The 254,402-nt window shown below is 47.5% G+C and overlaps 5 protein-coding genes and 2 non-coding genes across 16 annotated transcripts; 4 read left to right on the forward strand and 3 right to left on the reverse strand.

The window, feature by feature from the left end:
* Nucleotides 1-4,775: 4,775 nt before the first annotated feature.
* Nucleotides 4,776-51,618, reverse strand: TMEM229B (transmembrane protein 229B). 3 transcript variants are annotated; one of them, XM_029062068.2, is made up of 4 exons: nucleotides 51,494-51,618; nucleotides 14,244-14,448; nucleotides 13,058-13,122; nucleotides 4,776-6,822 (listed from the first exon to the last, which is right to left on the reverse strand). In XM_029062068.2, the coding sequence occupies exons 2-4, from the start codon at nucleotides 14,368-14,370 to the stop codon at nucleotides 6,292-6,294; spliced, it is 723 nt and encodes a 240-aa protein (XP_028917901.1). In that variant the 5' UTR covers nucleotides 14,371-14,448; nucleotides 51,494-51,618; the 3' UTR covers nucleotides 4,776-6,291. The 3 variants fall into 3 exon arrangements, with proteins under 3 accessions (XP_028917901.1, XP_039767403.1, XP_039767406.1); XM_039911469.1 differs by lacking the exon at nucleotides 51,494-51,618 and adding an exon at nucleotides 31,767-31,842; XM_039911472.1 differs by lacking the exon at nucleotides 51,494-51,618 and adding an exon at nucleotides 18,454-18,517.
* Nucleotides 51,619-52,261: 643 nt separating this feature from the next.
* On the forward strand, nucleotides 52,262-142,384 carry MTHFD1 (methylenetetrahydrofolate dehydrogenase, cyclohydrolase and formyltetrahydrofolate synthetase 1). Of its 4 annotated transcripts, none has more exons than XM_029062766.2 (28): nucleotides 52,262-52,437; nucleotides 86,006-86,090; nucleotides 90,637-90,696; nucleotides 92,990-93,043; nucleotides 96,322-96,458; nucleotides 98,813-98,913; nucleotides 104,473-104,609; nucleotides 106,317-106,428; nucleotides 109,703-109,830; nucleotides 112,214-112,311; nucleotides 113,357-113,530; nucleotides 116,152-116,288; nucleotides 118,556-118,602; nucleotides 119,249-119,356; nucleotides 120,019-120,093; nucleotides 121,009-121,111; nucleotides 124,702-124,778; nucleotides 125,480-125,620; nucleotides 127,400-127,468; nucleotides 127,715-127,826; nucleotides 127,972-128,111; nucleotides 129,674-129,715; nucleotides 131,026-131,126; nucleotides 134,114-134,291; nucleotides 139,047-139,154; nucleotides 140,048-140,200; nucleotides 141,946-142,039; nucleotides 142,213-142,384. In XM_029062766.2, exons 1-27 carry the CDS (start codon nucleotides 52,262-52,264, stop codon nucleotides 142,033-142,035), a joined length of 2,943 nt encoding a protein of 980 aa, XP_028918599.1. In that variant the 3' UTR covers nucleotides 142,036-142,039; nucleotides 142,213-142,384. The 4 variants fall into 4 exon arrangements, with proteins under 4 accessions (XP_028918599.1, XP_028918610.1, XP_028918626.1 ...); XM_029062777.2 differs by having other exon boundaries at nucleotides 142,228-142,384; XM_029062793.2 differs by lacking the exons at nucleotides 52,262-52,437; nucleotides 142,213-142,384 and adding an exon at nucleotides 63,759-63,776 and having other exon boundaries at nucleotides 141,946-142,035.
* Nucleotides 58,030-58,167, forward strand: LOC114815950. The gene has a single exon (XR_003763748.1). It is a non-coding gene; the product is annotated as a small nucleolar RNA SNORA7 (small nucleolar RNA).
* A 10,969-nt stretch (nucleotides 142,385-153,353) lies between the features above and the next one.
* On the forward strand, nucleotides 153,354-155,148 carry AKAP5 (A-kinase anchoring protein 5). Its single transcript, XM_007660575.3, has one exon. The coding sequence runs from the start codon at nucleotides 153,830-153,832 to the stop codon at nucleotides 155,129-155,131; it is 1,302 nt and encodes a 433-aa protein (XP_007658765.1). The 5' UTR covers nucleotides 153,354-153,829; the 3' UTR covers nucleotides 155,132-155,148.
* Nucleotides 155,149-178,018: 22,870 nt separating this feature from the next.
* ZBTB25 (zinc finger and BTB domain containing 25) lies at nucleotides 178,019-201,188 on the reverse strand. 3 transcript variants are annotated; one of them, XM_029070474.1, is made up of 3 exons: nucleotides 201,157-201,188; nucleotides 183,951-184,130; nucleotides 178,019-179,830 (listed from the first exon to the last, which is right to left on the reverse strand). In XM_029070474.1, exons 2-3 carry the CDS (start codon nucleotides 184,121-184,123, stop codon nucleotides 178,690-178,692), a joined length of 1,314 nt encoding a protein of 437 aa, XP_028926307.1. In that variant the 5' UTR covers nucleotides 184,124-184,130; nucleotides 201,157-201,188; the 3' UTR covers nucleotides 178,019-178,689. The 3 variants fall into 3 exon arrangements, with proteins under 3 accessions (XP_028926307.1, XP_028926341.1, XP_028926298.1); XM_029070508.2 differs by lacking the exons at nucleotides 183,951-184,130; nucleotides 201,157-201,188 and adding an exon at nucleotides 184,642-184,938; XM_029070465.2 differs by lacking the exon at nucleotides 201,157-201,188 and having other exon boundaries at nucleotides 183,951-184,599.
* LOC114815519 lies at nucleotides 194,397-194,526 on the reverse strand. The gene has a single exon (XR_003763308.1). It is a non-coding gene; the product is annotated as a small nucleolar RNA SNORA24 (small nucleolar RNA).
* Nucleotides 201,189-201,361: 173 nt separating the features above from the next.
* Nucleotides 201,362-245,097, forward strand: ZBTB1 (zinc finger and BTB domain containing 1). Of its 3 annotated transcripts, XM_029071966.2 has the most exons (3): nucleotides 201,363-201,515; nucleotides 232,826-234,751; nucleotides 243,302-245,097. In XM_029071966.2, the coding sequence occupies exons 2-3, from the start codon at nucleotides 232,848-232,850 to the stop codon at nucleotides 243,336-243,338; spliced, it is 1,941 nt and encodes a 646-aa protein (XP_028927799.1). In that variant the 5' UTR covers nucleotides 201,363-201,515; nucleotides 232,826-232,847; the 3' UTR covers nucleotides 243,339-245,097. The 3 variants fall into 3 exon arrangements, with proteins under 3 accessions (XP_028927654.1, XP_028927799.1, XP_028927731.1); XM_029071821.2 differs by lacking the exon at nucleotides 243,302-245,097 and having other exon boundaries at nucleotides 201,362-201,515; nucleotides 232,826-236,387; XM_029071898.2 differs by lacking the exons at nucleotides 201,363-201,515; nucleotides 243,302-245,097 and adding an exon at nucleotides 201,621-201,731 and having other exon boundaries at nucleotides 232,826-236,387.
* Nucleotides 245,098-254,402: the final 9,305 nt, after the last annotated feature.

A 254,402-nucleotide genomic window follows, 5' to 3' on the forward strand; every position in this document is an offset into this window, starting at 1 on the left:
CGCAGCCCGATCTGGGCACCGTCTCCCCCCGGGGGCAGGACGGAACCACAGGTGGAAACGTGGGTGAAGACAGAAAGCCCGGGACAACGGCTTCTGGATCCGGACTGGGCTCAGAGACCGAAGCAGGGCGTTTAGAGAAGCAGCACGGCATAGTGGATGGAGCCCGGGCCTGGGAGTCAGAAGGTCATGGGTTCTAATCCCTGCTCTGCCACATGTCTGCTGTGTGACCTTGGGTGAGTCACTTCACTTCTCTGGGCCTCAGTCACCTCATCTGTTAAATGGGGATAGAGACCGTGAGCCCCACATGGGACAGGGATCGTGTCCGACCCGATTTGCTTCTATCCACCCAAGCTCTTAGTAGAGTGCCTGATACATAATAAGCGTTTAACAAATACCATTATTATTATTTTGAGGGAATTTTGGGCACGTGGGACCCTGAGTTGAAGCCTTGCCTAACTCTAAAGGCTCTAGAGTTCTAGGCCAATGGGAGAACAAGGACGAATGGCTGCCCCAGACACATCTGGGGGAAGAGGGCTGCTCGTATTTCTTCTGAAGGGCATCATTTGCATTGGGTCTGAACAGGCAGCGCAGGGAGAACGCTGGCCCGTCGACCAGCTCCAAAACACGTTCCCCCAAAAGCAGTGGCTTCCCTCCCACTCTAGGTACCCCGTCAGTGACCACCGGGGGTGGACGCTTTGTGGACCACTGATCTGACGAGGCCCCTTCTAGACTAGAAGCTCTCTGTGGGCAGGGATCCTGCCTGCCACCTCTCATATGCCCAACTGTACAGTGGGTTCTAATCCAGGCTCCCCCACTTGTCTGCTGGGTGACCTTGGGCAAGCCACTTCACTTCTCTGGGCCTCAATTACCTCACCTGTAAAATGGGGATTGAACTGCGAGCCCTCTGTGGGACAGGGATTGTCCAACCTGATAAACTTATATCCACCCCAGCGCTTAGTACGGTGTCTGGCACATAGTAAGCCCTTAACAGATACCACAATTATTATTATTACTACTATTATTAACAGCAACAGAGAAGCAGCATGGCCTAGCAGATAGAGCCCGGACCTGGGAGTCAGCAGGCCCTGGGTTCTAACCCCAGCTCTGCCACCTGTCCGTTGTGTGACCTTGGACACTTCACTTCTCTGTCCCTCAGTTCCCCCATCCGGAAAACGGGGATGACGATTGTGAGCTCCATGTGGGACAGGGACTGTGTCCAACCTGATTATTTTGTAGCTACCCCAGTGATTAATACAGTGTCTGGTACATAGGGAGCGCTTAACAAGTACCACGATTACTCTCCCCAAGCACTTAGGTACAGTGCTCTTCACAAAGTAAACGTTCAATAAATACCATTGATGAGGAGGAGGAAGAGGAGGAGCTTGAGTTATCGCTCCTGGCTGTGTGAAGAAGTTTGGTCTTAGGGTGAGCAGAGCCCGCCCAAACAGAAGCCACGCCACATGCCGTTCCCTGCATATCCTTATTCATTCATTCGATCATTTACTTAGCGCCTACTGGGTGCCGAGCACTGTACTAAGCCCTTGGAAAATACAATTCAGCAAGAAATAGAGACAACCCCTACCCCAAAACGGGCTCACAGTCTAGAAATGCTCCACAGCTTCCCCTACCTGCAGTTGATTTCAGTGTCTGTCACGCTGGCGAAATTGTAAACTCCCCGAGGGCCGGGATGGAGTCTATTTATTCATTTTATTCCCGAAGCACTCGGCACAGTGCTCCGCCTGAGGTAAGCCCACGGATCGACCGAGCGATCGATTGGGGAATACTGCAACTGAGACGTCCTGAAGAAGACATAGGAGGGGGCAGGGGTGGACCCCTGGAAGAGCAGCACCCTAGTGTGAGAAGGGTCTTCCACGTGGGGGGAAGAGCGAGGGGAGTACTCTCGAAGAGGGTCCCCCGATCTAACCCGGAACAAGGAGCCGGACAGAGGTATTCTTGAGAATACCTCAAGCAGGGTGGCTCAGTGGAAAGAGCCCGGACTTGGGAGTCAGAGGTCATGGGTTCGAATCCCAGCTCTGCCACTTGCCAACTGTGTGACTGTTGGCAAGTCACTTAACTTCTCTATGCCTCGGTTACCTCATCTGTAAAATGGGGATTAAGACTGTGAGCCTCACGTAGGACAACCTGATTACCCTGTATCTACCCCAGAGCTTAGAACAGTGCTTTGCACATAGTGAGTGTTTAACAAATACCAACATTATTATTCTTCCTAGGGCAATATTCTACCGCTCTCACCTGGGCCAGATCCCCCCAGGGTTTAAGGACACCACGGGCCGCAGCCAGGTAGCTGAGGTGTCATCCGCCTCAAGGAGCTGGAGGACGTGAAGCGGAAGTAGAGGAGCCCGGGAGAGAGAGCCAGGCTTTGGGCCGCTCGACTGCTGTCCGGCAGTGAGACGGTCGGCGGAGAGGGGCTCCGTCTCCCCCAAGGCAAGGCAGGCTAAGCGGCTCTAGCCCAGCCCTGGACTACAGGGGGAAAAGTGGCATCACTGGGCATTTATTGCTGAGAAATACCGTGGAATAGTGGGAAGGCATGACTTTGGAAAGGGAGGCCATGGACGGGCCTCTAGAGGCCCCTAAGCCTCCTGGAGAAGTAGGTGCTTGGATGGACGAACTGCAGCCCCGCCTGGAGCGGAGATTGGCATCCAAGGCGCGACAGTGCCGGCTGCCCTCTGGGGACGGAGGGCGAGTGTGGTGATGGAGATCAGAAACTCCCTCCCTCTCCATAAATGCCAGACCTGGAAAGAACCCAGGCTTGGGAATCAGAGGTCATGGGTTCTAATCCAGGCTCCGCCACTTGTCTGCTGTGCGACTTTGGGTAACACACTTCACTTCTCTGTGCCTCAGTTCCCTCATCCGTAAAATGGGGATTAAGACTGTGAGCCCCATGTGGGACAACCTGATTACTGTACCTACCCTAGTGCTTAGAACAGTGCTTGGCACATAGAAAGCTTTTAACAATTACCATCATTATTATTATTACCTTCAAAGCACTATTAAGAGCACATCTTCTCCAAGAGGTCTTTCCCAATTAAGCCCTCTTTCCCCCGGCTCGCCTTCCCTTCTGCGTCGTCCGAGCGTTTCGAACTGTGACCTTTGGACGTTTGACATCTGCCCCATCCCTAACCCCACAACATAAGTATACATATCTTTATATACTATAAATCACTCGTTTATTCATATCAATGTCTGTCTCCTCCTCTAGGCTGCATAAACTCCTTATGGGCAGGGAACGTGACTGCTAATTCTGTTGTATTGTACTCTCTCAAGTGCTTAGTGCACCGTTCTGCACATGGTAAGAACTCAGTATCACGGATTGATCGATCCATCAGGGTGCAGCTTGTCAATCCGGAACCCTCACGGGCCAACCAGACCCCAACGACATTTCTCCCCAAAGGCTCTATGAGTCCCGATTCCTTGCCTACCTCTACCTGGTCAACTGAGGCTCCGTCTGAGCTCTTAGGAACCGGGTACAGCTCAGGAATGAGTCAGGGAGAGGAGGGAAGGGTCTAGGACATAGGCCAGTGCTAGCCGGGTCTGTCATTCCATCGGATTTATTGAGCGCTTACTGTGTGCAGACCGCTGAACTAAGCGTTTGGGAGGGTACAATAAACAACAAACAGCCACATTCCCTGCCCACAGCGCGCTTACAGTCTAGGTGGGGAAGCAGAATGGCATAGTGGAGAGAGCACTGGCCTGGGATTCAGGAGGTCATGGGTTCTCATCCCGGCTCCTCCACTTATCTGCTGGGTGACCTCGGGCAATCACTTCACTTCTCTGTGCCTCAGTTACCTCATCTGTAAAATGGGGATTGAGACTGTGAGCCCCATGTGGGACAGGGACTGTGTCCAACCTGATGTGCTTGTATCCACCCCAACACTTAGTAGAGTTACTGGCACATAGTAAGCGCTTAACATATTCCACAATTATTATTATCAGAGGGTGTGAGTCCACAGGGAGGTCAGATGAGGGGACGCCACGAGGGTCTCGGTGTTATTGTAGCAGTGTGGAGAAGCCAGCCGGGGCCCCGCTCCAGTGGCTGGCGGGAAGGATGTGACACCCCCGTGGCCGGTGCGGCCAGACAGCCCCCTCCCACTCGACCTAAGCCGGTCTCAATTGGAAAGGACTGATTTCCCCCTCCCGACGCCCTGGCTTTCGGGAGACATCAGCAGGTCAGGGGTTGGAGGTTGTGTCTACCACCTGCACCGTCATCTCCCAAGGGCTTAGTACGGTGGTCCACATACGGAAAGCGCTCAATAAATACCAAGGATTGATCGATGGAGGGTTTGGACCTCCTTAAGGGCATGGACTGTGTCTACCAGCTCTGCTGTATCGCACTCTCCTATGTGCTCGGTACAGTGCTCGGCATACAGTAAATGCTCAAAATAAACCATAGTTCGATTGATTGAGGGATGTAAGCTTCGTGAAAGCAAGGATCGTGTCCACCAACTCCATTGTATGGCACTCTCCCAAGCGTTGGGTACAGTGCTTGGTACACAGTAAACAGCTCAATAAATACTACTGATCGAGGGCGGGAGCTGAGGGGGCCGGAGGGGCAGCGCTGAAACTACTCAGGGCTCCAGATGGAAAGAATCAGCCCCTCCAGCCTCTTTGCTAGTGTGACCCCCAAGGGACCATCCTCAGCCAACTAAATCTTCACTCCAACTTCAGCACCATGCTGGATTTCCCCGCTCACGCCTCGCTCCGGGGCTTGAGTTTTCTGGGGCTGAAAAGGAAGATGCGTTTCTCTCCGCAGAAGGTGATGTCATCATCTTTTAATGAGCTATAAAAAGGGTTGGGGTGGGGGGGACACGCTAGCCTCTACCTGGGTACCACAGGGCGCCGATTCATCCTCATGCTGGTGGGGCGCTTGGGGACGGGGAGGGGAGGAGGCCGACGCATCCATTGCCAGCACGGATGGCTCAGAGTGGCGGAGTGGCGGGACGGGAAGCACTGAGGGGGATGAAGACTCACCCTAATGGGAGAAGGAGGGGTTTAATACTGTGGAGCGAGCTCATAGGCTTAGCCCAGAAGGGTGACACCCCTGAAAAGGCAACATGGGAGCTGGGAGCCGGGCGGGGGTCGTAGCGAAGTCCTGGGCTGAGTATCGCAGCCCTCCTGGGAGGGACCACCCTGAAAGAATCAGGCTGGAAAGGGTCTGTAGGCAACTGTAGGTATCTTTGGGTCCTTCTCTCCTTCCTTCTCCTAGAGGTCGATGGGAAGGATCCCAGCAGGAAGCTCCAACCCTCCGACCGGCTCCCCTTTCCTCTAAATCCTACCCCTCTGCTCTGATTGACTGCCGTTCCCCCCCTCAGTCCCTCCCCCCCACCCCACCGAGGGCTCTCGGCCGGTTCACTTCCAAGCCACGCCACGCCCAGTTCGCTCGCTCTCTCCAGAGGCCCGGTCGCTTCCTCGGCCCGACCCCTAAAGGGGTTTTCCCGGAGGATTCAAGGGCCCTCCAAGGTTCTGGGAAACGGGCCCCTCCAGTCTTCTTTTCCTGGCCCTCACCCTGGGCTCAAGCATCCCCAGTTGGGTTTAGCCCCGCCACCACCGAATCAGGCTCCCGGCGGGCTGTGGGCGAGGGCTGGCTGTCACGGGGAGGGTGGTGATGGTGGGAGCCAGGTCCGGTAGCCACCGCCAAAGACACTGCGGAGGTCCGCTAGGAGGTCGCAGGCCCCTAAGGTTCTCTCCTTCGATTCTCACTGGGGGCCACGGGCTCTGGATGGCTCCAGGCTGTCGCAGGGCCGGGTGCCAGCCTGAGGAGCGGAAAGGGGGAGAACGGGCCAAGCATCTCCTCGGTCAGCCGCTAGGCTGGTGCCTGGGGAGGGGCAGCAGGAGAGGGAGGAGGAGAAGAAAGAAGTGGAGGAGGAGGAGGAGGAGGTCAGGGAAACTCAAACAGTGGAAAAGGCCCTTAGAAAACCAAAGGGAAGGTCATCCCCCGTGGGGAAGGGCTGGGGGAGGATCCAGCACCAGAGTGCCCTAGCCAACACCAGGGAATCAGCTGAGGGACCAGGGGACAGGCGGGGGCAAATCCCCCTGCCGGGCACCGCGCCGCTGCTGGACTCTCAGCCCCGGCGCACCCCCTTCTCGGCCCCTGGGAGGTATTGGTTGCAAGCAAGCACCTGAATATTGCCCAACGAAACCGGCCAACCCCTGCCTCGGCCCAGGGCCGTGGGGAGGGGCGGGAAGGGGCGGGGAGGGGGTGGGAGGAGGGATGGACGGGAGGGGGGCCCCCCGCCGTCCCCGGCAGCCTCCACGGCCCCGGACGGGGTCCGCTCAGTCTGTCTTGACGTGGCCGTTGGCCAGGGCCAGCGGGGCCCCGGGGCCGCCCGGCTCGGCGCGCTGGTCGAAGCGGAGGCGCAGCGTGTTGCGGATGATGAAGCGCTCCATGATGAGGGCCCCACAGAACCAGGGCACCGCGTACTCCAGGGTGATGAGGCCCATGAAGTCGAAGTCGAACTGAGAGTAGTCCCACGGGCAGGCGTTGAACTGGCGGAGGACGTAGCCCGTGGTGAACTCCCACAGGTAGGTCCAGAGCGTGTAGATGAGACAGCGCACCAGGAGGGGACAGCGGCTCCTCAGGCGCAGGTACATCTTCTCCACGATGAGGATGGACGTGCCGTAGATGAACAGGGCCCAGACGCTGGTGACGCCCGGGAACTTCCAGTTACAGTTCACCACGAACTCCCAGGCCGCCGTGAACATCACTTCGCAGAAATAGCCGTGGATGGCGTAGAGGTACCAGCGGGACAGAGCCGTCAGGGGTTCCGCCGAGGCCATGCCGCCCCCGGGGCCCCGTCCGGGACCCTGTTGGTGTGAAGGAGGCGGAATGGAGAGGGTCACGTGAGTTGCCCGGGCTTCCCGCCACCTCCCCTCCTTCCCGCTTTCGGCTTAGAGAAGCGGCACGGCGTGATGGGTAGAGCACGGGCCAGAGAGTCAGGAGGTCGTGGGTTCTAATCCCGACCTCCGCCACTTGTCCTCTGGGCGACCCGGGGCAAGTCACTTCACTTCTCCGGGCCTCAGTTACTCATCTGTAAAATGGGGATGGAGACCGTGAGCCCCATGTGGGACAGGGATTGTGTCCAACCCGATTACCTTATGTCTACCCCAGTGCCGAGTGCTTGGCACAAAGTACTTAGCAAATAGCATCATTATTATAATCATTATTCTGGCCAACTCTCAATAGTTGGGGGTTGGAGTCACCCAGTGGCGCCTTATCCCGGTCCTCCGTTCCCCAGCTCTTTTTCCTCTGACTCTGCTTTTGCTGCTCCGCAGCGGGAGGAAGAGAACAAAACCAAAAAAGAGAGGCACCATTTCCATCAGCCCATTTTCCGAGTCACAGGGGCAGGTGGCAGGGAACAGCCTGGAAGGACTTGGAAGCCTCTGGCTAAGAAGAGGTTTGGGATTATCTGGAGACTGAGTCATCCACCCGTGCACTCCCTAGAACCGGCTGGGCCTAGTCAGTCCGCCGCCCCGTCCCTCTGCCCCCGCCCCAACGTCTCCCCCACAGTCCCCCGGGCACCAACGGCATTCTGAGCACCGCCGATCCAGTGTTTGCGTCTCAGTGGCGTTTGGCCGCTTCCCGTTCCCCCGGCTGGGGTCGATGGGCCCAGTGTGACTTTTTCCTCTCACTCGGCTCAAATTCCCAGGGAAAAGAACCCAGCGGGTGAGTGGAAAACAATGGGTTTGGCAAACTCACAGACGGCCGGAGAGGGACCCAGACCCACTCTGCCGACAACGAGGCAGGGGGTCCCTGCTGGAGGGAAGCCTAGACAGGCAGGTGGGTGTGGGGCTCCAATGGGCCTCCACAAGGTGATTGCGCCTCAGTTCCATCACCTTTGTGACCCTCGGGCAAAGCCGTAGGGGGTACTGGCCGAGAGGGACTGGAACTCGTACTTCAGACGAGCAGGCCCAGATGGGGCCGCCCAATGATCGCCAGAGAATCCTGCAGCAACAGGAAACCAATGCAGGTCCCTAAGGGACAACAAGGCGGAGAACCTGGAGAACCTTCCAAAATGATCCAGGTGGCCGGGCTCAGCAATCCTGGGAAACAGCACGGCCAGCACAGCTGCAGATGTCAAAGGTACCACCCAGGCCAAGACAACAGCAAAGAACCTCTGCCTCCACAGCTCCCCTCCACGAGGAGGTCTGTGGCAATCACCCGGCCCAGAATCCCAGTGGAAGCACAGTCTCTTGCCACGTTCCCTCAGCCCGGGAAAGAATGGCCCAGTGGATAGAGCACAGGCCCTCAAATCAGAAGAACCTGGGTTTCAGTCCCGGCTCTGCCACTTCTCTGCTGTATGACCTTGAGCAAGTCACTTAACTTCTCTGGGGTTCAGTTATCTTATCTGTAAAATGGGGATTAAGACTGTGAGCCCCATGTGGGTCTTGGACTGTGTCCAACCTGATTACCTTGTGTCTATCCCGGGGCCTGGTACATAGTAAGTGCTTAACAAACATCATCAAAACAAACAAAAGAATGAAAAGTGGCTGAATGGGGAGGCTTGGTTTTCCGGCTTTCCGGAACATTTCTGGAAGCTCTGACGGCGCTGTTCGCGTGGGGCAGAGTTTCCCCTAGAGAATTATGGTATTTGTTAAGCGCTTACTATGTGCCAGGCACTTAACTAAGTGTTGGGGTGGATACAAACAAATCAGGTTGGACACAGTCCCTGTCCCACATGGGGTCACAGTCTCAATCCCCATTTTACAGATGAGGTAACTGAGGCACAAAGAAGTTAAGTGACTTACCCAAGGTCATAGAGCAGACAAGTGGCAGATCCAGGTTGAGAACTCAGACCTTTTGACTCCCAGGCCCGGGCTCTATCCACCACGCCATGCTGCTTCTCGCCACACCACGCTGCTTCTCAAATAATAATAATGATTCTCCGGCCATATTCCTGGCGGGGCTTGGGAAGAAAGGGCTGATGTGGGAGAACAAGAGTCTCTGTCTTCCCACTGTGGAGGTGGAAACCAGGGAGGAGAACTGAATACTCTGGAAAGGGAATGTGTCTGTTATTGTACTGTGTTCTCCCAAGCGCTTAGTACAGTGCTTAACATACAGTAAGCGCTCAATAAATACAAATGAATGAATGAATGGAGTATTCCTGCCAGCTTCCTCTGGAAATAGGAAAGAAGGAAACAATAGGTGGAGGCCACGAGGCAGCCTTGAAGGATTTAGCTGAGGCTGACCGCAGGCAGTTTTCCAACCCAGAAGCAGACAGACGCTTTCTCCCCGGAGTAGGTCGTGGGGGGAGTCGGGGATCCAGAGCCTAAGGGAGTAACAGACAAGGATCCAAAGAGATGGGGGAGGGACGAGGTCTGCATCCGGTTTGGGGAGAGGAGGTACAGTCAGAATCCAGAAGGGCAGCCAAAGAGTGACGGAAGGAGCCTGGGAGTGAGGAACCTTGAATGGGGAAGCCAACATTCCCCCTCATGACCTTGAACTACTCCCCCGACCTCTGGGCGGCTTAGCTTTCCCACCGACAGAACGGGACTGTTGGCTTGGCTGGCTTTTTAACGAGGATAATGAGCTGGTGTTTGGGATTAGCCAGAGCGGCGGGAGTTTTAAGGAGCTCTTGGGGAAGCACCTGGATACCCTGGCAGATAATCAAGAAGGACCAGAGCTTTCTCTGTCCCAGTTGTCCTCCATTTCTACGTCCCAGCCAGGCAGGATTGAAAGAAGTCCTCTAGCCTGGCAGCAGCAGGAATCTAAGTGAAGAGACTCCTCAAGTGAGAGAAAAACAAGACTCACTCCTTCCTGCTTCACCCGCCCCTCAGCCACAGAGCACTCATGTCCATATCTAGATGGTAAGTTCCTTATAATGACAATAATAATAATCATAATTACGGTATTTGCTAAGCTCTTACTCTGTGCCAAGCACCATTCTAAGTGCTGGGGTAGAAACAACGTAATCAGGTTGGATACATTCCCTCTCCCATACGGGACTCACGGTCTTAATCCCCACTTTATAGATGTGGTACCTGAGGCGCAGAGAAGTTAAGTGACTTGCCCAAGGTCTCACAGCAGATGAGTGGCAGAGATTAGAACCCACGTCCTCTGACTCACAAGCCCACGCTCTTGCCACTGGGCCGCATTGCTTCTATGTGCGCAGGGAATGTGTCTTTAAACTCTGTTGTATTATACTCTCCCAAGCACTTAGTAGAGTGCTCTGCACACAGTAAGTGCTCAAAAAATACCACTGATGGGTTGATTGCTTCACTAAGAGGCAAAGACACCCCTCCACCCGGAACCCTTCCGCACCTCCCCGGCTGCCTTACTCTCGGTGTTCACTACCAGACCACGTCTCCTGCCCCTCCTCCCAAATCCCCTGAAAAGTTCAGTTACTCCTTGGTGCTTGACATCTGTTTACTGCCCAGCTAATCACCCGGCAGGGGTACCCCCCGCTTAAGCAGTCCGGGCATGAGAACCCTGGACCCAAGGCTCTGGGAGAGTCTTTGAGATGAAAAACCACGAGCTAACTCAGCTTTTCTCCTGAAAAATAAGACGTGGAATTCGTTAAGCGCTTACTCTGTACCAAGTGCTTTGCTAAGCACGGGTGTAAATACAATATAAGGACACTGTCCTTGTCCCATATGGGGCTTACGGTCTCAGAGAGAGAGGGAAAACAGGCAATTAAACTCCATTTTATAGAGGAGGAAATGGAGGCCCAGGGAGTTAAACAACTTGCTCAAGATCACCCAGCAGGAAAGTGGCAGTCGGGATTGGACCCGACTATCTAGACTGTAAGCTCACTGTGGGAAGGGAATGTGCCTGTTTATTGTGTATTGTACTCTCCCAAACAATACAGTGCTCCTCACAGAGTAAGTGCTCAATAAATACTATTGAATGAATAAAGCAGAACCCAGGTCTCCTGATTTCCGGTCCTGTGCTCTAACCACTAGACCACACTGCTACGCTGTCCTCTTTGGCGTGGCCTTAATCTGGGTTCCTGGCTTCCGTCTCCATCTTCATGGAGCCTGAACTGACCCCGGACGAAGGCGGCAGCCTGAATACCCGACCCCAGCCCCTCAGGTCTCGGGTCTCCAAAGGTAGTCTCAGGTGGGGGAGGGAGGGATGGGTCTGCCAATTTTAACACTGACAAGGTTTGGGAAATGTCTGGGGGTCTTAAATCCCATCCAGGTGCCCGGAGGGGAGTCTAGCAGATTGGCAGCCGGGGCACGTTACGTCTTGGAATGCTCTGTCCCCAAAATCACGGGAGCAGGAGGAAAGGGGCTTTGGGGATGGGTTTTGTGAAGAGAAATGATGTCTTCCAGGGGGAAGAGAAGAGAGGTGGAAGGAGAGCAAGGAAGGGGATGGGGGGGGCTGGGCTGCCGGGCCCTGGTGCACAAGTCGGGCAGCGGGAGGGCTTGAGGAGGGTTAAGTGGGGCGGCAGAGAGGGGCCCGCCCCAGAGGGCACTGGAACCCCGAGCCAAGCACCTGACTGAGGTCAGCGCTGAGGATCAAAGAGGATTTGCGGCGGGCCGTTCCCGGGAGAGGAAGAGCTGAGGCCCACGGGGTGGGTGGAGCTCCAGACTTGGCTGGATTTTCAGAAACCAGCTCCCTAAGCTTCCCTAAGCCTCGGCGGACAGCCTGGTGAACCAGCGTTGAACTCCCAGCCGGCGGGCGGGGGACCCACGCCGCCAGGTTTGGGAACCGGCTCCACCTCACAGGGGTTCTCGCTCTCTCGCTCTCATCTCTCCGGCCCCGCCCCACGACCCTCAACCTCACGCCACCGTCCTGCCCCGGCCCCGTCGGCCCCGGGACCCAGCCACCGGCCGGGGTTTCGCCGGGGGCACGCTTCCAGGAGCTGGCTTTGCCCTCGAGGTCTACATCCAGGAGATGCCAACCGCAGCCCGGCGGGACTATGTGGGGCTGTAGGGAATGTGGACGCTGGGGAGGTAGTAGCGGGGAGGGAAACAGGGAGGAGATCGTGTGAAGGGGATCCGACATTTGCTTTTGGCCACACTCGCAGTGGACTCAAGAAGCCTAGAAGGACAGAGAGCAGAAGCAGGCTGATTGGAAAATAATAATAATAATGTTGGTGATGTTGGTATTTGACACAGGGGAATCAGGTTGTCCCACGTGGGGTTCACAGTCTCAATCCCCATTTTACAGATGAGGTAACTGAGGCACAGAGAAGTGAAGTGACTTGCCCACAGTCACACAGCTGACAAGTGGCAGAGCTGGGATTCGAACTCATGACCCCTGACTCCAAAGCCCGTGCTCTTTCCACAGAGCCACGCTGCTTCTCATTATTCATTATAATAATAATGATGATGATGGTACTTGTTAAGTGTTTACTATGTGCCAAGCACTGTTCTAAGCACTGGGATAGATACAAGGTAATCAGGTTGTCCCACGAGGGGCTCACAGTCTTCATCCCCCTTTTACAGATGAGGAAACTAAGGCGTTCAATGACTTGCCTAAGGTTACACAACAGGCAAGTGGCAGAGCCGGGATTAGAAACCACCCAGATCTGACTCCCGGGATCGTGCTCTTTCGACCGGGTCACGGGGCTTCTCCAGTATGGTCGGGCATGAATGGACATGGCCATTCACCTTCTCCTCACTCATCCTAAGATTACATTTGTTCTGCTAATGGATCTTCCCTCCCCCAAACTCTCCCGCTTTTGCTTCCCCTGCTTCTCAGGTTCCATGTGAGATTCCCCCAGGGCAGAAGCTGTGCTCCTGCAAGCCTCTGGGCACACCTGGGGAGAGGGAGAGAACCCCAACTCCTTCCCTGCCTTCCCCCAAGCCCGGAGGTCGGCCCCTCTCCTCCTCTGCCTTCCTGGGACGGGCTGGGAGCTGGTCGGACACGCGAGGAGCACCGTCTCTGCTCGAGAACCGAGCTGTGGCCACCGTCTCTGGACCTGGCCAGCGGGAACCACTCCAGCCACCCTGAAGTTGCCCCCCTACCACCACCACCAGCCCAAGGTCCCTCGGTCCTCGAGCCAGTGTCGGAGCTAGGGCCGGGAGGACATCAGATCTGGAACGTGCTTTCCTCCTTCCGTGCGAACGTCATTTTCCCAGGGCGGGGAGATACCTGGGCAGGAGATGGCTCTCTTCTTACACCAGTCGGCCCCTGGGTTGATGTAAAGTCCACAGCACCTGGGGGACAAAACCCCAGTTCCTGAAAACAGGCCCCAGAAGAAGCAACGAGACCACTTTTAATCCTTCCTCTCTCGTCCCGTGGGGATTCTCTTTCCGAGTTTGTTCCTGGCCCTCCCGGCAGCCAAGACACTCGTCCAAGGTGAGCCGTTTTACAGTTGAGGAGACTGAGGCCAGAGAATTTAAGTGGCTTGCCCAATGTCACCCAGTAGATGAGTGGCAGAGCCCTAGGCCCCAGCAGGCTCTCAGCTTTCCGGGGTGGGCAGGGCTCAGGGCCTTGAAAAAGCTACCTTTCTGGATGGGAAGAAGTTCCACCCGAAAACCAGAGCCAGAGCTAGATTGCAAGCTCCCTGACGGCACGGGTCAAACCTCCTAACTCTATCCTACACTTCGAAGCGTTTAGTACAGTGCTCTACCCAGAGTAAGTAAATACACTGCCTCTTCCTACCCCGACAGAATTACTCCTGGAAAGGGGAGGGGCGGCGGTTGAAACGGTGAGCCGAATCAGGAGATCATTTCTTCAAATACTGCTAGACTTTTGTATCTTGGAGCTCCAGGGTTCTTTCTCTCAACCAATCAACATTTACTGAGTGCTTGCAGTGTGCAGAGCACTGTACTAAGCGATCCCTCCCAGATCCCTCCCAGAAAAGGCTCTCAGGCTGCAGGAGGTGTCTTCCAGGGACCACCCACCAGCATACACTGTCTGGGACAGTCACGAAAGGCCCCTAGTGAGGTGGACTGGCATGACTCTCCCCACTTCTCGGAGGGAGAAGCTAAAGCACCGAGGTCTAAAGAAGTCCCAGGCTGGCACAGCTGCTAATCCAGTATAGCGGAACCAGAACCAGCTGCCTCACGCCAAGAAAGAGATCCAGTTTCATGCCGGCCCTGGAGGCTGAGCCCAGGAGGAATCTGATTTGGCCCAACATTTCTGCGGCCCCTGAACCAGCCCCAGAATGGCTGTCTCCTGGCCCTTCCCTGGGTCTGATCCAGCACGAGGCTGGACTCTGGGGCAACGGCTAATGGCCGCTAGACCTGGGCCGGGATGTTGGGCGGGGGGCAGAGGTCAGAGCTTCCGCCGCACGAGCCCGTGCTTGGGCGGGGCAGCGAGACCGCAGACTCACTCGTCACACCCTTGGATGCTCTGCCGAGGTCAGACATCAGGCTCGAGGTCCAGAAGAGGCCCAGACCAGCCCCCTTCCCGGCGCAGTGCTGGGGCCCGGTGCCATCCTCACGCTCGCGGGTAAGCATCAGCCTGAGCGCCTACGAGATCCTCGGTGCTGCGGGCACAGGCGTGGGAGTGAGTGTGCGTGCGTTTTCCATGGGTTCCTGCGGGCAGAAGCAGACACTCTGATTAGTGTTTGGATCGTCCCTGCCTGTGTATCAGAGAGCTTGAAGGGTTGAACCAGAGGGCTTCGGCGACCCCTCCCTGTTCGTGCCCACCCCATGCCCCCAACTCTAATATCACAGAGCTCCCAAGCCAAATCCACTTCCCCTCCCCAAGAGAAGCAGCGTGGCTCAGTGGAAAGAGCACGGGCTTTGGAGTCAGAGGTCATAGGTTCGAATCCTGGCTCGGCCACTTGTCAGCTGTGTGACTTTGGGCAAGTCACTTAACTTCTCGGTGCCTCAGTTACCTCATCTGTAAAATGGGGATTAAGACTGTGAGCCCCACGTGGGACAACCTGATTCCCCTGTGTCTACCCCAGCGTTTAGAACAGTGCTCAGCACATAGTAAGCGCTTAACAAATACCAACATTATTATTATTATTATTAATGATGATTAAATTTGGGTTCTGTCTTAAGCACTCATTATAGGCCACGCATTGTACTAAGGGCTGGGGTAAATACAAGATAAGGAGGTCAGATACAGTCCTTGTCCCTCACGGGGCTCACAATCTAAGGGGAAGGGAGACTAGGTACTGAATCCCCATTTTACAGATGAGGAAACTGAGGCCCAGAAAAGGAAAATGACTTGACCAATGTCACGTAGCGGGCAAGAGGTGGAGTCAAGATTAGAACCCAGATCCTGCTGCTTCCTACTGCTCTTCTCCAAGAAAGCCCCCCTCACACCAGCCCACTTTCTCCCACCTTAGCCTCCCGAGCCCCCGATGAGACTGGGGTCGGGAGGAGAGGGACTGGGGGAAATCCCGAATGCACTGACTTGGGACACCTGGGTTCCAAGCCCCCACCACAGACCCCTAGGTATTCAGCTTCACCCAGCCCCTGGGGGAGACCCTCTCTTCCCAGCCGTGATGAGGCTAATGCCATGCCTCGATCCAACTCCCCAGATATCCGGCCTTCTGGTAGCTCGTTACCGACCCGACCTGGTTGCCCCATAACTGGTCTCCCCGACTCCTTGCAGCGCAAGCCTTCCCTCTGGGAAGCTGACATCACAGCACTCTCCGGGGACCTAATTCCTGCCTCCTTCCTTCCCCCGCCAGCAGGCTGTCCCTAGAGACATCCTGCTCCCAGGCCTGAAAGCTTCCCCTGACCACAGACCCCCAATTCCCCCCAAAAGTGACCCGAGTTGGGCCCCACCACAGGGTGGCTCCCTCTCAGAAGCCCACACCCTGCACGAGCAGTCAGCAGTTCAAACCAGAACCCAAGTGACCCATTTCCCTTCAGCTCCTGCAAGGCCCGGAGAGTGGGAGGACGGGCCGCTGTGATGCCGCTTCTCTACTGTGTGGCGGCTGATGAGAGCCGGGAGAGAGGGAACGTAGATAATAATGATAATGATGATTTCGGAATCTGATACGCCTTACTATGTGCCGGGCACTGCACTAAGCAATGGGTAGATAAAAGACAATCGGGTTAGACACAGTCCCTGTCCCACATAGGATTCCCAATCTCAATCTCCATTTTACAGAAGAGGTAATTGAGGCCCAGAGAAGGGAAGTGACTTGCCCAAGTGGCGGAGCCAGGATTAGAACCCAGGTCCTCCTGACTCTCAGATCCATACTCTAACCACTAGGCCACGTCGACTCCCGTTGCCTTCAGCATGGGGGGACAAGGAGCTATAATAATAATAATGTTGGTATTAAGCGCTTACTATGTGCCGAGCACTGTTCTAAGCGCTGGGGTAGATACAGGGTAATCAGGTTGCCCATCTGAGGCTCCCAGTTTTAATCCCCATTTTACAGATGAGGTAACTGAGGCACCGAGACGTTAAGTGACTTGCCCAAAATCACACAGCTGACAGGTGGTGGAGCCAGGATTAGAACCCATGACCTCTGACTCCTAAGCCCGTGCTCTTTCCACTGAGCCACGCTGCTTCTCATAACCCACTGCCCAAGGTCTGATACCTCTGCCCCGAACAGACAGAGAGAGCTGTTTGGCAGGGATCCGGGGTGACTGGGGATCTCAATCAGTTAATCAATGGTACTTACTGAGCGCTTACTGTGTGCAGAGCTCCCTACTAAACTCTGAGTTGGTAGACACGATCCAGGCCTTTGAGGAACTAGATTCTAATCTACTGTGTGGCCTTGGGCAAGTCACTTAACTTCTCTGTGCCTCAGTTACTTCAACTCAACTGGAGATTAAGACCGTGAGCTCCATGTGGGACTTGGACAGTGTCCAACCTGCTTAGCTTGTCTCTATCCCAGTGCTTAGTTCCATGCCTGGTATATAATAAGTGCTTAAAAAATATCATTAAAAAACAATTTAAAAAAATGTACGATCTGGTAGAGAGACAGACATTAAAATAAATTACAGATGGGGAAGAAGCACAGAATAAGGAGAGGTCTATAATTGTCGTGGGGGTGGGGTGGAGTCAAAATTATTTGCGGAGACAGATCCAAGTACATAGGTGATTCGGACGGGAAGGAGAATAAGGTGTGGAAATTGAGAAGCGCATCTGGGTGGATCCAGACAGGAGGGAGTGTGTGAGGAAGGGGCGACGGCGAGGGAGACGAGTTCAAGGCACAGTGATGTACAGCGGTAGGAGAGGAGTGAGGTCAGGTAAGAGGGGGGAGAGCTGAGTACCTAAAAGCAGATGGTCGGGACTCTATATGCTGCAGAAATGGATGGGCAATCACTGGAAATTTTTAAGGAGTGGAGACACATACTCAAAAACACTTTTTAAAAAGAAATCTGGGTTTCAGAGGCAGAGGCAGCGTGGCCTAGTGGAAAGAGCACAGGCCTTAGAGTCAGCGGTCCGGGATTCTAATTCCAGATCCTCTACTTCCCTGCTTTGTGATCCTGGATGTATCACTTAACTCCCCTGGGCCTCAGTTTCCTCATTGGTAAAATGAGGCTTAAATACCTGTTCTGATTTAGACTGTGACCCCCATCTGGGACAGTAACTGTGTCCTGATTATGCTGAATCTACCCCAGTGGTTAGTATAGTGCCTGGCACATAGAAAGCGCTTAACAAGTACCATTAAAAAAAATACTGAACAAAATACGGACCGGAGAGGGGAGAGACTGGAGGCTGGGAGGTCAGCGAGGGGGCCGAGAGAAGCAGACATCTGGGCAGGAGAGGGCCCGCCCAAGACTACGGGCTACCGTTTGAGACTTTGGACTGCTCTGAATCCCCCTGGGGCCACCAGCCAGGCCTCTGATCCCCCTGGCTCCCAGGTGAGAGGTGAAGAAAAGGGACGGGAAGCCGGAAAACAGGTGCGTGTGCGGGCCCTGGCCGTCCGGAGGATCCTGCACCTGAGGCCCTGGCTGTGGGAGGGACCTCACCCTGCGGGATCTGACCGTGTATAGGGTCCCGCACCCGTGGGCTCTGACCGTGTGGGGAATCCCACACCCGTGGGGTGTGGCTACGTGGGGGAATCCCACAACTGTGGGTTCTGGGAGCATGGGGGATTCCACATCCTTGGGCTCTGGGATTATGGGGGTTTCCGCATCCGCGGCTCCTGGGAGCATAGGGGAATCCCACACCCGTGGGCTCTGGGAACATGGAGAATCCCACACCCGCGGGTTCTAGTCACGAGTGGAGACAGACTTACAAACCGCTCCAGGAAGCCCCATCGCGTTGCGGGTGGCGGTGGAGGATTCGTCCGTCCCACTGTCCGTCCGTCCCCGAAATGGCAGGGGGAGAGAGGAGGAGGAAGGAAAGGTCCGGCAGCAGGATGCAGCTGGGGCTGCGGGAGGCCCAGGAGGAGGAGGAGGAGGAGGAGAAGGAGAAGGAGGAGGAGGAGGAGCAGTAGAAGGAGGGGAAGAGCAAGAGCAGGAGCAAGTGGAGGAGGAGGATGAACTGGAGTGGGAGGAGCAGGAGCTCTCCCGGTCCAACCCCAACCCCCGCCACGGGCCGGCCAGGTGACCGTGTGTCTGGGGGTCAGGCAGGGGTCAGAGCCAGTTCTTCCCCACCGGACCCGGGCCAGCTCCTACCTCTCTGGTCGGGGGGAGGCTTGTTTCCTGGGGGCGGTCGTTGCGGTCCCCAAATCCACGGCAGCGGTGGGGGGACCCCGACCCCGGACCTCCACGCCCACCCGACCCCGGCCCAGTCTGACCCGGCCCGCCGGAGCAACCGCTGAAGTGAAAGAGAAAGCGGACCCTCCGGGAGCGGCTAACAAGCCAGGGGAGGAGGGCGAGCGGGAGGAGGCAGAGGATGAACAGGAGGAGGAGAAGGAGGGGGGAGGAGGAGGACCAGGCCCAACTCATCAGTCCTGGACAGCTGCCCGGTCCCCCAAGTGGCCGCAGCTCACGGGGGCAGCAACTCCCACGAGGCCACACCCCACGGGTGCAGGATCCCCCAAACAGCCATTTCCCAGGGGTGCAAGATTCCCTCAGGCAGCCAGAACTCAGGGGTGCAGGAACCCCCACCTAGCCAGAGCCCAGGGGTGTAAGATTCCCCCAGGCAACCAGAAGCCATGGGTGCAGGATCCCCCATGCGGCCAGAGGCCAAGGATGCAAGACGCCCCATACAGCCAGGACTCAATCAATCAAACAACCGCATTTATTGCGCACTCGCGATATGCAGAGCACTGTATTAAGCAGTTGAGAGAGTACGCTATAGCAGTATCCCGGCTCTATCTGCTGTGTGACCTTGGACAACTCAATTCACTTCTCCGTGGCTCAGTGGAAAGAGCACGGGCTTTGGAGTCAGGGCTCATGAGTTCGAATCCCAGCTCTGCCACTTGTCGGCTGTGTGACTGTGGGCAAGTCACTTAACTTCTCTGTGCCTCAGTTCCCTCATCTGTAAAATGGGGATTAAGACTGTGAGCCCCACGTGGGACAACCTGATTCCCCTATGTCTACCCCAGCGCTTAGAACAGTGCTCGGCACATAGTAAGCGCTTAACAAATACCAACATTATTATTATTATTATTACTTCTCTGGGCCTCAGTTCCCTCATCTGTAAAATGGGGACTGAGTCCGTGAGCCCCACAAGGGACAGGGATGGTGTCCAACCTAATTTGCTTGTATCCACCCCAGCGCTCGGTACAGTGCCTGGCACATGGTAAGCACTTAAGTATCATGGCATTCATTCATTCATTCGATCTTATTTATTGAGCGCTTACTGTGTGCAGAGCACTTTACTAAACGCTTGGAAAATACAACTCAGCAATAGTTCTATTTCTGCCCACACTGGGGTTACAGTCTAGAAGGGGGAAATAACACCAATAATAATAATTATTATTATAACAGATACACTCCCCACCCACAACGAGCCCCACGAGGTCCGACGGACTGGACTAGAGAATCCCCTGAAGCTGGGTCAGGGGGGAGAGAGGATGGGACAGAGACAGGGATGGAAACATTTGCTCTCCCTGCCTCATCTGCAGTCTGGGCCGCGAGTGCAGAGTTAAGACTGCCTGCTCAGACTCCAGCTGCCAGTGGGACTTGGTCTTTGAGGGTTTTTCTGAAAAAGCAGCGATGTGGGGGCAGAGGACAAGCACCTCATACTTGCTCAGTCAGTGAATTGTACTTAATGAGCTCTTACTGTGTGTATAGCACTCTACTCAGCACTTGGGAGAGTACAATAATATGAGACAATGAGCTTACGGCCTAGAGGAGGAGACAAAGATTATTATAAACAAATAAATAAATTACAGGTATGCACATAAGTGCTGTGGGGATGAATAAAGGGAGCAAGTCAGGGTGACGTGGAAGAGGAGGAAAGGAGGGCTTAGTCAGGGAAGGCTTCCTGGAGGAAATGTGCCTTCGATTAGGCTTTGCCTGTTGGATATGAGGGAGGGCATTCCAGGCCAGAGGCAGGACGGGGGCGAGAGGTCGGCGGCGAGATAGATGAGATCGAGGTAGAGTGAGAAGGTTAGCATCAGAGGAGCGAAGTGCGTGGGCTGGGTTGAAGTAGGAAAGTAGCGAGGTGAGGTAGGAGGGGGCAAGGGGATTGACTGCTTTAAAGCCGATGATGAGGAGTTTCCGTTTGATGCGGAGGTGGCTGGGCAACCACTGGAGGTTCCAAAAGAGAGGGGAAACCTAGGCTGAACATTTTTGTAGAAAAACGATCCAGCCAGCAGGGTGAAGTATAGACTGGAGTGGGGGGAGATAGGAGGCCGGGAGGTCAGCATGGAGGCTGTTAGAGTAATCAACTCTCCCACTGCCCCCAATGAGTCTGTCACTCTTGGGCAGGCGTGCCCATTATACTGCAAAGTTATTCACGGATTCCCCGTGTTTGCGTGTCCTGTCCGACCTCTTCCTTTAAATGGGATCTTTATTGGTCCTCCTTGAGTCCTCTCCAGATTGTTCACATCTGGAGGGCAGGGAAGGCTCCCTCCCCAAAGCGCTGTAACTACCTGGGCCTGGTGGACCGCTCCACCTGCCGGTCACTAGCCACGTGTGGCCGAGACCGTGGATGCGCAGGGGCCTCTCGGCCGGGAGGCCACCCTTCTCTCCATTTTTCCCCGCCACAGGCTCCGGGCTGGCTTGGAGGGGCCCACGGGACGAAGCCACGGCTAGGCAAACTGGGACACAACCCTCAGCCCAGAGGCTGAGTCTGGCTCCTCGGGACACCTGGCTTTCCGGGACGTAGGCCAGGCGAGACCGGCGAAGGGCCGCCGGGCTCAGGTCCGAGTCCACGAATCGAAGGGACCGGGCCGTAACTACCGTGAGCATCTGGGTTCCTTAGGCACATCCGGGAATCGTGCAGTAAGCATCATTACCCTGAGGAGCTTTAATCAACAGATGCTGGCAGGAAACTCTCCCTCCCTCGCCCTTCTCTGCCCTTCTGATATCTGATATAAGCCAGTCTGGGAAATTAATTCTCTCTGCTCATCCGATTTATCCCTAAAAACAAAATCACCCCAGCCCCCGCCTTAATCCCAGTACCAATCAGAGTCTTCTGATTCCAGAGGGAGCGGGATTCCCCTCAGCTCTCCCATTATAGAGGAGGCCTGGAGGCCTGGTTGGAGATTCATTCATTCATTTAAGCACCTACTGTACTAGTTGCTTGTGAGAGTACAATGCAATACAGTAAACAGACAGTCCCTGCTTACAGGTCATGGGTTCTAATCCAAGCGCTTAATACAGTGCTCTGCACACGAGAAGCAGCGTGGCTCAGTGGAAAGAGCACGGGCTTTGGAGTCAGGGCTCATGAGTTCGAATCCCAGCTCTGCCACTAGTCGGCTGTGTGACTGTGGGCAAGTCACTTAATAATAATAATAATGTTGGTATTTGTTAAGCGCTTACTATGTGCCGAGCACTGTTCTAAGCGCTGGGGTAGACACAGGGGAATCAGGTTGTCCCACGTGGGGCTCACAGTCTTAATCCCCATTTTACAGATGAGGGAACTGAGGCACAGAGAAGTTAAGTGACTTGCCCAAAGTCACACAGCAGACAAGTGGCTGAGCCGGGATTCGAACCCATGAACTCTGACTCCAAAGCCCGTGCTCTTTCCACTGAGCCACGCTGCTTCTCTAACTTCTCTGGGCCTCAGTTCCCTCATCTGTAAAATGGGGATTAAGACTGTGAGCCCCACGTGGGACAACCTGATTCCCCTGTGTCTACCCCAGTGCTTAGAACAGTGCTCGGCACATAGTAAGCGCTTAACAAATACCAACATTATTAGTAAGCGCTCAATAAATACGACTGAATGAAATCCTGGCTCCGCCACTTGTCTGCTATGTGACCTTGGGCAAGTCACTTCATGAGCCTGAGCCTCAGTTCCCTCCTCTGTAAAAGGGGGATTAAGATTGTGAGCCTTATGTGGGACAGGAACTGTGTCCAACCCAAATATCTTGTGTATACCCCAGAGCCCGGCACATAGTAAGCGCTTAACAAATACCACAATTATTATTATTATTATTATTATTACTACAGTCTATGGAGGGGTGGGGGGGGAGGCAGACATTATTACAAGTAAATAACAGATATGCACGTAAGTGCTGAGGGGCTGGGAGGGGGAAAGAACAAAGGGAGCTGGTGGGAGATGAGGAAAGGAGGGCTTAGTCAGGGCAGGCCTCTTGGAGATGTGCCTTCAATAAGGCTTTGAAGGGGAGGAAGGTGACTGTCGGATTTGAGGAGAGGGCGTTCCAGGCCAGAGGCAGAACGTGGGTCAGGGGTCAGCGGTGAGCTGGACAAGATTGAAGCATAGCGAGAAGGTGAGCGTTCGAGGTGCTAAATATGCTGTCTGGCTTGCAGTAGGCGAATAGCGAGATGAATTAGGAGGGGGCAAGGTGACTGAGTGCTTTAAAACCAATGGTGAGGAGTTTTTGTTGGATTTGGAGGTGGATGGATAACCACTGGAGTTTTTTAAGGAGTGGAGAGACGTGCCCTGGACATTTTTGAAGAAAAATGATCCGGGAATCAGAGTGAAGTCTGGACTGGAGTGGCGAGAGACAGGAGGCAGGGAGGTCAGCCAGGAGGCCGATGCAGAAATCAAGGAGGAAGAGGATGAGTGATTATATTAACGTGGTAGCTGTTTGGATGCAGAAGAAAGGGCGGATTTTAGCGATGATGTGAAGGTGGGACCGACAGGATTTGGTGATGGATTGAATATGTAGGTTGAATGAGAGAGAGGAGACCAGGATAACAACAAGGTTACAGGTTTGTTCAATCATTCATTCATTCAATTGGGTACTTATTGAGCGCCTACTGTGTGCAAAGCACTAAGGTCTTGGAAAAGTACAGTATAACTGACGCATTCCCTGCCCGCAGTGAGCTCACAGTCTAAATGGGGAGACGTTAATATCCATAAATAAATTACAGATATATATTTATGTATAAATACGCATATGTGCTATGGGGATGGGAGGGAGGATGAATGAAGGGAGCAAGTCAGGGCGACGCAGAAGGGAGTGGGAGAAGAAGACAGAAGGGCTTAGTCAGGGAAGGCTTCCTGGAGGAGTTGTGCCTTCAATAAGGCTTTGAAATGGGGGAGAGCAATTATCTACCTGATATGAGGAGGGAGGGCATTCCAAGCCAGAGATAGGATGTGGGTGAGAGGTCGGTGGTGAGACAGAGGCACAGTGAGAACGTTAGCATTAGAGGAACCAAGTGCGCTGGCTGGGCTGTACTAGGAGAGCAGCGAGTTGAGATAGGAAGGGGCAAGGCCATTAAGTGCTTTGAAGCCAATGGTGAGGAATTTTTCCTTGATGCTGAGGTGGATGGGCAACCGTTGGAGTTTCTTGAGAAGGGGGGAAACGTGGTCTGAACGTTTTTGAAGAAAAATGATCGGGGCAGCCGGATGGAGAAAGCAGGGAGGTCAGCAAGGAGGCGGATACAACAATCAAGGCGGGATAGGATATAAGTGCTGGCATTAACGGAGGGGACGGGGCAGATTTTGGCGATGTTGGGAAAGTAGAACTGACAGAATCTAGTGATGGCTTGAATATGTGGGTGGAACGACAGAGAGCAATCAAGGGTAATGTGAGACAGGAAGGATAGTGGTGCCCATCTACAGTGATGGAAAAGTCAGAGGGGGGACAGGGTTTGGGTGGGAAGATAAGGAATTCTGTTTTGGACATGTTAAGCTTGAGGTGACGGGGAAGACATCCAAGTAGAGATGTCTTGAAGGCAGGAGGAAATGCAAGACTGCAGAGAGAGCGAGAGATCAGGGTTGGAGATGTGGATTTAGGTGTCATCTGCATAGAGGTGGTAGTTGAAGCCATGTGAGTGAATGAGTTCTCCAAGGGAGTGTAGATGGAGAAGAGAAGGGGACCCAGAACAGAACCTTGAGAGACCCCCACAGTTAAGGGGTGGGAGGCAGAGGAGAAGCCCATGAAGGAGACTGAGAATGAGCAGCCAGAGAGAAGAGGAGAATCAGGAGAGGACAGTGTCAGTTAAGCCAAGAATTGGATAACGTTTCCAGAAGGGGAAGGTCCACAGTGCCAAAGGCAGCTGAGAGGTCGAGGAGGATTAGGATGGAGTAGAGGTCGTTGGATTTGGCAAGAAGATCATCGGTGACCTTTGAGAGGACAGTTTCTGTGGAGTGAAGGGGGCGGAAGCGAGATTGGAGGCGGTTAAGGAGAACTGGAGGAGAGGAATTTGAGACAGTGGGTGTATACACTTGCTCAAGGAATCTGAAGAGGAATGGCAGGAGGGAGATGGGGCGATAACTGGAGGAAGATTTGGAGTCAGGAAGGATTTTTAGGATAGGGGAGACATGGGCATGTTCGAAAGCAGTGGGGAAGAAGCCATTGCAAACAGTTGAAGAAAGCTGTTAGGGAATGAAGAAGGGCAGGGGCAAGAGTCTTGATAAGGTATGAAGGAATGGGGTCAGATATGCAGGTGGAGCGGTGGATTTTGAGAGGATGCAGGAGATCTTCCTAGAGAAACTGTGGAAGGATTGGGAGTGTTGAAGGGGGGGCCGGATTGGGGGGAGGGACTGAGGAGGGGTTGGGGGAGATTTTAGAAAGCTCACACCTGATAGTGTCAATAACACCGATAGCATGATGTAGTGGATAGAATATGGGCCTGGGAGTCGGAAGGTCATGGGTTCTAATCCCGAATCCGCCACTTGTCCGCTGTGTGACTTTAGGCAATTCACTCCTCTTCTCTGTGCCTCAGTTACCTCATCTGTAAAATGGGGACTGAGTCCGTGAGCCCTACGTGGGACAGGGACCGTGTCCAACCCCATTTGCTTCTATCTACTCCAGCGCTTAGTACCGTGCCTGGCAAATAGTAAGCGTTTCACAAACACCATAATTATTATTATTCATTCAATCGTATTTATTGAGCGCTTATGGAGACGAAGAGGACTCACTGGTCAGCCCGAAGGCTGACACGGACGGATTCTGGAATTCAAAGTCCTGTGCCTTCCTGCCTCGGCTCTGCCCCGGCCGGCAGGGGCCACGTGATTGGGTCTTTCTCTCCTTAGAGCACCTGCTGGGATCACAGTCCGGGAGAGTTGCCGAGGCGCACTGTAGCAAGAGGGCCTAGAGATTGGCAATGCGTGCCTGCTGCATGAGAGAATAATTGCAGCCAGTCAGTCGATCGTATTTATTGAGCCCTTACTGTGGGAAGAGCACTGTTCTAAGATCTTGGGAGAATATAACACCTAACAGACGCATTCTCTACCCACAGCGAGCTTAAAGTCTAGAGAGGGGGAAACAGACATCAGTAGAAATAAATTACAGAGACGTACATAAGCGCCGTGGGGCTGGGAGGGGACAATGAATAAAGGGAGCAAGTTGGGGAGATGCAGGAGGTGAGAGAAGAGGACTGGAGGATTTAGTCAGGGAAGGAGGAGGAGATTTGCCCTCATTAAGGCTTTGAAGGGGTGAGAGAAATTGTCTGTCGGGAATGAGGGAAGGCCTCTTGGGGAAGATGTGTCCTCAGTAAGGCTTTGAAGGGGAGAGAGGGATTGTCTGTCGAGTTTGAGGAGGGAGGGCGTTTGAGGCCAGAGGCAGGTCGTGGACAAGAGGTCGGCGGAGAGATAGATGAGATGGAGGTACAGTGGGAAGATTGGCTTTAGAGGAGCCAAGTGTGGAGCGACAGCGAGAAAGAAAGGAGCGGAGGAGCCAGGAATGGTAGGAATTGAAGCAGGAGTCAGGCTCTCCGCACTGCCTCCTTGCTGATGCTGGCTCCTCTTTCCTTGTAGGTCCTCTGGCATCTGGCCCTGCCAGTTTTAGCAGAAACCCGCTCCGTTGTGCGTTCTCGGAATTCGTTTCACAGGGCCGGCTCGGCCAGCCCCTTCGCCTCCTCCGGCTCCGGCCCGCCTCTGTCGCTCATCCACAAGCTTCCCCGCCTTGACGCCTCCCTCTTCCTCATCTCCTTCTCCTGCGCCCCATCCCGCCCTCCCACTGACCCTTCCCTGTGCACCTGGGCCTGAAGCCCCGTCCCCCAGACGATCTTCCTCCCCATCCCCCCGGGCCTCAGGAGGGGACACAGAGCTGTTCTTTTGCTGAAAGGCTGGGCAGCTGCCACACTCCCTAATTAGGTCCCTGGCTGTGGTCCCGGGGAGCGAGACATGTGCTCTACGGTAAGAGCGGTTCCCTCTGTCCGTCAATAATCTCCTGTGCGGAGAGTCCATTAGACAGCAGCTGAGCCATCCCGAACATCCCTCTGCGCGTGAGACGCAGACTTCACCGACCGCTTGTTCTGAACCCTGGCGCCGACTTACACCTGCTTGGGCCCCGGAGAGGAAGAGGTGGTGGCTTCCTAGTAATTGTGGTATTTGTTGAGCGCGGGCTTTCTGCCAAGCACCGTACTGAGCGCCCGAGTAGATACAACTTCATCGGAGAAGCAGCATGGCCTAGTGGAAAAGGCAGGGGCCTGGGAGTCAGAGGACCTGGGCTCTAATCCAGCTCCATCACTTGTCTGCTGTGTGACTGTGGGCAAGTCACTTCATTTCTCTGTGCCTCAGTTTCCTCCTCTGTGAAATGGGGATTAAATCCTACTCCTTCCTAACTAGGCCGTGAACCCCACGCAGAACAGGGACTGTGTCTGAAACGATAACTCGTATCTAACCCAGAGCTTAGAACAGTGCTTGGCTCACAGTAAGCACTTAACAGATAACCTAATTAATTAGGTTTCTATCCCTAAACAGATCCTTGAGCCCCTTCCCAAGAGGCCTTCCCCAATTGAGCCCTTTTTCCTGATTCTTTCTCCCTTACATGTCGTCTATGTCCCTGGATCTGCACCCTATGTCCAACCTTATTTGCTTGTATTCAACCCAGTGCTTAGCAGAGTGCCTGGCACACGGTAAGCGCTTAGAAAGACAGTCTTCTACACTGTAAGCTCGTTGTGGGCAGGGAACGTGTCTGTGTACTGTCACAGTGTACTCTCCCAAGAGCTTAGAACAGTGCTCTGCACACAGTAAACGCTCAATAGATACAACTGAATGAATGAATACCCTTTAAGCACTTGCTATTCACCCCACTCTCAGTGTTGGTGTCCATATCCCTAATTCATTGATTTATTTATATTAATGTCTGCCTCTCCCTCTAAACTGTAAGCTCCCTGTGGGCAGGGCAAGTACCTACCACCTCTGTTGTACTCTTCCAAGTGCTTGGCACCCAGTAGGTGCTTAATAAATGCCTTTCACTGATTGATTCCCAACGCCCCCACCCTGCCACGGGGCCCCGCTAAATTTCCACATGAAACACCAGTGCCTCCTGCTGCTCGTGCCCCCAACCCCAAGGAGCTGAACAACTATCTTCTCCAGATTGAAGAGATCAGAGGTGCCTAGACCTCTTCCTACCCCATTCCCTTAGATCTGCTCGGCAGCCCTGCCCTAGACCTCTCCCAGAAGGCTCCTGTCCCTGCCTGGGTAGCAGATGGGACCCCTCCAGCTGGTAACCAATCAATGGTATTTATTAAGCGCTTACTAGACGCAGAGCACTGTACTAACCGCTTGGGAGACTACAACAGAATTAGCAGACGTGTTCCCTGCCCATAATGAGCTTACGGTCTAGAGGGGGAGACCGACATTTATATAAGTAATTTATAATATATAAAGATAGGTACATAAGTGCTGTGGGGTGGGGGCGAATATCCAATGCCCAAAGGTCACAGATAGAAGGGCGTAGGCGACGCAGAAGGGAGAGCGAGCTGGGGAAAAGAGAGCTTAATCGGGGAAGGCCTCTTGGAGGAGATGTGACCTCCATAATACTTTGTAGGTGAAGAGAGTGGTGATCTAGCATATATGGAGGGGTAGAGTTCTAGGCTAGGGGGAGGACGTGGGAAAGGGGTTAGCGGCGAGCTAGCTGAGATCGGGGCACAGTGAGTAAACTGGAGCTAGAGGAGAGGAGTATACAGACTGGGCTGTAGTAGGAGAGTAGTGAGGTGAGGTAGGATGGGGCAAGGGGATTCACTGCTTTAAAGCTGATGGTAAGGAGTCTCTGATGAGGAGGTGGAAGGGTAGCCACTGAAGGTTCTTGAGGAGTGGAGAGACGTGGCCTGAACGTTTCTGTTGATAAATGATGTGTGCAGCAGAGTGAAGTATGGACTGGAGAGACAGGAGGTCGGGAGGTCAGCGAAGAGGCGGGTGCCGTAGTCGAGGCAGGGCGGGATAAGTGCTCGGATCAGCACGGTAGCAGTTCGGATGCAGAGGAAAGGGCGGACTGTAGCAACATCGTGAAGGTAGAACCCAAAGCATCTGGTGACAGATTGAATATGTGGGTGGAATGAGAAAGATGAGTCAAGGAGAACGTCAAGGTTATGGGCTTGTGAGATAGGAGAGATAGTGGTGTTGTCTAGAGTGATGGAAAAAATGGGGGAGGACAGGGTTTGGGTAGGTAGGTAAGGAGTTTAGTTTTGGACATGTTTAATTTGAGGTGTTGGCGGGCCAACCAAGTAGATATGTCTTGAAGGCAGGAGGAAATGTGAGATTGCAGGGAAGGAGAGAGATCAGGGTTGAAGTGGTAGATTTGGGAACCGTCTACCTAGAGATGGTAATTGAAGCCATGGGAGCGAATGGGTTCTCCAAGGGAGGGGGTGTAAAGGCAGACGAGAAGGGGACCTAGAACTGACCCTTAAGGGAACCTACTGTCAGAGGGTGGGAGGCAGAGGAGGGGCCAGCAAAAGAGGCGGAGAAGGAGAGGTCAGAGACATAGGAGGAGAACCGAGAGGAGAGTGTCAGCGAATCCAAGGTTGGATAGAGTTTCAAGTCGAAGAGGGCGGTCTACAGTGTCAAAGGCAACCGAGAGGTCTAGGAGGAGTAGGATGGAGTAGCGGCAGTCGGATTTGGCGAGAACATCACTGGCTACCTTAGAGAGGGCTGTTTCTGTGGAGTGAAAGGGGTGGAAGCTAGATTGGAGGGGATCTAGGAGAGAATTAGAGGATATGAAGTGGAGACAGCAGGTGGAAACAACTCAAGAAGTTCAGAGAGAAACGGTAGGAGGGAGATGGGATGATTAGCGAAGGGAGCCATACGGTCAACGAGGGGTTTTGTTTAGGATAGGGGATACATAAGCATGTGTGAAAGCAGTTGGGAAGAAGCTATTGGAGAGTGAACATTTGAAGGTCGCGGTCGAGAAGGGAGGGGGCGAGTGTTTTAAAAAGGGATGAGGTGGAGGGACAGTTTGAGAGAGGAGGCCAGAGATTTAATCTTGAATTTCATCCGCAGGGAATGCAGGGAATACAGGAAGAGTCGAAGAGGGTGGAGGAGGAAGGGGTGGATTGGAGAGGATTAGAGGAGATTTTAGGGAGCTCATACCTAAAGGGGGCGGGGGGACAGGAGGTTGGAGAAGGAAGTTAAATGTCTTAAGAAGGAGTATTGTTGCCGAGCAGTGGAGAGGGCTGAATCGCAACAGATAAGAATGAATCTGAGGTGGACAAGGTCAGAGAGATGTCTGGAATTCCTCCAAACAGAGCTCCTCAGCTCGGGCACAGGAGCGGAGGAAGCGGACCGTGGGGGTGGATCCAGGGTTGCGGGTTAGTTGTACGAGACCAGCGGAGGAACAGGCAGCGAGGGAGTTCGGTTCAATGGAGAAGATGATGTAGAGTGTGCCGATTTGTGCGTCGGGAGAAAGTAGTTTGGTTATGGAGGCCAAATGGGGTAGGATGGCAGTAGGGGGTCAAAAGATTGGAGGTCTGCCCCCCAGGAGTGAGCTGAGCCCTTCTAAGGCTCCCGATCAGCTCCCAAACCGAGGCACGGGCCTCCGATCTTGGGAATTTGCCCATTCGTGCCCCAAGCTTCCCTGAGGCCTGGCATCGGTCACCGGTCACACACGTGCCCTACGGCATCCAGGTCACCAGGCAGAAGCTGACCCTCCTGGGCGGGGATCACTCTAGGTCTTAAGGAACAGGATGTGTCTCAACATCGTCTACACGTCGGGTCACTGGCCGGGATAAATGCTTTAGCCCTGAAGGCGGATTCCAGCTTTGAAGAAATGGGTGATCTTCTCTTGCCCTGAGCCTCGGTACTAAACACCCCGAGGCAACCACTGCCCGTGGCCTGTGTCCAAAAAGTTGATTGTGCCAGGGATGGGGAAGCCTGGTGACCCATCCCAGTGGCCCTCCCGGAAAGATGCCGCTTTCCTCTCTGAGCCCGACCACGCTGGGTCTTCCAGGAGGGGAGAGACCTTGGTTGCCCAAAGTTGGCATCAATCCTCCCCACTCCCCAGTGGGGACCGATCCCAGCCTACCAAATTGTTGGCCTCTGGGGTGGGCAGGGGATGCTCTGAGATGCCTCGTTATAAGGATCCAGACCAAACCACCTGAGAACCTGGAAGCAGTGTGATCTTAGGCAAGTCACTTAACTTCTCTGTGCCTCAGTTTCCTCATCTATAAAATGGGGATTAGGACTGTGAGCCCTATGCGGGAAATGGACTGTGACCAACCCGATAACTCTGTATCTAACCCCAGCGATTAATGCAGTGCCTGGCACATAGTAAGAGCTTAACAAATACCATAAAAAAGCAAAACTTCCTAATAATTATAATAATTATGGTGTTGGTTAAGGGTTTACTATGTGCCAGGTACTGTGAAGTGACTTGCCCATGGTCACATAACAGTCACTTGGAAGAGTCAGGATTAGACCCCAGGACCTTCTGACTCCTAGCGCTCTATCCACTACACCGTATTTCCCTGTCCCTTCACGGACGAGCGGAATGCAGAAAACCAAACCAAAGCTGGACGGCCCTGAATCGAAAATCGAGATTTCCCTTCAGGCATCATCGGCCGTCCCGGACTGGGAACACACTCTGGTCTTCTGATTGTCGGAGACCGCCCCCATCCTCCTCCCCAACCCCTACTCCCGGGGTGCTTCCTTCTGCGACCTCCATTCACGGCGTGAGACTTAAGAAACAATAGCCAGCAAAAGGGCTAAGACACTTCCTCCGGCTGGCCGCGGCCAGCCTCTGCTGACCACCCCCACATCTCCCCCCTCTCACACACACATAAAAAACCCCCCACAGACACTCTCCAAAACAAAGAGAGCAGCTGAGAGTCAGAGACGAGGAAACAAGGAGACAAAAGCCAAGGACGCAACAGCCAAGGAGGTCAGCCATTCCCGCTGGCGATTCCACGGTCCTTTGAGGGCAAAATCCCAGGCCAGCAGGGGCCCGGGGCCTGGCTCTAATCCTTGGAATCCCCCCCCTCCCCTCTTCTCTCTGCCCTGCCCCGTCTCTCTGGCAACACGGCCCTGCCCTCAGCCTGAATCCAGTCGCCCCAGAAAAGCAGCATCCCCATCTTCTCCCTGAAGAAGGAAACAGAACCGTGGGACCAAGGATTGGGATAATCAGTCACTCAATGGTATTTACTGAGTGCCTTCTGTGTTCAGGGCGCTGGATCGAGAGCTTAGGAGAGCGCAATATAGCAGAGGTGGGTGACACGTTCCCTGCCCGCAATATGCTTACCGTCTACAGCTAAACGTTTATCTCCTGATCCACTTGGAAGCTATTCCTTGATGCGATGTTTGTACACTGAGGAGCGGCGTGCCTAGCGAAAAAAGCACGGGCCTGAGAGCTTGAGGATCCGGGTTCGAATCCCAGATCTGCCAACTGCCTGCTGTTAGGCAAATCACCTAACTTCTCTGTGACTCAGTTTCTTCACCTGTAAAATGGGGATTCAATACCCGTTCTCCCTCCTACTTGGGACAGGGATTATGCCCAACCTGACTAACCTGTATTTACTCCAAAGATTAGAACAGCGCTTGGTACATAGTAAGCAGGAGGTCGGAGCGTTCGTCGATGGTCTTTCTGGCACCCGGCTCCATGCACAGCTGCTGGGACGAGTAATAATAATGAAGACGGCGTCTGTTGAGCACTTACTGTGTTTCACGCTGGGGTAGATACAAGCTGAGCAGGTTGTATACAGTCCCTGTCCCTCATGGAGGCTCCATCTTGATTCCTATTTTACAGACAAGGTAACTGAGGTACCCAGAAGTGAAGTGATGTACCCAAGGTCGCACCACAGACGTGTGTCGGAGCCAGGATTAGAACACAGGTTCAAGGCCCGTGCTCTATCCAGGCATCCTTGAGAAATTGTTCTTCCGGTCCTCGTCACACTTACCGCTGCCATATCGACCCCACCTCTGGCCAGTTTGCACAGGATAGGGAATGTCCTTTCTCTAGGCCAGCAACTGTTTTCAGGGTCCCAAAGCGTCTTGGAAATTCCATGATTCTATTAGTTTCTATTCTCCTTGTTTTCCCACCAGTCTTTTATCACTCACTGCCCCCGGTCAACTGGAAAACCCAGTTTAGACTGAATACGCAGGAAAATTCCGAGGGACCGCTTTGCTCAACCCCATCAACATTTGGGGTGAACAAGGCCTCCTCAAATTGGGGACCATTTCTAGACTGTAAGCTCATCACGGGCAGGGAACGGGACTGCTAATTCTGTTGTATCGTACCCTCCCTCTGGTGTGCCGAACACTGTGCTAAGCACACTACAGTTGAAAGCCACGATCTCTGCCCTGGAGGAGCCTGCAGTCAAGCAAAGAGCATTTCTCTACGCCCGCCTTCAGTAGCAGACCGTGCTGTCAAGCAATCACTCAGTGGTACTTATTAAGAATGTACTGTGTGTGCAGAGCGCTGCGCTAAGCACTTGGGAGAGTACAATAATAGAGTTGGTCGACGCGATTCCAGCCGCGAGCCTCCTGTCCTCTCAAACCAGCTCATGGACCGCTGTTGAGAGACACATCCCCCTTAATAATAATGATGACGATGGTATTTGTTAAGCGCTTATTACGTGCCAACCACTGTTCTAAGCGCTGATCGCTGTGGTCTGTGGCCCTGGAAAACTCTAGACTGTAAGGCTTGATGTGGGTAAGGAAAAGTCTATCATTGCTGCTGCACTGTACTCTCCCAAACGCTCTGCCCATGGAAAGCGCTCAATAAATACGATTGATGGGTTGGAATACGTCCACTGAGCGACAGGGGGATCCTGAAGCGACGGCAACATTATTTCGGTATTCGCTTCGACACCCCCCTCCAACAGAAAATCTTCCAACATACAGACGGCGCACTTGGCCCCAACCCTCGAGAAGGAGTGTGGCCTAGGGGGGAGAGCAGGGGCCTGGGAGTCAGAGGACCCGGATCCTAATCCCGGCTCCGCCACCTGTCTGCTGTGTGACCTTGGGCAAAGCCACACTTAATTTCTCTGCCCCTCGGTTCTCTCGTCTGCAGAATGGGGATTCAATACCTCTTCTCCCTCCTACTCAGACTGGGAGCCCCGTGCGGGGTCTAATTATACTCTATCTACCCCGGCAGTCAGTACCGCGCTTGACACGTAGTCAACTCTTAATTAATACCACGGTTATTATTGAGGAAGTCGCTGCAGCAGAGCCATGAAAAAACTGGCAAAGCACTCGAGGCTCGATGACATATACCCACTGAGGTCTACAAGCGTGGAGGGAACACCCAGCTTAACCGCTTATGCAAACTCTTCCTCAACGGAAGGAATTCTGAGGAAGTGCCGCAGGACCTCAGAGATGATGATGATGGTATCTGTTAAGCGCTCATTATGTGCCAAGGGCTGTTCTAAGCGCTGGGGTGGATAGAAGGTAATCGGGTTGTCCCACGTGGGGCTCACGGTCTTAATCCCCATTTTACGGAGGAGGTAACTGAGGCGCAGAGAGGTTAAGTGGCCTGCCCAAGGTCACGCAGCAGACAAGTGGTGGCGCCGGGATTAGAACCCAGGTCCTCCGACTCCCAAGCCCGGGATCTTTCCACTAAGCCATGCTGCCTCCCTACCATCGCCATCTTCAAAAAGAGAGGTTAAAGGTTGGATCGCGGCTATTATCGAATCGCTCTCCTTCTCCAGCGAGGCCCCAGTCTGGGATACTCTTGGATCGGCTCCCGGAGAACTGAAGCAGTGTGGCCCAGTGGAAAGAGCATGGGGCTGGGAGTCGGAGGACCTGGGTTCGGCCATTTGTCTGCTTACGTTTGGGAAGATCGGTACTAAGCACTGTACTAAGCAGTGGGGAAGATACAAGCTTATCGGGCTGGACCCAGTCCCGGTCTCAGATGGGGCTCGTAGTCTTCCCCCCCACATTTTGCCGATGAGGGAACTGAGGCACAGACAAGTTAAGTGACTTGCCCAAGGTCACACAGCAGACATGTCGGGGCGAGGATCAGAACCCAGATCTTTCTGACTCCAAGGTCTACGTTCCGTCCATCCATTGGGCCGTGCTGCTTCTCACCACTTGGAGCCGGTAAGAGACTGAAGGCAGCAGCGATCTCCTCCTCCGCTGGCAGAGAGGTGAAGCTGCCATCTTGTCTCCCCTTTCGGTTCTTTCCTGGTTCCGAGAGGTGGGGTCTGCCCCGAAACTAAGGGGTTAAAGCCCATAGCTCCGACGCCTCGGTTCGTGCCAATCCTATCGGGGCAATAGGCTTCCTCGCGTCTCTCCCATTTACGGCTCCATCGGCGTGACTTAACGAGTCGTACTCTACATCAAAAGGCAAGACAGAAGCCAAACACTGACGTCGGACTCCCGGTATTGAAGCTAAAAGCACCTCAACCCAGCGGCCCTGGGTGGGACCCATGAAGAGCCCAGGAGAGAGGAGGACACCCAAACGGCTGTGTGCGGTGAGCTGGAATTGAGAAACGGACAGCAAATAATAATAATAATAATAATAATGATCATGGTACTTGTTCAGCGCTTACTATGTGCCAAGCATGATTCTAAGCACTGGGGGAGATACAGGTTAGTCAGATTGGACACAGTCCCTGTTCCATGTAGGGCTCCCACTCTTAAACAGCGTGGCTCAGTGGAAAGAGCCCGGGCTTTGGAGTCAGAGGTCATGGGTTCGAAACCCGGCTCTGCCACTTGGCAGCTGTGGGACTGTGGGCAAGTCACTTCACTTCTCTGTGCCTCAGTTAACTCATCTGTAAAATGGGGATGAAGACTGTGAGCCTCACGTGGGACAACCTGATTACCCTGTGTCTACCCCAGCGCTTAGAACAGTGCTCTGCACACAGTAAGCGCTTAACAAATACCAACATTATTATTAATCCCCATTTTACAGATGAGGTAACTGAGGCCCGGAGAGGTGAAGCGACTCACCCGAGGTCACACAGCAGACACGTGGTGGGGCCGGGATTAGAACCCATGATCTATGGCAAGGAGGACGGAGGAGACGTTCGAAGGATAAAACCAAGCTTGAGACGACGGTAGGTCTCAGCGGAAAAGTGGGCGTCCATTATCGCCGACAGATGGGCGTGGCAAACCGCGATCGAGACGGGACCGGTTGCGAGGCAAGGAGGGGAAAGCAAAGACAGAGCCGAGAGCCGCAAGTAAAACGACGGCACAAGACGGGACGGTCTTTGCAATAATGATAATATTCATTCAACCGCATTTATTGAGGGCTTACTGTGTGCGGAGCACTGTACTAAGCGCTCGGGAGAGGACGATATAACAACAAACACATTCCCTGCCCCAAATAATAAAAATAACCATGGTATTTGCTATGGGATTAGTACAGGAAGGTAGCTATCGGACGGTTGCTTCAACCATCCCCCTGCCAGATAAAGTCCTGGGCCAAACGGACTCCTGGTCTCACCCGGTGATGGCCTGTTTACGATCTTACGCTCTTAAGCGTGGAGCTTTAACCTGACTTTTCTCGGCTCCGGCCCCCGGCTACTACTCACGCTAAAGCTGCAGCGCATGGGGATCTGAGGAGGGACCGCAACGGTCTGGACGGCTCCGCGGCAAGGGAGACCCCAGGCCGAGGTAGCCGAGTCACCCGGAAGCCCCAATCTCCTCTTCCTCCCGGCACCCGGCTCGATGGCGTGTTTGCAACATGGCTGGGGACGGCACTTAGGCAAGAGTAATTAAAGGGTATGTTATTGCAGAACAGCCTCTCGTTAGTAGGGTAATTAGTCTGAAGAAAATAATTAACATTCCTTTTGACAAAGAAAACAGAGGCATTAGATTCATTAGGACAGCGCCAAGCAAGAGGAGGAAAAGACCAGAAAGGGAGGATCCAGGGCTAGTCAATCAATCGAACGTATTTATGGGGGGCTTAGCACTGTACTAAACGCTTGGAAGAGTACAATATAACGGAATTGGTAGACACATTTCCTGCCCATAACCAGGTGAGGGTCTAGAAGGATAATCTTAATAATAATAATAATAATTAGGATACTTGTTAAGCACTTACTATTGGCCAAGCACTGTTCTAAGCGCTGGGGTAGATCCAAGTTAATCAGGTTGGACACAACTCCTGTCCCATGTGGCGCTCACGCTCTTAATCCCCATTTTACAGATGAGGTAACTGAGGCCCAGAGAAGTGAAGTGACTTGCTCAGGGTCACACAGCAGACAGGTGGCAGAGCCGGGATTAGGACCCAAGTCCTTCTGACTCCTAGGCCCGTGCTCTATCCATTAAGCCACCCCGCTTCTCACTAAGCCACGCTGCTTCTCAGAAGGTCCCCTCAGGGAGCCAAACTGGCCGGGGAGGTCAGAGGTTCGAATCCAAGGCGGGTCTAGTTCAGGCAGAGAGAGGATAGAGCCTCTAGGGAGTGCGGATGACGGTTGGGGTGTAGGAGCGTCCCTCTCCGGCAGGCCCAGTCCTTGTCTTACGCCGTCGTGTCGTTTCCGACCCGTGGCGACACCACGGACACATCTCTCCCAGAACGCCCCGCTCTCCATCTGCGATCGTCCCGGCAGTGGATCCAGAGAGCTTGCTCCGTGAAAATACGGAAGACACGATCCCTGCCTTCAAGAAGCTTACCATCTAAAAGCGGCAGCAGAGGGGAAGCGCGTGTGCACATCAGTAATCTAAAGACAGGAAAGGTTGGAATTAGGGGTCCCAAAAGAAATGGAAATTCTAGCAGTCTTCTCGGGAGCGATCTGAAACTTCTTCCTCTATCTCTCAATAGTATTTACTGAGCGCTTACTGTGTGCAGAGCACCGTACTCAGCGCTTCCAATCCCCACCCTGGAGGGCGAAAGGCAACAGGAGGCTTGCGGGTCAGCCCGTGGCCGGTAGTAGCCGGGGCATCATCGGGGCATCACAAACTACTCCTGCCCCCTGAACCCGAGGGCGCCTCCCTGATCACACATGAAACCAGCCAAGAGCAAGCAGGTCAACTGATCTACCAGGGAAAATGCCAGGAAAATCATCAGTGTCTACGGCAGCTCGTGGAATTTCCCTCACCAGACCAATGGAGAGTCAGGCTTCCCTGGGGAACTGGCAGAAGGGTGAAGGGCTACGGGGTGAGGGCCGACATTAGTCCAGTGTTCTTCACACAGTAAGCGCTCTATAAATACGACTGTTTCATCGATGAATGGGTAGATGCCTGGGGGCCAAGGTGGGTTTAGTGGGGAAGCCAAGGGGATCTCTGCTGGGTTGGGTCTGTAAGCTAGACTGTAACCTCGCTGCGGGCCGGGAATGTTTATTGTTGTATTGTACTCTCCCAAGCGCTTAGTATAGTGCTCCGCACACGGTCAGCGCTCAATAAATACGACTGAACGAACTGAGTGAATGAAGGGGTCTGGGCGCCATTTTCAGCGTGGCGCAGTGGAAAGAGTACGAGCTTGGGAGTCAGAGGTCGTGGGTTCTAATCCCCGCTCCGCCACTCGTCAGCTGTGTGACTTTGGGCAAGTCATTTAACTTCTCTGGGCCTCAGTTCCCTCATCTGTAAAATGGGGATGAAGACTGTGAGCCCCATGAGGGACAACCTGATCACCTTGTATCCCCCCAGCGCTTAGAACAGTGCTTGGCACATAATAAGCGCTTAACAAATACCAACATCATCATGATTTTCATTTATGGTTGGGCAGGACACTGAGGGAAAAACCGGCAGACAACGCTACCCAGAGAGGAGTGGCAGCTTCTAACAGGGATCGAGACGGGGGCTGCGGCGTGTTTAAAAAGGCAAGATTTAGGCTCCGAAAAGTTCGAAAACTTGAAAAATAGAAATAACGCTCCCAGTAGAGGGGAGAGGGGGGCATTGAAAAGCAATCACCTTCCAAAGGACCGGAGCGGGAGGGAGGAGAGCAGGGGGCCCGTGAGTTCTAATCCCGGCTCAACTGGCTTGACACGTGATGGGGACATCTCATTTCTCTGGACTTCAGTTTCCTCATCAGGAGTGAGATTAAAGGGTGGCAGCAAAGTCTAGGGAGGAAACAACTAATTGTACCGCTCGATAGCCATCACGTCATAAACCGAGGAGGGGCGCAGGGAAAAATTCTGGTGCCATGGACTGTCTAGATTCCAGGCAGAGTTCCCGGAGACCCGTCTCACGGGCCGACGAGCCGTCGGCTGCTAGGAAACGTCCATCTGCCACAAAATGCAAGTCGCGGGTCAAATGGGGAACTCCCTTATCAGTGATGTAACAAAGCTCCTGTTACATATCTCTCTGTGCAATTTATTTATGCTTCTGGCGTTCGGGCTACTGTGTTCTCTTCAGGTTTCTAGGCTTCTCTTTTAGGCGTGTCGGTGCCTTCCGCCTCCTATAATAAGCTTCAGGGGTAAAGACTGAGTATTTTTCTTCCTTTGTAACGCCCCCATAGTTCTGTACCAAGTTTGGTTTCTTTTATTGGTATCTGTTAAGCGCTTACGTTGTGACGGGCGCTGACTAAGCGCTGATCTCTGAAACCTTGCACTGACAGCTAAAACTATCAATTCAATCAATGGCATTTGTTGAACAAGTACTGTGTGCCCAGCAGGGTGATGTTAGGAATCAATAAATCATATTTATTGAGTGTTTACTGCGGGCAGAGAGCACGGTACAACTGGTAGACACCATTCCTGCCTTCGAGGAATTCACAGTCTAGTCCACAGGACAGTTTTACATTTTCAGTTGCTCCGTCCTTCCCTAACCACTGTCAGGTAGGAGCCACCTGGCTAAAAACTCCTAGAATGAAAAGTCTGAGAAACCCTGGGCCAAACGGGGCATTCAAAAAGAATAAAAGAGATGTGGAATGCGACCAGAATCTGAACGAGAACTCTGCCTGAGTGTTCTGAAGAACTCTAAAACTCGGATTCCACAGATCTGCTCACAAATAATATTCAAGGGGAGGTAGAATTGAAAACGATGCAAGAGGTTTTAAATCACAAACTGAGACCAGGAAAGCTCCAACATTTCCCTGGCCTACCTCCCCCTTGCTTTTATTAGGAAAATGGACTTACCCTCTTGGACCCAGCTCTGCAGAGTTAGAAGAAAACTCTCCTCCCTTGACCAGCAACGAAAGAAAGAGGGAGGGAAAGAAAGCGCCCTCGCTCTCTCTCTCTCTGCCCAGGACCACCCCTTACTGTGGGACATAGAGCACGGGCCTGAGAGTCAGGAGGTCGTGAGTTCTAATTGGGGCTCTCCCTCTTGTCTGCTGTGTGACCCTGGGTAAGTCATTTCACTTCCTCTGGGCCTCGGTTACGTCATCTGTAAAATGGGGATTGAGACTGGGAGTTCCCTGTGGAACAGGGACTGTGTCCAACCCGATTTGCTTAAATCACCCCAGTGCTTAGTACAGTGCCTGGCACATAGTAAGTGCTTAACAAATACCAGGTTTATTATTATTATCATTATAAATCAGCCCTGGGAAATGTAGCTTCTCCATTCCTTCTCTACAATTCCCTTGCCAATCTCCACAAGATCTCTTGGATGATACGAACACTTCCAATTTCTCCTTTCTTTTTTTTCTGTGGTATTTATTAAGGGCTTACTATGTGCCAGGCTCTGTACTTTTTTTTCTATGGTACTTATTAAGGGCTTACTATGTGCCAGGCTCTGTACTAAGCACCGGATAGATACAAGGTACTCAGGTTGGACACAGTCCCTGTTCCTCATGGAGCTTACCGCGTTAATCCCTGTTTTACAGATGGGGTAACTGAGGTACAGAGACATGAAGTGACGTCCCCAAGAACCCGCAGCAGACGAGTGGCGGAGCTGGGATTAGAACCCAGGTCCTTCTGATTCCCAGGCCCGAGCTCTGCGCACTAAGCCGCGCTGCTTCCGTTCTGCTTCCGTACAGATGCCTGATCATCCTTCGGGCCGGTAGCCACCTTGTGACTTCCGTGGCCACAGGCCCAAAGTCACACCGGTACAGGCCCATCAGCATGGCCACAGTGAAGAACTGCCCTCGGCCACACGGTCCCCTGAGCCGGCCCAGCGGGATACCCATTCTGGTCACCAAGTGAAAAATTGATAAGCAAAGCACATTCCTCTGTCTCTCGATCGAATCTTGGGGACCCCTCCTCCCTCCTTGGGGTCCGAGAACATGCAGTTTCTTGGGGGACCCCACCCCCACCCCGCCTCCACAGTCTCGCCCGATCAATCATATTCGTTGAGCGCTTACTAGGTGCAGATCACTGAACTAAGCGCCTGGGAGAATGCAACACAAAAGAATGAGCAGACATGTTCCCTTCCCATAACGAGATTACAGTCTAGAGGGGGAGAAAGACATTAATATGAATAAAGAAGTCATTTAAAATGTATAACAGTATAAATGTATGTGACATAACATAATTATAATGATTACTTAGAATCGAAAGATAAGTTTACGATGATTTAAAGGTCAGTTTCAGGCTCGGCCTGATACAGGCAGGATTCCAGCCTTCTGCAGGGCTCTGTTTTCCTGGTTTTTTTTTGTTTTGTTCTTTTAAGATGCCATAATGATAATAATAGTAATAATTTTGGTACTTGTTAAATGCTTACTGTGTGCCGAACACTGTGTTAAGCAATAATAATTGTGGTATCTGTTATGAGCTTCTTATGTGCCGGGCACTGTTCTAAGCGCTGGGGTGGATGAGATAATCGGGTTGGACACAGTCCCTGTCCCTCGTGGGGCTCGCGGCCTTAATCCCCATTTCACAGATGAGGTAACTGAGGCCCACAGAAGCGAAGTGACTTGCCCAAGGTCACTCAGCAGATAAGTGACGGAGCCGGGACCAGAACCCAGGTCCTTCTGACTCCCGGGCCTGTGCTCTATCCATAGGGCCACGCCGGTTCTTTGCGGGCGGACTTGAGGAAGGTCCTCCGGAGATCCACCGGCTAGTAGGCGAGAGGGCCAGGGAGAGGTCTCACGCTACACACCGTGGATGAGCCCCAGGATTCAAGGACGGAGCGACCTCTGGACGGGGCGGGAGGGGAAGGGAGGTCGTTTCCTGCCTCTAGGAGGGAGGGCTGCCCACCTCTGTGGAACTGTTCTCTTTCCAATTTGGCTGCTCTCCCTTTCTCGACAACCCTCGGTTCCAGCTTCGAACGGTCCGAGTTCAACTCCGAGACAGGTCAAGATCGAGTCTCCCCCACCAACCTTCGGCCTCCTTCGCAGAAAAGCCGCCACCTCTGCTCCAAGCAGCCCGGCGTAATGGACGGGGCCCAGACCCGGGAGTCAGAAGGTCACGGGTTCTAACCTCGGTTCCACCACTTGCCCGCGATTTGACCTCGGGCAAGTCACTTCACGTCTCTGCGCTTCACATCTCTGGAAAATGTGGGTTGAGACCACGAGCCCCATATGGGACAGGGACCGTGTCCGACCCGATTTACTTCTATCCATCCCAGCGCTTAGTACAGTCCCTGGCACATAGTAAGCACTTAAATACCACAGTTATTATTATACCTCCGGAAATTCCCTTCCCGAATCGGCAGAGATTTTGACCCGACTTTTCCCCAGTACTACAAGCTACTTTTACCAGTAAGAACGACGGTGGTACAGTGTGGCACAGTGAATGGAGCACGGGCCTGGGAGTCGGAAGGTAACGGGTTCTAATCCCGGCTCTGCCACTTGGCAACTGTGTGACCTTGGGCAAGTCACCTCGCTTCTCTGTGCCTCAGTTACCTCACCTGCCAAATGGGGATTAAGACTGAATCTCATGCGGGTCAGGGACTGCATCCAACCCAATTCGCTTGTATCCACCCCAGGGCTCAGTACAGTGCCCGGCACAGAGTGAGCGCTTAACAAATACCGTGATTGTTATTATTTTTACGGGCCAAGCACTCCACTAAGAATCACATGAGGCAGCGTGGCTCAGTGGAAAGAGCACGGGCTTTGGAGTCAGAATCCCGGCTCTGCCACTTGTCAGCTGTGTGACTGTGGGCAAGTCACTTCACTTCTCTGTGCCTCAGTTACCTCATCTGTAAAAGGGGGATGAAGACTGTGAGCCCCTTGGGACAACCTGATTCCCGTGTCTACCCCAGCGCTTAGAACAGTGCTCTGCACATAGTAAGCGCTTAACAAATACCAACATTATCATTATTACGGGGCTCACATTCTAAGTAGGAGGAAGAACAGGTATTGAATCGGATTTTATAGATGAGGAAACTGAAGTATGGAGAAATGACCTGACCGAGGTCCCAGAGCAGGTGAGTAGTGGAGTCAGAATTAGAACTCAGGTCCTCTGACTCTCAGGCCCACACTCTTTCAAGGCCTCTTGCTTTTCTGTCTTCATCCTGAGCAGAGAGAGCGAGAGAAGAGGAGGAAAGTGGGGAGGGAAGGAGGAGATTGGGGTTACTTTTTTTTAATGGTATTTGTTAAGTGCTTACTATGTGCCAGGCACTGTACTAAATGCTGGAGTAGATACAAGCTAAGCAGGTAGGACACAGTCCGTGTCCCACATGGGGCTCTCAATCCTAATCTCCATTTTACGGATGAGGTGACTGAGGGACGGAGGAGCGAAGCGACTTGCCCACGGTCACACAGCCGACAAGTGGCGGAGCCGGGACTAGAACCGGGTCCTTCTGACTCCCAGGGCCCGTGCTCTATCCAATAGCCACGTTACTTCTAAAGAACCTGTTGGGCAACACGAACAGAGACTCCCTCTCCATAAATACTTTCCTAGAAGACAGGATGGTCTACTGCGGTGTTTCCCAAATGGGCATGCAAGGACACAACCCCAGCTTCAGTAAATCACGTGACAGCCTTGGGGCCAGACCTCGCTGCCAGGGAGAAGGAAGGGCCGGGATCAGAGGGGAGCCGGAGGGTTGGCAGAAGGGTTTAGAAGAAACATTCCAAAGGAAAAAAGAAAGGGGGGGGGGGGCCTCGAACCGTCGGTTATCGGCGGTCCGCCCGGGAGGAAAAGTGAGGGGAAAAGATCCCAAAATTAAAGAGGAGCCGTGACTAGGACAGAATCTTCCAGCCTCAGTCTGGGCCTAGACCAACCCAAGGTAACTAAAATGACTGGGGTGGAGGAGGGTAGCTTCCGCTCAAGACAACGCTTTTGGAAAACAGCGGTCTGGAAAGATGAAGCGCCGGAGAGAATACCAGCAACTCCTACTTAACCTCGTCTCCTCTCCCCACTCCCACCCAGCCTACACGTTCCGCTCCTCTAATGTCAAACTACTCACTGAACCTCAGTGTCATCTGTCTCGCTGCCCACGTCCTCCCTCTTGTCTGGTACTCCCGATCCCTTCCGACAGTAATAAGGGTATTTGTGAAGCGCTTACTGTGCGCCAAGCCCTGTTCGTTCTAAGCGCCGGGGTAGAGAGAAGATAAGCGGGTTGTCCCAGGTGGGGCTCACGGTCTGAATCCCCGTTTTAATAATAATAATGTTGGTATTTGTTAAGCGCTTACTATGTGCAGAGCACTGTTCTAAGCGCTGGGGTAGACACAGGGGAATCAGGTTGTCCCACGTGAGGCTCACGGTCTTCATCCCCATTTTACAGAGGAGGTAACTGAGGCACAGAGAAGTGAAGTGACTTGCCCACAGTCACACAGCTGACGAGTGGCAGAGCCGGGATTCGAACCCATGACCTCTGACTCCAAAGCCCGGGCTCTTTCCACGAAGCCACGCTGCTTCTCACTTATAATCTCCCATTTCCCCCATCTCTGACTTACCCTAAGGTCAGCCTCCCCATCCGGGCTGTAAGTTCCTTGAGGGCAGGAATCACGTCTCTATCTGTTGCCGACTTGTTCATCCCAAGCGCTTAGTACAGTGCTCTGCACATAGTAAGCGCTCAATAAATACTATTGAATGAATGAATGAACGTCTACCATCCACGTCTAGTACCCTCCCAAGCGCTCAGCACAGTGCTCTTCACGGTCAACGCTCAATCATCCCATCGTGGACGACGAGGGCTGGGTAATTCCCACCTCCATACCCTCCCCTCCGCGTCAGGGCCATCGATTGGAGCTCGAAGGCAGAGGACTGAAGCGAACTAAAGAAAGCCCTTCACCCAGCAGGTGGTAATAATAACGATAATAATGATGGCATTTGTTAAGCGCTGACTACGTGCCAAGCACCGTTCTACGCGCCGGTAGGCAGAGGAAATTCACTTCTACGGGAAGTGACGGAGAAGGGGCTGTGGAAAGCCATGGATGAGAAGTCCACGACGGGTTTCTAGAGAGGGGAAAAAAATCCATCCTTAGCCGTGAGCATGTTGGAAGGCGGGAAACCATCCCATGGTTCTTCTAAGCATCCTCTGCCACAGGTTGTACATTCCAAGCGCTTAGTACAGTGCTCTGCACATAGTAAGCGCTCAATAAATATTATTGAATGAATGGAAACCAAATAGTAGGCCGGCTGGACTACTGCTACACTGGGTTGACCGTTTACTATGGTTTTACACTCATTTACTGGGGAAATCTCAGGGTTCTCCCCAACTTCGATCTCCCTTCACCCTCCAGCACAGTCCTCCCGAGAGCAGGTTCAGTCCGGTGTATCCCAGTTTTGACGTCTCTCTATAGCTCCAAAAGGTGAAGTGAGACACCTAAGGACCCGTTCTGCGAAGGGTACGGAACTGTCATCTCCGGTCTCCTTCCCCAAAGCTGAGTCCCAAATGGATCCCGAGATTCTAAGCTCCCGTGGAATATCATCGCTTGCGGGCTCAGATGCACGTTTCTCCGGATGTGCTAAACTGGGGGGCGGTGAGGGTTGAACGAGCAGAGCGCGGGCCTGGGAGTCAGAAGGACCCGGGTTCTAGGCCCGGCTCCGCCACTTGTGCGCTGTGTGACCTTGGGCAGGTCACTTCACGTCTCTGGGCCTCAGTTACCTCATCTGTAAAATGGGGATTAAGACTGTGAGCCCCATGTGGGACAGGATCTGTGTCCAACCTGATTACCTGGCATCTACCTCAGCGTTTGGAAAAATGCCCGGCATACGGCGCTTAGCAAATACCATAATAAAAAGAAATGAACAAGCGCATAAAAAAATACTACGGGCTTATAGGTCGCATCAGGGGGATCCTATTATCGCCAAAGGCAGACACAGGCTGGAGAGAGTCTTTTGGTGTGTAGCTCGTCGTGGGCAGGGAACGTATCTACCGACTCTGTTCTACTGTACTCTCTCAAGCGCTCAGTACGGTACCCGCCCACGGAACGGGCTCAATAAGTACCGCGGATTGATTAACGTCATATAGTGGGCGATGCACATTCACGTTTGTTCTGGCAAGGGTGCGGGGGGGAGAATGTCTCTATCACCTGATCCTGCGCCTCCTGGCTTTGAGGTGGGTTTTTGAAAAGCAGGAGAGATGAAGCTGGGGAGCAAGAGAAAAGCAGCTTGGGTGGAACCGTGGACGGCGTCAAACCGACCCCCTGAAATCCTTCCAAGAAGAAGCTTCGGCCATCAACGGGGGGGACTCCCGGCACCCCCGCAGGGCCCAGCCGAGCAGTAAGCATTCACGTTGCATTTCCGCAAGGATAAAGCTCTTGGGAAATCCATTTAACTTTGGAGAGTTAATCACCCCCTGGAAAGCATGGAAGAGAATCCTTTCTTTGTGGCCCGCGATCCCTTTCTTGGCTAGGGAGCTTAAAATCCACGGGGCCACGTGTTGAAAAAATCCAAGACCTTCTTCGAATCCCAGAACAAGTGAGAATCTGTCCCTGGCGGAACCCGAGGCGATAGACTTTTTACCTTCTGACCAAAGGAGAGACGGTCGATCAATTGATCGTTTTTCTTGAAGGCTTACTGTGTTCCGACCCCTGTGTTGAGCGCTTGGGAGAATACAATATCACAATACGAGAGAGGCGGCAGGCGCGTCCCCCGCCCACAGCGAGTTTACGGTCTAGAAGGGGAGACAGACGTTAATATAAATGAATTACGGCCATGTAGGTAAGTGCCGAGGGAGGGGTGACTCAAGGGAGCAAATCAAGGTGACGGAGAAGGGAGTGGGAGGAGAGGAGATGAGGGCTCGGTCGGGGCAGCGTTGGAGGAGGTGGGTCTTCAATAAGGCTTTGAGGGTGGGGAGAGTCATCGTCTGTTGGATGTGAAAAGGGAGGGCGTTCCAGGCCAGAAGCAGAATGTGGGGAGACGGACGAGGTGGAGGGAAAGTGTACTACGGTGGGTTGTAATAGGAGAGCGGAGAGGTGAGGTGGGAAAGGGGCAAGGTGACTGAATGCTTTGAAGCCAATGGTAAGGAGTCTCTGCTTGATGCTGAGGTGGATGGGAAACGACTGGAGGTTCTGGAGGAGCGGGGAAACGTTGCCTCCAACGTTTCTGTAGAAAAATGACCCGGGAAGCAGAGGGAAGTACGGACCAGAATGGGGAGAGCCGGGAGGCAGGGAGGTCCTCCAGGAGGCTGATCCGGAAATCAAGGCGGGAGAAGTGCTTGGCTTAACGTGGCAGCGGTTTGGACGGGAGAGGACAGGGCGGATTTTAACGACGTTGTGAAGGACAGGATTCAGCGAGATTGAATACGTGGGTTGAGTGAGGAAGGACGGTGAGACGGGAAGCCTAGCGGTGCCGTCTACAGTGATGAGAAAAATCAGCGGCGAGGACGGGGTCTGGGTTTGAGACGAGAAAGGACGAACCCGCTCAGAAGTCAATCCGGCACAGCACAGCTCTTCTCTTGCTGCTGGAATGGCCACGTGCTTTGTTGAGAGAGGGGAAGTCGGAGAGGCGCCGTCATTTTGTTCACTCTTAGTTCACACGTAGAGGCCGAGGCTCTTTCTGAACGCCGGCTTTCGGTGCAACTGGGCGGCGGAAAGGGAGAGTCTGGTTTCTTTAGCATCGTGTCAGATAAGTAGCCGACGGTGCGAAAGAAACAACCACAACAAAGACGCTCGAGAGGAAGCTGTAGTTGAAGCACAAGTTCAATCCCTTCAAGCCATCCTCTTCGTTGTCTTCTTGTCTCGCCTCCCTCCGGGTCGACGTCTTGCTCCCGCCCTCCCTCCCGCCCGGAAGCCCTTTCCCCGCCTCATCTGGCAAACCGCTCCTCTCCGTCTCCAAAGCCCTTCTAAAATCACATCAATCAATCGGTGGCATTTACTGAGCACTTCCTATGTGCAGAGCACTGTACTAAGCACTTGGGAGAGTACAAAGCCCATTGTTCTCGTCTGTCCGTCTCCCCCGATTAGACTGTAAGCCCGTCAAACGGCAGGGCCTATTTCTATCTGTTGCCGACTTGTTCGTCCCAAGCGCTTAGTACAGTGCTCTGCACATAGTAAGCGCTCAATAAATACTATTGAATGAATGAATGAATGAAATAGCGCACGTTCCCTGCCCGTAACCAGCTTACAGTCAAGAGGGGACCCAGACAACTCCCCTGGGAGGCCTTCCCTGATTAATCTATCGTGTTCCTGCCCTGTATTCCCCATTACTGCCATTTCACCACTCCTACATCAAATCTGAGGGTATCTGTTAAGGGCTTACTATGTGCCAAGCCCCGTTCTACGTACCGGGGTAGATACAAGGTAATCAGGTGGTCCCACGTGGGGCTCACAGTCTTCGTCCCCATTTGACAGATGAGGGAACCGAGGCACAGAAAAGTCAAGTGACTCGCCCAGGGGCAGGCAACAGACAAGTGGCGGAGCCGGCTTTAGAACCAGGTCCTTCTCGCGGAATTGTGCTTTCTCCGCGAGGACACCCGGCCTCTCTTTATATTTATTAAGCGCTTATCGTGTGCGGGGCACGGTATTAAACACCGGGAAAGAATACAGAGATGGGAATTGGACAGAGTCCCTGTCTCTTAGGGTGCTCCCACTCTAAGTAGTTACTGACCTCCCCGCCAACATTAATACTTACGTACACCTCTTTATTCTCTGTGGAGCGGTGATATCAGTTGAGCAAAGGGCTAATTTTCTGGGTGAGTACCGTGCATCAGAGTTGGCAGACTCGATCCACCGCTCACTTCCGTCGCTTCCCCTCACCCGTCATTAAATTAGTGTCCGTCTCCCCCGGTGGACCGTAAGCTTCTCGAAGGCAGGGACCGTAGCTCTTAACTCTACGGCACCCTCCCAAGAAAACGCACCGTACGGTCTAGAGCGCTGCCAACCGATCGGAGAGGACGCCCTTTTGGTGGCAGTCAGTGGGTCTGCTGCCCTCTCGGCGGGGACTCGGAGAAAAACGGGAGAGGAAAGACAGAGCAGAAAACACCGCAAGTGGGAAATGCATCAGCTCAGCCGGCAGCAGGCAAGTTTTCCCAGGAATTGTCCATCGTAGACGGGTGCCTCCAGACGTAACTTCGGGCACAGATGGGATTCCCATCCATTATCTCGTCCTCAAGTGCAAAGGTGGAGCTCTAATAGCATAATCATGATAATCGGGGTATTTGTCAGCCGCCTATGTTAACTTCACGCTGTATGAAACGCTGGGGTCGAAACGGGATACTCGGTTCAGACGCAACCCCCGCCCCACGGGAGGTTCGCAGTCCAAGGGGTGAGGAGGGCAAGTACCGAATCCCCGTTTTACATCTGAGGAAACTGGGGCGCGGAGAAGTGAAGCGACCTGCCCAAGGTCACCCGGCAGGCAAGTGGCAGAGCCGGGATCGGAAGGAAGCCAGGTCCTCTGAGTCCCAGGCCCGGACTCCTTCTGCTGGGTCGAGCTTCTTCTCTAAGGGAAACGGCACGATCGCTAGGCTGGTCTGCACCCTGGAACCTCCGATACCCAAAGAACCGGAGGGATTCCGTGCATCCCACCCCTCCCTCCTGCGCGGGAACACAGAGTTATCGTTTCTCTGCCGGCTTCAGCCTTGAAGCAGGCCAATCGACGCGCCTTCACAGCCGCACGAGCAAACCGATGGATTTTTCGACTTGCCCGGCCTCCCGCTGCCGGGCAGGCCGCTCGGGGAAGAAGTCGGGTACGGGGGAGAGGCAGAGCAGCACGAGGGTTCAGGAAATCAAGGCTGAGGAGAGGGGGAGGGGAAGAGGGAGGAAGGAAGGGAGGGAGATAGAGGGAGAAAACCGTTTCCATTGCTCAGCCCAGCCAGTTATTTCTCTCTGCTCAGCCTGCTTCCTCTTTCCATCAGATGAGAACTGAGCACGCCCTCCTCTCTACCACTCCAGAGCTGTGTCCCTGACCCCAAGAATCAACACTTCACAGGGGACGCACATTCAGAGAGTGAGGGTCAGTCGGTCGATCACATTCACGAGCACTGTCCTAAGCGTCTGGGAGAGTACGACACAAGCAAGGCCACGGCGGGGACCGGACCTTTAACTACGAGAGCTGCTATGTGGAAGCAACGGTGGAATGGGAGACCGCTTTTTTCAACCATCAGGGAACTGTTCCCATCCCAGCGCCCAAAACGTTCCTCTGTGCCGGCCGGGTGCTTAGCGAAGACCGCAGTTATTATTATTTCTGTTCCAATCACGCAGGGGGATCCCCGAGCGCTCCATACGGAGTCGGGTGTTACCTTCGAGCTCACTTGAGGGCTTGCCAACCCCACGGCCGCCCGGCCCTTAAAGGAGCCCGACAGGAATGGAAACCATTCGACCTCACCCTAGCTGAGACACGGGGGCCGGAGGCGGGGGTGGACAAATCAGAAAATCCGCCCCCCACCGCCGCGCTGAGGGGACGGGGCGCGGGGGAGTGGAGGTCCTCCTCTCTCAAGGACATCCAGAGCAGACGGGAGCTGCTGATAAGCCCTCGGCCAGATCCCCTTCGACGCTAGGATGCTCTCTGCACCACCAAAAACCAGGGCGCTCCAGGAAGAGCGAAGAGGGCAACCGGGTCTCTCATCTCCGGGGCGGGACGGAGTCCCCCCCTCCAACGGGGGCCTGGCCGGACTGCACCCTGGAAGCCAAGGAAAACCGGATCCTGGACTGCACCCTGGAAGCCAAGGAAAACCAGCTCCCGAACTGCCGTGAAGCAAGGAGGCGGAGCAAGAAGGGCCGCTCTCACGGGCTGCGGAGAGGGGACGAGAATTGCACTTTCAAAGCCGACGCTGAAAATTCCCTCACGGTTTAGCCCTCTCCGGGAAAATGACCGATCTCTCTCCCCTCAAAGTCGCAAAACCACCGGAATCGTAATGATCAACAACGGTCGTCCACCCCGACGGCGGCTACCCCGGTGTCGCGCGTCCACTGGGAACGGGTCGGCAGCCCGGATTCGGGGCGCGGGGACCGGCTCGACGCCTCTCCCCGGCGCCACCGGCCCCTGCTCTGGAAAGCCAAGGCATCTCGGCGTAGGCCCCGGGAAGATCCCCAAGGCCCGACCGGGGTCACCTCCGGCCCGACGTCCCCCTCCGCTCCGGTGGGCGAGGCCCGGCTCGGGCGGGCGGATCCTCGGCCCCCCGCGCCTCCGGCCCTCCGCCGCCCGACCCGTGCGGCCGGCGGGAGCGGGCCGCGGAGAGGTCGACGGATCCGGGCCGTCCCCGGGTCTCCGCCGCGGGCCGAGCTCTGCCACCCGACTGGAGGTTCGGACCTTGGGGAGGCGGAGGGGGGGACCCCCCTCGCCTGCGGGCCCGGAAGGTGGGGCGAGGCCGCCGTCCCGCTCGTGGCGTCGCGTGCTCCGTCCCAGGCCGGCGGAGCCTCTCCGGGAGGGGCGGAAGGTGCGAAGTCCACAGGCTGGAAGCAGGGTGGGCCCCCGAGGTGGGGCGGAGGCTGGTCCCTCAGGCGGCGCGGAGGCCTCTGGGAAGGCGGTGGGGATGCCCACTGCCCCGGGGGATTCTGGGCCGCCCCTGGGAGGGCGCTGGGGATGCCCACTGCCCCGGGGGATTCTGGGCCGCCCCTGAGAGGGCGGTGGGGATGCCCACTGCCCCGGGGGATTCTGGGCCGCCCCTGAGAGGGCGCTGGGGATGCCCACTGCCCCGGGGGATTCTGGGCCGCCCCTGGGAGGGCGCTGGGGATGCCCACTGCCCCGGGGGATTCTGGGCCGCCCCTGAGAGGGCGCTGGGGATGCCCACTGCCCCGGGGGATTCTGGGCCGCCGCTCGGCTTGACATCACCGGCCGCAGCTCCCCGGGGCAGAGGGGGCAGGGCTTTGGTGACCTCTGGGCTCCGGGGAGGTCACAGACGCGCACGCACACACACACACACACACGGCTCCCTCACCTGCCGGGCCCCGCCGCTGCTGCCGCCTCCCTCCGCGGATCCAGGGCGTCCCGAAGGGATGGGAGCGGGAGAGGGAGCCGGGGCCGCGCCGACGCCGCTCATCCTCCCGCCGCCGGCCGCTCGGCCCGGCAGCCCGGCCCCGCCCCCGCCGGCCCAGGGGGCGGGGCTACGTCGGGGGGCGGGGCCTCATGGAGGAGGGGCTACGTCGGGGGGTTGGGGCGGCACGGAGGAGGGGCTACGTCAAGGGGCGGGGCTGCGCGGAGGAGGGGCTACGTCGAGGGGCGGGGCTACGTGGAGGAGGGGCTACGTCAAGGGGCGGGGCCACGTGGAGGAGGGGCTACGTCAAGGGGCGGGGCTACGTGGAGGAGGGGCTACGTCAAGGGGCGGGGCCTCGTGGAGGAGGGGCTACGTAAGGGGCGGGGCTACGCAGAGGAGGGGCTATGTCAGAGGGCGGGGCTACACGGAGGAGGGGCTACGTTAAGGGGCGGGGCCTCATGGAGGAGGGGCTACGTCAAGGGGCGGGGCTACACGGAGGAGGGGCTACGTCAAGGGGCGGGGCCTCGTGGAGGCGGGGCTACGTCAAGGGGCGGGGCCACACGGAGGAGGGGCCACGTCAGGGGGCGGGGCTTCCCCCGATGATAGACAGGCTCAGGGGGGCGGGACCATACCTGGGGGCGTGGCCGGGCGAGGGGGCGGGGCTTCCCCGATGATAGACAGTCGCGGGGGGCGTGGCCACGCAATGGGGCCGGTCTCGTCCCGCTGGTGCTAATGATCGCCGTATTTCCTAAACGCTTCCTGCGTGCTGGGCACTGCGCTAAGCGCTGGGCTGCATCCGAAGAAATGGGGCCGGCCCCAGTCCCTGGCCCTCCTGGGGCTCGCCGTCACCATCCCCCTTTTCCCGAGGAGGTCGCCGAGGCACACGGAAGTGCGGGGGCTCTCCCGAGGTAAGGTCGGTATGTGTTAAGCGCTTACTATGTGCAGAGCACTGTTCGAAGCGCTGGGGGAGATACCGGGTCATCAGGGGCTCCCACGTGGGGCTCGCAGTCTTCATCCCCGTTTTACAGATGAGGTGACTGAGGTCCAGGGAGGTGAAGTGACTTGCCCACAGTCACACAGCTGACAAGTGGCAGAGGGGGGATTCGAACCCATGACCTCGGACTCCCAAGCCCGGGCTTTTGCCACTGAGCCTCGCCACGTAGCCGAGGCGGGATTAGAACCCACGGCCTCTGCCTCCCAAGCCCGGGCTCCAGGCCACGCTGCTTTCCCATCTCCCATCCTCTCGTCTCCTGTCTCCCCCCTGCTTCAGTCTAGACTTCATCACTCTGCTGCCCGGATTATCTTTCTAATAATAATAATAATGTTGGTATTTGTTAAGCGCTTACTATGTGCAGAGCACTGTTCTAAGCGCTGGGGTAAACACAGGGGAATCAGGTTGTCCCACGTGGGGCTCACAGTCTTCATCCCCATTTTACAGATGAGGGAACTGAGGCACAGAGAAGTTAAGTGACTTGCCCACAGTCACACAGCTGACAAGTGGCAGAGCTGGGATTTGAACTCATGAGCCCTGACTCCAAAGCCCGTGCTCTTTCCACTGCGCCACGCTGCTCCTCTGTCCCATCTATCCCATCGTCGACCCCTGGCCCACGTCCTACCGCTGACCTGGACCGCCCTCCCTCCTCAAATCCTCCAAACAATCACACTTTCCCTCTTCCAAGCCCTCCTGAGCGCTCACCTCCTCCAGGAGGCCTTCCCAGACTGAGCCCCCCTTTCCCTCTGCTCCTCCTCCTCCCCACACCGCTTGTATCCATTTGTATATGTTATTTATTACTCTAGCGTATTAATGATGTGTCTCTATCTATGATTCTATCTATTTTGATGGTATTGATGCCTATTTGTTTTGCTGTCTATTATTAACAATAATAATCATTAAGTGCTGAGTATTCATTCAATAATATTTATTGAGCGCTTACTATGTGCAGAGCACTGTACTAAGCCCTGGGAATGGGCAATTCGGCAACAGATAGAGACCGTCCCTGCCCGGTGATGGGCTCACAGTCTAAACGGGGGAGACAGACAGCAAAATATAGTGTCCTGTACATAATAATAATGTTGGTATTTGTTAAACGCTTACTATGTGCAGAGCACTGTTCTAAGTGCTGGGGTAGATACAGGGTAATCAGGTTGTCCCACGTGAGGCTCACAGTCTTAATCCCCATTTTACAGATGAGGGAACTGAGGCCCAGAGAAGTGAAGTGACTTGCCCACAGTCACACAGCTGATAAGTGGCAGAGTGGGGATTCGAACCCATGACCTCTGACTCCCAAGCTCGGGCTCTTTCCACTGAGCCACGCTGCTTAGTAAGCACTCAATACATACAATTGATTGATTGGACCGTGAGCCCACGTGGGCCAGGGACTGTGGCCAACCTGATTAGGGTTAACTTTGAGGTTAGTGTTTGGTTGGTGGTTCGAGTCGGAGGTGAGCGTTATTGTAAGGGTGTTTCACTTTTCGGATCAGGGCTAGGGTTAGGGTTGAAGTTGGAGTTACGGTCACCTTTAGGGTTAGGGTTTGGGTGTGGGTTAGGTTTAGGGTGTCGATTAATTTTTAGTGTTAGGGTTAGGGATTGGTTTATGGCGAGGATTGCATTTAGGATTAGGATTAGTGTTAGGATTAGGAATAGGAATAGGATCGAGCGTCTGATTTAGGGTTGGGGACAGGTTTTCGTTAGGGGCGTGGTTCGGAATCGTTTTGGGGATAAGCGTAGGGTTTGAGCTTTGGTTTCAGGTTAGGATTAGGAATAAAGTTGAGGAGGAGGGTTAAGGTGAATGTTACCTTGAGGTTTAAATTTGGGATTAGAGATGGATGTAAACTCTAGATGTAAACTCGTTGCGGGCAGGGAACGAGTCTGTTTATTGTTGTATTGTACTCTCCCAAATGCTTAGTACAGTGCTCTGCACGTAATAAACGCTCAATAAATACAATTGAGTGAATGAATGAATGTGAGGGATGGGATGACCATTAGGGATAAAGTGAGTGTTAGGATTAAGGTTTGGGATGTGGATAGGGAAGACTCAGGCACCGGGTTGATTAAGGTTTGGGTTGCTGTTGGCCTAGGGTGGGATTTCGGCTTCGGGTTAGGGTCGTTACACGTTAAGAAGTAGCATGGCCTAATGGCCAGAGCACCGGCTTGGGATTCAGAGGATGTGGGTTCTAATCCCGGCTCTGCCACTTGTCTGCCAGGTGATCTTGGACAAGTCACTTAACTTCTCTGGGCTTCAGTTATCTCATCTGTAAAACGGGGATGAAACTGTGAGCCCCACGAAGGACAACCTGATTACCTTGTATCTACCCCAGTGCTTAGAACTGTGCATGGCACATAGCGCTTAACCAATATCTTCATTATTATTATTATTATTATTATTATTATTATTACAAAGGCTAGGCTAGGGTTAGGGTCAGAGATGAGTTTACCCTTTATTTATACTCCCAGCCCCACAGCTCTTATATACATATCTGTGATTTATTAATTTGTATTAACGTCTGACCCCCTCTAGACTGCAAGTTTGTCGTGGGCAGAGATTGTGTCTATTTACTGTTATATTGTACTCTCCCAAGCGCTTAGTAAAATGTTCTGCACACAGTAAGTGCTCGATAAATACGATTGAATGAATGAATGGTTAGGGTTAGGCATAGGGTTTGGTTTAGAATTAGGGTTAATTTTGGGGTTAGGGATAGGCATAGGGTTTGGGGTTTGGTTTAGGATTAGGGTTAATTTGGGGGTTAGGGATTTGTTTGGGGTTAGAGATAGATAATAATAATGTTGGTATTTGTTAAGCACTTACTATGTGCAGAGCACTGATCTAAGTGCTGGGGTAGATACAGGGTCATCAGGTTGTCCCACGGGAGGCTCACAGTTAATCCCCATTTTCCAGATGAGGGAACTGAGGCACAGAGAAGTTAAGTGACTTGCCCACAGTCACACAGCTGTCAAGTGGCAGAGCCGGGAGTCGAACCCATGACCTCTGACTCCCAAGCCCAGATGTGAGTGTTAGGGTTAAAGTGAGTGTTAGGATTAGGGTTAGGGATATAGATAGGGTAGAGTTAGGTTTAGAGTCCATCGGGGTCCGGATTTCTGTAGGGATAGGGTGGGGTTTAGGCTTTAGGTGATGGGTAGGGTTAGGTTTAGGGTGAGGCATATGGTTTGGAGTTTGGTTAGGGTTAAGGAGGGATAATAATAATGATGGTATTTGTTAAGCGCTTACTATGTGCCAAGCACTGTTCTAACCGCCAGGGTAGATGCAAGGTCATCAGGTTGTCCCACCTGGGGCTCACAGTCTCAATCCCCAGATGAGGGAACTGAGGGACAGAGAAGTGAAGTGACTTGCCCAAAGTCACAGAGCTGGCGAGGGGCAAATCCAGGGTTGGAACCCATGACCTCTGACTCTCAAGCCCGGTCCTTTCCACTAAGCCATGCTGCTTCCCTATGAGAGTCATGGTTAGGGTTAAGGTTAGCTTTGGGATTAGTATCACATCTTGGGGAAGTGGATAAAGCCCAGGCCTGAGCGTCAGAAGATCGTGGGTTCTAATCCCGGCTCTGCCACCTGACTGCTGTGTGACCCGGGGCGAGTCACTTCACTTCTCTGCGCCCCAGTTACCTCATCTGTAAACTGGGGATTGAGACTGTGAGCCCCATGTGGGACAAGGACTGTATCCACAATTATTTTTATTAATTGGGGTTAAAGATAGATTTGAGAGTTATGGTTACAGTGAGTGTTACCTTTAGGGTCAGAGATCGGTACGAGTGTTTATAGGGTTACCATTTGTATTCAGGTGACCGGATAGAGTAGAGTTAGGTTAGAGTTGGTTGGGGTCAGGATCGCTTTGGGTTAGGGGTCGTCTGCCTCCCACCCCTTAACTGTGGGAATTCCTCAGGGCTCAGTTCTGGATCCCCTTCTATTCTACACCCACTCCCTTGGAAAACTCATTTGCTCCCATGACTTCAACTGCCACCTCTCCATGGACGATTCCCAAATCCATGACTCTGGCCCTGTTCTCTCTCCTTCACTGCAGTGTCATATTTCCTCCTGCCTTCACGGCATCTCTATTTGGATGTCCCACGGACACCTCGAACCTCACAGATCCAAAACGGGACCCCCTCATACTCCCACCCAAACCCTGTCCTCTCCGTGATATTCCATTCCTATAAACAGCACCACCATCTTCCATGTCTCGTGAGCCTGTGTACTTGGCGTTTCCCTCAACACATATCTCCCCTTTGACCCACGTATTCGGTCCGTCACCACATCCCGTCAGTTCGAGCTTCACAACATCACCAAAATCTGCCCTTTCCTCACCACCCAGATTGTCACCACGTTAATCCAAGCACTTCTCCTTACCCGCCTCGATCACGGTATCGGCCTCCTCGCTAACTTGACTTCATGTCTCCACTCCAGTCTGTGTTTCACTCTGCTGCCCGGATCATTTTTCCACAAAACCGTTAAGTCCATGTTTCCCTCTTTCTCAAGAACTTCCAGGGGTTGCCCACCCACCTCTGCATCAAACAAAAACGCCTTACCCTAGGCGTTAAAGTACTCGATCACCTTGCCCTCTCCTACCTTACCTCCCAGATCACCTACTACGACCCAGTCCAAACTCTTCACTTCTCAAACGCCAGCTTCCTCACTCTACCCTGATCTCATCTATCTTGCCGCTAACCCTCTAGACTGTAAGCTTAATATGGGCGGGAAATGTGTCTACCAACTCTGTGATATCGTATTCTCCCTAATGCTTAGTGCAGTGCTCTGCACACGGTATGAGTTCAATCAGTAAGACTGCTTAAATGACCCCTCGCTGACATCCTGCCTCTGGCCTGGAACGCCCTCCCTCTTCATACCTGACAGACTATCACTTTCTCCTTTAAAACTTTATCAAAAGCACATCCTCAACTAAACCCCCATCTCCTCTTCTCCCACTCCCTTCTGCACTGTCCTTGAACTTGGATTTGCATCCTTTATTCATCCCTCTCTCAGCCCCACAGCACTTACGTACAGATCCGTACTTTATTTATATGTCTGTCTCCCTCTCTAGACCGTAAACTCGTGGGCGGGAAGTGTGCCTGCCTACTCCGCTATATTTGTGCTCTCCCAAGGGTTTAGTACAATGCTGTGCAGTTGCAGTAAGTAGCATTGATTGATTCAGTAGGGTTAGGATTAGGTTTAGGGTATAGATAAAGGCAGGGTTTAACATTGAGGATTAGATTTAGGTTTATGGTGAGTGTTGTGATTAGGATTAGGATTTGATTTAGGTTTGGGATAGGATTAAAGTAAGGTTGCAGTTCAGAATAGGGTTAGGCATAAGGTTTGGGGTTTTTCCGAGGGTTAGGGATAGGTGTGAGGATTAGGGTTGAGGTTAGGGTTTGGGATTAGAGTTAAATTTGGCATTAGTGATAGATGTGAGGGTTATTCTTAGGGCAACTGTTACTTTTAGGGTTAGGTTTAAAGTTAGTGTTATCATTAAGGTAGAGGTGAGGGTTAGGACCCCTCTCAGGATCGCACCTGGAGAGTTTCCAGTCCTCTACCCGCCTCGGCTACGGGAGGGAGAGTCAAGCAGAGGCCTGTCCATTCCATTCCTAGCTTGACCAGTGGCTAGCGAGCGGAAGTCCATCAGCTACAAGTCAAAACTCACCCGTGCCGGGCAGCAGCGGCACGGGAGAGAGTCGAGGGCGGAGACTCGAGCGTGGAAGGCAGCACTGGTAAATCACTTCTGGATTTTTACCAAGAAAACTCTTTGGATCCTCTACCAGAACGACTGCAGATGGAGAGCGGGGCGTTCCAGGAGTGATGTGTCCAGGGTGTCGCTATGAGTCGGAAATGGTACAAGATGAGGATCGGGATTGGAATTAGGATTCTGAGAGGGTAGAGGTCAGGCTAGGGTCAGTTTGGGTTAGGGTTACCGATAGGGTTAGGTTCAGTGTCAGGGTTGTGGTTGGGTTTAGATTTCATTGACTAATTGCACTGTTCACCTTCTAGGTTAATAACACTATTATTAATAATAATTATGGTATCTGTTAAGTGCTTACTATGTGCCAGGCACTGTACTAAGCACTGGGGCGGATACAAGCAAATCAGGTTGGACACAGTCCATGCCCCCCGTGGGTTTCACAGTCTCAATCGCCATTTTACAGATGAGGTAACTGAGGCACAGAGAAAAAAAGTTAGGTGAATTGCCCAAGGTCACACAACAGACAAGTGGCGGAGCCGGGATTAGAACCCATGACCTTCTGACTCCCAGGGCCGTGCTCTACCCAGTACGCCATGCTGCTTTGGTACATTGAGAACACACTGAGCTAGAGGAAAATGTGATGAGCGGTTTCGTCCACTGTCTCTAAACCTCAGCATTTCCTTTCGAGGCTGTTTTCTCAACAACTTTGATTAGCCTTCCTATTATGTATGCTTTCATTGTTTGGGGGAGAAGTGCTTGAGATCCATCACCAGAGACCACTTTTTGGCAAGTGGCTCCAATTGAAATTTATTTCCTGAATCGGAAGCGAAATCGCAAAAGCACTGTGGATCGAGGTTCCAATTTTAAGGAGCCTATACTATGGAAACACAATGCCGGGAGATATGTTCCTGGTCAGTTGATTGCACCGTGGACCTCCTAGAGGGATCAGTTGTTCCCGGAGCCATTATCCTTCTAGCTTGCAAAGGAGGTAGATACGAAGAGCTGTTTGCCGTCTATGTTTTCTCCCTTCATTTGGAGGACTGTTCAAAGCCGTAACAGTTATTCTGATTCCAACCCAAAGCTTTTCACGTTTTATTCTAGGTTGAAACATTGCCAGGACATCAAGCTAGAAGAAAATGTGCCAAGCAGATTTGCCCGTTATCTCGAACCGTGGACATTTCATTCTAAGAGGGTTATCTCATAAACACTGTTTTCGCCTTACCAATTCTGTATACTTTAGTTACGGGGAGAAGTGCTTGAGCTCGACCACCAGAGACGGCTTTCTGGCAAGTGCTGCCGACTGGCCCTCATCGTGTTATTCTGCTGTGAAATTGCACGGGCTCTACGGATGACGGTTCCAATTTTAAGTACCACATAATACAGAAACGCTGACATGAGATATGTAAACGGATCAGCTAATTGTGCTGTCCACCTCCAAGGAGGATCGGTTATCTCCAAGGCCACTGGCCTTCTAGTCTGCTGAGGAGGCAAGTTGTGAGGAAGATCTGAAGTCATGTCTACGTCTTTTCCCTTCAGTAGAGAACCGTTCAAAGTCGTAATAGTGATTTTGAAATCGGGCCGAAGCTTTTTACATTTTATTCAGGGTTCATACGTTGTCGGCACACACCGAGCTAGAAGGAAATGCGATGAGAAGCCTTGCCCATCACCGATAACCCTGCACATTTAATTCCGCGAAGTCTTGTGTAGCCTTTCGTTTTCTGTATACTTCCCCTCCTCTCTGGCCAAGTTTTCTCCAAGCATAGATGTGGTGACCTGACCGTGGATTTTGGCAAAGAACACAGATTCCTGACCCAAAATACGGTGATGCACCTCATGAATGCCCAGGTTTGCCCAGACTGATCTCAGTGGCGAGGAAGCCCACCTTCATGGCAGAAGCGGAGAGGGGCAAAGGATATGGAGGGGGTAAAAGAGGGATTGGGGCAATTACAGAATGAACAAGAAAATGTATTTAGAGTCCCAAAGTCTCCATCTTCATCCAGGTGATGCTAATGTCCATTTTCTCTCCTCCAGGTGTCCCCCAGTGACATGTCACTAGCACAGTCCAGTCAATCAATTGATGGCATTGAGCACTTACTATGTGCAGAGCACTGCACTAATTGCTTGAAAGAGTACAACCCAACACAGCTGGTGGACACGGTCCCTGCTCACAACGTGCTTAGGTCTTGGGTTCTAATCCTGGCTCCAGCGCCCGTCTGCTGTGTGACCTCGGGCAAGTCACTTCACTTCTCTGTGCCTCAGTTCCCTCATCTGTGAAATGGGGATTGAGACTGAGTCCCACGTGGGACAGGGATCGTGTCCAACCCGATTAGCTTGTGTCCACCCCAGATCTTAGTACAGTAAGCGCTAAACAATTACTGTAATTATTATTATTATTGAGGGGGAAACAGACATTAATATAAATTAATAATTTATAATATACAATTTATAGCTAAGTACATAAATACTGTGGACACATGGACACATCCTGGCCTGGAACGCCCCGCCTCCATCTGCAATCTTTCCAGTAGTGGATCCAGAGAGCTTTCTTGGTCAAAATCTGGAAGTGGTTTACCATTGCCTCCTTCCATGCGGTGAACTTAAGCCTCCGCCCTCGACTCTCCCGTGCCGCTGCTGCCCGGCACAAGTGAGTTTTGACTTGTAGCAGATTGCTACACGTGCAGGACCTCACTCATTCATTCATTCAGTCAGTCGTTCAATCTGGGGGTCCTGATCTGGCTAAGGAAGAAACGGCTCCTTCCTGTCTCCAGACCTTGACGTACCAAGGTCCCTAATAAGGCAAACTTGTGGACAGAATGAAAAAGGTGGGAGGGGATACGTGATGCGCTGGCCTTGGGTAAATGGCAGCTTGGCCAGACAAAATGGAGTCCAGGCCTAAAGGTCGCACTCCAACCCCTTGGTATCCTACCACTCCTAAGGACTGTAGTGAGCAGAGTTACTTTTGCTCACTTAAAAAGCATGGCAATGAGGCAATCAAGTGGACCTGGAGGCAAAACAGGTCAGAGGGGACAGTCGGAAGAGAAGAGACAAATGCAAAGCCCGGATCAGTATGCATCCACACTATCACCAATTCTGGAATTCCTCTATAATAATGATGATGATGATGGTATTTGTTAAGCGCTTACTACACACCAAGCACTGTTCTCAGCGCTGGGGTAGATACAAGGTCATCAGGTTGACCCAAGTGGGGCTCACAGTCTTCATCCCCATTTTACAGATGAGGTAACAGAGACCCAGAGAAGTGAAGTGCCCAGAGTCACACAGTGGACAAGTGGTGGAGCCGGGATTAGAAACCACGACCTCTGACTCCCGAGCCCGGGCTCTTTCCACTGAGCCCCGCCCCTATCCGACCACAACCTCCTCATCCTGCCTTCTCAGTCTCTCTGTGGGCTCCTCCTCTGCCTCCCACCCCCTAACTTTGGGGGTCCCTCAAGGTTCAGTTCTGGGTCCCCTTCTATTCTCCATCTACACCCACTCCCTTGGAGAACTCATCTGCTTCCATGGCTTCAACTACCATCTCATCTACCTCCCTGTCCTTCTCTGCAGCCTTGCATCTTCTACTGCCTTCAGGGCATCTCTACCCGAACGTCCTGCTGACACTTCAAACTTTAGCTATCCAAAACAGAACTCCTCATCTGCCCTCTCAAACCCTGCGCTCCCCAAAGACTCTCCCACCACCGTAAACAACACCGCTCTCCTTCCCGTCTTACAAACCCCTAACCTCGGCATCGTCCGATTTCTTTCATTCAACCCGCAAGCTCGGTCTGCCACCAAGTCCTGTCATTTCTAGCTCCGCGACGTTGCTAAAATCTGCCCTTTCCTCTCCATCCAGACTGCTGTCGTTAATCCGACCACTTATCCTGTCCCGCCTTGACTTCTGCCTCAGCCTCCTTGATGACCTCCCTGCTTCCTGCCTCTCCCGTCTTTCCTCTGCGGCCCAGTTCCTTTTTCTAAAAAAACTTTCAGTTTTCTGCCACAGCAGGCATGTGGCAGATCTGGGATTAGAACCCGGGTCCTCACCATCAGGAAGGTTGTCACTGGACAGAGACCCTCTGCTCAGGTCACACAGCAGATAAACGGAAGAGCCAGGGTCAGAACCTTCTTTCTTGCTCTAACCACTAGGCCATGCTGCTGCTTACTCAAACCATCACATTTATACTGGTCCCATATAAAGAGGATAGTCTACCCAATTTACTTACATTTCTCCTTTACCAATTTAGTAAATCTACACAGATTTACTATCTTCGATTCCTGATATCCAGAAGCAGCATGGCCTAGTTGATAGAGCACAGGCCCGGGAGTCAGGAGGACCTGGGTTCTAATCCTGCCTCCACCGGTTGTCTGCTGTGTGACCTTGGGCAAATAACTTCACTTCTCTGGGCCTCAGCTAACTCATTTGTCAAATGAGGATTAAGACTGATCTCCTTGTGGGAAAGGGACTGTGCCCAACCTGATTAGCTGGTATCCACCCCAGCGTTTAGTACAGTACATGGCACATTGTAAGGCACAATTATTATAATTACTAAATGCAGATCAATTAAATCCCCTTTTTAAGCTACTGCACATTCTCCTTTCTTGGTTAAATATTTTGTATTATCACACCTACCCCTTAGATAACAATCTTTCCAAAGAGTGAAGTCCATACCTCACCAAAAAAAAAAAAGTTAAACATTTGCTTGAGGAAGGCATCTTCCCTCAAACAACTGAACTCTAAAAAAAACCCAACGCCCATTTTTTTACTCTTTTAAAAATGATAGCTCCAACACCCAGAGGTTTTCCCTTATTCCCAAGCAGGTCAGGAAAAAACAAATGGTTGATTAGATTCACCGCCTTCCCGCCTCAACTGCAGTTTCCCTGTAATAATAATAATAATAATAATTTTGGAATTTGTTAAGCATTTAGTATGTGCACAGCACTGTTCTAAGCGCTGGGGGAGACACAGGGTAATCAGGTTATCCCGTGTGAAGCTCACAGTCTTCATCCCCATTTTACAGATGGGGTAACGGAGGCTCAGAGAAGTGAAGTGACTTGCCCACAGTCACACAGCTGACAAGTGGCAGATCCGGGATTCGAACCCATGACCTCTGACTTCCAAGCTCGGGCTCTTTCCACTGAGCCACACTGCTTTTAATTGATTTGAAGAACGGCTAAGAGAAGGTAAACAGATTATAAACAACAAGCCGAAAAAGGCTCAACCTGTGAAGCTATCCATTTATAAACTTTTCCAAATAAAAGACACGTTTTCACAAACACAGGCCAATCCCTTTCAACGTAACCCATTCTACACACACACTCACACAGAAACACGTGCACCCAATCCCAACTGTCATACAATCTTCTGAAAACCTTAAAGCCATTCCCAGACCAGTCGTATTTATGGAGCGCTTACTGGGTGCAGAGCACTGTACTAAGCACTTGGGAGAGTATGTCATAACAACAGACACATTCCCTGCCCACATTGCACTTATAGATGTTTACTGGTCACTTTCAGGATCATCTCATTTAGCTGAGGCCGAAGGAACCTCTAATCTCTTCTTCCAGAGATGTGAGTATCAAGTTAAGAGTACAAACACTAACTTTTCATGGGATGCTGGTTGGGTGTCTGCAATTTAAACTTGGTTAATGTCGATTAAATACATGCTTTGATCCCTTAAGTACCACCATCTCCATACAGAACCCTTTACACCCCACCTTCAAAACCTTATTAAAAGCACATCTCCTCCAAGAGGTCTTCCCCAACTAAACCCTCATTTCCTCTAATCCCATTCCTTTCCACGTCGTCTATTCACTTGGATTTGCACCCTTTATTCACCCCACCCTCAACCCCACAGCACTTATGTGCCTCTCCACTATTTATTTCTTTAATTAATATTAATGTCCGCATTCTCCTCTAGAGTGTAAGCTCACTGTGGGCAGGGAATGTGTCTATCGGCTCTGTTGTACTCTCCCAAGCGCTTAGTACCGTGCCCGGCACATAGTAAGCATTCAATAAATATCACTGATTGGTCCATTGAGATAAGATGATTGATTGATACAATATAATGAAGTTGGTAGACATGTTTTTATCAGTCATATCTCACAATCTTACTCTTCATCAGTCTGTGATCAACTGGCGCTCTGCTCACCGAAGATGCTCAATGAATACTCACGTTTCTTATCGGCCTATTTCTCTTCTGCTCCGAGGAGAAACGCTCCCATCACTGAGCCCCTTCGGGCAGACCCCGACCTTCCTGGTGGCCCTCCGAAAAAAATTTCGGCCAATTCCCTCTCCGAGGTGGACGGAGAGCAAGTCCAAGTCTGAGGTCTCTGTTGCCAGGTGGAGGGGAGGAATGGGTTATCTTGGTGGAGGGTCTCAATATTCTTGCCCATTCCTGGAAAGGAAAGGAAGGAGAAGCAGGATAGCCTAGTGGATAGAGCACAGGCCTGGGAGTCGGAAGGACCTGCGTTCTCATCCCGGCTCTGCCACTTTCCTGCTGTGTGGCCTTGGGTAAGTCACTTCACTTTTCTGTGCCTCAGTTTCCTCATCTGTAAAACAGGGTTTAGGACCGTAAGCCCTATAGTCATAATAATACTGATGGTATCTGTGAAGCACTTACTGTGTGCCAAGCACTGTTCTAAGCGCTGGGGGAGATAAAAGGTCATCAGGGTGTCCCACATGGGGCTCACAGTCTCAAACCCCATTTTGCAGATGAGGTGACTGAGGCACAGAGAAGTGAAGTGACTTGGCCAAAGTCACACAGCAGACAAGTGGTGGAGCTGGGATTAGAACCCATGTCCTCTGACTCCTAAACCCATGCTCTTTTCACTAAACCACTCTGTCTATGTGGGATAAAGGATTCTGTCCACCCTCATTAGCTAGAATCTACCCCAGGGCTTAGTCCAGTCCCTGGTACATAATAAGCACTTAAATACATAAAAGAAAATTTAGGACCTTGTGCATCCTGTTGGGCATCCAGACTCTTCTACAGAGACTCCAGAGTCTATTTTAGGTGGAAGATGGTCTGAAGAAACCCTGGTTCATCCCAACCAGAGCACGGATTTAGGAGTCAAAGGACCTGGGTTCTAATCGCGACCCTGCCACTTGTCTGCTGTGTGACCTTGGGCAAGCATATTCAGTTCTCTGTGCCTCAGTTACTGTCTCTGTAAAATGGGGATTAAGAACGTGAGCCCCATGTGGGGCAACCTGATGACTCTACTCCAGGGCTTAGAACAGTGCTTGGCACGGAGTAAATGCTTAAACAATACCATTATTATTGTTAATAGTAGCAATAAATACAATAATTACAATAAATGCAATAAATACAATAATTACTATTATGCTATTTACTATTTACAGAGCAATGTGGCTCAGTGGAAAGAGCCGGGGCTTGAGAGTCAGGGGTCGTGGGTTCTAATCCCAGCTCCGCCAACTGTCAGCTGTGTGACTTTGGGCAAGTCACTTCACTTCTCTGTGCTCAGTTACCTCATCTGTAAAATGGGGATGAAGACTGGGAGCCCCATGTGTGACAACCTGATGACCTTGTGTAATAATAATAATAATGATGATGATGGCATTTGTTAAGCGCTTACTATGTGCAAAGCGTTGGGAGGATACAAAGTGCCTAAGTGAGATAAAGGATGGTGTCCACCCGCATTAGCTTGAATCTACCCCAGAGCTTAGTTCAGTCCCTGGTATGTAGTAAGCCCTTAACATATACATAGAAGAAAATCTGGGACCTTGTGCATCCTGATGGGCATACCCTTCCAGTGCTGAGAACAGTGCTTGGAGAAGCAGCGTGGCTCAGTGGTAAAAGCCTGGGCTTGGGAGTCAGAGGTCATGGGTTCGAATCCTGGCTCTGCCACTGGTCAGCTGTGTGACTGTGGGCAAGTCACTTCACTTCTCTGGGCCTCAGTTCCCTCATCTGTAAAATGGGGATTCAGATTGTGAGCCTCACGTGGGACAACCCGATGACCCTGTATCTACCCCAGCGCTTAGAACGGTGCTCTGTACATAGTAAGCGCTTAACAAATACCAACATTATTATTATTGTAGTAAGCGCTTAACAGACACCATTATTATCATTACTATTATTAAGCCCATAAAAAAAGAAAACTTTAGGACCTTGTGCTCGGTGATGGGCATCCAAACCCTTCTACAGAGGCTCCAGAGTCGAGAAGCAGCGTGGCCCAGTGGAAAGAGCCCGGGCTGGGGAGTCAGAGGTCATGGGTTCGAATCCCCGTTCTGCCACTTGTCAGCTGGGTGACCGGGGGCGAGTCACTTCACTTCTCCGTGCCTCAGTTCCCTCATCTGGAAAATGGGGAGACTGTGAGCCTCACGTGGGACAACCTGATGACCCTGTATCCACCCCAGCGCTTAGAGCAGGGCTCTGCACATAGTAAGCGCTTAACAAATGCCAACATTATTATATATCTTTATATACATATATCACCCTATTTATTTTGTTTAATGAGATGTACATCACCCTGATTCTATTTAGTTGCCATTGTTTTAATGAGATGTTCTTCCCCTTGACCCTATTTATTGCCATTGTTCTTGTCTGCCCGTCTCCCCCGATTAGACTGTGAGCCCGTCAAAGGGCAGGGACTGTCTCTATCTGTTGCCGACTTGTTCATTCCAAGCGCTTAGTACAGTGCTCTGCACATAGTAAGCGCTCAATCAATACTATTGAATGAATGAATATTATTGTTAGCAGGAAGATGGTTAAGGGAAAGCTGGGTGGGTCCCGTCCCACCCCCAGGGAGATGCAAAAGACCGTGGTTTGTTGTGGGCGGGGAATGGCGAGTCCACGAGGGTAAGGTCTCCCCGGGGGCTGAGCCCAGCGCTCCGCGCACAGTGGGAGCGGGGAGAACCAGGACCGGCCGCCCGACCCCATTGGGGGATTGGGGGTGGACGAGGCCTTGGGCGCTTTGCCCTCTATCGCGCATGCGCCCCGTCCGGCGCCGGGGGGGGGGGGAGAGGAGCCTCGGCGCGCATGCGCCCTGGAGAAGGCCCCCGGCTTTGTCGGCCCACGTGGGGTGGGTCCGGCGGGGCGGGCGGCAGCGGGCAGGACGGGCAGCGATGGCGCCGGCCGAAGTCCTTAGCGGGAAGGCGGTCTCCGCGTAAGCAGACATCCTCCCCCTTCGGGGAACTCGGCTCCGAAAACGGAGCAAGGCCCCGGTCTGACCCCTTCACCTCCTTCCCTCTCTTTCTCCCTCCTTCCTTCCCTCTCTGCCTCCTTCTCTCCCCCTTGTCTCCTCCCTCTTTCCTTCTCTACCTTTCTCTCCTTCCTCCCTCCTGTCTCCCTCCTTTCCTCTCTACCTTTCTCTCCTTCCCTCCTCTTTCCCTCCTGTTCTCTCTCTTTCCCCGTGTCTTCCTCCTTCCTTACCTCTCTACTTTTCTCTCCCTCCTTCTCTCCCCATGTCTCCTCCCTCTCTCCCTTTCTCTCCTTCCCTCCTCTCTCCCCCCTTTTCTCTCTCTTTCCCCATGTCTCCCTCCCTCCTTCTCTCTCGACCTTTCTTTCCCCCTTGTCTCCTCTCTCTCCTTCCTTCCCTCTCCCTTTCTCTCCTTCCCTTCTCTCTCCCTCCTTTTCCCTCTTTTTCCCCATGTCTCTCTCCCTCCTCTTCTCTCTACCTTTCTCTCCCCCTTGTCTCCTCTCTCTCCCTCCTTCCTTCTCTCTCCATGTCTCTCTCTCCTCCCTCTCTCCCTTCCTCCCTTCTTTTCTATCTCTCTTTCCCCATGTCTCCCTCCTATCCTCTCTCTCCCTCTTCTCTTCCTCCCTTCTCTCTCTCTATGTCTCCCTCCCTCCTTCCCGCTCTCCCTTTCTCTCCCTCTTTCTCTCCCCATGTCTCCTCCCTCTCTCCCTCCTTCCCTCCATCCCTTTTTCATTCTTTCGCTTCTCTCATTCTCCCTCCCCTCTCTCTCTCCCTCCTTCCCTCCCTCTACATTTCTCTCCCTCCTCCTCTCCCTTCCTCCTTTTCTCTCTCTTTCCCCATGTCTCCTCCCTCTCTTCCTCCTTCCCTCTCTCTTTCTCAATCTCTCTCCCCATGTCTCTCTTTCTTTCCCTCCTTCTCTCTCTGTCCCCCCATGTCTCCTCCCTTTCTCCCCCGTCGCTCTCCTGCTCGGCCTGCGTTTCCAACCGTGCCCCTGGGCACTGGGCGGACCCAGGAACCCAGCCAGGGCCTCGCCCCCACTGCATGCGGAGAGCTCGGGCCAACAGGACCACAGGCTGCTGGACATCTTTTTTTTTAAAAAAAAAAAGTATGATTTGCTAAGCTTTACTCTATGCCAGCACTGTGCTAAGCACTGGGGTAGACACAAGCTAATCAGGTTGGACACAGCCCCCATCCCACGTGGGGCTCACACTCTTAATCTCCATTTTACAGGTGAAGGAAATGAGGCCCAGAGAAGGGAAGTGATTTACCCATTGTCACACGGCAGACACGTGGCGAAGTCGGGATTAGAACCCAGGTCCTTCTGACTCAGAGCCCCGTGCTCTGTCCATTAGGCCATGCTGCTCCTCCAGCCGGGAAACCAGAGACCCAGGAAGTTTTGTACAAACAGTGGGACTATGAGGTTTAAAACACATGGGTAAATGGGTGGCCGAATAACCTGTGTAGATTGATAAATCCACAATATCAATCAATATATGGGCATAACCATTAGTGCAAATGGGCATTTTGGGCTTGGGGTAGGAGGTTTTTGCCCGGAGCAGAGTTAATGTTGTTTTTTTTTTATGATATTTGTTAAGCAATTACTATGTGCCAGGCAGAGGTCTGAGACAGGAGAGCCAAGAGCGAGATCCAGTTTAGGAGGTGGTGAGCTCATGTATGTTTCTGGTCAGAGCTGCTAACTCTTCTGGGCCAGGAATTTTAGCAGTGACCCTGGACTAGTGACCCTCTCCCTTTGGAGCTAGGCAGAAATCACCTTGGACCCAAACCCGCCACCCTTTCCTACCTTCTCTGCACCTCTCCCCAGTTTTGTATTCTAGCAGCGGCATGGCGTAGTGGATAGAGCAAGGGCCTAGGAGTGAGAAGGTCATGGGTTCTAATCCCGACTCCACCACATGTCTGCTGAGTGACTCTGGACAAGTCACCTAACTTCCCTGTACCTCAGTTACCTCATCTGTAAAATGGGGATCGAGTCTGTGAACCCCATGTGGGAGAGGAACTGTCCAACCTGATTTGCTTGTATCCATCAAAGAGCTTAGAACAGTGCCTGGCACATAGTAGGTGCTTTACCAGATACCGTAATTATTATTTTATCTCATTTGTTCTTTCTACAGCTTTAAGTCTGTTGGCTACTCCAGCTGCTTCTGGGGACCGTAGAACCAGGGGGTCTGGGCTTGGGCCAGGAGGGGTGAGGCCAGGGAAGAAGCCAAGACTGTGAGTAGGGGTGGAGCAGTTTGAGGGATCTGAGCTGTGAAATCAGGCGACAGCTGGAGAAGACCCTGGAAGCTGACAGGTTCTCCTGCTCGGCCTGCGTTTCCAACCGTGCCCCTGGGCACTGGGCGGACCCAGGAACCCAGCCAGGGCCTCGCCCCCACTGCATGCGGAGAGCTCGGGCCAACAGGACCACAGGCTGCTGGACATCTTTTTTTTTTAAAAAAAAAAGTATGATTTGCTAAGCTTTACTCTATGCCAGCACTGTGCTAAGCACTGGGGTAGACACAAGCTAATCAGGTTGGACACAGCCCCCATCCCACGTGGGGCTCACACTCTTAATCTCCATTTTACAGGTGAAGGAAATGAGGCCCAGAGAAGGGAAGTGATTTACCCATTGTCACACGGCAGACACGTGGCGAAGTCGGGATTAGAACCCAGGTCCTTCTGACTCAGAGCCCCGTGCTCTGTCCATTAGGAGGTTTCTCCTTGCAGTGGAGGAAATTAGGGAGCAGTGGGGGGGTTTTGGGGGGAGAGGTGAAAAATGTACCATGTAACCTAAAAGATGATCTAGATAGCGTGGAATAAACTGAAGTGGGGAGAGGTAGCGAGACCAGCGAGGCGGTTGATATAGCCGATTATTTGTGAAATGAGAGGTCGAACCAGGGTGGAGAGGAAAGGGTGCAGCCGTTAAATGTAGCGAAAGATCTGGCGGGATTTGGGGATAGACAGAATGTGAGAATTGAAAGCTAGTTGAGAAGTCTGAGATGGCATGTAAGTTGCCGGCTGCTGAGACAGGGTGATGATGATGGTATTTGTTAAGCGCTTACTATATGCAAAGCACTGTTCTAAGCGCTGGGGAGGATACAAGGTGATCAGGTTATCCCACGTGGGGCTCACAGTGTTAATCCCCATTTTCCAGATGAGGTAACTGAGGCACAGAGAAGTTAAACTGACTTGCCCAGAGTCACACAGCTGACAAGTGGCGGAGTCGGGATAAGAACCCATGACCTCTGACTCCCAAGCCTGGGCTCTTTCCACTGAGCCATGCTTCGGAGTGTGGCGGTGGTATTGGCCAGGATGGGAAAGTTAGGTGGAGTGTGTTTCGAAGGGATGAAGAGTTTCAGTTTTTGTCACTCATTACTTTGAGGGGTTGGTGGGACATCTGTGTAGAGATAACCAGCCTGCTGCCCTCCTGCTGCTTGATAATAATAAATAATAAAGTTGGTATTTGTTAAGCGCTTACTAATTGCAGAGCACTGTTCTAAGCGCTGGGGGAGATACAGGGTCATCAGGTTGTCCCACGTGAGGCTCACAGGTCCCCATTTTACAGATGAGGTCACTGAGGCACAGAGAAGTGAAGTGACTTGCCCACAGTCACACAGCTGACAAGTGGCAGAGCAGGGATTCGAACCCATGGCCTCTGACTTCCAAGCCCGGGCTCTTTCCACTGAGCCACGCTACTTCTCTGTCAAGCCATTTTGATGGGTTTGTTAGGAGAAAGAACACAGGCCTGGGGGTCAAGAGACCTTGAGCTTAAATCCTACCTCTGCCACTTACTTGCTGGGTGACGTTGGGCAAGTCATTTAACTTCTCTGTTTGTTTCCTTATTTGTAAAGTGGGGGCTCTTCCTTGGACTGTGAGCCCCATATGGGACGGGGACTGTGTCTGATCTATTGTCTTGTATCTCTTCCAGGGATTAGTACAGTGCTTAGCACATAGTAAGTGCTGAACATATATCACCTTTATTAATTAACCTCTATGCCTGTCCAGGAAATAGTGGGGGGCTTCTAGGGAAGTGTCCATCTCCCGGCTTACGTGGAGTTGCATTTGCTTCAGTGTGTGCAGACTCTACGTATTTTACTCAGTTCTTTTTCACTATATACAACCAGCGTTTCTGTTATTTAATCTTTTCTACTTTATAATACTTTGTACTCAGAAATGAGAGTCTCACTGAAAAATGGCTTTCGAAGTGGATCCGGGCAATCAGTTGGATATATTGAGTGCTTACCGTGTGCAGAGCACTGTACTAAGCGCTTGGGAGAGTACAATATAACAGACCCATTCCCTGCTCACAGTGAGCTTACAGTCTAGAGGAGGAGACACGTTAATAAAAGTAAATTACAAACGTGAACGTAAGAGCTGTGGAGCTGGGAAAGGGGATGGAAGGGAACAAGTTGGGGCGAAGCAGAAGGGAGTGGAAGAAAAGGAAAAGGGGGCTTAGTCAGGGAAGGCCCTTTGGAGGAGATGGGCCTTCAGGAAGGCTTATGAAGGGCGGGGAGAGTAATTGTCTGTCAGATAAGGAGAGGGAGGGCGTTCCAGGCCATGGGGGAGAGGTTGGCAGCGAGATAGAGGAGATCCAGCGATTTTGAGAAAGTTAGCATTGGAGGAGCGAAGCGTGTGGGCTGGGTTGTAATAGGAGAGTAGTGAGGTGAGTTAGGAGGGAGCAAGGTGGTTGAACGCTTTAAAGCCAATGGCGAGGAGTTTCTGTTCGAGGTGGCGGTGGATGGACAACCGTTGGAGTTTCTTGAGGAGTGACAAAAACATGTTCTGCAAGTATTTGTGGAAAAGTGATCCGGACAGCAGAGTGAAGTATGGACTGAAATAGGAAAAGACAGGAGGCTGAGAGGTCAGTGAGGAGGCTGATAGAGTAATTAAGGGGGTATAGGATAAGCGCCTGGATTCATGTGGTAGCACTTTGGATTTTAGCGGGTTTGTGGAGTTTGAACCAACAGGATTAAGTGATAGTTTGGATCTGTGGGTTGAATGCGAGAGACGAGTCACGAATAACGCCAAGGTTATGGGCTTATTGAACAGAAAGGTTGATGGTGCTGTGTACAGTGGTAGGAAAGACGGTTTGGGTGGGAAAATAAAGAGTGCTGTTTCTGATGCCTTAAATTTGAGGTGATGGGAGGACATCCAAGTAGAGATGTCTTGAAGCCTGGGGGAAATGCGAGACTGCAGAGGGAGAGAGATAAGGGCTGGAGGTGTAGATTGGAGAGTCATAGAGGTGGTAGCTGAAACCATGTGTGAATGAGTTCTCCACAGGAGTGAGTGTAAATGGAGAATAGAAGGGGACCCAGAACAGAACCTTGAGAGCCTCCCACAGTTTAGGGGTGGGAGGCAGAAGAGGAGCCCGGGAAACACACTGAGAATGAGCAGCCAGAGAGATGAGGAGAACCAGGAGAGGACAGTGCAGTGAAGCCAAGGTTGGGTAAGGTTTTTGCAGGAGAAGGGGGAGGTCGACAGTGTTGAAGGCAGCCGAGAGGTCGAGGAGGATTAGGGTCTAGTAGAGGCCGTTGGATTTGGCAAGAAGAAGATCATTGGTGACCTTTGACGAGGTGGTTTCTCTGGAGCGAAGAGGATGTAAACCAGATTGGAGATGGTTAAGGAGAGACTAGGAAGAGAGGAGTCGGTGCAGACAATTCACTCAAGGAATTTGGAGAGGAATGGTAGGAGGGAGATGGGGTGATAACTGGAGGGAGCCGTGGGGTCAAGAGAGGGCTTTTTGAGGATGGAGAGACATGGGCATGTCTCATTGGAGAGTGAACAGTTGAAAACAGCATTTGGGGAGGGAAGAAGGGAGGGAGCAAGTGTTTTGTTATAATGCGAAGGGAAGGGGTCAGTTGTGCAGGGGTTGGGTTTTAAGAGAAGGCAGGAGATCTCCTCTTGAGATACTGTGGGAAAAATGGGAGAGTTGAAGGAGGGGCAACAAAATGAGAAGCAGTGTGGCCTAGTGGAAAAAGCAAGGGCTTGGGAGTTGGAGTACCTGGGTTCTAATCCTCGCTCTGTCACTCGAATGCTGTGTGACCATGGACAACTCACTCAATTTCTCCATGCCTCGGGTACTTCATTGGCAAAATGGGGACTCTGTCCTCTTCTCCCTCCTACTTAGACCGTGAGCTCCATGTGGGACCTGATTATCTTGTATCTACCCTAGTGCTTGGCACATAGTAGGTACTAAACAAATACCACAGTTATTAAGGTAGTAAGGTGAGTAAAATATCTGTGTTCTTTCTCTGATCTGACTCAGAAAGGGAGTTTTCTGGGGAAATAGTGTTTCCCCCTGCTCCTGATTTCCTGGCTGGTGTGGTGAGGAGTGTCGGCTTTTATCGTTTTAAATTTTATCTCTCCTGCTTCATTTTCATTTTGCTTTCAAATCAAACCCCTTCTGCTGGTGATGGTCAGGGAGCTGAGGGAGCTGAGAGAGCTCACATTACAGGGGCCAGAGTACTTTGCCCACAGTAAATGCTTAATAAATAATATTGATACGACTAGGAGAACTGAGTGTGTGAATAGCTGTGACTTAGTATAGATCTATGGGTCTGGTATGTTAGTGGGCTTTAACCCTTTACGCCTCTATTGTGAACTCAGTTCAGAGCATTTGTTTCTCCTATAGTTTGGTATTTGACTCGCTTCCCCCAACAGATAATAAGCTTCTCTAAATTCAAGGATTCTCCTCTTCCTATAACTTCTCCACAATTAATACACATTGTCCACTTTGACCGCGAAAGGGTCCTTCACAGCATGCACTTTGCCACCTACTTGTTAGTTGAACCCCTTGCCAGAAGCAGCCTGGCCTAGTGGATAGAGCACAGGCCTGGAAGTCAGAAGGACCTGGGTTCTAATCCCAGCTCTCCCACCTATCTGCTGTGTGACTGTGGAAAAGTGACTTCTCTTTACCTCAGTTACCTCATCTGTAAAATGAGGAATAAGACTGTGAGCCCCATGTAGGGCAGGGACTCTGTCCAAGCTGATAAGCATGTATCTATCCCAGAGCTTAGTAGAGTTCCTGGCACGTAGTAAGTGCTTAACAAATACCATTAAAAAAAGCAAAAAAAGGTACTGCTCAAACCGCTCTTAGTATAATCAGTTCCTTTAGGTAGGTTCTCACTGGGGAAAAGATTGTCACCATTCTTGACAGGAGATGTCACCATCACACAGTAGATGTTTTTCACTACTTGGGGCTTTCACAAAAGATTAAAAAATGGCATTAGCCTCCCCTCCCCTACTCCAGTGGACCTTAATTTTCTGTCCTCTTCTCTGCAGCCTCTTTTCTCCTGGGCTGAAGGGTTGCAGGGAATTTAAGGTGTGTGTCAATGACATGGAAAAATAGCAAACATTGATTAGTGTTTCTACTTCCAGGATGTTTGTCAAATAATGGCTAAACAAAAATGACGGTAATGACAGATTAATGATTAAATGTAGATTTACTGGAGTCAGTTTTAATGGGAAGATCATGGAATTGATCCAACTAGTTGGCATAGAAGAGATCACGTTTGACATTATGTGGTAACCTTGTGCCTGTGAGGGAAAAAACCCGATATTTTTGACCACTTCTCAAAGACTTATCAAGGTTTAGTATTCTCCAGACTGTTGGATTAACTGTATTAGGTGTAGAAGACTGCGGCTAGCCAAAGATGCAAGTATCGTAGTTTGTAGGAGTCATGATGTTAACCATATTGAAGAAATCTGATCTTGAGTATTGAGGAGCCCGAGATTCTTCCTTGAATATTCCACAGCTCTTCTTGTTTTTTCTTGTTCTTGTAGTTGGTGCAGTTTCCTCCATTTGAGCTGTTACACGTGTAAACCTATGGCCCAGTTGGCATCATGAAGGGGCCAGGCACAACGGCTTTATTGTGAAATCTTCAGTATGCTTTCCTCGCGGGCCTAGTACACAGACCACAGGCCTGGGAGTCAGAAGGATCTGGGTTCTGATGCCGCTCCGCCACTTGGTCAAGTCACTTGTGCACCTCAGTTCCCTCATCTGTCAAACGGGGATTACGACTGTGAGCCCCATGTGGGACGGGGACTAGGTCCAACCCGATTTGCTTGTATCCACCCCAGCCCTTAGAACAGTGCCTGGGACAGAGTGCGTAATGAATACCACAATTACTATTATATACAGCAAATCATTTGTACTCCTTTGAGTTATCACTCACCTGAACACTTACGTAGAAGCAATTTGATGTAGGGGAAAGCTCCGGAGTGGGAGGCAGGAGAGCTGGGTTTTAATCTCAGCTCCACCTCTCTCCTACTGTGTGATTTTTGGAAAGTTGCTTAACTTCCTTGTGCCTCTGTTTCATCATCTGTAAAATGGGGAGTAAATATCTTATTTCCCTTACTCTTAAACTGTGAACTCCATGGGGAACAGGGACCAAATTGGAGCCAATTGTTCACCCCCTTTTCCTGGAAACATTATCGAACCTCGGCTCCCTGGATCTCCTCCTGTCTCTTTGGCTGTTCACTCTCAGCCTCTTTTGTGGGCTGCTCTGCATCCTCCTACCCCCTAACTGGGAGCCCCTCAAGACTCATTTCTGGGCCCCTTCTAATTCTCCATCTATACCCACTCCCTTAAGAGGACTCATTCGCTCCCATAGCTTCAACTACCATCTCTTTGCGGATGATTCCCAAATCTACGTCTCCAGCCTGCATCTCTCTCCTTCTCTGCAGTTTCGTATTTCCCTCTGCCTTCAGGACGTTTCTTCAATACCTCAAACTTAACATGTCCAAAAACAGAACTCGTTACCTTTCCACCCTAACCCCATCTCTCCCCTACTCCTAGACTTTCCAATTACTGTAAACAGCAACCACCATCCTCCCTGTCTCACAAGCCCATAGCCTTAGCATTATCCTTGACTCATCTCTTGTTGAGAAACAGCGTGGCTTAGTGGAAAGAGGCTGGGCTTGGGACTCAGAAGTCGTGGGTTCTAATCCCACCTCCACCACCTGTCAGCCGGGTGGCTTTGGGTGAGTCACTTAACTCTCTGTGCCGCAGGTGCCTCCTCTGTAAAATGGGGATGAAGACTGTGAGCCCCAAGAGGGACAACCTGATAACCTTGTGGCTATTCCACTGCTTAGAACAGTGCTTGACACATAGTAAACGCTTAACAATTACCATTATTATTATGTCTCATTGAAGCCACGTATTCAGTGTCACCAAATCCTGTCAGTTCCACCTTCGCAACATTGCTAAAATCTATCCTTTCTTGTCTATCCAAATTGCTACCATGTAGATCCAGGCATTTACCCTATCCCTCCAATTAGCCTCTTTGCTGACCTCCCTGCTTCCCGTGTCTATCCACTCCAGGCCGTAATTCACTCCGTCACCGTTTCTACAAAACGGTCCAGACCAGTGACACCCCATCCACCTCCGCGTCGAACAGAAAGTCCTTACCATTGGTTTTAGAGCCCTCAAACACCTTGTCTCCTTATATCTTCCTTCGCTGATTTTTTATTTTCTTTATGGTATTGTAAAGCGCTCACTATGTGCCAGGCACATGGTAATAAGTGCTGGGGTAGATAGAAGCTAATCAGGTTGGATATAGTCCGTATCCCACATGGGGCTCACAGTCCTAATCCCCCTTTTCCAGATGAGGTAACTGAGGCCCAGAGAGTTGTGCCATGCCCCAGGTCCCTGGTAGACAAGTGGCGGAGCCAGGATTAGAACCCAGGTCCTTCTGACTCTCAGGCCCGGGTTCTATCCACTAGACCATGCTGCTTCAACCCAGCACGCTCACTTCGCTTCTCTAACGCCAACCTGCTAACTGTACCTCACAGTCTGCATCTCGCCACCGACCTCTCGCCCACATCCTGCCTCTGACCTGGAATTCCTCCCTCTTCGTATCCGACAGTTACCCTCCCCACCTTCAGAGCCTTAGTCAAATCACATCTCTGTACGTACCCGTAACGTATGTCTGTCTCCCCTTCTAGACTGCAAGTTTCTCGTGGGCAGGGAAGTCATCTACCAACTCTAATTGTACTCTTCCAAGTGCTCAGTACTGTGTCCTTTACAGAGTGATCAATAAAGACAATTGATCGATTGGCGTGGTCACAGTCGTTTTAACTTTCTGGTTTTGCTTTATTGTGTTATTCTTTCCTTGTGTGTGTTTGTTGCTGTTTCCCCTTCCCACCAAGCTCCCTTTTAGGCTAAGCACCCTATGATCCAGAGCCGGTTTCTGAAATTTTGTTTCATTTCCAAGTTCTTAGAACATTTTGTTTTCCTGTAACACCACGGTTACATTCTTGTCGAGTCTCAGGTTTATTTGAAATATGTAGATTTGGAGCACTTGGAGGTAACTGTCAGAGAGCTGTTAGCAAGCAAACCTTGAAGTTTTATAACTAAGTTATTTGCGGTTATCAATTTCTGAGTGCTCGGACATTGTTTCTCTTTGGCAATAAGCGGTCTTTATTAGAAAGTTGAGAACCAGCATGGCTTAGTGGAAAGAAGGTGGGCCTCGGAGTCAAGGGGCCTGGGTTCTGGTCCCGCCCACTTGTCTGTTGCATTACCTGAAGCAAGTCACATAAGTTTTTTGTGCCTCAGTTTCCTGATCTGTAAAGTGGAGATTAAGACTGAGAGCCCAGAACATGGACCGTGTCCGACCTGCTTATCCAGCGCTTAGTACAGTGCCTTTTAAATAGTAAGGACTTAACAAATGCCATTAAATCCCCCCCAACACACCACCAAAAACAAAAACCAAAAACCCAAGAAGTTCATATTTTGTATGGTAGTTACAGAATCTCGGAGCAAACGGTTCAGGTCTATTCTGAGCATGGGCTTTCTGGGAGTCAGAAGGTTGTGGGTTCTAATCCCGGCTCTGCCACTTGTCTGCTGTATGACCTTAGGCAAGTCACTTCACTTGGTGAAGTGTGCAGTGTGGCTCAGTGGAAAGAGCCTGGGCTTGGGAGTCAGAGGTCATGGGTTCTAATCCCGGCTCCGCCGCTTGTCAGCTGTGTGACTGTGGCAAGTCACTTAACTTCTTTGTGTCTCAGTTACCTGAAAAATGGGGATGAGGACTGTGAGCCCCACGTGGGACAACCTGATCACCTTGTATCCCCTCCAGTGCTAAGAACAGTGCTTGGCACATAGTAAGCGCTTAACAAATGCCATCATTATTATTATTAATCTTCTGTGCCTCAGTTCCCTCATCTGTAAAATGGGGATTGAGACTGTGAAATCCCACGTGGGACAGGGATTGTGCCCAACCCAATTTGCTTGTATCCACCGCAGCGCTTAGTACAGTGCCTGGCACACAATAAGCGCTTAACAAATACCACAATTATTATTATTGTCTGCTTCACCCTCTGAACGTAAACTCATTGTGGGCAGAGAATGTGTCTGTTTATTATTATATTGTACTCTCCCAAGCACTAGTAGAGTGCTTTGCACACAGAAAGCGCTCAGTAAACATGACTGAACGAGTGAATAATCCATCACCCAGTTTGGGCCCTGTGAGCTTAATCCATCACCCAATTTGGGCCCTGTGAGCTTCCCGTCTTGTTGGTTTTAAATGCCCTAGCTCTGCCACCTAGTCTACAATGGGCAGGTTTTTACCTTCACCCTTTAGTTTAACCCCAGTCTCAAGAAAACCCTATCCTCACCCCCGCCCCAACCCAAATTTCATGATTTAAAAAACTGAAAAAGTTCTAGTTGATAACATATGGGGATGAGTTGTTTCTAAATGATGTCTTTTTAAAATGAAATAGTTGTTAGGTTGTTGAAGCTCCCAAAAGTAGTTCCTTTAACAAGTATGCTGCGTTTTTGGTAATTACACGTTTATTAAATGTAGAAGATGGTTCTCTTTAATGCAAATGTTTGGGACATTTTTTGGTTGATTCTGTGCTTTTTAGGGAGTTGGGACCCAAGCGATTTGCACTCCCTTAAACCACTAGGTGTCCTCCCAGTCAGTGACTTTTTGAATTTGTACCACAAATTCAGAGTTCAATCCTGTGTTCTGCTAAAGTCAAGTCCTCTCTTCCTACTAGTCACTAAACAGCATTGTTCTTGGAGAATGAACTCTCTGCACGTCAGCTGGAGCTTGGTAATTTCCATTACCGATTTGTACATTCCAAGCGCTTAGTACAGTGCTCTGCTCATAGTAAGTGGTCAATAAATACTACTGAATGAATGAATGAGACCCTTAGGTCTTCCCGATCATAGCGCAGGTAAACTGGCAGGTTGTTTTAATAATAATAATGATGATGGTGATAATGGTATTTCTTAAGCACTTACTATGGGCCAGGCACTGTTCTGAGCACCAGGGTAGTTACAAGAGAAACAGCGTGGCTCAGCGGAAAGAGCCCGGGCCTGGGAGTCAGAAGTCATGGGTACTAATCCCAGCTCCACCACTTGTCAGCTATGTGACTTTGGGAGAGTCACTTCACTTCTCTGGACCTCAGTTCCCTCATCTGGAAAACAGGGACTAAGACTATGAGCCCCACCTGGGACAACCTGATTACCTTGTATCTCCCCCCCAGTGCTTAGAACAGTGCTTGGCACGTAGTGAGCGCTTAATAAATACCACCATTAATTAATAATTAATAGAAGATAATCAAGTTGGACACAGTCCCTTTCCCACATAGGGGTCATAGTCAACCCCCATTTTACAGATGAGGGAACTGAGGCACAGAGAAGTTAAGTGACTTGCCCAAGGTCACACAGCAAACAAGTGGCAGATCGGGGATTAGAACCCATGACCTTCTGACTCCCAGGCCCACGCTCTATCCGGTTAGGCTATGCTGCTTCTATGTGGTTGCCTGGTTTGCCGATTCTATAATCCCGTGCATATCCTTTGGCTGTCTCTCTGGATCCAAATGCTGATTTCTCCTATTGCCAAGCTTCAGATGCCAAGTATTTTGTCAGGTTTAAGACTTGTTGGCAGGGTGGTGCAAAAGTGAGCTGTATTTTCATAAAGCCAGTTTAACTCCATTTTCCACTTGAATGTGCACACCGTTAATTTAGTTAGTTCCCTTAGTTATTTGAAGGGGTTCTCAAAGAGTTAACTACGATCTTTCCTCCCCACCGGAGCCATAAAATGCTAAGCCCTATGAATAGGAGCCAATATAGACAGCAAACAAAACCTCTAAGAGGTGGAATTTGGAACCAACAAGAAAACTGATTTTGTTTTTAAAATGATCTGGTTTCCCACCCACTTGGGTAAATAATAAGTTTATTACCAGTCAATCATTAACCTTCATTTTTGATCTGTGACATCAATTAGTTTATCAGTGGAAAAATGGAGTAATGATTGAAGGTGGGATAAAAAGAGCTGAGAGGATTGAGATAGGATTTAGACAATTATTGTATGCTCCTATGCCCATTTTTTGAAAATAGTTTTTTTCCATTGAGTCTAACTGCCTTTTTTTCTGGCTGTTTCATTATTTGGATCCAAAATAATGGTTTCTTCTAATGCCAAGGCTCAAATGTCATATTTTCAAACTAACCTACTCCCAGTGCTTCATTCTTGTCTCTATTTATTATTATTAATGGTACTTGTTAAGTGCTTAGCCCCTTCCAAGCACTGTTCTAAGTGCTGGGGAAGATACAAGTTAATGACATTGAACACAGTCCCTGTCCCATGTGGCTCTCACAGTCTGAATAAGAGGGAGCAGTAACTGAAGCACAGAGAAGTTAGGGTGACTTGCCCAGGGTCACGCAGCGGACGTGGCAGAGCCGGGATTAGAACCCAAATCCTCCGATTCCCAGGCCCGTGTTCTTTCCTCTAGGCAATGCTGCTCTCCCACCATCGATCAATCAGTGATATTTATTAAGCGCTTACTTTGTGCCCAGCTCCGTACTAAGTATAACAGAGTTGGTGGGGATGTTCCCTGCCATCTCTTGCATAAACCCACTCCTCTCTCTGGAACTTTATCCCCCTTCATGTTTACCCCTCTTTACAGCTTTCCCTTTCTTCAAAACCCTCCTGAGATCCCAGAGGATCTTTTCCAAGTAATCTCTAACTCTTCCCACTTCACATTCCCCAACCCGGCTCCACTTAAGCAACCACAACCCCCATATCACTTCTCTGCATTTATTGCGGGTATACTCCCTTTCTCCCTATCTCTGAAATTAAATATCTGTGAACCTCCTATTTTGCATTCTCTTAAGGGCTTAGTACAGTGGGCCCCAGGGGTGACCGGTTTTCATTTTGATCAAAACTGGGCTAAGGGCTCTAGAAGAGGTGAGGGCTGGGTGGGAACAGACTTTACAATTCTTCTTCTTCTTCTTCTTCTTATTATTAATAAAGAGCTAATAGACTGGAAAGCTACCATTTTGGTCTTTTCAGTTCTACGTGGAAACTCTCAAGTCTTGCCAGAGACTTGTGGTGAGTGAGAATCAAAATCCAGCTCAAACATCTTTGGAGTAGACACCTCTACTAGATCCTCAATAAATTCTGTGGACGGGCGTCCCGTCAAATTTTAGATTCAGCATTCGGTCCCCTCCTTTGGTTCTGCTCCCCAGTTCTCACCCGAGCTGGGGTCCTGGAGGCACCACTCTCAGATAAGCAGCGCAGGAAATGCAGATAAAATTCTCCATCCTTAAAAATTCTCCATCCTTAATGTATTCATGAACACCCATCTCAGCCCAGGCTTTATTAGAAACCCGCCAGGAAATGTAGCTTCCCCACTTGGCAAAGTCATTATTCAGATGCTTTCCTTGCTGGAGGTGAATTGCTAAGTTTTCTCCTCCAAAGCCTTGAAGCAAAGGTCTTACTGTCAGTGATGTCTGAGTTATCACTGCTGATGGAGTATTTTTGCTGCATCTCTAGGGGAAGTAGTGTGGTGCAGTGGATACAGCACAGGCCTGGGATTCAGAAGGTCATGAGTTCTAATCCCGGCTCTGCCACCTGCCTGCTGTGTGGCCTTGGGCAAGTCACTTGACTTCTCTGGGCCTCAGGTACTTTGCCTATAAATGGAGATTAAGACTGTGAGTCCCATGTGGGACAGTGACTGTGTCTAACCCAATTTGCTCATATCCACTCCAGTGCTTAGTACAGTGCCTGGCACATAGTAAGCACTTAACAAATACTATTATTATGATTATCTTTCTGGGTATGTAGCATTGCAGATATTCACCCCTTATTCTCTGACATTTCCCCTGACTCATAATGTATTTCAGAGTCTGCCTCTCCCCTCAAGAGTGTAAGCTCCTTGTGGGCAAGGATCATTGAATTATACACTTCAAGCACATCATAGATGCTCCGCGAGCCGTAAAACAGTAAATGATCAATAAATACCATAGGTTGATTGATAGTTCTAGCTTTTATTTTCTACTTTCAGGGTCACATTCAAAGAAAGGCATTTTATCTGTGCATTCAACTGCCTTGGATTTTTTCCTTCTCACCATTGAATACCGAGTAGGACTAGTGTGCAGGCAGGAAGATGTGTATGTTTTATAATTTCCCTAGGGACGTTATTTCTGATGGCTCATCATAGTCTTAAATCTAAAGAGTTCCTTATTTCTAAGAAGCTTGATAATACTTATTGTAGTAGGGTGTCATGTAGGCTTGAAGTGACATCCCTAAGCACAGTTAGCCTCAAGACTGCTAGAAGAAGGTGGGAAATTCCGGAGGCCCACACAACTAAATCTTGCCCTGGCTGGGCCCACGAGCTCACGGCCCCACAAGTGGGGCATAGAACGCCAGCGTCTCGAAACCCTGCTCAGGTCACCCTGAGACCTTTATACTCAAATCCCTCCTCAAGGCTAGCCTCACAAGTAAAATATTTCTAATGTTTTCTGAAACCATTCGCGTGCCACTCCGAATGGACATCTGTACCGGTTTTGATGTTAAAAATAAATTGTTTGGGTATGAAACTGACAGTGGGAAGATTTTTTCTCATCTGATAATTCTTTAATTGGTATAATCGAAAGGAAAGAAATTGATACAATATGTGCACTTTGAAGCCATTATGGATCTTCTAGGTGGAGTTGCTTCTTTCTCTCTCTGCACCACAAATTTCCCTTGGTAATATAATAATAGAAATTTGTGGTATCTAAGTGCATATTATGTGCCAAGCACAGTCCTAGGTGTTGGTAGATACAGGATCATCAGGTCTTATGGGGCTCAGGGTCTAAGTAGGAGGAAGAACAGGTATTGAATCCCAACTGAGACAGAGAGAAGTGAAATGCTTGCCTGAGGTAGGATTAGAACTCAGGTCTCTCCATGCTCTTTCCACTAGGCCATGCTGCTTCTTACACAGTAGGTACCAGGCCTGGGAGAGCCAGGCTACCATGGAAGAGATCTGACTCACCAATTCTTTTCATTCTGGGGGTTGGCTAATCAGGGATTTTTTAATTTAAGTTATCTAAGTGCCAGGCACTGTACTAAATGTTGGGGGTAGATACAAGCTAATCAGTTTGGACATAGTCCCCGTCCCACAGGGGGCCCAACGTCTTAATCCCTGTTTTACAGATGAGGTAACTGAGGCACAGAGAGTGAAGTGACTTACCCGAGGTTGCACAGCAGACAAATGGAGCAGGGATTAGAATCCAGGTCCTTCTGTCTCCCAGGCCAGTGCTCTATCGACTAGGCCACACTGCTTCTCTAATCTGATCCTGCTGCCGATGCACTTTGCGGGAGAGCAGTGTCTTGTAGTAACTGCTAAAAATACCCGGGGCAGGCTTGGAGTTTGGGCAGGGCTGCACAGGCAGATTTGCCTTAGTAACCTCCTTCTGCCCACCTCCCCTTCTAAATTCTCCCCTCCCGGAGGGTGCGTGACCCTTCAACAAGAAGTGACTCTTGGTAGAAATTATTTATATATAACATCTGTCTCCCCCTCTAGACTGTAACCTCTTTGTGAATAGGGAATGTGTCATTTACTATGGTACTCTCCCAAACACTTAATATAGTGTTCCGCACACAGTATGGGCTCAGTAAATATGATTGACTGATTGGCTGCTTCCTGTGGACAGAGCCTTGTTTCTAAACGTTTGGTAGAGTAAGTACAATGGAGTTGGTAGATTCTGAAGTACCTGAAGAATCTGGTAGTCTAATTGGGGAGGAAGACATTAAAATAAATTACAGAGAGGAGAAACGTAGTAGAAAGGTACCTGCCTAAGTGCCGTGTCACTGAAGCCAAGGTTAGATAATGATGTTTCCAGGAGAATGGGGTGGTTCACAGCAATAAAGGCAACTGAGAGGTTGAGGAGGATTAGGGTGGAATAGAGGAATAGGGGTCTTTGGAATATGGATAAAAAGAGGTCATTGGTGACCTTGGAGAGGGCAGTTTCCATGGAGTGGAGGGAGGCAGATGCCAGATCGAAAGAGGTCAAGGAGAGAAATAGAAGAGGGAAAGTTGAGGCGGCAGCTATAAACAACTCGCTCGAGGGTTTTGGAAAGGATGGGAGGTGGAGTGATAACCTGAGTTATAGAGGATGCCATACGGTCAAGGGAGAGTATGTTGAGATAGGGGATACGTGGGCATGTTCGAAAGCAGTGGGAAAGAATCCATTGGAGAACGAACAGTTGAAGATGGCAGGGAGGAAAGAAGAGGGGGGCAGTTTTAAAAAGGGGCAAAGGGATGGGGTTGGGGATGCAGGCGGAGAGGATAGATTTTAAGAAGAGGCAGGAGATCTCTTGGGATACTTCCGGGAAGGATGGGAGAGTCAGTGGGGCAGGAGGAGGGTGTGACTAGGGAGGTGTAGGGGAGATTTTAGGGAGATCATGCCTGATGGTTTCAATTTTACTGACAAAATATGTGGCCAGAGTCATTAAGGGGCAAGAGCTAGGAAGTTGGCGGAAGGAGTTGAAAGTCTGAAACAGCTGGCATGGGCAGCGGGTGTGCCAATCAGAAAGGGTGAAGAAGACGAAGTAGTTAAGAGAAGTAGTATTGTTGCCAGACGGAGGAGAGGGTGGAGTCGTAGTGGGTGAGGATGAGTTTGAGACAGATGAGGTGGGTCTTTTGTCTGGAGGACTGGTAAGACTATCTCACCCCTGAAAAAGTACTGCTGCTCTGTGTGCCCTAAGCAGAGGTGGTGCCCTAAAGAAGGGAGGTGTTGAAAGTTTAATTTGATGTATCATAAAGAGGGTAAATTCAGTCATGTTGCACGTGCTGTTTGTTTTCCTTCGAAGCATTCTCAATGGAGAACTAAGTAAACTGCCCTCTGGGAGCATACTGTTCATTACTTTCCCTCGTGGCTTGTGCAGAGTCAGCCCAAGCAGGCCTAAACCTGACTTGCACTTACAATACTTACAAAACAATAGTTACTCTCTCAGTTCCACCTGCTTGCAGCTTGCTTGCCGGTTGCCGGTTCCCTTTGCCCTCTGCTCATGTCCTGTTGGCAGCCTTTCGTTAGCTGAAATTCCTACTGGGCTAAAGGGTCTTTTGGTAGTGGAATGATGGGGGATTGCTATTCAGAAAAGCAAGATCAATGGTTGGGCCCAAAACTAGCTCATTTCTACCCCAGTGCTTATTAATGCAATGCCTTGCACATAGTAAGCGCTTAACGAACACCATTAAAAAGCAAATCGAGTCATCCCCAGGCAGCGTTTCATCGGTTCCATTATTGCCTACTTCCCAAGAGAGACTGTGGGGTGGGTGTAACATTACAGTTTGGGAACAAATGTATTTCATCTGTCTAAGAGCTGTCACTTCTGTCAGTTTGGGACTACTGTTAACTTTCTCTTTTTTCCTCAGGCAAGTAAGGGAGAAACTGAAGAGACAAGTTGCTCAGATGAGAGAGCAAGTGCCGAGTTTCAGACCAGGCCTGGCGATATTACAGGTATTTTGCTACTCTGCTGGAGTGAGCCGTTGTCATTTGAATTGTTCTACAGACATTAAATATCATCTCCCACACACACACACACCAGTATGTGTTCTCCTGGAGCATGACAGTATTGTAAACACTTCTGAATTGCTATTATATGCTGCAACTCCACAGAAAAGCTCTTCAAGTGCTTCACACATAGTAAGCGCTTAACAAACACCATCATAGTTATAATTATTATTCAAATAAGGGAAAATCAGGTTCCCCAGGTAAGACCGAATGGGCTCACCAACTCACTAAGGTCTGACTTACCATCTTACTGTCCTCAAACTTGTCTTTTCTCCTTTGACCCCTTGCTCACGTCCTCCCTCCGGCCTGAAAACTCCATTCCCCCTCAGTCGCTCAATCAATCAGTGGCATTTATTAAGTCAATCAGTTAATTGTATTTATTGAGCGCTTACTGTGTGCAGAGTACTGTACTGAGCGCTTGGGAGAGTACAATACAGCAGAGTCGTCAGATGTGTTCCCTGCCCACAAGGAGCTTACAGGTTAGAGGGGGAGACAGACATTAAAATTAATTATGGGTATGTACGTAAGCACTGTGGGGCTGAGGGTCGGGCGAATACAGGGTACAAAGCTAAGTGGGAGAGCGGTGCAGAAGGGAGAGGGCGTAGAGGAAATGAGGGCTTAGTTGAGAAGAGGTGATTTTAATCAGACATTGAAGATGGGAGAGTGATGGTTTGTCGGATATGAAGGAGGAGGGAGTTCTAGGCCAGCTCAGGACGTGGGCAAAGGGAGGGCAGTGAGATAGATGAAATCGAGGTATGGTGAATAGATTGGCGGTAGAGGAATGAAGTTTGCAGACTGCAAAGTACTAGGAACTCAGTGAGGTAAGATAAGAGGGGCAAGGTGATCGAGTGCTTTAAAAGCCAATGGTAAGGCGTTTTCTATTTGATGCCGAGATGGATGGACAGCCACTGGAGGTTTCTGAGGAGAGGGAAACATGGACTGAACTCTTTTTTAGACAAATGATCCGGGCAGGAGAGTGAAGTATGAACTGGAGCAGGGAGAGAAAAGAGGCAAGGAGGTCAGCAAAGAGGCCGATGCAGTAGTCAAGGTGGGGTAGGATAAATGCTTAGATTAACGTGGAAGAAGTTTGGATGGAGAGGATAGGGTGGATTTTAGCAGTGTTGCGAAGGTGGAATAGACAGGATTTGGTGACAGACTCATTCTCTGGGTTGAATGAGAGAGCAGAGTTAAGGATAATGTAAAATGTGGGGCTTGTGAGATGGAGGGTGGTGATGCTGGTGGGAAAGTCAGGAGGAGGGCAGGATTTGGATGGGAAGATCAGGAGTCCTGTTTTCGATAGGTTAAGTGGGAAGTGTCGGTGGGACATCCAAGGAGAGATGTTCTGAAGGCAGGAGGAAATACGAGACCGCAGAGAAGGAGAGAGATCAGGGCTGGAGATGTAGATCTGGGTATCATCCGCATAGAGATGGTAGTTGAAGCCATGGGAGCGAATGAGTTCTCTTAAGGGAGTTGACATAGATAGTGAACAGAAGGGGACCCAGAACTGAGCCTTGAGGGTGTCCCACAATTAGTGGGTGGGAGACAGAGAAGGAGCCCGTGAAAGAGTCCGAGAATGAGCGGCCAGAGAGAGAGAGAGAGAGAGGAGAACCAGGAGCGGACTGTGCAGAGAACTGCACTAACTGCTTGGCAAAGTACAGTACATTAGAATTGGTAGGTGCGATCCCTGCCCGCAAAGAGGTTTCGATCTGCAGGGGGAAACCGGCATTAAAATAGGTTACAGATAGGGGAAACAGTAGAGTACGTGGATATACTCATAAGCGCTGGAGTTGGGGTGAGTATCAAAATGCTCAAGTGATACACAGTCAAGTGCGTAGTCAACATAGAGGGGAGGGCAGATGGGGAGTGAACGTTTGGTCAGGGAAGGCCTGTAGACGATGTGATTTTAGGAGGGTTTTGAAGCTGAGGAGAGGGCTGGACTGTCAGATACGAAAAAGGAGGGAGTTATGGGCCAGAGGGAGGATGTGGGGAAGGGGTCAGTGTTGAGATAGGCGAGATCAAGGTACAGTGAGTAGGATGGTGTTTGAGGAGTGCAGCGTTTGGGCAGGGCTGCAGTAGCAGATCAGTGAGGTTAGGTTGGAGTGCGAGCCACTTAGTGCCTTAAAGCCAAAGGTAAGGAGCTTCTGTGTGAAGCGGAGATGGGAGGACATGCACTGTAAGTTTAGGAGTGGAGAGATGAGCTGAATGCTTTTTCAGAAAAGTGATCCAGGCGGCAGGGTGAAGTGTAGATGGGAGAGGGGAGAGAAAGGCAGCTAGGTCAGCAAGGAGGCCGACGGAATAGTCAGGGTGAGCTAGGATAAATGCTTGGATCAGTGTGGTAGTGAGCTGCACGGAGAGGAAGGAGCGGATCCGAGAGATGTCTTGATGGTAGAACCGACTGAATTTCATGACAGGTTGAATGTGTGCATTGAGTAAGAGATGAGAGTACTGCCAAGATAATGCCTGACAGACCACCACTCTCCCCATCTCCCAAGCCCTCTTAAAATCATATATGAGAAGCAGGGTGGCCTAGTGGAAAGGGCACGGACCTGCGAGTCCGAGGACGTGGGTTCTAATTCGGCTCTGCCACGTATCTGCTGTGTGACCTTGGACAAGTCACTCGACTTTTCCGTACCTCAGTTTTATCATCCGTAAAATGGGGATTAAGACAATCAGCCCCATATGGGACACGGACTGTGTCCGACCATTTCCCAGGAAGCCTTACCTGACTAACCTCTCACCTCCCCACCCGATTCTCCCAGCCTTCTGTGTCGCCCATACACTTGATTTTGTACCTTCACCTTTCCACCACCTCCACAGCGCATATATCCACATCTTTATACTCTATCTTTCCCCCTTATCAGTGATTTATTTTAGGGGCCTACCTTCCCCCTACCTCCCCCCATCCCAGATTATATACTCCCTCGGGGCAGCAGTCATGTCTACCAGCTTTATTGAACTCTCCCAAGTGCTTAGAACAGTGCTGTGCACACGGTAAGCACTCAATAAATACCACTGATTGATTAGAGCTAGGAAGGCCAGGGAGGTGGATATGGGATGTATTTTCCTGTAGCCTATGGATGTTGTTATGGTGAGTGGAAGGAATATTGTATATGCTTTCCTTGTCAATCAATCAGTTGTATTGCATGCTTACTGTGTGCAGAGCACTGTTCTAAACACTTGAGAGAGTTCAGTGGAGCTGGTAGGCATGATTGCTGCCCTCAAGGAGATTAGAACCAAGTGTCCCAAAATTGTTACTCCTTCTCTTTGAATAATTAGAGACAGACAGTCCCTTTGCATTCAAGAGAAGAACAACTAACACAAGCTTCTCTTCCTGAACAGTACTCCCCGGAGAGTGGGGTGAGTGTGAGGGTGTGTATCAATATCCATAAATAATTTTATCAAGCTGTGAATGCAGTGGACTGTACTAAACCCATGATAGAGTTCAAGAGACGACGCCCACCTTTGTATCGTGCACATAACGATAAATTACCCAGGAATGTCAACTTCTCGGGATAATCTTTGAAACGACTGACAAAGAATTTTCCCTAGGAAAGCTTGGGGCAGTGTTGCTTATCATTTGGAAGTCCTCTCTTCAAGGCTGTAATGTGTACATCCTTTACCATCAGTATCCACCTCTGTGCGCACACATTGCTTTTTAGAGTCTTTGGTAATAAGAAGCAGAAAGAACCGTTATTTGTCCTGTGACCTTGGAAATTAGAAGATGGTAAATTAGAAGTGCTTCTCTTCCTGGTTTGAATAGCTGTATTGAGTGACTTTGACACATGTATTCAGGAAGAAGTATTGTGTGTCAGAAATGTGAGTTTTTATTTCTTTGCAGCCTTGAACCAATCTGTCCGGTACGCCTTTAAGTAAATGCCCTGAATTTTAAGAGCAGTTATGCCGTCTTCCCAAGTGGGCTGAGAACGTGTCTACACAATGAAGAATTCGGCCCCATTTTCAGATTCTTTTAAAACAACTTCACTTTGCCCTTTCTTCATGATCTGATTTCATTTGAAAAGGCGAGAGAGAAGCTACTTCAGTCTCATTAACAAATGCCATCAAAGGGATAGCTTCTAGCAACCAGGTAGCTATTTTCAGATCTCGGGAAGCCCAGGGAGCAGCCAGTGCCTGGTTGCTTCCTGCAAAACTCAGCAAATGTTAGGGAGGAAAGGTTGATGTTTTTCCAAGGGAGAGGTAGTTCACTCCTTTCCTGTAACTCAGCATATTTCTTGATGGTGATGCCATCTAATTTAGAAAACCTGGGAAAAAAAGATCCAAATGGGAAGGCTGTATTTGGTATTTCTGTAATTTGTCCTTCTTTGTGTGTCACGCTTTCTTAGATCAGTAAGATTCTTAACTTTTTCTTCATTCCCTAAACACAATTTGTGTTGCTTCATTTAATGGTTGCTTCTTCATCTAAGTTGGACTGGGAAGACTGTCTGGATATTCTAGATGTACATGGTCTGATGAATATTCTTTTGCCTATTTTTAGGTTGGAAACCGAGAGGATTCAAATCTCTATATAAATATGAAGCTGAAAGCAGCTGAAGAGGTAAAGATAGGATATTACAAACATCAGCTCTTGCATTTACCCTTCCTGTTCCTCCCCAACCCCCCTTTTTTGAAACCTCTTCTTTATACCATTATGGGAAACACAACCTGGCCATTTTGCAAAGGTACAGTAACTTCTGCAGTTGATATTTTTTGTTGACATTTGCAGACCAGTGTGCCTTTTCTGTAATCATTATCATAAATAATGGTATGATTGTTTTAATAAGATTATTATAAATAATCATTATAGTATTAAATGCTTACTGTGTGTCAAACACTGTTCTAAATTCTGGGGTAGATACAGTCATCGTCAAAGGTATTTACTGAGCTCTTACTGTGTGTGGAGCACAGTTATGGAAACATGTTTGAAAGCAATGGGGACGAAACCATTGGAAAATGAATGGTTGAAGATGGCAGTTAGGGAGGAGGCGAGTGGGCAAATGTTTTCATTTGGTATGAAAGGATGGGATCAGTAGCCCAGGTAATGGAGATACATTTAGAGAGGAGGTGAGAGATCTCTTGAGATACAGTTGGGATTATAGCGAGAGTTGAAAAGGGCGAGGTGGGAGTTGGAGAGGAGCAGGGAAGAGTTTAGGGAGATCACAAATCATCACTTCAGTTTTGTTAGTGAAGTATGTTGCCAGGCCATTGGGGGAAGGAGATAGTGGGGGTGAGGGACAGGAGGTTTGAAGAGGAGTTAAATGTCTGGAACAGGTGACGAAGACAATGGGTATGATAGTGAATTAGGAAGGAGAAGTGTTGTTGGGCAGAGAAGAAGGATGAATTGACAAATTGAAGCAGGTGAGAATGAATTAAGGTGGACATGGTCAGACAGATGTCTGGATTTCTGCCAATGGCCTTCCACAGCTCGAACACCAGAAGTGGTCCGGGGTTGTGGGTTAGTGGTACAGTATCGACAGAGGGACGGGAGAGCAGGTGAGTTGAGTTCAGTGGAGGGGGCGTGTGGAGGGAAGTTTGTGCATCAAGAAAAAGTAGTTTGGGTATGGAGACCAAATGGGACATGATGGCTTTAGAATATTGCAGAGGATCAAAAGTTTGGAGGTCACTGAGGGAGAATAGGACAGAGTTGTTGGGGATGGGTGTATGGGAAAGAGAACAGATGAGGAGGTTGTGGTATGGTAGGGGAATTTCCAAATCGGTGAGAGTAGAGATTGTACAGTGACTATAGATTATAAAATCAAATGTGTCCCCAGGCTGGTGAGTGTGTGAGATGAAGTGAAGCAAGAGGTCATTGCAATAGAAGAGCGAGAGGAGGTGGGCGTGGAGAAGGGTGGTTGGGGACATCCATATAGATATTGAAGTCCCCAAAATCAATACAGAGATGAAGAATGAGAAAAGGAATGCTAGACAAGGTACAAGATCATCAGATCCCACATGGGGCTCACAGTAGGAGGGAGAACAGGTATTGAATCCCCATTTTGTAGATGAGGGAGCTGAGGCACAGAGAAGCGAAGTGACTTGCCCAAGGTTACACAGGAGACAAGTGGTGGAGCCAGGATTAGAACCCAGGTTTCCTCACTCCCAAGTGCATACTATTTCCACTAGGCCAAGTTGCTTCTAAGCAATTTGCTTTCCCTTCCTAAAACAAAAAAGAAGAATTGAATAAGTGAAATGAAAATTCCTCAGGTGATGATAATTGAAGAACGAGTTGGGATTTAAAAAGTTTTAATAAACTGTTCAGAGGTCCTTTTAACAGAGGGAATTAATGATAAATAGCGTTTTTTGTCTTGTTCAAATATTTATTTACAAGTAGTGGCTAGAGCATGGGCCTGGGAGTCAGAAGGACCTGGGTTCTAATCCCACTCCACTTGCCTGCTGTGTGACCTTGGACAAGTCACTTCACTTCTGTATGCCTCATTTCCCTCATATGAAAAATGGGATTAAGATTGTGGGCTTCATGTGGGAAAGTGACTTGCTTTTCTCCACCTTAGGGCTTAGTACAATGTCTGGCACAAAATAAGTGCTTAAGAAATATCGCAATTATCATTATTATTATTATTATTATTATCCCAGCTCGGCCACTTGTCTGCTGTGTGACTTTGGGCAAGTCACTTAACTTCTCTGTGCCTCAGTTACCTCATCTGTAAAATGGGGATTAAGACTGTGAGCCCCAAGTGGGACAACCTGATTCCCCTGTGTCTACCCCAGCGCTTAGAACAGTGCTCGGCACATAGTAAGCGCTTAACAAATACCAACATTATTATTATTATTATTCTCTGGATTCCATTAGTTAAGAACTCAGGTTTTAATTGTTTTACTTTTCCTTTTTCCAGATTGGAATCAAAGCCACACATATCAAGTTGCCAAACACTGTAACAGAAACCGAGGTGAGTCCTTGAATTTATGCATTTTTATCCCTCAAAGTCTTGCATAGATTCCTATATTTAGAAGAGTGGGAAATATATTACATATATGCATTTACTTCGTCATCTCTCCAGTGTCCTTTTGATACTCGCTAAATCTGTATTTTTCTTCCTAATTCAAAATAAACTTCTGTCAGTCTCTCTGCCCTGTTCATTTGTAAGTCCTCGAGGATGTGGATCATGTCTTCTAATCAATCAGTCAGCACTGATGGGTTGGTGGCTAGAGAGAAGATCGAGGTAGAGTAGGTGGGCTTTAGAGGAGTGAAGTGTAAGAGCTGGGTTGTAGTAGTCATATTGTAACGTACTCTCCCAAGAGCTTAGTAGAGTGCTCTGCACAATAAGAGCTCGTAAATATGATGGATTAATTGAAATCAGGGAAGTATGGCAGATGGTAAAGTATGGTATGCTTTAAAGTCTTTTACTTCCAATCAGGCACGAGAATAAAACTTGACTCATACCAGAATGGGGGGCAGAAGCGGGGCAAATTGAAATGCCTGGCTGTTCCAATGTCGAGCAGGGTGGCGGGGCGGGGGTGAACGATGCAAGGCATTCCATCAATCAATCAGTTGTATTTATTGAGCTCTTACTGTGTGCAGACCCCAGTACTGAGTATTTGGGAGAATACTATACAACAGTAGTATTGGAATGGAAGAGTGAGAAGAGGTGGGCATGGAGAAGGGTGTGTTCACTGCCCACAACGAGCTTATAGTCTAGAAGGGGAGACCGACACTAAGATAAAGAAATTATGGCCTGTACAAAAGTACTGTGGGGCTGAGGCAGGGGTGAATATAGACTGCGAATCCCAGTGCAAGGGTGACACAGAGGGAGTGGGAGAAGAGGAAATGAGGAGTTAGTTGGGGAAGGCCACTTGGAGAGGATGTGGTTTTAAGAAGATTTTGTGGTGAGGAGAGTGATTGTCTATTGGATGTGAAGAAGGAAGGCGTTCCAGGCCAGAGGCAGCGTGTGGGCAAAAGGTCAGCGTCCAGAGAGATGAAATTGAGGTATAGTGAGTAGATCAGCATCAATCAATCATTTATTGAGTGCTAACTGGGTGCAGAACACTGAACTAAAGAGCTTGGGGAGAAGAGAGGAGCAAAGTGTGTGGGCTGGGTTGTAGTAGGAAATCAAGGAGGCAAGGTGATTGAGTGCTTTAAAGCCTATGGGAAGGATTTTCTGTTTGCAGAGGCGGGTGGGCAACCACTGGAGGTTCTTGAGGAGCGGGGAAGCCTGGACTGAACATTTTTGTAGAGAAGTGATCCGGGTAGCAGAGTGAAGTATGGACAGGAGTGGGGAGAGACAGGGCGGGAAGGTCAACAGAGAGACTGATGCAGCAGTCAAGGCGGGATAGGATAAATCCTTGGACTGACTTGGTAGCAGTGTGGATGGCTCGCCTGTGAATCGACGCCTTATCGTGGCAGGAGAGCTGATGTATGCTGATGAAGCTTAGAGTCAGGCCATATAGGGCTACCCAGAATGGAGAGGTCTAAGTCGAAGTGTCAGACAAAATCAGTTCACCTGTGTTGGCCAACAGCGGTATTGGAAAGAGTCAAAAGCAGTTGATCAAGCGATCAAAACATTGAGATCAAAGACAACGGCAGAGACTCAAATTTTTACCGAGCGGAAGAAGTCAGTGGTAACCACTTCCGTGTGATCTGTATGTTTTTGCAGCAGTCGACTGTTCACCTGTTTTACACGTCCAGCTTTTCATCCTAGACCTGGCCTTCCACCTTTACATCCCATGTGCAGTCCTGGCTTTTCTCACGAAATTGTTCTTTTCAAGCTTAGTCCTCTGCCGTACATCCTTAAGTAAACCTAGCATTCCACCTTGCCATTTGTAGCCCATTTGGGATTGCGCAGGACCCAGTTTTGAACCCAAAGCCCCATTTCCAAAAAGGTCATGTTTCCTTTGGTAACAAGCCCACTGCGACCCAAATGCATCAATAGATGGGGAAGTAGAAGGTGAAGTCAAGATGAGTAATCTGTCCTTTCTGAGAGTCTGTCAGATGGGGCAACATGGCATGAGGTTTCAGAACCCGTTGAAGGTCTCTAGGATTGTAAGGCCACCCAACCTTCTTTATGACAGCAAGCCTTGGACTCTCCAGAAAAGTCACACCCCATTCCTTGAACAATTCCATCAGCCTCACAAGCCGTACTTTGCATCAGATGACAGGACAGCGGCACAGGTAACAGAGTCCTGGCACGTAAACCCTTCATAAAGGCTCTCTCCTTCAAGAAGCCTTCCCTTACTAACCTTCATTTCCTCTTCTCCCACTCCCTTCTGCACCACTCTTGCACTTGTACCTTTTATTAACCCCTCTTTCAGCCTCACAGCGCTTATGTACCTATCCAATAATGTCTTTATATTAATGCGTTTCTTCCACCTCTAGACCATAAGCTCATTGTGGGCAGGGAACATGTCTACCAACTCCTTTAAATATTACTCTCCCAAGTAGTTAGTACGGTGGTCTGCACACAGTAAGTGCTCAGTAAATTGATTGATTTAATTGATATAGTCATTTGTCTAGCTTTGGAGCTATGCTCCCTCTAAATTCCACTTTGTTGCTCTCAAATCGTAGCATCCAGCTGAAAATTGGGCGACAATGGTGAAACAGATGCCATCGAGACACAGTGTAGTGAAGACCGTTCAATAAATGCCATTGATCGATTGACTCTTTTGGAGCACAAGTTTTTAAGAGGATCTTGAGGCAAATGGAAACAAAAACAGCAGAGAGAAAGAACATTAGTGAAAGAGAGTGATTCCTTTTCGAGTCCCTAAATATTACCCTCCCCCCTCCACTCAGGGTCGCACCTAGAGAGTTTCCAGTCCTCTACCAGTCTCGACTGTGGGAGGGAGAGTCAAGCAGAGGCCTGTCCATTCCATTCCTAGGTTGGGCAGTGGCTAGCGAGTTGAAGGCAATCCGCTACGAGTCAAAACTCACCCGTGTCGGGAAGCATGGGAGAGAGTCGAGGGCGGGGAATCGAGTTTACTGCATGGAAGGCGGCAATGGTAGACCACTTCCGGATTTTTACCAAGAAGACTCTGTAGATCCAGTACCAGATCGATTGCAGATAGAGAGTGTGTTGTTCTGGGAGAAATGTGTCCGTAGAGTCGCTATGGGTCGGAAACAACTCGACGGCATAAGACAAGACAAAACATTGCCCAAGCGGTACATCTAACCCAGTTTTTTGCCTCTAGAAATTCTCTTCTAGTCCTTTAATAGTTGGTTTTGACCCTCTTGTAGGTATTGAGGTGTGTCACATCTCTCAACGAAGATTCTTCCATTCATGGATTCATAGTGCAGTTACCTTTGGATTCTGAGAAGATGATCAATATTGAGGCAGTGACCAATGCCGTTGCACCAGAAAAGGACGTAGACGGGTATAAGCGGAGTTTCACCTATTTGATCTGTCGCGTGTGTAAACTCGAAATCCCAGGCGCCTCAGCTTTATTGTGAAACCTACACTAAACTTTGCTTCTAAGAATGCACACGGCCACATATACAGCTGATCTGTTTGTGCACTTCCATATTGCCGTTCACCTGAACACTTCTTATTTAGAAATAATGTGGTAGAGTGGAAAGAGCACAGGAGTGAGAGTCAGGAGAACTGAATTTTAATCTCGGCTCCATCTGTTGCGTGACTTGGGTAAGTCACTTAACTCTCCCGTGCCTCCATTTCGTCACCTGTAAAACGGGGAGTAAATATCTGTTTTCCCTCCCTCCTAAACTGGGAACTCTGTGTGGAACAGGGACTAGCTCCGATCCAACTATTTCATAATTACCTCAGTGTTTAGCACAGCTCTTGATAATTCCAGAAGCTCCAAACAATTATCATTGTCGTCATTTTATCCCTTAGTTGAATATGGAGCATCAGTACTCCCTGGCCGGGGAGAAAGTCTGTAAGCCCATCAAAGGGCAGGGACTGTCTCTATCTGTTACCGATTTGTACATTCCAAGCGCTTAGTACAGTGCTCTGCACATAGTAAGTGCTCCATAAATACTATTGAATGAATGAATGAAAAGATAATGTTCTTATTTAGGAGTGAATCTGAATCCCGCCTGAAGGAGCAGGAAAAGCAGCCACTAGAGGCCACTAATTCTGTTTCTTTTCCCGTGATATGGGAATCTGGTCTAGTTCTTCCTCAGTCCCCTTTGAGTTAACTCAATTCACCTGATTAGTCCATTAGGATTGACCAAACTGGGGTCCACCTACGGGAATTCCTGGTGACTCCTTAGAGACCCCTACAAGTGAAAATAGAAGCTTGAATGCCTTTGGCTGAATGTGTATCGCAGCCCCACTCCGACTGTGCCTTGTTCCCCAAACCCTCCCAATCTCAGGATTTATACCTTTCATCTGACAGTGCGTGATTTACCAGTAATGGTTGATGCGTGTCTTATGTGCCAGGTGCCTTCCGCCTCTCCGCTGGGTTCATTCTTTTGATTGATCTGTCTTCTCAAGTGGTAATATTTAGCATATACCATGCAATTCAGTCTGACTTGACCCTAAGCCTGAACACTTAGGAGTCTGTATGCCTTGCCAGATGGATTTGTTTTTTTGGTTTCTGCCACTCTGATCGTTTCCAGCATGTGCTTCCTCAGCGTTGACTTCCCCTCCAGACTGTAGTGGGTAGGGAATGTGTCAGTTTATTTTTGTATTGTACTCTCCCAAGCGCTTAGTACAGTGCTCTGCACACAGTAACGTTCAGTAAATACGATTGACGGACTGACAGACATTGCTTCCATTCCGTTGGAAATGCGTCCCTTGTTATTTTTGACTCTTTGTCAGCCAGGGAAAGAAGCAATCCCGAACAGGCCACTGGGTTACAGTGTGAAAACGATTTTACCCCGGTGATCTTTTCACCCTGGACCCCAGCCAGGGAGGGACTGCGGGGCCGGGCCCCGCCCCAGCCGCCATTCAGTCATCCGCAGCTACGTACCTTCCTCTCCCGAGCCCTGGACGGTGCCCCCAGGGTCCTAGGACGTGTGGCTTCAAGCTCGTCTTATGGAGCGTCCGGTGACCTTTTTATTAATTTTTTTTATGGTATTTGTTAAGCGCTTACTATGTCCCAAGCACTGTTCTGAGCACTGGGGAAGATGCAAAGTAATCAGGTTGTCCCATGTGAGGCTCACAGTCTTCATCCCCTTTTTACAGATGAGGGCACTGAGGCACAGAGAAGTTAAGTGACCTGCCCAAAGCCACACAGATAAGTGGCGGAGCCGGGATTAAAACCTACATCCTCCGACTCCCAAGCCCATGCTCTTTCCACTAAGCCACGCTGTTTCCTTGACTGTGGCAGGTTTCAGTCCCTGGCCTGGCCTGGTGGCCCGTGGGGCCAAGCTGGTGATTTCCTGGCTGGGGAATGCACTGACCCCATGCTTGCACTCTCACCCACTTTGCAGATCTTCTGTTGTCACCACCTTAGTTTATAATATTTTTTTTGCCCTGTATTACTCTGTCTACCCTTCATCCATACTCTTCTGTCAAATATCTATCTCTGTAGATTGCATCGGTTTCATTCATACTGCAAAACATATTTTTGCCCGGGTATCTAAAACTTCCAAAGGTCTAATCAATCAGTGGTATTTATTGAGCGCTTACTGGGTGCAGAGCACTGTATTAAGCGCTCGGGAGAGTGTAATACAACAGAGTCGATCTGCATGATCCTTGCTCACAGCGAGCTCATAGACTGGAGAGGGGCTTATAGTCTAAAACTCTTGTTTCTGTAACTTTTAGATTAACCAGCATTAACGCTGGGAAGCTTGCTCGAGGTGACCTGGGAGATTGCTTTATCCCCTGTACGCCTAAGGGGTGTTTGGAACTCATCAGAGAGACTGGTAAGGAATAAAATTTTGTTATCTGCTTTTGAAGACTCCTGTGTTAAACCCTTCATTCATAGCATCAGCATATATTTACAAGGATTCTCATAAAAACCTGAATTATTTATCCCCCCCCGCCAAAAGTCCAAAACCTGCCTGTAGGGATGGGATGAGATCGTTATCAGAATCTGACGGACCTAGTTCTCAGTCATTAGCCGGGCTTGGTGAGTCGTTGGGGAGAACAGGGATGTCCATTAAGAATGAAAAGTCAGGTACAGGTCGGAATTTAGATAGGCCAAAAAGGATTTTGGAGAAGATATTTCAGAAAATGCCAAAGCTAATAAGAATCTTTCAGAAGTTATTCAGAAATGTGTGGCAGAATGTGAATGGAGTCTTTCGCTTTGGCGTCGGGGTTTCTGCCGACTAAGGAATTTGAAGTGAACGAGCGCATTTTCAGAGTCGGTGAACCTAAGGTGGTGTTCATCTGCCATTCAGCCTCAAGATGACGGATACTTTGCTTCCACAAGAGGAAGCGGAGAAAGCAGGTGTAGACAATTAAAGGAGTCTGGATTGGTAGGAGGGAGATGGAGTGATAACCGGAGGAAGCCATGGGAGGGTGTTTTTTTGGTGTTTTAAAAATCTGGATCTATCATTGAATTTATGATCACTAAGCACTTCAACATTTGTCTGGAAAGACAACAGCTTTTCTTATAAGGGGAGAGCACGCCCCACTGTTAGCTGGATTTCTCTGAATAAATAAATAAGCATGGGGATAAAGGGAAATCTGGAGATATTTAGATTTCCAAAAGGTCTTTAGCCTGGCTCCAAAGACGTGTTCTAAGAAGTCATAGAATTGGAGGGAATGTGTTTTTTTCAGGAAGAAACCAGGGTTGGGGAAAAAATGACCACTTTTTGAGAAAAGTAAATAGTAGAATCCCCTGGGGGTCAGTGCTAAGACCAGTTTTACTTAATATTTCCGTAAATGATCAGAAAGAGGGTCTGCTGGATTTTCAACTAATTGAGAGCGGGAGTCATGTTTCAAGTCTGTTTTGGAATTGTTTTAGCTGTTTTTCCTGCTCTTTGAATGTATTCCCATCCTGAGCTTGCAGACCTTGTTCTCCTAGAAAACCCAATCAGTGGTATTTATTGTGTGCTTACTGTGTGCAGGGTACTGTACTAGATTGTAAGATCCTTGTGGGCCGATAACATGTCTGCCAACTCTGTTGTACTCTCTCAAGCGCTTAGTACAGCGCTCTACATGCAGCGAGCACTCAATAAATAGATGGCTTTAGCAACCTAATAATAATAATCCTGTCTGAATTGATGTCTTTGTTTCCCAATTGCTAGTCACTATTCCGTGAAACGAATTAGATACTCTTAAATGTGACAGATTAGCTGGTTGTCAACCTTTTCATTTTTAAGTGTGGGTTTTCATCCTACTCTTCTCTGACTCAGTGAATGGATTTTGCTTAAACTACATTTGACTTTTAAAATGTTAAAAAACCTTCACCAGAAGGAGAGCCCACACAAAATTTTCAGTTCATGGACTGGACCCAAGGCAAAATTTTCCAGCGGATTGGACTCTTAAAATCTTGAAATAGAAATCTTGTGTGCCCTGCCTGATGGTAGCCTTCTGACCTGCCTGCTCCCCCACACCCCCTGCCCCTCAAATTCAGACCTCACCCCAAGTCACGACTTCTGCACCCTAGACCCACTCCTCCATCCCGGGCCATTTCACCTCATCTTGGCTCCCTCCCACCCCTGCAGACATAGGCGTACACACCCTCAATTCCGCTCTCTCCATCAACCTCAACTCCCTGGTCACCCTATCACTTTGTCACTCTTGCACCTGCAACCCACAGCCCTCCTCTGTCTGTTTCGGCATCGGCTAAACGCAGCTGGTGGAAATCCAGGCTCCAGAGCAGACTTTTTCTGCTACATATCCATTCTCTCGTGCTTTAACTCAGCTCCATTTTCTGCTTGGCAACTTTGCCGTGCCTCATTGCCTCACCCACCCATAATCCCCACCAACTCTTCCACGCCTACAACTCCCTCCTGGCACCCGCATTATCCTCCCCACCTCCCTCACCCAATAGGTAGTAAAATCCAAGCCATCAGGCATGGACTTCACCAAATCTTCCCATTGTCCCTCAAAGTTTTTCTCTCATTTCCTTGTCTTTTTGCCTGCTTCCAGCTGTCTCCCAGGAGATCTCCCACCTGCTCCGTAATCCACCTCCTCTACCTTCCCCTCCGACCCTATCCCCTCTTCTCCTAAAATCTCAAGCTCCTCTTCTCCTCTCATGGCCCCCTTCAACTTCTCACTCTTCCACCTGCTTCTTTCCTTCTTCTTTCTGTCACACGGTCTCTATCTCACCCTTTTCATAAAAGCTCGCTCTCACGGTCCCCTCCAGCTGGCACACAATCCCCCTCCTCCCACTCCTATCCAAAATCCTAAAATGGATCCCTTTTTTTTTGATATTTGTTAAGCACTTACTATGTAGTAGACACTGTACTAAGCGCTGGGGTAGGTAATTTCACTTTGGCGTCGGGGGTCTGCCAGCTAAGGAATTTGAACTGAACGAGAGCATTTTCATTCATTCATTCAATAGTATTTTCAGAGTCAGTGAACCTAAGATGGTGTTCATCTGCCATTCAGCCTCAAGATGACGGATCTTTTGCTTAGATGGGGCATAGTCCATGTCCCACGTGGGGCTCACAGTCGTAATCCCATTTTACACATTAGGAAACTGAGGCAAAAGAGAAGTTAAGTCGCTTTCCCGTGTCATCCAGCAGACAGTCGGAGGCAGGATTAGAACCCAGGTCCTTCTGGCTCTTTTCTCTCTGCTAATTTCCTCTCCACTAACTCCCCTCTCAACCATCTTCAGTCTCTGAGCTGAGCTGGAACAGGGTCTGTGTCCCTGTGTTATTGAGGTTTGAAGATGGGAAGAGTGGGGGATTGTCAGATATGAAGGGGGAGGGAATTAAAGGCAGAAGGGGGAGCTTGACCATGAGGTTGCAAGGCTCAGTGAGTCAGTTGATATTAGAGGAGTGGAGTGCGTCAGCTGGAGAGAAGCGAGAATCAGTAAACGGGGAGAGAGCTCATTGAATGCCGTAAAGCCAACGGTGAGGAGTTGCTGCTCGATGCAAAGATGTATAAGCAACATTTGGAGGTTTCTGAGGAGTAAAAATAACAATAATAATAATAATAATGGTATTTAAGTGCTTACTGTGTGCCAGGCACTGTACTAAGCACGGGGTGGATACAAGCAAATCAGGTTGGACTCAGTCTATGTCCCACATGGAGCTCACGGTCTTAATCTCCAATTTACAGTTGAGGTAATTGAGGCACAGGAAAGTGAAGTGACTTGCCCAGGGTCACAGAGCAGACAAGTGGCAGAGCCGGGATTAGAACCCATGACCTTCTGACTCCCAGGCCTGGGCTCTATCCACCAGGAGATGGGCACAGAATAACGTTTTAGAAAAGTCTGGGCTGCAGAATGATGTATGGAGTGGTGAGGGGGGAGGCTAAAGTTAAGGAGGTCAGTGAGGAGGCTGGTGCCGCAGTCAAGTTGGGATACGACAAGTACTTGGGCCAGGGAGGTAGTAGTTTGGATGGAGAGGAAGGACAGATTCTGGAGATGTTATGAAGATAGAACTGGCAGGATTTGGTGATGGACAGTGAGGGTTGAAGAAGGGAGGTGACCAAAGAATAATATAAAGGTCGCAGGCTTGTGAGACGGGGGTAGAGTCGTCCCGTCGCCACCGATGGGACAGTCGGGAAGGGTAGGATTTGTGGGGGATGAAGAGTTCTGTTTTGGACAGTTCTGGAGTTGGCAGTGTTGGATGGCCTGAAGTCGGGAGGAAATGTGAGATTGACAAGGAGGAGAGAGGTTGGGGGCCGGAGATGAAGGCTTGGGAGTCATCTGCAGAGATAGGGTAGCTGAAGCTGTGGGAGCTCCCCAAGGGAGTGGGTGTAGTTGGAGAATAGAAGGGGTCCCAGAACTGAGCCCTCGAAGACCTCACGATTAGGGGGTGGGAGGCAGAGGAGGAGCTGCAAAAGAGATTCACCAACGTGTTTAAACCACTCTTACGCTCGTGTGAGTGTATGTGTCTCCTTTATTTTTGACCTTTCTAGTATTTTTACGTTTGTCTCACTCTTAGAGTGTAAGCTCCATGTGGGCAGGGCACTTGCCACTTTGAATCATTCAATCGTATTTATTGAGCGCTTACTGTGTGCAGAGCACTGACTAAGCACTTGGAAAGGACTGTTTGGCAGCAAATAGAGACAATCTCTATCCAACAACAGGGTCACAGTCTTATTTTCCATGCGCCTAGGACTGCACCCAGGCGGGTACAAGAAGCAGCGTGGCTCAGTGGAGAGAGCCCGGGTTTAGGAGTCAGAGGTCATGGGTTCTAATCCCGGCTCCGCCACCTGTCAGCCGTGTGACTTCGGGCAAGTCACTTCACTTCACTTCAGGTGCCTCAGTTCCCTTATCTGTAAAATGGGGATGAAGACTGTGAGCCTCACGTGGGACAACCTGATTACCCCATATCTACCCCAGCAATTAGAACAGTGCTCGGCAAATAGTAGGCGCTTAACAAATGCCAACATTATTATTAGTAGTACTCAAGAAATGCTAATACTGCTCATCCTGTAATGCAACCTCCTTCCGTCCGTCCCGATCATCTTGCCAAACAAGACAATGCGTAGAGCACTGTTAAGCTGGAGGTGTTTCTTTTCTCTGATTTTCTCTTCTCACCTTGTGTCAGTTGCCCGCTGCGCCCCTTCCTTTCGCCAAGTTGGCCCCTCGTAGTATCTATTGCACGGCTACTATGTGCAGAGCATGGTACTAAGCTCTTGAGAGGGCACGAAATAATTAGAAGATGCAATATGTGTGCCCCAGAAGCTTACAGTCCAGTGGGTGCCAGAGATCTTGAGCTGATTCTCTTCTCCATAATATCTCAATACAGTTTAGCACCAGAATGCACGAGAAGCAGTGTGATTTAATAATAATAATAATGTTGGCATTTGTTAAGCGCCCACTATGTGCCTACTATGTACAGGGTCATCGGGTGGTCCACGTGAGGCTCATAGTCCTAATCCCATTTTCCAGGTGAGGGAACTGAGACACCAAGAAGCGAAGTGACTTGCCCAAAGTCACACGGCTGACAGGTGGCAGAGTCAGGATTAGAACCCGTGACCCCTGTCTCCTAAACCCGGGCTCTTTCCACTGAGCCACACTGCTTCTCTGGCTCAGTGAACTCTTTCTAGTGGCAAGAGCCAGGACCTGGGAGTCGGGGGACCTGAGTTCTAATCCCGACTGCCGCCTGCCTGCTCTGTGGCTTTGGGCAAGTCACTGCTCTGCGGCTCAGTTCCCTCAACTGTAAAATGGAGTTTCGATACCGTTCTCCTTCCTTAGACTCTGTGTCCACGTGAGGCCTGACTGTCTTGTACTTTCCCCAGCGTTCAGTACAGTGCTTCGTGGATAGTAAGCCCTGAACAGATACCCTTATTATTGCCGTCGTCGTCATTATTGGAATCGGGGTGATATGTGATCCGTGCTGCTTTGGTTCCAGGGGTGCAGATCGCCGGGAGGCATGCTGTGGTGATTGGCCGCAGTAAGATCGTCGGTGCCCCCATGCACGATCTTCTGCTGTGGAACAATGCCACCGTGACTACCTGTCACTCAAAGACAGCGAAGTTAGCCGAAGAGGTAAGAACTCATTGATCTGCACAACGGGCTTTGCTTTGAGTGGGGACTGGAAAAAGAAGAAACTTGCTGCTATAGATATCCCTGTCTGGGTTAGCGGCACGACAGCTGGCCTGAAGGCTCACCTTGATCTGATTTCGTTGAACATTGATTCTTGGTCTTGAGCCTCTTTTTAATCATAAGGGAAAGAAGCAGTAGGGAGGATGAACTCTCCTTGGGTTTTACGGGGCCGAGCCAGAAGGACCTGGGTTCCGATCCTTGTCTGCTGTGTGGTCCTGGGCAGGTCGCTTCGCTTGTCTGCCTCAGTTCCCTCATCTGGAAAATGGGAATTAAGACTGTGAGACCCCTGTGGGACGGGGACTATGTCCAAACTGATTACCTTGTGTCTACCCCTGAGCTTAGTACGGTGCCTGGCATATAGTAAGTGTTTAATAAGTATCATAAAAATAAAATATCAATCAAGCAGTCATCAACTAAGGGAATGCGTTTTCAGCCTGAATGTTTTCCTTTGCCACCTTAGCAGCTTTATTGAATTGCACTCTTCTGAGCAGTCCTAGAATGTAAACTCCTCCTTTAGACTCTAAGCTTCTACTCTAGACTGGAAGCTCCTTGTGGGCAGGGAACATGTCTACCACCTCTGCTGTGTGATAATAATAATGTTGGTATTGGTTAAGCGCTATGTGCCGAGCACCGTTCTAAGCGCTGGGGTAGATACAGGGTAATCAGGTTGTCCCACGTGGGGCTCACAGTCTTAATCCCCATTTTACAGGTGAGGGAACTGAGGCACCAAGAAGTGAAATGACTTGCCCATAATCACAGAGCTGATAAACGGCGGAGTCGGAATTAGAACCCATGACCTCTGACTCCTAAGCCCGTGCTCTTTCCACTGAGCCACACTGCTTCTTCATACTCTCCCAAGCACTTAATGAAACGTCCTGCCCACAGTAAGCACTCAGTACATACCATTGATTGATTGAACAAGTTGCACGGTCAAGAGATGATTTTCCGCCATTTCTTTTGAGCTACAGTAGTACCATGCTGGTAATATCCCCTTGTGCTTAGTACAGTGCTGTGCACAGAGAAAGCATTTATCTTTCCCCTTTGTATCCCTTGCCCTACTTTTAGTGCTTAGAACAGTGCTTGGCACATAGTAAGCGCTTAACAAGGACTTACTATTGCCTTCCCCATCTTCAAAGCCCTGTTAACATATCTCTAGACTCTAAGCTGTCTGTGGGCAAGGAATGTGTCTACCAATTCTGTTATATAGTACTCTCCCGAGCGCTTAGTAGAGTGTCCTGCACACAGTAAGCGCTCAATAAATCCAACTGATTGATTTTCTCAGGGCTCTTGCTGTTTTGCTGAGGGCACCAGGTAAATTATGTGATGTTCAAGTCCCTTGCCCTTCTGGTTGTAAATAATGCCTTGATTTCTTTGGCCTTTACGTCCCAGGTTAGTGAAAGGCGGTCTCCCGGATTGTACTACCCCTGTGCAGATTATAATTGTGTTTTCCATTTTGTGAAGACTGGGGTTTAGAATTTCTGCAGCTTATTTGGGATTATGAATTGAGAAAACTGGGGTTTAGGCTTTGGGTAGTTTATTTCGGATTATGACTTGAGCTGAGAATAGAGGCAGATTGCCTGATGGGTCCACTGAACTTGGTGGCCAAGTGCCGGAATTAACTGAAGAGATGGCGGATTTTTTCATTTTCAGATCAGCAGAGCTGATATTCTGGTAGTGGCGGCCGGAAAACCTGAAATGGTGAAAGGAGAGTGGATAAAACCCGGCGCCGTAGTTATAGACTGTGGAATCAACTACGTACCCGGTGAGTGCTACGAGGAATACAGTAAAGCGTATTTGCTTGTGGTGCAGGTTTTCCATTGCTGCAGATGTCGATCGTGATTCTAATCTGGGATTTGGGCCATTAAGCATTTTTGAAGGAAGTGCTGAAATTGAGGTCTGGAATAATTCTGCAGGTGGCCGCCAGCCTAATGTCTTTCTTAAAGCAGTGAAATAATCATCTTTCCCTCTCCCACTCCTAGGTGTGAGATACAGTTATTAAATTGTTAGGAAAGTTTGTCACGGTGAAGTTTTCCCCATTTCTAACCTCCCCTCTTACCCTCCCACCATGCTTTTTTTAAGCCTTAGCTTATAATTGATTGTTCATTTTCTCACAGTGTAATTATCTAACGGAAGATAGAAATTGCTCTCATCACTTTCACTGCTTGCAGCATGACATCTGAATTGATTCTCTTTAAAACCTTCTACCTCCTGCAAAATAAAATTTCTTCCTTAGCTGTTCACGATAGAACGCCGAGACAGAAGAAGAGCAGGTGTGGTGTTGTGTGTCCTTAGAGGTGAACCCAAAACGTAAAACAAAGTACTCTTCCCTTTTAGTCCCTAACCAGCTCTATAAGGTAGGTGGGGGAAAAGGAAAAAAAATTCCTTTTGACTGCCTATGAATCCGTATTTAATCTGGAAGGCTGAAAATCACTGTTTCCTTTACCAAGCAAGCAACCACTCCCGTATTCCAGAATGGTAGAAAGGAGAGTAAACTGCCTGCCTCCTTGTTTTGTTTTGTTGTCTGTCTCCCCCTTCTAGACTGCGAGCCCGTTGTTGGGTAAGGATTGTCTCTATCTGTTGCCGAATGGTTCTTTCCAAGCATTTAGAACAGTGCTCTGCACACAGCGCTCAATAAATACGATTGAATGAACGAACCAGGAAATGCCACTATGCTCCTTAGAGCTTAATTATGCGTGCATTAATCCTATCTGAGTATCATTCCCCGATGGTCTTGTATATTTGAATTTTAGCAGTTTTCTCAGTACAGTGCTAGTGATTCTGCTGGACACCCGATCACTTAACAGCCACAGCTTTATTTAGTTCTGGCGAATTCGTCAAAAGGAATATTTATTTTGCCAAGTTTAGGAGCAAACTAATGATTACAGAGGAGTGTGTAAGGTATTTTTTTCCCAGTTTGCTGACCTCTAGGTCTTATGCTAGGTGGTTCTAGGAAAACCTTGGGTGGTTGAACAGTTCTGCCTTCTCAGTTACAAGGACGGGGGAAAAACCCTTCAGGTTTCTGAACAGGTATTTCTGTCTCAAGTCCTAATGATGACTACAATATAGGTAAATGTAACTATAAATAGGTATATTTATAAGTATATCTACCTATATAAATAGGTATATGCACCTGTAAATAGGCATAGGTGCCTATATTGAAGTAGGTAAATGACTTTCTTGTATAGCGATTGCTATAAAAATACCATATCATTGTCCAATTGTAGCTTCTGCATTACGTGGAACTATTTCCAAAATTTCACCTGCTCTCATGTGACGGGACTCACGATTCCCTAAAATGAAGTTATTTCCTGCATGATCCTTTAGGAATAGATTGTGTGAAAGTGTGTAACCTGTTGAGAACATGGTCCATCACTTGCTGCTGTCAATCACTGGGTCCTCTTGATACAGCAGAGTTCTGTTTGAAATTCAAATTTGGATTATTAAAGAAAAGATATGAAAGCGGTGACTTGGCCTGTCGAACTCAGCTTTTGGAAGCTGTTCATTACATCACTTTCCTCTTCCCAGGCAAGAAGAGATTGAAATGATTGCAGTGTCAAGAGAAATGGGGAGAAGGCCTCCCAAGTTATACAGCAGAAAGGAGTGTATAATGAATCCAAACCCCCCACCTTGTTGCTTTTGTTTCAGTGTTGGGGGCTGCAGAATGAAGTGGTGTTTTCTAGCTGGCTGTTTTCCGTATTTCTCTATTCACATCATTCCTTCAGAGTTCTGTGTCTTACCAACTCATCCCTCCTCCTCCCCTCTATCCAAGGTCAAGCTTGGGCAGACAAGTGTTTTTCCTTCAGCCCAGGAAAGGGAATTTAGGGGTGCAAAAGGAAATGGTAATTGAAAGACCAAAAGTGTCCAGATTGCAGGGCTCAGATGATGATAAAATCACGAGATGTGTAGGTCTCCCTGTTCCTTGAGAAATGCCATCAAGTCAAATGTAGGATGTTCTTTGTGTGTGTATGTGGGGAGGGAGAAAGGGGGGTGGAGGAGATAAAATTTTTGCATTTGTTTTTGTCCAGTCCTTCCTGCTATAATATGTAGTTGTTCTTGGCACTCTTTTGAAGGGAGTGAAATTATATTCTCTGCCTTTTGAATATATTTATGGTGCTGCTTTTTGGAATTAGATGCTGAGTTATTCCTCGGCTCACACAGTGAGCTTCCACATTGCTGCCAGTTGCTGTAGAAACGGGATTCGGGCAGCTGTGTATGGTTGAGGCTTTGTGCGCCCATTATATGCCTTTGTGGGGGTTTTGTAAAGTAGCATTTAAAAAAATACAAGTAGCATTTAATTGGCATCAATAACTTAGAGCTGTTTTCATTCTTTGAACTTGAAGCTTCTTTGGGAACCGGAGTCACACGCAGTGATTCTCGTTAAACACCAAAAATCTCAACATTTTATTCATTTTTGTAAGCCTTTGAAAGCTTTTAGTGGATTTATTTAAAAGGTCATGTAGGAAATACCCTTGTCGGTATTTTGGGGGGGAGCAAAATGGGAAATCTAACTTTGCTAGCCTATACTTCTTGCTTGAAATTATTGAACACCCTGAGATACATTATTAGACAAATCTCAGCATTTTCCCTGAAAGGGCTTTCCCTCTCCATTTGGTCAAACTGTGTATCTGGGGGGTTTTCTCCCTTTCGATTATAAGCTCTTCAGGGCCAGGAAGCTTAGCTTCTTTTCTAATTAACTTTGGCATCTAGTACCATGTCCTGCAGAATGGCCGTCACCATGTTAATGATGTCCATAATGCATTGTAATGATGATGGAGGTTTATTTATGGAAAAAGAAATTGAGGCAGAGAAATGTAACCAGGAAGCTTGGTACACTGATTAGCTGAACAAAGATTGTCCTGCCAAAATTCAGTGGGGCCAAGGACACACCACCACAGATATCATGGCATTTCATTTTTAAGACAAAATTGAGGAAAAAACACACAGTTGGGGATTCAACCCAGTCTCCTGTGTGTTTTGTCATTGGTGATCGTGTAGATCTGCTTGGGACTCTAAGGATTTTTCGTTATTTTCTGCAGACAATTCAAAGCCCAATGGGAAAAGAGTTGTTGGAGATGTGGCTTACGACGAAGCAAAAGAGCGGGCTTCGTACATCACTCCGGTTCCAGGAGGAGTTGGACCTATGACCGTTGCAATGTTAATGCAGGTGCTTGGGTTGTCCAAAAAAAAAAATTGCTTTATTCTGGTATATGTAAAAAGATAAGAATAGATAAAAAATAAAATACAAAATTGTGGTATTTGTTAAGCGCTTACTATGTGCAAAGCACTGTTCTAAGCGCTGGGGGATACAAGGTGATCAGGTTGTCCCATGTGGGGCTCACAGTTTTAATCCCCATTTGACAGATGAGTTAACTGAGGCACAGAGAAGTTAAGTGACTTGCCCAAGGTCACCCAGCTGACTAGCGGCAGAGCTGGGATTAGAACCCGTGACCTCTGACTCCCAAGCCCGTGCTCTTTCCACTGAGCCACGCTGCTTCTCTGTGATGAGAAACAGCGTGGCATAGTAGATAGAGCATGGGTCTGGGAGTCAGAAGGTCATGGATTCTAATCCCAGATCCACCACTTTTCTGCTTTGGGACTTCGGGCAAGTCACTTCACTTCTCTGTGCCTCAGTTACTTCATCTGTCAAATTCATTCATTCATTCATTCAATAGTATTTATTGAGCGCTTACTATGTGCAGAGCACTGTACTAAGCGCTTGGGATGAACAAGTCGGCAACAGATAGAGACAGTCCCTGCCGTTTGACGGGCTTACAGTCTAATCAGGGGAGACGGACAGACAAGAACGATGGCAATAAATAGAGTCGAGGGGAAGAACATCTCGTAAAAACAATGGCGACTAAATAGAATCGAGGCGATGTACAATTCATTAACAAAATAAATAGGGTAATGGAAATATATACAGTTGAGCGGACGAGTACAGTGCTGTGGGGATGGGAAGGGAGAGGTGGAGGAGCAGAGGGAAAAGGGGAAAAAGAGGGTTTAGCTGCGGAGAGGTAAAAGGGGGGGTGGCAGAGGGAGTAGAGGGAGAAGAGGCACTCAGTCTGGGAAGGCCTCTTGGAGGAGGTGAGTTTTAAGTAGGGTTTTGAAGAGGGGAAGAGAATCAGTTTGGCGGAGGTGAGGAGGGAGGGCGTTCCAGGACCGCGGGAGGACGTGGCCCAGGGGTCGATTGGAGATGAGGGGTCAAATGGAGATTGAGACTATGAGCCCCATGTGGGACAGGGTCAGTGTCCAACCCAATTTGCTTGACTCCATCCCAGGGTTTAGTACAGTGCTCAGCACATAGTGCTTAACAAATGCTATTATTATTATAATAATAAGAGCATTATTATTATTATAAAAGCAGCTTTTCAGTGATAGTAAATAATTGTGGTATTTAAGTGCTTACTATGTGCCAAACACTGTCTAAGCCTTAGGGTGGATACAAGGAAATCAGATTGGATACAGTCTCTATCTCACATGGGGTTCACAGTCTAAAGGGGAAGGTGAACAGAGCTGTAATCATTTAAGGATGAGGAAACTGAGACACAGAGAGGTTCAGTGACTTCCCCAAGGTCACAGAGTTAAAGTTAGAATCCACATCCTCTAACACTAGGCCATGTTGATAGGAACATTTTTGAGGAATAGGACTTTAATTGCATTTTATCCCAGAAACCAGGGCCAGTCAGAGAATTCTTTCCTGAAAATGATGACTCGCACTAAAATGAATCCCAGACTAGATTGTAAACTCATCGAGAGGAGGACTCATGTATGCTAATTCTAGTGTGCTGAGCACCCGGTGGGTGCTATCGAATGAGATTGCTTGATTACTCTGTTTTGCTTGGTCGTGAAGCAGGTGTTCAAGAAAACTATTGTCCCACATTACGGCCTGCCAAATTGTCGCCTTGGCTTCCACCCATTTCCAGGTTTCTTCTTATGACTTCAGTCTACAGTCTTTGGCTTTTCTCTTCCCCTGTTTTAATTCAGGGGATTGAAGACTATCCAGCTTCGAGGTTTCTTCCAGTGACTTCAGTCTATAGTATTCAGCTTTTCTCTTTCCCTCTTTTAATTCATTCGGGGCTCCCAAGATGACACTGGACTCATTGGGTCACTTGAGAAGACGTGTAAATCTCCAAGCTCTGTTTTCACTCCCAACAACTTGAGTCCCTCATCCTTGTTGGTGGTCCCCTTAGAAAGAGACGAGGCCAACATATTTCCAGCATTGCTTCAGAAGTGGGGTTCACAAAGAGGCAGACATTCCCCGTTCAGGCCGAGGGCCACTGCCTCAGCTAAATATCCAAGCAGGCCAACCCTTGAAAGATAGCGCTTCTGAATGCCTGCTTTCTGCGATTTAAGAATCCCTCAAGCCGGCCTGGTTGGGTGGCCCTGACCTGCCGACCTGATTTTCTGTATGTGTTTGGGAGGTGAGGTCGAGAAGATGTATCTGAAAGAGAAAGTAGTCTATCGAAGATGCTCTGTGAGCCAGGAAAGGAGCTGGATTAATCAACTTCGTAATGCTACATGAATGTCTCTCGTGTGTATTTATTTAGAGCACAGTAGAGAGTGCAAGACGTTTCCTGGAAAAATTCAAGCCTGGAAAGTGGAACATCCAGTATAATCAGCTCCGGATTCTAAATCCTGTCCCGAGGTACGGTAATTAAGGCCTCCTGGGGCATCATGTGTGGCTATTCACTGTGAGGTCTGATTGGTGCATAATCGGGATTTGTAAGGAAGTTCTCTTGGTGTTTTTTCATTTAGTCATTAAAAACGTTCAACATACAAGTAGGTATCTTCAGAATTCTCCTAAAATATCTACGAGGAGGAGCCTTCCCTGACAAAGTCCTCATTCCCTCTCCCGACCCTCCCCTCTATGCCGACTAGGCAGTTGGCTGTGCGTACCCTTTAAAAGCTTTGATATTCATCCATCCCCAGCCCCGTAACATTTATCTACGTATCCTTATACTCTATTTTTTCCCTTCTCTGTAACTTATTTTAGTGTCCGTCCAGCTTCCTCTGAAGACTCTCAGCTTCTTGTGGGCTGGGATTGCCTCTATCAACTCTTAGCTCTGCACTTAATACCAGACAGATTGATTGATTTGTAATCTAATGACACAATGCCGGATGCCAAAGGTCTATCCTGAGCGAAATCAAAAATTGATATCCTGTACTGAAATTAATTGAAAAGCAATAGCTCAGCAGAAGTAGTTGGCTTTGGCCTCTGTGCTGAAGAGCACTCAAATACAGTACTCTGTCAATCAATGCCACTGATTGGCTGTGTTTACTTCTTTACTTCTCAGTAAATTTAGTTAACATTCATTGCAAAGTTTGAGTGCTTTGCTCCCAACACCTGTGTTCAAGAAAACAGCAGTCGATTAGTTTTTTTTTCATTGCATTTTCTGGAAATGAAGTCTATCTTAAAATTTTAAGTACTTGCAGGCTGTCAAACAAGGATAAAGAACGCCCACTCTAAAGCAATCGATGTAAAACTGTCTTTGGTAGCTGTGAGCAGTAAACTCCCTGGAGATTTCGTCCTACCGCTCTGATTTCAGATGGAGTATGAAACTTGTAGGTTCTCGGCCAGTGACTGTTGAAAGCTGCCTCCTTAGCAAGCAGTTAGTTGGGGGAAAATTAGAAGTGTGAGGTTGACTTGAATGAAGGCCCCGCTAATTGAGTTATCTAATATTTCTTTTAAGCGACATTGAAATATCGCGATCTTGTATCCCGAAGACTATTGGTCACCTGGCTCGAGAGATTGGTTTGCTTTCCGAAGAGGTGGAACTGTACGGCCAGACCAAAGCCAAGATTCTGCTCTCTACCATAGAACGTCTGAAGGATCAACCTGATGGAAAATACGTCGTCGTTACCGGGTTGGTTTTGCTTCCTACCAATTGACTTTCTGGGCCGTTGTCAAGTGATTGATCTCGGGGTCATTGGGTGGTTTTCTTACTGTTTGACAAATGTGCGGTATAAAATAGAAGGAACAGCAGTCGTAATACCTTATTTAGTCACAGTTTTCTAGGCTTTGGATACATCACACATGGCTTTGTCTCTCTCGCCGCCGACACTTTTCCCACGTCATCCTCTTAGCCTGGAACTCCTCCAAATACGCTGAACCCTCCCCTCCTTCTCTGCACCTTCAAAGCATTACTAAGGTCACATCTCCTCCAAGAGGCCGGCCCAGATTAAGCCCTCTTTATCCCAGCTCACTCTCCCTTCTGTCTCATCTGTGCACTTCAGGCTGTGACCTTTGGACCCTTGATATTTGCCTCACCCCCAACCCCACAGCACTTGTGTATATAATGTAAATTATATATTATAAATTATTCATATTAATCTCCATCTCCCCCTCGAGACTTTAAACTCACTATGGCAGGGAATTCAGCTGCTAATTCTGTTGTACTCTCCCAAGGGCTTAGTTAGTACAGACCCTCTGCTCATAGAAAGTGCTCAATAAATACAATTGATCAATTGATTACTTCTGACTCCAAGAAAAGGTTGTGCTTGGCTCTCGTTCCATGAAGAAACAGTGTGGCCTAGTGGATTGAGTATGGGGCTGGGAGTCAGAAGGACTTGGGTTCTAATCCCGACTCCACCAAATGTCTGCTTTGTGACCCTGGGCAAGTCACTTCTCTTCTCCATGTCTGTTACCTCATATGTAAAATGGGGATTAAGACTGAGGGTCTCATGTGGGACATGGACTGTGTCCAACCTGATTAACTTGGTATCTACCCCAGCGCTTTGTACAGAACCTGGCACCAGTAAGTGTTTAACAAATACCATAAACAAAAAAAAGAGAGCAAGAACGAATTAAGGTCTTTTTCTGATGTCACCTTTTAGTCACTACAAGGGAGACACAAACTCTCTAATCATAAAGGTTTTTTCAAAGGAGGAGGAACAGTCTCTGGGTGAAGGGTTACTGCTGAATTTTTCAGGGCCAAAGTTGAAACCTGTTTAAGGGCGTATTTTTGGATTTGAGAGGTTTGGGAGATTTGTTCAGTAATGCTAATTTTTTTCACACACAAAAATTTACCCCTTTTAGTAGAGAACTATTCTAGAAATTTTAGGGGTTTATGGAGAGCATGCAAAGGAACATTAGCATAATCCTTGGACTCATCTCTCCTTCAGTATGCATATTCAATCAGTCACTGTCTTGTCACGCCTGTTGTTTTTTTTAATGGTACTCGTTAAGTGCTTACTATATGCCACTGTACTAAACACTGGGGTAAGATACAAGCTAATCAGGTTGGACCCAGTCCCTATCCCATATAGGGCTCACAGTCTTAATCCCCATTTTACATATGAGGTAACTGAGGCCCAGAGGAATGAAGTGACTTGCTCAAGGTCACACAGCAGACAAGTGGCAGAACTGGGATTAGGATCCAGATTCTTCTGACTTGCAGGCCCGTGTTTCATCCACTGGGCCACACTGCTTCTATGATCGTCTCCTCTGCAACCTCTCCAGAATTCACCCCTTCTTCTCATTCGAAATTTGCCATCGATCCCTTGCTCGGGCCCTCCCTTCTTCCTGCTTGGGATTCCCTTCCTCCATTTAGCCAACAGACTAGAACTGTCTCCATAATTAAAGCCCTACTAAAATCGTATCTCTTCCAGGAAGCCTTCCCTGACTAAACTCTCATTCCCCAACCCTATTTTCCCTCCCTATTGCCTCACCTCTGCACCTAGTCCCACCCCCAAAGCATTTAGGTAATAATAATAATAATGATGGTACTTGTTAAGCACTTATTATGTGCCAAGAACTGTTCTAAGCACCAGGGTAAATACAAGATAATCAGGTTGTCCCACGTGGGACTCCCAGTCTTAATCCCCATTTTACAGATGAGGCAACTGAAGCCCAGAGAAGTGAAGTGACTTGCCCAAAGTCACACAGCTGACAAGTGGCGGACCTGGGATTAGAGCCCATGACCTCTGACTCCCAAGCCCAGGCTCTTTCCACTAGGCCACGCTGCTTCACATTTAAATGCTCACCCTTACTCCCACCCCCAACCCTACAGCACATCTGTCCTTTACTTGGTTGCTTCCCTGACTTGTAATTTATTTTAATACCTGTCTCCCCTACTAGCCTGTAAACTCCTTGAGAGCAGGGATCATGCCTACCAACTGTACTATACTCTCCTAAGTACTTAGTACAGTGCTCTGCACACTGAAAGCATTCAAAAAATACTGTTGATTGATTGAGTATATTAATCAGACCCCTGTGTTGCAGTTTCAGAAAATTCTTTGTGGGATTTTGTTTTCTAATGGTTAAGGTGTACTGCAGAATGAGCTTGGGGCTGATTTGTTGATTTGATTGGTAATCTTAATCAAACCCCTCTGCGGGTTTGGGAAATTCTTTGTGTTATGGGATTTTGTTTTCTGTTGGTTATTCTTTAGTCCAGAATCTATCTGGGGCTTTGGTAGAGCGGTGTCAGAGTAGATAAGATCCAATCCAAGGATCACTGTTTTATGCATATTTATTTTTCTGCCGAAGAATCACTCCTACACCCCTGGGAGAAGGGAAAAGCACGACCACGATCGGATTAGTCCAAGCTCTGGGAGCTCACCTTCAGCAGAACGTCTTTGCTTGTGTACGACAGCCATCTCAAGGGCCAACCTTTGGGATCAAAGGTATGAACGCGATCATTAGTCTCATCGGTCGCTAGAGGATCCGACTCCATGGAGGTGAAGATGGGATGGCTCCACCCCCACGGCTTTTTTGGGTAGGCTTAGCTTCCTTTGGAGCTAAGCGGAAGTCAGAGATGGGCCATTCATTCATTAATTCGAGTGCATTTATTGAGCGCTTACTGTGGGCAGAGCACTGTACTAAGCACTTGGGAGAGTTCAAAAGAACAATAGACATATTCCCTCCCCTTTTTAACCCCAAGCTGGCAAGCCATCTGCCCCATGGAAATGAGCCATCTACCCACAAAATCCCAACCCCTCAATCTGGGGGATACTCTGGGTTCATGGAACTGCTCTAACAGGTGTTTTGGGGCCCCGAACCCACCGTTTCCACACCTGAGCCATCTGCCGCTTGACCGCTCCAGGCCGGGAAGTGGCACAAAGCCTTCCCTGGCCATGTGGTCGACGGCCATTACAGCAGCTACTCCTCCGTCAGCTGTGGGTAAGATCCCCCTGGGAGGAGGAAGAAGAGGAAAAAGAGACGGAGGTGACGATGAGGCAGGGACTATGAGCTATTTCATTCAATACTATTCATTGAGTCCTTGGTAGAGTTAGTAAGAGGGAGAGACACAGTCCCTGTTTTAATAATAATAATGGTACTTGTTAAGTGTTTACAATGTGCCAGGCACTGTTCTAAGCACTGGGGTAGATATAAATTAATCAGGTTGGACACAGTCCTTGTCCCACTTGGGGCTCACACTCTTCTCCCCCATTTCACAGATGGGATAACTGAAGAACAAGAGAAGTTAAGCAACTTGCCCAAGGTCACACAGCAGATGTGTGGCGGAGCTAGAATTAGAGCTCAGGTCCTTCTGACTCCTAGGCCTGTGCTCTATCATTCATTCATTCAGTCGTATTTATTGAGCGCTTACTGTGTGCAGAGAACTATCTAGTAAGCCATACTGCTTCTCAGAGGCCTCCCTCATCCTCAGCACCCCTCTCTGGAATTTTCATTTTAACTGGGGGACTAAAATTGGGGTTGGGTTTTGAGAAAGCGGGTAAAAGAAAGAGGGGAGGAGGAGAAAACCTAACCCAAGTAGACCCATGAAAATACAACATGTTTTTACTCTGCTGTTAGGAAATTCTGAGAGCCCACATTTCTCTGCACAGAACCCATGCAAATGTCAGAGGATAAGGTTGTATGTGGGAACGTGGTACTGGTGAAGACATTTCTGCTACCATACTAATTTCCTTTATTGTGGGGTTGGTCTGGAATGAAGCCCCCATGAGAAGCGAGACGCTCAATAAGTACTACTGAAAAATTTCACCCTCCCAACTGTGCAGGCTTCTCTGCTGGCACGGTGGTTGCTTCTCTGGTCCTGCCCAGGCTCTGGGGCTGAGCAAGAGAAGGGGCTGCCATCATGACACCTACTCTGGCCCCGCTCTCAACATTCCCGTTCACCCCTCCTCTCAAAATGAAAAGCTGACATCTCCGTTGAACACAACGGTGAGGGCATTTAATCTAGGAGAAAATATTGGAAGTCAGCCCATACAAGGATTGAAAGCTTTTTACCCATTTAGAGTGGTTGGCACTTGGGGGAAATGATCACACTCAATATGTTGTTGGATTCTCTAAAATATCAATTGGAGGGGCACAGATAAAGGAGGGCAAACTCCTTTTCAAAGAGGAGAGGCCCTAGAGCCTTTTTATGAGAGTGTTCATTAGCCAATTTAGAAAGCAGTCTGTTTAACTGTGAAATAACACTGTTGATGTTACAATAACTGAAGCATGGGCATCTATTTATATTTTATAGTTAGATATTTTCCCCCTTCAAGCACAATTTTTGTCCATTTATGATCAAGATGAGAGTCTTCTCATAGTTCAGGATATGAATATTAAAGCCATGTTGTCCTCCATAATTGGTAAACTTGTACCGTCAACCATATTCACCGAGGACCTCCTACGGTCCGGGATCTGTCCTAAGCGCTGAAATAACTTCCCAACTTAACTCCTCAACGGTGGCAGGGAGGCCCTTGACTCCCTCAGGTCAGAGGAGCAGAAGGAGGAGGTTGACCAAAGAACCAAGGTGGCGTGCAGAAGCTCTGGGAAATGGGATCGTTAGTGGTAAGACATAGGTTGTGAGTCTCAAGCTACATTCTGGCAGGGTAAAAAGACTGCATGTGGAGCACAAATGAGTTTTATTGACCTGATTTTGGAGAGGTGTCAGGGAAGAAGCCCAATTCTTTTTTTTTTTCCTCTTGCCTTTACATAGGTGGAGCTGCAGGCGGGGGATATTCTCAAGTTATTCCAATGGAAGAAGTAAGTTTTAATCAAGAATCGCATGTAGTTTTCCCAGGATAAATAATTTTCCTCTGTCAATTTACTGAGTTGAGTAGTTTTTTTCTTAGCAAAGAAAGCTCTTGACTTGAATACTGACTCGCATACTTGGTTGAGACTATCCGCCTGTATCTTCTGGAGGTTCAATATCAAGAAAATATCTGGTTAATCATTGATCACCTGTTTTACCTTAATATTTGAGGTGGGCTTTAAACTATGAGAGTTTATATTCCCCGGAAAATAACAATCCATGGAGAGTTAATTTGACATGACCATTGGGAAAATTCGGAAGCACAAAAGTGTTCACACTCCCACAGGCAGTAGTTACATGTAACTCAACGGCAGAATCCCTCTTTCCCATTTCTGGTTTGGAAGTTGAATTGTTTGAATGTAACTCTTCCTGTTTTTAATATTAATAGGGTGAATGGGACTTTTTGATTATATTATCTGGACACTTCACTAAGGAATCAGGGGCCGGGCACTCGTAGGTTGGTTCTGTTGCTAGCATTTGCTGTATGCCCTGCTTTTCAAATCTTTGCCCTGCTAATAGAAGGCTGTCATAAATCCAGATTCTTCACTCAGGACTGCTTCTGCTTTGGAAAAGTGGTGTGTTACTCTTTTTTTGTAGTTCAATCTTCATCTCACTGGTGATGTTCACGCCATTACGGCTGCTAATAACCTAGTTGCCGCTGCTATTGATGCCCGCATGTTCCATGAGATGACCCAGACGGATAAGGTACAGTGCAACATAAAAACCGGGGTTCAGAACATCTGGATTTTTCCCGAGATGGCCAAGCTACCTTTATTCATTCATTCAATCATATTTATTGAGCGCTTACTGTGTGCAGATCACTGCAGTATTGGGAGAGTACAATACAATAATAAACAGATGCATTCCTTGCCCACAACAAGCGTCCAGTCTGGAGCGGGCGGCGACAGACATGAATACAAATAAATAAAATAATAGATATGTACATAAGGGCTGTGGGGCTGGAAGCGGGGTAGAACAAAGCGAGTCAGGGTGATACAGAAGGGAGTGGGAGATGAGGAAAGCTGGGGCTTAGTCTGGGAAGGCCTCTTGGAGGAGATGGGACTTCAGTAAGGCTTTGAAAGGAGAGTGATTGGCGGATTCGAGGAGGGAGGGCATTCCAGGCCAGAGGCAGGATGTGGGCGAGGGATCGGTGGCGAGATAGAGGCCCAGTGAGAAGGTTAGCAGTAGAGGAGCAAAGTGTGCGGGTTGGGTTATAGAAGGAGAGAGGCGAGGTAAGGGAGTAGGGGGCAAAGGCTGCTTTAGATAAATAGATGAACAGTTAGTAAATAATAAATAAATAGTTGCAATAATGGTGATCCAGTGATCCTTATTTTCCTTCAAATATGTAATTTTTTTTCCCCTTCAAGGCACTTTTTAATCGCTTGGTTCCTTCAGTTGGTGGCGTTAGGAAGTTTTCTGAGATTCAGATCCGAAGATTACAGGTGAGTCAGTTATCTCATTTTGGTGTTTGGAGAAATTTAGGAGAGAGGGCAGAACCATTTTGTTGGTCTGCAGTCCACGTACAGTTAAAGTAGAAGGTGCCAGTGACCTCAAACGTTTCATTCAATGTTTGGACACAGTGGGTTCTCAACAAATACCTTTTGTTAAGTGGTATGGAGCAGTAGCTTGAGTGATGCTGGTCTCTGGGTAAAGTGAGATGTGGCACCTCCTATTAAGAACCCTTTTCCATTTGTTACTCCTTACTCCAGTAGTGGTGAGAAGCAGCGTGGCGCAGTGGAAAGAGCACGGGCTTTGGAGTCAGGGCTCATGAGTTCGAATCCCAGCTCTGCCACTTGTCAGCTGTGTGACTGTGGGCAAGTCACTTAACTTCTCTGTGCCTCAGTTCCCTCATCTGTAAAATGGGGATTAAGACTGTGAGCCCCACGTGGGACAATCTGATTCCCCTGTGTCTACCCCAACGCTTAGAACAGTGATCGGCACATAATAATGTTGGTATTTGTTAAGCGCTTACTATGTGCCGAGCACTGTTCTAAGCACTGGGGTAGACACAGGGGAATCAGGATGTCCCACGTGGGGCTCACAGTCTTAATCCCCATTTTACAGATGAGGTAACTGAGGCACAGAGAAGTTAAGTGACTTGCCCACAGTCACACAGCTGACAAGTGGCAGAGCTGGGATTCGAACTCATGACCTCTGACTCCAAAGCCCGTGCTCTTTCCACTGAGCCACGCTGCTTCTCCACATAGTAAGCGCTTAACAAATACCAACATTATTATTAGTATGCCATTCAAGAATAAACCTCCAGTGACTTTTTAGTGACGTGAAAGTAAAGTTCCTAAGGCCAATAGCTTTGATAAATCTCCCCTTCTCTAAAAGCCTGTTGCTCCCAATTTCAGAGACTTGGCATTGAGAAAAACAGCCCTGAAACGTTGACCGAGGAAGAGATAAACAGATTCGTGAGATTGGATATCGATCCAGAAACCATAACTTGGCAAAGAGGTATCACCAACCATTGAGATGGTTTCTATTGAAGTAAAAAGGGATTTACAAAGATGATTGTGTGGATTTTTTTTATGTGGTTTGAAGGGATGCACTCTGTGGAAATGACTCTCCCTATTTTGTTCAAAGATCCAAGACTCCGAACTTTAGTTCGAACCAACAGAGTTTCCATTATAGAGCTCTCAGAGTCGTTGGAAAAATTGTAATCCAATCATTATGTTGGCAATCTTAAACCAACACTTTGTTTGTTAATTGAAGGTTGCTCAGTGACTGGTACCAGTTAGTGACATTTAATTAAGACCATTATTGTAATGCCAGAACCAACATCGAGGGCTCTTTTTATTTTCCAAGAATAACGTTGAACAGATGGCATAATTAAACTTCATCTAACAGTCTACATTCTAGAAAATCATTTGGAAAAAATTTATTTTGCTCTTTCATTCCTGTCCTTAAGTATAGTTTAAACCTGCTAACCTAAAGAAGGGGTGGAGTGGGGAAGGGAACTAGAAAACAATGTTGGAAATTTACAGCAACCTGTAGGACTTTTGCACACAGAGGCTATCTGCTCTATTTTTGAGATATTTACTCATCCACATATCCATTTGTCCATTCATTTTCCTCCTATATGTCATCATTTTGTGTCTGAGTACCCCAGTGGATTTGAAGTTCTTTGAGGGCAGGGATTGTGTCTCCTAACTTTATCATATTCTTCCAACCCCTTAATAGAGTGCCCTGTGCACAAAATAGTCACTCAATAGATTGATTGGAAGTTACCCATTCTCCCATTGTCCAGGAAGACAGAGTCATTCATTCATTCAGTTGTATTTATTGCGCGCTTACTGTATGCAAAGCACTGTACTGAGCTCATGGAGGAGTATAATACAAGAACAGACACATTCCTTGCCCACCATGAGCTCACAGTCACATTCTGAGAGCGATTACCCCGACATAGTTGTTATTCATTGGAGGAGAGGAAGGAATATATAAGGATAAATGGGAGAAATTGGCAGTGCCAATAATGTTGGAGAAAGACGAATTGGATTTGGAATAATCCAGGCAGCAGTAGTGTCCATAATATCACATGCCGTACATATAACAACAAAAACTGGCTTTCCTCCAAATCCCGTACCAACAATCCATCAGTGGAATTTATTGAGCACCTACTCAATAGTGCAGAGCACTGCAGAGCAGTGTACTAACCACTTGGGGAAGTACAATGTAACCAAGTCGGTAGAAAACGTTTCATGCCCTCAACAAGGTCCTGATTATTCAGTTCTTTGTTTTACCCCTCACCCCCACCCCCAAATCTTAACCCTCCTCATTTTAGGCTCCCAGAAATATGCCCTAACCCTCTGTTAGCTTTGTTGTGATTTTAAGTCATCCTTTGTGAGCTTCATGCACCTGGCCCTAAGACTCCGAGTCCAACCCTAATCAGAGAAGCAGCCTGGCTTAGTGGAAAGAGCCTGGTTTCTAAACTCGGCTTTGCCACTTGTCTGCTATGTGACCTTGGACAGGCCACTTAACTTCTCTGTGCCTCAGTTACCTCATCTGGAAATTGGGGATTAGGACTTTGAGTCCTACGTGGGGCAGCCTGATTACTCTGTTATCTACCCCAGCACTTAGAACAGTGCTTGGCACATAGCATTTAACAAATACCATCATTTTTTTCTTTTATTTAAAGCAATCAATCAGTGGGATCTATTGGGCGTTCCTTGACCAGAGGGCGCTTCCAGTCTAGAACCTCTAACCCGAACCGCTTGTGCATCTACCAGGCTCCCAGAGACAAGCACTAATCCAGGGCTAAATTTTGTTTCCTGGTTCAGGATTCCCATTTCCAGGCCTCATCTGATATGCCTGGTTACCCCATTTCCTTGGTGGATGTTCCCTGGCCGTGACGAATCCCCATTACCCACTGTTTGGTTGATGGAATTTCTTTATATCTAAATCAGACATGTAGCTATAATGGTTCAAGTCTTCCAAAAAGGAAGCTTGGCAGTCTGAAGACCCCTTTTCTGGATGGTTTCTTTCTCTTCCCCATCCTTATCCTAACTTGATGAGGAGATAAAAGAATTTTCTGGGAAGGAACCCCTCTAAAAACTCCTCCATGCCTAAGAAAAAATGACCTGGAGTTCTTGTGGTGGAGTGCAAAGGCAAATTAATTATTTGAAAGGATCAGCCCACTTGTATAGGCTGGTTTTTGTTGATTTTTATTTTAAACGCCATTTAACTGCTTGTCCATTCTGTTAGCTTGATCTCTAAAATTTGCAGCTGTTTCCTGTACCTTGTGTTTATGAGGGACACCCTCTGTTCTTCGTTCTAGCCTCTTCACATTTCATCCTCATCAAGGGAGTTTTACAATTTATATCTGTCAAAGATTTGAATCTACAAAGACCATGGGCCCCTTGTGGGATGGGGACTGTGGCTGACCTAATTAATTTGTAGCTATGCCAGTGCTTAGAACAGTACTTGATGCATAGTAAGCACTTAACAAACACCATAATTATTAATCATTCTTATTATTAGTTTGTGCCTGATTTTCTTGCAACTGAGCCCGTTTACCCCAAGTAATTTATTTTCCTCAATTCTCATCTGTCTGTATTTTTAAATTTCAATCTACTGCTTTATTAGAGAAGCAGCACTCATTTAATCGTATTTATTGAGTGCTTACTGTGTGCAGAGCACTATATTAAGCGCTTGGAAAGTACAATAGAGCAGTAGAGACAATCCCTGCCCACAATGGGCTTACAGTCTGGGGCAGCGGGGGGAGACAGACATCAAAACAAGTAAGCAGGCATCAATATAAATAAATAGAATTATTCATACATAAGTGCTGTTAGGTGGGGAGCAGGGGAAGAGCAAAGGGAGCGAGTCTAGATAACGCAAAAGGGAGGTGGAGCTGAGGAAAGAGGGCTTAGTCAGCGTGGTCCAGTGTGGGAAGAACACAGGGCTGGGACTCCTGAACCTGACTTTTAAATCCTGGCTCCACTATCTGCCTGCCCTATGACCATGGGCAAGTTACTTGGTTTTCTCATCTTTTAAATGGGGATTAAATTCCCGTTCCCTCTGCCTCTCCGGCCAGGAGCTCCATGTGGGACAAGAATTGGATCTGATCTGATTGCATCGTCTCCACACCGGTGCTTAGTTACTTCTAGTACAGCCTCAGAAACTCTTCAACCAGTGCAGACACAATTTAATCTCTGCCTTTTGAAAAATGTGATCTAATTTTAGTTTAGTTTGAAGTGTATGTTTGATTTTGGGGGGTGCAAATGAAATGTGAATATGGATGTGAATAGTAAATGAATCACTTACTTAACTCTACAACATAAAGCACTTAGTTTGTACAGGATGCATTTTCTCCAGTACATTCCTTTGCAATGCAGCTTCTGTCTGAAATGTTTTCAGGTCGTAAAGTTAGTTGTGGGTTAGATGTTGGTTCCGGCAGAAATGTAAATATACCGTATCCTAAAATAGTCATCAGACATTTCTTACTACTTTAAATAGACACTGCAACACTAGTAACCCAAAGCCTCTTTTTTTTAAATACATGTTAATATTTAAATATTCCTATTTCTGTGCACGTTGTCCTGAAGTATTAGATACAAATGACAGATTCCTGAGGAAGATCACAATTGGACAATCTCCAACTGAGAAAGGCTACACAAGAATGGTAATTCTTCCCTTTTTTCCCCCTCTCCTAACAAGTAGGGGTCCCGAGTTAAAATCGTATTTATTCCCATTCTCCTTTCATCAGAACCGCCAACACATGACTTCTTCCCTACAGTAGGTACTGCTGCATGGTGTTTCTGTCATCTTGTTCTTAAAAGTGAAAGGGAGTATGTAGGAGGTACTGAATTTTGACAGCTTTCACAATGAATCCCCAGTTATCACCTGAAAAATCTTCTCAGAGGGCTTGCCTAAAATGTATAGTCCTGGGAAAATATCCCTGCCCTACCAGTTGTTCATAGCCAAATTTTTCCTTAAATGTAAATTTTCCAGTATTCGTGAACTTCGGAGCTCATGGACAAGTAACCACTTAGTAGAGTAGCTCTTCGTGTGATTCTGTAGTCAGCTCCTTAATCCATAACAGCTCACAGATCATGTCTTAGTAACCCCAAACTACATATTATTTTCATTGATAGGTTGTTTTATTGCTTGCAGTTTGAAACTTGTCTTCCAAAATTTGTGTGGTCTTAGTTCATTTTGCAGACTCCATAATACCACTCCTTTTTGAAGTATAAAAAAAATTTCTAAAAATCTGTAAGGTAGTCCAAAAAGTGATTCATGCCAGACTCAGACTCTTTAATCCGCCCTTCATAGAGAGTTTTCTGTATTCTCTAGTTTTTGAAAGCTTCTCGTCTCTTCCCGTAGACCCAGTTTGACATTTCTGTGGCTAGTGAAATCATGGCAGTCTTGGCTCTCACGAATAATCTGGAAGACATGAGAGCAAGACTGGGCAAGATGGTGGTGGCTTCTAGCAAAAAAGGAGATCCGATCAGTACAGAAGATTTGGTAAGGAGAATTTTTAACTTTTGCAGCTCTGCAGGGTCCTGGGGGTCCAGAGAATTTGGAGTCTACCCCTTCTGCTGACTTGCTGTAGTTCATTCAGCCTGTTTGAGCTTCAGTTTCTTCACCTGTGATCCCATCTCTTGTTCTTCCTTCATCTCATTTCCACCTCTCCACCCCAAACTAACCTATAAGGAAAAAAAAGAAAAAAGAAAATTGACTCTGCGGGAGGGTGGATGATGGCCCCCGGCTGACATACCCCCACTATGAAATGCATTGCAGAGTATTTTGGCCCATAGATATGCGTGCAGTTAGTTTCCATCCCAAAGTCAGCCCACCGTGACAGCTGAGCATTACAGAGACTGTAAATCCCTCACGCCCCTTTTTCTCCTCATCCCATCCTCCTCTATTCCTGGTGTCTGTTCTACCTCTAGCCGCTCCCTGCATCCCCAACTTTCCTCCTTGGCCCACCATCTCTTTTCCATTTTTTGACCGTACCATGTTGGCATCTGGGGCTGCAGGAGGGTCAGGCGGGGGCTGCAGCTTGGGTGGAATCCACCATTTTGCCCTGGTCTCTCCCCATCCCTCTTTCTTCTGATTTGGCCTGGGCAGGGAAGATTGCCTATAAACAAGGAGGAAAAGGGGAAGGAAGCAGCATCTGTGCTCACTGAGGGGGCTAAAATCAAGATGTGGGAAGGTGGGCAAGGGATCGCCAGGACGAACATATTTTGGGGTGGTAAACGTGGGGTATGCCGTCTTTATCATAGCATAAATATAGCTAAGGGAAGTTGCAACATTTTGAAAAAGGTGATGTTGCCATGGCAGACTGAAAAGAAAACAACTAATTTTGATCTTCATTAGGTTAATCTCTTTTCCTTTGCAAATCAAACTGTGTTTAAAATGTTAGAAGCTTAGGGAAAATAAGGAAATTGTGATGAAACCGAACGTTTTGGTCCATTTCAGGAATATCTGAGACTAATTCAGTAGCAGCAGAGGAAGTATTTCAAATGAATGAGTGAAAGAATGCCTGTCGAATGGGAAAAAAAAATCAAGCCTGAGATTTACACTTGTTGATAAATTCACCAAGGGTTAAAACTGATGGCAAGAGTTATTGGACTTAGATTTGTCGGTCGCTTGTTCTACTTACGCTATAATCTCTTAGGAGACTTTGTGTGGTCAACAGTGACCCCAAAGCCTTCCTAATGTCTGGCTAATGAATGTTTGGAGGGGTTTGCCTTTCAACTGGTCAGTCGTAATCAGCGATGCCAAAAACAGACTGAATCATCAAAGATTCAGTCCAGTGCAAATGGGTAGGAGTAGTATGGCCTAGTGGATCCATCGTGGGCCTCGGACAAGCCACTGAACTTCTCTGTGCTTCAGTTACCTCATCTGTAAAACGGAGATTAAGACTGAGAGCCCCATGAGGGCCATGGACTGTGTCCAACCTGATTAGCGTGTATCTAACCCAGTGCTTCGAACAGTGCCTGACACATAATAAGCCCTTAAAAAATACCATAAAGAAATAAACTTGTCCAGTACGCTGCAGTTTTCTGAAATCATGTTTCCTCTTGAATCCCAACTGAAAATTGCTTCTGTTGTCATTCTACAACAGTTCCTTGGTGTCGGTGGCCTGTTTCTTACATATATGTGTGTGCAATTTACATAACTGAAAGAACTGAAGAGGGTTATTATGTGAATGACTTAAAATGACAAATTTTAAAAATGTGCAATTGAGCCCAAGAGGTAGGGCCCTTGAACTTTTATTGACTATTCATTTATTCCTAGGGGGTGAGTGGAGCTTTGACAGTACTCATGAAGGATGCTATAAAGCCCAATCTTATGCAGACACTAGAGGTGAGCATGATGACTTTTGGCACCTTCTGTAAAGTTGTTAAAGCTCCAGATGAGTCTTACAGACCCTGGCCCGCTCAGATATTTTTGTACTACAAGGTCAAAAAATTTGCATGTCACTAAAAGGTGATATATTGCTGGTGGAGGGGGGAGGGGTGCGGGGAGAGCAAGAATGATATGAATGAGAATTTTTCTAAGTTCTGAAGCTTCAGTTTGCAGTAGTTTATGATTACGCTTTATTTTCTACAGGGAACTCCAGTGTTTGTTCATGCTGGACCATTTGCCAATATTGCACATGGCAACTCCTCGATTCTAGCAGATAAAATTGCGCTGAAGCTTGTGGGCCCTGAAGGTTTCGTAGGTAATATTTTTGCTTAATTTTCTGAGTTCTGAAGCAACCTGGATTGACTTTTTTAAAAAAAAAACAAACCAACAACAAATAACACTGGAAATGATCTTGGCATGCCTCTTCTACAATGATCATTTATCTCTTTTCCCATTTGCAGTGACAGAAGCAGGATTTGGAGCAGACATTGGAATGGAAAAGTTTTTTAACATTAAGTGCCGATATTCTGGTCTCCGTCCTCATGTGGTGGTGCTCGTTGCAACCGTCAGAGCTCTTAAGATGCATGGGGGAGGCCCCACAGTAAGTACCGAAGAACTAAGGGTAATCAAGCCCGTAACCTTGGCGTTATCCTCGGCTCAACTCTCATTCAACCCACACAGTCATTCTGTCGTGAAATCTTGTCGGCTCTACCATCACAACATCGCAAAAATATGCCCGTTCCTCTCCATCCCGACTGCTTCTGTTCCAGGCCTTATCCTGTCCCACCTTATCTACTACTTCAGCCTCCTGGCTGACCTCTTTGAGAACCTCCTGATTCTCCCCACTCCAGTCCATCCTTCCCTCTGCTCCCTGGATTGTTTTTCTAAAAAAAAAAAACATTCTGTCCATGTCTCCCCACTCCCCAAGAACCTCCAGCGGTTGCCCATCCACCTCCACATCAAACAGAAACTCCTCACCATTGGCTTTAAAGCACTCAGTCAGCTTGCCCCTTCCTTCTACCTGATCTCCCTGATTTCCTACACTTGGATCCCTCAATGCCAACCTGTTGCCTGTACCTCGATCTCATTTGTCTCACTACTGACCCCTTGCCTGTGCCCTCCCTCAGGCCTGGACCCTCCTGCCCCTTCATAATACGACAGAGCCCAACTCTGCCCACCTTCAGAGCCTCACTAAAAGCACATCTCCAAAAGGGCTTCCCCCACTAAACCCTCATCTCCCCTACTCCCTCTCCCTTATGCATCACATGTGCAAAATCTTTACCTTTTAAGCCCTTGATACTCAACACCACCCCCCAGCCACTTATGTACATACCTGTAATTTATTTATTTTAATGTCTGTCGCCCCCTCTAGACTGTAAACTCATGGGTTGGGACCATGTCTACCAACTGTGTTATATTGAGAAATGGCATGGTTTAGTGGATAGAGCACGGGTTTGGGAGACAAAAGGACCTGGGTTCTAATCCCAGTTCCGCCACTTGTCTGCTGAGTGACCTTGGGCAAGTCACTCAACCTCTCTGTGCCTCAGTTACCATACCCTGAAAGTGGGGATTAAGACGGGCAGCCCCGTGTGAGACATGGACTGGATCCAACCTGATTAGCTTGTGTCTACCGCAGCGCTTAGTACCGTGCCTGGCACATAGTAATCACTTAATAAATACCATTATTCTAGTCTCTCAAGTGTTTAGTACAGTGTGTGCACACAGTAGGCACTCAAGAGATACCATTGAAATGAACAAGTAAAGCCTGAAATGACATTAGAGATTGGTGCGCATTTCTGTGTGGCATGTGTTTTTTGGTGAGGTATTTTTGGGGGGTTGTCTTTTTTTTAAAAAAAAAAAAGAAAGAAAATTACTTTCCCGTGAAAGATCGAAAGAACTGTTAACGAAACAAATGAAATGACTTAACAGAGGACAAAAACCAAAGAATTGAGTCAGACTAATGGCCTCTCCAGTCTTCTCTTGTCATATTGTCATTTAACTTTCGTATTAATATCCTCACCAGTGTCCTGTCTCGTCTTTCCGTGCTCCATTCACAGTCCTTGCTGCTGTACAGGTCAAATTGAAGTGATGCACAATGAAAGCTAAAATGAGATTGCAGTTATTGCCATTGATATTTCATGGGTTTCTTTTTTTCTATTGTAGGTTACTGCTGGAGTGCCTCTACCAAATGAATACACAGAGGAGGTAAATTTGGTTTGAATGCATAATTCCTTCACTTGTGAGAGAACTCCATAGTTTGTGTTTGTAACCATTTTCAGGAATGTATTTTTCCAGAACAGAGTTAAAGTACTTTCTTTGAAAGGGCAAAGCAAATGGTTACTCTTTTCTTGGTAGTAGCCCCCTTTCTAGAAATAGACTGTTTCTGTCAGAGCGGTTGCCCTGTTGGGTCAGTCCTCTGAGTTCAAATCACCTTTCGTGGTCTTGCGTAGATCCGATGAGGAGGAGGTAAGTTCCAAATTTGGGCATTCCTTTTTCTTCACAAGTTTGCCCCTCAGTAATAAGTAGAGTTTGAATAGTCCAACTGGATTCTTTATTTGAGAAATTCTGTGCATCATGTAAGTTCCCCGTTTTGGGTGCCTCCTTGATTACTCAGGCTCATTTGCTGGGGGCATCCAAATGAGGATTCGTCTAGTCAGTTTCCATCAGTGTTAAAGTATCATTAATGCACTAAATGATCTTCAGAATATTGTGATGCAGAAGCTATCAAACTATTCAGTTTCCATCACTGTAAAGTATCAGTAGGACACTAAATGTTCCCCTGAATACTGAGATGCAGAGGCTATCAAACTACATGACTTTAGGGCTCTTGGAGAGATGGAAATGGAAGTGGCTACTTTCAGTGGAACTACCCACAGCTCTCTCATGTCCTGACACAGACCTGTGAACCACATAGCAGAAAGATATTACTGCTCATTTTGCTTCTGCCCCACTGTCTCTTGGCTTGAAATGCCTTCTGTTAGAAGAACACTAATATTCACCCTCTTTCCGTTAGCTTGTGCAAGACTCTTCATCAGCGAACCTTTACCAGGAGCTTAGTGTAATCAGGGGTCACAGTGTTGGATATGTTGCCAGAGTTTTATCATAGAGAGTCTTGACTGTGACCAGGAAGTTTGGGTTGACAAGTTCATTTTTTAAAATTCCTTTAATCAGAGAAACTCTGGACTAAAGCTGGTAAAACCAGCTGGTGAGAAACTGAGTGATGATGGATCACAAATAGAAAAATTTACCCAAGAAGAAAACGGTGTTAATTCTGCCTCAAGTACTTTTTAACCTTAGTGGAAGCAAAAGATCAGAAATGGAGTAGTGATACAATGTTGTTGTTTTTCCAGTGTGGGGTAGCAACCATCCGACCTGGCTTTCTTTCTCTGAGACAGATATCTCCCACTTTTTCCAGACAAGATTGAATGTTCCCCTCCCCACCGTCATAAGAAGGCTTCTGCTGCTGTTTTACTTCTGTCGTTAACAAAAATAATTTTCACCTCCTGTTTTTACAGAACTTGGACCTACTGGAGAAGGGCTTTAAAAACTTGGGCAAACAAATTCAGAATGCCTGGCAGTTTGGAGTTCCAGTAGTCGTTGCTGTCAATGCTTTCAAGTAAGTGGAAGATAAAGTTAGATGCTTAAGGCACTTTACTACCCACAAGAAGCGTGTTCTCTATTGGGAACATGGGCATAAAATATTTACAAACATAGAATCAGAATAAATCTTTGAATGTAAAAATGAATGTTTATACGTGCACAAGTGCTGAGGGAGGGTTCGATAAATATGTCATTGTTGGGTTGATGTAGCATAGTATTTATTGAACATGTACTGAATTTGATGCTGTATTAAGTATTTGGAAAGTACAAGAGAGGCATAAGACACATTTCTGGCCTATATGGTGCTTTCACTCTAATGAAGGAGATGGAAAATTCACAGGCAGTGAAATCAGAAAAAATAAAATGGACAATGAATAGATTATTAAATATTATTTATTATTAGATTACTATAATCATATTTAATTGAATATTAAACTTGAGAAGCAGCCTGGTCTAGAGGAAAGAGCTTGGGCCTGGGAGTTTGAAGGACCTGGGTTCTAATTCCAGCTCTGCCACTTGTCTGCTGGGCAAGTCACTTCACTTCTCTGGGCCTCAGTTACCTCATCTGTAAAATGGGGATTAAGACTGATCCCCATGTGGACCTGGGCTGTCTCCAACCTGATTCGCTTGTATTCATTCAATTTATTTGGGGGCTTGCTGTATGCAAACCACGGTACTAAACTCTTGGGAGAGTACAGTATAACATGCGCATTCCCTGCCTACAGCAAGCTCACAGTCTAGAAGGGGAGAAAGACATTAATATAAATAAATAACAGATATATACTGTTGTATACATATGTGCTGAGGGGATGGGCGGGAGGATGAATGAAGGAGCAAGTAAGAGCAGTGCAGAAGGGAGTGGGGGGAAAAGGAGAGGAGGATTCAGTCAGGGAAGGCTTCCTGGAAGAGATGTCTTCAATTAGGCTTTGAAGTGGGGGAGAGCAGTTTTCTGTCTGATAGGAGGGAGGGTGATCCAGGCCAGAGGTATCTGCCTCAGTGCTTAGTACAGTGCCTGGCACATAATAAGCACTTAAGTACCATAACAGAATTAATAGAATATACATATATGAGGATGAGCAAAAGTAAATACATACTTGGAAGAAATGACTGAAGGGTTGAGAATATTTGGAATACTGAGAATCAGTTGGGGGTGATGTATGAGGAGAGGTGGGATTTGGTGGGAGAGTCAAGGTCTGGCAACTTTCATGGAGGAAGGAATTCCAGGCTCCGGGGATAACGTGAGCAAAGGGTCAAAGGCAGGCAAAATGAAAGCAAGAGTCAGATCTAGGAGGAGGGAAGAGTGCCGGCATGGGGACAGTAACCTGAGGAGATATAAGGAGGTGATTTGATACGATCCAGGGTTATGACAATTAATCAAGGAAGACTTGTTGGAGGAGGTGAGATTTTAGAAGGACTTGAAAATGGCAGAGGGGGCTATGGTTTGGTGGATTTGGTGAAAGTTCCAGGCCTGGCGAGTAGCAGGTGAGGAGCCTGCTCCTAGGGAAGCAGCATGGCTTACAGGAAAAATCACAGACCTAGTAGTCATCAGACTTGAGTTCTAATCCCAGATCTGCCACTTGCTTGCTGTGTGACCTTGGGCAAGTCACCTGACTTCTCTGTGCCTCAGCTACCTCAGCTGTAAAATGGAGATTCAATACCTGTTCTCCCTCCTACTTTTTTTTAATGCTATTTAAGTGCTTACTATGTACCAGGCTGTATTAAATGCTGGGGTATGTACAAGCTAATCAGGTTGGACACAGTCCACGTCCCTAATGGGGCTCACAATATTAAAACCCATTTTATAGTTGAGGTAACTGAGGCACAGAGAAGTTAAGTCACTTGACCAAGGTCTTACTTAGACTGTGAACCCCTTGTGGGACAGGGACTCTGTGCAACCTGCTTAACTTGTATCTAGCCCAACACTTAGAACAGAGCTTGACACAGAGTAAACGCTTAACAGATGGAAAGAGCATGGGCCTGGGAGTCAGAGGACCTGAGTTTTATTCCCAGCTCTGCTACTTACCTGATGTGTGACCTTGGGAAAGTCACTTCACTTCTCTGTGCCTCAGTTCCCTCATCTGCAAAATAGAATTCAATACCTGCTCTCCCTCCTACTTATACTGTGAGCCCCACGTGGGACCTGATCATCTTGCCTCCACTTCAGTAGTAGTGCTTGGCACATAGTAAGCACGTAATAAATCTCACCTTTATTCATTCAGTTGTATTTATTGAGTGCTTACTATGTGCAGAGCACTCTACTAAGCGCTTGGGAGAGGATAATACACATTCACATTCCCTGTCCACAATGAGCTTGCAGTCTAGATGGGGGGGAGACAGACATTAATATAAATAAATTATTAACAAATACTATAAAAAGAGACAATCTGTAAGGTGGGGAGAGTTCATTGGGGATCCTTGAAGCCAACTGTAAGGAGTTTGTGCTTGAACCTCAAAATAAGTACCATTGATTGATTATGCAAAGCCAGCAGCCAGCTAAAAGTGGAGTCATTCTAGGCTAGCAAACAAGTATGTGAAGTAAATGGCCCTTTAGCTTTCGGAGGAAACAATTTCACACCGTGCCCTTAGTTTCATACCACACATGAGGCTGTTTTTAATCTGCTGCTAGTGTGGAACAATTACCTTTAATGAGACATTTGTGCTACTTGTCCTGGAAAATATGATCCAATTGAATGTAAATTCCAACCCTGGAATTTCCCTCTGGTCCACTTTCATCGAGGGTCTCTTTCCTCCTGACGTAGTTTCCAGACCCAGGGGCCGGAGTTTGTGGGTTTGTTTTATTAATCTCTGTCTTGGAGTCGCGTATAACTTGTATCCGAACAGCCGAAGGCATCAGTAGTGGAGAACTGTTTCCATCAGTTCAGGGGAAAGCGTTGAAGACCCAAACAGTTAGTTACTCATATGATTCTAATCATATTCTGCTCCCTGGACACTGGGAACTCTCTAAGGCATTTGTGGAAATCCTGAATGCTGCATTTATTACAGAACTGACACAGAAGCCGAACTGGAGCTGATCCGCCGCCTGTCGAAAGAAGCGGGAGCGTATGACGCCGTGAAATGCACTCACTGGGCCGAGGGAGGGAAAGGAGCCGTTGCTTTGGCCCAGGCCGTCGAGAGGGCCTCACGGTCACCCAGTGATTTCCGACTCCTTTACGATGTGGAGGTGAGGTCTCGTAGCGGGGCAAAGCGTGGGAACGTCTCTTGAAAAGTGCCGCGTTAAGGGAAGGTCTCTTTTTTCATGTTCACTTGCTGTTTATGTTTAGTAGACTTACTGAGTTTTATTTGTTCTGGTTCTCAGAGTCAGCACTTTTGTTTCACCCTAGTTAGTCTCCATCTAAAGAGACTCCTCTGTAGCAGAGTTCCTGATCCTTGTGTCCCTATCCTCAGAAGAACACTTAGGCAGTATGAGAGAGCCTGCAGTAGCATTTTGACATCAGTGAGATTAAATTCATTCAGGCTAAGCAGAAGTACTGTCCTTCATGCCCCAGATCTCCAGTGAAATTACACGTTTAAATTGTGTGGATGTTGGTTTTTAATCGTCTATTTCAGATCATTCAAAATAATGATGGTACAGCGTGGCTCAGTGGAAAGAGCACAGGCTTTGGAGTCAAAGGTGATGGGTTTGAATCCCAGCTCTGCCACTAGTCTGCTGTGTGACCTTGGGCAAGCCACTTAACTTCTCTGTTTGCAGTTACCTCATCTGTAAAGTGGGAATGAAGACTGTGAGCCCCACCTGGGACAACCTGATTACCTTGTATCTACCCCAGCTCTTAGAACAGTGCTTGGCCCATAGTAAGAGCTTAACAAATACCATTATTATTCTTATGATAATGTGTCAGTCACTGTATTAAAGCACTGGGGTGGACACAGTTCTGTCCCACATGAGGGTCACAGCCTCAATCCTCATTTTTCAGATGAGGGAACTGAGGCCCAGAGAAGTGAAGTGATTTGCCCAAGGTCACACCGCAGACAAGTGGCAGAGCCAGGATTAGAACACATGATCTTCTGACTCTCAGGCTCTAGCCACTACCCCATGATGTTAGAGGATGTAAAATACCATCAGTTAGAACTCTGGTGTGAGAACATCGATTTACAAATTCTGAGCAACTCTCAACCTGAATTACTTAGATACTGCGTTTTCAACTGAGGTTTTAGAGGTGGGGGAAAGAATCGCACTGGTTTAAATCCCGAAGTTTCCACCGACAGAGAGGGAGTGTTGTATTTCCTATTGGCCAAGAAATTTCAACCAGTCAAGAGGACTGGGTGTACTTTGCATAAGACCAGCCTGTTGGTGCAAAGAGTAGAAGGAGTCTTTGGCTCGTGAATTCTACTGCCTGCTCCTTTTTTTTTTCCCAAGTCCTCCGGTGCCACAAGTGGGCACTTTAGTCCTGCATAATTAATATTATTTTTAGAGCACCTGTTATGGCCTGAACAATGAAGAAAGCAACTGGGAGGGTACGACAGACATATGACATAAACATAAGACAGGCTCTGCCTTCAAAACACTTGCAGTTGAAAATGGAAACCAGTTGAGAGGGTGGTTATATAAGCAAGAGAATGGAAAGATAAATAAGTGCAGTGGAAAGAGCATGGGCTTTGGAGTCAGGGCTCAAGAGTTCGAATCCCAGCTCTGCCACTTGTCAGCTGTGTGACTGTGGGCAAGTCACTTAACTTCTCTGTGCCTCAGTTCCCTCATCTGTAAAATGGGGATTAAGACTGTGAGCCCCACGTGGGACAACCTGATTCCCCTGTGTTTACCCCAGCGCTTAGAACAGTGCTCTGCACATAGTAAGCGCTTAACAAATACCAACATTATTATTAAGTAATAATAAGAGTAATTATGGCATTTAAGCCCTTAGTATATGCCACACACTGTTCTAAGCGCTGGGGTAGATACAAGATAATTAAGTTGGACACAGTCCTCTGTCCCACTTGGGGCTTACCATCTCAATCCCCTTTTTAAAGATGAGGTAACTGGAAGTTAAGTGACTTACCCCAGGTTATACAGCAGATGAATGGTGGAGCCAGGATTAACAATAATAATAATAATAATGGTGGTGCTTGTTAAGCCCTTACTATGTGCAAAGCACTGTTCTAAGCACTGGGGGGATACAAAGTGATCAGGTTGTCCCACGTGGGACTCTCAGTTTCCATCCCCATTTTACAGATGAGGCAACTGAGGCCCAGTGAAGTTAAGTGACTTGCCCAAAGACAATCAGCTGACAAGTGGCAGAGCCGAGATTAGAACCCATGACCTTTGACTCCCAAGCCCAGGCTATTTCCCCTGAGCCACGCTGCTTCTGATTAGAACCCACGACTTCTGACTCCCAAGCCCGGGCTCTTGACACTAGGCTATGCTGCTGCTTCTCATAAGTACTCCTGGTGGCATTTGGGATGATAGAATGAGGAGAAGGAAATCCAGTCAGGGAATACCTCCTAGGATAGGTGGGTTTCCAGGAGAGCTGCGATGCTGGGGACAGCAGTGTTCTGGCGGATTTGAAAGGTGAGGGAGTTTGGGTCAGTGGTGTGAGAGGCAAGATCATAAGACAAATGAGATGGTTTGCTTGGGAGGAATGAGTGGGTGAAGAGCGCAGGTTTCTAGCAATTGTAATTATTTAGAGAGGCAGTGTGGCTTATTGGAAAGAGCCTGGGCTTGGGAGTCCCAGGTCGTGGGTTCTAATCCCAGCTCCACCACTTTGAGCGACTTTGAGCAAGTCACTTAACTTCCCTGTGCCTCAGTTACCTTATCTGTAGAATGGGGATTAAGACTGAGCCCCTCGTGGGACAACCTGATTACCTTGTATCTATCCCAGTGCTTAGAACAGTGCCCGGCACATAGAAAGGGCTTAACAAATACCATCATTACTATTGAGCACTTACTATGTGCAGAGCACTGCACTAAGCATTTGGGAAAGTACAACACAGTAGAATTAGCAGAATCGTTATAGCCTAGGTATGTGAGAGAGCCGATAGAACCTGGAAGCGGGCAGTCAAGAGTTTTAGTTTTTATGGAAAGAAATTGAGGAGTTAGGGGAAGTTTTTGAGTGGGAGAGAGTACACAATCTGAATTGCAGGTGTTCCTGGCCATAGTGTAGGATAGTCTAAAGAGGTTTAAAGCAGGGTTATCGGTAAAACAGCTGGTGCAGTGACCTAATCTGGGATGAGGCAGCAGAGAGTAAAGTAACCCCAAGGTCGTGGGCTTCAGAAGGTGGTGTTGACAGAAAAGGGGAAAGTTGGGAAGGAAGAGTGGGTTTAGGAGGGAAGAGTTCATTCATTCATTCAGTAGTATTTACTGAGCACTTACTAAGTGCAGAGCATTCATTCATTCAATAGTATTTATTGAGCGCTTACTATGTGCAGAGCACTGTACTAAGCGCTTGGGATGAACAAGTCGGCAACAGATAGAGACAGTCCCTGCCGTTTGACGGGCTTACAGTCTAATTGGGGGAGACGGACAGACAAGAACAATGGCAATAAACAGCGTCAAGGGGAAGAACATCTCGTAAAAACAATGGCAACTAAATAGAATCAAGGCGATGTACAATTCATTAACAAAAGCACATTAACAAAAGTACAGAGCACTGTACTAAGCGCTTGGAATGTACAAATCGGCAACAGATAGAGACAGTCTCTGCCCTTTGACGGGCTTACAATCTAATCAGGGGAGACAGACAAGAACAAAGCAATAAATAGAATCAAGGGGAAGAACATCTCATTAAAACAATAGCAAATAAATAGAATCAAGTTTGATGTACAGCTCATTAATAAAATAAATAGGGTAATGAAAATATATACAGTTGAGCGGACGAGTACAATGCTGAGGGGATGGGAAGGGAAAGGGGGAGGAGCAGAGGGAAAGGGGGGAGAAGAGGGTTTAGCTACAGAGAGGCGAAGAGGTGGTGGGGGGGTAGAGGGAGCAGAGGGAAAAGGGAAGCTCACTCTGGGAGTTTAGTTTTTAGTCAGTTTAGTTTTAGACATACTGGATTTTAGGTGCCGGTAGGTCATCCATGTGCAGGTACTCAAGATGTCAAAGGAATATGAAGTGCAGAGCAGGTGAGAAAGATTTGGGAACTGTCTAAGGAGAGGTAGCCAAAGCAATGCGGGTGGATGTGAATTTAACGTATTTATTGGCAACAAAATGCAACTGAATATTGCCTTAGTCTTGCCCCAGTAGAGAAGGCCCTGGAAGCTTGAGACAACTTAAGTAATTGAATCTCTGTCCCTTTCCTGAGGCTGCAAGAAGTTTTAGTTGAAATTGGAATTTGGCTATAATACCAGCTTGCCACCCCAGCCACATGGAAAGCTTTTAACAGTTCTTTTTTTTTTTTTTTTGATCATCAGTAAAATTTATGGAGCACCTATTGTGTGCAGAGGAATATACTAAGTGCTTGGGAGAGTACAATAGAAAAGACAGGATCCCTGCCCCCAAGGAGTTTACCATCTATTTATGTACTATGTGAAAGAAAGGTATTATCTCTCAGTTCACACATTGATTTGGCAGTCAAATGTTCTTTTTCCCTTTGCATCAGATTTTTAAAAATTAAAAAGTCTATGTTCAGATCAAAGGTGGGTGGCTTCTGGGTTTTTTTCTTATTTTTATTTTGTCAGCTGCAAAGCTAGAATGAGTATTTTCTAAGCTACAGCCTCTGCTAAAAGTTCCAGAATCAATAACCAAAGAAACTGCTCCAACACAATAAACAGTGTTCTCTTTTTCCACAGAGAACCTCAAGCTCAAACCTCAAGCTGTTTTCAATGTCTATAAATAGAATTATGTAAGCTAGCCATTTGGTAGTGTGCATTTCACCCAGATTCTCTTTTTTGGAGTTTTTTTAAAATCCTGGGAATTTTAAAATCCTGGGAAATGTAGTGAAAATCATTATCTTCTGTGTCATCTCTCCCATCCCACCACTGTTTTTAGCTTCCAGTTGTAGAGAAGATCAGAATCATTGCACAGAAGATCTATGGAGCAAGTGACATTGAATTGCTTCCAGAAGCTCAGCACAAAGTTGACGTCTACACGAAACAGGTAGAGTTTTTTTAAGTTTTTTATTAGTCACTGTTTGTGTCTTCGTCATCAGGGTTTTATACTGAAATATTTTTTGTAAACGTATTTCACTGAAGTTGAAGGGCAGCCTCAGTGTTGAACAGCATTCAATTTATTTCTCAAACTGGGTGTATTAACGTAAAGGAAAAGTAATATGTTGGGTAAAATCTACCTTCTATAAAGTTGCTGCCCCAAATGCTTGCAGGTACTTTAGTCTCTCAGTCAACTAGGTTGGATATTTAAGAAACTCCACTTTCTCTAGGGTTGAGGGTGGGGGTCTCATCTCTCACTCCTCAAGACTCGTGGGAAAAGGGAGAGGAATGGGTTTCTTTCTTGCTCCCCAATCCGTCTTTCCCTTCCTTTAATCCACCTCTACCACCCACTCCAGTTACTAGTCACAGTCATCTCCCGCTCCCTACCCACAGACCCCATCTCTAAATTTCGGAACCATTTTGATACCTTTTTCACATTCCTTCATTCTCCATCCTTACATTGGTCCTTGGGGACTTCAATGTCCATGTGGATGTTCCTGATGACCCTTCTGCTACCCGCTTTCTGTCACTTCTCAACTCCACTGAACTCCTGCTCCACCCGACATTACCCACTCACAAACCCGAACATACATTCAACTCTCCCCTCACCATGTTTCCCCTGACTGACTCTGAAAATCCTCTCTCCGACCCCAGCCTCTTCATCCCCTCCAGAGACCTTATATGTTTTGACCTGCACCAGTCTTCTCGAATTGTCGTGCCCCATTTAATCTCTGTGCCCAAACTACCTTCCCCTGACTCCGCAAAAGAGTGTTCAAATTCTCATACTGTTATACTTCTGTGTATCACACTGTGTTTTCCCAATTCTCTTTGTCCCCCCTCTAGGGATTTGGAAACCTGCCAATATGCATGGCCAAAACACACCTGTCCTTGTCTCATGACCCAGAAAAGAAAGGTGTGCCTACGGACTTTATTCTGCCAATCCGAGATATCCGGGCCAGTGTCGGTGCTGGTTTCCTGTACCCTTTAGTTGGCACAGTAAGTACTGCATAAAGAGAGAGAGGAAAAAAATGTATTTCTCTGTGCATGTATAAGGCTTGTTGTTTTATTTTCTAGTTGTATTCCTTACTAGTCAGTGAATAATTGAGCAAAGTTATTACCAGACAAAGAAATGGATGACCTTAAGCCAGCTGCTGCGAAGCACTGGGAAATCATTGATCATCAATTCAAGTATGACGTGCACTTTATCTGCCCAAAATGAGCTGGGGTCTGTTTCTAGTGTTTCCTATGACTCTCACTTGGAAGAAGTTACCTTATTGGTGCCTCAATTTCTCCAATGGTAAATTAATATTCTGAGCCCTGCTCTTGGTCCAGTGGCGAGATCGTTGCTCTGGGAATCGGAGCTTGGATTCTAGTCCCTGCTCCGCCAGAAGGGAAGTCCTTGCTGGAACCGTGCCACGGCGCTCGAGTTCTCTGGCTGAAGAATCGCCTTGGGCATTCCACAAGGCAGAGGGGCCTGAAGGAATCCTGGAAAACTGGCTAGCTTGGGCAGCAAAGACCAAGTCATGCTGGCTTATGATGCTACGTGCATGCAGGATAAAAACAAAACACAAACAAAAAACTTGGTGGGCACCTCTGCTCCGCTGCCGCCCTACACATCTGCTGTGGGCAGGAACCGTGTCCACCAACTCTGTTGTATTATACTCTCCCAAGTGCTTAATACAGTGCTCTGCACACAGTAGGAGAGGAGGCATGGATAGAGCCTGGGCCTGGCAGTCAGAAGGTTACAGGTTCTGATCTCACCTTGGCCACTTGTCTGACGCTGGGTGACCTTGGGCAAGTCACATCACTTACCTGTGCCCTAGTTACCTCATCTGGGACAGGGACTGTGCCCAACCCAAATGGCTTGTATCCCCCCTTGCATTTAGTACAGTGCCTGACCCGGAAAAGCGCTTAACAGATACCATAATCATTATTATATACGACTGATTGTCTGTGGTACTCCGTGCCCCAACAGGAGCATCATTGAGTGGGACAGATATGTAAATGGTGCTGCACAAACGACCATCTTGACAATTCCTTCACAGAGGTTTTGGTACTGAGGTTTCAGGACCAACATTCGTCTGTCGTCCTTGACGGGAGGCACCAGCATAATCAGAGTGGTACCAGTCAATAACTACGTGGTTCTTTACACATGCTAATACAGCAGTGCAGTCTGAAATCTGCCCTTAAAATCATTAAAGGAACCATATGCACAGAGAAAATGGAGTAAATTACAGACATGGGTTCGAATCCCGGTTCTGCCACGTGCCTGCCGTGTGACCCTGGGCAAGTCGCTGAAGTTCTTCTGTAAAGTAGGGGTTTGATACCTGTTCTCCTTCCTACTTAGATTGGGAGCCTTTGTGTGGACGGGAATTGTGATCTTAGATCTTCCTTAGCGCTTAGAACAGTGCTTGACACAAAGTAAATACCACAACTAGAGACATAGAGCCTGTCCCATGAAGACTAGGTATTTACACATGAGGTCCCTGAGGCACAGAGAAGTGAAATGACTTACCTGAGGTCCCACAACAGACAAGTGGCAGAGCTGGGATTAGAATCCAGGTCCTGACTCCCAGGCCCATGCTCTTTCCACTAGGCAACACTGTTTCCCTGAATGATGTCTAGATCCTGTCTGCCAACTTTATTATATTTGTACTCTCCCAAGTGCTCTGCACACAGTCAGTACTCAATAATGAGCATTGATTGATTGGTCTGCATCACGGTTTTACTTTGTTCCACAGATGAGCACCATGCCAGGCCTGCCTACTCGACCATGTTTTTATGACATCGATCTGGATCCTGTATCAGAACAAGTCAATGGGTTATTCTGAAAAGGTAAGCGGTACTTGGTGAGGACTTTCAGATTAATTTTGTGTAGAGCCTTTCCTTGTAGACCTAGGATTAATGTACAGATTGAACTATCCTACTGAGTTCAAAGCGATATGCTTTCAAATTCTGATTTACAGTTGTTTTCAGGATTGTATATATGTATCGCTTATTCTTTGCAGTATTTCTTTCTCCAGGACAGATCCACCTTCTAGAAGCTGAAGTCCCCTCAACCTTCCAGATATTTTAGAGCCTAATTTGCTTTATCATTGGATTCAATCTGTGGAAATGACTCTTGCCTATATTCTGCTCTTATGCCTAGTAGATTAAATAAAATAATTTTATGATCCTAAAGGTGTGATTTATTGATTCCTCCCATCTGTCCTATGCCCCCTCCACTCCCTTTTCCATCTTCTCAATACTGTGGGGTCTGTGAATTTCCCAGGGTGTGCGAAATTACCGCCTGACCCCAATTTTCTCCTTCACCTCCTCCAAATCCTTAAAATACCCCTCAGCACCCTTCCCCAGTGCCTGGAAATGGAGTGGAGCCGTGCTTGAACTCTCGAGAAGGTGTTGATTCCGTCAGACCCATCTCTTCCTGTTCTGCCTATCAATCAACAGTATTTAGTGACTGCTTGCCTTGTGCAAAGCCCTGTGCTGAGCACTTGAAAGAGAACAGTAGAAGAGTCCGGGATCCTTGCCCAAGAAGGGACAAGTTCTCCTACCATGTCTTTAGCCGTCACTTATGTTTTAAAGGTTTGCACAAAGATTATTGGGAAGATTTTTCGGTTCCAAACCCTTTCCTTAGAGGGAAACTTGTTTAGCTGTTGGTATGAGCGAACCTTCTCTTGAGCAGTTCCAGGGATGACCAGATTGTCCACCCGGGATTGATGCAGGCTCAGTGCAGGCGTCTTGCTGCTGTTAATCTGCAGCTGGTGGGCCGGGTGTCTAGTGGCCCATTGGACCACTGGTAATAGGGGAATAAGGGACAGGAGGAGGAAGTAAAGCAGCTTTTCTTGGCCATAAACTCCAGCCAGACTGCTGGGCAGCAACATGGCGGCAACGAAAGGTTTATGCAACCGACTATGTTTCCTTCTACCAATTATTGATGTTATTAAGGTCACATCTCCAAGAGGCCTTCCCCAATTAAGCCTCTTTTCCCCGGCTTGTTCTCCCTTCCGCCTCTTCTATGCCCTTGCATCTGTGACCTTTGGACATTTGTTATTCACCCCAATCCCACAGCAGTGTACACAGCTTTAAATTGTGTATGATGAATTACTTATTTGCATTAATGTTTGTTTCCTTCTCTAGGCTGTAAAGCTCATTATGGACAAGGAACGTGTCTACCAATTCTGTCGTACTCTTCCAAGCACATAGTACAGTGCTCTGCACATAGTAACGTCACTGATCTCTTATAGACAGGGTACTTAGCCTTTTCACTGTTGTTCCAGATAGAAGCAACTTGTGGTTAAATTAGGGGGAAAGAGTATGGCAGGAGGTAAAGAAGGAGAGTTGGGGGGGGAAATAGAAAAACCTAATTTTTACTTTTCAGTCCCTTGCTTCCACTGACCCCGTGAAATTAAAATGCCAAAATTCCAAACTGTTTTCTCGGTGACATGCCATGAATAGGCTGTCAATTTTTTTCAATTTGGTACCCTTTTTCAGGCTGCCTAACAAATCAGTAACCAAAAAACTTTCACTTTAGCCAGACAAGATGCCAACGTGCCAGATGCTACTAAATCATTTGGATCTGTGTAGAAAGACAGCCAAATATTGGGAGCAGGAGGAAGAATGAGGATATAAACAGAGAGAAGCACGCATGTGTTGGGATGAAACATAATTCAATATCAGTGATAAAAATGGGAATATATACAGAAGTTCCAAGGATGACTGTTAGATTGACACATTTGGGGTGTTGGGAATTCGTGAGGTACAGCTTCCTGGACGAGGTAAGATTTGAAGAAGGGTTTAAGAATACGGGGAGAGGAGTGGCCGGGCATATTTGAGGGGGAAAGGCATCCCAAAGCCAAGGGACCAGGACCAGGAGTCTGGAGACTTGGGTTCTAATCCTGGTTCCACTGCTTACCTGCTGGGAGACCTTGGGCCAGTCACTGAATTTCTCTGTGCCTCCATAGCCTCCTCTATAAAAGGGGGTTAAATAATTCTTCTCTCCCCTCCCTAGGTACCGGATCCTGTGTAGGACAGAGACTGTATCTGATCTTACTGTATTATATCTATCTCTTAAGCACAGTGCTTAGCACACAACAATTATCACATTTGTTGAGAGCTGAGAGCAATTAAGAGGCATTCATATATTCCAATAATGATATAACGATGGCATTTAAGTGCTTACTAATAAGTCAGGGATTGTACTAATCTAGAATTCATAGATCCTTGCTGAAATTGATTTAAATTTAATTTTTGTTTGAAACAAACAGGACTGCGGTATTTCTGGTTGACACCTAAAACAAATTGTGAGGAATTAATTTAAATTTAAACTTGGTAACTGAAAGCCTGAGATTTAGTATTCTGTCTGAGTAAAATTCTAGGACTTAAAGATTAGTGATTGCGTATTGATGCTCTGAACTGAATTTTGGCATTTACGCATGCTGAAAAAACAAGTGTGAAAGTCTCCAGTCCTGTTTAGGTAAGTAAGTAAACCACTGTATTATCGGCATAATCTAAATAATGGTCTGGGCATAACTGCAAAACTGCTGCCGAATTGAAGACTATAGTCTGTGTCAAAAGAGCCGGAAGATATTCAGAGACCAAAGTTTCCGATTATATAATGGATTTTCGAAGCTTCTCTCTCAGCACGACGTAGTCACTTGGAAAGTTCAGGGATGACAGCCTGCTCTCCTACAGAATGTGGCTGAAGGTCTTTAATGAAATTGAGAGGAGGGCAAAAGAAGCAGCCTCCGGCCAGCTTGTCGAGAAGCATCTGTGGGCGGAGCGCCGTCCTGGGCGCTGGGCTCAATGCCGTGCCAGTTTTTCACTTGCCCTGCCTTCACTCATCAACTTGGACCCACACTTGAGGTAAGCAGCGTGGCCTAATGGAAAGAGCCCACGCCTCAGAGTCAGAGGACCTGGGTTCTAATTCTGGATCTGCCACTCGTCTGCCGTGTAATGTTGGGCAAGTCACTTCTCTGGGCCTCAGTTCCCTCATCTGCAAAATGGGGATTCAATTACCTGTTCTTCCTCCTGAGACTGTGGGCCCCGTGTGACACTTCCAGCGCTTAGTACCATGCTTGGCATATAACGTTTAACGAATACCGCGATTATTATTATTTCTAGTCACTCTATAATTTCTAATCTCACCAACTCTGAACTCCCTCTATTCAATCATATTTATTGAGCTCTTATTGTGCACAAAACACTATACTAAGCACTTGGGAGAGTATAATATAAGAATAAACGGACACTAGGCCATTGCTCACAATGGCCTAGAGGCCAAAAAACGGGCGTGGGAGTCAGAGGTTATGGGTTCATTCATTCAGTCGTATTTATTGAATGCTTACTATGTGCTGAGCACTGTATGGAGTGCTTGGGAGAGTCAGCTGTGTGACTGTGGGCAAGTCACTTCACTTCTCTGTGCCTCAGTTCCCTCATCTGTAAAATGGGGATGAAGACTGTGAGCCTCACATGGGACAACCTCATTCCCCTGTATCTACCCCAGCTCTTAAAACAGTGCTCTGCATGTAGTAAGCACTTAACAAATACCAACATTATTATTATAGTATAACAATGACTAGACATTCCCTGGCCACAGTGAGTTTACAGTCTAGAGGGGGAGACAGGGATTAATAGAAATAAATTGCAGATATGTTCCTAAATGCTGTGGGGCTGAGGGGTGGGGGAAACAAAGGGAGCCAGTCAGGATGATGCCCAAAAGGAGTGGGAGAAGAAGAAAGGAGGGCTTAGGGAAGGCCTCCTGGAGGAGATTGTGCCTTCAATAAGGCTATGAAGAGGGGGAGAGTAATTGGCGGATTTGAGGAGAGAGGGTTTTCTAGGCCAGAGGGAGGCCTTGGGCATGGGGTTGGCGGGGAGACAGACGAGATGGAGGTACAGTTTAAATTGGCATTAGAAGGGTGAAGAGTGCGGACTAGGAGAGTAGCCAGGTCAGGTAGGAAGGGGTAAAGTGATGGCTTTAAAGTCAAAGGTGAGGAGTTTTTGTTTGATGCAGAGGTGGATGGGCAACCGCTGGAGTTTCCTGAGGAGTGGGGAAACATGGCCTGGACAGTTTTGTAGAAAAATGATCTGGGCCGCAGAGTGAAGTATGGCCTGGCGAGGGGAGGGACAGGAGGCTGGGAGGGCAGCAAGGAGGCGGATGCAGCAATCCAGGCCAGAGAGAAAGAGTGATTGGCTTCACGCGGTAGCAGTTCGGATGAAGAGGAAGGGGCCTGATTTTAGCGATGTTGCGAAGGTGAAACCTCCAGGATTTACTGTAAACTCGTGAGCAGGGAATGTGCTTATTGTTCTATTGTACTTTCCCAAGCGCTCAGTACAGTGCCCCGCACACAGTAAGCACTCAGGAAATATGACTGATTTAGTGATAGATTGGAACATGCGGGTTGAATGAGAGAGATGAATCAAGGGTAACGCCGAGGTTACTAGTTTGTGAGACAGGAAGGATGGTGGTGCCGACTGCGTGCGGTGATACAGTGGTTTCTAATCCTACCTCTGCCACTTGGCTGTGCAACCTTGGGCAAGTCACTTTACTTCTCTCTACCTCAGTCACCCCTGCAAATGGGGATTAAGACTGTCAGCCCCATGTTCATTCATTCAGTAGTATTTATTGAGCGCTTACTATGTGTAGAGCACTTTACTAAGCGCTTGGAGTGTACATATCGGTAGGACTGGGACCGTCCCGATTACCTTATATAATAATAATAATGACGATGGCATTTGTTAAGCACTTACTATGTGCCAAGCACTGTTCTCAGCCTACCTCAGTGTTTAAACAGTGCTTGGCACATAGTAAGCTCTTAACAAATATTATTATTATTATTATTATTATTAATCTCCTCACTGTCTTCTGACCCTCCGTTTCCTCCACAGAAACCTCCCAACCCTTGACCCCCTCCAAAGATCTCAAGCCCTCGTGCCCCTTTCGGTCTCCACACCCAACCCACCTTTATTCATTCAATTGTATTTATTGAGTGCTTACTTGTGCAGAGCACTGTACTAAGCGCTTGGAAAGTACAACTGGGCAACAGATAGGGACAATCCTGGCCCAACATCGGGCTCACAGTCTAGAAGGGGGGAGACAGACAACAAGACAAAGGAAGTAGATGGGCATCAATACCATCAAAATAGATCAATAGATTTATAGATCTATACACATCACTAATAAAATAGAGTAATAAATATGTACAGATAGACACAAGTGCTGTGGGGAGGGGAAGGGAGTAGAGCAGAGAGGGGGAGTCGGGGTGATGGGGAGGGGAGGAGGAGCAGAAGAAAAGGGGGAGCTCAGTCTGGGAGCCTGGGACACTAGTCTGTTTTAGTGGGTAGCGCACGGGCCTGGCAGAGGGGCATGGTTTCTAATTCTGCCTCCACCACTTGTATGCTGCGTGACCTTGGGCAAATCACTTCACTTCTCTGTGCCTCAGGTCCCTCATTGTAAAATGGGGATGAAGACTGTGAGCCCCACGTGGGACAGGTACTGGGTCCACCCTGAATATCTTGTATCTATCCCAGCGCTTAGAACAGTGCCTGGGACATTGTTAGCGCTTAACAAATGCCATAATAATTATAATTATTCATCCAGTCATATTTATTAAGTGCTTACTAATAATCATAAAAATTATTGTATTTGTTAAGCACTTACTATGTGCCAGGCATTGTTCTAAGCGCCGGGATAGATACAAGGTCATCAAGTTGTCCCATGTGGGGCTCACAGTCTTCATTCCCAGTTTACAGATTGGGGATTGCCCAAGTGACTGTAGGCAAGTCACTTCACTTCTCTGTGCCTCAGTTACCTCATCTGTAAAATGGGGACTAACTGTGAGCCTCACGTGGGACAACCTCATTACCCTGTATCTACCCCAGCGCTTAGCACAGTGCTCTGCACATAGTAAGCGCTTAACAAATACCAACATTATTATTATTATCCCCATTTTCCAGATGAAGTCGCTGAGGCCCAGAGGACTTTAGCGGCTTGCCTAAAATCACCCAGCAGACAAGTGGCGGAGCCGGGATTAGAACCCACGACCTCTGACTCCCAAGCCCGGGCTCTTGCCACTTAGGCCATGCTGCTTTTTGCTACGTGCAGAGCCTTGTACTAAGCGCTTGGGAAAGGACAACACAACAATAAAGAGTGACAAGCGTCTGGGCGGGGTTGATGCAGATGTGGTCAGGGATTGTCTCACTTAATTGCTGTACCGTACTCTCCCAAGCACTTAGTACAGTGCTCTGTACACAGTAAACGCTGGCTTAGTGGCAAGAGCGCGGGCTTGGGAGTCAGAGGTCGTGGGTTCTAATCCCGGCTCTGCCACTTGTCAGCTCTGTGACCTTGGGCAAGTCATTTAACTTCTCTGTGCTTCCTCAACTGTCAAATGGGGATGAAGACTGTGAGCCCCACGGGGGACAATCTAATGACCTTGTATGTCCCTCAGTGGTTAGAACTGTGCTTGGCGCAGGGTAAGCGCTTAACAAATACAGTATCTAGCGCTTACAACAGTGCTTGGCACATAATAAACGCTACTCAGCTAAGCCCCCTCCCCCCTCCCCCGTTCCCTCTGCTCCTCCCCCTCTCCCTTCCCCTCCCCTCAGCACTGTGCTCGTCCGCTCATTTGTATATATTTTAATTACCCTATTTATTTTGTTAATGAGTTGTACATCCCCTTGATTCTATTTATGGCTATTGTTATGGTCCGTCTGTCTCCCCCGATTAGACTGTAAGCCCGTCGATGGGCAGGGACGGTCTCTATCTGTTGCCGAATTGTCCATTCCAAGCGCTTAGTACAGTGCTCTGCACATAGTAAGCGCTCAATAAATATTATTGAATGAATCCAGCGCTTAGAAGAGTGCTTGGTACATTGTAAGCCCTTAACAAACACAGTATCCAGCGGTTAGAACAGTGCTTGGCACAGAGTAAGCGCTTAACAAATAGGGTATCCAGCGCTTAGAACAGGGCTTGACACATAGTAAGCGCTTAACAAATAGCGTGGCGCAGTGGAAAGAGCCCGGGCTTTGGAGTCAGGGCTCATCAGTTCGAATCCCAGCTCTGCCACTTGTCACCTGTGTGACTGTGGGCAAGTCACTTAACTTCTCTGTGCCTCAGTTCCCTCATCTGTAAAATGGGGATTAAGACTGTGAGCCCCACGTGGGACAACCTGATTCCCCTGTGTTTACCCCAGCGCTTAGAACAGTGCTCTGCACATAGTAAGCGCTTAACAAATACCAACATTATTATTATTACATAGTAAGCGCTTAACAAATACACTATCCAGCGCTTAGAACAGTGCTTGACACATAGTAAGAGCTTAATAAATACACTCTCCAGCGCTTAGAACAGTGCTCGGCACATAGTACACTCTCCAGCACTTAGAAGAGTGCTTGGCACATAGTAAGCGCTTAACAAATACGGTATCCAGCGCTTAGAACAGTGCTCAGCACATAGTAAGCGCTTAACAGATACAGCATCCAGCGCTTAGAAGAGTGGTCGGCACATCATAAGCGCTTAACAAATACACTGTCCAGCGCTTAGAAGAGTGCTTGGCACATAGTAAGCGCCTAACAAATACCATCATCATTATTACTAATAATGATGATGAGAAAGGGGAGTGAAGGAAGGAGGGATGGAGGGAGGGAGGTGGCGCTTAACATATCCCATCATTATTAGCAGTATTAGTACTAATACTGCTAATGATGATGATAAATAGGAGGGAGGGAGGGAGGGGTGTGCGGGCGATGGGCGGGGCGGGGTCTGCGGGCCCAGATGCTTTTAGCCGCGCCCTCCCTCCCGCAGCCCGGAGGAGGAGGAGGAGGAGGAGGAGGATGCTCTCCGATCGTGCCTGGCTCTGCGATAAGCGTTTGCCGCCCGGAGCCCGTCGGAGGGGAGGTAAGCCACCGGCCGGAAAGCTGCAGAGAGGTGCCCAGCGCTTAGCACAGTGCCCGGCACATAGGAAGCGCTTAACCGATCCGGTCCTTCTTTATTCTGACATGGGCAGGGCCGGGATTTTCCTTCCCTCCGGTCCCCGTCCCGGTCTGCCAGGGAAAAGGAAAGGAAAAAGGTCAGGGGCGTCTAGCACGCCGGTCGGTCCTCCCTCCGGCTCCCCCCGACGCCCCTGTCGCGACCCCATCGACCCGCTTCGTCGCCATTCTTTCGAACAGAAGTCCCATCTGGTCCAACCCGATTTGCTCCAAGCCACCCCCCGGCGCTCAGAACAGAGCCCGACACATAGTAAGCGCTCAACGGAAATCCCATAATAACCCCTATCATGACTTCGCCCTTCCCGCCTAGGCCCCTTGTCGATCAATCGGTGGCATTGACCGGGCTGGATTGACTGAGCTGCCTTGCTGAAACGCTGTGCTGAGCGCTTGGGAGTGGACGGGACAGCAGAGTTGGTAGACGAGCGTATGGTCTGGGGGTGCGGGGAGACGGACGGGACTAGAAATGAAGAAATTACGGATGTGGATGTAAGGGCTGTGGGACTGAAGGAGGAGGAAGATAGGATGCAAAATCCAGAGGCTCAGCCACTTGTCTGCCGTGTGACCTTGGGTAAGTCACTTAGCTTCTCTGTCCCTCTGCAAAATGGGGATTAAGACCATGAACCCCATGTGGGGCAGGGGGTAGACACAGCCCTGATTATCTTGAATCTACCCAGTGCTCAGAACAGTGCTTGGTACATAGTTTTATTGTTTTTAAGTGCAAGGCAGGCACAGAAGGGAGTAGGAGGAGAGGCAGTGAGGGCTTAGTCTACTCCCCCAAGCGCTTAGAGCAGTGCTCTGCACACTGTAAGAGCTGAATAAATACAATTGGTTGATTGATTGATTGATTGGAGATGTGCTTTCTGTGAGGCTTTGAAAGTGGGGAGAGTGATAATAATAATAACGTTGGTATTTGTTAAGCGCTTACTATGTGCAGAGCACTGTTCTAAGCGCTGGCGTAGATCCAGGGTCATCAGGTTGTCCCACGCGAGGCTCACAGTCTTCATCCCCATTTTACAGAGGAGGGAACTGAGACACAGAGAAGTTAAGTGACTTGCGTGGTCTCTCAGACATGACTGTGAGCTCGTCTTAGGCAGGGATTGCCTCTCTCTATTGCTGTACTGTTCTTTCCCAAGCGCTTAGTACAGGGCTCTGCACACAGTAAGGGCTCAATAAATGTGATTGAACGAATGAACAGATGAATATGAGGGAAGGTGTTCCAGGTAAAAGGCAGGGGGTGGAGGAAAGGTCGGCGGTGAGAGAGACGAAGTGGAGGTACAGTGATTCCCCACCCGATAAGCACCAGATAGAACATGAGTCTGATGATCTGCAGCACTGGGTTCTAATCTAATCTAATCTAATCTATGACCTTGGGTAGGTCACTTCTCAGTGCCTCGGTTACCTCTCTGTAAAATGGGGATTAAGACTGTGAGCCCATGTGGGGACAGGGATTGTGTCCAACCTGTTTAGCTTGTATCTACCCCAGCACTTAGAACAGCACTTGGCACTGTAAGCGCTTAACAAATGCCATAAAAGATAAAAATATACAGCTGGTAAGAGGATGTTCCATTTCATTATAAAAATTGGGAAGCGACAGAATGTAAGACAACATGTGTTCACACTCTGAGATGGCTTGCCCAAACTTCCTCTTTCTACAGACTGGTTTGATTCGTATTACTCGACTGACTCATTTTTCAGCTTTTACACCACAATGGATTGTTTCACTAATGCAGATATGTACTGATCGATTCTCCTGAACTGCATGTATAGGCAACTGTTTAACTGTTGCTTTTCTGAAGCTTTCCTACCCTGAAAAGCTTGGAACACACCAGAGGTGAGATCAATACTTCATGCTCCCTGTGACATTCCCATTTTGTGATCACAACAATGAAGTGCTGTATTTAGCACGGTTGTGATTTTAGTTCTCTGTTATTTAGCTTTGTGTTCGGGGAAGAGGTTCCAGGAGTCTCAAACTTTGGCCCTAATGGTAATGAGTTAGAATTCCTTTTTCAGCAGAAACCAAGTGATATTTACAAAAGCAGCCTGATTGAGGTCAGTTTTTGCTTGGCAAAGAACCTCTGCTAGCTTTATGTCTGAGAATGAATTTGATTTCACAAATTTAATTTCAGTGAAATAATTTGTATAGACCATCTTTCAGGAAAAACTCCTTCCTTTTTTTTTAGATTATTAGATGATTACTCAAAGTTTCCTTCAGAATTGCTATGGTTAATGATAGCGAGGTACTCAGCTCAGAAATAATATTAATTTTCAATGCGATTCTTGAAAATTGCATCAGAACGTCAGAAATATGTCCAAAGGTCAGCAAAATGGTGTTGTCAGTAGGTAAAGCAGAAAGATTTGGTCACTGCTCCCTCATTTTCAAATGGATTGCAATAGGCATTTTATTACTGTGCAATTGAGGAAGTTATATTGAACTACATATATTTTATTACTATCAATAGTAATACTAATAATGGTATTTGTTAAGCACTTACTATGTGACACGTACTGTTCTAAGCACTGGGGTAGGTACAAGGTAATCAGGTTGTCCCACGTGGGGCTGACAGTCTTCATCCCCATTTTCCAGATGAGGTAGCACAGAGGAGTTACACTGTTACACTGCAGACAAGTGGCAGAGCGGGGATTAGAACCCACATCCTCTGAGTCCCAAGCCCGGGCTCTTGCCACTTAGCCACGCTGCTTCTCGCTGCTAATGAGAAGTGGTACTGCATAATAGCTTCTCTAATTCCATTTCATTTGCAATATTCAGGTGCATTTATCGGATTCTAATTCTATTGGACCTTAAGGTGGACAATTATGACTAGCTGACACCTAGATGCCCACACAAGTGCAGAGTGGAGAGAGAATGGGAATAAGGTTTTATTTCCAATAATACAAAAAAAAATTAACAAAGCAGAGACCCTGCCACCCCATTCATCTGGGCTCCCATTAGGAAACATTTTTTGTGGATACTTCTGGTATATTCAGATAGACCCGTTAATACACAGTTTGTTCTACTTCATGAAAATGAACTAGAGTGTTAATACTTTGTATTTTGTTATTTTGTTTTAGACTCTACGTCGAGGGCTAAACCGTTCCTACAATGAAATGTTCAGCGATGAAGTTTAGATGGAATATTGTCATCCTCATGGCTCTACTTTACAAGTCAATCTGAAAGAAAGTAAAAATAAATGAATACAATACAATAAGTACTTTTTTTATTGGTGGCAAAAGTAAGGATCCTAAATTTGGATTTTTCTTTCATTAATAATCTTTAATCTGGAAATAAGTATGGAGAAAAAATGATTAATAAAGCTATCTTTATGGAAAAGAGTAAACTCTCAGATGGTTGCTGAAATAAGGTTGAACACTCCAAAGTTGGAAATAGTTATTTTAAAAGAGAAGATTTTTTTAAAAGCTTTTTCCATTGCATGGAGCTTGTGGTGAGAGGGGGGAATAATTGCAAACAAGAAAAGTGTGCTTTCATCTTGAAGAAACACCAAACGCCTCTATTGAGCAAAATACTTCCATTCGTATAACGAGTGAAAAAAAATAAAAGAAATTTAGTTTGGATATGAAAGGAACGTAGAGCCCCTTCTTTCATAGTAAACAGAACACTGCTCTGAGAACTAGAATCCTGCAAGTATGGAAACAGCACTTCCCGAAATACAAGTGGAAAGCAAGGATCATTCACAAATTCATAGTTCAAATGAGCTTAAGACAGAAGCCAATCCTCAGAATGAGAAGCCGGTTGAAAAGTCATCGTTTCTTTGTTTTAAAAGAAAAAAGAAAGTAGTTAAAGCGTCGAAGTTCTCAAAAGACGATTCTGAGCCAGACTCTGCGGCTCAGAAGTTTCAAAGTCAGGGCAGCAACATGGATCACACAAAAGCAGATGTTTCCGATCAGTCTCCGATACCACAAGGAGCTTGGGCTGCTATCAAACATCTGGTTCCCCATAGGAAAAGGTCAAGTTCTTCTTCAAAGAAGCAAAGGTGCTCTGAGGCTACTGAGCAGCTGGGGAAAAAGAGTGATGATACTCATGTCACTAAGAAGAAAACTCGTTCAAAATATAAATTTCCCTGCATCAAGTTTTCAAGAGGCAAGAAAAAACGGGGCGTGAGTGAAATGACTGAAGAATCGGACTGCGTGGTAAAAGTAAAAGAAGTGGCAGACAGTTCAGATAGGAAAACTCAAACTCACCAAGATGATTTGACAGTGAAAGGGGAACTTACCACAGAATTCAGCGGAAGCGCCTCTCGGGAAGATGGTGATTTCATCAGCCCAAACGTTAGCGATATCATCATTTCTGCTCAGCAGGACGTGATTTCAGAGGAACACCAAATAGACGCTGATCAAAAAAATCAAGTTGTTCAGGCAGAAACAACCACTATTGAAAACGATTCTGGAGACCTAGAGAAAAGCCACGCTGTTCAACTTCAGCAAGAAAGTGTCACTGAAACTCTAAAAGAATCAGACCAACTGCCTTACACGACAGATCCCACTAGCTCTGTAGTTTCTGAGAAATTCCCCCTAAATTCACCTGAAGTCCCAACAAAAATCATGGAAGAGACGAAAACTGTCCTAGAAAAGGGCCCCAGTTGGGAAGACGGTGACAGGGATTTAAGTCTCTCAGAAAAAAGTGAGACCAAAGCGAGCTCCAGTGAATCTGATTTTACAGAGACTGCGGTAAGTGTGAAGCCACTAAAACTAGAAGAATACAAAAAGATGGAGCCAATAGCTATAATTATAACAGACACTGAAATCTGCGAATATGATGTGACCAAATCCAGAAATGTCCCCAAACAGCTCTTGATTTCAGAACAATATGAAACACTCTTAATAGAAACTGCTTCCTCACTTGTCAAAAAAGCCATTCAGTTGTCAGTCGAACAGCTGGTTAATGAAATGGCTTCGGACAATAATAAAATAAGTAATTTTCTACAGTGACTTGAATTCCCAGCAAATGGGATTAAGTACTAGCCTACATTTATATGACACTTTTTAAAAGGATTCTTAAGATTGGATTTCATCCGGTGAAACTCTTGGGCGTAATTTACAAATGAAGTTCACGCAGCTTCCCTCCGGAACTGGAGTCACTTCTGGAGAGAAAAGCAATCACCCGATACAAAACACCTTACTCAGCAAGGATAGAGAAATCTTAGCCAAGGACTGGTATAAATCGGTTCATGTATTTACATACTGGGTTTTCATGGGTATATATTTATAAATGCTCTATAATGGCCGACAAGGTTTTTATTTTACTAGGTAATTCTGCCCCAAGTAAGTAACTCAATATTTTGGCCCAAAGGCTCTTTGAAAAATGAAACATTTTATTATCACAGTGAAGAAGGTCGGTTATTTCTGTGGACACAAGGGGTTTTGTTTGTTTTTTGCATCGGTGTGACCTCAGATACGCACCGGATAGAGCAGTATTCCTTTTCGGTAAGAGACACGCACAACGAGAGTGCTGTCAAGTTGTACACGAGCAACAGGCTGTTTTTTAAAGTCATATGTAAGTATCTCTAGACCAGCCAGGTCATCAATTGGAAAACATTAGGATTATCCAGATAAGTATATCATCGGTACTCTTTTTACCGCAACAGTTCTACTGGTTACAAGGGCAGAGAACATTTAAAATTAATGTGACTGTGCGGGTTGAGATGTAGATGCATAGAAACACTTCGGTTTTTATTGAGATCAAACGTTTTCAAGATTCAGCTAATTTTAGCCAGTCTCTTGTAAAAAGAGAAACGAGTTTCAATTTTGGAATGGAAGTGTTCAAGGCAAATTGTGTTGTTTATATACAGATACAGTTGTATATCCACACACTTTCTACTCCAAGAAGATGCTACTGATGATTTAATTTGCCCCTGGGTCCGTGTGTGATTGATTAGGCCAATGCAGAGCTCATGGCCTTCTACCACACTGGGCATACACAAATTAACCACGTTTTTGTTTGCAGTGACTGGGACTCTTTACTTTCACCTCTTTTTATTCCCTCGAAACTTCTGCTCATTTCAGGATTGCAGTGCACCACCACGTTTGACTTGTCTCTCGATTTTCTCCTAACAACTGTATTCTTTTACACTCTCCTTAAGTCATTTCCTTTGTCTCCCTTGTTTTCCGTTGCCCAGTTTCATTTCACCGAACACCAGCTGTTGGGATATCCTACTGTCATCAGTCCACCTCTTATGTGGTACGTTGAGATGAGCGAAGCTTCAGTGCTAGCAGGCTGACTTCATTCCAGGAATTCACGGTGGTCATGTTTTGCCACTTGATTCTGTGTTGGGCCTATAAGTGACACTGATCATCACCAGTGGTATTTATTGAACGTTTACTATGTGCAGAGCGCCATACCAAGTCCTTGGGAGAGTACTGTACAACAGAGTTGGTGGACACGATCCCTGCTCCCAGCGAGCTTAGAGACTGGAATTCCTCGAGGAATTGGATGTGGTGTCTCGGCAGGAAGAGGAGGATCTCACAGGCTTAGAGAAGGTCAAACAGTGCTACAAGTCTGTATAATTTCAATGTGATCTGAAGCCTATATTGCCATCACACTTTGAGACTCTTGGGAAAGATGATATTGCTCTTGATTTAGCATTTTCATTCCTTGTCAGTCACTGAAGTGTTGCCATTGTGCTGCATAGGTAAAAGAATTCTGGGATAGAGTTGAGTTCTTGTGTTGCCGGTGAAGATTACTGGTTGTGGGAGGGTTTTCCCTAGTAGAACCTGATGTTTTCTTCAGACTTAATCAGTCCATAGCCCCTGGTTGGTTGAACAAAGTGGTTTGTCACGTCATCTTGCGGGGCTTCCTGGTTGACCAAATCTTGAATGACTATGTCCAGAATTTTGGGTGACGCTCATACCTTCTTAGTTGGGAGACTTTCCCTTGCTGCTATTTCCAGAAGGAGCCTCACTCCCGCCAACTCCTCCTGACTCACTGGGAAAGGGGGTGGAGTTGGCCTGCTTCTCATACCCTGCTTCTTCAGCTTCCCCACCATCCTACCCTCTCCACCCGCCTCTCTTCTTTTGAAGCCCATATCATCAGACTTTACCACCCACTTCAATGACTAGCTGCTGTCATCTCCAGTCTTCTGAGAGATTTTGGCACCTTTCTCATTTTCCTTCTCTCCTCTTCCATCCCTACACCGGTGGCTGAACGGTGATACCGTAATCCATCATAAACATTTCACTCGAAGTTTAAAATTACTGCATCCTTTCTTTGAAATGAAAAATCTTTTTTTAAAAAAAATTGGATTCAATCTCAGGGTGGATACTCACTTTGAAGTGGCAAGTGGAAAGACTCCCAGGCCTGGGAGTCAGGAAAGTCCTGCCTCTGCAATTTGCCTGCTGTGTGTCCTTGGACAGGTCACGTAGCTTCTCAGTGCTTTAGTTTTCTCATCTGTAAAATAGGGATTCAATGCCTGATCTCCCTTCTCCCTCCTACTTAGACCGTGACCCCTACTTGGGAGAGGGACTGTGTCCGGGCCGATTAATTTGTATCTCCCCCATCATGGCACGTGGTAAGCGCGAAATGGATCCCACAATAATTATATGACCAGAAGGGAAGAGTTCCTCTTATTATTCTAAATCAGACCTGAACTATGGTGTTCTCAACAACCTACTCACCACACGGGACATTAGCAATGATGCTTCTCCATTTTGCTTTGCTTTCTATTCTCACAGCAGAACTCTGGTCTCTCAGCCCTTCAGATCTTCTCCCTTCTTGACAAGAGGGTTTCATCAATTCTTAGATTATGAGATTTCTATTTTTTTATGCAGTACCCACTCTCTGTTTTGTCCTTGTACAGTCCTCTAGACCGTAAGCTTTTTGTGGGCAGGGAACGTATCTACCCACTCTGTTGTCTTGGGCTCTCCCAAGGGCTTTTAGTACAGTGCTCTGCTACCACGTTAATCCAAGCATTTATCTTATTCCACCTAGATTAGTGCATCAGCCTCCTTGCTGACCTCCCTGCCTCCTGTCTCGCCTCACTCCAGGTTCATATTTCACTCTGCTACCTGGATCACTTTGCTACAAAAATGTTCAGTCCATGTTTCCCCATTCCTCAAAAATCTCCAGTGGTTGCCCATCGAACAGAAACTTCTTACCTTTGGGTGTAAAGCCCTCAATCGGCTTGGCCCCTCCTATCTTACCTCCCTGATTTTCTACTTCCTACATCATCTACACATTTTGCTCCTCTAACATGAACCTCCTCACTGCACCTTGATTTCATCTCCCTCACCGCCAACCCCTCCCCCAAGTCCTGCTTCTGGCCTGGAACACCTTTCCTCTTCATATCTGACAGACAGTCCCTCTCCCCACCTTCAGAGCCTTATTAAAAGCAAATCTCTAAGAGGCCTTCCCCAACTATGCCCTTATTTCCTCTTCTCTCACTCTTTTTTGTATAGTCCTTGTACTTAGATTTGCACCCTTTATTCACCCCCCATCGAGCCCCACAGCACTTTTGTATAAATCCGTAGTTTATGTATATTAATGTCTGTATCCGCCTCTAGATTGTAAGCTTACTGTGGGCAGGGAACACGTCTACAAACTCTGTTTTAGTGTACTCTCCCTTCGTATTATGCTCTGCACACCTTAAATGCTCAAAAAATATAATCGACTGAGTGATCACCCTGTGGACCGCCATTGATGGAAATCTAGGCACCACATTAACCTCAGCCATCTCAAATTCATTGTCACCTGCTATAATAATGATGGCATTTGTTAAAGCGCTTACTAAGTGCAAAGCACCGTTCTAAACGCTGAGGGGGATACAAGGTGATCAGGTTGTCCCATGTGGGGCTCACAGCTTTAATCCCCATTTTACAGATGAGGTAACTGAAGCACAGAGAAGTTAAGTGACTTGCCCAAAGTCACACAGCTGACAAGCGGCGGATCCAGGATTAGGACCCATGACCTCTGACTCCCAAGTCCGGGCTCTTTTCACTGATCCACACTGCTTCTCTAACTCTGCCCTCTCCACTCAGCAACATTATTTCTCTTGCTTCTCCCATGCTCACTGCACTGATCACACTCATTTTTCTAAATTTTCAACTCCCAGTGTTTCCACCACCCTCATCTCGCCCCTGATGACCATACCCACTACTTAGTTGACAATATCAAAATCATCAAGGCTAAATTCTGTGTCTCCAGTTCTTAATCTACACTTCCTTTGGGTCTCATGTGCTTCCACAGTTTCAACTACAACCACTGTGTGGAGAAGCAGCGTGGCTCAGTGGAAAGAGCCTGGACTTGGGAGTCAGAGGTCACGGGTTCTAATCCTGGCTCTGCCACTTGTCAGCTGTGTGACTTTGGACAAGTCACTTCACTTCTCTGGGCCTCAGTTCCCTCATCTGGAAAATGGGGATGAAGACTGTGAGCCGTACTTGAAACAACCTGATTAGCTTGTATGCCCCCCAGTGCTTAGAACAGTGCCTGGCACATAATAAGCGCTTAACAAATACCATCATTATCATTATTATTGACTCCCAAATCTACCTGACTAGCCCTGACCTCTCTTCTATCTGCAATTTTGCATTTTCTCCTGCCTCCAGGACAATTCTTCCATTCAGGTCCAAACCCTCGTCGTATCCCAACTTGAGTACTGCATCAGCCTCCTTACAGATTTCACTGTTTCCAGTCTCCGATTTCTCCATTCTATACTTCCCTCTTTTGTCCCAGCCATTTTTTAAAGACTGTTCACACGTTTCCCTCAGTCCTCAAAAAAAAACCCAAAAAAACAACTCAACAGTTTCCCGTTCCACATCAAACAGAAACTTCTGACCGTTAGCTGTCAGGCCCCCAATCACCTGCCTCCCCAATACTTATCAGCATTCCTCTCCCACTACTCCCCAGTTTGCACACTCCACTCCTACTCACTCTGCCTTGTTCTCATCTCTCTTGCCACTGATCAGCCACCCCCCCACCCCCTGCCGGAAACTCTCTCCCTGTTCTCAGATGGTAAAGCCCCAGCTTTCAAGCCCTTTTGAAATCACATCTCCTCCAGGAAGCCTTGCCTGATTAATTTTTCATTTCCCACCTTATTCCCCTTCTACTGTCACTTCAACAGTTCAAGTTCACCTAAGAACTTCAGTACTCACATTAATAATAATGATGGTATTTGTTAAGCACTTACTTCATGCCAAGCACTGTTCACTACCCTCCCAAAAACACACACTGTACTTATGGATATATCTTTATTCTCTATTGCTTCCTCCTACCTGTGATTTATTTTCGTGCCTCTCTTCTTCCTACCTGTAAATGTATTATAGTGTTCGTCTTTTGGGGTATAAAGTAAAATACTTGAGGGTGGGAATTATGTCTACTTAACTCTCATTCAATCAACCCTATTTATTGAGTACTTTCTTTGTGCAGAGCATCATACTAAGTGCTTGGGAAAATAATAGTAATACTAATTATGGTACTCGTTAAGCACTTAGTATGTGTCAAGTCCCGGGAAAGATATAAATTAATCACTTTGGACATAGCCCCTGTCCCATATGGGGCTCGCAGCTTAAATGGGAGTAGGATTTGATCCCCATTTTACAGATGAGGTGACTGAGGCACAGAGAAGTTGAGTGATTTGCCCAAGGCCACCCAGCGGATACGTGGCAGAGCTGGGACTAGAATCCAGGTCCCCTGACTCCCAGGCCCGTGCTCTGCAGAGAGGATACCCTCAATAAATACTATCGATTTGAAGTTACCCAGAGCGGTAGAATCATATTTTAATGCCTGCATCCATGTCTTTTATTGCATCCTCCAGCTTGGTTTCATAAAATAGACTGAACTAAACTGCATTCTGGTTCTTCCTCCGTCAGCAACAGGGAAGTAAACTAGACATGGTATCCCCATTTCTGAAGCCGCTAGCCATTGTAATGTAATGTAATTCTCAGAGCAGCCAAATTTTCTAAATATTGTCACTATTATTATTAATATTATTACATCTAATGGTGTCAGATGCTTTTATAAGGTCTATAGGGAAACTATATCGAGTTCTTGATGCTGCTCTCCATTTTCTCTATCTGACATGCTACAAAAATCACGTCAGCTGTCACTGTGCTGAGATCTGAAGGCACCTTGTGGTCCCGGGTGTGTTTTGTCAGCAAGATTAATGGGAACTTGCTGGCAACGGAGAGTGAAGAGGATGCCTCAGTTATTGCTATGGTCTGATCTTCCACATTTCTCCTTTAAGATGGCATTTCCTCAATGTAGCGTACGTTGAGGAAGAACTCGTGTAAATGTTTTAAGGCAGGTAGCCACACCATGTCGGTTAGAGCTCAACCGGAATGCCTGGGGCCCAGGTGCTTTGCAGGTTTTCAGGGTTCTGGTGGGCACAGCGCCCTTTTCAACAGCTGGGACAAGTAACATGTAGATAGTTTTTCTTTTCTTTCCTCTGCAGACCTTCATCTTTGTCCTCAAAGGACTATGAAAGTGCTGTTTGCCAAGTCTTTCACATTCCCTCCTAGTCTGTGATGAGGCTGGAGACAGCTTCACGCTTTAAAGGTGCTGCGAGAGCATGTACAGGATTATATAGCTTCTTTAGTGATGTGTAGAAATTATTGGATTATAGGCAAAGAAAAGCCTGAGGTCTCCTGCCTCATGGTGACCAAGGTCTTGTCGTGCATGCTCCGTAATTTGGTTTGCATGTTGCAGGGTAGGCATCCGTTAAGCCTCTCCTTGGTCTGAGTCACTAGATGCTAGTGTTCTGTCTGTGGTACTTGTTTGGTTGAAAGTAGCCTTTTTTTTTCAGTTAACATAATTCGGTTAAAGAGGGGGGCTGTTCTAACACAATGAGGTGTGGAAATATGAATTCTGATTTCATACAGTCACTGGGTCAGGGTTCTGGGCAAATAATATTTGGGTGTCTCCAGCCGCTTCCTCTATAAAACGGACAACTAAACTTCCCTACCTTTATAGTGTTTTAGTTGTCCAAGTCTTTTAGTTTGCAAATGCAAAGCGAAAATGCTACGGACAGTGTTGTGGTGATGAATACCTTTTAATAGATTTGTTAATACATATGGTTGCATCTTAGAAAAAGTTGTGTCATTATAAGAAAACAAAGTGTTTTACACTGTGAAGCTGCAGTATTTATGGGTTTTATATATACATATATATATATGAACTTGTGTGACTCGTTTATTCTATTAACATATTTTTTTTGTAACTGTCTTTTAAAAATAGTCATACTAAGACAGCCCAGTGACAGAAGGAACACCTATTGATACGATTTGAGAATTATGTATTGAAATTATTTGTTGAAATACAAAATTGACAAATCTTTAAACTGGCTTTGGTGTGATCACTCTTTTAAACATATAAAGGTAAAAAGGATGTTGGTGTTCTTTGTTCAGCTAAATGTAAAATCTACAGATACTTCAGAACACAGAGCTATACAAAGAAATAAAAAAAGAATCAATCATCAATTCCTTTTTCTCGGCCACTTTGGTAAGTAATCTCGATTGCATATTGCTAATGTCCTGTTTGCGGTGCTAATGAATGTGGGTAGATTTTTGTAGTTACCACTCAATCAATCAGTGGTGTAGAGACAAGCACCCTTCACCTGGGTTGGTTATAGCAGTGTAGCACAGTGGATAGAGCACAGGCCCGGGAGTCAGAAGGTCGTAGGCTCTAATTCCGACTCCACTGGTCTGCTGTGTGACCTTGGGCAAGTAACTTCACTTCTCTAGGCTTCAGTTACCTCTTCTGTAAAATGGAGGTTGAAACTGTGAGCCCCACGTGGGACAGGGACTGTGTATAACCCAATTTGCTTATGTTCACCCCAGCCTTTAGTACAGTGCCTGGAACATAGTAAGCGATTACCAAATACCATTATTATTATAATTACAATAGTCTTACGAATTTCAAAATCCCAGTCCTGCTACTGTTTTATGTAACACATTGACATATCTTTTTTAAATGTTGAGATATGTGTACTATTTTTATTCTCATGACGTGCTTTACAGAAAACAAAGGAACAAAGAGAAAGTATGTTCCCTTTTGCCACCTCCTCAGAAAAGAATAAAAATACTGCATAATAATTGTTGAATAGAACAAGAACTGGAGTTCAGCAACCATGTCATTAACTTCGAGCAGATTTTCTTTCAAGACGATCTATTCTAGAATATGTTCTTCAGTACTGGTGGTCCTATAACAGCAGGGCAGGTTTAATTCTGGATCGAAGTGGTCAAGGCCAAATTAATGCAGAAGCTTTACTTAATGATGGGATTTATTATGTGCTTACTATGTGCCAAGCACTGTTCTAAGCACTGGGGGAGATACAAGGTAATCAGATTGTCCCACGTGGGATTCACAGTATTAATCCCCATTCTACAGATGAGGGAACCGAGGCCCAGGGAAGTGAAGTGACTTGCCCAAGATCACACAGCAGACAAGTGACACAGCAGACAAGTGACGGAGCTGGGGAATGTAAAACGGGTACATACTGTCCTTTGAAATGCAAGGAATAGACAGCGTCAGCCTTGATTCCTAGGGTTGTGGGCTGCTTCTTTAAATATCCTCCCCTGAGCGGGGATGATTATAACAAATAAGTGCTAATCATCAATCAATCAGAGGTATTTATTGAGTGCTTACTGTGCACAGAGCATTGTGCTTGGGGGAGTACAACACGTTCCCTTGTCCACAAGGAGCTGATAGTCTAGAGGGGGGAGCCAGCCATTTACATAAATGACAGATATGTATATAGGTAACTGTGGGGCTGAGAGTCGGGTGAATATCAATTCAATCATATTGAGTGCTTACTGTGTGCAGAGCACTCTTATTAACTCTTGGGAGAGTACAAAACAACAATAAACAGCCACATTCCCCGCCCTCAATGAGCTTGCATCTAGAGGGGGAGACAGAAATTAATATAAATGATTACATATATGTACGTAAATGCCGTGGGGCTGGGAAGGGAGATGAATAAAGGGAGCAAGGCAGGGTGATGCAGAATGGACTGGGAGAAGAGGTAAGAGGGAGCTTAGGGAAGGCTTCTTGGAAGAGAGGTGCCTTTAGTAAGGCTTTGAAGAGGGGGAGAATCATTGTCTGTTGGATTTGAGGAGGGAAGGGTCTCCAGGTCAGAGGCAGGATGTGGGTGAGGGGTCGGCAGTGAGATAGGTGAGATGGAGGTACAGACACTTGTCAGCTGTGTGACTGTGGGTAAGTCACTTAACTTCTTTGTGCCTCAGTTACCTCATCTGTAAAATGGGGATTAAGACTGTGAGCCTCACATGGGACAATCTGATTACCCTGTATCTACCCCAGCGCTTAGAACCGTGCTCTGCACATAGTAAGCGCTTAACAAATACCAACATTATTATTATTAGCATTAAAGGAGCAAAATGTGCAGGCAGGGTTGTAGTAGGAGAGTAGCGAGGTGAGGTAGGAGGGGGCATTCATTCATTCATTCAATAGTATTTATTGAGTGCTTACTATGTGCAGAGCACTGTACTAAGCGCTTGGACTGTACAAATCGGTAACAGATAGAGACAGTCCCTGCCCTCTGAAGGGCTTACAGTCTAATCGGGGGAGACAGACAGACAAAAACAATAGCAATAAATAGAATCATGGGGATGAACATCTCATTAAAACAATAGCAAATAAATTGAATCAAGGTGATGTACATCTCATCAAGGGGATTGCCTGCTCTGAAGCCAATGGTGAGGAGTTTTTATCTGATGCAGAGGTGGAGGGGCAACCAGTGGAGCTGCTCGAGGAGTGGGGAAACATGGCCTGAACGTTTTTGTAGACTAGAGTGCAGTGGGGAGAGACAGGAGGCCGGGAGGCCAGCAAGGAGGTTGAAAGAGTAATCAAGGCAGGAGAGGATAAGTGATTTGTATTAATGTGGTAGCAGTTTGGATGGAGAAGAAAGGGGGCATTTTAGCGATGTTGTGAAGGTGAAATTGGCAGGATTTAGTGATTGAATATGTGGGTGGAATGAGAGAGAGGAGTCAAGGATAACGCCAAGGTTATGAGCTTGTGAGAGAGGAAGGGTGGTGGTGCCGTCTGCAGCGGTGGGAAAGTCAGGGGGCGGACAGGGTTTGGGTGGGAAGATAAGGAGTTCCGTTTTGGACATGTTAAGCTTAAGGTGACGGGAGGACAGCCACGTAGAGATGTCTCGAAGGCTGGAGGAAATCTTAGACTGCAGAGAGGGAGAGAGAGCAGGACGGGAGATGTAGATTTGGGTATCATCCGCGTAGAGCTATGGCAGTAAATGAGTTCTCCAAGGGAGTGGTGTAGATTGAAGACTAGAAGGGGGCTCAGAACTTAATCTCTTCAGTTAGGAGAAGGGAGGCAGAGGGGAAGCCCACAAAGAGACTGAGAATTAGCAGCCAGAGAAATAAGAGGAGAAGCAGAGAAGCAGTGTGGCCTATAGAGAAGCAGCATTATCTAGTGGAACGAGCACGGGCCTGGGAGTCAGAAGGACCTGGGTTCTAATCCCGGCTCTGCCACTTGTCTGCTGTGTGACCTTGGATAAGTCACTTCACTTCTCTGGGCCTCAGTAACCTCATCTGTAAAATGGGGATTAAGAATGTGAGCCCCTTGTGTGATAAGGACTGTGCCCGACCTAATTACTCGTATCTAACCCACGCTTAGAACAGTGCTTGACACATAGTACGCGTTTAACAAATACCATAAAAAAGGGCAAGTGTTTCAAGGGGACAGATCCAAGGGATAGATGACGCAGAAGGGAGAGGGAGTAGGGGAAAAGAAGGCTTAATGTGGGTAGGCCTCTTGGAGGAGATGTGATTTAATAAGTCTTTGTACATCATGGGTTCTAATCCCGACTCTGCCACTTGTCTACTGTGTGACCTTGGTCAAGTCACTTCACGTCTCTGGGCCTCAGTTCCCTCGTCTGTAAAGTGGGGATCAAGACTGTGAACCCTACATGGGACCGGGACTATGTCCAATCCAATTTGTTTGTATACACCCCAGCGTTTAGTACAGTGCCTGGCATATAGTTCAGCGCTTAACAAATGCCATTATTATTATTACTATTGTAGGTGAGAAGATTAGTGCTTCATCACAAATGGAAAGGGAGGAGTTCCAGGCCAGAGAGAGGATGTGGGAAAGGGGACAAAGGCTAGCTAGACAAGAAGGAGGCCCAGTGAGCAAGCTGGTGCTAGAGGAGTGAAGTGTGCGGGCTGGGCTGCAGAAGAAAATAAGTGAGGTGAGGTAGGAAGGGGCTAGCTGATTGTTTTAAAGCTGATGGTGAGGAGTTTTTGTTTGATGCACAGGCAGACAGGCAACTACTGGAGGTTCTTGAGGAGTGGGGGGACATGGAATGAACCTGTTTAGAAAAATGATCCTGCCAGCAGATTAAAAGGGAATGGAGTGAGGAGAAACAGGAGGCAGGGAAGTCAGCAAGGAGGCTGATGCAGTAGTTAAGGTGGGATAGGATAAATGCTCAGATCAGTGTAGTAGCAGTTTGTATGGAGAGGAAAAGCAAGAGTTTAGTGATGTCGGTGAGGCAGAAATGAGGATTTGGTGACAGATTGAATATGTGGGTTGAGGGAGTCAAGGAGAGAATTGGAGGAGAGGAACTTGAGACAGCGGGTACAGACAACTTGCTCAAGGAGTTTGGAGAGGAAAGGTAGGAGGGAGATGGGACAATAAGTGGAAACTCCCACTGCCTCCCCTCCAATACTCTCCTTGCCCCCCTCCTATCTGGCTTCCGCCCCCTTCGTTCTATGGAAACTGCCCTAAGGACACTAACGACCTCCTTCTTTCCAGCTCAATCCTTATAGACCTTTCAGCTGCCTTCTATACTGTGGACCACCCTCTTCTCCTAGAAACATCAGCTAACCTTGGCTTGACTGACACCGTCCTCTCCTGGTTCTCCTCCTACCTTTCCAACATTCATTCTCCTTTTCAGGCTCCTCCTATGTCTCCCACCCTCTCACAAGGGGAATCCCTCAAGGCTCGGTTCTGGGTCCCCTTCTATTCTCACACTTTCCCTTGACTTCAACTAACATCTTTATATGGATGATTCCCATATGTGCCTCTCCATCCCTGACATCTCACCTTTCCTCCGCAGTCTCACATCTCCTCCTGCTTTCAGGAAATCTTTATTTGGATTTAACACCATCCCCTCAAACTTAACATGTCCAAATCAGTACTCCTTTACCTTACAACCCAAACCTTTTCCCTCCCGTCTTTTCCATCACTGTCCTATCACCACTAACTTCCCTACCTCACAAGCCCCTAACCTTGGCATTATCCTCGACTCATCTGTCGTTCAACTTGCATATTCAATCTGTCACCAAATCCTGTCATTTTTATCCTTACAACATATGGCTAAAATCTATGAGAAGCAGCCTGGCCTAGTCGATAGGGCCCGGGCCTGGGAGTCAGAAGGAACTGGGTTGTAATCCCGGCTCTGCCACCTGTCTGCTGGGTGACTTTGGGCAGGCCGCTTCACTTCTCTGTGCTTCCATTCCCTCATCTGCAAAATGGGGATAAAGATCATGAGCCCCATGTGGGGTGTGGACTGTGGCCAAAACGATTAGCTTGTATCTACCCCACCACCTAGTACAGTGTCTGGCAAATAGTAAATGCTCAATAAATTCCATTAAAAAAAAATCCACCCTTTCTTCTTCACCCAAACTGCTACAAACCTGATCCAATCACTTATCCTATCCTGCCTTGACTACTGCACTTTTTGCTGACCTCCCTGCCTCCTCTCTCTCCTCACTCCAGCCCATGTTTCGCTCTGTTGCCCATTCAGTCCGTTTCCCCACTCCTCAAGGACCTCCAGTGGCTGTCCATCCACCTCCGCATCAAAACAGAAACTCTTTACTCTAGAGCACTCAATCACCTTACCCTATCTGACCTCACTTATTTCCTACTGCAACGACCATGTTCACTTCACTCCTGTAATGCTGACCTACTTACTCTCTGTACCTCACTCTCGCCTACCTCGCCACCGACCCCTTTCCCATAGCCTTCCTCTGCCATGGCACTCCCTCATATACAACAGGCCACCACTCTTCCCACTTATTAAAATCACATCAGAGACGCAGGGTAGCTTAATGGAAAGAGCACGGGCTTGGGAGTCGGAGGACATGCGTTCTAACCCCAGCTCCGTCACTTGTCTGCTGTGGGACCCCGGAGCAAATCACTTAACTTCTCTGGGCTCAGTTATGTCATCTGTAAAATGGGGATTAAAAGTGTGAGCCCCACCTGGGACAACCTGATTACCCTGGATCTATCCCAGTGCTCGGAACAGTGCTTGGCACATAGTAAGTGCTTAACAAATACCATAATAATAATCTCCTCCAAGAGGCCTTCCTTGATTAAGCCCTCTTTCCCCTTACTTTCATTCAATAGTATTTATTGAGCGCTTACTATGTGCAGAGCACTGTACTAAGCGCTTGGAATGTACAAATCGGCAACAGATAGAGACAGTCCCTGCCTTTTGATGGGCTTACAGTCTAATCGGACTACTTCCTCTTCCCTACTTCCTCTCCTTTTTGGGTCACCTATACATTTCTGTACCTAGCTGTACTTTATATTAATATTTTCCTCCCCCTTTAGACTGCAAGGTCCCTGTGGGCAGGGGATGTGTCTACCAGTCTGCTGAATTCTTCCAAGCTTAGTACAGTGCTCTGGACGCAGCAAGCGCTCACTAAATACCATTGACTGCCATTGTCTTATGTGTCTACCAGTCTGCTGAATTCTTCCAAGCTTAGTACAGTGCTCTGGACGCAGCAAGCGCTCACTAAATACCATTGACTGCCATTGTCTTATTGAGCTCCGTTTTTTACAATACAGAACGGTGAGTAGAGGCCAATAGTGTGAGTGTCCTTTCCTCTTGGAAGGGGAAAAATGAATGCAGGGCGTCCAGACTAGGCTTTGCCACTTGTCAGCTGTGTGACTGTGGGCAAGTCACTTCACTTCTCTGTGCCTCAGTTACCTCATCTGTAAAATGGGGATTAAGACTGTGAGCCTCACGTGGGACAACCTGATTACCCTGTATCTACCCCAGTGCTTAGAACAGTGCTCTGCACATAGTAAGCGCTTAATACCAACATTATTATTATTATTACTATTAAGACTGCAGAACAGTTGTCAGCTGTGTGACTGTGGGCAAGTCACTTAACTACTCTGTGCCTCAGTTACCTCATCTGTAAAATGGGGATTAACTGTGAACCTCACGTGGGACGACCTGATTACCCTGTATCTACCCCAGCGCTTAGAACAGTGCTCGGCACATAGTAAGCGCTTAAAAAATACCAACATTATTATTATTATTATTAACAGTGGCATTAAATGGCAAGAAAATTGGCATTAAGTGGTAGGCTGGTGCCACCTTCTGGCCAGATGAGCAACTGCAGCGTTACCTCTGGAATCTTTTAGGATTTCCAAGATGTGGAAGAAACTGGACAATAATAATAATAATAATGTTGGTATTTGTTAAGCGCTTACTATGTGAACAGAACTGTTCTAAGCGCTGGGTTAGATACAGGGTAATCAGGTTGTCCCACATGAGGCTCACAGTCTTAATCCCCATTTTACAGATGGGGGAACTGAGGCACAGAGAAGTTGGTGACTTGCCCACAGTCACACAGCTAAGTGACAAGGAGAATGGGGGTATTTAATAAACAACAAATAGGATGCGGCCCTTAGTAGGACCCCTGGGATCGATAATCCAAGGGAAAACTATTGCTCGTAAGTTCAACCACGCTGTGGAATTGGGCTCTTCACCTCTGAAAGTACAATTCTTGCAAAGAAGATGGATTCCATGGGCCACTTTGCCTCTCAGTATTTCTAGGTACACGCTGTTTTGGTTGGGAGCTCTTGGGTTGACTGATGATTGGGTTTATGGGGGAAAGAGCACCAGTCTCAACCTCCAGTTCTTCTCCAAGGGACAACAAGAGTCCGATTCCAGGAGTACATCGATCGGCCCCTGGGATGGAGCTCAGACGTTGCTGGGCGTGGGACCATTATAGGGACACCGACCCCATTTGAGAAACACTGTTCTGTGTTCGCCTTGGCAGATATTGAACAATCCACGCCCCACTTTGTGCCACTCCTAATAATAATAATAATTACGGTATAGGAAAAGTCTAAGGAAAACGTGGAAGACACAGACCGGCAGCTAGATGGATAATAATAATAATAATGTTGGTATCTAAGTACTTAGTATGTGCCAAGCACTGTTCTCAGTGCTGGAGTAGATACAAGGGAATTAGGATGTCCCATGTGGGGCTCGCAGTCTTCACCCCCATTTTACAGATGAGGTAACTGAGGCCCAGAGAAGTGAAGTGACTTGCCCAAGGTCACACAGCTGACAAGTGGTGGAGCCAGGATTAGAACCGACGACCTATGACTCCCAAGTCTGCGCTCTTTCCACTAAGCCACGCTGCTTCCCAGAGACTGTGACAACAATAATGGAAGAATCGTTAGAAAGGTTGTGGATTATGGCAGAGGACAGGATGTACTGGAGAAAATATATCCATGGAGTCGCTATGAATCGGAAACAACTTGATGGCACTTAATAATAATAATAATGATAATTTAAGTGCTCACTATGTGCCAGGCATTTTACTAAGTGCTGGGGTGGATACAAGCCAACTGTGTTGGACACAGTCCCTGTCCCGCGTATGGCTCCCAGTCTCAATCTCCATTCTACAGATGAGGTAAATTAAGCGACTTGCCCGAGGTCACACAGCAGACAAGTGGCAGAGCCGGGATTAGAAACCATGAACTTCTGACTCCCAGGCCCCTGTTCTATCCGCTACGCCATGCTGCTTCCCAATTATTGACCCCAAGCAGGAACTTCCATTCTATGAAAAAGTCTTTCAGCATTCAACCTTTCCAATGACCATCATCGTTCCAGTGACCTCTTGCCGAGGAGCAAACTGAGTGCATTTTTATTTTGCATCAAGTGGCCTTTTAAAAAATACAAACAAGTGGGGCTATAAAAAGATAACAGATGCAAATTAATGATGGTATTTGTTAAGCACTTACTATGTGCCACACACTGTTCTAAGCACTGGAGTAGATACAAAGTCATCAGGTTGTCCCTCGTGGGGCTCAGGGTATTCATCCCCATTTTACAGATGAGGTAATTGAGGCACAAAGTGAAGTGACTTGCCCAAGGTCACATCAGGCAAGTGAAGGAGCCGGGATTAGAATCCATGACCTCTGACTCTCAAAGCCCTGCTCTAAGCCACGCAGCTGCAAAAAACCCCTCATTTCAAAATGGTGCTCTCATTTAGAAAATCTGTGATTTTTATTCAGTAACTCTCCATGTGGCAGTCACATCTTAAATATTTTTGGGACAGTGACTGAAAAATACAACTCTATAAAAAAGTTGGTTCTGAGAGCACTGTCGTACTCTCTCCCCTCCCCGCCACCCAGTAAAACTTTCCAAAGAGTGACCGTGAAATGAAACTCAAATGGGAAACTTTGCTCTACTTTTGAGTTGTGAGGCTGTGGGGAAGAGGACAGAGAGAGGAAAGGAAGGGGGATGTTGCATGGATAACTGGGCTGTCCTCTTTTTGAAAGGGTCATGTGTCAGCTTTCTGCATCTAGTAAAGTATCTTGAAAACCCACCTATCATTCCTGCTCAGGGCTTTGGTTAATGCATCCTATAGAATGGGTAGGACTGTTTCAACCCACAGTGATAATACTTACCCAGACCCTATGTAGACGAATTAGAGCAAAGGGTGCTGTAAATCTTTCATGCTGAGCATTTTCCTAGAGTTACATGAAGTTAAAGAAAAAGGATGAGGCCCACAACTGCCCCTGATAAAATGTCTTAAAAATATTTAGAATTGCATATGTATATAAATATATATAGGCATTACATATATGATTTTTTACTTGAGGATACACAGCAAAAACGCTGAATTAACACTAATATCGATGAGATGAAATTCAGGGTTCAAATCTGTGCAATGAACTCTATTATATTTTATGAAACTATGGTTGATTATAAATCTGATTAAATAGGCATAGCTCTTAATTCAGATATTTGATTGAAAAACTGTTATCAAATTACTCTGATTGTCAGATTAATTTATTTCTCTTGAAAGAATACATGAAATCCATTACTTTTAGTCTAAGCATGGAGCGTACAGAGTTTCCAAAGGAAGTGATCTACATACAAATCCAGTATACATAATCTCTATATTTTGTCATGCAACAATAGGGTGAGTTATCGATGTAGCTGTTATGCTACTTTGTGTCCTTAGAATTTTGAATTTTTATTTTTTACCATTTCTCTCGTTTTTTGAGCAAATAGTAAAATCACAGTTTTTATAAAAATTATTCCAGGTAACAGTTGATTGATTCTGACAGAAAGATTGTGGTTGATTCACAAATGTGACGAGAAACCCCCAATCTACAGCAAGAATGGGTAGTGAACGCTGTCCCTCAGAGACATCCTGGATGAGAGAGAATGAAGATTCTTCTAAGTCGTCAACTTTTTCATACTTTATAAAATCTAGTCTTGTAGAGGGAAAGAAGCTCCCAACTTTAGGTCAATTAATCAAATCAATGGAATTCATTCAGAGCACTGAACTAAACGCTTGGGAGAGTACAATATAACGGAATTAGCGGATACGTTCCCTGCCCACAAAGAGCTTAGAGTCTAGAGGTGCCATGGTTGCCAAAAGGCCAGTTTTAAGAACACAGAACTACATCAGAGAATGAATGCTGACTGACTTTAGTCTCATCTTAAGTTCTTTAATGTCACTGGAAGTAAGAAAATACCATACAGTTACATTTACAGGTGGAAACATACAAAAAACAATAGCTCTTTTATGTGCCTTACAAACTATGACTTTACTGTTTTCACTTAGCCATCTTTCCATTCTCATTTTCCTCCTAACTAAAAATAATTTGGGGGCTGTATTCACCATTAAATTGTAGGACCTTCTGAGGGGACAGTACTTCATCATCATTATTATTATTATGGTATTTGCTATGTGCTTACTATGTGCCGAGCACTGTTCGAAGCCCTGGCGTAGATACAAAGTGATCAGGTTGTCCCACGTGGGGCTCACAGTCTTAATCCCCATTTTATCGATGAGGTAACTGAGGCACAGAGAAGTTAAGTGACTTGCCCAAAGTCACAGAGCTGACAGTGGTCTGCCCAAGGCGGACATTCAGCATATACTACTGATTGGTTTAGGTAGCTTGTCCATAAAGTACTTAAAGGACTGGAAAAAATGATGCCCATCCAGAGGGCTCTTAATCAATCAATTACTCGTATTTATGGAGCACTTCACTGTGTGCAGAACACTGTACTATAATAATGTTGGTATTTGGTATTTGTCAAGTGCTTACTATGTGTAGAGCACTGTTCTAAGCGCTGGGGGAGATACAGGGTAATCGGGTTGCCCCATGTGAGGCTCACAGTTAATCCCCATTTCGCAGATAAGGTAACTGAGGCACAGAGAAGTTAAGTGACTTGCCCACAGTCACACAGCTGACAAGTGGAGAAGCAGCGTGGCTCAGTGGAAAGAGCACGGGCTTTGGAGTCAGGGCTCATGAGTTCGAATCCCAGCTCTGCCACTTGTCGGCTGTGTGACTGTGGGCAAGTCACTTAACTTCTCTGTGCCTCAGTTCCCTCATCTGTAAAATGGGGATTAAGACTGTGAGCCCCACGTGGGACAACCTGATTCCCCTATGTCTACCCCAGCGCTTAGAACAGTGCTCGGCACATAGTAAGCGCCTAACAAATACCAACATTATTAACATTATTAAGTGGCAGAGCTGGTATAATAACTGGGGGAGTCAAACACAATCAAAAGTCACGGTCCCTTCCCCCCAGGGATCTTACAACTTAAAGTAACACTCCTCCTTTCCCTTCTCTCCCCAACTTTTTGGATTGGCAAGGCAGTCAACCTGTTTTTCCAAAATCACTTATTTTCCAGTTACTAGGAATTTCCTTCAGGACTGTTTTCATCTTGTTTGCAACATTTGTATTAAAAGGACAAAGTATATTAAACTCTTTCCATTACCTGTAATTCTTTGGCAACAATTTTTTCTTTCGCTCTATCGACTCCTCCACTTCCCTCCACAGTAAATACCATGTTTTCCTGGAACTGAAATCAGCAAGGTTTGTCACCTCCCTGATAAGCCTTCTTGGAGGCCTTTATCGATCGACGATATTTACTAAGTGCTTACTATGTGCACAGTACTGTACTAAGCTCTTCGGAGAGAATAATACAACAGAATTAGCAGACATGTTCTCTGCCCATAATGAGCTTTATAGATGACAATGTTTGCTGAACTCCTATAATTCTATAATTTAGTATCATGGTTACCCACCATGGGATTATGGCTGTGATTTGGATACTTTTATTAAAACAGTGCAATTAAGGCTAATTAATGTCGGTGATAGCCTGGAAAATTTCAGGGTTGCTTCAAACATTCTCAAATCACCCATAGCAGCAGTAGGAGCAGCATTTATTGAGCACCCATTTGTTACGGTGCATAAATTCCAAGCGCTTAGTAAGTGCTCTGCACACAGTAAGCGCTCAATAAGTACGACTGACTGAATGAATACTAGGTGCTTGGGAGATACAGGAGAAAGAAATGACTAGTTCTCTGCCCACAAGGAGCTTACACTCTAAATGGGAAAAGACACACAAAAATATTTACACCTAGAAGGGTCAAAATAACCAAGTACGTTATTACATGGGCATCAACAAAGGTGTAAATAAATTCACAGGAATTTAGATTTAATACGAGAGCGTAAAACTCTAAATCCCATTGTTACGGTGCATAAATTCCAAGCGCTTAGTAAGTGCTCTGCACACAGTAAGCGCTCAATAAGTACGACTGACTGAATGAATACTAGGTGCTTGGGAGATACAGGAGAAAGAAATGACTAGTTCTCTGCCCACAAGGAGCTTACACTCTAAATGGGAAAAGACACACAAAAATATTTACACCTAGAAGGGTCAAAATAACCAAGTACGTTATTACATGGGCATCAACAAAGGTGTAAATAAATTCACAGGAATTTAGATTTAATACGAGAGCGTAAAACTCTAAATCCCAAATTTTCCATTTCAATTATTTGACCAGCTTTCTTGGGCCTGAGTCTAAGCGCTTGTATCGAAGCAGTGTGGCCTAGTGGAAAGAGCATGGGCCTGGGAGTCAAAGGATGTGGGTTCTAATCCCAGCTCCACCACGTCTGCTGTATGACCTTGGGAAAGTCACAACTTCTCTCTGAGTTATCTCGTCTGTAAAATGGACATTAAGACTATGCCCTACGTGAGACAGGGACTGTGTCCAACTTGATTAGCATGTATCTACCCCAGTGTTTAGAACACTGCTTGGTGTGTAGTGAGCGCTTGACAAATACCACAATTATTATTATTATCTATCCAATGGTTTGGCCAAACAGAAGAGGCAGAGAAACAGGTGAGCCAAACATCTCTCCTCTCTTGGATTAAAAAAACTTGGCCCCGCTTGCTAGTTGGCAAAGGTTACAGAAAGTGAAACCTTAGTGCTCCTTCAATCCAACTGAGCCATGAATATCTGTGGGTTTCTGGATTTTTTTTAACAAAGAAAAATACGAGACGCTCTCCCCATTGTTGCGACACAATTCTAGAATCAACATTACACCTAAAGCATTTAACATTGTATTTTTAACACTGACATCTGTAGGACAGCACGCATGCATGTCCACACACGCACAAGCACAAACACACGCTCACACATCCACTCTCACTGGTGAATTGGTCATGAGAAATTCCAGAATCAAAGGTCCAGTGGGTCGTAAAACAGGCAGTGAAACTGAGAAATTCCTTCAAATCACTAATCAAATACAAGCAGTGAGCTACATGGCTTTGAACAATAATTCTCACAACGGCCTGTATGGAAGATATTCCTTGAACACTTGTAGGGATGGGGAAAGTAGACTGCCTTAGGAGACAGTAATCATTTCCAAATTATAAATCAAGACTTCTTACTTAATTATACTATCAAACCTATTCCTCCCAAAGAATAATTGTATCTGTTTAGAGCTTACCATGTACTAAGCACTGGGATAGACACAAGATAACTTGGTTGGACACAGTTCCTGTCCCCCAGTGGGCTCCCAGTTTAAATGGGAGGGAGAATAGATATTGACGCCCCATTTTACAGATGGGGAAATCTTTATGTAAAAACGGTGACCTGCCTCTCTGTTGATAGTCACCTTTTAGGAAGGTGAGATCATTTTAGATGGAGACGTATAGGAAACCTACTTGGATCTTCGTTTGATGATCATACCCTAAAATTGAACAGATACCGTGTTTTATCTCTTGTAGTACAACAGAAGAGTGACCTGCTACAGCTAAAATCTGAAAAGGCTGTTTGTAAAAGAAATCCAAGAAAGAAAAATCTGTTTAATGAATTCTGAACTGTTCTTCCATGTATTTAGCAGTTTCAATTTTGACAGAACTTTGTATGCTTGATCGAATTGATCCAGGAACAACTCTACGGGAAAGTCAGTATTATTGCTTTAAAGATGAAGTAGCCAAGAATCGAAATAACTGAAATAATTCTTTCAGAATAGATTGACGTGGACCAGTGGAAAGAGCCTGGGTCTGGGTATCAAAGGACCTCATCAATGGGATCATTGGGATTTACTGAACCCATAATACATGCAGCACACTGAACGAAGAGCTTGGGAGAGTACTACACAAGACCCAGATTCTACCCTGCCTCTGCCAGATGTCTAATGAGTGACCATAGGCAAGTCACTCTGTGCCTCAGTTTCCTCATCTGTAAAATGGAAATACCGTATTCCCATTCCTATTCAATCTGTGAGCCTCTAATGGGCCAGGGACCGTGTTCGACCTGATTATCTTGTATCTATCCCAGGGATTAATATAATGGTTGGCACTTAAGTGCTTAACCACAATTCTTCTTTCATGTTATTATTAGAGATTAAATTGAAACCTTGACTGGGATTCCTAGTCCCAGCATTCCTATTGGCTATTTAACCTTAGGGGTCAGTTTTCTCACCTGTACAAAGGCAATTCATAGTCCTTGCTTCCTAAAACAGAAAACTACTAGGTATGAATGAATGAACGAAATGGCATCGGTCGTTTGGAACTCTTGAAAAAAGGAGCTTAGTGCAAAAGGCTATTTTTAGCTCTGTTTTATCTTTTATAAATGATCTTCAAGATTGTCTAATAATATCTAGTTTCTATCTTAAGTCCTTGTACCTGGCTTTGCTGGATTCCTTGAAATTTCTGGAAGCCTTAGACACATGGAAGAGTGAGGGAGGGATGATTAAGGGTCTCCCCTCTCTGTTATGCACTGCGACGCGGGAAATCAAGAAAACATTCAAGCAACGACAACCTTTAGAGAAACGTTTTGAGAATAGACTATCTGGTCTAGGTAGACACATGCAAACCACACCCAGGTGTGGTTTATAAGGCTTCGGGTTCATGTGGCATTTTACTGATTACTGAATCCACCAGCTTTTGCTCACAGTTTCAAGATTAAATAATTTTGTTTTTGGTGCATAGGAGACTTCTAAGAAATTTCCCATCCATTTTTTCTAATGATCTCCTCCACACACCGTAAAATTTTCTCTCCAACTGTACCGACTGCGATCTGAGCTCCACGTATGTCAAAACTGACCCCATACAGGCCAGAAAAGGTGTTTCAGAAGCCATGTCGGAGCACTTAACTGTGAACCTTAACCTCTGTTCTTGACTTGCCTCTGATTTATCAGAAATCTACTAACCATGGGTACAGTGTAGGTAATCCAGAGGGGCTCAGTAAGTATCTGTTAAGGTTAAGTGATGATTTCAGATTAAGAAAAGTAAAGCTTAATACAGTTTGCTTTTTTTAAAAAAAAAAACAGGTTTCAATGCTGATGTCCTTATTTACGATTTATTCTGAGACAAGGCTGAAGTTGGGACGATACTTTTTATTTTATTCTATTTTAATCATAGAAGTTTTAGGTCTAGAATTTTTAAAAACCATTTTAAATTTAATGCGTGGTCATGCTACATTTCTGTTACATGGCGCTTTTATTGCGACTACACTGTTACGAGACAACTACATTTTTTCACAATGTATTATGGACTGTTCTTGGTAGAATTATGGTCTACAGAAGGTTTTTCATTTTCTGAGTTCCAGTAAAGGGATTCTATTATACCTTTCTATCTGCTTCAATTTCAGCTTGGCAAATTCTAGTGATCCTATACTACAACCGTTCTGGGCAGTACCGAACCTTCTGGCCACCAACTCAACCTTTCAGGACTTTTGCCGAGTTAAAAAAAAAAAATTGTTTGATTTTGCAAATGGAAAGTTGATCTTATATCCTGCAACTAGTATGTTATTAAAGCATGAAGAAAGTGTGCTTTGTACAGCTGAATCTCACAGATGAAGCTTGTTGGCCGACTAGCGACTAAAACTCTGACAGGTAGGAGGAATGGTTCCTTCCAGTCCATGAGTGGAAAAAAAGAGTGAGGTATAAAAAACCGGCTAGGTTGACATTTTACGCACGCAAGATGGAGGAGCAGTTCCGAGGGGAAAGTAGCTACTCTACAAGAATAGTGTCCACATTTTCTTGTGTGAGATCAGACTCCAAAGCACAGGGTGAGGCTAAGTGGTCCTGAGGCAGGCTGAAACTTTTAAGCGGACCGTCGGCCCAGCTGTCGCAATAAGGCTGAGACCTCTGGGCCAGTGCGTTGCCAAATCTTTGGCAGCGGCTATACTTGTACGGTTGACCCTTGTGTGCGTACATGTGTTCCAGCAACTGGCTCTTCCGGAGAAATGCGTGACCACAGACGCTGCAGCTGATTTTCCTTTTCCGCGAAAAAGAAAAGTTACAGTTCAATTCCACGGGCTCGGTGTCTTTGGAGATGAGAGACAACTGACCGATCTGCAAAGGTTCGAGGCTGTTGTCGCAGCTGGGCCGGGCCGGCCCACGCTCGTTCTCTTTGAGGATGAAGGTGCCGAGCTTCCGGCCTTCCAGAGTCTCCCTGGCGTCAGCGGCCGGACGGTGAGCTTCCCCGAGGTCGCTGCTTTCCAGGATGGAGGCCGGCACGCCGAACGGGAGGGACCCAGACACGTGAGTGTGCAGATGCTCTCGTAAGCGGTTTCGAGAGTCGAAATGCTCCCCGCAGTATTGGCACAGGGGCCTCCTGGCGCTGCTCGCCGCCGAAGCGGGACCCGTCGCCTCGGAGGACGACGACGGGTGATTCGGGGAGACCACAGATTCGGCATCACACCTCTCCTGCTTTACCGACACTGAGGTTTTCGGGAGCTCTTCAGCTGGCGGGGCAGCGGGATGAGGGATCGGCTGGCCCGGGGCGCCGTCGTCCAGCCCGATGGCGAGAGAGAGCTGCAGCTGGTGGTGATCGCCTGGGGCTGCAGTTCTGGGAGCGTTGTTATTGGATGGGTTTTCTTTCGCCTCTGGGCCTTCCTTCACCGTTGCTTTCTGGGCAGTGGAGATCTGAATCCCATACAGATTTGATGACTGCACAGTCTCCGGGGAAAGCGCCTGGTTCATTTCAGTCGCCAGGTGAGAAAGGTAGTCCGCGTGGAGAAATTTAATCCCTTCCTCCAAACGGCCGTGGTCCACGCTCTGCTTCGGACCTTTCCCAGTGTACATGATGTGCAGCAGGTAGCTGAATATGTCGGGTTGGATGTCTGTGGGTTGAATTTTTATGCATTCGCTGAGGAAAACACAAGCAAGAGACCCACACAAAATGAAACGCATCTTTCAAAAAAAAAAACAAAAACCAAAAAACATTCCCTTCTCTTCTCGTTGGCTGTCTGAAAATTGGTGATTTTGGTTTTGGCTTTAGCCTATCTCCCACAATCCTAGAATGAAGAGATGCTTTAAAATGGTGAAATGGACAAAACTACGACGTGTTCAGGACCACATTTCACTTGCCAGCTCTATGGCCCAGGAGTGACTTTTCACATAATGAATCTGTGGAAATAATTTTCCCTATGACAGTGCACCCTCAGCTCTTTTTTTTTAAAAAATTATTTTTTTTAAGCACTTACTTTGTGCAGGCACTGTACTAAGTGCCAAGCTAATCAGGTCGGGCATATTCCCTGCCCTGCAGTCTTAATTCCCATTTTTACAGACGAGGTAACTGAGGCACAGAGAAGTGACTTGTCCAAGGTCTCACAGCAGACACGTGTCAAGAGCTGGGATTAGAGCCTACATCCGTGCTCTACCCATTAGCCACACTGCTGCTCTTCTGAGGGTTCCAGAGGTCTTCCCTATTGGCAGTGCTTCTTGCTTTAAAAAAACCCTCAGGTCCCATGGGATGGAGCCGCGGGCTAAAAAAGTCCAACACGCTATCTGCCACTCAGGAGGACATGCTGATATCGGGGTTCCTGTCTGCATGGTGCAAAGAGTAATTTACTCCAGGCAATATGGGCTAAGACTACACTTTTCGGCCGAAAATTTCGATGAAAAAAATAAGTCTCTCCCTCACACCCACAACCCAGCATGTCAGGAAGTGTGCTTCGCTATGAGGCGGCTTGCGTAGAAATGTGCATCTGCCTTCCCAGTTGGTGTTGAAACAATGGCCTGGAACTAACTTGGGTGCCCTTCTGAGCTGGGCTAGAACTAGACTGTTCCAGTTGGTTGGGACAGTCCACCACTTGTCCGCTGGGTGACCTTGGGCAAGTCACTTCCCTTCTCTATGCCTCACTTTCCTCATCTGCAGAACGGGCATTCGGTACCTGTCCTCCCTCCTACTTAGACTGTGAGCCCCATGTGGGACCTGATTATCTTGTACCTATCCCAGTGCTTGGTACAGTGCTTGACACATAGTAAGCACTTTAACAAATACCACTATTATTATTATTGTTATTGTGAAAACAATGTGTTTAGCAAAAGACCACTGAACGAAGTAGTGTCTTGGAGGAGACCCTGTAAAGTGCATTAATACATCCCCGAGATCCAAAAATGGACAAAAACAATTTCAGTACCGTTTTCAAAGTCACGATAAAGTTAGATGATCCAAAAAATAGCCATGTCGATATGTACCGAGATTTTTAAAATGATTTTTGTGCGGATACAGATGCAAATACAGTACAGGCAGGCTCCAGGATATTTATATAAGTTTCTCAAAAATGAGAGGGTATTGCAAACCGTGATATTACACGAAGACAGAAGTGTAATTTGTTGGCTTTCTGTACCAGAGCCAACACCACCGTGCCTTTAGATCACTCCCGGCCACCCCCCTTCTCTCCCGCCACTATTCATAAACCTTCTGGTTCCCGACATATCCCAAACCCGGTCCCCTCCCGCTGAAAATATTCTGGTTTTTTTTATTTAAAGCAGGGACTCTCACAGCTCCAGTTCAAGCCGTGTACCACCTCTGCCAGTTCTAGCAAGAAAGGGGGCATGAAAACGTTGAGAGGATCCCAGTAGAAACCCCAACAGCCAGATACTCCCGACTGGCCCACTTGCCCCCCGTGGTGGCGAGTCAGTTGGATTTGACCCTGGCACATTCCCTCTTGCCATTTGGCTGGAAGTTCCTCTGTGGAAGCAGCTGTCTCCTGCTGCCTGGCCGGTTTCCTAGATGGGCGTTAGCCCAGGGGCATTTCCAGCTGGGATGAGGCAGGAATTGCCCCACCCCACAGCTGTAGTCCATGAGCAGGGGGCCTGAACAGGTTTCTCAAGCTCTGGCCAAAGGCAGCCCAGACTCGGGGGAGGAGGAGCTCTCTGGCCCTTCCGTTCCCACCCCAATTAGTGCTATCTCCCTCTCAAGCTCCTCCCGAAATGCAGAATCCGGCTTTGTGAGTCACTGATTTGAAAGTGATAAAGGTCTTGGTTCTAATCCTTGCTCTACCACTTGTCTGCTGTGTGACCCTGGGTAAGTCACTTCATTTCTCTGGGCCTAGCTTACCTCTTCTGTAAAATGGGGATGAGGACTCGGAGCCCCTTGCGAGACATGGACTGTGTCCAACCTGATTATTTTGCATCTACCCCAGCGCTTAACAGTGCCTGCCACATAGTAAGCACTTAACAAATACCACAAAAAAAAAAAAGAAAAGACAAGGAGGATAGAGGGAGAGGGGAGGAAGGGGTGGGGAGGGGACTGTCTTCCCTGCTGCGGTTACCATAATGCCGGGCGGGGTTTACGGATCCTGGGTTGCGTTAGCAATTACTGCCCAGCAGATCTCTGGATTTTATGCACTGTGGTTGTTCAAAACTGGTGGGTGAGCCTGCACTTAAAAGTGTTCTTCTACATCGTGTTCTGCGAAAAGGCAACCTATGCTCACAAAGGGAAGCGGTGTGGTCTAGTGGACAGAGCACAGGCCTGGGTTCTAAATCCCAGCTCCACCACTTGTGTACTGTGTGACTTCGGGTAAGTCACTTACCTTTTCTGTGCTTCAGTTATCTCATCTGTAAAATGCGGATTAAGGCTGTGAGCCCCATGTGGGCCAGGAACTGTGCCCAACCTGATGATCTCGCTTCTATCCAGTGCTTAATACAATGGCTGGCACATAGTAATTGCTTAATAAATACCATAAAAAATCTGCCATTGTCTATTAAGAATAGATGTCATTATTATGAAATTAATGAAAAAGAGCAGTGTTGCCCACTGGAAAGACCATGGGCCTGGGAGTCAAAGGATCTAGATTCCAATCCCAGCTCCCATGTACCTGCTGTGTGACCCTGGTCAAGACACTTGTCTTCTCTGTGCCTCAATTACCTCATCTGTAATATGGGGATTAAGACTCCGAGCCCTATATGGGTCAGGGATTGTGTCCAACCTAGCGGTTAGTACAGTGCTTGGCACATAATGAGTGCTTTACAAACGCCATACAAAATGGGCTGTAAGTTTACCCAAGTACTTCAAAGAGAGAGGAAGGGAAGTGTGCAAATTAAGGTAAACTTTGCAGTGTTATCTCAAATGATAATGTAATACCGACAAGGAAATTCCTTTGGGAAAGAGGAATCAATCAATGGTATTTTCTGAGCACTTACTCTGGTATTTACTGAGTGCTTTACTAAATGTTTGGGAGAATACAATGCAACAGAATTGGAAAACACATTCCCTGCCTACAAGGAGCTTCGCGAGACAGAAAAAGCGGGGATGCGGAAATCAGAGGACCTGGGTTCTATCCCAGCTTTCTCACTTGACCGCTGTGTGATTTTAGGCAAATCGCTTAACATCTCTGTGCCTGTTTCCGCATCTGAAAAATAGGAATTCATTCAATCGCATTTATCGAGTGCTTACTCTATGCAGAGCACTGTCCCAAGTGCTTGGAATGCACAACTTGGCACCAGATAGAGACAATCCCTGCCCAATAACGGGCACGCAGTCTAAAAATTACGTATCTGTTCTTCGCACTTGGACATGAGAGACCGTGTCCGACCTTATTATCTTGTATCTCCCCCAATGCTTGGCACACAGTAAGCACTTTACAAATATTAAAATCGTTATTATTAATAAGAACTTTGTAACAGGGTATCCATTAAAAATGTGAAAAGACTTGGGATTTTCAACACCTGCTGCTACCCAAATTCTGAGGAACAAATCAGAAACCTTGTGATGCCGTGCCATCCAAAGGAAAGCACACTGCTCTGCAGAATGAAAGATGGGGTTTCTAGTCCCAGGTAATGTCCTGTGATTTCACCTTGGCCAAGTCCCTTAGCCCCTCTGAATTTCATCATTTCCATTTTACTAATGGGGATACGAATAGCTCCATTCTACTTATCTCGTAGGAGTGTCAGCAGAGCACAAGAGTTGGTAACCTGAAGAATCTTAAACGAGGACATTTCTTAAAAATTCCTCTGGTTTAGAAGAGACCGGTCCATACCTCGTCTGGTGAATAAATATCATCTTGAAGTAGTTAGAAAAAGCGGCAAGCACTGCTCTGTGGGCCTTGAAATAAACATCTCCAATGGCGACAGTACAATCACAAAGAAAACCAAATTCACGCTGCATATTCAGCTGCTGGAGCAGAACAAGACTGTGGCTAGAGGTGTCCATTGTGGTGCTGCAAGACAAAAAGAACTTGATAAAACTTAACTTCGAGTTTAAAGCCATACCGGTTTATCTTCCTACTAAATTCCGAGGAGCAGATGATTTTGCAAGGGATTTACCCCCCCAAAATGCAGTTTTATCCCCATTTGATAACTTCTAAATTCCTCAGATGGAAAGCTAATATACTCTTCATGCTGCCAAATTGATCTGATGTGATGAATAAAATGTATCTGAACTTTTCAAACCTTGAGAGATTTCTCTATCAAACTGCAAGGCTTTGGATTTTCACTCCCTCTTCTTTTTTTTTTTTTCCCAGAGCTTTGCTTTGATTTAAAATAGTCATTTAGCCAAGACAATAAATAATGGTCACATGCTAAGTTACAAATAAAATTCAATAAATTAAAGCATCTTGATCCTAATGGGGATACGAATAGCTCCATTCTACTTATCTCATAGGGGTGTCAGCATTTTAAACGAGGAGATTTCTTAACAATTCCTCTGGTTTAGAAAAGACCGGTCCAAACCTCGTCTGGTGAATAAATATCATCTTGAAGTAGTTAGAAAAGCGGACCGCTTTTCCCAAGAGGTTTTGATCTATCACCCCACAGGCACTTATAATGAGTCCACAGAATTTTCATCCCATGTACCTCTCAATCAATCGATCAGTGGTATTTATTAAGTGCTTACTATCTGCAGAGTTCTCTCTCTCTAGACGTAACCCGGGTTCTGACACCCCACCATATGAGAGGCCAGGTCGTATGCCCTGTGCTAACTGCTGGGCAGGATCATGGAGCCCACCACCTGCAATGTTCAGGGCTGGATTAAGGCAGAGACCACAAGCCAGGGCCTCACCTTACGGCCTTCACTGCTGTGGGGCAAGACAGGAGCACCTGTGGTCGGTGACTGCTAAACAAAGCATCCCTACCCACCCTGCTTCGGCAACCCAAGCTGCCAGGACGGGAACAGAACCTCAAGACCTACAGGAAGAGGAGGAGGCAGATTCCCCAAGGCCTCGGGCTCTCTCGCACCCCAGATTCATTCAGTCGTATTTGAGCGCTTATTGTTTGCAGAGCACTTGTACTAAGCACTTGGGAGAGTACAGTACAGCGATGAGCGGTCACATTCCCGGCCCATGACGGGCTTACAGTCTAGAGTGAAGAAGACAGGTATCGGTACAAATAGAAATACGCACACAGCTTCTCCAGCCCAAAACTGAGGAGGTGGATCAATTGATTGTATTTATTGAACGCTTAGTGTGTGCAGAGCACTGTACTAAGCTCTTGGGAGACTACAATATTACAGAATTAGAAGATGTTCCCTGGACATAATAATAATAATAATGTTGGCATTTGTTAAGCGCTTACTGTGTGCTACTGCTCTAAGCGCTGGGGTCGATACAAGGTAATCAGGTTGTCCCATATGAGACTCACAGTCTTAATCCCCATTTTACAGATGAGGTAACTGAGGCACAGAGAAGTTAAGCGACTTGCCCACAGTCACACAGCCGACAAGTGGCAGAGCTGGGATCCTAACCTATGACCTCTGACTCCCAAGCCCGGACTCTTTCCACTGAGTCATACATAATGAGCGGACAATCTAAAGGGGGAGACAGATGTTAATGTAAATAAATATAAGATATGTACAAAAGTCCTGTGGGGTTGAGGGCGGGGTGAATAAAGGGAGCAAATGTAAGGGCGACAAAGAAGCACAGAGAAGCACTGTGGCTCGGTGGAAAAAGCCCGGGCTTGGGAGTCAGAGGTCGTGGGTTCTAATCCCAGCTCCGCCACTTGTCTGCTGGGTGACCTTGGGCAAGTCACTTCACTTCTCTGTTTCTCAGTTACCTCATCTGTAAAATGGGGATTAAGACTGAGAGTCCCACGTGGAACAACCTGATAACCTTATATCTACCCCAGTGCTTAGAAGAGTGCTTGGCACACAGTAAGCATTTAAGAGATACCATTATCTTATTAGAAGGGAGTGGGAGAAGAGGACATCGGGCCAGGGAGGTACAGACCCCTCCTATTCCTCCTTTTTGTCGCTCTTGTGGGTGGATTTGACTCTGGTTCATGGGTCACACTGCATCCATGTCAGAAACAGCTTTTTTAAAATCCCATTTGTTAAGTACTTACTATGTGCCAAGCACTGTTCTAAGCACTGGAGGTGGTTATAAACTAATCAAGTTGGCCAGAGTCCGTCTCATACAGGGCTCACTGTCTCCACCTCCATTTTACAGATACGAAGGAGGTCTGAGCAGGGAGCTAAACAGCTAGAACAACTGGCGAGGGCAATGGGCATGGGAGTCGATAAGGATGGAGAAATAATTTTGCAGGGCAGAGTTAAAGCACACGAAGATGAACTGAAGTGGACGAGGTCATCCTGATAGCTGGATTTCCCGCCAGCAGTTCTCTGCGGCTGGGGCACTAGAGCAAAGATAGCGGACTGTGGAGGTGATCCAGGGCTGTGGGCTAGTGGGACGAGACTGATGAAGGGACAGGGGAGGGAAGGAGTTGAGTTCAGTAGAGAGGGTGGCATTGAAAGCGTCAATTTAGTCATCAAGGGAAGGTAGCTTGGGGCACGGTGTGAGTTGAGAAAACTGGATGGGGTCAAAAGATCGGAGGTCTCCGTGGGTGGAACAGCACAGATGTGCAGGAGGAGGTGTGTGAGAGAGAAGGCAGGTCAGGAGGTTGTGGTCAGAGAGAGGGATTTCAGAGTTGGTGAGGGGAGAGATTGTGCAGTGGCTACAGATGATAAAATCGAGTGTACATCCAAGTTGGTGGGTGGGTGAGGTGGGATGGAGCAGGAGGTCAGTTGAGTTGAGGAGTGATTAGAAAGTGGGCAGCGGAACATCAACGTGGCACTGAAGTCCCCAAGGATCAATGGAGGGATGGTGAAAGAGGGAAGAAATGTGAGAGAGGGATCAAAAAGGTCCAGAATGTTGGAGGTGGGGCCTGGTGGGTGGTAGGTGACTTACTAGAATCTGGAATGGGGGGGTAGAGGTGGATAGTATGGGCTTCGAAGGAAGGGTAAGAAAGGATTGGGAGAGGTGAAATGGTGTGAGAAGGAAGCCCACACCTCCCTCTTTCCCAGTGAGTCTGGGGGAGTGGGTGAAGATGAGACCCCCTTCCAGAGAGAGCGGCAGGGGAGACTGTGTCACCTGGGGAGAGCCGAGTTTCAGTGATGGCGAGGAGGAGCAGTGACTGGGTGAGGAACAGGTCAAGGATGAAGGGAAGCTTCCACGATGGAGCCGGGGGTTCCACAGGCCACACTTGGCTGAGGCTGTGGAGGGTGAGGAAGGGTTGGATGAGAGTGAGCTGACGGGGGCTGGCAGAGGGGGTGGGGGATGAGAGGTGGCGCTGAGACAGGATGACGGAGAAGCAGCGTGGCTTAGCGGCAAGTACACGGGCTTGGCAGTCAGAGGATAATAATGTTGGTATTTGTTAAGCGCTTACTATGTGCAGAGCACTGTTCTAAGTGCTGGGGGAGATACAGGGTAATCAGGTTGTCCCACGTGAGGCTCACAGTTAATCCCCATTTTACAGATGAGGTAACTGAGGCACAGAGAAGTGACGTGACTTCCCCACAGTCACACAGCTGACAAGTGGCAGAGCCAGGAGTCAAACTCATGACCTCTGACTCCGAAGCCCAGGCTCTTTTCCACTGAGCCACGCTGTGGGTTCTAATCCCGGATCCACCACTCATCTGCTGGGTGACCTTGGGCAAGCCACTTAACTTCTCTGTGCCTCAGTTCCCTCATCTGTAAAATGGGGTTTGAGCCTGTGAGCCCCACGTGGGACAACCTGATTACCTTCTATCTATCCCAGTGCTCAGAACAGTGCTTGGCACAGAGTAGGCGCTTAACAAATACCATTGTTATTATTATCAGCATCAGCTGTAGAAGCATTTATTAATAATCCCCCTGGTGTGGGGCCCTGAACTACTAGTAGGTCATCTGGGAAGTACAGATTAACAAAGTAACAGTCCCTATCCACTAGGAGCTCCTATCTTCCAATTCTGTTGTACTGTACAAACCCTTAGGAAAGTAGACTGCACGCAATAAGCACTCAACGAATACAAGTAGTGATGATGATACTGGGTGAAACAACCAAAAAACTGACAACTAAGGTTGTCAAAATAAATACTTGACTGGATCTATATGCAGGAATGCTAAGAGGCAGGTAAATAAACTTCTATGTGCATGACTTGGCTATGGGATGATATGGCTCAGGGTGTGAGAAATTCATCACAGAAAGCATGTTGGAGGAGGGGGGATTTTAGAAGGGATCTGAATGCGGGGAGTGCTGAGGTCTGTGTCCTGTGGGAAAGGATGGGGGAACAGTGTGAATAAAGGGGCGGAGGCGGGAGAATCAAGAGGCTGGCATGAGAGGAAGGATCACAACAAGTTTGGGAACGCCGTGTAAGAGGGGGCCAGATGGTGAAAAGCCTTGAAGCCAACGGGGAGGAGTTTCTAAGAGATGGCGGAGACACAGGGAGCCAGCCGGGGGAAGGTTCTGAGGAGAGGAGAGATCTGGGCCGAGGGACGCTTCTGGAAGATGCTGCATTACAAATTGGAGTGGGGAGAGGCTGGCCTGGGAGAGCAGTGAGGTAACTGTCTAGTCTTGGCAAGACCAGAGGCGACTACCAGGGTGGTAGGAGCCGGCAGACAGGAAAAGGTGGATCTGAGGGACGTGCAGAAAAACCAGCAGGATGTGGCAAAGGATTGAAGGTGAGAGTGGAACAAAATCCGAGAGTCGAGGAGAAGCAGTGTGGCCTAATAGATAGAGCATGGGTCTGGGAGTCAGAAAGACCTGGAGCTTTGAGGATGGAGGAAAGACTTTTGGAGCTGGCTCTATGATGATGATGGTATTTGTTAAGCGCTTACTAGGTACACTGCTACAGGCTCTCGTTATATCCCAGCTAGACTATTGTGTCAGCCTTCTCTCTGATCTCCCTTCCTCCTCTCTCGTCCCGCTCCAGTCTATTCTTCACTCCACTGCCCGGCTCATCTTCTTGCAGAAACGATCTGGGCATGTCACTCCCCTTCTTAAACACCTCCAGTGGTTGCCTATCGACCTCCGCTCCAAACAAAAACTCCTCACTCTAGGCTTCGAGGCTCTCCATCACCTTGCCCCTTCCTACCTCTCCTCCCTTCTCTCTTTCTACCGCCCACCCCGCACGCTCCGCTCCTCCACCGCCCACCTCCTCGCCGTCCCTCGGTCTCGCCTATCCGGCCGCCGACCCCTGGGCCACGTTCTCCCGCGGTCCCGGAACGCCCTCCCTCCTCACCTCCGCCAAACGGATTCTCTTCCCCTCTTCAAAACCCTACTTAAAACTCACCTCCTCCAAGAGGCGTTCCCAGACTGAGCTCCTCTTCTCCCTCTACTCCCTCTACCACCCCCCTTTCACCTCTCCGCCGCTTAACCCTCTTTTCCCCCCCATTTCCCTCTGCTCCTCCCCCTCTCCCTTCCCATCCCCTCAGCACTGCACTCGTCTGCTCAACTGTATATATTTTCATTACCCTATTTATTTTGTTAATGAATTGTACATCGCCTCGATTCTATTTAGTTACCATTGTTTTTAGGAGAAGTTCTTCCCCTTGACTCTATTTATTGCCATCGTTCTCGTCTGTCCGTCTCCCCCGACTAGACCGTAAACCCATCAAACGGCAGGGACTGTCTCTATCTGTTGCTGACTTGTTCATTCCAAGCACTTAGTACAGTGCTCTGCACATAGTAAGCGCTCAATAAATACTACTGAATGAATGAAAGGTAATGGACCCTGTTCTAAGCATTGAGGTAGATACAAGGTAATCAGGTGGAAGTCACCGATGACCTCAGAGAGGGAAGCCTCAATGGAGTGAAGGGGTCAAAAGTCAGTCTTAAGGAAGTGGAGAGGAAATTAAGGCAGAAGATGTATACAAATTGCTCTAGGAGTTCGGAGAGGCATGGGAGCGGGAGAAGGGGCGACGGCTGGAGGGAACTGAGGGGTCAGGAGAGAGAGCATTTTTAAAAATGGGGCAGACTTGATCACACCTGAAGGCCGAGGGAAAAGAGCTGACGGGAGCGTGAGAGGTTAGAGATGGCAATGAAGGAGGGTAGGAAAGGAAGAGCAGTGGATTTCAGGAGTTGAGAGAGGACAAAATCAGAGGAGCAAGGAGGGGACCTAGAGGGAGGCAGGGAAGGACACGAATAAGATGACGGGGACACGATCGATCGGGTGGGGGCACTAGGGCAGACTGAAACATGGGGAAAGAAAGGCTCGCCAGAAGGATGGGAAGAAACCAGGCCTAGGAGTCACAGGACCTGGGTTCTAATCCCATCTCTGCCCCTTGTCTGCTGTAAGACCTTAGGCAAGTCACTTCACTTCTCTGCGCCTCAGTTCCCTCATCTGTAAGATGGGGATTAAGCCTGTAAGCCTCACGTGGGACAACCTGATGACCCTGTATCTACCCCAGTGCTTAGAACAGTGCTCTGCACAGAGTAAGCACTTAACAAATACCAACATTATTATTATTATTATTCTCTGTGCCTCAGTTACCTCATCTGGAAAATGCGGATAAAGCTTTGGAGCCCCATGTGGGAGGGGGACTATGTCCAACCTGATTAGCTTGCATCTTCCCCAGTGCTTAGTACAGTGCCCAACAAATACCATAAAAAAAAACAACAAAAGGAAAGGGGAGGGTGCTGCAGGTTTTGGCCTGGATCGTCAGCTTCCAGGGCAGACCACATTTCAGCTGCTTTAGCAGCACCATCGTTAGCTGTGGCTATAGTGTAGATGCTCCTTACCTTGATTTCCCTTTTAGACTGTGTGTTTCGTGTGGGACAGAGGCTGTGTCTGATCTGATCAGCTCCTGTCTACCCCAGAGTTTAGTAAAGGGCTTGACACTTAGTAATCACTGAACAAATACCACATCATTACTATTAGTAGTTAATGATGGCATTTGTTAAGCATTTACTATGTGCCAAGCACTGTTCTAACCGCTGGGATAGATACAAGGTAATTATTTATTGTTGTATTGTGCTCTCCCAAGCTCCTAGTACAGTGCTCCACACACAGTAAGGGCTCAATAAATACAACTGATTGAAAGAGTGCAGCTTTCGGATGAAGGAGAGAAGCAGGGCTTCCAGTCTGTGTTCAGGGAGGGGCAGGATGGGCCAGGGGGGAAGGGAGTGGCGGCAGAATTAGTTTTCTCCATTTTTGCCTGAAGGAGCCCGGAAACGGGACAGAACAGATAGGGTTGACTAAATCGGTCGGGGTCTCTGCTCCTTCCGTTCTACCTTCTTCTCAAGACCCTGGCCCAAATAGGGGTACTGGGCTTCCAGTCCATTTTGGGGAAGTGGTGGGGTGGAGGTGGAGTGAGCAGAGAAAGGGGAAGGGAAGGACTGGAATTCCTTGGAGTGACTGGAAGCACCGCTAGGCAAAGTTTTCAGATCCTGGGCTATATCAGGAATGAGTGTTTAACGTATCTCCAGATTTTATGTATTCTGGCCTTCATTATTCTTCTTCATTATTATTCTTCACACCAAAAGACATTGTCAAAATGCAGAATTGCACAGCCCTTCAGTGTTGATTTCAAATATAGTCTTCTGGCTTCTTCCCACTATTCATACACTCAATCGTATTTATTGAGCACTGACTGTGTGCAGAACACTGTACTAAGCGGGTGGAAAGTACAATTTGATAGCAGAGGCAATCCCTACCCAATAATGGGCTCACAATCTAGAAGGGGGAGACAGACACCAAAATAAAAGAAGTAGACAGGCATCAATAGACAGACCTTCTTTTCGGGACAAAACACACTAACCTCCCTCCACTAAAAATATTAGTTGTATGCAGAGAGCGGAATATCTTGAAGGCAGCATGATCTAAAGGAAAGACCTTGGAGCTGGGAGTCAGGATACCTGGTTTCTATTCCCAGCTCTACTACTAGCCAGCAGGTTACTTAACTTCACTGGGCTTCTCTTTCCTCATCCGTAAAAATGGGATAAAAGTACTCTTCCGCCTCCCCAGGGATGTTGTAAAGGTAAAATGAGACAACGTGACATACATTTGGAAAAATACAAAGCACCCCAAAAATGCTAGACATTCATTCATCCAGTCGTACTTACTGAGTGTTTACTGTGTGCCGAGCACTGTACTAAGCACTTGGAAAGTAAAATTTGGGCAACAAAGAGAGACAATCCCTGCCCACAATGAGACATTGTTTCCGAATGAGAGACATTCAGCGTATAGGAAATAAGAAGCTATTCAAATAGCACAATTAACTGATTGTTCATTATTTCAATCATATTTATTGAGCACTTGCTGCATGCAGAGCACTGTACTGAGCGGTGGGGAGAGGACAATACAACAATAAACGGTCACGTTCCCTGCCCGCAACAAGCTGTTACGATTTCAAGATGACAGCTTTTATATGTCTGATAATGATAATAAAAACTGTAGTATTTGTTGTGTTCCAGGCACTGTTTAAGTGCTAGGACAAATTAAAGAGTCCCTTATCCCACCTGGGGCTCATGCTACAAGATTCTCCCCCTCTAGACTATAAGGTCCCTGTGGGCGGGGAGCCTGTCTACCACTTCTGCTATACTGTACTCTCCCAAGCGCTTAACACTCTGCTCTGCACACAGTAAGCACTCCATAAATACTGACTGACTGAGGGTGATTAGTGAAATCATGAACATTTTTACACGGAGGAGAGTTTACTAAGAGTTTATTTTAACAATGTTTAAATAGCTAATGAATACTGGGCTACATATGACGGGAAATAATATCGGTGTTGAGTTTTCATTAGCGTGGCAGAAAGTAAAACAACACTAATTCGGATTTAGGTAGCCTGGGCTCCTTGACTCTTAGAATGCGAGTCCAGTGCAGGATGGGGGCTGCGTTGGGTCTGATTCTCTGGTCTATCCCAGCACTTGGCCCCGTTTCCCTCTCTCACCACCCCCTCTAAAGCCACCCAGTCCCAGCACCGCACCCCTTCACCTCACCCCCATCCAACCAGACCTCACCCTGTCTAAATGTGGGGTGGAATCCCCATTCTATCAAGGGCAAATTTCCCTTTGTTCTTGGCCTCTTCCTCAGTCGCTACTTCCTCCTCGCCAAGGCTCGGTTCACTCTTCTGATTTACTGCTGAAGGCTGAATTCTGCATTTCAAGGATATTCTGGCTTTCCAACTCGCCCGAGTCTGTCATATCGTACTCTTCCGAATTGTACTCTCCCAAACGCTTCTACGGTGCTCTGCACACAGTAAATGCTCAATAAATATGACCGATTGAGTAGGCCTTGCTTTCCCGATGCCGCTTTTACAAGATCCTGGCCTCTCCATCCCTCACCTTCTCTTCCTTTACCACCCACTCCAATTAGAAGGTGCTGTCACCTACTGCCTCCCCGCCTCTCCTCCAATTTTCTGAATGATTTTGACAGCTTTTTCTACTTCCTTCTATCCTTCCCCTCCCCTACATCAATCCTTAAGGGCTTCAGGATTCTTGTGAATGTTCCTGATGACCTCTTGGTTAATCCTCGCTAGAATTGGGGAAATCAGTAGTAATTAATCACCTATCTTGTGTGTGTGCCCGGCATTGAAATACGCTCTTGGGAGAGTACAACAGACTTAGTAGACAGGATCCCTACCCTCAAAAAGTTTACAATCTAGTGGGGAAGACAGACACTAAAATAAATTTCAGGAAGGGGGAAGCAACAGAGTGCAAAGATGTATAAACGATCATCGTCAGTGGCATTTTGCGACTGCTTATTATGTGCAAAGCCTTGCACTAAGTGTTGGGAGAGTACAATACAACAGAGTTTGAGAAGCAGCCTGGTCTAGTAGATAGAGCACGGGCCTGGGAGTCAGAAGGACCTGGGTTCTAAGCCCGGCTCGGCCACCTGTCTGCTGGATGGCCTTGGGCAAGTCACTTTAATAATAATAATGTCAGTATTTGTTAAGCGCTTACTATGTGCAGAGCACTGTTCTAAGTGCTGGGGTAGACACAAGGGAATCAGGTTGTCCCACGTGGGGCTCACAGTCTTCATCCCCATTTTACAGATGGGGTAACTGAGGCACAGAGAAGTGAAGTGACTTGCCCAAAGTCACACAGCTGACAAGGGGCAGGGCCGGGATTCGAACCCATGACCTCGGACTCCCAAGCCCGGACTCTTGCCACTGAGCCACGCTTGAACGGGGGACGGTGAGGAGCGGAGCGTGCGGGGTGGGCGGTAGAAAGAGAGAAGGGAGGAGAGGTGGGAGGGGGCAAGGGGAGCCTCGAAGCCCAGAGTGAGAAGAAGGTTTTGTCGCTTGCACAAGTCAGAATCTGCTACCAATGAAATGGTGGCAGCTTTGCCATCAACAAGCAGATGCTCTTCCATGCCTAGGAAGGGAGGCTGCCACAAGAGGCAGGTCCCAAGGTGTCATGGAGTGTCATTTTACTTCTCTGCGCTCCAGTTACCTCTTCTGTAAAATGGGGGTGAAGACTGTGAGCCCCACGTGGGACAGGATGGTTAAATTCTCAAATGTGTAGGAGGTTTGGACTCAAGTGAATAGGTGACATGGAAGTGTTGAAGCAGCTGTGGGGGAGGCGGGGGAGAAATAGGGTGGGAAGATGAGAGATTAATCATGGAAGACCTCCTGTAGGAGCTGGGATTTTTGAAAGGCTTCAAAGGTGGGCACAGGGTAGTGGCCCGTTGGATGTAAAGGAGAAGGGAGATCCAGGCAGGAGGGAGGGCTTGAGCAAGAGGTCAGGGGCAAGAGAGACGAGAACAACCAAGTCCCATGAGCAGAAAGCCTTTAGAGGAGCTAAGTGTGCAGGCGGGGTCGTAGTGGGAAGGAGCAAGTCGCGAGGGTCGGAAGGAGGGCCGAAGCTGATGGTCAGAAGTTTCTACTTGGTGTGGAGAGGAATAAGAAACGTGCGTAAAGCTTCGTTTTAGAAAAATGATCCGGGCAGTAGAGTGGCACGTGGACTGGAGAGGGCAGAGGCGAGAGGCCTACAAGGAGGCTGAGGCAGCAGTCCTCCACACTTCTCAAGCATTTGACTCCTCTTTCTTTTTCAACTCCCCATATTCGGTCTGTCACCTGTCTGCCTCCTCAACAATTCCAGAATCCGCCCCGTCTCTCCATCCAAACTACTACCAAGGTGGTCCAACGGGACTCGGCTACCGCATCGATCTCCTTGCAGATCTCTGCCCCCCGTCTTTCCCATCTCCAATCCGTACTTTGCTTTGCTGCTGGGATCATTTTCCTAAAGCCCTGTTCTACGCATGCTTCCCAACTCCTTAAATACCTTCAGTGGTTGCTCAGTCCTCTCTGAATCAAACAGAAACTTCTGATTATTGGTATTAAGGCACTGGACCAGCATTCTCCCCACTACTCATCCTCAATCCCCTCCCACTACACTCTGGCTCACATGCTTCATTCTCCTCAAGCCAACCTCCTCACTGTGCCTCATTCTCCTCAATCAACTGTATTTATCGAGCGCTTACCGTACCAAGCGTTTGGGAGTGTACAATACAACCGTGAATAGATACGTTCCCCACCCACAAGAAGCTTACAATCAAGAGGATCGTAATGAAGCTGACAGAGTTAGAGTTAGTTAGGAAGAGGTGTAGACTTGGGAGGAAAGATGATGAGTTCAGTTTAAGGTGCTGGCTGAACGACCCTGTGGAGATCTCCTGGCAGCAAGAGGAAATGTCAGACTGATTAGCGGAAGAGAGTTCGGAGCTGGAGAGACAAAAATGTACCATTGTTGACATTAATATTGGAAAAAAAGTGGCTCCCTTTTCCTCCGCATGTATTTTTTTGGAGTGTTAAAAATACTGGCTGGAGTTATCTCCACCCCATTAGTGTTAGGGTTCGGTTTTGTTGTTAAGATTTTTAAATGGAAATCGTAGAACGTACCCAGCAGGGATCAAACAGTCGGTGGTATTTATTAAGCGCTTACTATGTGCAGAGTACACATAAAGCACTTGAGATGACACATGTGTAGCCCATAATCAGCTTTACAAGACAATGGGAAAGGGAAAAGATTGTAACCTGTAGGTGCGGGATATGTGGGACCTTAGTAGAAAGAGCACAGGCCTATCTCTCACTGCTGTCCACCTTCCCTTCCCCTTCACATCTGGCAGCCCACTCTTCTCCCGTCTTTAAGGTACCTCTGAAATCATCCCTCCACCAGAAGGCCTTTCCTGAAACATTCCTCATCTCCGTACCCTACAGCCCTACAAAACTGCCTTTTCAGTACTCTTAAATCACCTAGGTATTAACCTATCTTTATACTCTGTTGCTTTCTCCTGCCAGTAATTTATTTTAATGTCTGTATCCCGCACTAAGTTGTAAGGTCCTTGAAGGTGGGGGTCATTTATACGTTAATCTCCCAAGCGCTTAGTACAGTCCTTTTTAAAGTTTTATAACGGTATTTATTAGGTGCTTACTACATCCCAGGCACTGTACTGAGCACTTGGGTAGATCCAGGCTAATCGGGTTGGGCACAGTCCATGTCCCACACGGGCTCACAGTCTTAATGCCCATTTTACTGATACTGGAATTGAGGCACAGGGAAGTGAAGTGATTAGTCCATCTCACGCTGCAGACAGGTGGCAGAGCCGAAACTAGAACCCAGGACCTTCTGACTCCCGGGCTCCTCTTCTTTTCCTTAGGCCACACTGCTTCTCCTTTCCTGGAACGCCTTTTCAGACGGACCACAGTTCTCCCCATATTCACATTTATTTAATGTCTGACTGCACGGATTGTAAACTTCTTAAAGACAGGGATCATGTCTATTTACTCTATTTTATCTATTTTATCCTTCCAAACACCTGTGGCAGGGTGCTCTGTATGCAGTAAGTGCTCAGTAAACACCCTGACTGAAAGCTCTTCTGAGATCACACCTCTTTCTGCAGGATTTACCCCATTAATCTAGAATCACCCCAGTTTTTAGCCCCTGAAATGCCAGTTCAGCTCCTCTACTTACCTAAGCGCTTAAATTCTCACAACTTCCAAAGCTTTTAGAACAGTGCTTGGCACAGAGTAAGGGTTTCCCAAATACCATCATCATCATTATTCTTACAGCATTTGATATTCTCTACTACTCTCCCTATCTGTAATTTATTTGTCTCTCCCAACGAGATTGTAAACTCCTAGGGGGGAGGGAATGTGTCAAACTTTGCACTCTCCCTCTCTACAGGCTCGATTTTCTTCTATCTTCAAGACGTCTCGATTTGGATGACCTCCCGTCACCCCAAACTTAAAATGTCTATAACAGAACTTATCTTCCATACACTCCAGCCCATACTTGACGCTGCTGCCCGGATCATTTTTCTACAACAACATTCACGACATGTCACCCCGCTCCACAAAAAACTCCAGTGGTTGCCCATCCACCTCTGCATCAAACAAAAACTCCATACCATTGGCTTGAAGCACTTCACCATTTTGCCCCTTCCTACCGCACCTCGCTTCTCTCCTTTTACAATCCAGCCCGCACACTTTGCTCTAGTGCTAACCTTCTCACTGGGCCTCAATCTCGCCTATCTTGCCGTCCTGCCTCTGGCCTGGAACGCCCTCCCTCCTCAAATCCAACAATTTCCCCGCCTTCAAAGTCTTACTGCAGTCCCATCTCCTCCCAGAGGCCTTCCCAGACAAAGCTCCACCTTTCCTCATCTCCCACTGGCCCTGACTTCTTCCCTTTGTTCTTCCCCCCTCCCAGCCCCACAGCACATAGGTACACACCTGTTCTTCACAAGCCTGTAACCTTGCGTTATCCTTGACTCCTCTCTCTCATTCAATCCACATATGCAATCCACCAGTAAATCCTGTCGGTTCCACGTTCACAGCATCGCTAAGATTTGTTCCTTCCTCTCCTTCCGAACCGCTACGTTAATCCAGGCACTTATCCTCTCCTGCCTTGATTACTGTATCCGCTTCCTTGCTGATTTCCCTGCCTCCTGTCTCTCCCCACTCCAGTCCATACTTCACTCTGCTGCCCAGGTCATTTTCCTACAAAAACATTCAGGCCAAATTTCCCCTCTCCTCAAGTGGCTGCCCATCCACCTCCGCGTCAAACAAAAACTCCTCACCATTGGTTTTAAAGCACTCAATCCCTCTGCCCCTTCCTACCTCACGACTCTCCTACTATAACCAGGCCTGCACACTTTGTTCTTCTAATGCTATAACCTTCACGCTGCGCCTTGATCTCGTCTTTCCACTTCTACCTCTTGCCCACATCCTACTCTGGCCTAGAGTGCCCTCCCTCCTCATATCCGACAGACAATTACTCTCCGCCTCTTCAAAGCCTTATTGAAAGCACATCTCCTCCAGGAGGCCTTCCCCAAGCCCCTCTTTCTTCTTCTCCCACTCCCTTCTGCATCTCCTCTCCCAGCCCCACAGCACTTATGTTCATATTTGTCATTTATTTATTTCTATTGTCCCTCTCCCTCCCTCTCAACTGTAAGCTTGTTGTGGGCAGGGAATGTATCTATTGTTACACTGAACTCTCCCAAGTGCTTAGTATAGCGCTTTGCACATGGTAAGCGCTCCATAAATATGATTCAATGAATGAATGAATGCAGCAAATGCTCAAAAAAAACCCCTTACCTTTCTTCTCTGCAGTCTCATATTTCCTCCTGCTTTCAGGACATTGCTCCTCGGATGTCCTGCTGACATCTCAAATTTACCACATTTAAAACAGAACTCATCTTCCCCCCCAAACCCCGTCCTCCCCACAACCTTCCCATCACTGCCGACAACACTCCCATTCTCCCGGTCTCACCGGGCCTGTCACCTTGGCATCATCCTTGACTCAGCTCTCTCATTCAACCTGAACATTCAGTCGGGCACCGGACCCTGACGATTCTACCTTCTCTAGAATCCACTCCATCTAAGCAACCGGTGATATTTACGGAACATTTACTGTGTGCAATGCACTGCCCTAGGTATTAGGGAGAGTACCAACTAGGAGAGTTGGTATACACGATCCTTGCCCTCCTGGAGTTTACAGTCTAGTAGGGGAGCGAAAGATACCCAACTGACCACCACTCTCCCCCTCTTCAAAACCCCACTAGAATCAACTCTTTTCCAGGTGACCTTCTCTGATCAGCCCACTTCCCCATCCTTTTTTCCCCTCTTTGGTGTCACCTACGCACTTAGGTCTGCCCCCCCCCCCCCCATTAAGCACTTTGATACCCCACCTCCAGCCCCACAGTACTTTATGCACAGATCCATATCTTCTGCCACTTCATCCGCCTGTAATGTATTTTAACATCTGTGTCCGCCCCTAGATCAGGAGCTCCTGGTGGGCAGGGATCGTGCCTATCAATCAATAGCCAATCAATCACTGGTAGCTGAATGCTTACCGTGAACGCAGGACTGTACTGGGTGCTTGGGAAAGTACAACAGAATTGGTAGTCATGTGTCCTGCCCATGACAGGCTCACAGTGTAGAGGGGAAGACAGGCACTGATATAAATACATTACAGATATGGACTAAGTGCTGTGGGGCCAAGGGAATAATGAATACCAAGTGTCCAAAGGGTACAGACCAATAATAATTATGGCATTTGTTAAGCGCTTACTATGTGCCAGGCATTGTACTCAGCGCTGGGGTGGATAGGAGCAAATCGGGTTGGACACAGTCCCTGCCCCTTGTGGGGCTCACATTCTCAATCCCCATTTTACAGATGAGGTCACTGAGGCCCAGAGAAGTGAAGTGACTTGTCCAAGGTCACACAGCAGATATGCGGCAGAGCCGCTCGTCGGTGCCTCAGTTCCCTCATCCGTAAAATGGGAATAAAGACCTCGAGCCCCATAGGGGACCCGGCCTGTGTCCAACCTAATCAGTCTGTATCCATCCCAGCGCTTAGTGCAATTATAATAATAATGATGATGATGGCATTTGTTAAGCTCTTACCTTGTGCCAGGCACTGTTCTAAGCGCTGGGGGAGATACAAGGTAATGAGGCTGTCCCACCTGGGGCTCACAGTCTTCATCCCCATTTGACAGATGAGGTCACTGAGGCCCTGGAGAAGTGAACCAACTTGCCCGAGGTCAACCAGTTGACAAGTGGCAGCGTCGGGATTAGAACCCACGACCTCTGACTCCCGAAGCCCAGGCTCTTCCCGCTGAGCCAGGCTGCTTCTCAAGGGGCTGGGTCCAACCCTATACGGTTTAGTATCCACCCCAGTGCTTAGTAGGGTGCCTGGCACGTAGTGAGTGCTTAACGAATACCGTCATCACCATCATTATGATTAGTGTGTACTAAGCGCTGGGATGGATACACACTGTGCTTAACAAATAGGGCCATCGTTATTATCCCGCTGCCTGGGTTTTCCCAGGAAAAAGTCCTTCTTCACAGCGGGGGGGGGGGGGAGGGGGGGAGGGCAGGGGCTGCCCGGAGGGAGAGGAGGGAGGAGGGAGAGGAAGGAGGAGGAGGGAGAGGAGGGTAAGGAGGGAGGAGGGAAGGGAGGAGGGGAGGAGGGGGATGATGGAGAGGAGAAGGGGGTGATGGAGAGGAGGAGGGGGATGGAGGGGAGGCAGGGGGAGGACGAGTGGGGGAGGAGGGGGATGATGGAGAGGAGAAGGGGATGATGGAGAGGAAGAGGGGAGGAGGGGGATGGAGGGGAGGAGGAGGAGGGGGGATGGAGGGGAGGAGGAGGAGGGAGAGAAGGGGGGAGAAGGGGGTTGGAGGGGGAGGAGGAGGATGGAGAGGAGGAGGATGGAGAGGAGGGAGGAGGGAGGGGGGAAGGGAGGAGGGGAGGAGGATGGAGGGGAGATGGGGAAGAGGAAGATGGAGAGGAGTATGGAGGGGGGAGGAGGAGGAGGGGGGAGAAAGAAGTTGGAGGAAGGAGGGGAGGAGTGGGGAGGAGCGGGTTGGAGGAGGGCCGGGCCGCCCCGGCGGGTCTGCGGCTGTCCCTGGTCCCGTCCGTCCGTCCGTCCGTCCGTCCGGAAGTCAAGGCGGGGGGGGGGGCGGGGTGAGCGCCCCCGGGCCCTCCCTCCCTCCCTCCTCCCCCCGCCCCCCCCGGCCCGAGGCGCGAGGCGCGAGGCGCGAGGGCTCTGCTTACCCAGCTGCCGCCGCGGCGCCGCCCGCGCGCCCTCCCGCCCTCCCCGCCGCGCGCCGGGCTCCGCTCTGCGGCTCGCGCGCCGCGCCGCCCACCTCTCGCGTGGCTTGGGCGCGCCGGCCGGGGAGGGGAGGGGAGGGGGCGGGGCAGAGGGGCCGGGGCTTTCCGGCGGGGGCGGGGGCGGGGGGGGGACCGGCTCCCCTCGTCTCGTCTCCCCTCCCCTCGTCTCCCCGCCGAGGCCCGTTGCGACAGAGACGGACGGACGGGGCGGGGCGGAAGTCCTTTGTTGCGGCGTTGTCCGGAGCGGCGCGGCCCCCGCGGCCCTGCACGGCGCCTCCGAGCCCCGGGGACCTGCGCGGCCGGTGAGTGCGGACCGCCCCCCCCCCCCCGCCTCCGCCCCCGCCCCCGCCTCCGCCTCCGCCATCTTCCCCCTCCCGCAATCTACCGAGCGCCCGGGGACCCCCCCCCGGGACCGGCCCCGGGGCCTCTGTCCGGGCCCCGAGTGACCGCGCGGGGTTAAGCGCTCGCCGAGCAGGATCCGACGACTGCGGAGGGAGGCGGTCGCCGAGCACGATTGGGTGAGCGCGGGGCTGGGCACGTAGGAAGCGCCCCCTAACTACGATGGCTTTGCGGCGCTCCGCGTCCAGCAGGCGCTCAGTAAATACGGTGGAATGAGTGCGGTGCTTTGCCTGTTCAGTCATTCACTCACTCAGGAGTATTTATCGAGCGCTTACTATGTACTAAGCGCCCACGGAATCCGATGGATTACAGCGCCCTGCCTCCAGCAGGCGCTCAGTAAGTACGATTGAATGAGTACAGTGGTCTGCATCTACCAAGCGCTCGATTAATATGATCGATTACGGTGCTCTGCATATACTAAGCGCTCAATAAGTACGATTGAATGAGTACAGTCATCTGCATATTCTAAGCGCTCGATAAATATGATCGATTATGGTGCTCTGCATATACTAAGCGCCCAATAAATACGACTTAATGATTACGGTGGTCTGCATATACTAAGCGCTCAATAACCGATTGTTCACAGTGCTCTGCATACAGTAAGCGCTCAATAAGTACGATCGAATGAGTACAGTGGTCTGCATATACTAAGCGCTCAATAAATACGATTGCCTGAGTACAGTGGTCTGCATATACTAAGCGCCCAATAACTACGATTGATTACAGTGGTCTGCAAACAGTAGGGGCTCAATAAATACGATTGACTGAGTTGCTGTGCTTTGCATGTACTAAGCGCTCACAAAATACGACTGGTTACAGTGGTCTGCATACAGTAGGTGCTCAATAAATGCGATTGAATGAGTGCTGTGCTTTGCATGTGCTAAGCGCTCACAAAATACGATTGATTACAGAGCTTTGCATACAGTAGGCGCTCAATAAATACGATTGAATGAGTACAGTGGGCTGCCTATACTAAGCGCTCAATAAATACGATCGATTACAGTGCTCTGCCTATATTAAGCGCTTAATAAATACGATTGCATGAGTATAGTGGTCTGCCTATACTAAGCGCTCGATAAATACGACTGATTATAGTGGTCTGCCTACACTAAGCGCTCAATAAATACGATTGCCTGAGTAGAGTGCCCCGCACATAGTAAGCGCTCACTGAATGCGGTTGAATGAATGAATGACGGCAAAACTGGAGGGAGAAAATCGATCTTTTCAGAGGAGGGAGGGGGGTGTTTTAGCAGGGTTTGGGGGTTGGCTTTATGACTGTCTTAAATGGGGCGGGGGGGAGGGGGCCGGCTCCAAAACACAATTATTTATCTTGATGATGTGGCCTTGTTCTGTTCTGTTTTGCCTTGCTGTCTGTCTCCCCCTCTTTAGACTGTGAGCCCGTCCTTGGGCAGGGATGGTCTCTACTGTCCATTCCAAGCGCTTAGTACAGTGCTCTGCCCATAGTAAGCCTGCTCAATAAATACTAGTGAATGAATGAACGAATGGAAGATTAACGCTTGTGGTTTAGGCGGAGGCGGGGTGGAGAACTTGTAACCGAAGCGCTTTGGCCTTCTGTAGGTCTTTGCCCCGGGTGCGGGTTCCGAGGGATTTGCTGGGAGGGGGTGGTTGAGGAGACTGTGCTAAGCGCTCGGTACACCGCTCCGCACCCAGTAAGCGCCCAAGAAATACGACACACTCCTTTAGCTGGGGACCGGCGTGTTCCGCGGTGGTCGCGGTTGTCGCAGCGAGGAGCTCCGGGACGTGCCCATCGCCCCTGCGTTTTGTAGCCGAGGAATTAAAAAGGCTGGATTCCATCTACGCCCCGATCTGATGAATTGTGTGGGGGTGGCATTTTGCAGAGTCTCACAATCAGGAAAAATTTGTAGGACGCACGAATGCATCCCTTGGGTATGCACCGTCACGTCTTCCCCCAACGGGTCGCGCCCTTTCCAGACCGGTATGTGTTTTAAGAACTTTCCCCAACTCCGCTGTCGCCGTCAATGCGGAACATAGAACATTTTGGCAGGACCGAATGTCTCCGGGGCGGGGTGAGGAGTGGGAAGGTAGCTTTCGGTCGGCGTCTCTGCCATCGCGTTTTCGGCGGTGCAGACCACAAACAAATATTTCAGCTCTTCCTGGTTGGCCTAAATTAGGCGCAGGGGACCCCTGTCTCACCGAAGCTGCCGGGAGTTTAAGCGGCAGGTCAGAGGTGGCCCAAGCTGCGGAGGATTTGGGGTAATTCTCGGGCTTGGGCTTCATCCCCTGGAGCGGGAATTCTCCCCTAGGAATTCTCTCCTAGGTTGGGACACCAGAGCTGGTTTGGGGGTGGCTTCCCGATTCAGAGATTCTGGGTCTCCGGTTGACCCTGCCCCCTTAAGGGCTTAGGATAATGGGGAGTTGCCCTGGAGAGGGAATCGTGTTTTAAGTGGGATTCTGCTCCTGTGGGGAACTCGAGATCACAAATCAAATCAAGCAGCCAGAGCCTCATGGAAAGAGCGTGGGCTTGGGAATAGGGAGACCTGGGTTCTGATGCCGGCTTCGCCACTCGTCTGCTCTGTGAGCTTAGGTAGGTCATTTAACTTCTCGGTGCCTCACTCATCTCATCCGTGAAATGGGGCTTAAGGCCGTGAGCCCCACACAGGCCGTGGACTCTGTCCAACCTGATTAGCCTGGATCTACCCGGGCGCTTAGAACAGTCCCTGACACTTAGTAAGGGCTTAACAGACCTTTAAAGAAACACCGAAAAAGAGCTGGGAGTCGGGGGGCCTGGGTTCTAACCCCAACTCTGCCCCTTGCCTTCTGTGTGACCTTGGGCAAGTTACTTAACTGCTCTGTGCCTCAGTTTCCCCATCTATACCAAGATTCATTCCTGTTCTCCCTCCTAGTTAGGTGGTGAGCCTACGGGACAGGGACTCTGTGTCCAGCCCGATTGTGTAGTATCTACTCCAGTGCTTAAGACAGTGCTGGGCACCTAGCAAGCACTTAACAAATCTCTTAAATGAAAACAAAACAACAAAGGCCAAAAACTCAAACATGGTTTGAAAGAGCAGAGGTAACCCAGGCCCCTGCTCCCTCCCACATTCAATTTAGGAGTTTTAAATGTGTCGCCGCAGCTAAGGGTGTTGCCCAGATGGCTTCTAACCAACACGCTACACCCTATCTCGTTGGCTTCTTGAGATCATTTCTTTCCTCTGGCACAAGCAGAAGCCACAAGCCCAGCCACACAAAACGTCGGTGGCTGTGTGACTTGATTTCACTTTCATGAAGATTGCTAAATTTGTGTATTTCCACCCCCTCCCATTGCATTCTGGGGAGAAGATGGTTCAATGTGCCTTCCTAGCAGCGTCTACCGTGGGTCCCCTGCCCCTCTTTAGTACACATGCCCCTCGGTAGGGAAGTCAGCTTCGGTTTTTCAGTTGTGCATTCCGAGGTCCCGGGCTGGCAAGGCGAACCGAAGGCTGTGAGCACGCGTGGGTCTGGTGGCCGGTACAGCCACCACCGCCCCAGAAGAATCGCTAACCTCGTACAGCGCCTTCTCAGCCGTTCATTTTTCCCGGGCTTTCCTTCTTGAGAATTTGCATGAAGCGCCATTCGCTTCTTTGGGTTCTCGTACCCTCTGTTGTTTAACATTTCCATAATGTTTCTTGGTTTTGTTTTGTCTTTCGATTATTTGTTCTTTTTAAATTAGAGAATTAATGTGCTCAGCGTTCCGACTCGGAAGTGGTGCTTTACCCTGCCAGAGTCGACCTGGTTTTGATTCATGAGATTCAGTTCTTTGATCACTAGATATCTTGTTTTGAACCAGTTTAAATCCATCAGTCAATGGTTTTTATTGAGCGCTTACTATGCAGAGCGCCTTGGGAGACTACCAGAGAATTAGACCCATTCCCTAAACTCCTCGAGGGCAGGGATCACGTCTACCTAATCCTCCGTCTTCTCCAACTGCCCAGTACGGTGATCTGCAGGCAGTAAGTGCTCAATAAATACCATCGATTGACTGACCGACCAGTCAATGTGGCTGACAGTTAAAAGTTGAAGAAAGGGGACCCTAATAGTTTGTGTCGGGTACCCCCAAATCCACTGGTCGATGAAGAAGTAAAGGTGGCCGGTTTTAGTAAAAGCCAAATATATTTCATCCTTGGCGAGTTGGGCCAAAAAGGCCAATGAGATTCTTATGATCAGGGCCAGAAGAGTGGAATAAAAAGTTGTTGCCGACCAAATGGCGTTAGCCATCTATGTAAAGAACAAGTGTTGCTTTGTTAGCGGTTGGTAGTGTTTTCTTCACCCTCCAGTGTCTGTCCTGAAGGGAATGATTAAGTGTGACTGCTGGATGGTATTGTATTGGCAGGTATTTTTATGTTGTCTTGTGGACTCGCAGGGAAGCTAAAGGGAAGTGGGTGGGGGATGGGCCAGGATCCCACAATGTGGGCAAGCCACAGAATGACAACTGCACTGCCATACCCAGTCCCCTCCCTTCCCTCCACTCCCCCCATCCTCCATTTCCCAGCCCCCTGCACAGAGGGCGGAGAAGGAAGGAGAGAACAGTGGATGGAGGCGATTGAAGACGATGCAGAACTCCGGAGTCGGACCAGCCTGGGCTCCAGATGGGTCTGTGTGACCCAGCAAGGCGGCCACGAGCTGCTTTCCTCCTCCCTCCCTGGACCCTGGACCTAGAAGAGTCGTACGGTGCTGTGCACCTAGCAGGCTCTCGAGAAGTTCCCTTGATTGACCGACTCTAAGAAGAGAGGCCATTTTACTAGGAGAGACTGTGGCCAGTGAGCTCAACTATCACGTCTCTAAAATGAGGATTAAGACTGCAAGTCCTTTGTGGAACAGGGACGGTGTCCAACCTGATGATCTTTTATAATAATAATAATGTTGGTATTTGTTAAGCACTTACTATGTGCAGAGCATTATTCTAAGCACAGGGGTAGATAAGGGTAATCATGTTGTTGTCCCACATGAGGCTCACAGTCTTAATCCCCATTTTACAGACGAGGTAACTGAGGCACAGAGAAGTTAAGTGACATGCCCACAGTCACACAGCTAAGTGGCAGAGCTGGGATATACCCCAGCACTTAGTGCAGTGTCTAGCACCTAGCTTAGGGTCTGTTTGCTTGGCTAAGGTTGATGCTAGGTAGGTTCAAGGGTTAGGGAAGGGTCTACAGGAGGGCCAAGATGTTTCAGTGGACTCAGGGATCAACAGATCTTACCTTTCGAGAACCCAGAGGCGAAAAGTTACCCCTGCTGCTTTTTTTTCTGCAGGCCCAAGAGTTGCTTGGGGCGGGAGTGGTGACTCAGTTGTATCTATGGTCCTAAAAGTCAGATTAAGAGGCCGCTTTCTCATTCGTCCTCCTTTTTTGGTACTTAATAAGTAGCATTACTAATGCTGGGTACTTAAATGAAAGCTTCACTGGGGCAGAGAGGCAGTGTAGCTTGGTGATTAGAACAGGGGCCTGGGTATGAAGAGAATCGGTCCTGTTACCAGTTTAGCTTCCGGCAATTTACATCGACTTGTTTCTCTTTTTCGGGTTCGAGAAGACACAGAGATATGCCCTTCTGGGCTGAACATGGGCGAAGAGCTTCCCCCTCAACCCACATCCTGTCCACCCCTGAAGAAACACTTGGCTGCCACTGCAGCTGTGCTCTGTTACACAGCCGCTGAGCCAAAACTGTGTAGAGTGGTTAAAAGCTGGCTCCAGGATGTCGCGAGGCCGTTGGGCGGAGCGGTAGCAGAATCAATGCAGTTCTGCCCCTTCCCTGTCTCGATCCCTTGGTCTCCTCCAGCCATCTCCCCATCTCCCTCCTCCCATTCCTATCCTAAATCCTGGAACAGTTCTTAGAAAGTCCCCCCCCCCCCCCCCCCCCCCGCTCCCTCTGATTCCTGTCATGATTACCCTGTATCTACCCCAGCGCTTAGAACAGTGCCCTGCACATAGTAAGCACTTAACAAATACCAACATTATTATTAACATTATCTACCACTACGTTCAGGGTTTAGACCCCTCTACTCCACTGAGACTGTGCTTTCTAAGGTCACCAGAGACCTCCTTATAGGCAAATCTCCAGGGCTAAACTCTGTTCTCATCCTCCTCGCCCTCTCTGCTGCCTGTAACACTGTGGACCAATCCATCCTCCCAGAATCACCGTCGGGATCACGGTTGTAGTCACGCTGTGCAAACCTGCTTCTCCTTCCTCTCTGCTCCTCGGTTTCACTCACTCAATCCACTCGTCTCCGATCCTTTTTCTGTGGTGCTATTCTTCTCACTCTATGCTCTCGGAGACTCTCGCTCACGTGGTTTCGGCTACTTCCTCTGTGCAGATGGCTCCCAAATCTACCCCCGCTAATAAAAGTTGGTATTCGTTAAGCACTTACTGTGTGCAGAGCACTGTTCTAAGTGCTGGGGTAGATACAGGGTAATCAGGTTGTCCCATGTGGGGCTCACACCTTAATCCCCATTTTATAGATGAGGTAACTGAGGCACAGAGAAGTGAAGTGACTTGCTCGGAGTCACACAGCTGACAAGTGACAGAGCCAGGATTAGAAACCATGTCCACTGACTCCCAAGCCCATGCCTTTTCCATTAAGCCACGCTGCCTCTCCCTCTTCTTTCGCCTCTGAGACATCTTCACTTGAATGTCCCACTGACACCTCAAACTCAGCTTACCTAAGGCTACCATCCATCACTCCTAACTTTTTTCATCTGTCGCTTTCACCACCATTCTCCCTGTCCTCGAAGCCCTCAATCTCATCATCCTTGCCGCCCTTCACCTCTCATTTTCAATCGACTGCCAGATCCGGCTGGTTCTTCTTACAAAGCATCTCCAAGACTTTCCCCTTCCTCTCCACCCAAACAGCTAATACTCAGGTTCAAGCTCAATGCGTGTTGCTGTTAGACTACCGTATCAGCCTCCTTGCTAAGCTCCCTGCCTACAACCTCTCCCCTCTCCTGTCTTTACCACACTGCTGCTGCACAGATCATCTTGAAGTATCGCTCAGCACCCAGCTCCACTCTTCAAAACCCTCCACTGGCTTCCCATGTCCCTTCACATCAAACAAAAACTCAGTCGGCTTCAAGGCCCTCCACCAACTTACTCCACCCTCCATATCTGCCCTTTCCCCCCAGTTTTCCTATAGTGGGATTGTGTTCTTGTGAAACCTCATGGGAAAACTGGGTTTTAGTAACCTTTGACTCGGTGGGAATTAATGGAGTAGGGGGTGGATAGCACAGTGATTGATATTCCTATTGTAATATGTCCATTTCCTATATAATGTCAACCACTAGCAGCTTGTTTTATACCTCTGCCACTTATTGTTCACTCTGTTAAATATTTTGGTTTCCAAAACGTGAGATAAAATACGGTAAAGCTGAGGCCGCCGAGAAGCATTTCAGCATCACACTTTGACCAACTGCACAAAGCAGGCTCATGACAGTTTGCTTCTATATCGAATCTTGCTTGTGCCAACTTGTAAACTTGTCATTAGACAAAACACATTTATGGAGTGGGAAGAACTTCCATCATATATCCAAATCGTGCAAAGAAAACATGTGGTATGGCAAAGCTGACTCTACAGAGTAGTTGGCCTACTCAGGAAATTAGTAGGAGTAAAGGTATTTTATTGAGCACCCGCTGAGTGGGTGATAAGCACTTGGGAAAGCAGCATGGTCTAGTGGAAAGGGCCTGGGCGTCAGAGGACCTGGTTTTTAATCCCAGCTCTGTGTGGATTTAGCAAGTCACTTCAGTTCTTTGTGTCTCAGTTCCCTCACTTGCAGAATGGGGGTTCAGTACCTGTTCTCCCTCCTACGTAGATTGTGAACCCCGTGTGGGACCTGATTGCACATAGTATTTAGCAAATACCGCAGTTATTATTATTGTTATCAAGTGCAACAGAAACACGAGTCTCGTTCCCTGCCCACAAGGAGCTTAGGGAGGGAGACAGATGAATACCATTTATAAATAGTGGAATCAGAATAAATACTTGAATTCTCATGGATGCTGATGTTGTGGTTGGATATCATAAGAGCTGACCAAAAGGAGGGGTTTCCCCTTGACTCTGCCAGCTAAGGTCGGCCTGGTGGCCTGAAAACCTTCCCACCCACCCCGTAATACAGGTCAACCTGAAGCCAAACCCAAATTCCCAAGGGATCCAGGGATGGCTAGTCCCCACCTGCGTCCAGCCTCTGGGGAGTAGCTATCCGTGGGCCTGCTCCCCTCTGCCTTTGGGTGCCCCCGGTCTGCCCACCATGATGGCCTCAGGGAACATCCAGAGTGGCCAGTTACTGTTGGGACACACTGGGTTGGGGGTTCATTCCACGAGCCTCTCGACGTCCAGGGGGCCCTGTGGGAGAGGGCATCGGGCGTGCTCGGCACCCAGGGCCTTCACTGGCAGCGGTGTCCGAGAATGCCTCATGCTCAGCCATGAGCGACGAGGCTTCACTTTAAAGAACTCAATCACCCTACCGCCTCCTGCCTTACCTCACTGGGCTCCTACTACAACCCAGCCTGCCCACTTTGCTCCTTTAATGCCAACCTACTCACTGTACCTCAATCCTGTCACCTCACCCCGACCTCTCACCCATGCCTTACGTCAGGCCCGGAACACCCTCCCTCTTCGTATCCGACAGACGATCACGCTCCCCTCCTTCAGAACCATATTAAAAGCACATCTCCTCCAAGAGGCCTTCCCCGAATGCTCCCTCATTCCCTCTTCTCCAACTCCCTTCTGTGTCACCCTCTCGCTTGGATTTTTGCTTTTTCTTCACCCTTGCCTCAGCCCTACAGCACTTCTGTACCTATCTGTAATTTATATTAATTATATTGTCTGTCTCCCCCTCTAGACTAAGCTCATTGCGGACAGGGAATGTGTCTACCAACTCTGTGTTGTATTCCCAAGCCATGTTTCCCAACTCCTCAAGAAACTCCAGTGGTACCCATCCACCTCTGCATCCAACAGAAGTTCTTTACCATTGCTTTAAAGCACTCAATCACCCTGCCCCCTTCTACTTCGCCTCGCTACTTTCCTACTTCAACCTAGCCTGCACACTTTTCTCCTCTAATGCTAACCTTTTCACTGTACCTTGATCTCGTCTGTCTCGCCCCTGACCGCTCACCCATGTCCAGCCTCTGGCCTGGAACGCCCTCCCTCCTCTTATCTGACAGACAGGGACTCTTCCCCAGCTTCAAAGTTTCATGGAAGGTCTGTCTCCTTCAAGAGGCCTTCCCTGACTAAGCCCTCCTTTCCTCTTCTTCTGCTCCCTTCTGACTTTCTCCCTTTCGTCATTCTCCCCTCCCTCCCAGCCTCATAGCCCTTATGTACGTATCTGTAATTTATCTTAATGTCTGTCTCCCCCTCTAGACTAAGCTTTCTGTGGGCTGGGAATGTGTCTATTTTTGTGTCGTACTTTCCCAAGCGCTTAGTACCGTGCTCTGAACGTAGCACTCAGTAAAGACGATTGCGTAGTTCAGTGCTCTGCATATAATGGGAGCTCAGTTTAATTGATTCACCTATCCAGTTGGGAGCACTGCCCCAGAGTTGCTCCCGGGGGAAGCCACTCGCTAAGTCCCCCTCGTAGGCTATTTTCTTACGATTCTTCATTCTTATCACATCTTGTTCCTTCATTCTCTTTTAGTGGGTGTACAGCTGTTTCCCCTTTGCCCCTCCTCCTTGAAAAAGACCCTCGACTGTCTGGAGGGAGCCAAAGTTTTCTGCTTGTGGTGAGGAAGATCTTGCTTGGCCGTTGAGATCCCTTTCTCCAGGTGGTTGTCTATTCTGTTTCAGGTCTTAGTGCTTCTGACTTGTGCTGGTTTGTACCCGACCTCTGAGCAATGGGCAACTTTCCCTTTGCAGGTGTAAAGAAGTACATGCTGGAGGGGGCTACTGAGTTAAGACAGCTTGGGGTATTGGGATTTAATTGTGAAATGGGAAATTGCCGAAAATGGGATTTTGGAAAGTTTTGAAGGTGGAAAGGGCTGAGCTTTGATGGAGCTTTGTTGGGGGTGAGGTAGGATGGGAGAATTCTGGACCGGGGAAACATCATGAGGAAGGGTCGGAAGTGAGCATGCGGAGACCGGAGTACAGTTAGATGAGCGAGGAGCGAGCTGGGGAGTAGCAGGTGAAGAGAGCCAGTAAGCCAAATGGGGAGAGCTGATGGAGACCCTTGAAACCAGCGGTAAGTTTTGTTTGATGTAGAGGGAGTTGGGCAGCTCTTACAGGTTCTTGAGGAATGGAGGGTCACGTGCCGAGCAACATTTCAGGAAGATGATCCACAGAGAGTTTGAACCGAAGTGGGGGGAGACTGGAGGCAGAAGCTGCCCGATACAAGACTCCAGCTATGTGATGAATGTTTGAAATGGGGGTGGCTTGGGTGGAGAAGAAGGGGCATAGCTAGGAAATGCCTTTGCGGGAAGAATCAGCTGGATTTTCCAGTTGATTGGCTGTGAGAGCTGAATTGCAATAAGGAGTCAAGTGACACCAAGATTATGTGATATGGGAGACAAGGAGGATGCTGGTGCTGTTGGTGGAGAAAAGGATTTAGAAGAGGAAGAGAGAAATTCATTTTGGACATGTAGAGTTAAAAGTGCTCGGGGGCTATCCAGGTGGAGATGTGCCATAGTAGATTTGAAAGATGTACCATAGTAGATTTGGAAGATGTCTGCGTTGAGTTGATAGGTGAAGTCAAATGAGTGGTAAAACTTCCGAGAGAGCGAGTAAATGAGCATCTCAGTTCACGCTCTCTGTTCCTTCCAGACTAACCTTTCTGTCTTACCTTGCGCTTTTCCATTCCCTCATTCCTGTTTTCCCAGCCTAGAGCTCTCTCCCTCCCCAATCTTTCCAGGTCTCAGTTTTTTGTGACCTTTCAAAGCCCCTTTTTAAAATCTCATCTCCTCCAACACCCCAAGTCACATCAACCTATCACCATCCTCTGCCCCACTTTCCTCCTCCCTGACTGCCATCTTTCACCATTCACTCACCAGTGGCATCTTTCCCAATCAGTCGTATTTATTGAGCGCTTACTGTGTGCCAAGCACTCTACTAAGCACTTGGAAGAGTAAAATATAACAGAGTTGGTAGACGTGTTCCATGTCCACACGGAGTCTACAGTCGAGGAAGAAATAGGCATTAATATAAATAATTAATGGATATGTACTTAAGTGCTGTGGGGCTGAGAGGGGATGAATAAAGAGAACAAATTCAAACACAAGAGTGATGCAGAAGGGAGTGGGAGAAGAAATGCTTTCAAACTTGCTTGTATCCCCATCCTAAAAAAACCCTCTCTTGACTCCATGGTTCCCTCACAGTTATCACTCTATCTTCCACCTTTTCCTCTCCAAACTCCTCAAGTGTGTTTTCTAGACCTGCTGCCTCCACTTTCCTTGCATTCTCCCCGCCTCCCGCCACCCTCAATTTGGCTTCCACCCCCATCACTCCACAGAAACTGCCCTCTTTTAAGTCCCCAGTGACTTCCTTCTTGCCAAATTTGACGGTCTCCACTCCATCCTAATCCTTCTCACTTTCCAGCTGCCTTTGACCTTGTGGATCACCCCCTTCTGCTGGAAACACTATCCAACCTTGGCTTCTCTGACACTGTCCTCTTCTGTTTCTCCTCCTTTCTGGTTTCTCTTTTTCAGGCTTCTCTTCTGCCTCTCACCCTCTAAAAATGAGAGCCCCTCAAGGCTCAGTAGTGGGTCTGCTTCTATTCTCCATCTTAATGTGTCCAAAATGGATCTCCCCAATTAGACTATAAGCCCATCAAAGGGCAGGGACTGTCTCTATCTGTTACCAATTTGTACATTCCAAGCGCTTAGTACAGTGCTGTGCACATAGTAAGTGCTCAATAAATACTATTGAATGAATGAATGAATCTCCTTATCTTCCCAACCTAACCCTGCCCTCCCCCTGTCTTTCCCATCACTGTAGACAGCACCACCATTCTCCCTGTCTCACAAGTCCATAACCTTGGCATTATCCTCCACTCATTCACCCCATGTATTCGGTCTGTCACCAAATCCTGTTAGTTCTACCTTCACAACATTGCTAACATCTGCCCTTTCTTCACCAACCAAAGTGCTGCTATGCTGATCCAAGCACTTATCAACTGCTACTGTGCTGATCCAAGCCCTTATCATAGCGACTGCCGTGTCAGCCTACTTGTTGACCTCCCTGCCTCCTGTGTCTCCCCATTCCAGTCCTTACTTCACTCTGCTGGCTGCATAATTTTTCTGAAAAAAACGCTCAGTTCACGTCTCCTCATTCCTCCAAAACCTCCGATGGTATCCCAACCACCTCCACATCGAACAGAGACTCCTTACCATTAGCTTTACAGCACTTAATTAGCTCACCCTCTCCTATTTTACCTCGCTGATGTCCTGCTACAACCCAGCCTGCACGCTTTGCTCCTCCAATGCCACCCTACTCATTTTTCTTCAGTCTTATTTATCGGGCCCCCTTGCCCTTGCCCACATTCTCCCTCCCATCTGGAACCCCTTCGCCCTTCATATATTTAACTGACCACTACTCTCCCCACCTTCAGAGACTCATTAAAATCAATCTCCTCCAAGAGCCATTCCCGACTAAGCCCTTTAGAGAAGCAGTATGGCTTAGTGGAAAGAGCCCGGGCTTGGGAGTCAGAGGTTGCGGGTTCTAATCCCAGCTCTGCCACTTGTCAACTGTGTGACTCCGGGCAAGTCACTTAACTTCTCTGTGCCTCGGTTACCCCATCTGTAAAATGGGGATTAAAACTGTGAGTCCCATGTGGGACAACCTGATCACTTTGTATCCTCCCCAGCGCTTAGAACAGTGCTTTGCATATAGTAAGCGCTTAACAAAATCCCATCATTATTATTTATTTCTCCTCTCCCTTCTTTGTCACCTATATATGTGGATCTGTACCCTTTAAGCGCTTGTTATTCATTCCACCCTCAGTCCCACAGCACAAGTCCATGTTCATAATTTATTTTATTGTCTGTCTCCCTGTCTAGACTGCAAGGTCTTCGTGGGCAGGGAGCTTGTCTACCGACTCCCAAGCATTTAGTACAGTGGTCTGTGCACAGTCAATGCTCAGTAAATCCCGGGAATTGATTGATGAATGTGTACTCAGTGACATTTCAATTATAAATTCAGATTTCTGAATTTGTAAATATTTTTCCCTGAGAGTATAAGCTTCCTGTGGGCAGGGAACATGACTCGGGCTTCTACTGTACTTTCCCAATAACTTAGTAGAGCGCACCGTTCCCTGTGGGCACTTGGAAAGTACCAGTACATTTTTACCAGGAGGGCAGGAGCAAGTGTTTTTAAGAGATGGGATGGAATGGGGTCTGAGGCGCAGATAGGTGGAGAGTTATATTACAGGTTGGAGATTTCTTGAGATTCTCAGCTGGCGAGAGGAGGAAGGGGTAGTAGCGCAATGGTGAAGGACAGACTACAGGAAGTTTGTGTCTGATGGTTTATTTTTACTGAGACTATAGCTGGTGAGGTCATTAAGGATTAGGGAGGGAAGTTGTGGGGCCCTTTGGGGGTTTCAGGAAGGCGTTTGGAATGGGAACTGTGGGCCAGGGAATTGAGGGAGGAACAGGAGGGTTTCTAACCAGAAGAAAGCCGTCTCATAGCAGGACAGAGTGAACTCGAAGTGGTGAAAGTCAGTTCAGCGCCTGGATTTTTCTTCTCCAGCAAGAAAGGCCGAGTGTGTCTCGAGGTCACGGTAGAGGGATAACAGAATTGGATGGTAGAAGTAGAAGCAGTGTTTATTGAGCACCCTCTTAGAATGGTGCACAGGACTAGGTGTTTAGGAAGTATGGAAGGTAAGTGTTCCCGGCACAAATCAGGGGAAGATGAGGTGGGTTTGTTTTTCTTTATGGTATTTGTTAAAGTCTTACTATGTGCCAGGCATTGTATCTACTCCAGGGCTTAGTACAAGCTAATCAGTTTGGACACCGTCCCTGTTATTTGCTATTGTTTTAATGAGATGTTCTTCCCCTTGACTCTGTTTACTGCCATTGTTCTTGCCTGTCTGTCTCCCCCAATTAGACTGTAAGCCCGTCAAAGGGCAGGGACCGTCTCTGTCTGTTGCCGATTTGTACATTCCAAGCGCTCAGTACAGTTCTCTGCACATAGTAAGCGCTCAATAAATACTATTGAATGAATGAATGAATGAATGAATGTTCCATATGGGGCTCACAATCTTAATCCCCATTTAACACTTGAGGTAACCGGAGGCACAGAAAGGGAAGTGACTTGCCAGAGATCACAGAGCAGACAAGTGGTGGAGCCAGGATTAGAACCCAGGGCCATGCTCTCTCCGGTAGGCCACACTGCTTCACTGTCTGTGCACTTTCAAACATTTGATTGAAACAGTAATAATAAATAAAATTGTGGTATTTGTTAGGCGCTTACTTTGTGCCAGCAACTGTACTAAGCAGTGGGGGTGGATACAAGCAAACCAGGTTGGACTCACAGTCTCAATCTCCATTTTACAGATAAAGTAACTGAGGCCCAGAGAAGTAAAGTGATTTGCCCCAGGTCATATAGGACCCATGACCTTCTGACTCCCAGGCCCGTGCTCTATCCGCTTTGCCATGCTGCTTCTCTAGGCAGCAACCTCTTACTGTTTGTAGGGCAGTGGGAATGGGATAATGGGAGCTGCTAGAGAAGGCGAGATTGGAAAGTGGAATGGGGGAAGAAGTCAGGGTGAAGGAAGTAGTGAGGGTGAAGGAAAGGCAAGCCTCGGAAACCTAAGATGAGCCCTTGGAGGCCAATGGGGAAGACAAGCTGTGGTAGTCATTGTCTGGGACAGCAGAGCTAGAGAAGCTACAGGAGGAAGAAGAGAATGGTCTCAAGCAGATCAAGGACCCACTGCAGGACAAACATCAGCGCTGTCCCTTCTTCGTATTATGGTATGATATTATCGTAATCATAATTATGGTACTTGTTAGGTGCTTACTTTGTGCCAAGCATTGTTCTAAGCACTGGGACAGATACAAGCTAATCAGGTTGGACACAGTCCCTGCCCCACCTGGGGCTCACACTCTTAATCCCCATTTTACAGATGAGGTAACTGAGGCCCAGAGAAGTTAAGCGACTTGCCCAAGGTAACCCAGCAGGCTGTGGCAGAGCTAGGATTAGAACCCAGGTCCTTTGACTTCCAGCCCCGTGCTCTATATACTAAGCCATGCTGCTTTGCTCCCACTGTCTGTAATTTATTTGTCCCAGGTAGGTGTTCATCCTCCCCCACCTAGACTGGAAGCCTCGTGCTGGGCAGTGATCCTGTCGGAACAGTTGATCTCGTATTCATTCTAACACTTAGTACAGTGTTTGGTACCTAGTAAGCACTCAATGAAGAGCATATCTAACTAGCTAGTAGACTAAAGAAAGGAGACTGTCAAGCATGAAGAGCATCATTTAGAGATGGGCAGGAAAAGAGATAGACACCAAGCCAAGAAGTCTACCAAAAATTCCTTGGAAACCAATGTTGCAAAATTTGTTGTGCTGTGGTATTACAGAATGGTGCCTGAGAAATTAGAGAGGAAATTAGATGGCCCGAATAAGGATACACAGAACTAGCCAGATCAATGAGGTGATACACCCTCAATAGATTATAAATTGCTTGAGGGCCTAGATCATGTCTTCCACCTCTGTTTTATTGTACTCTCCCAAGGGCTTAGTAGAGTGTTAAGTGCTCAATAAATATACTGAGTACACTCTAAGCACTCAATAAATATCCTTGAGTGATTGATACAAAAGCTGCAGGGAGTGGAACAGTTATAATGGAGTGAGCAACTTTGTGATTATGGTTTTATTTTGAATTTTCTTGACAGGGAAGAAAGTTTAGGACCAAAGCAGCTTCTAAATACAGTCAGTTTTCCCATAATGTGTGTTTTCCGCATACCTTTTAGGATAGACTGCTGTTGAGAAAGTAGGGAGCATTATTGTGACAGGATAGAACGAGATGTGATGTCAGAAGAAATGTTTGTGTCCCTACAGGAAACGCCGTTCAAGATTTTCCTTCTACAATATGTTTTCTTTAATGTGGGGTTCTTCAAAAATACAGCACCCAGTGATAGGAGAGAATTGCTTGAAGTCGCATGTAATAATGATAATGTTCATATTTGTTCAGCGCTTACTATGTGCAGAGCATTGTTCTAAGCTTACCTAAGCTAAGCTAAGGTAACTGAGGTACAGAGAAGTGAAGTGACTTGCCCACAGTCACAGAGCTGATAAGTGGCAGAGCCGGGATTCAAACCCATATGAACTCCATAGACAAGAAAACACATTTGATACCTGTCCTTTTAAAGGAGTCTACTTTTTTAACGTCTTGAACCCCAAAGCAAATGTTTCTTTCTTTTTTTTTTATTTCTTTCTCTTTCCACCCAGGCCATTCACTGGTGTAGGAGTAAGGGTGAGGGTTCTCCGAACCACTTTATATCCTTGAACAGAAAGCACGCTTATACTGGTATTATTTCCTATTATGAAGTGCGTGTTAAGTATATACCTGCATTAAAATGGGGAAACATTTCTTGAACAACATTTGAGAGATGATTTTTTTGGTTTTGTAGGATTTATCTATTCAGTTGCATGGGATTTCTTTGGCACTCAAAAACACCTCCGTGCTTTGATTTAAGAAATTTCTGTCCCGCGCAACCCCACTTGTCAGAATTTGACTTTGCAAGCCTCTCTTTACTAAAACAACAACAACAAAACCTTCTGTAGATACCTCCATCATGTTATGCCCATTTTGTCCTAACATGTTGAACAGTCTTTTATCTGTGAGCCTGTACTCTAGACTGTAAGCTCTTTGTGGGCAGGGGACGTGCCTACTAATTCTGTTTTATCGAACTCTTCCAAGAGCTTAGTATAATGCCCTGCAAACAATAAGCATTCAGTAAATCCCAGTTCTGCAACTTGTCTGCTGTGTGACCTTGGGCATGCCATTTCATTTCTCCAGGCCTCAGTTATCTCATCTGTAAAAGGGAGACTGTGAGCCCTACGTGGGACAGGGACTGTGTTCAACCCGATTGCCTGCTTAGTACAGTGCCTGGCACACATTAAGTGCTTAGCAAATACCACAATAAATACGATGGATATGTGTGCAAATACTCTGCATTCACTTCCTCACCACTTCCTTGACCCTTTGCAGTCTGATTTTGGTCTCTTTCACACCACTGAGACTATTCACCAAGGAGTAATAGTATTTACTATTCTCAGTTACAAGACCCCTACGGACCTCTCAGAGAAGACTGTAAGCCCGTCAAACGGCAGGGACTGTCTCTATCTGTTGCCGACTTGTTCATCCCAAGCGCTTAGTACAGTGCTCAATAAATACTACTAGTAAGCGCTCAATAAATACTATTGAATGAATAAGTTGTACCGTGTTCTTATCGTGGTCTTCGTGGCTACCTGCGACGCTGTTCACCGACCCCTCTCTTGTCCTGGAAATCCTCTTCAAGTTTGGTTTCATTAACCTGGCTCTCCTCACCCCTCTGACTGCTCATTTTCTCCTGACTCTTTTTCTGCCTCTCCTCCCCTTCTTTGAGCCCCCATCTCTTTCCATTGTACAACTCAATTTCCTGGGAAACTCATCAACTTACCCGGCTTCAACTCTAGGCAGATGTCTCCCAGATCTGCTTCATTAGCCATGACCTCTCCCCTGCTCTACGTCCTCGCTTACAGGATATCTCCACATGGACGTCTCACCGGCCCCTCAGTCAGAACCTTCCTATTCCCTTTTAACCCTCCTCTTAACTATCCCATCACAGTCAACAAATGTCCCCAACAGCCCTGTCCCAGAAGCTCACAACCTTGGTGTCATCTCATAATCCATGGCTAATTCCAGACAGTCGTTTCTCCACAGTTAGGTCCCAGGCTGCCCCCGTCCTCTCCTCCCTTGTGGCCATTACCCTGCTGCGGGGCAAGTTGGAAACAGCTCACAAGTGAGACTGAGCCATCCCCTTCCTTATGCCCTCAGGGAAGCCGTCAACCAAGAGTATTCATTCATTCAGTAGTATTTATTGAGCGTTTACTGTGTGCAGAGCACTGCACTAAGCAGCATCACTCAGGGTGGGCGAGTTACACGGGAGTCACTGTGGGTGGGCTGCACACCCTAGCAGGAAAAGGATTCTGGCCTAATGTCCGCCAGCCCAGTGGACAAACTCAGCAGCAGCCTCCTGTCTCGCTCCGCCCAGGCATTTTGGGGACGTAGTGGGAGACAGAGCTCTGGATCCTTTGGACTCTGGATACCTTAGGGTGCTGCCCAAACATCATCTCTCTGGAGGACTAACGGTTAGCGTACCAGATCGCCTCCGCGGCAGCTGGATTAAGGCTCCGCGGCCATTTGGGAATCGCCCAGCCACAAGGGTCTCGTCTTGCATCCCTTAGCTGTGGCCTAGCCCCACAACCGTGGGTCCTCACACGGGGCAGTGATGTTTGTGCAGCCCTCCAGAGCCCCCGTGGCACGGTGGATCCTGAGTTCTAGCTCCTGCTGGACCCCTGGGCCACCTGGACCGTGACCAGGTGGCTGGGCGGTCCCTCCCCTTGGAAATTTGGAGCCAGTGGGAGAGAATAATAATAATAATAATAATAATAATAATAATGTTGGTATTTGTTAAGCGCTTACTATGTGCCGAGCACTGTTCTAAGCGCTGGGGTAGACATAGGGGAATCAGGTTGTCCCACGTGGGGCTCACAGTCTTAATCCCCATTTTACAGATGAGGGAACTGAGGCGCAGAGAAGTTAAGTGACTCGCCCACAGTCACACAGCCGACAAGTGGCAGAGCTGGGATTCGAACTCATGAGCCCTGACTCCAAAGCCCGTGCTCTTTCCACTGAGCCACGCTGCTTCTCAGAAGCTACTGCTCTTTCACCGGCTTGTGCCGGTGCAAAATGCAGACCGTTGCACATGGTTCCTTCTCAGCCAGGACCCAAAACCAGCCACCGAGGAAGAGATGCATGGGTGAGGCATCTCCTCTCTTCCTCCCCTCTCCCTCTCTCCTCTCTTCTTCGTCCCTCTTTTGTGCCCTGCTTCCAGTGCTCTGTCCCCAAGTTCACTCCCACACTCTAAATAAAAACTAGGGTTCCCTGGGTGCTTCTGATGCCACAGAAGTGCCTTTTGCCCTCAGCCTTGCCAGTACTCTCTGCCCAGCCAGTCTCTCCCAAGGGGCAGCTCTACAGCTCTTCTCGCTCTCAGCCATCGTGTCAGCTCCAGGCTATGGTTCTCCTGCCTCCCTGCTTCTCTCCTCTCCCCAACTCCAGCTTCTTTTCCAACCTCTCCTTTCCTTTCCAGTAACCTCCTCCAGTCTCTAAGACCCATAGGATATCTACTCAGTTGACTCAGTTGCAGGTAACTCGTGTCTGTATGTGTGTGTGTGTCTCAAAATTCTCCTCAGTATATCAGTTATCAGTATGTGATCTAGTTTATTCGAACTGTAGCTCATCTATGCCCTACCCACTGTGAATGAGGCCGGCGGCCCCAGTGAAGCATCAGAGCCAAGCAGTTTCTGGCCTTCGTGGCCAAGATTGTAGAGTTGAATAGAATCTGTGCCGGGAAGCAGTGTGGCCTAATGGAAGGAGCTTGGGCATGAGAGTCAGAGGACCTAGGTTCTAATCCTGACTCTGCCGCTACCTGACTGTGGGACCTCGGGCAAACCACCGAACTCTTCCGTGCCTCGGTTTCCTCCTCTGTAAAATGAGGCCTCGATACCTGTCCTCCCTCCCCCTTAGATTGGGAGCCCCATCAGGGACAGGGACTGTGTTTGACCTGATTATGTGGTGTCTACCCCAGTGGTTAGGACATAGTAAATACTTAACAGATACCATTGTCATCAGTGAGCAGGGGTTGTGTGGTCCAGTATGGCTCCATACAATGACTGTTGAGATAAAGGTTGGAGTTTGGGGGCTCAAGTTCCCTGACCACAAGGAGCTTTCCCTCTAGTAGGGAAAACCAATACGGAATCTGTCTTTGCAACTGGATAAGTCAAAAAGAAATTGAATGGGCATTTTATGCACATATAAAATGAGTGCTGAGGAAGATGTAAAAGTGGATTTGTAAGTGCTAGCATTGGCTGAAGGGATAGTAAGGGCTCTCTTCCAATGCAGCTGAGCAAAATACACACATGTATGCATCCACTGCCCTCCCACTGCAGCTAAGGAACTCTGCGCCTATCCCCGACATGCTCTGGACACGCCTGGCCAGGTATAAAAGCTGCTGCTCTACCCCTTTTCAGACCCTCTTCACCTCCAGCCAAGCGAAACATCTGGTAATTGTAACCTCTCTGCTTGGCCTGGGCCCCTCTCCTTCTTCCCCCACAGCAGCTGAGGAAACTCTGGGCCTGCCCCCGGGATACTTTGGGCCCCAGCCTTGCTGCCTCCTTGAACCGACCGTGAGGTGTTTTGGTTTGATGTAAAGAGATGGCAGACCGGCATCAGCTCCTTCCTGCACCATCGAGGAAACCCCATCCCATCTTGCTTTTCGCCACACCGGCGGGAATGAGAATAACACCTGCAGTCTGAGGACTCCTTTAAAACCTCGGGGAAGCAGTGACTGCAGAAGCCATTGTGGTGGCTTTGGAAAGGCCCTAGACTGATGAGCCTGAAATTCTGCTTCTCCAGCCACAGCTCCCTGTTGACTTTTGTTTTTGTTTTGTATATTGAGTTTTTGACCTTGTCTCTTAATTTGTTTTAATGTTTTATTTGTCTTCCTTGAGTACTCTCTCACTGTTGTTCATAGATTGTGAGCCCCTTGAGTGACAGGGTCTGTGTATAATTCCCTACAGTATACTTTTTCCCAGTTCTCAACACAGTGCTCTGCACACAATAAATGCCTAATAAATTCAGTTACTACCACCATTGCTCAGGTTCTGGGAAATTAATTAGGGAAAACTCGTTGGAGAAGGTAGGATTTGAATGTGGGGGAGAGCTCTGGTCTCTGTAATGAAGCAGGGAGGGAGTTCTAAATTGGAGGACGGCATGAGAAGAGGAGGAAGGCCGGGGATTCAGGAGTGAGATACCGGTAGAAGGTTGGCTTAGGAGTAACGAAGACCCCAAATTGGGGAATAGTAGGACAAGAGAGCAGAGAGATACGGTGGGGAGCCTTGAAGCCGGTTGTGAGAAGGTTTTGTTTGATGTGAAGAGATTCGGGAAGATGGTGGAGGGTTTTGATGAGGGGGAAGATGTGGGTGGAGCCATGCTTCAGGAAGCAGATCTGCGCAGCAACAGCATCGTATAGTATAGGTTGGAGGGAGAATAAGCTGGAGGCCAGGAGACCAAGGCGGAGGTTAATTCAGTAATGCAACCGTAGCAAGATAAAAGCTCGTACCAGACTGAGAGCAGTTTGGGTGGATAGGAAGGGGCGGATCCAGAAGATGTTGGGCAGGAAAAACCGACAGGATTTGGTAGTGGAGTTGAATGATAATGAAGAGTTGAGGATGGTACCAACTTTTTTTTTAACGGTTATTAAAGTGTCAAGGAGAATGGGGAGGACTACAACGTCAAAAGCTTTGGAGAGGTCTAGGAGGAGTAAGATAGAGTAAAAGCCATCAGAGGCATGGTCATTAGTTACCTCAGAAAGGGCTGTGTCTGTGTAGTGAAGGGGGCAGATGCCAGATTGGAGGGGATCAAGGAGAGAATTGGAGGAGAAATGAAGACAGCAGGTGTAAACAACTTGCTCAAGGAGTTTGGAGAGGAAGGGTAGGAGGGAGATGGGGCAATAACTGGAGGGAAACATGGGATTTTTTTTAGGATAGGAGATACATAAGCATGCTTGTAAGCAGTGGGGAAGTACCCCACAAATGGCTCACAGTCTTAATCCTAAGAGCTGGGGTAGATACAAGTTAATCAGGTTGGACACAGTCCGTGTCCCCTATGGGACTGACCGTCTCGATCCCTATTTTACAGATGAGATAACTGAGGCCCAGAGAAGTTAAGTGCCTTGCCCAAGGTCACACGGCAGACAAGTGGTGGAGCCAGGGTTAGAACCTAGCTCCTCTGCCTCTCAAAGTTGTGGCCATCTGAGTTGGGGAGGATGGGAATACTGTTTGCCTGAAGTGGGGAGATTAGGGAGAGAGTAGGTATGGGGGAAAGATGAAAAGTTAGCATTATCAGTTAACAGGGAGAGGGAGGTGCCTGGAACTTTTCGTTTCTGGGTCTGTTTTTTGTAACCTGGGCTGAGTTAGTAACTGAAAATTGTAGTCTTTCACCAGGGGTTTATGTTGGATTTTTATTCATAGCTTTAGTGTAGTCCTCTGAAGTGGACACATGCACCAATTCAAAAAACGAAGCATAGGTGATGTTACTGTAGGACTCTTTTTCTGTTTTTAACCAAAAACTGTAGTCCAACTGCCTTGAACACTTGATCCATGGGGTCATAGGTAAGCAAGAGCAGAACTCCCATACCAGTTCAGCCTTTAACGTAGACCCACATCCTTCTTGAAAGTTTCAGGAGATAGGCGACCATCAGTCTGCAAAATCTGAGTGCCTACTGAGGGCCGTATTAATCCCCGAGTGGGTTTGGGGCTAATAGGGTTTGCAGAGCCCCTTGACGTCTTCACTTGTCTGCTGCTGGTGCGGAGCCTCCCCCAGCCCCACACTCCCTCTCCTGCCCCCCGTTGCCCCCCATGCCACTATCCCAGTCCAGTCCTCCCTCACCCCTCACTGTTGTTCCCAAGAGTAATATTAACTCACCTTGCCTCTCTTATGTTAACACTTGCTAATCCTTCCCCTGCTTTCTCTGGCTGCAGCTGGTATGGTTCTGAATTTGAAACTTCAACTCTCTTGTAACTCAGGGGTTTTGGGTTTGGGGGAAGAGAAAGAGAGGACAGGAAGGAGAGTCCCAATTCCTCCCTTTGTAAGTCTGAGGGTTTTCTCCCCCTTCCCAATTGGCCATACAAAGTGAGCCAGGGTCTTCTGGGCTGGAGTAGCCCAGGCCTGTCGTCTCCTGAAGAATTAGGGCCGGGGGCTTCTGCACCATGTACCCAGCAACGTGCCTGAGCTGCAGGGAAGGGAGGGAATTACATCCCCCGAGGGGAAGATGGGCTCCACTCAGCCATGCCTGAGGATGCTTTGGGCCATGAGCATAAAGGTGGAAGCAGCCACAGCTTACACTGCCAGGGACCTCATTGAGTGTAGTGTTCGAGGAACATTCTGCCCAGGGTTCCGGTTTACCAATCGCTTAGTAAGTAAGTAAGTGGCCCTATTCCTACTGTGCACAGAACACTGTACTAAACTCTTAGCAGAGTGCACTAGAAGCCAAAGACCTGGTCTCCGACCTTGAGGAACTTACATTCTAACAGGAGAGACAGATTCGTTCATTCAATCGTATTTACTGAGCGTTTACTGTGTGCAGAGCCCAATACTAAGCGCTTGGAAAGTACAATTCGGCACCAGATAGAGACAATCCCTACCCAACAACGGACTCACAGTCTAGAAGTGGAAATGATTTACAAACAATGGGGGCAAGAGGTTTCCTGGAATGGGGAAGGCCCCTTCCCAGGGCCTTGAGCCAGTCATCCTCAGCTCTGGTCAACCCCGCTCCCAGGCCCAAAGCACTTATTCAATAGCATTTATTGAGCGCTTACTATGTGCAGTGCACTGTACTAAGTGCTTAGAATGTACAATTCGGCAACAGATAGAGACAATGCCTGCCCATTGACGGGCTTACAGTCTAATTGGGAGAGAGACAGACAAAAACAATAGCAATAAATAGAATCTCATTAACAAAATAAATTGGGTAATAAACTTATGTACGTCTCCGTAATGCATTTATTTATATTAGTGTCTGCCCGCCCCGAGATCATAAGAAGCTCACTGTGGGCAGGGAATGTGTCTTTTATTTTTGTACTCACCCAAGCACTTTAAGAGTTCAGAGTAAGGGTTCAGTAAATAAAATTGGTTGATAAGTGCTTGTGGGGCTGGGAGGGGGTGGGTGAATAAAGGGAGCAAATCAGGGCAGTGTAGGAGGGAGTGGGAGAAGAGGAAATGAGGGCTTAGGGAAGGTCTCTTGGAGGAGAGTACCTTCAGTATGGCTTTGAAGGTGGGGAAGAGTAATTGTCAGATATGTAGAGGGAAGATGTTTCAGGCCAGAGGCAGGATGTGGGTGAATGGTCAGTGGTGCGATAGCCGAGATTGAGGTGCAGTAAGTAGGTTGGCATTAGAGGAGCTAAGTGTGCGGGCTCTGCTACAGTAGAAGAGTAGCGAGGTGAGGTAGGAGGGGGCAGAGTGATTTAGTGCTTTAAAGCCGATGGTAAGAAATTTCTGTTGATGCGGAGGGATGAAATTCCAGGGTGGTGAACGGGACAATGGCAGTGGGTGAGATGAGAGCAGGGAGCAATTAGGAGGTGAGCTTGGGATGCGTTAAGAGTGGGAGCTGGGGTGTGACAGGTCGAGAGCCCTAATATACAAAATGGAAAGAGGTCGTAGGGGGCTTTGAAGTAGAAGTAACGTGTACCAAACTTGCATTTGGTGCCATTCACTCTACTAGGCGTGTGAAAGTACAGTAAATAAAGTGACACATTTCCTGCTAAAGGAGAACTTCCACACCAACAGGAGCAGCAAACTGAAATATTTACGTATCAAAATAAGCTGTTGGACATAGATTCATGAGTGTAAAGGAGGGTGTAAATTCAGTTCATGAGCCCCGGAGGTAGCTAAAGGGTTCCGAAAAGAGTTTTTGTTTTGTTTAATGTGGAGGGAGGTTGGCAACCATTGGAGGGTTTTAGGGAAAGGGAGGGGATATGTGGGTTGAGCAATGTTTCAGGATGATGATCCAGGCAACCGTTTGGTGTGTGGACTGAAGCAGAGAAAATCTGGAGGCAGAGTGACCAGTTAATGGGCCGATACTGAAGGGTAACAAGAATTTGAACAGGGAGGGCTTGAACCCTCCCTTGACCCCAGGGCCCCTCCAGTTATCGCCCCATCTCCCTCTTACCACTCCTCTCTAAACTCCTTGTCTACACCCACTGTCTCTAGCTCCTCTCCTCCAATGCTTTCCTTGACCCCCTCCAATCTGGCTTCTGTCCCTTTCACTCCACAGAAACCACCCTCTCGAGGTAGAGTGACCAATGAATAGGCTGATACTGAAGGGTGACGATGATTTGGACGGGCGAGTGCTTGAACCCTCCCTTGACCCTGCGGCCTCCTCCAGTTATTGCCCATCTCCCTTCTACCATTCCTCTCCAAGCTCCTAGTGCGAGTTGTCTGCATCCGCTGTCTCTAGTTGCTCTCCTTCAATTCTGTCCTTGACCCCCTCCAGTCTAGCTTCTGTCCCCTCTACTCCACAGAAACGGCCCTCTCAAAGGTCACAGATAATCTCCTTACCAAATCCAATGGCCTCTACTCCATCCTAATCCCCTAATCCTCTTCAACCCCTCATCTGATTTGGGCACTGTACCTGGAAACATTATCCAACCTTGATTTCACTGACAGTCTCCTCTCCTGGTTCTCTCCTATCTCTTTGGCTGCTCATTCTCAGTCTCTTTCATGGGGTCTTCCTCTCCCTCCCAACTCCTAACTGTGGGAGTTCCTCTGAGTTCACTTCTGGGTTCCCTTCTCTTCTCCATCTCAACCCACTCCCTTGGAGAGCTCAATCACTCCCATGGTTTCAACTCCCAGTCTGTGCAGTTGATCCCCAAATCTACATCTCCAGCCCTGATCTCTCTCCCTCTCTGCAGTCTCACATTTCCTCCTGCCTTCAGGACAGCTCGCCTTGAATGTCCCATCAACACCTCAAACTTAACATGTCCAAAACAGAACTCTTTATCTTCCCACTCAAACCCTCTCCTCCCTTGACTTTCCCATTGCCGTAGACAGCACCACCATCTTTTCTGTCTCACAAGCCCCTAACACTGGCATTATCCTCAATTCATTTCTCTCATTCAACCCACATACTCAATTTGACACTAAATGGTGTCGGTTCAACGTTCACAATATCACTAAAATCTGCCCTTTCCTCTCCATCCAAATTGCTACCACGTTAATCTAAGCACTTATCCTGTTTCGCCTTGGTTTCGCCTCCTTGCTGACCTTCCTGCCTTCTTTCTGTCCTATTCCAGTCCAGACGTCACTGCTGCCCGGATCATTTTTCTACAGAAACGTTCAATCCATGCTTCCCCACTCATCAAGAACCTCCAGTGGTTGTCCATCCACCTTTCCATCAAACAGCAATTCCTTACCGTAGGGTTTCAAGCACTAAATCATCTTGCCCCCTCCTACCTTACCATGCTGCTTTCCTGCTACTACCCAGCCCCCACACTTTGCTCCATTAAGTGCTTAGCAAATGCACAGTTAATATCATTAGCTATAATTATTAACAATGGATGGTATTTTTTAGTAACAGTCAAGATTAACAATAACAATTAATGATATAAAAATGATAATAGTAATAAAAATAGGATTGGTTGATTGATTGGCCATAAGGAAGGATGACAAGGGGCAGATCTGCAAATTGTCTTTGAGGAAATATCATCACGCTTTAGCAGTTGATTGGGCATGAGCGCTAATTTACAATGAAAAATCAAGGAGGAAGCCAAGGTTGAAAGCTTCAGTTGCAGGGAGGAAGCTGGCGTTGTTGACAGAGATGGGAAAGTTGGGAGGGTTTTATAGGGTAGAAGTTCAGTTTTGGATAGGTTGAGTTATTGATGCCTGCCTACTGGTTTTGTTTGGTTGTCTGTCCTCCCTTTCTAGACTGTGAGCCTGCTGTTGGGTAAGGATTGCCTCTATTTCCAGCCACTTAGTACGGTGCTCTGCCCACAGTAAGCGCTAAATAAATACGATTGAATGAATGAATGAGGTGTCAACAGACCAAGGGAAGATGTACTTGAAGCAGGAGGAAATGTGAGATTGGATAGCGGGAGATAGGTCAGGGCTAGAGAGAGATTTGGGAGGCTTCTGTATAGAAGTGGTAGCTGGAATCATGTGAGGAGATGAGAAGAGTAAGAGATCCTAGCCAGAGCCTTGTGGGACACCCGTAGTCGATCAATCGGTGCTTTTTATTGAGTGCTGCCTATGTGCAGAGCACTACGCTGAGCACTTGGGAGAGTAACATACCAGAGAATTAGCAGACACCTTCCCTGCCCGTAACAAGTTTACAGCCTAGAAATGAAAATTCTAGGGATGAGAAGTGGGAGAGAGGTCCCCCTGCAGAGGTACCACTTTTCTGGCTAGAAGTGGCTCAAGATGAAGGGAAAAGAAAGGACTCAGGCTTAAATACCCAGCTCACTCAGTAAGCTGCTCAGCCTATATCTCCCTGCATTTTAAGGTGGCAATAATTCAGTCTAATCCTATTCCTCATTGATTTCTCAGTTGCCTTCAATACTGTTAACCACCACTCCCTTCTCTTGGAACGCCTTATTCAACCTTGGTTTCACTGACACGGGACTCCCGTTTCTCTTTCTTTCGGGCCATTCTTAAATGGTGGTATTTGTTAAGCGCTTACTATGTGCAAAGCACTGTTCTAAGCGCTGGGGGATACAAGGTGATCAGGTTGTCCCACGTGGGGCTCACAGTTTTAATCCCCATTTTACAGATGAGGGAACTGAGGCACAGAGAAGTTAAGTGACTTGCCCAAAGTCACACAGCTGGCAAGCGGTGGAGCCCGGATTCGAACCCATGAACTCTGACTCCCAAGCCCGGGCTCTTTCCACTGGGCCATGCTCCTTCTTCAATCTCCTTGGCTGACTCCTCTGTGGCTTCTCTGTTCTGGGTCCCCTGTGCTTCTCACCATCCTCTCACGGTCTTGGGAAGCTCCTCTGTCACCACTGTGTGATGGACTCCCAAGTCTACCTCACTAGCCTTGGCCTCTCACCTGCTCTGCAATCTCACATTTCCTCTTGCCTGCAGGGCATCTCTACATGGATGTCTCATTGACACCTCAGACTCTGTGAGTTTGAAACTGAGCTCTTTCTCTTCCTTCCCAAACCTGCTCCTCCAAATTTTGCCATCAGCACTACCCCTGCAAGTCCCCCAAACTCCCCATCACTGAAACCCTAAGCCTTGGTAGTATCCTCAGCTCCTACTTACTTTTTGGTTTTCACATCCATTCTGTCTCTGAGTCCTGCCAGTTATTCCCATCTTCTCCATTCTCTCGGTTACCATCCTGATATGGGCTCTTCTCATCTCCATACCAGCCTACCAGGCTCCAGCCTCCCTGTGCCTCTAGGGCTCTGGTGCATCTCTGTAACGTGTAATTCAGCCTACCTCCAATGCCTACTCTGTTTTCCTTCCCATCACGGTGGTGGTTCCTGTTCATATGGGAAGGAAAGGAAAGTGAAAAGTTGTCGCCCCTCTCTGTGCCTCAGTTTTCTCATCTGAAAAAAGGGCCGTTATTACTGTTCATTTACTCTGCACCATCTCTCTCCCTCTTATTTATCAAATCTCTTCACCCACTACATCCCAGCCTACATTCTTCACTCCTATCAAGCTAACCTCTCTCTCAGCTCTCCCTATTCTCACCCCTTGCTCACTCCTAGCTCATTGTGGGCAGGAAATGAGTCAGTTACATGGCACTCTCCCAAATGCTTAGTACAGTGCTCTGCACACAGTAAGCACTCAATAAATAGAGTTGACTGACTAATAATTGTGGTATTTCGGTGCTTGCTTATTATGGGCCAAGCACCATGCTAAACTCCAGAGTAGAAACAATAATCAGATCAGACCCAGTTCCTGTCCCATATGGGCTTCAGTCAAAGTTGGGGAGATCAACGTCCCCTTTTTCAGATGAAAGTGAGGCACAGAGAAAAGTGACAACTTGACACCTTCCTTTCCCTCCCGCCTGGAACTCTCTCCTGTTTGGCAGTCCAGAAGGCATTCCCCAATTTTGTTGCCTTCCCAGGCGTAGCTAATCCGGGCACTTACGTTGGATCCACCTTCCTTTGACCCTCAAGTATATTGTGTTTGATGTCCGCTGTGATTAGTTTGTATTTGCCCTAGAATGTGGCATGGTACTTGGCCACACTGAATGAGTACCGTCATTACTATTTCTATTTTGGCATCAGTGTGGCTTTGTGGAAAGAGCACATGATTGGGAGTCAGGAGACCTGTGTTCTAATCCTTCCTTCTGCATGACCTTGGGCAAGTCACTTAATTTATCTAGATTTCAGTTTCCTTATCTGCAAAAAGGGGGCTTAAATACCTATTCTCCCTCCCCCGTAGACTATAAGCCCCACGTAGAACAGAGACTGTCTGATCTGATTGTATTTTATCCACCCAGTGCTTAGCACATACATAATTGCTAACAAATATCACAATTTATTTTTTACATTATATGCTTTCCTACCCCCATAGTTTCTGAGTCATTTTTGGCTGCCTGTCTCCCATAATGGGCAATAAGCTCCTCGAGGGTTGAAACTACGTCTTGTTCAAGGGTATGCTCACCACACACGATCCAAGCAAACCCAAGCAAACCCAAATCCGTTACACTCCAGTTTTTAACGTTTCTCTGTTTAACAGAAATCAGAGCAACAGTTGTTGACTCGATGGAAAGGCAGCTACAATTTCCAGGGCATTTTCAAGACTCGAGCTGAGGTGACAGGGTGCGAGCGTCCCAGGCTGATGCCGTGGAGGGAGTACGAATGGGGAGGGAGCGGCGAGCCCCGCTTAGCCGAAAGCTGGAAGGACCAAACCCCCCCTGACACCATCCTCCTCTTTCTCTTCCCTCCCAACTTAGGAACTGACACGGTCCCCAGCTATTGCTTGGATTGCGTGAACCCACAGAGGGAGATAGCTTCCTGATTCAGCTCCCACTGTGGCTCCGCAGAACTTTCTGCCGTGGGGTAGGCCCACTCGGTCCCTTTTTAGACCCATGTTCTGCGGAACGGGCAGGGTGATGTTAGGAGCCAGGCCAGCCTCACGTGAGTTTCTAGCATCGGCTCGATGACTCTCTAACCTCAAACTAGGCACCGTTGCCCCGGAGGGTGGGGGCAGAGAGGTATGAGCAGAGTAGCTGCCTCTGCCTCGACTTCTGCTTTCCCTGCTGTTCGTGCCGGGGGAAAGTAAGTTGGTATGTTAAAAATCGACGTGGAAGTGGGTGAAGGGTGGACGTACACAAACTGTGGATGACTAAACATTTTTGTGGGCGAGGGAAGTTTTTAAGAAATATTTTCCGAGCCTAACTCGTTATGGTGGTTAAGTAAAGGCTGCTGGCTGTGGAGAAGTAGTCGACTTAGCTGTGTTCTTTTCACGTGTTTGCCTTCGACTCTTTGGCCACACTCGTTTCTGTCGAAACACTGTTTTTGCCGTGCACACTCAAATTGGCCTCGAAGCAAGAGTTGCATATCATTTTATACGTTAGTGAGAGAATTTCAGATCTAACGGAACTTTTGGAATTATCCTTCCTATGGCCCATTTAAGCTTCTGCATTTCAGTTCCTTCCTTTCCAAGCACAGTGAACCTCGCTCTCTTATAGGCTGGAATCCATATCGTGCCATTCCACTAGGCCAACCTCTGCCTCTGGCTGCTTAAGACTGGAGCAAAGAGGAGACCAGCAACCCAATACCCGTCTCTGTTCAGCATTCTCTTCAGACCACTCCGTTTAGTTTTTATACCGTAGCCAGCCGAAAACCTTTAAGCCTCTTTCTGTTTAGTTAAGTAGGTGCCTTTTTTTCCTTTCCCGTTGCTCCTCATCTTAATAGAACATTACAACAAATGCCTCTTCTGATCTTTTATCCTTTTCAACTCGTTCAGCAATTTCCGTTTCGTCACTATCATCACGAGCACCTACTTGGTGTTCAGAAACGCTCATCCTACAGGGCAGAGTGCCTCACGGTTAGAGCCCGGGCCTGGGAGTTGGAAGGACCTGGGTTCTCATCCCGGCTCTGCCACGTGTCTGCTGTGTGACCTTGGGCAAGTCACTTCACTTCCTCTGTGCCTCAAGTTACCTCATCTGTAAAATGGGGATTAGGACTGTGAGCCCCATGTGGGACAGGGACTGGGTCCAACCTGATAAGCTTCCCCGATGCTCAGCACAGTGCCTGACACATAGAAAGCACTTAAAAAATCCCCCTGAGGGGTGGGGAGAATCCAAAATGAAGGAGCAAAAATGGATGAATTTTTAATTTTTATTTTATCTCTGTGGTTCAGAATAGCTAGTGGGGTTTATCTTTAATGCGGAAAAGATCTCTCTAACTTCTAATAACTGACACCCATTAAATGTTTCCCATCGTCATGTAAACTTTTGTGTCACAGGGCTTGTCTGTCCCCTTCTCTGACCTTGGGTGCATTTTTGTTTTACCTAGGGATCCGTCCCTCAAGTGTGAGATGGCAAGGCCGAGCCACAGCAGCTACGTCCTTCAGCAACTAAACAACCAAAGGGAATGGGGTTTTCTCTGTGACTGCTGCATTTCCATCGACGACATCTACTTCCAGGCGCACAGAGCCGTTCTGGCTGCCTGCAGCTCGTATTTTCGAATGTTTTTCATGAACCACCAGCACTCCACCGCACAGTTAAACCTTAGTAACATGAAAATCAGTGCCGAATGTTTTGATCTCATTTTGCAGTTTATGTATTTAGGAAAAATTATGACGGCCCCTTCCAGCTTTGAGCAGTTTAAAGTGGCCATGAATTACTTGCAGTTGTATAATGTCCCCGACTGTTTAGAAGACATACAAGACGCTGACTGTTCCAGTTCAAAATGTTCATCTTCTGCTGCCAGCAGTCGTAACAACAAGATGATATTCGGGGTACGGATGTATGAAGATACTGTGACTAGGAATGGCAGTGAAGCCAACAGGTGGTGTGTGGAACCAAGTTCAACAGTAAATACCCCCCAAACCCGAGAACCTGATGAGGAGGCTTTACCACTGGGCACTTTTCCTGAACAGCTGTTGGAGGTCTGCAAAAAAAGTTCCGTGTCCAAATTATCCAGCTCAAAAGACCGTGTGTCCCGGCGCTTCGGAAGGAGCTTTACCTGCGACAGCTGTGGGTTTGGATTCAGTTGCGAGAAGCTTTTGGACGAGCACGTTCTCACGTGCACCAACAGACATTCGTATCAGAACGCCAGGTCATTTCACAGGGTACTAGATGTGAGAGAGGGAAAAGACGGTAACCCCAAAACCGACTCGAGCGACAAGGAAGCTTCCAAAGCGTTCTCTGGCCAGGGGGACAGATACAGAGGTGATTCAAGCCAAGCTGCCGACGATTCCTCCTCTGCTGTCGGAAGCAGAAAGAGCAACGCGGTTGAGTCCGAGAGGGCCGGCGAGGAGAAGAGCCGAGCTAGCGAGAGGAAAAGGATCATCGTCAAGATGGAGCCGGAGGACAACCCGGCAGATGAATTGAAGGACTTTAATATCATCAAAGTGACTGATAAAGACTGCAACGAATCCTCGGATAACGACGAGTTAGAGGATGAACCCGAGGAGCCGTTTTACAGGTACTATGTCGACGAAGAGGTCAGTATTAAAAAAAACCCTCGGAAAAGTCTGAAACCTCGGATGTCCGTTAACGAAAACGAAAGAAGCAGTTTTGAACACTCGAGGCACCTGAACAGCAAAGCTAGTCCCATGCAAGAGGATGCTGAAAATGTGTCCTGCGAACTCTGCGGGTTAACGATTACAGAGGAGGACTTATCCTCGCACTATTTATCCAAACATATAGAAAATATCTGCGCCTGTGGCAAATGTGGTCAGATCCTGGTCAAAGGGAGGCAGCTGCAGGAGCATGCCCAGAGGTGCGGCGAGCCCCAAGATCTGACGGTGAACGGGCTGGGAAGCAGCGAGGAAAAAATGGATCTGGAAGAGAATCCCGACGAGCAGTCCGAAATCAGAGAGATGATGTTTGCTGAGATGTTTGATGACCTGAGGGACGGTCATTTCCAGATAAACAGCCTCCAGAAGAAGCAGTTGTATAAGCACTCTGCCTGTCCTTTTCGGTGTCCTAATTGTGGCCAGCGTTTTGAAACTGAAAATCTCGTGGTCGAACATGTGTCCAGTTGCCTGGAACAGGATATGTTCAAGAGCGCCATTATGGAAGAGAGTGAGCGAGATCACCGGCGCAAACATTTCTGCAATCTTTGTGGGAAGGGATTTTATCAGCGGTGTCACTTAAGGGAACATTACACCGTTCATACCAAGGAAAAACAATTTGTCTGTCAGACCTGCGGAAAGCAGTTTTTAAGAGAACGTCAGTTGCGACTGCACAATGATATGCACAAGGGCATGGCCAGGTATGTCTGTTCCATTTGTGATCAAGGAAACTTCAGAAAGCATGACCATGTACGGCATATGATCTCTCATTTATCTGCCGGTGAGACTATATGCCAGGTCTGCTTTCAGATATTCCCAAATAATGAACAGTTGGAGCAGCACATGGATGTTCACCTTTATACATGTGGAATATGTGGAGCAAAATTTAACTTGAGAAAAGATATGAGATCTCACTATAATGCCAAGCATTTGAAAAGAACATAAGTGATTTCACACTGTAAGAGCATTGTTAACAGCAGGAAAAAAAAATACCAAAGCAAGGCAAATGAGCTATTACAATTTGATTTCCTAAAAGGAGTTGTTGGAAAAACCAAACAAATCAATACAAAAAAACAAACAAACATTTCATGGCCCTTTTAACTTCAGTGTCTTTGTTAGGATCATTAAGTATATATCTTTTAAAAGTTATCCATGTTTATTACCACTTTCACTGTTACTTAATAGAAATTTTTCTGTTTTTAATTTTTGTCTTTAGATATGATTAATATTACTTTTAAATGTAGATTAAAGGCACGATGTTACCTTTAATGACTTATTAAAATCATAGTTCCGTGTTAATAAGATGACGACTTCACTATTTCTTTAAAGGTTTGCTATAAAGCTTTAAAGGGGCAGGGACAATCCTGATTTTAGTATCATTTTTTAAAAAGAAGTTCATCCGCAGGGACCAACTGCTTCACTCGTGTTTTGTTTTGTCAACCCAGTAGTAATTTTATCTGCATTCGGATTAGCTGTATGCCACCGGAATTTAAATTTTGAGGAATTTAGTCCAAATGAGACTTAAAGCAAACTCTGTAAGGTGTCATAAGTGTGACATTGGGTAGAATAAACAGTTAATAAGGGTAGGATTAAGACAATCCCAGGTTTTGAAACAGGTAGAAGTCTGTTGAAGCCGTCAGACAGTAGAATAAAAACCATGTGCTTTAAGTTTGAAACCTGATGGCTTTGATCTGCACTTCAGAAGTTAGAGGGGTTGAATCATTCAAATTCCTCAAAAAATAGTGTACTGTATTTTTCTAACCATTCACTGTTGCTTTTCTTAGGATCTTCTCCTCCAAAATACCTTAATTTATCAATTACTGTTATTTATAAAATGACTTTTTTAATCCTGTAGCCACTGTTTCCACAATGGAAAAGTTAATCTCGGTCTTTACAAAAAGTCACATTGTTTGGAAACTGACATCTGAGAAAGATACCGTTTGCCAAAGCCTACTATGAATGATTCAAATTTTTTTCATAAAAGGACTGTTAAGGGGAACACATTCTTGATTTATATACAGTCAGAGTTTCTGTGGAGAAAATATTCTATGGCTGATTTCTATCCTATGCGATTTCTCTGAAAGAGAACTGCTTTGTTTTGGTCGGTAAAATGGCTACAGAATGACATCATTCCTTTTGGAATTAAAATTAGTTTTTTGCTAATTAGTTGAATCGGACCATATTGTCATAGTAGAGTAGGACGTACTTTAAAATGTGATTCGATGCATCAATCCAAAAAAACTCCCAATTAAACTGTTTTATATAATTAGCCAGTTAAAAATCACAGACTTGTAATGTGGATAAAACTATCATTAAAGTATAGCAAACGTAAACAAATATGTTTGACCATGAGTGCCATCTTCAGTTACTTTTAGTCGTAATAGTGGTATTTGAACACCTGGGCGTGGTGCATTACCCTGAGTGTTTAGGAAAGCCCAACAAGACATAAAAAAACACCCCCTGCCTACAAGGAATTTTAAACCATTCCCTCTCTGACTTAAAGTTTAAGGCATGATACATTTCATTTTGACTACAGTTTGCAAATAAGCAAAAGTAACTGGGAAAACTGCAAGAGACGTTGATTGGCATCGACTTAATCAAAAGAGGAGCATTAGAGTGTATGATGAGCCGAATGATTTGGAATGTTGTAGGGAGCTGCCAAACGAGGATTTGGAATAGCATGGAGTTAAGCAAAGGCAGAAATAGAGAAACCTATTGGAAAGCAGAGGGAATCAATAGTATCGAAGGAGCGCTTACTCTGTGCAGAGCATTGTATTGAGTGCCTGGGAGAGTACAGTATAGCAGAGTTGAGTTGGTAGATGCGTTCCCTACTCACAGTGAGCTTACAGTCTAGACAAGTAGGGGAGACCCGTTGGTAGTTTACCAGTGTCTAGAAGTGGAGAGTGAATTCCGAGGGTGCCAGGGAGAGCACAGAGGAAGGTGATTCAGTATGTCCTTGAGGATCACCCTCGCGAATTATTAACTCTCCTAGGCCGCAACCTTGGTATAGTGCATGTACTAGGAAGAGAACAGGTTTTGGAGCTGTCCATGGACCATCACATAACCTGGGGGAGTCTGAAGAACAATCCTGTATGTATGGCAAGATGTAGAGTTTGCCTAGGAATGGATTTAAGAAGCCAGGGTAAAGAGGGTGCCAAGAGGGTCTTAGTATTCAGAATTGTAAAAATAAGAACGGGACTGTAGTGTGCCCACGGTCCAGTCACTTAACCTCCTTGGGCCTCGGTTTTCTCAGCTGTAAAATGGAGATATTAATACTTGTCTTTCTCTGTCTACCTCCCAGTGTTATCGTGAGGACCAAATACCATAACTAAGGTGAAAGGGCTTTGGAAATTGAGGGCTGTAGAAACTCAAGGTTATCTTGCTGCCTAAGGTGGGAATCTCAAGAAGATGGGTGTATGGAATTCAAGTTGGTGGCAGGGCCTTGTTATTCTTCCTTTCTCAAGCTGAGGTCCCATTTGAAGATAAAGGAGAGGAAACTTGTACATAATCGGTCATCTCCAAACGTGCTCCAGTAACACTCTCAGACCATAGTAAGCATATTAGTTAGACAAATGGGAACTTGGAGTTAAAGAGGACTTACCATTCTTTTACCTTTCCCATCATTTTTTGCTCACGCCCCCCCCCCCCCCCCGCCCCGCCACGATACCACTCTCAGTTTAATATATGCGTGGGAATGAACCACAAAGGTTTTCTGTTAATCACTAATTAGAATGATCTGCCAAGACAAGCTAACAACACTGCTCCACCCCAGTTTTAATTCAGGATAGAAACGGACTCCCACACTTGTGGCACATTGCCAGCTTTTGCCCCGTTGTCGTAGTCCCCGATGCTGCCCACCTCCCTGGGTGCCATCCCTTCTCCAGTGCCTCATTTCCACAGGCCTCTTTTTCATGATCTCCTTTGTGTCCTGGAGGTAGCATGGTCAGGAGCCCAGTGGTCCCAGAGGGGTGATGTCCGCCTCCTGACCCGTCTCCAGTCTCCGGGGGTTAAAAAGAGTAACTTGGCTGCTTCTGAGGCAGAGACTGTAGTACTTTACCTCTGGGACGCTGGGAGGGGACCCCAAGAATCCAGAGACCTCACAAGAAGGCTGAGTCAGAGCTAAGGGACAGACGGAATGGCTGGAGATCATTTCCAGCTTTGCAGGCTGAGCCAAACCTCGCTTGCCTGTGGGGGCGGACAGCTGATGGGCTGTAGTGAAGCCTCATTCCCGCCCTGGCGACAGTTGGCTCACCACAAACCTAGCTTGAACCAGATCCGTTTCATATTAGCCAAGCAGGTATATCTCAGTTGAATATGGAATTACAAAACTGACTTTATTCTAAATGAAAATGAGGTTGCCAAGCCGTCTGGTGTTGGCCAATCCATTTGAAAAGCAACGTTATTTTAGAGTTGATCAGAGAGAATTTCCTTTCCCTCCCCGCACTCCTCTTTAACATCGAACATTCAGAAAGTGTCTGACTCGATTCCAGGCACTAGGGAACAAAGGACCGTGTCAGAGAAAATCTTTCAAAAAAGGGGGAGAAGTCCAAATTGGGAAACCTTATCTTCAGCACCAGCTTCTTTTCCTTCATTATTTGAGAACTGTTGCTCTATTTAGAAAGAAAACAGATTTCTTGGGGGAAAAAAAACAGAGTTCAGAAGGAGTTAAAATGCACGTTTTCATTAGTAAGATCATCTATCCTTTACAATGCTTACTGTTCACATTATGAGCAAGGTAAAATTTCAGGCAGGTAGGTGACAATCTCATTTTTGCCATGACTACCCAAATAAATTGCATCTGCCTTCAGCAGTGATTTGGCTATGGAGGTTTGGCCTGCCACTGCTTAATACTGCACGTGTTAACTAATATTAGTTTTCTAATAGTTCCCCCTTCGGGATCAGCATTAGAGGGAGATTTTCAAGTCACTGCCTTTGACAATCTTTCAGAATTAATCTTTTAAATTAAAAAAACAAGGACTTATTATGAGAGTAAGAGTTTGATTTTAAAGCAAGGAAGGGACAAAGAATAGAAATTAGGGAAACAGAGGGACCTCTGGAGCACCTCTGTTATATCAGGTTTGGTTTCATGATGCTCTTCACTTTTTTTGCACCGCAAGTTATAAGTAATATCTGCCATTAACCTTTAATAATGGTAATAATGTGCTAGGACCATTACTCTTGAGAATGTTCCCTGCAACAATTTTCTAAGAATATCCTATAATATTCTAAGAAGTTTAATGACTCTGATATTCACTTCTGCATGGGGCCAAAAGCAACTCTGGTTTCAAAAAATAATACTAAACGTGAATGACTTAATGGTTCAAGTTTGTCGTGACCTATTTTCAGCCAAACCAAAAGGGAATTGTGCAACGATGCAAATTGTAACTCTGTATCATCTTGGAATTGGAATGAACTGCTAGGTTGCCCCAAATTGCATGGATTTTTGACCCTGTGATTTTGTTCTTAGTGTCTCTCTTCTTTTTAGTACTCTCTCACTTCAAAATGTGCCCAAGCAATAGCATACGAAAGTGAACTCTTTACATTCCTTATAATGGAATTAACCTTATAGATGAGTTATGTTCACAGAAGTATTAGACTTTCTGCTTCTAATGCTTATGTTTGCATTTTCCCTCTTTGCTCTCCTTTTTTTTCTCCTGAGCCCCACTTACAGGTGAAGGAATAAAAAGATCTCAAAACCCCAAAATTCCACACCTAAACAAGTGGGACTGAGTACAGATAGGCAGTCCAAAGTCCAGGCCAGGAAACTAGCCATAAATTCAGTAGCTACAGGCTGTCAATCAGTTGATCATGGTTTCTGAGGTGAGGAATAGTAATTCAATCGATTCTGCCCTAAATCATGTTTTCAATATGCAGTTAGGGAACATTCTTCCCACAACACAAGACTGTTTGAATCAGAAATGTTACATTATCGAATAATCTGTTTATCCATGCAGTGTCGGAACAGGTGAGTACCACAGCATGAGTTTTCCTTAATATATGAGGTTTTGAAGAATACCCACCCATAAATTCTAGGAGGACTGTTCATTCTGTCTGAAAAGGGCTCTCCCTGCAAACATTAGATCGACACCAGCCTCAAGATTTGGCTCATCCAGAATGAGCACTTTGGCATCACCTAAACCCTTAAGTACTCACAAGGCCCCTAAGCATTTATGTACATATTTTATAGACTTTATTATATGCTCCTATCTGCACTTATTTTAAAGTGTCTCCCTGACTAAACAATAAGCTCCTTGAAGACAGATCCTGTCTACTACTTCTAGTGTACTCAAAGCACTTGAGAGTACTCTATCGATTTCTTAATATAGTGCAGACAATAAGCCTTCAATAAATACTACCATTCGATAGATCATAAAATTAGGAAGATCTGCGTCAAAAAATAGCTTGTTCCATGTAGATAAAAGGATAGGGGTATAGAGGTCTTAGGTATTTGTCTTAATAATGATAATAATAATCATAACGTTATTTGTTTAAAGTGCTACATACCAGCTATGCTAAACAGTAGATACCATATAGTCAGATCAGGCATTGTCCCCCATTCTTTAAGAGGGAGCGGGAATAGATATTTAATCCCCATTTTACAGATGAGGAAACAGGCCCAGAGAACTTAAGCGATTTGACTAAAGGCACCCAGCAGGCAAGTGGCAAAGCCGAGATTAGACCCAAGGTTCCCAGACTCTCAGGACTGTGCTTTTTCCAGAAGGCCATGCTGCTTCTTATTTTGAAAATACATTTTTTTTCCTCAGGGCTGATTCACCTATCTAACCAGCTAAGAGTTTGCTTTCAAAAGCCAAACACTCATCCCTGTGTTCAATTTAATTCTATCACAAATATCTGTGGCCTTCTCACTGTCTAAAACAGTATGACTTCCTGAGGAAATGAACGATCTCAGGGAAGGAAAGTAGAACTTAGAGATATCCAGATTTTAAACCATGAAGGTTTTTTGGGTTTTTTTTTTTGAGGAAACCTTGTCTTTCTCTCCAATTTCTTTTTCAAGTTTATCAGTGGAATTGCACTGAACACAGCACTTGGGAGGATACAATATAGAGTCCACATGGGACAGGGACTATATCCAACCCGATCAGCTCGTATCTACCCCAGCACTTAGTAAAGTGCCTGGCACAAAGTAAGCACTTAATACCATTAAAAAAAATCCCTGCCCTCAAGGATCCTACAATTTAGCAGGGGTGAAACAGATAGCAAACAGCTTCAGTTTGGGGGCGGGGGGAGTGCAACAGGGCTTAAATATATGGGCATAATCTGACTTTTGAGAAGTACATCCAGTGTCTGATTTCTGAACCAATATTTAATCAGTCCTATAATTCCCACTAAGGAAAACTTATATTGTGGAACCATGTCTGATGTCATTTGCATGTGTACCAACCAGTTCTGACACCACACCGCATTGTATCCAGACAGACCTACAGGTTGTTGGAAGAATGGTCCCAAATCTCTTCTCACATTTATCCAAATTGTATAGTATAAACACATGTTCTGAAAGAACTAGGCCTTGTCAGCGCTGGTATCACGATCTGATTATTGGTGAGAAGAGGGAAAGGGATGGGCATTGAAGGTCCCATGGATAATGCCAAAATGTTTTCCTTAGTAAATGGCACACTGTCACTGTTATCTGTCTCTGTGACATATAGCGCAGTGTAAGATTGTCTTGGATCCCAACTAGAAAAACAGATGAAATTTAGTTACTTTTGAAATCTGAAGTGACATAATATTGGAGGGTGTAAGGTAAGAGAATGATGTGGAAGTGGGCATATATAGAGTTATGTGTTTTAACCTGGGGATGGGAATATAAATTATTTTGCGATTTTATCAAATGATTGCACGTGGAAAATACTGTTCTCCTTTGCTTAATTGATATATTAGCTGACTGTAGCACGTGGAAATTGTAATTTGAAATACTGTTGAGTTTGTTCCTTTAACTCAGCAGCATGGGAAATCGGTTTTTAATATTGAATTTTCATCTTTTAGGTAGTTGAAATCCACCCAGATCTCTAGTAACAGGAATACTTAGTCTAACGCCGCCAGTTTTCTGTCTCAAGAGACTATGTGGAGGTTTCACAGAAGTTTGTAAATCACCGTCCTTAGCACTGAATAGTAAAACTAGCCAAGGCCAAGGACCCAAGAGACTAAATTTGTTATATCCATTTTGGGAAGCTTGCGTGACTTGCACCTACTGTCTTGTACCAGCCGAAATGGACAGGATGTTTGGCCTAGGTTGGACTGACGCAAAGTTAATTTGTGCATTTGACTAGAGGTATGCAGAAGAGTTCCCCCTTTTGTAGGAGGAGTATAAGGTGGTGGCATTTGGCTCCCAAGCTTTGTCTCTCTCCCACCCTCAATGATGTCAGGGTATGTCACCAATCCCCAGGAGTCCTGCAAGTGAACAGATTTTCCCCAAGTGAGTTGGCATTATGTCAGTAATGGATGGCGGTAATCCCACCTTCTTCAACAGATTAGGCTCTGAATCTAATCCAGTGCAAAGTGGAATAATCATTGCTCAACACCGACTTTGGTCTTACTCCTATCTCAAGGCATCGCTTTTCCTCCAACCTCTATTTTACATAAAATAGTACTAGAAGTCCTCCAAATAATACTGATCTTTGGTGTCAGATGTTCAGAGATGAATTTTTAAATTTCTGTTTAAAAGTTAGTTTTTGAAATGGGTTAAGTCTGAAAGACATGAAAATAAGGAAAGAGCTCTAACTTGCATTTTCCACTTGTCTCTTATCCCCCTTAATTCTAGTTGTCTGTGTCCCATTCTGGGTCAAGTGAAACAGGGAGAAAAAGCTTCATATGCCTGAGTGAATAGTTCAGAGGAATTATTTTACCTCAGGGGGTGATAGCAAGAAGGAGGTAAGGGAGTAGACAAGTATTGACATTTCACCAACTCACCCTTCACACTCCTTTCACTATTAGTGCTGGACTATAACCCGATCCTTTCAGAGGCATTATTCGGCCACAAGAAGGTTATGTTCACCACTAAGGCAAACTAAAGATGACGAATCCAGTTACACATCTTCCCCCCCCCGGTAACTTCTTTGGGCACCTGAGCATCTCATTTCCACAGTGTTATTCGGGTTCCATTTGGGGATGTTATGTAAACATAGCCATTTAAACCAAATTAAATTTAAAAGGTCAAAGAGATTCAATTTGCATTTTGAGCAGTCAACTTTTAATATTATTTTTCTTGAGTTTTGTTTCTTTCTGTGTGGCAGTGGTGAAATAGGGACTTCTAAGCCTCTGGAGAACTGAGAGATACAAGTCTGGAGAGGACATGAGAAGACTCGATCTGCAAAAGATTTCTTTATGCCCAGATCCAAGAGTGCTAGATTTGAAGTGGCACCTTCTTCTATGACTTCTTGCCCACCTTCATCAACACCAACGTACCAGCTGCAGAGAATCAAGAAAGTTTAGTAAAGACGGCTCTGGACCCTCCTTGCAAAAATGAGATCATCATGACTAAACTGTCTAAAGTTGGCATCTATGGAGTATGAACGGGATAGATTAATGATGAAAACCATAAATTTGTAATTTGGGTTAAATGGAAATAGGATCACATGCTGCGAATCCTTGTAGTGGGCTGTTTTTTTGGGTATGAAAGGCTTAATAGGGTTATTTAATTTTTTTAATGCAATAAAAATCAGTTAAAAAATCAACTAATATTCATATAGTCTTTGCATTTTAAATATTAGCTTTTAAGGTAAATACCAAAAAAACCCTAGTTCTGGGTGACTAGAAGCTAGGAAAGAAATATTATGAAGAAGCTTTTAATAAGAAGATAACATCCAGACAGACAGCATCCACTTTCTGGGACACTAGTCTCCTTTGTAAGTCTCCACTTAGAAAATTATCCATTTGCTACCTTTCGACATTGAATTCCCATGTTTCCTGGAAGTGAGAAAAGAAGTAGTATTATCTTTAACAATAGTATATTTTCACAAGTGAGGTCAAAGAATTTAGAAATTATTCCCATAAGACTTATATTTTATTCCTTCAAAGCAACATAAACTAAGAGGAGTGGATTTATTTCTGTCAAGCATTTTTTCTTGTGTTGAGGTTCTCCCATTCAGAAGAGAGCAGATTAAAGTTTTCTGGAAGGAAAGGGTAGAGTATCTTTGGAAAAATTGAAGACTGGGTTTAGACAATAGGTCAGAAAAATCCTTTGACTAAAATGTTAAGATTATTAACTAGTATAGCAGTTCTGCATTTTACTCTTTCCTAATAATGTTTTACTCTCCTTAATTCAGCAGATATGCTACTTATAATTTGAGTATTCCTTTATTGTGATGCACTTTTTGGTGGTTCAACTTATGTAGCCCAAAATGACCTATTATTTTTTCCTGCCCAGTTTAATAGCATATCCTCTTTTCTTTATGTCTGTTCCTTTTAATATTCACAAGCATCTGGGTAAGGAAACCTATATGCAGCTATATAATAGCATTAATACAGGTTCCATTAAAAAAAACTAGATAAAGAAGCCTACTTAAATAGTAATCTGTCTGAACCTGGGATTGAATTAGAACAATGGGGAAAATGTAGTTAGAGTGACCGGGGATCACTGTGCTAGAAACTGGATAGAAAAGCCATTAGGGAGCAGAGAGACCACTCGACTTAGATAGGGAACACCAAAGAAGAAATTCTGAAGTACTAAAGGACAAATATTGAAAGAACTAAATAATCTCAAGAAAAGTGGAGGAATCTGCAGACATGCAGACTTGGGAAGAAAGCTAAAAAGAAAGCATCATAAACAGATAACAGTGCCTGAATCAGTAAATATCACTTGGTCTTAATTTAGTTTCACTAAATACATTTGGATCAAGTTGTAACTATACTGTTTGTACAAAATTGTTTATAATGAACATTAGCAATAATAATGGTATGTAGCTATTAGTAGTCTGTCAAGTAATACCAACAAAGATATACCCCTGGATCAGTTTGCCAGAAAATTATTTTATTCTCAGGTTTCTTTTTCATCATTTGCCTAATAAAATTTCCTATGTCCTATTGTTCAGAAGTGGAATTGTCTAGTTATTTTAACATTATATTTTATCTACTGATTCTCAGACAGCTTTGTAAAGAGATTTCTTAACCCTGTCATAACATAGATATTTTTACTACTCTGTAAACGTTTGCTAGTTTATCTCACATTGCCAGTAATATAACAATCATGTATTGTTCCCAAACCAAACTTAAACTTTGTCATTATTAGAAAAAAATAAGCATGCAAAATCAGCAGCGAGGCTCAGTGGAAAGAGCCCGGGCTTGGGAGTCAGAGGTCGTGGGTTCGAATCCCAGCTCTGCCACCTGTCAGCTGTGTGACTTTGGACAAGTCACTTCACTTCTCGGGCCTCAGTTCCCTCATTGGTAAAATGGGGATTAAGACTGTGAGCCTCATGTGGAACAACCTGATTACCTTGTATCTACCCCAGCGCTTAGAACAGTGCTCTGCACATAGTAAGCGCTTAACAAATACCAACATTATTATTATTATTGTTATTATTTAATGAAACATTCCCACTCCATAGACTCGATACTTTCCTTTAACAACAAGGGCTTGCCTCCCTTCCACTCCAGTCACCTCACCTGGACCTTCCATTGTTCATCCAGCTTTATGCTGTGGTAAACTTCCTTTCCTTGTCCTCTCAAGATATATTTCTGTTTTGGCCTGGACATCTTTATGCTGCTCCTGGCTATGCAGTGGTACTCCATTCATTCAATAGTATTTATTGAGCGCTCACTATGTGCAGAGCACTCTACTAAGCGCTTGGAATGTACAATAAAACTGAGGCGTTCAAAGCCCACCTAGGCTGTCATTCCCGATTGGATTGCTGCTGGTGCTGCTAATTAACCTCACAAGGAAGTAGAAACAGAGATGCTGTGTGAGCGAATTTTGTGTAAAATGGAATGTGCAGTTGTCTGTAGAATCAAAATGAAAAAGAATGAGTGAGCAGGTGTAAGAGAATGGGTGGGTGGAAAAGTGTGATTTCTCTGCAGAATTCATTTTTGAGGGATGTATGTCATCTTAAATTCAGGATCAATTTGGTGTCAAAGCAATACACTATTAGAGAATACTGAGTATCAGTAACCACAATAAATTTAGTGCAGTGCTAGAACCGAGAGTTTCAGTTTTTGTTACAGTTCTTACCACAGCCTAAACTCTTCCTGGAAGAATGATTGCCAGAGTATCATTGTGCCCTTCATATCCTTCCCCGAAAGCCTTTTCAAGGAGGCAATATATTGTATTTGTTCTTGGCAGTGTGGTTGGTGTTACTGAAAACTGATCGACTGACTTCTAATCCATCCATTACTTTGAGTTCCAGACCAGGGAACTAATACTTTTAAGAGTATCCTGTTGAACTTGCCTTTGTGATCATTTGATTGCTGTACATTATGCCAGTGACTGGGGGAACAGCTGACAACACTTTCTTGTGAGATTGGTTTGGATTATCTTTCTGTAGGTGTCATACCTCGTTCAGGTCACTTTTTTGGATTATAACAATAATGGTATTTTCCTTCCCAAAAAAAGCAGTCGCTTTTTTGGATTATCTTTCTGTAGGTGTAACCCCTTATGCTAGTTCACTCTTTTGCCCACACACTCAGTTTTTATCATCGTTAGTATTAGTATTATGATTATTATTAGTATTTAAGTGCTTACTATGTGTCAAGCACTGTTCTAAGGGCTGGGCTAGATAGAAGATAATCAGGTTAGACACAGTCCCTGTACCACGTGGGACTCACAGTCTTAAGTCGGAGGTATTGAATAGCCATTTTATAGTTGAGGTGACTGAGGCACAGAGAAGTTAAGTGACTTGCTCAAGGTCACACAGGAGACAAGTGGTGGAGTTGGGATGAGAACCCAAGTCCTCTGACTCCCACACCCACGCTCTTTCCACTAGATCATGCAGCTTCTCAAACTTGGTTAGATCTCCCGCATTTTTCTCCATCAGCAAGGTATTTAGCGCGGCTCAGTGGAAAGAACCCAGGCTTGGGAGTCAGAGGTCATGAGTTTGAATCCCGGCTCTGCCACTTGTCAGCTGTGTGACTGTGGGCAAGTCACTTAACTTCTCTGAGCCTCACTTCCCTCATCTGTGAAATGGGGATTAAAACTGTGAGCCCCACATGGGACCACCTGATCACCCTGTATCTCCCCCAGTGCTTAGAACAGTGCTCTGAACATAGTAAGCGCTTAACAAATACCAACATTATTATTTAATGCTGCTGTTGGTATAGTGGAAAGAACACTGCTCTGGGAGAGAAAGATTCTGCTTGTAGCTTAGTGGTGATAAAGACCACACATGCAGTTTTTTTATGATATTGGTTAAGTGCTTAGTATGTGCTTGGCACAGTACTAAGCTCTAGGGTAGAAAAGCAGCATGGTGTAGTAGATAGAACATGGATCTGAGAGTCAAAACGTTATGGGTTCTAATCCCAGCTCTGCCAGTTGTCTGCTGTGTGACCTTGGACAAGTCACTTCACTTCTCTGTGCCTCAGTTACCTCATCTGTAATATGGGGATTGAGACTGTGAGCCCCACATGGGACAGGGACTATGTCCACCCTGATTTGCTTGTATGCACCCCAGCACTTAGTACAGCTCCTGGCACATAGTAAGTGCTTAACAAATACCATATTATTCTTAATACAAGATAATCAGTTTGGACACAGTCCCTGTCCCGCATGGGGCTCACAATATTCCCATTTTACAGGAGAGGTACCTGAGGCACAGAAGTGAAGTGACTTGCCCAAGGTCCCACAGCAGACCAGTGGTAGAGCTGGGATTAGGACCCAGGTCCTTCTGACTCCCAGGCCAGTGCTCTCTCCCCTAGGCCATGCTGCTTCTCTCACCTCACAGTACCTCTGCCTGTCACTTGGTTTGTTGCACTCCACATAGCAGGAACACAACTGGTAAGGGCCAAGAGAATGCAAGTTGTCCTGCCCAAGTCACTAGCACTGCAGTCATTCATTCAGTCGTATTTATTGAGCGCTTACTGTGTGCAGAGCACTGTACTAAGAGCTTGGGAAAGTTCAACACAGCAGTAAAAAAGAGACAACCCATGCCCACAACGGGCTCACAGTCAGGGGCGGGGGACGGGAGACAGACATCACTATAAATAAAGTTACCGCACAGGGTTCTCAGGGCTGAGGTCTCTGACGCGACACACTATCACCATTCTTAAGTGCTTGGGAAGTTGTCGTCTGAGGACATGGAGATTTCAGTGGGTCCTCCAGATTGCTGAAAAAACTCTCGCATGAAACTAGCCGCACATCCAATCACTGGGGGATGCTACTTCTCCCTCCCCAAAAGTGGGTGCCTATTTTTAGTTTTCTATTCAGGCAGTATTCTCTCCATGATTTTACATCCCACCTGATCACATCGATCAGTTTTTAAGAAAGGCCTTCCTATGCAGCTTGTCGACTGACTAGCCCTCTAGCCACAGAGTTACTGATCCCCTCAAAGAAATCCAGTACATTGAGGCAAAATTTCCCCTAACATGTTATGCTTGTGTAGGGACCCAGTAATCTTATTAAACTTCTAGAGATTCTCCCCCACTTGGAAGTGAGACTCACTGATCAGTCACTTGTACTTATTGAGTGCTTACTGCTTACTTGGGGAAGCAGCGTGGCTCAGTGGAAAGAGCATGGGCTTTGGAGTCAGGGCTCATGAGTTCAAATCCCAGCTCTGCCACTTGTCGGCTGTGTGACTGTGGGCAAGTCACTTAACTTCTCTGTGCCTCAGTTCCCTCATCTGTAAAATGGGGATCAAGACTGTGAGCCCCACGTGGGACAACCTGATTCCCCTATGTCTACCCCAGCGCTTAGAACAGTGCTCGGCACATAGTAAGTGCTTAACAAATACCAACATTATTATTATTATTATTATTATTACCGTGTGTGCGGAGCCCTGTACTAAGCATTGGGAGAGTACAATATAACAGGCACATTCCCTGCCCACAACCACTTTACAGTCTAGAGGGTCTGGACCGGTCTGCAAATCCCACAGTTATTTCTGGAGACCTAATAGACGGAATTGTGCTGTCAATCTGCCGGTCTTCTAGCAGAGTGACTTTTTAGAATGATGGGATTACGTGCTCTTGCCAACACTTCCACAACTTTCCCAGTGAGTTCCTTCATTGGCATATAAGCTACAATTCAACAGAGACAAGATGAACACTTCATTTGATCCATTCAAGAACTGTCCAGAAATCAGATTTGGGCCAGGGTACCTTTTGTGGCCCACAATCACCCCAGAAATGTCACCTCAGGTCTACACTGGTAATGGGTCTGAGAACCCTGGGTAGGCAGAAAACTTTGCGCTTACTTGCTGGGGCTTAGATAAAATTGTAACCCACTCCCCAAAGAAGATCAGAACTTCTTCCTTTGTTTTTATGGTTTTTGTTAAGTGTTTACTATGTGCCAGGCACTGTTCTAAGTGCTGGGGTAGATGCAAGATAATCAGGATTGACACAGTCCCTGTCCCACATGGGGCTCACAGTCTTGAACCCCCATTTTGCAGATGAGGTAACAGGCGTAGAGAAGTAAAGTGATTTGCTCAAAGTCACAAAGCAGGCAAGTGGCGGGGCTGGAATTAGAACCCAGGTCTTCTGAATCCCAGGGCCATACTCTTTCCACAAGGCCCACTGCTTCTCCTCCCTCCCTTGAGAGAAGCTAAGAAATCACCTAGCTGGGGCTTGAAGCTAAGAATGGATCTACTGGGATACAAACATGCCCCCTTCCCCTGTGTCCAACCTGATTGACTTAATAATGTTGGTATTTGTTAAGCGCTTACTATGTGCAGAGCACTGTTCTAAGCGCTGGGGTAGACACAGGGGAATCAGGTTGTCCCACGTGGGGCTCACAGTCTTAATCCCCATTTTACAGATGAGGGAACTGAGGCACAGAGAAGTGAAGTGACTTGCCCACAGTCACACAGCTGACAAGTGGCAGAGCTGAGATTCGAACTCACGAGCCCTGACTCCAAAGCCCGTGCTCTTTCCACTGCGCCACGCTGCGATTGACTTGTATCTACCCCAGTGATTAGAACAGTGCTTGGCACAGAGTAAGCACCTAACAAGTATAATCATTATTATTAGCATTTTGGGCTCTAGATCCCACCCGGAATCCCAGTGATGCCCTGTGACCTGGTGGAATCAATGAGTCAATACTATTTATTGAGGATTTACCCTGTACAGAACAATGTACAAGCCCTCTAGGAGTTTACAACCAACTAGGACAGATGGATATTACAATAACTTACAAAGGCATTTTTGCAGGGCCACTGAACATGGCAGATATTCTGCACTTTGGGCTTGGAATCAACCAACCTGATAAATAAGCAGGTCGTAAGACACCCCTCGAGTAATGTCATCTTGTTGACCCTCATGCCTTTCACCTGATCTTAAATTGTAAAAGCTAATGAGAAGTGGGCGTGGCAGAGGTCGTGGGTTCTAATCCCCACCCTGCCACTTGTCTGCTGTGTGACCTTGGGCAAATCACTTCACTTCTCTGTGCCTCGGTTTCCTCATCTGTAAAATGGGGATGAAGACCGTGAGCCCCACGTGGGACAACCTGATTACCTTGTATCCGTGCTTAGAATAGTGCTTGGCACATAGAACACCCTTAACAAATAGCATTATTATTATTCATGAGCAGAATGACAGTGTACCTGAATTCATCTCTAAAAGGGGAACAGCCTATTATCAAAAAGCAATTCTCTCATTTGTAGATTCTCATTCAGTGTTGTTTAATTAAGACATGGGAAATGTTTTTGTTTCAATGTGCCATTTATTCTGAAGTTTAAAGAAAACTTTAATCCATGGATTTCAAAAGGATTTATGAACATAAATTCGCTCTCACAATACCCATACATGGCATTCATTATACTTTAATAAGAATTTTAGGATTAGTAAGTGGCTGTAACAATTTGTATTTAAATAACCCGTATTCCAAGGAACTCATTAATTGCAGAATGAAAAATTGACTTATAACTTACATAATGTCACTAGGATATTTGAGCATATGAATAAAATAAAGATTTAATTCAATTTACTCTAATAAGCATAATTTTTAGGCAAAAAGCAGAATGTTAACCAAAAAAATACATTTTCTAAACAAATTTAAAGATTTACAAATTTGTCCAGAATAACATTTATAATCAAAACTATTTGACTTTGGAAAGAGGATGGTCAGTATTTGGGAAACCAGGTTAATACAGAGTAGCTGAAAGCTTTTCATTTTTAAATTATCATCAACAATCTTCCAACAAGCTGATAGCTGTTAAATGTAATTGAATTGACGACTTGCCTTATTACTGTTCCATTTTATCTTGAGCTGAAATTATCAAAAATTAAGTTGTAGCTCCTGTAGTTACTGCAGAAACGGTATGGCTTATCGGAAAGAGCCTGGGAGTCAGAGGCTCTGGGTTCTTCTCCTGGCTCTTCCTGCTGTGTGTAGCGTTGGGTGAGTCACTTAACTCTCCTGTGCCTCAGTTTCCTCATCTGTAAGATGATTAAATCCTATTCCCTCCCACTTAAACTGTGAGCCCCATGAAGGATAGGGACAGTGTCTGACCTATCTTCTGCTTGGCACACAGCCGGGCCTTAACAAATACCATAATTATCTTGTCCATTCTAAGTTAAGTTTTCCCGAGTACTCTTTGCATTAGTAAGCATGACAGTGTTTTATATTGGTACAACAATAAAAAGCAGGAGGATAATTTCGGCAGTGCAAAAATAAAAAGCTCTAGAACTACAAAGTCTCAAGTGGGACTAAGCAGAAAGACAAAATGCCACTCCTATTTTCCAAGCCAAATACCAGGATGCTACCTAAACTATGAAACCTCGATTTATTAGGTGTATGATACTTGCCTGGAAAAAAAAAAACTACAGCTTATAAAAATAAGAGTGTAATTGCTGTTGTGGTTTCAGAAAGCTAGGTTAGAGTCATAAGTCTGTAGAACTGGAAGGGTTATGTGTAATGTCTATTTATGAGAAAACTACAGACTATAAAAAGTGCAGTCTGTGAACTAAAGCTTTATGCTTCCCGACTGTTTTATATATTTCACCGCCCTCCTTTCTATCCACGGTGGTTATTACCCAAGTAATGCATCACATTACTTAATTTTTTCAATGCCAATTGTGTTTTGTCTTTGAATCCACTCTTTGTCTCTCTGTCACCATCCAAAAGACAAGAACCCAATTCAGAAAGGAAATAAATGTTACGTTCACATATGTTTTAAAGAAAGCCCAGGTGGATGGCTCTTCATACCTTTTTTAATGGTATTTGTTAAGCGCTTTACTATGAGTCAAACGCTGTTCTAAGTGCTGGGACAGATACAAGTGAATTAGGTTGGACACAGTCCCTGTCCCTATTCACAATTCAGCAACGAAATAGAAGGCACTTTTCAGAGATTTTTCAGTCATTTTCTTCCACCATTTCCTGATAGGTCGGTTTCTTCTCCTTGGCATTTCGATTTTATTTTTATATTCCCTTGGGCGTAAAAAGGGAGGAGAACTGGGAAATGCTTTTTGTGGTTTAAAGCAAGCCTACAAATAGTCTATAAGTAACCAACAAAGACTGTTATAGTGATGCCAAATAGGAAATGGTCTTTAAAGGCTGAAACTGGATAAGCTCCAGGGAAAATATTATTAAAATGTCAGTAACTGTTAACATACCAGAAGAAAATTTCTCCTCTTGGTAAGTGAGGAGCTTTTGGAATCTCACACGCACACAGACGTCTTTACACCTTTTACAAAAAATATATATATTTTGATTTTTGTCTTCCTGTTTCCTACTCCCTGGCGTCATGAGGTGTGGATTTGCTTGATTTATTTCAATTGCCTATTCCCAACTGTCCCTTTAGTACCGGTAAATTTGCAGTCAACGTTTCAGCTTCCTAGAACTTTTCATTTTCAATATCCCACCCTTTTTGTAACCACCACTGAGGAGATATTATCCACACAAAGGGAAACAGCATGGTCTAGTGGATAGAACATGGGCCTAGAAGTAAGAAGGACCTGGGTTCTAATCCCGGCTCCGCCACTTGTCTGCTGTGTGACCTGTGGCAAGTCACTTCACTTCTCTGTGCTTTGGGTACCTCATCTGTAAAGTGGGGATTAAGACTGTGAGCCCCATGTGGGACAGGGACTGTGTCCAACCCAATTTAACTGCGTCCACCCCGGTGCTTAGTAGAGTGCCTGCCACATAGTAAGCGCTTAGCAAATACCACAAAGGGACCAGGTTTTCTAGAAAGCAAAGTTGGTCAGAGGTGAGTCTTCCAGAGCACGTGGTACTTGGTTCCACTTTGTGGGGGGGTGGAGAAAAAGGCAGAAAAGGGAAATTGTTACAGAAATACTGTAAGGTGGCAAAAAAACATAGACATACCCACAGCTAGAGGCAACAGACACACATAAACGCTCAGGCAAGGGAGACTGATACATGTCCTCATGCTTACAAATGTGGACCCAAGTATAATTGAGAGAAAGAGGTAATAAATAATAATAATAAGTGCTTACTATGTGCCAAGCACTGTTCTAAGCACTGGGGTAAATACAAGGTAATCAGGTTGTCCCATGTTGGGCTCACAGTCTTCATCCCCATTTTACAGAGAGGTGAAGTGACTTGCCCAAAGTCACCCAGCTGAGGAGTGGCAGAGCCAGGATTAGAACACACGACCTCTGACTCCCAAGCCCACGCTCTTTCCACTAAGCCACGCCGCTTCTCTAAGGTAAGGATAGTAATGGTTTTCAGAAGCAGGGTGGACTGTATGCCGAGCAACAGATTAAGCGCAGGGGTGGACGAAATGATATTAGAAACAGCAGCCAGCCACCATCAATCAATCAATCAATCAATTAATCAATCAAGGGTATTTACTGACCCCTTACTATGTGCAGAACACTGTACTAAGTGCTTGGGCAAGTACAAGGGAATTAGCAAACACATCCCCTGCCTAGAAAACGTTTAGAGTCTAAAGAGGGAGACGCATATTAAAATGAAAAAATTCATATCAGCATTACTATGGGGTCCTTGGTTGTCACCATTGCGAGACTTGGAAGGAGCTCTTTTTTTTAAAAAAAATGGCACTTACTATGTGCCAGGCACTGTAGAAAAGAAGCATGGCTCAGTGGAAAGAGCCCGGGCTAGGGAGTCAGAGGTCATGGGTTCAAATTCTGACTCTGCCACTTGTCAGCTGTGTGACTGTGGGCAAGTCACTTCTCTGTGCCTCAGTTACCTCATCTGTAAAATGGGGATGAAGACTGTGAGCCTCACGTGGGGCAACCTGATTCCCCTGTGTCTACCCCAGCGCTTAGAACAGTGCTCTG

Source organism: Ornithorhynchus anatinus, chromosome 1 (assembly GCF_004115215.2).
Source record: "Ornithorhynchus anatinus isolate Pmale09 chromosome 1, mOrnAna1.pri.v4, whole genome shotgun sequence".
Lineage (NCBI taxonomy): Eukaryota > Metazoa > Chordata > Mammalia > Monotremata > Ornithorhynchidae > Ornithorhynchus > Ornithorhynchus anatinus.

Coding starts and splice junctions, on each gene's coding strand:
- TMEM229B (XM_029062068.2), bottom strand. CDS start 14,370: ATGCTTACCCGCGAGCGTGAGGATGGCACCGGGCCCCAGCACTGCGCC. Junction 13,123..14,243: donor AGCATCCAAGGGTGTGACGA/GTGAGTCTGCGG, acceptor TTTGTCCCCCAG/GTGCTGTGGACTTTACATCA. Junction 6,823..13,057: donor GAGAGCCATCTCCTGCCCAG/GTATCTCCCCGC, acceptor TCACACCAACAG/GGTCCCGGACGGGGCCCCGG.
- MTHFD1 (XM_029062766.2), top strand. CDS start 52,262: ATGATCGCCGTATTTCCTAAACGCTTCCTGCGTGCTGGGCACTGCGCT. Junction 98,914..104,472: donor GGAACTCATCAGAGAGACTG/GTAAGGAATAAA, acceptor CTTTGGTTCCAG/GGGTGCAGATCGCCGGGAGG. Junction 109,831..112,213: donor CCGTTGCAATGTTAATGCAG/GTGCTTGGGTTG, acceptor GTATTTATTTAG/AGCACAGTAGAGAGTGCAAG.
- AKAP5 (XM_007660575.3), top strand. CDS start 153,830: ATGGAAACAGCACTTCCCGAAATACAAGTGGAAAGCAAGGATCATTCA.
- ZBTB25 (XM_029070465.2), bottom strand. CDS start 184,180: ATGGCTTTAAACTCGAAGTTAAGTTTTATCAAGTTCTTTTTGTCTTGC. Junction 179,831..183,950: donor ATATTTATTCACCAGACGAG/GTATGGACCGGT, acceptor TGTTTTCCTCAG/CGAATGCATAAAAATTCAAC.
- ZBTB1 (XM_029071821.2), top strand. CDS start 232,848: ATGGCAAGGCCGAGCCACAGCAGCTACGTCCTTCAGCAACTAAACAAC.